Source organism: Budorcas taxicolor, chromosome 13, assembly GCF_023091745.1.
Source record: "Budorcas taxicolor isolate Tak-1 chromosome 13, Takin1.1, whole genome shotgun sequence".
NCBI lineage: Eukaryota > Metazoa > Chordata > Mammalia > Artiodactyla > Bovidae > Budorcas > Budorcas taxicolor.
In genome coordinates, this window is record NC_068922.1 from 29,307,536 (window position 1) to 29,595,893 (window position 288,358).

The 288,358-nt window shown below is 43.1% G+C and overlaps 6 protein-coding genes and 1 non-coding gene across 13 annotated transcripts in view; 3 read left to right on the forward strand and 4 right to left on the reverse strand.

The window, feature by feature from the left end:
• The first annotated feature begins 17,710 nt into the window (after nucleotides 1-17,710).
• MEIG1 (meiosis/spermiogenesis associated 1) lies at nucleotides 17,711-22,186 on the forward strand. The gene is made up of 2 exons (XM_052651298.1): nucleotides 17,711-17,869; nucleotides 22,058-22,186. Exons 1-2 carry the CDS (start codon nucleotides 17,732-17,734, stop codon nucleotides 22,184-22,186), a joined length of 267 nt encoding a protein of 88 aa, XP_052507258.1. The 5' UTR covers nucleotides 17,711-17,731.
• A 22,207-nt stretch (nucleotides 22,187-44,393) lies between these two features.
• Nucleotides 44,394-69,256, forward strand: OLAH (oleoyl-ACP hydrolase). Its single transcript, XM_052651156.1, has 6 exons — nucleotides 44,394-44,425; nucleotides 48,933-49,063; nucleotides 58,777-58,915; nucleotides 61,673-61,699; nucleotides 68,470-68,552; nucleotides 69,126-69,256. The coding sequence occupies exons 1-6, from the start codon at nucleotides 44,394-44,396 to the stop codon at nucleotides 69,254-69,256; spliced, it is 543 nt and encodes a 180-aa protein (XP_052507116.1).
• A 3,029-nt stretch (nucleotides 69,257-72,285) lies between these two features.
• ACBD7 (acyl-CoA binding domain containing 7) lies at nucleotides 72,286-77,266 on the reverse strand. The gene is made up of 4 exons (XM_052651191.1): nucleotides 77,255-77,266; nucleotides 72,682-72,799; nucleotides 72,515-72,577; nucleotides 72,286-72,431 (listed from the first exon to the last, which is right to left on the reverse strand). The coding sequence occupies exons 1-4, from the start codon at nucleotides 77,264-77,266 to the stop codon at nucleotides 72,358-72,360; spliced, it is 267 nt and encodes an 88-aa protein (XP_052507151.1). The 3' UTR covers nucleotides 72,286-72,357.
• Nucleotides 77,267-91,399: 14,133 nt separating this feature from the next.
• Nucleotides 91,400-97,635, forward strand: RPP38 (ribonuclease P/MRP subunit p38). Of its 5 annotated transcripts, none has more exons than XM_052651038.1 (5): nucleotides 91,400-91,601; nucleotides 93,066-93,107; nucleotides 95,039-95,084; nucleotides 95,735-95,858; nucleotides 96,701-97,635. In XM_052651038.1, exon 5 carries the CDS (start codon nucleotides 96,712-96,714, stop codon nucleotides 97,558-97,560), a length of 849 nt encoding a protein of 282 aa, XP_052506998.1. In that variant the 5' UTR covers nucleotides 91,400-91,601; nucleotides 93,066-93,107; nucleotides 95,039-95,084; nucleotides 95,735-95,858; nucleotides 96,701-96,711; the 3' UTR covers nucleotides 97,561-97,635. The 5 variants fall into 5 exon arrangements, with proteins under 5 accessions (XP_052506998.1, XP_052507000.1, XP_052506997.1 ...); XM_052651040.1 differs by having other exon boundaries at nucleotides 95,735-95,764; XM_052651037.1 differs by lacking the exon at nucleotides 95,039-95,084.
• Nucleotides 97,636-99,405: 1,770 nt separating this feature from the next.
• Nucleotides 99,406-155,825, reverse strand: NMT2 (N-myristoyltransferase 2). 2 transcript variants are annotated; one of them, XM_052650997.1, is made up of 12 exons: nucleotides 155,716-155,825; nucleotides 128,259-128,394; nucleotides 123,357-123,501; nucleotides 120,516-120,634; nucleotides 120,328-120,419; nucleotides 120,104-120,220; nucleotides 117,412-117,582; nucleotides 115,751-115,859; nucleotides 108,024-108,194; nucleotides 103,420-103,587; nucleotides 101,274-101,411; nucleotides 99,406-100,916 (listed from the first exon to the last, which is right to left on the reverse strand). In XM_052650997.1, the coding sequence occupies exons 1-12, from the start codon at nucleotides 155,823-155,825 to the stop codon at nucleotides 100,896-100,898; spliced, it is 1,497 nt and encodes a 498-aa protein (XP_052506957.1). In that variant the 3' UTR covers nucleotides 99,406-100,895. The 2 variants fall into 2 exon arrangements, with proteins under 2 accessions (XP_052506957.1, XP_052506958.1); XM_052650998.1 differs by lacking the exon at nucleotides 155,716-155,825 and adding an exon at nucleotides 127,779-127,816 and having other exon boundaries at nucleotides 128,259-128,353.
• A 44,008-nt stretch (nucleotides 155,826-199,833) lies between these two features.
• FAM171A1 (family with sequence similarity 171 member A1) overlaps nucleotides 199,834-288,358 on the reverse strand; it is a 127,943-nt gene continuing 39,418 nt past the window's right edge. The window contains exons 2-8 of one of the 2 annotated variants that reach the window (XM_052650992.1): nucleotides 253,064-253,291; nucleotides 247,034-247,126; nucleotides 233,751-233,909; nucleotides 229,019-229,195; nucleotides 207,079-207,195; nucleotides 203,532-203,646; nucleotides 199,834-202,767 (exon numbers count right to left, since the gene is read on the reverse strand). In XM_052650992.1, the coding sequence (XP_052506952.1) occupies nucleotides 201,060-202,767; nucleotides 203,532-203,646; nucleotides 207,079-207,195; nucleotides 229,019-229,195; nucleotides 233,751-233,909; nucleotides 247,034-247,126; nucleotides 253,064-253,291 (2,597 nt within the window). In that variant the 3' untranslated portion in view covers nucleotides 199,834-201,059. The remainder of the gene's footprint in view (nucleotides 202,768-203,531; nucleotides 203,647-207,078; nucleotides 207,196-229,018; nucleotides 229,196-233,750; nucleotides 233,910-247,033; nucleotides 247,127-253,063; nucleotides 253,292-288,358) is intronic. The other variant, XM_052650993.1, reaches the window with a different exon arrangement.
• On the reverse strand, nucleotides 265,678-265,749 carry TRNAC-ACA (transfer RNA cysteine (anticodon ACA)). Its single transcript has one exon. It is a non-coding gene; the product is annotated as a tRNA-Cys (tRNA).

The following is a 288,358-nucleotide window of genomic DNA, read 5'->3' on the forward strand; positions in this document are numbered from 1 at the left end:
GAAAGGAGGGGGGAGGAGTACACACCATTGTCACTACTCTGAGTAAAATACTCTGCTAGTATATATTGCCAACACATTTGATTTGGTATGAGATGGCTTGTCATAGGATAAAAGAGAGTGACACTGTGGCTAGGCTATCTATACCTAAAACCAGAGCACTGAGCCTGATATCTGCAGAATCCTGTGTGTCTACTTCTGACAATGAAGCTCCTGGCCACAAGCCTTGATATGGCTCATATTCTTATTTTTTTATTTGTCCCTTTGTTTATCCTATTCTCTATCCACAATGGATACAGTACAGGAGAATAAAGACAAATAGAGAGTTAGAAAAAAAGAGGATAGGATAGAAAAGATAGGATAGAAAATAGTGAAGATGGATAAGCATTGCCCAGAGGCATGTAATGTGTACTCTTAGGATGAGTGAGCCATATATTTAGGTTGTGCTTTTTTTTCAGCTGACAACATAAATAACTTGCATTATACACATACTATGTTTTATGCTATTCTTTTAGAAAAGAAAATACACGCCCTGATTAGCATTTCATCTGAGCCACTACTATTTATGTAATCCTGGTTAAGGTAACCTCTCTGAAACTCAGTTTTCTTATCTTAAAATGGAGATAACAATAAAGCCCACACAAGGCCCTGGAAAATGCTAAGAGCTCAATAAATATTAGACAATCAGTCGTGTCCAACTCTATGCGACCCCATGGACTGTAGCCCACCAAGCTCTTCTGTCCATGGGATTCTCCAGGCAAGAATACTGGAGTGGGCTGCCATTCCCTTCTCCAAGGGATCTTCCCAACTCAGAGATCCAACCTGGGTCTCCTGCATTGCAGGCAGATTCTTTACCATCTGAGCCACCAGGGAGCTTCCAATAAATATCAGCCATTATTATTTAGTGGGCACCTACTAATATATGATCTCACTGATATGTGGAATCTAAAGAAATCCAACTCTTGGAAACAAAGAACAGATTGGTGGTTGCCAGAGAAGGATGAGGGGTGTGGGGGAGATGAGTAAAAGTGGTCAAAAGGTACAAACTTCCAGTTATAAGATGAAAAAGTCATGGAACGGAATGTACAGCATAGCAGCTACAATCGGCAATACTGTAGTGTATACTTGTGCTTAGTTGCTCAGTTGTGTCCAACTCTTTACGACCCCGTGGACTGTAGCCTGCCCACCAGTCTCCTCTGTCCATGGGGATTCTTCAGGCAAGAATACTGGAGTGGGTTGCCATGCACACTTCCAGGGGATCTTCACAACCCAGGGATCAAACCCAGGTCTACCGCATTGCAAGCAGATTCTTTACCATCTGAGGCACCAGGGAAGCCCAGTGTATACTTGAGAGTTACTGAAGAAGTGGATATTAAAAGTTTTCATCACTAGAAAAAAAACTATATGAGGTGATGGATGCTTAGCTAGATTTATTGTAGTGATCATGTTGGTGCAGCATATACATGTTTCAAGACATTATGTTGTTCACCTTAAACTTATGCAATGTTATATATAAATTATATAACAATACAATTGGGAGAGAAAAGGAATGAGCTATTAATACAACAAAACAAAAGGGATGAGTCTCAAAATAGCCTTGCTGAGCAAAAGAAGCCAGACAAAAGAAGAGTACATACTACATTATGCCATTTATATAAAGTTATAGAAAAATGTAAACTGATCTAAAGTGACAGAAAGCAATCAACAGTCAACTTTGTACACAAGGAAACAAGTTCATTAACTTGATGTGGTCATGATTTCACAGGTATATACATATGCCATACATGCTGCTAAATATGTGCTATTTATTGCATTTCAATTATAGCTCAATAGATTTGAAAAAAATTGGAGCGTATATAGGGCTTCCCTGGGAGAAGGCAATGGCAACCCACTCCAGTACTCTTGCCTGGAAAATCTCATGGACGGAGGAGCCTGGTAGGCTGCAGTCCATGGGGTCACTAAGAGTCGGGCACGACTGAGCAACTTCACTTTTACTTTTCACTTTCATGCATTAGAGAAGGAAATGGCAACCCACTCCAGTGTTCTTGCCTGGAGAATCCCAGGGACCGGGGAGCCGGGTGGGCTGCCGTCTATGGGGTCGCACAGAGTCGGACAGGACTGAAGCGACTTAGCAGCAGCAGGGCTTCCCTGGTGGCTCAGCTGGTAAAGAATCCATCTGCAATGTGGGAGACCTGGGTTCAATCCCTGCGTAGGGAAGATCCGCTGGAGAAGGGAACAGCTACTCACTCCAGTATCGTGGCCTAGAGAAATCCATGGACTGTATAGTCCATGGGGTAGCAAAGAGTCAGACACAACTGAGTGACTTTCACTCACTCACATAGGAGAATATAAACAAAGTAAACAAGATTGGTAGGGATATTCCTTCTCTATTGGAGACGACTGATTAAGAAGACACTACCTAGCTATGAGGTTTCCCTGGTGGTCCAGTGGTTAAGATTCCACATTTCCAATGTAAGATTCAACACAATCCTTTCAAAATACCAAGAGCATTTTTCACAGAACTATAACAAATAATTTTAAAATGTATGTGGAAACACAAAAGACTCTGATAGCCAACAATATTGAGAAAAAAAGAACAGAGTTGGAGGAATAACACTTCCTGACTTCAGACTGGACTACAAAGCTACAATCATCAAAACAATATGGTTCTGGCACAAGAACAGACTCATAGATCAGTGCAACAGGATAGAAATCCCAGAAATAAACCCATGCACTTATGGTCAATTAATCTACCTCAAGGGAAGCAAGTATATCTAATGGAGAAAAGACAGTCTCTTCAACAGTGGTGTTGGGGAAACCAGACAGCTACATAGAAAAGGTTCTAATTTCATTCTTTTACAACATCATATGCAAAGATAACTCAATATGGATTAAGGACCTAAATGTAAGAACAGAAACCATAAAACTCTTAGAAGAAAACACAGGTGTAATACTCTGACATAAATTATAACAATATTTTTTTGGAGGTCTGCTCCTAAAGCAAAGGAAATAAAAGCAAAATAAACATATGGTACCTAATTAAACTTAAAAAACTATTGCACAGCAAAGATAGCCAGTGACAAGACCAAAAGACAACCTACTAAATGGGAGAAAATATTTGCAAGTAATATGACTTATACAGCCCATGGTATCTCAAAAGAGTCAAACATGACTTAGAGACTAAACAACAACATAAGGGGTTAATATCCAAAATACATAAACAGCTCATACAATTAACAGCAACCTCCCCCAAACAACCCAATTTAAAAATGGGTAGAAGACCTGAATAGACATTCTTCCAAAGAAGACATACAAATGACCAACAGGGACTTGAAAAGATACTCAGCATCACTAATCAACAGAGAAATGAAAAGTAATACTACAATGAGAAAGCACCTTACACCTGTCAGGATGACTATCATCAAAAAGAATACAAATAACAAATACTGGTGAAGATGTAGAGAAAAGAGACCCCTTGTACACTATTGATGGAAATACAAGTTGGTGCAGCCACTGTGGAAAACAGTATGGAAGTTTCTCAATATCCAAAATACCATATGACCCATCAGTTCCACTCGTGGGTATATATCAAAAAAGAAACCCATTAATTCAAAAAGAATTAACTAATGTTCATTGTTGTCATTCAGCTGCTCAGTTGTGTCCAACTCTCTGTGACCCCGTGGACTGCAGCATAGTGTCCTTCACCATCTCCCATAGCTTACTCAAACTCATGTCCATCGAGTTGGTGATCCATCCTACCATCTCATCCTCTCTTGTCCCCTTCTCCTGCCTTCAATCTTTCCCAGAATCAGGGTCTTTTCCAATGAGTCAGCTCTTCACATAGGCCAAAGTATTGGAGCTTCAGCATCAGTCCTTTCAACGAATATTCAGGATTGATTTTCTTTAGGATTGACTGGTTGGATCTCCTTGCAGTCCAAGGTACACTCAAGAGTCTTCTCCAACACCATAGTTCAAAAGCATCAGTTCTTCAGTGCTCAGTCTTCTTTATGGCCCAACTCTCACATCCATATGTGACTACTAGAAAAACCACAGCTTTGACTAGATGGATCTTTGTTGGCAAAGTAATGTCTCTCCTTTTTAATATGCTGTCTAGGTTGGTTATAGCTTTTCTTCAAAGGCATAAGCATCCAGCAGCATTATTTACAATTGCCAAGACATGGAATCAACAGATGACTGTATCTTCTAGGCATCATGCTATACTGCTTCCACAGCATCACAGTAGCAGTGGTGGTGAAATATATTTATTCCAAATATGCTGTTTTAGTACCTACTTAGTGCTAAGCACTGTTCTTGGAATTTAGTTAATGATATCTCTCTCGATGGAAACTACATTCTAGTGAAAGATAAATACTAAAATATAAACAGGCAATGGGGGTGGAATGAATTGGGAGATTGGGATTGACATGTATATACTATAGATACAACGTGAAAAATAGATAACTAACAAGAACCTACTGTATAGCACAGGGAATTCTGTTCAATGCTCCATGGTGACCAAAATGGGAAGGAAATCCAAAAATGAGGGGATATATGTATATGTTCTCTGGTGGATCAGACAGTCAAGAATCTGCCTGCAAGGAAGGAGACCTGGGTTCAACTCTGGGTTGGGAAGATCCCCTCGAGAAAGGAATGTCAACCCATTTCAGTAGTCTTGCCTGGAGAATTCCACGGACAGAGGAGCCTGGTGGGTTACATTCCATGGGGTCACAAAGGGTCAGACATGACTTAGAGACTAACACTTTCACTTTCATAGTTGATTCACTTTGCTGTACAGCAAAAACTAACACAATATTGTAAAGCAATTATACTTCAACAAATTTTTTTGAAAAAGAAACAACTAATATAAAAAAAATTACACTAAGAAAAGGAAACAAGAAGCAATATACAAATAGTATATTAGGAGGTGATCAGACTTGTGGAAAAAAAAGAAACACTAGAACATAGTAAGAGGACTAGAGAACACGATGGGAAGAGCGAGCTAGGTGGATGAAGATGGGTGAGTTGAGATATTAAAGAATTGAAGACAAGGAAGTGAGTCAAGGGGATAAATGGAAGGAGGCAGCTACAACTAAATCCTTAGTGTGGGAGCTAGGAGATGAACAGCCAGGTCACTGTTGCTGAGCAGTGTGATCCAGGGCTACAGAACAAGGGAGGAGTGATTGAGTGCAAATCTTGTCGGGCTTTGGTGGTTTTTACTCTGTAAAATGGGAAATCATTGCAGGATTAGGAGAAGAGAAATGACATAATTTTATAATAAGATCAAGTCTATTGTTTTGCTGAGAATAGACTGCAGGGGACAAGAGAAGCCTGTTGGGAACTACTGCAATAACCAGAAGGGGAAAAGCGATGGTGGCTTGGGGTGGATAGAAGCTGTAAAGCCAACAGATTTTGCAGATGGATGGACATGTTGCTGATGAATAGCAAGAGAAAATGAACTCTAGTGACCACTTACTGAAAGTGGGAGACGATGGAAGGGGAAGAATTAAGCATGGGTGTTTGGAGCGTAGTTGTTTTGGACAACCATATGGATGTTGAATAGTGCTTTTCTTGTGGCTCAACTGGTAAAGAATCCGCCTGCCATGTGGGAAACCTGGGTTTGATCCCTGGGTTGGGAAGATCCCCTGGAGAAGGGAAAGGCTACCCACTCCAGTATTCTAGCCTAGAGAATTCCATGAACTGTATAGGCCATGGGGTAGCAAAGAGTCAGATACAACTGAGCAACTTTCACACACATGGATGCTGTTACACCTTGGAGTTTAGAGATCTGGGTTAAGGAAATAAATTTGAGAGTTGTAAGTAAAGAGGCGGTATTTTAAATAGAATAATAAAGGTAATATTGGAAAAAATAATTAAAGCTATAGAAGTCATTTATCATAGGTTTACTAGACTGTCATGCACTATGCTCAGCCCTATGGATTGGTTAATTTAAGAGGTGGGACAGATAGGAGATATTTAGTATCAGGGACCAGAAGCCCAGTGGTCTCTATTCCTTGATCAGCTTTTTTAGGGAATGCTGTCTGTGACTGATGCAGTGGCAAGTGACACAGTCCTCGCCCCACCTCTAAGAGGGGTTGAGGCAATTGCAAGGCTCCATCCAGAGATCCGCTTTCAAGCTCCAAACTGGGCCCCGCCCCACGCGCTTGCGCACAAAGGCCCATTCGCAGAGGGTGGGGCCTGAGTGAGTACAAAGGGGCCTAAGTAAGCTGCGAAAGGCGTTGCCAGGTAAAGGAAACGTTGCCAAGGCCGTGACAGTTGGCCTCTGGCTGGCCCAGCCCAGGCCACGGATCCCGAGTGGAGAGCACGAGCACCGCTGTGCTCGCTTGCAAGCTCCTGGGCGGGGCGCCCCGGCCTCTCAAGGATGGCTGAGCGAGGGTTACCCCTGCGAGCAGGACCCAAGGGTGAGAGGCCCCATTGCGGAGGGATGGGTGCGCCCTCTCCGAAGCCATCCAGGGCCCACCCCTTCTTCTTCAGGGTACCTGAGATTTGTCTGTCTCCCTCCTCTATTTTCTCGTTTCCTCTTCTTATGGAAGGGTCTTTAATTTCAACTCTCGGTGGTTTACAGGCGGCCCTGTGCCCCCTTTGTCTTTAGGGGTCGCAATTCTGGGGCTCCTTTCTGAGTTCCTCCTGCGGGGCGACCATTTGATCCCCAGTGTTGAGGACACGTTCTCCATCCCAGCCTTCTCTAGGCAGATTTTGCCTAGACGTGATTGCTGATTTCTGGCAGGAAAAAAAAAAGTTTGAGGGACCAGAGAAGTCACATTAGTCACCTTGGAGGGTCCCCAAAAGGAGAGGCTTTATGCTGCAGAGGTACACAGCACACCTGGACGATGGACCACCAAGGCTTGGACTCTGGGAACCAGTTCTGTTGTTCAGCTGAACACCAACAACTTTGGGAACAGTGAGAAATTTAGAGGTTATCAAGTGACTTGCTAGTTAAAGGGCCCTTCTGACAAATCCTGCCTTGCCTAGGAACAGAAAAAAATAAAATGGGCAAAAAAATGGGAGATTAGCCTTACTGATGACTCTTGGAGTTTGAAAACTAAAAGCACTTTTAAAAGCGAGAAGAAGGTGACATGTTTGTACAGAAAGGAGTTTGACAGTACATCAAATGCTTCTTCTGTTAGATCTGAGCTTCAGATTGTCAGGGAATTAATATCAGTTGGATTTTTCAATACCCATGTAAATCCTAATACTGTTTAATAAAGTCTGATCTTTGCATAGTAGGGAGGCATTGCCTACTATGTTGTATCTGTGTCTCCAGATACAACTTAGTATTACAGAGGTAAAAAGTATTTCATATCAGTTATTTTTTGCTACATCTGTCATTAAAACTGACAAAGTGCTAAAGGTTACCAGCAGAATTAGTGCAGTCACTGAATTTCTGAGAATCACTGAAATCTTTAAGGAATTTTAAGTTGATTTTTTCCTATTTTTAGTTTCATTCTGTTTTTAGTAAATAGAAAGCTGTAAGAATGTTTCGCAGGTGGCACAGTGGTAAAGACTCCACTTGACTTTAACGTTATAAGCATTCACTGTTATAACTGAAATTCAAATTCACTTACAGGATCTACTTTATTAGGTCTAATTTAATGTATTTCAGCTAATAGAACCATACTGCAATAGAAAAATGAATTCAAGGAATCACGATGAAAATTCTGGGCACTACTTTCATAAATGACTATAATATATACTGATATATAATAATTATAATATTAAAATGCAATATACATATATAATATGTACTATAAAATATTATTGTTCACTGTTCAGTCACTAAGTCATGTCTGACTCTTTACGCCCTGTGGTTTGCAGCACACTAGGCTTCTCTGTCCTTCTCTATCTCCAGGAGTTTGCTCAAACTCATGTCCATTGAATTGGTGATGACATCCAACCATTTCATTCTCTGTTGCCCCCTTCTCCACCTGCTCTCAATCTTTCCCAGCATCAGGGTCTTTTCCAATGAGTCACCTCTTCACATCAGACAGCCAAAGTATTGGAGCTTCAGCTTCAGTCCTTCCAATGAGTATTCAGGATTGATTTCCTTTAGGATTGATTGACTGGTTTGATCTCCCTGCTGTCCAAGGGACTCTCAAGAGTCTTCTCCAGCACCACAGTTCGAAAGCATTAATTCTTGGGCATTCAACTTTCTTTATGGTCCAACTTTCACATGCACACATGACTACTGGAAGAACCATACATAACTTTGATTATATGGACCTTTGTGATGCCTCTGCTTTTTAATACGCTGTTTAGGTGTGTCATAGCTTTTCTTCCAAGAAGCAAGCAACTTTTAACTTCAGGCTGCAGTGATTCTGGAGCCCACTAAAATAAAATCTGCCACTGTTTCCACTTTTCACTATCTATTTGCCATGAAGTGATGGGACTGGATGCCATGATCTTGGTTTTTTGAATGTTGAATTTTAACCCAGCCTTTTCACTCTCATCTTATATATAATAAATATTAAATGAATGATATTTTTGGGTAATAAGAAGTAGCTGAGAAAACAAGTGCAAGATTATATCTTTGAAAAATTGGCTATACAAATTTGATGACTATACAGTTACTTAAACTAGAGTTGAAAATTTAATTTCAGGAACTAAGTTGTTTTATTTTAAAAAATTTTAATATAAATTTATTTATTTTAATTGGAGGATAATTACTTTACAATATTGTATTGGTTTTGCCATACTTTGGCATGAGTCCACCATGGGTGTACATGTGTTCCCCATCTTGAACCCCCCTCTCACCTCCCTTCCCATCCCATCCCTCAGGGTCATCCCAGTGCACCAGCCCCGAGCACCCTGTATCATGCATTGAACCTGGACTGGCAATCCATTTCACGTATGATAATATACATGTTTCAATGCCATTCTCCCAAACCATCCCACCCTCGCCCTCTCTCACAGAGTCCAAAAGACTGTTCTGTATATCTGTGTCTCTTTTGCTGTCTCACATACAGGGTTATCGTTACCATCTTTCTAAATTCCATATATATGTGTTAGCATACTCTATTGGTGTTTTTCTTTCTGGCTTACTTCACTCTGTATAATAGGCTCCAGTTTCATCCACCTTATTAGAACTGACTCAAATGTATTCTTTTTAATGGCTGAGTAATACTCCATTGTGTATATGTACCACAGCTTTCTTATCCATTCATCAGCTATAGGACATCTAGGTTGCTTCCATGTCCTGGCTATTATAAACAGTGCTGTGATGAACATTGGGGTACACGTGTCTCTTTCAATTCTGGTTTCCTCAGTGTGTATGCCCAGCAGTGGGATTGCTGGATCATATGGCAGTTCTATTTCCAGTTTTTTAAGGAATCTCCACACTGTTCTCCATAGTGGCTGTACTAGTTTGCATTCCCACCAACAGTGTAAGAGGGTTCCCTTTTCTCCACACCCTCTCCAGCATATATTGTTTGTAGACTTTTGGATCGCAGCCATTCTGACTGGCATGAAATGGTACCTCATTGTGGTTTTGATTTGCATTTCTCTGATAATGAGTGATGCTGAGCATCATTTCATGTGTTTGTTAGCCATCTGTATGTCTTCTTTGGAGAAATGTCTATTTAGTTCTTTGGCCCATTTTTTGATTAGGTCTTTTATTTTTCTGGAATTGAGCTGCAGGAGTTGCTTGTATATTTTTGAGATTAACTCTTTTTCAGTTACTTCATTTGCTATTATTTTCTCCCATTCTGAAGGCTGTCTTTTCACCTTGCTTATAGTTTCCTTTGCTGTGCAAAAGCTTTTAAGTTTAATTAGGTCCCATTTGTTTATTGTTGCTTTTACTTCCAATATTCTGGGAGGTGGGTCGTAGAGGATCCTGCTGTGATTTATGTGGAAAAGTGTTTTGCCTATGTTCTCCTCTAGGAGTTTTGTAGTTTCTGGTCTTACATTTAGATCATTAATCCATTTTGGGTTTATTTTTGTGTATGGTGTTAGAAAGTGTTCTAGTTTCATTCTTTTACAAGTGGTTGACCAGTTTTCCCAGCACCACTTGTTAAAGAGATTGTCTTTAATCCACCGTATATTCTTGCCTCCTTTGTCGAAGATAAGGTGTCCATAGGTGTGTGGATTTATCTCTGGGCTTTCTGTTTTGTTCCATTGATCTATATTTCTGTCTTTGTGCCAGGACCATACTGTCTTGATGACTGTGGCTTTGTAGGAGAGCCTGAAGTCAGGCAGATTGATTCCTCCAGTTCCATTCTTCTTTCTCAAGGTTGCTTTGGCTATTCGAGGTTTTTTGTATTTCCATACAAATTGTGAAATTATTTGTTCTAGTTCTGTGAAAAATACCGCTGGTAGCTTGATAGGGATTGCATTGAATCTGTAGATTGCTTTGGGTAGTATACTCATTTTCACTATATTGATTCTTCCAATCCATGAACATGGTATATTTCTCCATCTATTTGTGTCCTCTTTGATTTCTTTCATCAGTGTTTTATAGTTTTCTATATATAGGTCTTTTGTTTCTTTAGGTAGATATATTCCTAAGTATTTTATTCTTTTCGTTGCAATGGTGAATGGAATTGTTTCCTTAATTTCTCTTTGTTTTCTCATTGTTAGTGTATAGGAATGCAAGGGATTTCTGTGTGTTGATTTTATATCCTGCAACTTTACTATATTCATTGATTAGCTCTAGTAATTTTCTGGTGGAGTCTTTAGGGTTTTCTATGGTAGAGGACCATGTCGTCTGCAAACAGTGAGAGTTTTACTTCTTTTCCAATCTGGATTCCTTTAATTTCCTTTTCTGCTCTGATTGCTGTGGCCAAAACTTCCAAAACTATGTTGAATAGTAGTGGTGAGAGGGGGCACCCTTGTCTTGTTCCTGACTTTAGAGGAAATGCTTTCAATTTTTCACCATTGAGGATAATGTTTGCTGAGGGTTTGTCATATATAGCTTTTATTATGTTGAGGTATGTTCCTTCTGTTCCTGCTTTCTGGAGGGTTTTTTTTTTTAATCATAAATGGATGTTGAATTTTGTCAAAGGCTTTCTCTGCATCTATTGAGATAATCATTTTTCAATTTGTTAATGTGGAGTATTAAATTGATTGATTTGTGGATATTGAAGAATCCTTGCATCCCTGGGATAAAGCCCACTTGGTCATGATGAATGATCTTTTTAATATGTTGTTGAATTCTGTTTGCTAGAATTTTGTTAAGGAGTTTTGCATCTATGTTCATCAGTGATATTGGCTTGTAGTTTTCTTTTTTTGTGGCATCTTTGTCAGGTTTTGGTATTAGGGTGATGGTGGCCTCATAGAATGAGTTTGGAAATTTACCTTCCTCTGCAATTTTCTGGAAGAGTTTGAGTAGGATAGGTGTTAGCTCTTCTCTAAATTTTTGGTAGAATTCAGCTGTGAAGCCATCTGGTCCTGGGCTTTTGTTTGCTGGAAGATTTCTGATTACAGTTTCAATTTCTGTGCTTGTGATGGGTCTGTTAAGATTTTCTATTTCTTCCTGGTTCAGTTTTTGAAAGTTGTACTTTTCTAAGAATTTGTCCATTTCTTCCAAGTTGTCCATTCTATTGGCATATAGTTGCTGATAGTAGTCTCTTATGATGCCTTGTATTTCTATGTTGTCTGTTGTGATCTCTTCATTTTTACTTCTAATTTTGTTGATTTGATTTTTCTCCCTTTGTTTCTTGATGAGTGTTGCTAATGGTTTGTCAATTTTATTTATCTTCTCAAAGAACCAGCTTTTGGGTTTGTTGATTTTTGCTATGGTCTCTATTGTTTCTTTTGCATTTATTTCTGCCCTAATTTTTAAGATTGCTTTCCTTCTACTAACACTGGGGTTCTTCATTTCTTCCTTTTCTAGTTGCTTTAGGTGTATAGTTAGGTTATTTATTTGACTTTTTTCTTGTTTCTTGAGGTAAGCCTGTATTGCTATGAACCTTCCCCTTAGCACTGCTTTTGCAGTGTCCCATAGGTTTTGGGTTGTTGTGTTTTCATTTTCATTCATTTCTATGCATATTTTGATTTCTTCTTTTTATTTCTTCTGTGATTTGTTGGTTATTCAGCAGCGTGTTGTTCAGCCTCCATATGTTGGAATTTTTAATACTTTTTCTCCTGTAATTGACTAATCTTACTGCGTTGTGGTCAGAAAAGATGCTTGGAATGATTTCAGTTTTTTTTTAATTTACCAAGGCTAGATTTATGGCCCAGGATGTGATATATCCTGGAGAAGGTTCTGTGTGTGCTTGAGAAAAAGGTGAAATTCATTGTTTTGGGGTGAGATGTCCTATAGATATCAATTAGGTCTAACTGGTCTATTGTATATTTTAAAGTTTGTGTTTCCTTGTTAATTTTCTCTTTAGTTGATCTATCCATAGGTGTGAGTGGGCTATTAAAGTCTCCCACTATTATTGTGTTATTGTTAATTTCCCCTTTCATACTTGTTAGCATTTGTCTTACATATTGCGGTGCTCCTATGTTGGGTGCATATATATTTATAATTGTTATATCTTCTTCTTGGATTGATCCTTTGATCATTATGTAGTGTCCTTCTTTGTCTCTTTTCACAGCCTTTGTTTTAAAGTCTATTTTATCTGACATGAGTATTGCTACTCCTGCTTTCTTTTGGTCTCTATTTGCATGGAATATCTTTTTCCAGCCCTTCACTTTCAGTCTGTATGTGTCCCTTGTTTTGAGGTGGATCTCTTGTAGACAACATATATAGGGGTCTTGTTTTTGTATCCATTCAGCCAGCCTTTGTCTTTTGGTTGGGGCATTCAACCCATTTACATTTAAGGTAACTATTGATAAGTATGATCCCGTTGCCATTTACTTTATTGTTTTGGGTTTGAGTTTATGCACTCTTTCTGTGTTTCCTGTCTAGAGAAGATCCTTTAGCATTTGTTGGATAGCTGGTTTAGTGGTGTTGAATTCTCTCAGCTTTTGCTTGTCTGTAAAGCTTTTGATTTCTCCTTCATATTTGAATGAGATCCTTGTTGGGTACAGTAATCTGGGCTGTAGGTTATTTTCTTTCATCACTTTAATTATGTCTTGCCATTCCCTCCTGGCTTGAAGAGTTTCTATTGAAAGATCAGCTGTTATCCTTATGGGAATCCCGTTGTGTGTTATTTGTTGTTTTTCCCTTGCTGCTTTTAATATTTGTTCTTTGTGTTTGATCTTTTTAATTTGATTAATATGTGTCTTGGGGTGTTTCTGTTTGGGACTCTCTGGGTTTCTTGGACTTGGGTGATTATTTCCTTCCCCATTTTAGGGACGTTTTCAACTGTTATCTCCTCAAGTATCTTCTCATGGTCTTTCTTTTTGTCTTCTTCTGGGACTCCTATGACTTGAATGTTGGAGCATTTAACATTGTCCCAGAGGTCTCTGAGGTTGTTCTTATTTCTTTTCTTTTTTTAATCTCTGTTTCCTTTATTTCCACCATTCTATCTTCTACCTCACTTATCCTATTTTCTGCCTCCATTATTCTCCTGTTGGTTCCCTCCAGAGTGTTTTTGATCTCATTTATTGCATTATTCATTATATATTGACTCTTTTTTATTTCTTCTAGGTCCCTGTTAAACCTTTCTTGCATCTTCTGGATCCTTGTCTCCGGGCTGTTTATCTGTAACTCCATTTTGTTTTCAAGATTTTGGATCATTTTCACTCTCATTATTTGGAATTCTTTATCAGGTAGATTCCCTATCTCTTCCTCTTTTGTTTGGTTTGGTGGGCATTTATCCTGTTCCTTTACCTGCTGGGTATTTCTCTGCCTTTTCTTCTCATTTATATTGCTGTGTTTGGGGTGGCCTTTCTGTATCCTGGCAGTTTGTGGTTCCTCTTTATTGTGGAGATTCCTCACTGTGGGTGGGGTTGTACGGGTGGCTTGTCAAGGTTTCATGGTTAGGGAAGCTTGTGTCGGTGTTCTGGTGGGTGGAGCTGGATTTCTTCTCTCTGGAGTGCAATGAAGTGTCCAGTAATGAGTTATGAGATGTCAATGGGTTTGGTGTGCCTTTGGGAAGCCAATATACATATTGAAGCTCAGGGCTATCTTCTTGTGTTGCTGGAGAATTTGTGTGGTATGTCTTTCTCTGGAACTTGTTGGCCCTTGGGTGGTGCTTGGTTTCAGTGTAGATATGGAGGTGTTTGATGAGCTCCTATTGATTAATGTTCCCTGGAGTCAGGAGTTCTCTGATGTTCTCAGGATTTGGACTTAAGCCTTCTGCCTCTGGTTTTCAGTCTTATTCTTACAGTAGCCTCAAGACTTCTCCATCTATACAGCACTGATGATAAAACATCTAGGTTAATGATGAAAAGTTTCTCCACAGTGAGGGACACACGGAAAGGTACACAGAGTTACATGGGGAAGAGAAGAGGGAGGAGGGAGATAGAGGTGACCAGGAGGAGAAGAGGGGGAATCAAAAGGGGAGAGAGCAAGCTAGCCAGTAATCACTTCCCTATGTGCTCTCCACAATCTGGACCCCTCAGAGATGTTCACGGAATAATACAGAGAAGAGAAAAGGGAGGAAGGAGAGAGAGGTGGCCAGAAGGATAAAAGGGGGAATCAAAAGGAGCGAGACAGATCTAGCCAGTAATCAGTTCCCTAAGTGTTCTCCACAGCCCGGAACACACAACGAGATTCACAGAGTTGAGTACAGAAGAGAAGGGGGAGGGCGACCTGGTGGAGAAAAAGAAGAGACCAAAGGGGGAGAGTAATCTCACTCTCAAGTAAAAATAGGTACTGAAGATTGGGTTCTTAAAGGTACAAAATTGATAACAAATACCAAAAAGCAAAGATTAAAAATCTAGAGTAGAGGTTAGATTCTCAAAAATAAAATATTAAAGAAAAAAAACCAAAGTCACACAAAAAAAACCAAAGTCACAAAATTATATATATATGAAGTTTGCTTTTAAAATAGGTCCTTTTTTTTTTTGCAAAGTAATAGTAGGTTATAAAAATGAAAATTAAAGGAGTAATAGAGGACTTAAAATTTTTTTAATATTTTTAATTAAAAAATGATAATAGTAAAAATATATCTAGGACTTTTTCTGGTGGTGTTGTGGACAGTGTGGGGTCAGTTCATTTTCAGATAGTTCCTTGATCCGGTTTATACTTCTCAAGATATATAGGCCCCCTCCTATGTAGTCGTTGCTAACTGCAGGGTTTTAATCTATTGCACCTGTCACTTCCAAAGTGATTCCCTCTATTCATTTTAGCTTCTCTGTTTGCTGGCCTCATCTCCCTGGGATTTCTTTGGAAGGAATGATGCTAAAGCTGAAGCTCCAGTACTTTGGCCACCTCATGCGAAGAGTTGACTCATTGGAAAAGACTCTGATGCTGGGAGGGATTGGGGGCGGGAGGAGAAGGGGATGACTGAGGATGAGATGGCTGGATGGCATCACTGACTCGATGGACGTGAGTCTGAGTGAACTCCGGGAGATGGTGATGGACAGGGAGGCCTGGCGTGCTGCGATTCATGGGGTCGCAAAGAGTTGGACACGACTGAGCAACTGAACTGACTGACTGACTCAGTGTCTAATTTCCACCCTGACACAAGGGAGCGATGGTGGTCACTTTTTTACGCTCGGTTGTTCAGTTGTGCTGCAGGGAGGGAGGAACACTGCAAACAAATATCACTGGCGTGTGTGGGGAGTGCTCACAGTGTCTCGGCCACACTGGGTTTGCCCCCGCTCATAGCATGTGTGCTTTCCCAGTCTATACTGTTCAGGCTCTAGGTTGCTCTGCTGGGAACTGTCTGAGGTGGGCCCTGGGTTTGCATGGATTTTCCAGGTCTAAGCTGCTCAGATTCAGGTTCTCGGGTACTCCACAAAGGCACAGACTTGGTTGGGCCTTCGTTTTGTGCCCTTCCCAGGTCCGAGCAGCTCAGGTGACCAGGTGCTTGGCGAGTGCAGTCGCCCCCAGTTGGGGGCTTTGACTTCTCGCCTGCCCCATCCCTGCTGCTCAGTTTTCTGGGTGTACAGTGGGCATGCCTTCTCAGGTGTGCCGTGTGTCTCTTCTGGGGAGCTGATCTCTGGCTGCGACCCTCCCGGTGGATGTCGACCATCCAGAATCCCAAGAAGTCTTGGTTAGCAATGAAGCCTGCTTGCAGGTTGGTAGATGATGCCTCTCTGGGGCCACGATTGCCCCATTCTGGCTATGGCTGCCCTCCCCTGCCTGTCTCCGGTGGGGGATGGGCTGGTCCGCAGCTGGCGAGCTCTGCTCAGTCCTTTGTTCTGTGAGCAGGCCTGGCGGTGTCTTAGGTTAGGGCTTTTCACGGGATAGCTATCCCACAGTTTGGGTTGCTATCTCTAGTTAGTTCTCTCAGATTGCCCTTGGGGCACTCAGGGCTGGTCCTTACCCTAAGCAATGCAGCCCCTGCCTCCCTGTCCAGTCCCCACTTGCTAGTGGCGGATGCCGGTGTCTGCGCTGCATCTCTGCTGGGAGTTGCTGTTAGACACATAATCTGTGGGGTTTAATTATTTATTTATTTTCCCTCCTGGTTATGTTGTCCGCTGAGGTTCCAAGGCTCGCCACAGACTCCCCAGTGAGAGTGTTTCCTGGTGTTTGGAAATGTCTCTCTTCTTTAAGACTCCCTTCCCAGATGGATCTCCATCCCTACCTCTCTTGTCTCTCTTTTTATCTTTTATATTTTTCCTACCCCCTTTCAAAGACAATGGGCTGCCTTTCTGGGTGCCTGATGTCCTCTGCCAGCATTCAGAAGTTGTTTTGCAGAATTTGCTCAGCGTTCAAAAGTTCTTTCAATGAATTTGTGGGGGAGAAAGTGGCCTCCCCCTCCCTATTCCTCTGCCATCTTAGCTGTCTTGCTTCTAAGTTGTTTTAAAATCAGTGATCTCAGTACTAGGACACAGAGACAGCTTTTACCTACTGCGTAGATGGTCCATCTTCTCACATCAGAGCACAGTGACCTGAGTTACTGGCCTGCAGTGAGTGGCATGTTTCCAAACAGTTAAGAAAAGAAAAAGGAGGAAACCCTTGCTTCCCCATAAGAAGAAAAGGAAGACTGATCTTACATTCCCTTTTTAGGGAAAAAGAGGGAGATAAAATTTTGAAAATGATTAAATGAAATAATGGTAGGATACTTTGACAATCTCCTGAGTCGTTAAAAATAAGAGAGTGAAGGGTGGCTTCCCTGGTGGCTCAGTGGTAAGAATCCACTTGTCAGTGCAGGAGACACAGGTTCAATCCCTAATCTGGGAAGATTCCATGTGCCTCAGAGCAGCTAAGCCGGTGCACCACAGCTATTGAGTCACCCGGGAGTCACAATTACTAAACTTACGTGCTGCAACTACTGAAGCCTGTGCACCCTAGAGACCATGCTCTATAATAAAAGACGCCACGGCAATGAGAAGCCTGCACTGCAACTAGAGAAAAGCCCGCACAGCAAAAAAGACCTAGCACAGCCAAACACATAAATAAATAAAATTAAAAACAAAAGTAAGAAAAGGATTTCAGAAATGTGTAAACTATTATTTGAAATGCCAGAATCAGTCTGCACCACTTAAGACATCACTCCAGGATTGACTTTTTTTCCAAAATAGAACATGGATCCTTCTTACTTTTGGAATTGAATGTTTAAAAAGCTAACATATTTAATGGGATTCTTAATTCTAATTTTAAAAAAATCTACTTTGGTTCATTCTTAAAGGGGTTTCCCAAACTGTCACTACTGTGTTATCTAATGAACTTTTTTTTAAACATCCTTCAGAAATACTTAGTAAGAAGACCTGTGTAGCCATGGCTAGTTCTGACGTGAAACCAAAATCAATAAGTCGTGCCAAAAAATGGTCAGAAGAGATAGAAAATCTGTACAGATTTCAACAAGCAGGATATCGAGATGAAATTGAATATAAACAAGTGAAGCAAGTTTCTATGGTAAGATTTATGCCTCTACAAATCTGAACTCAAAATGAATTTGTTAGAGGGTGAAAAGCACTAAAAAATAAAAAACAAACAGAAAACCCACCACCAATAAAGCACTAGAGAATACTGAAAGGGAATTCTACCCCAACCCCCTGATTTTATTGATAAAGAGACTAAGGTTCAGAAGAATGATTTTCAGGTAGACTGCAGCAAGAGGTCTCAGAACAGAAACATTAAGAATTTTCTAGGTTTTACTGAGCAACTGTGCTGTGCCAGACAAATCCTTTATGGTAGGCCATAACTCTCACTAGGGTGAGGGTTCTGATAAGATAAGTTCTCTTAACAGATATTCAGTTTGTTTCCTTTCTGTGTTTTTAAATTTCAACTGCAAATTATATGCTTAGTCGCTCAGTCATATCTGACTCTTTGCAACCCCATGGACTGTAGCCTGCCAGGCTTCTCTATCCATGGCAATTCTCCAGGCAAGAATACTGGAGTAGGTTGCCATGCCGTCCTCCAGGGGATCTTCCCAACCCAGGGATCAAACTGGTTCTCTTGCATTGCAGGTGGATTCTTTATCAGTTGACCTACCAAATTCTGCCTTAGGCAACAAAATCTCCTGACTTTGGCTGTATACTCCAGGCTTTCTTGAGAGAGTGGAGACATGGTTTTGCTTTTCAAAGACTAGACAAAATCTAGATACGGCCCTAGTTTATAATGTGTTTTTAAAAATTCATTTATCCTACTGAATATGGGGAGACTGAGTTTTGAGGAATATTATAGAATATGATATAGTATTCATAAATGTATATTAGGTTTTGGAGTTGATATTACCACAAAGTGTTTATTATTGTTTATTTTCAAATTGTTTTATTATTTTTTTACAGACTCATTCATGAGCAGGTTTTTCAGATCCCCTTATTCTTTTTCTTTCTTCATTCTATTTGTTGATCTCTACTCCACATTTCCTAAAAAACTAGACAGAAAAATATGATGAAGGCGACCCAGAGCTAAAGTGTAATAGACTCTTTTGTTTAATGGACATTAACTTAATAGAGAGTATTAGCAGTGGTGAGGTATAAAATTTAAAACCAATACCATATTGTAAAGTAAAATAAAGTAAAAATAAAAATTTAATGAAAAAAAAATACTCTCTAATGAGGATTTGACTGATGACTGTGACTGTCCCACATCCACTTTTTCAATTCTAGTAGCATTTTACATTTTGGTCCACATTACCAAAAGGGAGTTTTCATTACTTTATTATCTGTGGCTTTTAAATAGGCAAAACACAAGCATTAACATTTTACTGCAGGTCAGAAATAAGCTCCATATACCTTGCCTTCACACTGGGATGCCCCTGAAAGGTGTATAAGACCCAAAGACCCAGGGACATACAGGCACTCCTGCACCTACACCGTTACAGAAACTGTTGGGACTGAGCTCAGAGATGAGATCAGATTTAAGGGAACATGAAGAACACCTTTAAAGAGAAAGTCCCCAAAAAGCACCTGAGGGATTTGTGTGTGTATGTGTGTATAATGAAGGGAAGAACACCACTATCCATTGAATGACTTGACAATTACAGAGATGTTTTATATTTTACTTCTGTGTATATATTTTGGGTACCTGCCCTGTACCAGTTTCTGTGCCAGAAGCTTTAAAAAGATAAATATAAAATCAAGTGCCTGACCTCAGGAAATTTAGTGGGCCAGTGGAAAGAGTACAGACTGTGAAATCAGTCTGCCCAGGCTTTGCATCCTGGCTCTCCTCCTTGGCTGTGTAACCCTGAACAAGGTTAATGCTTACCTTGCAGAGCTCAAGTGTAAAAGGGCAATGCCAGTGCCTGCTTTGGAAAAATGTCTCAAATTAAATGAAATCAAGCATTGGAAATACCTGATTTTGTGGTGCTCGGTAGTAATTCTTTGAGTGAATGGTGTTTGGTGAATGATAGCTCTTATTATTCTTGTATCTTGGAGTGGAAGAGTAAGAGTGACAAACAATGAAAACTTACATGAGTGAAAATATATGTGCCCCCCCACCCCAGATTAGAGGAAGATAAAAATTTCTTCCTTTAAGGACAATCTTCCAAAAGGGCTTTGTGCCCCAAGAGGCATTTGCAGTAGGCTGTAGAGGATGGACAGGATGATACCCAAAGGCTTGCTTTGATTGGCAGTTGTCTGAAGGGCTTGAGCGATGGTCTTTGTTCTTATCTGAAGTACATGTCCTTATAGACACTGTCGTTACTGACTGATTTCCTGCCCAAGGAGAGCTGACTTGAGGATTATATCAACCCCCCAACCCCATCCCCACCACCACTCTCTAAGGAATGAAGTTTTCCTAGGTTGAATGGGAGTGATGGGTAGAAAGCCAAGAAGGAAAAATTATGAAACAGCAAAGGGTTATAGAAGGAAAAAAGGCTAGAGGTTGATGAGACAAAACCAATATAGCTACTTGGAGGCCCCTCCTGATTTCCAGGGACAAAGCAGCTGGAGCAGGACCTTGGTCCTTGTCTTCCTTGAAGAAATATTCAGTGGAGAGACTGTGAAGCACATAAAGTGTTTATTGGAAGCAAAGAACCTGTAGAGGAACACCTGGGCAGGCTCAGGGTGAGCTGTACCCAATCGAGGTGGCTTACATCGCTGATATGGGGGGCAGTCACCTGGGTTATCTCTGACTAGCTGTCTTGTTTGTGCCCACACTTGGTCTGACTCAAGGTCCTTCATGGTGGACGTGTGTGCATCTCTCACCCAAGATGGATTCCAACGCAAAGGTGTCTGGGAGGTTGGCAGGACATACTGTGAGCTGGTGGCTCCTCCCTCTTTTGTCCCCTTCTGAGACTGATGATCTCCTCTGTGCATGTGTCCAGCTGGGAAATCCCCTTGACCACAAGAATGAGAAAAATGGGGTCGCTTTGTCTTCTGCCCCAGTCAGGGCTCTCATCCTGCTGGTCTTACCTCAAAGTGTTGGCAGAAGTGGCCGCAGCTGCTCAGCCTGGGCCCGCCTGTCTCCTTCCTCACTCCACATGAAGTGCTGTGGGTAATTCTAAACCAGCTGCAGGCTACTGCTTCTTCACTGAGTGAGGTGGTTGGGGGACCCTAGTAAATGAGAGAGCCTACTGTTGGCCTCAAGAGAAAGAGAGTGGTAAGAATGTCTTGAGAACTTCTTTCTCCACTGAGGGTAGTGGAAACCACGAAGTCAAGCAGGCTTGACCTAAGTGATGAAAAACATCACTTTTCTCTGTGATGTACCTGTCAGAGAGCCTGCCAGGGTTCATCGGATAGACTGCTACCCATTCTTGCTAACTCCTAAATAAATGAAATGACAGGAGAAAGCAAAAATACATTGTTAGAAAATAAAAGATGTATATCCATTTATATTTGTGGAGCTTCTGTACTCCAGTTTGGAAGTTGTGATTTGTAAGTCTGGAGAATGAGTAGCTGCCAGTAGAGATGATGTTGAAGAACAGGACTTGGTTTTGAATGCCATGAACACAAAATCCAAATAACTGGGTTTTGACAGTGATAGAGTAGACTTCACACCATCCAGAAGCAACATATCCAACAGGAGCAGAAATGCACTGGCCTGAGCAAGAAGGCATAATGTGAATTCACAGAGGAAGGGAAAGAAAAGGTCCAAAGTAAGCAAACCAATCTGGCAAATGAGAAAGACTAAGGTGGAGAAGCTAAGAAGAGGTTGCTGAAGACTCTGTTCATGACCTCAAATTTCTATGAAAATGAGCTTCAAGGTGTGCGTGTGAAATATGGACATGAAATACACATTCACCTTTAGAGACATCCAGTCTAGCTTCTTACTGTTGCCTGGGCCTAGCCCTAATTCCCTCCTCAGGTATTATTTTCAGAAGTTAGTAAGTAATAAATGCCTAAAATCATTTGTACATATAGGAAGAATAAAGTTTAGATTATTCTGAATGTTTTATCTTGGCTGCAGAGCAGAAATTTAAATCTAGAAATTGGGATCTAGGGAGAAGCATAGAACCAGGTGTCCTTCAGTATAAGGTTACAATGTAAGACAAGTGTGTTGTATGTGTGTTTTTTATGTGTGTGTGTCTATGTGTCTACAAGTGTAAGACATCACTAAGAGCTCTGTTTGATGTGACTTGCACTTTTAAAGGTTTGATAGTGAACAGTTATATGGAACGACCATTACAATGTTTGTGTTTTGGTTTTGGATGCACAGGTAGATCGTTGGCCAGAGACAGGATATGTGAAGAAGCTTCAGAGAAGGGACAATACTTTCTATTACTACAACAAACAGAGGGAGTGCGACGACAAGGAAGTCCACAAAGTGAAAATTTATGCTTACTAGCCTTTCTTCTCAGTGTTGCTTGCCGTGATCTTTTTTAAAAATCTGTTGTTTCATTTGACATCATGTAAGTGTCATTTTACAAAATACCTACAAGTGCAGACTCCGATGGAATATTTTGAGACACCAAAAGTTGGTCTCTGGTAATCATCTCCTTTTGTTCTAAAATATAACTGCAGTAGCATGCCACTGATGCCCGCCTCAGTCTGGTTCTTCCTGTTTTAACTGTGGTAATGTTAACAGCTGTGCAGGGGAAGAGAAAGCCCCCCCACCCAGGAAACCATTCAAGTGGTTGTGTAGAGGTTAGGCCCACCCCCAGCCCCCCAGCCTTTACCACTTCACTAGACCATCACTTTGAACTGCCAGATCTGCATTTTGTGGCCCGGGAGCTTTCTCTTGCCTCTAGATTCCTTTGCTTTTCACTGAATTGCCAAGAAATGATGTTGGCTGGGGCAGACAGGTGCCAGCCACCTGCTTCCTCTAGAGGAACGTTAATCTCCTGAGGTTAATCTCCAGTCACATGCCACAGTATCTCATTGGATGACGTAGCAATTGGTTATCTCCCTTCCTCACCCCTTCCCCCACTGCCCTGCTGGTCCTCTTCCTCTGAGTCACTTCCTTGGACTTGAAACCTTGTCCTGGGTCAGCTTCTGGGTCGCCCTTGAATCACCACCACAGAAAATATGTTCCAGTGCTTCCTTTAATCACTGCAGTAATAGCCCAAGAACAAGGAAGGCTATTATCCTGGAGACTTAAGAAGTGCCCCCAGATCAGTGAGTCCTGAGGACTTTGAATTTAAATAGATGAAAGATAGCCTTTTATTGTAAATTTTTGTCACTGGGCTTCCCTAGTGGCTCAGATGGTAAAGAATTCACCTGAAATGCAGGACACCTGGGTTCAATTCCGGGGTTGGGAAGATACGCTGAAGTGTATGGCAACCCACTCCAGTATTCTTGCCTGGTGTCCCCTGGACAGAGGAGCCTGGTGGGCTACAGTCCGTGGGGTTGCAAAAGAGTCAGACACAAATAAAGCAACTTAGCATGCATGCATGCACAAGAATTTTTATTTGTCCCCATTGATAAGTTCTGGCCATTAAATAGATTCACGTCATGAGCTTGATAGCTTACGGGTGAACGATGTTGGATACGTTGGATCTCTGAAGAAGAAGATTTAGCTTGGGACCAGGGACCAGACTTGATCATTCAAGAGCTTATATGTAGCAGAGTTTTCTTAAAGTATAAAAAGGGACAGAGAAAGCTTCTGACATAGACATCAGAAGAGGGACAGAGAGTGCCCCCCTTGCTAGTCTTAGCAACGGAGCTATACACTTTTTCAATTGGTTATTACAATAAATGAAAAGAATGTCTCAAGGTTGTAAAGGTCTTATCAGACCCACTCCCAGAATATACATTTTAATATGACAGAATTAGTCAGAAGGTTCTCAAGAAGGAGAAACATGTCCTCAACCAGGATACAATGTTATATTAACTATGACAAAGCAGTATAGAAAAAAAGTGTGTCCTTTTCTCCTCCTTGAGAACTCCAAACTCCTATCTCCTCCTTGGGGACCCCAGACTTCTTATCAACCTACCCAGGAACTGACTCTCTCAAGCTCATATTTATCAATTCATTCAACTCCAGGCCTGCTTCTGCAGAACTATGTGGCCTCATGAAACTCCATTAGTTTTCCTTGAAGTTGTGCCTTTTCAGAACAAACACATGATGGAAAGGATAAATAGACCAGCAAGCCTCTTGTATGCCTTTCACATGCTGCCTGGTGTCATCTTATAGACCACTTGTTTCAAGTCATGTTTCTGTACCTCTCTGGTACAGAAACCTGATTTTCCAGATTTGACAGACCACTAAGTTGCTGAGCATAGGCGGTCTTCTGAACCTGATCACGCTTTTTAAAAAATTTTCCATGGTAGTATAATTGACCCCAAAGACAGCCACATCCTTAACCCTGGAACCTATGGGTATGGCACCTTACCTGGCTAAAGAAACACTGCTGCTGCTGCTGCTGCTAAGTCACTTCAGTCGTGTCCGACTCTGTGCGACCCCAGAGATGGCAGCCCACCAGGCTCCCCCGTCCCTGGGATTCTCCAGGCAAGAACACTGGAGTGGGTTGCCATTTCCTTCTCCAATGCATGAAAGTGAATGTGATTAAATAGAGAACTTGATATAGGGACATTAACCTGGAAAACAGCAGACCCCATGAAATCACCCAGGTCCTTAAAGAGGGCAGCAGGCAAGTCAGAGTCAGAGGAGATGTGATGGAGGAAGCAGAGGTCTGAGAGAGGTAAGGCAGGAGCCAAAAGCCCCCCCACCCCAAAACCACATAAAGCCCCTAGACGCTAGAAAAGGCCAAAAATTGATTCTCCCCTCCTAGAGTTTCCAAAAGAAACACAGCCCTGCAAACCATTTGGTATGGCCAAATAAGACCCCTTTTAGACTTCTGGTTTCTAGTCCTGTAAGAGAATGAACTCATATTGTTCTACACGCCAGTTTATGGTGATTTATTACAGCAGCATCAGGAAACAGACATTGACACAGCACAGATAAAGCCAGTAACATCCATAGTCTTGAACCATCTATGGCCTGCCATTTCTGATATTTTGTTTCAGGTTAAGGTTCAATCCAAGAGGGACTTCCCTGGTGGTCCAGGAGTTAAGGCTCTACCTTTCAATGCAGGGGTCGTGGGTTCAATCCCTTGTTGGAGAACTAAGATCCCATATGACTTCAAAAAGTTTGGAGTGAGGCCAGACTTAAAAAAAAAAAAAAAATTCAAAGAAGTTGCTCAGTCAGTGTTTTAGTAATTAGCGTGAAGGTTCTAACTGCCACAGGACCTCTGCAGCAAGACTCACTTCACAAACATGGCCCTAGGGGCTATGACATGCAGTTTTGGTTCACAGAGTCCACATGACTGGCACTTTCTGCATATGCCTTATGGTAAGCTCAGATGGTGCCAATTTTCCATAACAAATGCAAAAGCCACCTTCTTTTTGGCCGTTCTTCATAAGTGCTGGTGCCAGCTGACCACCATGGTGCTAGAGAGCAGCGTTTGCAATCACTCGTAGTAGGGTACCTGTTCTGTAGTGGGACTCAGCCCGCAGGCCTTGGTCCGTGGTGGAAACTGCCTCCCTGCCAAGAGAAGCCCAGTCCTGTTCCATGATGGACAGTGGTATATATATATACACTCCATTGTGTATATATACCACAGCTTTTAGAAAGATGGTAACGATAACCCTGTATATGAGACAGCAAAAGAGACACAGATATATAGAACAGACTTTTGGACTCTGTGGGAGAGGGAGAGGGTGGGATGATTTGGGAGAATGGCATTGAAACGTGTGATATCATGTAAGAAACGAATCACCAGTCTAGGTTCGATGCAGGATACAGGATGCTTGGGGCTGGTGCACTGGGATGACCCAGAGAGATGGTATGGGGAGGGAGGTGGGAGGGGGGTTCAGGATTGGGAACACGTGTACACCTGTGGCGGATTCATGTTGATGTATGGCAAAACCAATACAGTATTGTAAAGTGAAATAAAGTAAAAATAAATAAATTAAATAAAATACTTAGTAGTATAGTATGAATTTAAGGTTTTCAGGCTTTTTGTGGCATTGTGTTGGTTGAACACTAGGCCAATTGACTTGTTTCTCAGGACCAATATCACATGTGGCTCAGTGGTAAAGAATCCACCTGCAATGTAGGTAATGCAAGGAGACTTGGATTTGGTCCCTGGGTCAGGAAGATCCTCTGGAGAAGAAAATGGCAACCCACTTCAGTATACTTGCCTGGAAAATCCATGGACAGAGGAGTCTGGCGGGCTACAGTCCTAGGGTGGCAAAGAGTCGGACACAACTTAGTGGCTAAACAACAACAGTGGGAATCTGCTATGTAAAAAAGAGAGCCCAGCCTGGTGTCTTGTGATGATCTGGAGCGGTGGTATTGGGGAGGGGAGGGAGGCTCAAAAGGGAGGGGGTGTATAAATATATAATTATGACTCATTTGCATTGTTGTTTGGCAGAAAGCAGCATATTGTAAAGCAACTATCCTCCAATCAGAAAGTAAATAAAGAGAAAAACAAATGCCATATATTAATATTAACACATATAGGTGGAATCTAGAAAAATGGTACAGATGAACCTATTTCCAAGGCAGGAATAGAGACACAGACATAGAGAGTGAACACGTGGCCATGGTGGGGGAAGGGGAGGGTGGGATGAATTGGCAGACTTGACATATAGACACTGCCATGCATAAATGGATAGCTAGTAAGCTGATGATAGCGCAGGGAGCTCAGCCCAGTGCTGTGTGGTAACCTAGAGGGATGGGATGGGGGCATGGGCAGGGGGAGGGTGCAAGAGGGAGGGGATATATATATACACACATATAGCTGATTCACTTTGTTGTACAGCAGAAACCAACACAACACTATAAAGCAATTATCCTCCAATAAAAATAAAGTTTTATTAATGAGACAGAGAGCACACATGGATGAGTTACAGTATGAAATGTACTTCTTCCTGACCTATGTGTCAAGTCAAAAATGCTGAAAATCACTGCTTGGGCCCAGTCAGCCACATTCCAATTTTAATCAGGGTCCTCCAAAGAGATCACCATCTGGGGCCCAGATTCTCAGACATGCCCCCATCAGGCCAATTAGAGCAGATGCTTGGAACTCTTAACTGAGACCTCCATGCCCTACTCTTATAGAATGGGATAGAATACAATAGAACCAAAAGGTTGACTCTCCCTGGAATGACAGGGAAACTCCTGCCTAACCACATGAGTTGGGACAATGGTCTTTTTCTGTCCTGACTTGAAGTGAAATTTCAGCTCTTCTTAGATCCTGAACCCACTGGTTTTCAGACTGAAAGTTATACCATTCACTTTCCTCGGTTTCCAGCTTGCAGACTGTAGAGCTTGGGACTTGTCAGGGTCCATAGACACCTGAGTCAACCCCTTATAGGATATTCTTTATATTTCCTGTTGGTCCTATTTCTTCAAAGAACCCTGACTAATACAACCTTCCCACCAGAGGACCCACCATCCAGTCAAGGAGATAAACTCATGATGAACTGAATAACAGGGCCCAGCAGCACATCATCTGATGCCAAAGCATGGGTAGGAAAAAAAAAAAGAAAGAATACTGTGGGCTGCAGAAATTAGGAGAAGCTTTTTTAGAGAGCTTGGGACATGAGCTGAAGCTTGAAGGACTAAAATCTGATCAGAATAGGTCTAGTCATAGGTAGAGAATGCCCAAACCTGTAATAGGTACTTCCTGTACCTGCACATAGGTCTTGCCAAATTAATTTCCAATTGGGTTAGGTGGCTCCTTGGGGAGCAGCAATAACAGCTTATTTGTGTTTGTACCCAAGGCACTGATGTGTGGTAAGTACTAAGTTAGTATTTGTTAAATGAATAAAGAAAGGATGGTGCCAACAGAACTACCATAGTGAGAAATGCCACTGATAAGAGATTTAGGTGGACAAAGGTGATGTAAGTAAATCCAACAGGGTTCATTTCTCTACAGGAGAACATGCAATCAGATTGTACAGCAGTGATGGGTCTACAACTGGCAGACAACTTTCTGGGCTAAAGGTGACTCCAGCAAGCACTCAGCTATGGATGATAATACTTGAGTAGCTGAGTATGAGGAGGGTCATTCTCTTTCTGTCTCCAGCCTTATCTTCCTAGAGCACTTGGAAGTGGCAACCCTGCCACCTGGACCAAGTGTCCTTCTTCCATCCCAGGGTCTGTGCACATCCTCACAACCTCAGCCCTGCCCGCAGGCTTTGCTGAACCCAGTGTTGAGGCATGGTTCCTTCCTTCTTTGTAGCTCTAGGAGTTGGGCTCACAAGCTCTCAGAGGAGCTCTGAGACTCATCGGCAGTGTGGATCACCCTACAGTTTTATCGGGGGCACAAGAAAAATCCTAAAGACAGACAGGAAGGATCATTGAGTGACCCAAAGAGTCTTCCTATGGTTTATTTATGGATTTGCTTCCTTGTGATTATCTTAACTGAAAGGGAATCAAAAACAAGCCCACCTTCTTTCGCTTTGGTGTGAGTGGCTCTTCAGGGACTTATTAATACATCATTTGAATGTTTCCTCAAAAATGTGTTCCTGCTCTCCTCTCAGAAACATTCATTTGTCCAGGCCCCACAGTTGAGGATAGGTTTATTTTAATTTATATTTTAAGCTCAAAAGTGTATTTCTTAAATTGAAATATAATTGATTTACAATAATATGTCAATCTTCACTGTACAGCAAATTTACTCAGTTATACACATACATACATTTAAAAAATTCTTTCTCACTAAGGTTTACCCAGGAAACTAGATATAGATCCCTGTTCCCTGATCTTGTCATTTATCTAAATGTAGGAGTATCTAAATTGCATCTACCAGCCTCAAACTGGCACTCCATCCCTCTCCCTTTTCCTCCCCACCTTGGCAACCACACATCTGTTCTCTATGTCTGTGAGTCTATTTCTGTTTTATAGACAGGTTCATTTGCACCATATTTTAGATTTCATATGTAAGTGATATCACACGACATTTGTGTTTTTCTTTCTGACTACCTCACTTAGCATGAGAATCTCTAGTTGTATCCGTGTTGCTGCAAATGGCCTTATCTCATTCTTTTAATGATTGAGTGGTATTCCACTGCATATATGGACCACATATAAATATGGACCCTTCATCTGTCAATGGATGTATAGATTGTTTCCATGTCTTGGCTATTGGGGTGCATGTATCTTTTTGAATTACAGTTTTGTCCAGATATATGCCTAGGAGTGGGATTGCTGGATCATATGGTAGCTCGATTTTTAGTGTTTTAGTGTTTTGAGGAGCCTCCGTTCTGTTCTCCATAGTGGCTGCACCAACAATGTAGGAGAGTTCTGAAAGTCAATTTAGATGCCATGATCTTCCTTGGCCCCCAGGTCCTATTTGATTCCTCCCAAACAGGACATTTCTCTGAGCTCCCTAGAAGTTCTGTGTCCATGTTGCCAGCCTAGGCACCTACTCTTTCTGCATCATCACAACAACTTCCATACTGATTTCCCAGCCTCCACTCTTGCCCCTTCCAGCCCATCATCCTTACCATAGCCAGAGTGAATTTTCTAAACCACAAACACTTGGAAATTCCCTATCGTTCTTAAGATGAAGTATAAATGCTACTCAAAGTTCTCCATGGACCTTCATAACCTTGTTGCTGCTTATTCCTTGGGCATCTTCTCTGAAAGCTTCCAATTTCCACATCTAATTGCCCTTTTTTCGGACTGTTAAGGCATCTCATTGGCTGCCTGCTGCTCTCCCCACAAGCTAGACTGATGCTTTTTTCCTAGCTGGCTTCCACTCCTCTCTCTTTGCTCAACTGGGTCACATTTCAGAGGAAGCCTCTTCTCATAGTTCCCACTCTCCTCAGTCTGGGGTAGGTGTCCTTTCCCTGACACCTAAGTAACAGACATCTTTTATTTCAGCGCTTGTCACACACCGTTGCAAAAGGTCTGTTTTTTCACTCCTCTTGCTGCTCTACAAGACTTGAGCTCAAGGAGGCAGAACTGCCAGTGTTTATCCATCTTTGTGTGTCTTTGCATTGAAGTTCTAGTAAGGATGGGTGAAAGTGAAAGTTAATTGCATAGTCATGTCCAACACTTTGCAATCCCATGGGCTGTAGCCCAACCAGGCACCTCTGTCCATAGAATTCTCCAGGCAAGAGTACTAGAGTGGGTTGCCATTTCCTTCTCCAGGGGATCTTCTGACTCAGGGATCAAGCCCAGGTCACCTGCACTTCAGGCAGATTCTTTACCAACTGAGCCACTAGTGGACAAATGAATGAATAATGTGAATACTAAACAAACTACTAAGACTGCTACTAATGACTAATAACTAACAAAAGTTGTTACAAGTTAAATAGAGCCCTATGATACAAAGGTAGGGATAATTTATTACCAGAATACACTGGATCCATTGGAAAATGGAATGTGAGTGGATTCTGAAATGAGAATTGCTTTTCCATGTTCCCAGCCTGGTGCCTTCCCCTGCTACTTTTCCTCCTGGCTCCTGCTGCTGCTGAATCGCTTCAGTCGTGTCAGACTCTTCACAACCCCATGGACTGCACCCTACCAGGCTCCTCTGTCCATGGGATTTCTGGATCCTACTCAACTACTACTTTTGGGAAGTTCGGTGAAGGACCTTAGCCTTTTATCTCTCAGGGCTTCCCACTGGGAAACTGACTCTACAGTCTCGGATACCCTGCAATTTCAGCAACGGCCACAGTGGTACCCAAAGTGGTCTCCCAAGATGACAACTCATTAGTCTGTGGTGGACAGTATCTGCAAGACCAAGACGGTGGGTCCACAGACTGCTTCCCGCCTCAGTGCACTCTGCCAGCGGCTAGTTTTCCTTCATCACCCTTAGACCCCAGAATGGCCTTGACTTTTTCGCCTCACTGCATCTTTTGGAGTTCCCTGCCCATCAAAGAAGTTCTAATAATGTTGAACTTCAAAAAGGGTGGAGTCTTCCCTCTCTTCCTAAATGCTCCTTTGGCTCCTGTAAAAATGTCTTCACCTCTTTCTCCACTAGCAATTCCACATAAGAATTATTGGGAGAGACAACCTTCTTTGAGTTAGAAAACTTAACTAACAGCGAGGGCTATTCATGGGTTTTGTCAAAGAGCCAGCAGGCTCCCACATCCAGTAGCTTTCTTCAAGCATCCACCTTACCAGTCCCTGTCTGTCTGTCTGTCTGTCTTTCTCCTTTACTGTCTCCACACCTCTCCCTCCCCCGCTTCTCTTCTTTTCTTCCTCATTCTCTACCTCTTTCTTTCTATGCATGTGTTATTGATAAAGAAAGGAGACTGTCATGCCTCTATATACCTAGACTTTTACTCATGAAAGGACTTTGCCTTTTCCATCACCCATTATCTTGATTAAGCATGTCTAGAAATCTGAATTTATGGACCTTAATAATTAAGGAACCACCAAGTCCTAGCAGTTTGGATTTAGCAGTTTGCTAAATCCAAAATCCAAAGTCATGAAAACTGCTCAATGAAATCAGTACGTTCCTTCCTTGATAGATTAGAATGAAGAAATCGGTTTTTCACACAAGATAGAAGAGGTAGAGCGGGATTAATTTCTGCTTCTCTGAATTTAAGGATATACTGACCTATATACCTTCTGAGAACTACTTCAAAAATCCCTTCTTCTGCCAGAAATGGCAATGGTGAGAAGCCTAATGCATCTGGCATTTTGAAGAGCAAGTCATAAATTTCTCCGTTAGGATCGTTTCACTTGCAGAGTATATTTGTGTTCTTGTCGAGCATCATGCTAAGATTTGCACAAACTGCCTGTTAATGTCTGGGCAATGAGGCAACACAGGAAAGATGCTGAGCAGTATCCATATGGCCCTCATGGCAGTTTTCATTCAATTGTTTTCATCCTTGTTTTATAGATTATGTGCAGTAACAAAAGGAACTTTGTAGACCACCAAAAATCATCCTGTGAAAGATATAACAAGATAACCAAACTTAAAATACCTTTTCTTCAATTGTAAAGGTCTAGGCAGCTATCATTTAGAAGAATAGAAAGGTATGGTGAGGGCTTTGAAGCCAAGGTTCCTGGTTCATGTTCTTCCTCTACCCTTGAACCAGCTCTGTGAGCTGGAGCCAGTTACTGAATCTCTCTGTGCCATACAGGGTTATGATGAGAATTTGTGAGTCTCGAATTTTATCTGTTGTCCTTTTGATTAGAAAGAAATATCATATATTATGAACCTTGTAACATATCTTGTATTTGAGCTCAAAAACATAGGTGACTTAACTTTTCCTACTCAAAATAATTTCCTAAATGTTGTTTATTTTTTATGTTATTTCTTTATTTATGGCTGTGCTGGGCCTTTGTTGCCGTGTGCGGATGTTCTCCAGTTGCAGAGAGCAGGGACTACTGTCTTATTGTGGTGCATGGCTTCTCATTGTGGTTACCTTCTCTTGTAGCAGCTCATAGGCTTTAGAGCGCATGGGGTCAATAATTGTGACACACAGCCTTAGTTGCCCCACAGCATGTGAGATCTTCCCAGACCAGGGATTGAACCCATGTCCTCTACATTGGCAGACAGATTCTTAACCACTGGACCATCGGGGAAGTCCCTAAATGTTTAATAAACATGAATCAGTTTCAAATGAAAAAAAGAAAAAGAAAATTATTTTTATTTATCCATGCGAGTGGATTCTGAAATGAGAGAGAAAAAAGCCACAGACCAGAGAAAGCATGGTCTCTTAGGTCGGTGACATTCCAAATCCTGGAAACAGCATCAACTACATCGTCTTTGGTGCCCACTTTTTCTTCCCCTTCAAAAGTGTCTCATCCTTTCTTTCTGTGGGGCTGCGCTGGGACCCCAGGAGGAAGTGCAGAGGAACTGCCCCTGTGGGACGGAAGGAACACAAGCACATTGCATCCCAGGTGGCACTAGTGGTAAAGAACCCATCTGCCGATGCAGGAAACTTAAGAGCCACGGGTTCAATCCCTGGGTTGGGAAGATCCCTGGGAAGAGGGCATGGCAACTCACTGCAGTATTCTTGCCTGGAGGGCACCAGTCCATAGGGTCACAAAGAGACGGACACAACTGAAGCAACTTAGCATGCACACATGCATACCATTTTCCAACTTAGAAAGTCATCAAATCAAAGAATGTTAGAACTAACACAAGCCTCGGAGAACGCATGGCCCAGCACCCCTTCCTTTCCTGTTCACACCATCCTCAGATCTCACACCCATTCAAGTAAGGCAGTGGGAGGAATTCAGGCCCACAGAAGTATGTGGTTTGCCCATAGCCTCAGGGTGGCCTAGATGCTACAGGAAGCTGAAACTCCTGCTCACCACAGTGGTGTTGGCCGGGAGGAGGAGGCCACTAGGAAACACTGCAGCTGGACCTTTTCAGAGGCTGGTCCAGAGGTTCATTAACTGTACATTTAAGTCACATTCCTGTCTACTTAATTATGGTCTCAGCTATTTCCTGAGATGTCAGATCCCCTAAGAATTATGATTAGAAAGAGTGATACATGGGACTTCCTTCACAGTCCAGTGGCTAAGACTCTGCGCTCCCAAAGCAGGGAGCCCGGGGTTCAATCCCTGGTCAGGGAACTAGAGCTGCAACTAACAGATCCCATATGTGTTGTAACTAAGACCCATTGCAGCCAAATAAATAGATAAATAAAAACAAATATTTTTTAAAAGAGAAAGAGCGATACATTACTAGCTGTCATTGTGACTGTTTGGGTAGGGAGTTCTACACAGGAAGATGTTGTACCCTGGTGGCCTCTTCAACAAGACAAAACTCATTTCTCCCAAGCTCTCCATGGACAGTGGAGAAGCTGAGTGGGGCAAAGAAATGGTAAGAGAGTCCTGCAAGCCCGAAGCTCCTGGTCCGAGTCTCTACATTTGGGAGGCACTGAACTTCAGTGGCCTCTTCAGTGTATGTGCTGGTCTTTACCCTGACAGCAACTTTGCCTGGGAACAAGACTTCTCGGAGATGTCCTCTGTACAGCCAAGGCAGAGAGCCAAAGTCCAAATCCATTGTCAAGATGGATCAGGAGAGGGGCACCCTAGCCCTTTGGTGCAAACAGAAGGGTGAGGCTCTGGCAACCTGACTCAAATTGGAGAGATTTCAGGAGAAAACACAGGAAGTATTAACAGTAACTAAGAGGGAATGTGGTGATGGCTCTGAAGGTCAGATTTTTAGAGAATTTGCCAAATGTCTGTAGCATGACTCCCCTCCCCCGCTCAACTCCACACTCTGGCAAAATGGGCAGCTCATAAAAAAAAAAAGAAAAAAAGCTGGAGTTTTAAATGTCTCCCTATAAAGCTGAGCTTGTAGGTGTGTTTTTTTGAGACCTTTGGCCTACACCTTCCTTCTGAGATTGTGCCCACACACTGATCAGAGGCTGGGCCCAGGCTCCTGTACCTCTGCCTGAGTGACTTCTTGCTTACTTTCTCTCCCACTTTCCCGGTTTCCCCATCCAGGCTTCTCTGTCTGCCAGCCACTTCAACACAAGTACTGCCAGGGCTCTGTCTTCTCCCATGTTCTTGTTACTCTTAACCTGAAAGCCACTGACTCTCCGAGAATCTCTGAAGGCTTGAGGAAGGGGTCCACACCCATCCCCCACTCCCACAAGGGCACCAGGCACCAATACAATGAATAGGCATGAGGAAAAATAGGCAGGGGCATATCTTCTAGAAAGAGGGTCTGCAGTACATGTCTGATTTGAAGGGCAGCCTCTGACCCCTCCCCCATCTCCACTCCCGGTGGAGACCACTGTTTTCCGTCCTCTCCCAGGCCTTCTCTCGTCCTCCCCTGGATGCAGACAATCCCCAGATCTACTCCCAGACATACTCCTGAGATCCAGATCCCTGTGGCTGAATACTCTTTAGAAATCCCTCCACGGGTTCCTCACAGATGTTGCTGTTGAGTCTGTTCAGAGTCTTTGAGACCCCATGGATTGTAGTCTGCCAGGCTCCTCTGGCCCTACTGGAGTCCACCTTGGGAATGGCAATGCAGGACCTGGGTTAGATCTCTGGGTCAGGAAGATCCCCTGGAGGAGAGTAGGGCAACCCACTCCAGCATTCTTGCCTGGAGAATCCCATGGACAGAGGAGCCTGGTAAGCTACAGCCCATGGGGTCACAGAGTCAGACACGACTGAGCGACTAAAACTTAACCTCAACAATCTGAAACTAAACACCTCGCCTTTCCCCACAGTCCTCTCTCCTGTTTTCCATCTCATGACCGCCACATACCCCATCCATTGCCTAAGTGAGAAAGCTGGGAGTCACGCTATTTGTGGCTCTTCCACACTCACCATGTCTAATAAAGCACCAGATCCCACAGATGCCAGGGAAGGAGGCTGCCGTGGCGCACAACGCACAGTAGTAGCAGGCGCTGGGGTTTAAGAGCTTCTCAAGCCAGACTAGCTGGGTCTACTCCTTGCCAACATATGTCTTCTAGTCACTGAACCTCTCTGTGCCTTAGTTTCTTTATTTTCAAAATGCAGGTAATAATAATACCTTCAGAATTCCCTGGTGGTCCAGTGGGTTAGGAAACTGTGCTTCTACTGCGGGGGTGTGGGTTCAATCCCTGGTTGGGGACTATATGTATATGTGTGTGTGTGTGTGTGTGTGTGTGTGTGTAGAGACATATATGCAAACATATAAACAAATATATTTTATAATATATTATAAATTTATATAATAAATTATATAATAAATAAAATATAAATATATAATAATAAATAAAATTTATATTATATTTATATGTAGGGGCTTCCCTGGTGGCTCAGAGGTTAAAGCGTCTGCCTGCAATGCGGGAGACGTGGGTTCGATTCCTGGGTTGGGAAGATCCCCTGGAGAAGGAAATGGCAACCCACTCCAGTATTCTTGCCTGGAGAACCCCATGGACGGAGGAGCCTGGTGGGCCACAGTCCACGGGGTCGCAAGGAGTTGGACACGACTGAGCGACTTCACTTCACTTCACATAAATATTTATATATTATATTTGTATTATATAAAAATAAATTTATATATTTATATAATAAATAATAAATCTATAATAAATTTGTATAAGTTTATAAAGAAATTTGTATTATAAATTTATAATATTATATTTTATAACAATAAAAATAATATTTTATAATAATAATACCTTCATCATGTGGGGGGAAGAATGTTCACATAATTGTAAAAATTAAAACACATAATATAGGATGTCCCTGATGGTCTGGTAGCTAAGACTTTGAGCTTCTAATGCAGGGGGCCCAGGTTCAATCCCCAGTCAAGGATCTAGATCCTGCAAACTGCAATTAAGATCCTGTGTGCTGGGCTTACCTGGTGGCTCAGTGGTAAAGAATCTGCCTGCCAATGTAGGAGACACAGGTTCGATACCTGATCCAGGAAGATCCCACTTGCCACGGAGTGACTAATCCCACGTGGCACAACTCCTGAGCTTGTGCTCTAGAGCCAGGGAGCTGTGACTACTGAGCCCATGCACCCAGAGCCCGTGCCTGTGCTGTGCAGCTAGAGGAGCCACCACAATGAGAAGCCTGTGCGCTGCAACTACAGGGTGGCCCCTGCTCACCAGAACTAGAGAACAGCCCTCGCAGCAACGAAGACCCAGCGCAGCCTAAGCTAAATAAATAAAATTACTAAAAAAAAAAAAATCCCATGTGCTGCAACTAAGACCTGGCACAGCCAAATAAATAAGTTAACAAATACAATAAAAGACACTACATTAAAAGTATGAGTGATGCCTGGCCCTTAATAACTTGTTCTGTAAGTGTTTCTTAATGTCAGAATGTTAGCCCAAGTCATCATCATCCTTTCTCTCCTGGATTATTACAAGCACCTCCTAACATTCTCTTTGCTGTGATAACATTCTCTTGTTATCAGAGCCATCATCCTGAAAGGTGACGCATTATCCTGAAAGGATACGCAGTGATCATGGTATCTTCTCATGCATTCTCTTTGTTCTTAAGACCAAGTCCCAAATTCTTCAGACTGCTTGCTCACAAGGTTGGCCACAATCTGTCTCTGCCTTCCATCCACGCTCTGCCTTCCATCCATGCACAAATCCTTTTGATTTCAGAATTACCGTGCACCACCTCACCTCTGGGGCTAAGGCACCCATTGTTCTTTCTGCCTTGTTCTCTGTCACTCCTTTCCCCATGCCTTCTTTTCCATTGCCTAGCTAGTAGCTAATATGTTTCAGAACTTGTTTCCTCTGTGCCAGAGCCTGGCACTGACTATTTTACATTTGAAATTATTTTAAAATCTTAAGAATGATATCTTTTTAGATACATCTTATATACCCAGCATTATAGCTGGAGTACTTTTTAATCCAACCTGACAATTTTGCATCACACTTAGAGAACTTAGCTCATTAATATGTAATATAAAACTGGGACTTCCCTGGTGGTTTAATGGCTAAGACTTCTCACGCCCAGTGCAGGGTGCCTGGGTTTGATCATGGAACTAGATCTCACGTGCCTCAACTAAGAGTTCGCATGCCACAACTAAAGATCCTGTGCGCCACAACTAAAACCTGGCACAGTCAAACAAACAAGTAAAAGTATTTTTAAAAACACAGTCAGTGATATTTGGGGTTTAAATCTGCTATCTTGTATTGTGTTTTCTGTTTGTTTTACCTGTTCTATGTTTTTCCTTACTTTTCTCTTTTTGATTCACTAAACATTCCTCTCTTACAGTTTGGGTGGCATATGGGATGTTTCTATTCTTTTAAGAAACTTGCCTTAGAAATTAAAAGATGCAATTTAAATTTAATAAAACCTCAAAGATAAAAAGAAATTCCTTTATTTGCCCCTGACATATATATTATTTTTGCTCAATATTTTAATTCCATATATATTTAAGGCCCATTAGAAATTACAGTTAGTGCTTTATGCAATTAATGTTTATTTACATTCATTCACTTATTTACCATTGTCTTTTAAAATTTCTTTTTGCATCTCAAATCTCCCATCTGCAGTCACTTACTTTCTGCCCAAAGTATTATATTTCTTTTAAAATTTCGTTTAGAGAATGTCTTCTGGGTGGCAAATTTAGAAAAGACACTTGAAAATGTTTTTATTTTACCCTGCTTCTTTTGCTTAGTGAAGTATAGTAAATTTACAGTGTTATATTATTTTCAGGTGCACAGTTGAGTGATTCAGTATTTTTGCAGATTATACTCCATTTTTAGTATAAGACCATGGCTATAATCCCCTCTGCTATACAATACATCCTTGTTCCTTTCTACTTTATACTTAGTTGTCTGTATCTCTTAACACTAGATCCTTAATTTGTTCCTCCCCTTTTCCTCTCCCCTTTGGTAACCCCAAGTTTTTTCTATATGTATGGGTCTATTTCTGTTTTGAATATACGCTCATCTGTATTATTTTTTAGATTCTCTCTCTATATATATAAGTGATGTCATACAGTATTTGTCTTTTTCTGTCTGACTTATTTTATAATCTTTAGGCCTATTTGTGTTGCTACATCTTTATGGCTAAGTAATATCCCATTGTGATATCTATATATATGAAGTCAAAGTGTTAGTTGCTCAGTCACGTCCAACTCTTTGCGACCCCACGGAATGTAGCCTGCCAGGATCCTCTGTCCGTAGAATTCTCCAGGCAAGAATACTGGAGTAAGTTTTCCCTTTTTCAGGGGATCTTTCCAACCCAGGAATCGAACCCAGGTCTCCTGCACTGCAGGCAGATTCTTTACCGTCTGAGTCACCAGGGATGTCCATCTATCTCTATATTATATCTTCTTTATCCACTCATCTGTCGATGGGCACTTAGGTTGCCCCCGTGTCTTGGATACTGTAAATAGTACTGCTATAAACACTGGGTTGGATGCAGCTTTTCAAATTACTGTTTTCAGTTTTTCTAGATAGATATACTGGATCATATGGTAGCTCTATGGACAAAACTCTGTACTGTTTTCCACAGTGGTTGCACCAATTTACATTTCCACCAACAGTGTACAAGGGATCCCTTTTCTCCACATCCTTACTGACATTTATTATTTGTAGACTTTTTGATGACAGCCATACTAACAGGGGTGAGGTGATATTGCACTGTTGTTTCGATTTGCATGTCTCTAGACAGAGGAGCCTGGTAGGCTGCTGTCCATGGGGTTGCACAGAATTGGACACGGCTGAAGCGACTTTGCATGCATGCATGCATGCATTGGAGAAGGAAATGGCAACCCACTCAGTGTTCTTGCCTGGAGAACCCCAGGGAGAGAGGAGCCTGGTGGGCTGCTGTCTATGGGGTTGCTCAGAGTCGGACATGACTGAAGCGACTTAGCAGCAGCAGTAATTAGTGGTGTTGAGGACTTGCCTGGTGGCTCAGTGATAAAGAATCTGCCAGCCAGTGCAGGAGACACAGGTACAATCCCTGATCTAGGAAGATCCCATTTGCTGTGGAGCAACTTACACCTACGTACTGCAAGTATTGAACCTGTGCTCCAGAGCCTGGATGCTGCAACCACGGAAGCCTACACACTGCAGCTAGAAAGTAGCCCCTGCTCACCACAAGTAAAGAAAGCCCCACACAAGCCAAAAATAAATCAATAAAATTTTAGAAAAAAAGAGAAGAATAGGTTTTCTGCTGATTTTGGATGCAATGTGCTATAGATTGAGTCCATCTGCTGCACCGTGTCACTTAAGGCTACTGTTGCCTGATTTTCTGTCTGGACAACCTGTTCATTGATGTCAGAGGGTATTATGCATTATTACAATAATACTATACGACTAACATGCCACTACTATTGTATTTTTATAATAATATACTACTACCATTGTATTATTATAACGATATACTAGTAACACACTACCATTGCTGTACTATTGTTAATCTCTCCCTTTATGTCTGTTAGTATTTGCTTTATATGCTAGGTGCTCCTGCATTAGGTGTGTATATGTAAATGAGTGTAATATCCTCTTCTTGTATTGATTTTCTTATAATGCCTTTCTTTGCCTTTTGTCACAGATTTTGTTTTAGTCCATTTTGCCTTGTATCTGTGTTGTTACACTTGCTCCATGCAGGCTGGGGAACACATGGAGGTAGTTGGGGAAGACCTCTCCCCGCCTTGCCTGGGGGCCAGCCAGCACCTGTGCACTCTTGAGTGGTGTCTGGGCTGTGCCAGCCTTTTTACCTGTGCCAGCAATTCTCCAACCAGGCAAGGGGGCTTGTCTCCTCCACATAGGACCCCAGGACTGGGATGCTCAGTCTGAGCCTCGACCTGCTCACGCCCTGGGGCAGCGTCCACACGTCCAATCCCCCTTTTCCTCTTAGCCCCCTTCAAGAGGCACAGGTCCTGACCCAATGCTTTTCTTCCTGTTTTACCCAATTATGTGTGTATCTTTCTTATAGTCTTTATAGTTACAGGAGTTCTTGTGCTAGTTTCTAATTACTTTCAATAGGAATTGTTCCACATTTGGATTTTGCTGTTATTATCTGGGTGTTGTTTTTTTTTTTTGGCCATGCTATGCAATTTACTAAACTGGAAACCGGCAATTTACAATAGTGTAGAAGGGCTCCCTTTTCTCCATACCCTCTCTAGCATTGATTGATTGTGGCTTTTTTGATGATAGCCTTTCTGGCTGGTATGAGGTGATATCTCATTGTAGTCTTGATTTGCATTTCTCTAATAATTAGTGATCTTGAACATCTTTTCACGTGCTATTGGCCATCTGTATATCTGCTCTGGAGAAATGTCTTCTATTTATGCTTTCTGCACATTTTTTGAGTGGGTTGTTTCTTTTGAGGCTGTTAAATATCATGCTCAGTTCAGTTGCTCAGTTGTGTCTGACTGCAACCTCATGAACCGCAGCATGCGGTTCCCTGTCGATCAGCAACTCCTGGAGTCCACCCAAACCCATGTCCGTTGAGTCGGTGATGCCATCCAACCATCTCATCCTCTGTCGTGCCCTTCTCCTCCTGCTCTCAATCTTTCCCAGCATTAAGGTCTTTTCCAATGCGTCAGCTCTTCGCATCAGGTGGCCAAAGGATTGGAGATTCAGCTTCAGCATTCCAATGAATATTCAGGACTGATTTCCTTTAGGATGGACTGGTTGGATCTCCTTGCAGTCCAAGGGACTCTCAAGAGTCTTCTCCAACACCACAGTTCAAAATCATCAATTCTTCTGCACTCAGCTTTCTTTATAGTCCAACTCCAACATCCATGCATGACTACTAGAAAAACCATAGCCTTGACTAGATGGACCTTTGTTGACAAAGTAATGTCTCTGCTTTTCAATATGCTGTCTAGGTTGGTCATAACTTTCCTTCCAAAGATAAGTGTCTTTTAATTTCATGGCTGCAGTCACCATCTGCAGTGATTTTGGAGCCCAGAAAAATAAAGTCTGTCACTGTTTCCACTGTTTCCCCATCTATTTGCCATGGAGTGATGGGACCAGATGCCATGATCTTTGTTTTCTGAATGTTGAGCTTTAAGCCAACTTTTTCACTCTCCTCCTTCACTTTCATCAAGAGGCTTTTTAGTTCCTCTTCACTTTCTGCCATAAGGGTGGTATCATCTGCATATCTGAGGTTATTGATATTTCTCCCAGCAATCTTGATTCCAGCTTGTGCTTCCTCCAGCCCAGCATTTCTCATGATGTACTCGGCATATAAGTTAAATAAGCAGGGTGACAATATACAGCCTTGACGTACTCCTTTTCCTATTTGGAACCAGTCTGTTTTTCCATGTCCAGTTCTAACTGTTGCTTCCTGACCTTTGCATACAGGTTTCTCAAGAGGCAGGTCAGGTGGTCTGGTATTCCCATTTCTTTCAGAATTTTCCACAGTTTATTGTGATCCACACAGTCAAAGGCTTTGGCATAGTCAATAAAGCAGAAATAGATGTTTTTCTGAAACTCTCTTGCTTTTTTGATGATCCATCAGATGTTGGCAATTTGATCTCTGGTTCCTCTGCCTTTTCTAAAACCAGCTTGAAAATCTGGAAGTTCACGGTTCATGTATTACTGAAGCCTGGCTTGGAGCTGTTTGCAAATTTTGGAGACTAGTCCCTTACTGGTTGCATCATTTGCAAATACTTTCTCCCAATCTGTGCGTTGTTTTTCTATTCTGTTTATTGTTTGCGTTGCTGTGTAAAAGCTTTTAAGTAGATCCTATTTGTTCATTTTTGTTTTTATTTCCATTATTCTGGAAGACAAGTCAAAAAAGATGTTGCTATGCTGTATGTCAGGGTGTTTTTCCTATGTTTTCCTCTAGGAGTTTTATAGTGTTCAGTCTCACATTTAGGCTTTGAATCCATTTTGAGCATATTTTTGTGTATGGAGTTAAAGAATGATCTAGTTTCATTTTTTTACATGTAGTTATCCAGTTTTCCCATTGCAGAGACCATCTTTCCAACATTGTGTAGACTTGGGGGGAGGTGTTTTACATCCTTCTGCTCCACATTTTGACCTCTCTCAAGCCTGATTCTTATGATTTTCCTTGCTTGAGAGTTGTTCTGAAAATCCCAATTTAGCAATGTTTCTTTTAGCACTTGAAGAGATTAGGCTCTCTCCTAGATTTCCATTCTGCTGTTCCTTCCAGATTATAGTTCATCCCCTCATCCTCTGGGATTTTAATATTTGCCCTTTGTCTTTGTTTTCCATTTTCATCATTACATACATTTCTTTCTTTGTAGTCTATTCTGCTCAGAATGTGCTGGGCATCTTTACTCTTTGGACTGGTATTATGTATCAGTTCTGGGAAAATCTAAGCCACTGTCTCTTGAATATTGTCCCTACGTCATCCCTCTCTTCTCTCCTCCAGGATTTCAACCAAATAGATGCTTCTATTGTTTTTTTCTTGAGGACAGAGTCACTATTACTTTTATCTGAGGATAACTCCAAATGTTGAGAAATGACCCAGGACGTCAGTGATATCTATCGAAGTAAAATGTCAACTGAGTAAATTGACATTTACTCAATTCACATGTCAAAAAATGTCTATTAAGCTTTTAATTTTTATTTGTTTTTGATTCCAATGGGTCTTTGTTGCTGTGCATGGGCTACTCTCTAATTGTGGTGCATGGGCTTCTCATCGTGGTGGTTTCTCTTGCTGTAGGGCACAGACTCTAGCATGTGCAGGCTTCAGCACTTGGGGCATACAAGCTTAGCTGCTCTGTGACATGTGGGATCTTCCAGGACCAGAGACTGAACCCATGTGCCCTGTATTGGTAGGCAGATTCTCAACCACTGGACCACCAGGGAAGACCTATTAAGTAAAAGTAAACACTCCTCCTGCCTATAACTGATCACAAGATGTGCCAAGTCAAAAATAAGATGATATCAGAAAGAAGAATAGGTTTTACTTATTTCTATTAGAAACAGCTGATGGAATTTAGCCTCATTTTACTGAAGTTCTGTAGCCCTCAGTAAGAGCCTTCAGTCATAAATACTAAAAATATGCATCCAACCTCTGATTGCCAATTTTACTAGGTAGGCAAAGCTGTCTCTTCTGGCATTTTATCTTTTCTTAAGGAGCCAGTGAAATCCTAATGAATCAAACAGGTGGGTTTTTTTTGGAGAATTTGTGATTTCTCCAGGCCATTCTTACTAAGAAAACAGCCTGAGTGACAAAGTGATTCCCCACCTCTGGGAACTTTCTTCCTCTAGTTAAGCAGGTCTTTCAGTTCCTCAGGTGCCCTGCACTGCACTATAAGAAGTCAGCATACTGAGAGATCAGCCTGGTCTCTGGGAAACACTCCTGAGGCTCACCAGCTGAGTGATCCAGGGCCTTGACATGACTCAAGGAGCTTCTAGGAAGTAAAAGGATAAAGTCCACTTGGGGGTGGTAATTATTCTTCCTTTCTTTTCTGAATATTTGCAGCTTGCAGAGTTGGAAGTTTGGTATTTTGTTTTTTATTTATTTGCTTATTTTTGGTTGCACCGGTCTTCATTGCAGTGTGTGTGACTTTTTTAGTTGCAGCGAGTGGGGGCTACTCTTTATTGCGGTGCATGGGCTTCTTGTTGCAGTGGTTTCTCTTGTTGGAGAGCACAGGATCTAGGCACACAGGCTCAGTAGTTGTGGGGCATGGGCTTAGATGCTCCATAGCAGATAGAATCTTCCCAGACCAGGGGCTGAACCCATGTCCCCTGCATTGGCAGTGGTTTCTTATCCACTGAGCCATCAGGGAAGTCCCAGAAGTTTAGTATTAGCAGTAAAGTTTTTCTAAGACTTCCTAATTCTTCCTTAAGTTTTAAAACTTTATAAATATCTAGAAAATGAAGACACCAATATTTTAAAACCAAACCTCTCCTCAGACTCCAATTTTCTAGTAAGTATTGAGTGTTCTTGGCTTGATTTGGCTGCAGGGTGTTTACTAGCTAGAGTTTTAGAAATGTTCCTCTTTGTCTTTCTCTGTATTAGGCAGGGATTCAGCTAATGGAAGCACTTCCTGATGACTGAATGTGAGCTGAGGCAGGTGACTCCAACATAACATCTGTCATGTTGCTTCTAATCCATTTCTTCTCCTCTTTTTAAAATAGGGCTTGGAATAATAAAAATAATCAAGAGATTTAAAAGTGTGCTCAAGGCTGATCAGACGTTTTATATCCAAAGAGGTATTGAATTTGGCACTGACCAGAAAGTTCCTGAGAGGAGCAGTTTTGCATCATTTCCTCAAAAAATGGAGAGGAGAGACAAAGCTGAGACAACCAGGTGTGTCACTGCGTGCAGTCTGGGTCTTTCCAGTCCCAGGTGCTCTAACACTCTGCCTTTGGAGGTTGCCCTTTTACATGGAAAGGGGCTTCTCAGAGAAAGCTCATTAGATGGCCATTATCCCCAGGGCAAGGTATTTGTGTTTTTGCCACACCATGTGGCGTGTGGGATCCTAGTTTCCCTAACTAGGGACTGAACCCATGTACCCTGCGTTGGAAGTACAGAGTCTTAACCAATGGACCGCTAGTGAAGTCCTATAAGGTATTGTAAATGGCATCAACTACTCACTATGTAAAATGGTACTGACTTGGTGGTGAGCTTAATGTGAAATTGTAAATCCATGACTTGGCCAAAAATGTGAAAGCAGGATTCCATTTACACCCAGAAGTAGAGTAGAGGTCTGTGTCCCTGGCTCTGTCATCTGAAGCCTCCCAGGTATGCTATCCACTTCCTGCCACTTATGGGTCCACCTGTTTGTTGATGCTGAGAAAATAAGAAAAGGGCTAAAGTGGGGAAGTAGCTCTTAGGATGAATAGGACTTGTGTTCCATTTCCTGACTTGTCACTGGCCAGGTGACCCTGGGCAAGTAACCTAATGTCTCTTGGCCTCAGTTTCTCCAACTGTCAAACCAGGATTAATAGAAAACATTCATTTTTGTTTTGTGGGTTACTAAAACTTTGCCGACTAAGGTCCGTCTAGTCAAGGCTATGGTTTTTCCAGTAGTCATGTGTGGATGTGAGAGTTGGACCGTGAAGAAGGCTGGGTGCCGAAGAATTGATGCTTTTGAACTGTGGTGTTGGAGAAGACTCTTGAGAGTCCCTTGGACTGCAAGGAGATCCAACCAGTCCATTCTGAAGGAGATCAGCCCTGGGATTTCTTTGGAAGGAATGATGCTAAAGCTGAAAGTCCAGTACTTTGGCCACCTCATGCGAAGAGTTGGCTCATTGGAAAAGACTCTAATGCTGGGAGGGATTGAGGGCAGGAGCAGAAGGGGACGACAGAGGATGAGATGGCTGGATGGTATCACTGACTTGATGGATGTGAGTCTGAGTGAACTCCGGGAGTTGGTGATGGACAGGGAGGCCTGGCATGCTGCGATTCATGGGTTCACAAAGAGTCAGACACGACTGAGTGACTGAACTGAACTGAACTGAAAACCAGGCTAAGTATTTTTGAGACATTTAATCAAAATGTAAGGAAGATGCTATGATTGTCCTTATTTTACAGATGAGGACATTGAGACTTTCAGTCACTCGGGTCATTTTCCTAGTGTCATATCAACAGATTTGAATTCAGATCTCTTTGTTTCCACAGGCTGTTGAAAGTGAAAGTTACTCAGCTGTGTCTGACTCTTTGTGACCCCATGGACTATACAGTCCATGGAATTTTCTAGGCCAGAATACTGGAGCGAGTAGCCTATCCCTTCTCTGGCAGATCTTCCCCACCCAGGAATCAAACTCGGGTCTCCTGCTTTGCAGGCAGATTCTTTACCAACTGAACTATCAGGCTGCTGATAGTGGGTTAAATGATCACTAATCCCTCTCAACTCTAAAGTCTTAGAATTTTATGATTTAACCAAAACCAAAAATGAAGAAGGGGAAGACAAAGAGAAGGCAAGTGCAGGTAGAAGGCTTCCACCCAGAGGACTGGCTCAGGAAGGCTAGCTTCCCTTGGTCTTCGTCTGTTTTTCTCAGGCAACACAGGAGATTGGATGGATGCAGAGGACAGGCAAAAGCCCAAGAATGAGAGCGTTCTGCTCCTTCCAGGCTTTGCAGCAATGAGCCCTACCCTCCCAGGCTCTACCTTCTCGTGAGGTCTTGGCCGTGGGTTTGCTGTGGAGGACGGGCACCCCATCGATGTGGGTTCTGAGGGCCCACTGTGACACTGGCCTGGCTCCAAATAAGTGAAGGGAGCTCCTACCCCCACTCCCAAGGCAAAGAAAGGTGGTTTTATCTTGAAATGAATAATCAAACGGTTTCGCTGGTGGCTCAGTGGTTAAGAGTCTGACTGCCAACACAGGAGACACAAGTTTGATCCCTGGGTGGGGAAGAGCTCCAGAAGAAGGAAATGGTAACCCAGTATTCTTGCCCGAGAAATCCCATGAACAGAGGAGCCTGGAGGGCTATAGTCCACAGGGTTCCAAAGAGTTGGAAATGACTTAGCAACTAAAAAAAAAAAAAAAAAAACAGCAATGATCAAAGTGTCTACACCTAATTTTGTGTTTATGGCTTTGTATTGTTTTCCTTATAGAACTCCCCTACTTCTGCTGATTACACAGTCTTCAGGTATGGCAAGGCTATTCTTATTCTGACATTTTTGTTCATGAGAATGCAAGTCATTGAAATAGACTGAAGTAGGGCTCCTTGGCTTTAAAAAATATGGACTGGTTTTAAAGTAATGTTGAATTCAAATCATTTTTCTAGACTCTTCAATAGCTTCCAGAAATAAGGTTCATAAAACGCACCCATTAGCTATGCAGTTTTTACCAAACTGTGGAAGGCACTATGGAAGGCTTTTGTATTCCTTTAAAAAATGACTCAAGTGTTTTTCCAGTAACGGGTTGATACATATGAAGCTCTTATTTAGGGCTGATCCATGGTCAGTGAGTTTGTTGATAATAGGATTAGTTAGAAGGAATGTAGCCTCAAGTACATAATGTCCCTCTTCACAAGAAAACATTAAAATTACCCCTTTGGGGGGACTTCCCTGACCATCCAGGAGTTAAGACTTTGCCCTCCAGTGCAGAGGGTGTGGGCCTGATCCCTGGTCGGGGAGCTAAGACCCCACATGCCCCATGGCCGCCAAAAAACCAAAACATAAAAAACATACTGTAACAAGTTCAATCAAGACTTAAAATGGCTCACATTAAAAAATCTTTTTTTAAAAATTGCCTTTTTGTTTTGTTCTCTTTAAATTAGCAATTATTAACATAAATGCCCTGATACAAGCCAAGGAGATTTTCTCCAAAAGCTATTCTTCCCCCCAAGAAAGGTTTTAACTTATGCTTAAGTTTGTGTAACGTTTCTCATAATTAGTAGTGTTCTATTATTTTATCATGAAAACCAAAATCCTCTTTAAAGAACACATGTAAAGCTGACAAAATCTCAATCATTGTTAGTTTTGGATGCTTGTAGAGATCAACTGGGCGTGCATCACCGGTAGTTCAGCTGGCAAAGAATCCACCTGCAATGCAGGAGACCCTGGTTTGATTCCTGGGTTGGGAAGATCCCCTGGAGAAGGGATAGGCTACCCACTCCAGTATTCTTGGGCTTCTCTGGTGGCTCAGATGGTAAAGAATCCACCAGCAATGCAGGAGACCTGGGTTTGATCCCTGGGTTGGGAAGATTCCCCTGGAGGAGGGCATGGTAACCCACTCCAGTATTCTTGCCTGGAAAATCCCCATGGACAGAGCAGCTTGGAGGGTTACAGTCCATGGGGTCGCAAAGAGTCGGACACAACTGAGGGACTAAGCATAGTGCAGCACAGAGATCAACTGACTAAATGGGAACTTAAAAAAGAGAGAGGCAAGACAGATTTAATCACCACAGTAGAGTTGATTATCTCACATTTGACAAGACTATATACCTTTATAAATAATTTAATCATCAATTTGTAAACTTTACAGGAAGTGTTGAATCATGGATGATGCCAATGTATATATATTGAATGTTTTGTACATATATTTATGTTGAATATATATATATATATTGAATTTTTTACAAAGCAATTATCTGTAATACTAGGTGAAAGGATACTTGGACATTGTGGTAAAATTTCCAACAATTATATGCAGATGCAAAAAGGTGTATTTAATTAACACTCAGAAGGGAGTGAAAATTACGTGCTTTGGAAAACTTACAGATGACTTGAAATTATGAAGACACTGAGATAAAACTGTGTAGATACAACTATTCCCTGAACTGGGAAAAAGGTGATTTCTAAATTAGCATGTCTATCCCTTTTAAATGTGCATATGAAATGTATTTCCTAAATATTAGACATAATTGACTATTTCACTTACATCTATCAAAGTTTATATATACTGTAAAAAATGAATCCATGAAAAATTTTTTTGGCCGTTCTTGTTGGAAAAAAAAAGGCAGTCCCTTTATATATGAATACAGTCTCCTTATAATGAATAAAAATTTCTGTTAAAACACACCTAATTCAGTTAGGACAGGTGAACTGACTTTGCTGCTGCTAAGTCGCTTCAGTCGTGTCCGACTCTGTGCGACTCCACAGACGGCAGCCCACCAGGCTCCCCCATCCCTGGGATTCTCAAGGCAAGAACACTGGAGTGGGTTGCCATTTCCTTCTCCAATGCATGAGAGTGAAAAGTGAAAGTGAAGTTGCTCAGTTCTGTCTGACTCTTAGCGACCCCATGGACTATAGCCCACCAGGCTCCTCCATCCATGGGAGATTCCAGGCAAGAGTACTGGAGTGGGGTGCCATTGCCTTCTCTGGAACTGACTTTACATCATGTTAAATATTTGAATTTTCTCCCTAGGAATGAAAAAGTTGTGAACTGCTTACACCAGAATCGTAATGCACTTTTTAGGTTGGTTTGCTTTCCTTGGGGAAGAGGTGGCTCCACTTACTTTGCCAAATGGGGCCAAGATATTCCTAATTTTGTGGAAGGTATGTGAACTTTTATCAGTAAGTAATTCGCAAGGTCAGATAACATGCACATACAAACAATACAGGTTTCCTTACTGGGGGATAGTTAATATTAATAGATACTCAAGATTGCTCAATAATGTGATTTTTCTATTTCCAGAGCAAGAAATTCTGTTATCTTCCGCTACCAAATTAAACATGTTATACCATTTGTTAAGGCCAATAGGTCACAGAGATTCTGTTCAGACTCTGTTCAGCGTTTTTCTGCCCCTGGTCTCTCTGTCTATTATGCTGTCTGTCTTAGGAATTATCTTTCTTTTTTTATTGTTGTTTAGTCTCAAAGTAGTGTCTGACTCTTTTGCAATTCCATGGACTGCAGCCCATCAGCCTCTGTCCATGGGATTTCCCAGGCAAGAACACTGGAGTAGATTGCTATTTCCTTCTCCAAAAGATCTTCCTGACCCAGAGATCAAACCTGCGTCTCATGCATTGGCAAGTAGATTCTTTACCACTGAGCTTATTGATGGACTGTGAACTTGAATTTTTTATCACAGCAGCATGAAAGTGAATTAAACACCACTCATTTTCTGATTATATTTTCTTATTCCCTGACATGGGTAGCTTAAGATAAGTCGAAAGCTTTGAGGGACAAAACACTGTACCTCTTACCTCTCTGAAACTGTAAGTCGCTCAGTTGTATCCAACTCTTTGGGACCCCCATGGACTGTAGTCTGCCAGGCTCCTCTGTTTACAGGATTCTTTAGGCAAGAATACTGGAGTGGGTTGCCATTTCCTTCTCCAGGGGATCTTCCCCACCCGGGGATTGGACCCAGATCTCCTACTTTGCAGGTAGATTGTTTATAGTCTGAGCCACCACGGAAGTCCCTTATATCTGAGGTCATGGCATCTAATTCTTGGCTGACATTGCAGCACTGTTTTCTAACTTTTGGCTCAGCTGGTAAAGAATCAGCCTGCAATGCAGGAGACCTGGGTTCAGTCCCTGGGTTGGGAAGATCCCCTGGAGAAGGGAAAGGCTACCCTCTCCAGTATTCTGGCCTGGAGAATTCCATGGATAGTATAGTCCATGGGATTGCAAAGAGTCAGACACAGCTGAGCAACTTGCACTTTTCCAACTTTTCCCTCTCTAGCCCTGTGGGAATACATACAGTGCTACTGACTTCTTGGCCTCTTAAAAGTAAAGCAACTATATTCCAACAGAAATTTAAAAAGAAAAAGTAGGCCTCCACCTGCAGTCTAGAACTTGCAACCTGTACCAGGTAATTTACACATCTCTACAACAGGAAAGAGGCTGGAGAAATCGTACTTCACTTCTCCAGAATTTTCCTTTCTTCAGGGAGGTCCAGGTTGCCCCAGCAGTTCAATGATCCCTTCAAACAGGTACTCTGTGTGTGTGTGTTATTCAGCTTCCCTACCTGTCCAATGAGAGGATTTTTCTGCTGTAAGACATTAAAAAAATTTTTTTATTGGATTATAGTTGATTTACAATGCTGCGTTAGTTTCATGTGTGCAGCAAAGGGACTCAGTTATACCTGGATTCACTGTTTTCTTTTTTTTCTTTTTTTATGGACACTTTCCCCATACAGGCTATTACAGAGTATTGAGTAGAGGTCCCTGTGCTATACAGCAGGTTGTTATTTATTTTATATTTAGTAGTGTGTATATGTCAATCCCAATCTTCCAATTTATACCCCTCTTATCCCTTGGTAACCATAAGTTTATTTTTTTACACCTGTGACTCCACATCTGTTTTGTAAATAAGTTCATTTATAGTTTTTTAGATTTCACATATAAGCAATACCATATATTTGTCTTTCTGTGTCTGACTTACTTCACTCAGAGATTGACATCACTAGTGAAGATAACAATCTCTGAGTGAAGCAAGTGTCTGAAGTAGTAAATGTCATCTTTACTAGAGATGACAATCTCTAGGTCCTAGGTCCATTTATGTTGTGGCAAATGGCATTGTTTTATCCTTTTCTTATGGCTGAATTATATTCTCTTTAATTTTTTATTGGAATACAGTTGATTTATAATGCTGTGTAAGGTATGTCTCAGAACTGGAAAGTTGGTTCAATAGCATAATCAAACAAACCATCAAGTGTCAATTACTACTGTCTTTTCAATACTACTATTTTGAAATATTTGCTTCAGATTTTATTTTTACTTTTGATTAAGATCTCTATTAATCTTTTAAAAATGCAACTATTTTTAAAATGGTTTTAGATTTATGAAAAATTTGCAAAGTTGTTCTCAATTATCCCTCACCCAGCTTCCTCAATTATCTTCGACACACAGTTTCGTGTCATTATATTTCAGGGACATTTGCATGGATTATAATTTCAAATGTTAGTTCTTTACCAGTATTTTATTTTGTTTACCTTTCTTAAGAGTTGCCATTTATTCCTGTGTTGGAATACTTTCTGCCTTTTATGATTATCACCTTCTTTTGGGATCTTTTCCTTCTTTCTTTGTTTTCTTATTCCCAGCTCTTTTATTCCTATCCTCCATATCCTTTTAAATACATTGCATCTATTACCTCACAGACAACATTCAGTCATTTTAAAAATAATTTTTGTCCCTTTAATCAATTTCTTTCCAGTATTCTGTCAGCCTTTGTGCAACTGTCTATTTCTGTTCAGGATGTTAAATTTCTGAGTTATAGTGTTTTTTCATATCTGCAATTTCTCATTTGAATTTATATTACAGTTTTGTATTGTTTGCTTTGCTCTGTGAGCTTTTTAAAAAGCATGTTCAATCATTAGCTGAAAAAGTTTGACTCTTACTTTCTTCGTTTTGTGTGTTATGTTTACTTCTACTCATGATGAAGTACATTGGATTTTCCTGACCCACAAAAACAGGTCATTCTGGAACTTCGAGATGTTTTGAGGAATAAACTCAAGTTCTAAAACAGTGGGACTCAAATGCTACATTTTTGTAAGGAGGGGATGAGGAAGGAGATGAACTTACATTTACATATGCATAAAATAGCATTCAAGGCTTATGTTTATAATTGATACCTTTGATTGCCCCTAGCATATTCGAAAGCAGAGACATTACTTTGCTGACTAAGGTCCATCTAGTCAAGGCTATGGTTTTTCCAGTGGTCATGTATGGATGTGAGAGTTGGACTGTGAAGAAGGCTGAGCGCCAAAGAATTGATGCTTTTGAACTGTGGTGTTGGAGAAGACTCTTGAGAGTCCCTTGGACTGCAAGGAGATCCAACCAGTCCATTCTGAAGGAGATCAGCCCTGGGATTTCTTTGGAAGGAATGATGCTAAAGCTGAAAGTCCAGTACTTTGGCCACCTCATGCGAAGAGTTGACTCATTGGAAAAGACTCTGATGCTGGGAGGGATTGGGGGCAGGAGGAGAAGGGGACGACCGAGGATGAGATGGCTGGATGGCATCACTGACTCGATGGACATGAGTCTGGGTGAACTCCGGGAGTTGGTGATAGACAGGGAGGCCTGGCGTGCTGCGATTCACGGGTTCTCAAAGAGTCGGACACGACGGAGCAGCGGAACTGAAGAGCAAGATTTGGAGAGATTTTTGCATTGCAAGCCTTTTTGTACCTCTTGAATATTGAACCATGTATGAATTTAAAGTGCCCTGGAAATTTAAAAAAAAAAAAAAAAATCTGTAAGAAAAAGCAAACCAGCCAGTCAGTTGCTTACTCTGTTTATTAGTTCAAGGGTGCCCTCTTCTGTCACTATAAGTGACGTGCAGTTTATAAATAAATGACAACGTAGAGTTGAGGGGTTCATTTTTCTGATTCTTTGATGCTACCTGGCATCTCTAGGGCTCCTCTCTTCAGCCACTTCCTTCTTCATTTTTGCCATCAGGCCTGCAAGGGACGTCCCTCCCTTTCCAAGGCGCCTCTCTCAGCCACTACAACTCTGCTCCCTCATGCTTTCCAAGCCCCTTTCTCTCCATTTCCAGGCACCAACGCTCTGCCATGGAGGTCTCCCCAAAACCCATGCACTGGAGGAAGAGAGTCCTGCTACGAATATATAAATATATTTTACAAATTATTGAAGGCAATTTCATATGAGGTTTTCAATCAACAGTTGACAGTTTAAGATAAATATTTCACATATTTTTCTGACTTTATATAAATGTCACATACTGTAAATGTTCCTCTGAAGCTTGCTTTTTTCTCCTCTGTTTTTTGGAGATTCATCCCTTGGATATGTGACTCTCTACTTCACTGGCTTTTAACTAGTAATATATTATTCCACTGTGTGATTATATGTGTCTAGTCTTCTCTTTATAGGGATTGAGGTCTTTTTCTGCTATGTGTAATAACTTCTGTGAGCAGTCTCATATACAGTTGACCTTTAAACAGTGCAGGGGTTAGGGATGATGAAGCTCTGCACAGTTGAAAATCCACGTATAACGAGTAGCTGGCCCTCTGTTTTCAGGGTTCAGCATCTGTGGAATGAACCAGCTGCATTTCTTGTAGTACTGTAGTACTTACTATTGAAAAAACTCTGCATATAAATGGACTCCCCCAGTTCAAACTCTTGTTGTTCAAGGGGCAACTGTACGTGTTCATGCATGCATGGGTAAAAATCTGTACTTAAAGGTGGAATTTCTGGGTATTGGAATAGGAATGTCTCTACTCCAAATCGTCCTCCAAAAGAACTGCAAAGATTTTTACTGCCAAACCAGCACACAAAAATTCGTATCCCTTTATATCCTTGACAACACTGTTATTGCCAAGGCTTTTATTTTTTTGCCAATCTGTGCATGAAATTATTCTGATTTTGTTCTATTATTTCCAGTGTTATTGAGATGTAAATGACTGGATAAGCTTGGAGCTTCCTAGGTGGCGCAGTGGTAAAGAATCCATCTGCTAAGGCAGGAAACGCAAGAGACGCAGGTTCAATCCCTGGATCAGGAAGATCCCTTGGAGGAGGAAATAGCAACTCACTCCAATACTCTTGCCTAAAAAATTCCATGGACAGTGGAGCCTGGCGGGCTACAGTCCACGGGGTTGCAGAGTCATACATGACTGAGTGACTGAGCGAGCGCACACACACACACGCATGCACATGGTGAATAAGTTTAAGCTGAACCACATAACTTGACATGTATATATTGTGAAATGATCAACATGTAAGTTTAGTTAACATCTATCCTCTCAAATAGTTTCAGCTATCTTTCCTGTGATAATTTTTCTATCTATTCTCTTGGCAATTTTCAATATGCAATATAATATTGTTAACTATAGTCACCATGTTGTACATTATATCCCTAGAATGTATTCATAGTAATCAAAATAGTATCCTATTGACATAAAAACAGACACACAGGCAAATGCAATAGAATTGAAAGTCCAGAGATAACCTCCCAAATACACAGTCAACAAACGTTTGACGAGAGCGATATGAAAGTCGCTCAGTTTTGTTGGTGGCTTTGCAACCCCACGGACTATACAGTCCATGGAATTCTCCTGGCCAGAATACTGGAGTGGGCTGCCATGCCCTCCTCCAGGGGATCTTCTCAATGCAGGGATGGAACCCAGGTCTCCTGCATTGCAGGTGGATTCTTTACCAGCTGAGCCACCAGGGAAGCCCACAGAAAAGACAGTCTCTTCAATAAATGGTGCAGGGAAAGCTGGATATTCACAGAAGGATGAAACTAGACCATTCTCACCACTCACTCAAAAAATTAACTCAAAAAGAATGAAAGACTCAAACATATGACCTGAAATCATAAAACTCCTAGAAGGAAACAAAGAAAAAGCTCCTTGACATTAATCTTGGTTATGATTTTTCAGAGATGACACCTACAGCCCAAACACAAAAGTGAGATAAATAAATGAGATAACTCCAAACTAAAAAGTTTCTGCACCACAAAAGAATCACCAAAATGAAAAAGCAACTTACCAAATGGGAGAAAATATTTGCAAATAAAAACTCTAAGAAGGAGTTAATAGCTAAAACATATAAGGAACTCATACGACTCAATACCAAAAAAACAACAATTTTTAAATTGAATAAACAGAGGAACTGAATAGCTATTTTCTGAAAGACAACTTACAAATGGCCAACAGGTGCAAGAAAAGATGCTCAACATCACTCATCATCAGGGAAATGCAAATCAAAACCACAAGCTATCACCTCACACCTGTTAAAATGACGGTTCCCAAAATGACAAAAGATAACAAGTGTTGATGAGGACATGGGGAAAAGGGAACCCTTGTGCACTGTTGGTAGGAATATGAATTAGTGAAGTTACTCTGGCAAACAATATGGAAGTTCCTCAAAAAATTAAAAATAGAACTACCATATGATCCAGCAATTCCACTTCTGGGTATATATCGAAAGAAACAAAACTGGTTATCTCAAAGAGATAGCTACACATCCCATGTTCATTAGAGCATTACTTACAATAGCCAAGACATGGAAGCAACCTAAGGGTCCACTGATGGATGAGTGATATAGAAAATGTGATATCTAGATAAATAATGAAATAATAGTTAATACTGAGCTGACAAAAAGGAAATCCTGCCATTTGCAACATCATGGATGGAACTTGAGGGCATTGCTGCTGCTGCTGCTAAGTCGCTTCAGTCGTGTCCGACTCTGTGCAACCCCATAGACGGCGGTCCACCAGCCTCCCCCGTCCCTGGGATTCTCCAGGCAAGAACACTGGAGTGGGTTGCCATTTCCTTCTCCAATGCATGAAAGTGAAAAGTGAAAGTGAAGTCGCTCAGTCGTGTCCGACTAGTAGCGACCCCATGGACTGCAGCCTACCAGGCTCCTCTGTCCATGGGATTTTCCAGGCAAGAGCACTGGAGTGGGGTGCCATCGCCTTCTCCGACTAAGTAAAATAAGTCAGACAAATACTATATGGTATCACTTATATGTGGGATCTAAAAGAACCAATTCAGAGAGGTACAACTTCCAATTGCAAGATAAATTACTCTGATTTTAAATGGAGCAATCCTTGTTATAGGTGAGACTGGCATTTTTCATATATCTGCATAGTTGTTCAGTCGCTCAGTTGAGTCCGACTCCTTGCGACCCCATGGACTGCTGCAGCGTGCCACACCTCCCTGTCCTTCACAATCTCCTGGAGTTTGCTCAAACTCATATTTCTATTTATGCTTCCTTTCCTGTGAGTTTCTCATCAGATTCTTATGCTTACTTTTCCATTTGATTCTCTTCTTTTTATTGATGTATAGAAATTCTTTACATATTTAGGACCCTAATTTTTTAGGTATTGCAGGTTAAAATGTCTTTCCCAAGTCGATGCCACCTCTTTCTTTACATGTTGTATTTTGATTCATGGAAGTCTTAAATTTTAATATAGTCAAGTTTATCTCTCTTAAAGTTTGCACTTCTTACAGCTTACTCTAAAAAGTATACCCTGTCAGTCACAAAGTTATTTGCCAATATTTTCTTCTCTCAATTTTTAAGTATTTTGTCATATTCAAGTTAGAATTGACTTTTCTATATCATGTAAGAGCTAGGTATTTCTTGATTTCACATGAATAATCAGCTGACTTGGTTATTCAGAGACCTACACTTTCCTTCCCACTCATTTTAAATGTCAACACAGTTATAAAGTGAGTTCCCCAGATTCATGTTGATGTATGGCAAAACCAATACAATACTGTAAAGTAATTAGCCTCTAATTAAAATAAATTTATATTAAAAAAATAAAGTGAGTTCCCACATGTGTGTCGTCTATCTCTAAGCTCTTGATTCTGTGCAATTGGTCTATCTGCCTTTCCCATAAATTTAAGGCACTTCAATGCTTGTCCTTCTCAGCCACCCTTGAAACTTGGTGTCTTATACTCCTGATACAAGCCATGATGGTGTGATCACTCACCTAGAGTCCTGGATATCCTGGAGTGCAAAGTCAAGTGGGCCTTAGGAAGCATCACTACGAACAAAGCTAGCGTAGGTGATGGAATTCCTACTGAGCTGTTTCAAATCCTAAAAGATGATGCTGTGAAAGTGCTGCACTCAGTATGCCAGCAAATTTGGAAAACTCAGCAGTGGCCACAGGACTGAAAAAGGTCAGTTTTCATTCCAATCCAAAAGAAAGGGAATGCCAAAGAATGTTCAAACTATGCACCATTGCACTCATTTCACACGCTAGTAAAGTAATGCTCGAAATTCTCCAAACTAGGCTTCAACAGCACATGAACCGAGAACTTCCAGATGTTCAAGCTGGATTTAGAAAAGGCAGAGACCAAATTGCCAACATCCGTTGGATCAAAGAAAAGGTAAGAGAATTCCAGAAAAACATCTACTTCTGTTTCATTGACTACACTAAAGCTTTTGTCTATGTGGATCATGACAAACTGTGGAAAACTCTTAAAGACGTGGGAATACCAGACCACCTTACCTGCCTCCTGAGAAACCTATATGCAGGTCAAGACACAACAGTTAGAACCAGACATGGAACAATGGACTGGTTCCAAATAGGGAAAGGAGTACATCAAGGCTGTATATTGCCACCCTGCTTATTTAATTTATATGCGGAGTACATCATGTGAAATCCTGGGCTGATTGAAGCACAATCTGGAATCGAGATTGCTGAGAGAAATATCAGTAACCTCAGTTATGCAGATGACACCACCGTTATGGCAGAAAGTGAAAAGGAACCTCATCAAGAACCTCTGATGGAAGTGAAAGAGATGGCTTAAAACTCAACATTCAAAAAACAAAGATCATAGTATTCGGTCCCATCACGTCATGGCAAATAGATGGGAAAACAATGGAAACAGTGACAGACTTTATTTTCCTGGGCTCCAGAATCACTGCAGATGGTGACTGCAGCCATGAAATTAAAAGACGCTTGCTTCTTGTAAGAAAAGCTGTGACCAACCTAGACAGCATGTTTAAAAGCAGAGACATTACTTTGCTGACAAAGGTCGGTCTCTTCAAAGCTATGGCTTTTCCAGTGGTCATGTATGGATGTGAGAGTTGGACTGTGAAGAAGGCTGAGCGCCGAAGAATTGATGCTTTTGAACTGTGGTGTTGGAGAATACTCTTCAGAGTCCCCTGTTCTGCAAGGAAATCCAACTAATCAATCCTAAAGGAAATCAGTCCTGAATATTCATTGGAAGGACTGATGCTGAAGCTGAATCTCCAATACTTTGGCCACCTGATGCAAAGAACTGATCCATTGGAAAGGACCCTAATGCTGGGAAAGATTGAAGGCAGGAGGAGAAGGGGATGACAGAGAATGAGATGGTTGGATGGCATCACCGACTCGATGGACACGAGTCTGAGAAAGCTCCATTAGATGGTGAAGGACAGGGAAGCCTGGTGTGCAGCAGTCCACAGGGTCGCCAAGAGCCAGACACAACTAAGCGACTGAACAACAAGAAGCCGTAGACAGTCATTCTGTTAGCATAGGCTCATGACTGGAATTTTAAATTCCCTCTTATGTTTTTTCTCTTCTAGTTATACCATTTACCTTATTGTGAGTCAAACTGCACACATGTGATTCATCCAGTGTTTCTAAATGTTTTTTAAAAATTCTAAATGTTGGAGAGTATTTTTCAGATATGTAGTCTGCTGTAGCTTGTGTTCATTTAATCAGCAAATTCTAAAATGTTTCTCTCCTTACATTTGACTACTATTATTCACATCTTTGAAACTCTTCCCATCATATTAACATAAGCCCTTTCACAGTATCACAGCAACCTTCGTGCCATCTGCACACATTAACCGCCTTCCTTTACTTCCAGTGCATGCCATACGGCTTGCTGGGAGAGAAAGTCGGTTTGAGGAACCTTTTGCAAGTGACATGCATCAGGTGGTTGATGAAATTGCCTGTGCCCTGCTGCCGATTATCCAGGGTGAAAATTTCGCATTTTTTGGCCACAGGTATTTAACCTCTGTTTTAAATTTTTTTTTATTGTTGTTGTTGTTGTTTTTAAACCTCTGTTTTGAAAAACATTTCGGGGACTTTTTTCCACCACAGATCCATGGTTAATGTTGTCCTCTGTGTCTTATGGGATGTGTGCCTTTGTTTTAGTTTGGTTTTGATGTTTCGTCACTGCTTGAAAGAATGATTGACTCAGTATGGTTAGAGCTCTTCTCAAATGAGAAAGTCAGACTGAAAGAAGTCCTAGTAGGGACCGAAAAGATGGAAAGGCCTAGTGCTGAAATGAACGAAACCTCTCCTTCAGGAGTGTGTAAATCCTAGGCTTCTCTTGGTATCTTCTCTTTTGAAAATAGCCCCAGCATGTTGGGTAACTCCGACCAGCCATGGCTTTTACAATTGGCCAGTCTGAACAATCATCTTACTTTTTTTCCCTTTTAGGCAGGAAAGCATTAAGATTTGTAAAATCAAGACTCTAGCAGCAACGTATATCCTATTTATTTTTTAAATTAAAAAGGATATAAATAGTATGTATTTCTTAAGCTAGTTCAGTTCAGTTCAGTCGCTCAGTCATGTCCGACTCTTTGCGACCCTATGAATCACAGCATGCCAGGCCTCGCTGTCCACCACCATCTCCCGGAGTTCACTCAGACTCACATCCATTGAGTCCGTGATGCCATCCAGCCATCTCATCCTCGGTCGTCCCCTTCTCCTCCTGCCCCCAATCCCTCCCAGCATCAGAGTCTTTTCCAATGAGTCAATTCTTCGCATGAGGTGGCCAAAGTACTGGATGGAGTTTCAGCTTTAGCATCATTCCTTCCAAAGAAATGCCAGGGCTGATCTCCTTCAGAATGGACTGGTTGGATCTCCTTGCAGTCCAAGGGACTCTCAAGAGCCTTCTCCAACACCACAGTTCAAAAGCATCAATTCTTCGGCGCTCAGCCTTCTTCACAGTCCAACTCTCACATCCATACATGACCACTGGAAAAACCATAGCCTTGACTAGACGGACCTTAGTCGGCAAAGTAATGTCTCTGCTTTTGAATATGCTATCTAGGTTGGTCATAACTTTTCTTCCAAGGAGTAAGTGTCTTTTAATTTCATGGCTGCAGTTACCATCTGCAGTGATTTTGGAGCCCCCAAAAATAAAGTCTGACACTAAGCTGTAGAATTTTAAGGTTAAGTCATAAATATCAGAGTTCTGTCTGCCTCCTACTCAGTTCGACCTTTGGCAACTTCCTTGGGTTTCTGAATTAAGTTTCTTCCTCTGTGAAACTTGAATGATAATGGCTTCATTTCTGAGGATTAAATGAATAATAACCATAAATTACTTGGTATTATGGTAAGGACCCGGTACATTTTGGCTCCTGAATTATATATACACACAGATACGATTGAGCAAAAAAATCGAAGTATCCATTATCCCAGATAATCCTTCAGAATTTTGATGTGGCTCCATAGTATTTTTGCATGTGGGGATCCTATTTTATATTTCTTCCTAATTATTCCCCCCACTTAAACTATTGCTATGGAGATCTGCTATCACTGCAAGATGACTGTCAATTCCTTTTAAGATAATACTTATTTCTATCTTTTTTTCTGTTATAAAAGCACTCTGATGACATTTTTTGTAGAAAATATAATATACATTTCTTATAAATTTCTTAAGGATCACATGTCCAGAATTTAGGTTAATGATATACACACTGATAGAGCACTTGATAGAAATTTCCAAATCACCTTCAGTTTACACTCCAGCAGCAATGACCATGGAACTGAGTTTCCTTTGTTCATTGCCTGAAGATATTTGCAAAAAAATGCTCTCGATCAATACTGTCTACAAAATATAACTATGTAATGTCTACAGCAGTTCACAAACTTTTTATTCCTGGCATTGCTTTAATACTGGGTTGACCAAAAGGTTTGTTCGGGTGTTTCTGTAACATAGTATGGAAAAACCCGAACAAACCTTTTGGTCAACCCAATACTTCTAGGTGCATTGAGGGGATCAACGAGATTTTATGTGTGGTTTATCTATCAATATTTACCGTATTAGAAAATAAAACTATGAAACTTTCAAGATATTTAACATTAATAATCCCCTTATATGCCGATATAAAGAATACATATTTTATGCAAGACTATATTCTCTCAAAAAAGCACTGTGGGAAGAGTGGCACTATTTTACACTTTGGCACACATTTAATGTCTGGCTTATTAGAAGGCAGCTAAGATTCTCTCTTTTGCATTCCAACTGTGCTGATAACCCATGACATACATAGTATATGGAAAACTCAGCTATGCTCTCATAAAAAAAAAAAAAAGAGAGAGTTTAAAAGGGAAACATTTTAGCAATATTCTAAAAATGGCTTTAACCTCACAGACCACCTGAAAAGGTGACAGGAACTCCTGGAAGTCCCCAGACTATACCTTGAAAACTGCTGATAAATATTCAATACATAGTGACATCTATCTTTCAGGGAGGAAAGGAAATTTAAATTAATTTCAAGACATGGTGGAAATCAGTACTCAATCTTAGTTTGAATTATCTAGGATGTCTTGAAACACTGCTGATGTGGCTGCAAATCATTGAAAACCTACCATTTACAAATAAGTTAGCTATTATTCAACTAATGTAAGCTCTCCTTTGGTCTGTTTCTTGATCGTTGCTGTGTTTATGCTTGTTCTTGTGGATTTCTGATGTATTACCGTGAGTTTTGTTGAATAGTTATTATCATGTTTTTCTTCCCCAAATGTAGTATGGGATCTTATACTGCTTTTTTACCGTGCTACATCTCAAAGAAAAATATAATCTAGAACGGTACATTTATTTGTGTCAAGTATAAGCCCTCCTCATGTAAGTAATTTCATTTTCCTTAGGGAGGGTGGTGGAAAGGAGAGAAGTGCAGTGGGGAAATCAAGTCACTGTTTTCCTTTCTGATGAGTTTTGATCCAGTAGACGCGGTGATGAATAAAAGATACTATTGGTTAATGAAACACTCAAATCTCTTTCACTGTCATCTCATCTTTGCTCTGAAATGCACTTTAACTGTTTCCTGGTCAGTGCCTGCACTGGCCCAGGCATCTCCGATGAAAACTACTGATTCTAAGTGTATTTTCCTCCATTCTGTGTCAGCAGAGAACTTTCAGCAAACTAACTGGATCATTCTTTTCTTTTTAATAGAAAAATGTTCGTTTGTTTGTTTGTTTGTTTTGGCTGTGCTGGGTCCTCATTGCTGTGCACAGCTTCCCCTGAGTTGCAGAGAGCCAGGGCTATTCTCTAGTTGTGGTGCAGGCTTCTCATTGCGGGGGCTTTGCTGTGGAAAGAGGCTCCAGGGCGCACAGTCTTCAGTAGCTGCTGCCCGCGGGCTCAGCAGCTGTGTCACACAGGCTCAGCTGCTCCCCGGCATGTGGGCTCTTCCTGGACCAGGGATTGAACCAGTGTGCCCTGCACTACCAAGGCAGATTCTTTTCCGGTGGTCAGGTACTCCTGTCTGCCATCAGGTTATGTTCTGTAAGTACTTCTGTGTCTGAAGGTGTATTCCTGACGTATCCGTGGAGAGAGACGTACTCCGCGTCCACCTATGTCTCCGCCATCTAGTTCTCCCCACAAGGCAGATTCTTAACCCCTGGACCACCAGGGAAGCCCTGATCAGAGAATTCTCAAGTCACCAAAAGGGAGAGTAGAGAGCGTTCAGTGTCTGAACAGGTGTTTTAGGTGAAATGTCAGACTAATGTTTTTAGTGTTTCATGTCAAAGGCCCAGATTCGTTTCCTCAAAGATGATTTGTGTGAAGAAGAAATTGCCTTTGCACTAAAGAAAATGGGAGGCATGCCTGAGGATCTTGTTGATGACGAGGAACTGAGTCAAGAATCTGTTACCAGAGTGTTAGCAGATCTTCACATTTTGAATGATGCCATCTAAGTCATTAAGGCATGTTTTCTCTTTTTTTAAAATATAATTATCTATGGAAGACGCAGGTTGGCTGTTCTCTGAGGACGCTTATCCAGGAAGGCAGTTTGACTTGTTTTCTTTTGAGGCCCACCTGTGATATTTTTGCCGCCTTAAAATGGAGCCTGGACATGGAAATTACATCAATCAAGGATGAACAGGGCATCTTTATCTTTTTTTAAAAATGTGGTTCAATGTGTGTTGGGTTGGCCAAAAGTTTGTTCGAGTTTTTGCAGAAAATCTTACAAAATCCCCAAATGAACTTTTTGGCAATCCAGTATGCTTTATCACATAAAAAACATTAGTTGAATAAATTACTAATGTCAAAGGATGCTCATCTTCTTAGGGGAACAGCAGAAGGGGATTCCTACTTATTAAATATGTGGAGGTGATTCAGGACAAGGGAGTGATTTGCTTTTGGGGGAATTTTGTTCCAGAACTCATTTGGCTCCATGACACCTGACTATTTCTGTCTCCTAAGAGGTCTCATTGACATTTGATTCTTCTAATAAGACTGAAGTCCTAATGTTCCAGATACTGGCCCTAATAAACTGAAACCACAAGGTTCTCCCTTTTCTAACCTCCCCACAGCAGGTCCTGTGGGGCCAGCATTTGGCCCTCAGTCACTATTATATACCATCATGCATTTCTTCAGTTTTGTCTGGCTCTTGTCTCCTTTGGGGAGGAGCCGGACACACGGGTCTGAGTTCCTTTTCTTTCTGCCACAAAGCCTGGAGCTGAACCTAGGGCCTCCACAGGCAGTGCCTGTGAGTAGAAGTTTATACAAATAGCTTTAAAAAAGAAAAAAAAAGTGGAGCAGACCTGAAGCACCTTGAAAACAGGGACAATCCTGTTCATTTTTATCACATCTCTGTGTTCATGCCAATGCCCACCTCTACTCCACCATTAGGGCCACTAGCTGCCCCAGTCTGTCATCTCTCTCCATTTCTACCCCAACCGTCTGAGCAAATGTGGTCCCCACAGGGCTGTGCTGTCTGTCTTCCTGGCTTAGCATAGAGTCAGAATCCAAGAAACACCATTCCAAGTCTGACATCCCCTACCCCCACCAAAGGAAACGCAATCCAAAGCACTATGGACATTAGTGAAATAGTGTAGGCAAAAGCTGCTTTTTAATTAAGTCTCGTACAAACATGCCTTCTGTGGAGGCTATTCACCAGGATCCAGACCCCTGGCCTAGTGGCTGTGAGATTTGGACCCAGGGTCCCGTCTCTCAGAGGAAGGGATGCTGAGAGTAAACCCCTCAATGTGTGGTGGGTGAGGATGCAAGGAGGTCGTGTTTAGGAGACGCCGTGGATATGGCACACAGCAAACCACCCTTGATTTTTAAAAATCCAACCCAATAATTCACTACCAGAGGTTCTGGTGACTTTGGGGAATTAACATTTGTTAAGAAGAACCCTGAGTGTTGGAAAGGGAGCCAAGGTTCAACAACAGACCCTGAGAGAAATTGAAATAGAGAAGTTCATGACTCATGGGTCGTGGAGGAGGTCCACGGCGCACCTAGTGGAGCCACATGGGGAGGTCAAGGCCGACTGCAGGCAGAGAGGTGGCTGGACCTGATGGACATGCCCTTAGGCGCGGGTGGAGAGCTTTGGGGTTCCCCGGCTAAGTCCGGATTGGTCAATTCAAACCCCAAAGAGCTGGTTTTGGTAAACTTCATGGGAGGTTTATCTAAAAGGTACACAAGGGAAGGCTCTAGGGGGCCCAGAGCAGCTGTCACCTAGGCCGCTGGGGGAGGGTCACAACAGGAACTCACCCGTTTGTGATTCTGCACGTGCTCCAGGAGGGCTGAGTGTAAGGTCCAGGCTCTCACAAGCTGCCTGGCTGCACAGCGTGGCTGCTGAGGCACCAATATTATAAAGCAGTTTAGCTAAACTCTCAAGAGCTCTCAAAAGAAACCTCCCCAAGACTGAAAATAAAAGTCACTCACAAGGATATTCCACTCGCAGAATTTAAAAAAAAAAAAGTGTTTTAACAGTCTCACCCTCTCCGCAGCGAATCAAATCTCAGGAGCTACTTACAAGGATTCACATCCTCTCTTCAGATCTCAAATGTCCTAAGCTTGTTCTGGATTCTCTTCATTCTGCTGCTGCTCCTTCCCCTTCCTCGGTCTGCTTTCCTCTCTCCACCTCTCTGCAGCACTCAGCTTTTCCCAATATACAGGAAATCAGGCCTGGAGTGTCCCTCCACCCTCTCCTTGCCCATCACCCACCCCGCAAGGCTTAAAGCCTGGAGGTCAAAAGAAAAATCCGAGGCAGGAGGGAAGGCTTTGCAGCTCCACTTCACTCAAGCTGTCCTCCTGTCCTACTCGGACAAACACACAGTCCTCTTCTCTCTCTGGGACCCTGACAACACACACGTCAGGCTGTCTGTCATCATCCCAGGGCTCTCAGATGTTCTCCTTAAAACATTTTTTTTCTTTTCGTTTCTCTTTGGATCATTTCTATTAACCATCTTCACGTTGACTTTGCTCAGCTGTATCAAATCTACTGATGAGCTTGTCAAAGGAATGCCCTATTGCTGCTCCTGCTTATTTCTAGAATTTCTTTTGGACTCTTTCTTGCAGTCTTCACCTCTCTAGTGAACTTCCCTATTTGTTCACATATGTCGATCTTTCCTGTGAAACCCTTTGGCATCTCCATCATAGCGACTGTCAAGCCCTTGTCTGACAATCCCAACATCTGGGTCTTATTTGAGTCTTGCGCATGTGTGCTAAGTCACTTCAGTCATGTCCGACTCTGTGCAACCCTATGGACTCTAGTCTGCCAGGCTCCTCTGTCCGTGGGGTTCTCCGGGCAAGAATACTGGAGTGGGTTGCCATGACCTCCTCCAGGGGATCTTTGCCACCCTGGGATTGAACCGGAGTCTTTTATGTCTCCTGCTTTGGCAGGTGGGTAAGTTACCACTGGGCCACCTGGGAAGCCCATTTAAATCTTTTTCTTGTAATTACTTTGCCTCTTGACAATGGAGTCATTTCTTGCTTTTTGTGTCTGATCATCTTTTTTTTAATTTAAAGCTAGGTATCATGCATAAAACAGATATTCTATTGAAAAATATCATGCATGAAACTAACATAAATATATTTTATGATTTGAGCACATCTCCTCTGGCAGGCCATGAATGTGGGGAGTTGGGTCAGTCCAGACTGGAGCTGAGCTGAGTTTCAGTTTTGTTGCTACTATGGGTACACTTCAGGGCAACGGTTCTCCCACGTTACTGTGTGCTTACTGTGGAGACTGGACTGGAGAATTTTTCTCAATTTTTCTGTCTCTCTCCAGGCTCTCCCTACTGACAGCTGTAGTTTGGCCCCCTGTGTGTGATGCTAGCCTCTGAGGTAACAAGGGGAGCTGTTGGACATCCGAGCCAATCTTCAGCTTCAGTCTTAGTCAGGTCCTCTGTGTCTAGGCCTTGTGGGTGGGTCTGGTGGGTATTGGGTGGAAGTTTCCAGTCCCTCCCCAGTAGTAGAAGACTTTGCCTTGGCTTTTGTATAGAATTGGGGGCCTGGTGGCTCAGCTGGTAAAGGATCCACCTGCAATGCAGGAGACCCCAGTTTGATTCTTGGGTCACGAAGATCCCTTGGAGAAGGGATAGGCTACCCACTCCAGTATTCTTAAGCTTCCCTGGTGGCTCAGATGGTAAAGAATCTGCCTGCCTGTGGGAGAACTGGGTTTTATCCCTGGGTTGGGAAGATCCTCTGGAGGAGGACATGGCAACACACTCCAGTATTCTTACTTGGAGAATCCCAATGGACAGAGGAGCCTGGCAGGCTACAGTCTATGGCGTTGCAAGGATTCAGACACAACTGAGTGACTAAGCACAGCACAGGGGGCCCAAGACTCTTCCCATTCCTTCCCCCAGGGTAGAGGGTTATGCTTCCATCCCCTACATCCATGGGACTTCCCATGTGCCCTGGGTGGGGGGCGTGGAGGGGGAGTGTTTGATGCCCCTGCTCCAGCAACTGAGATTTCCACTTGGCAGGAGGGGAGGACTTGACTGGGGGCAGGGTTAGTGTCCATCTGATGGTCACATCCCATTTCCTGCTGCCCACCTGCCCTGGAGAGAGCGCTATTTCTGACCTTCTGCCTTGTTCCTAGTCTTTCTCATGAACCCCTAGTGGGGGCCATGGACAGAAGCCTGTCAGTGTGAACTGCATCTGACACATCACCCCATGCTTGGTCCCCAGCACCTGAACATTTGTAGCTGGTTCCTTCTCACCCACATGGACAGCAGACACCCCTTCATCCTGTGCTCTGCCCACATGAGCCAGTCCATGTGACCCATCTCTCCTTAGAAGGCCCAATTTTCCTTGGAGTTCGGTTTCTGGTTTGCCTTGCAAACTCAGCTTCCTGATGAGTTCAAGAATTTATGGTTTTGCAGTTTGTAGGGCTTTTTTCTTTGTTAGGCTACAAGTGGCGCTCCTGGTTTTCTACATTCCAGGCAGAAGTGGGAATTCTTGCCCGGACTATTGAAAGAGACAATCCTTTGTCCCCTTCAGTCTGCTCCACACATTGTACCAAAACGGATGACTGTCAAGTCCAGTCATGATGTGCCTTGCACTAAATTCTCCTGGTGGCTTCCTGACTCTCTTAGGATGACCAAATCCCTTCAGGAGACCTACACGTGGCCCTTGCTTGCTTATTATTATTTCTTTTTGGGCACACCACGTTGCATGTGGGATCCTAGTTTCCTGACCCAGGATTGAACCTGCACCCCTTGCATTGGAAGGTTGGAGTCCTAACCACTGGACCACAGGGAAGTTCTCTCGCTTGCTTCTTCGACCTCAATTTATCCCAATTCTCCATTCACTCATGGAACACAAGCCGTTTGGTTTGTGCTTACCTGGTCCCTCTTCCCCTACCATCTCTCTGCCCGTTGCCAAGTTTTTCCTATCTATTCAGATCTCACGTCTAACTCCATGTTCCAGGGAGTCCCTACTTGATGTCACTCCACCCCCACTTGTCAAGTGTTCACAGATCACCCTGAACTTGGTGACTCATCTGTTCAATCGTCTGGTGACTTCATTAATGTCTGTCTCCCCAGCCAGTCTCTAAGCTGCAGGAGGAAAGGGACCGTGCTTACCCAAGTGTCCCTAGGGACTAACACAGCACCCAGCACCAGCTCAGCGAATGGTTTCCTGCTGTTGTGATGAAACTGAGAATCAGCAGAATCAACTCAGGGGCCCTATGTCCATAAATCTGCTTCTGTTCTGTACACAGCAACCCTCTGCCAAACAATGGAGGGCTGGGGGATAGAGAGGTGGCCATTTCAGGGAAATGACAGTTAAAGATACTATATAGCTAGTCCCATTTTGTGTTGGACTGGGTACCCAGGTGCCACCTAACTGCACCTGACTGTTCTAGAAGCCAGAAGATCTTGGAAAATAACCTGGACCACAGTGACTCTCAGACAGGTGCTGACATGTATATGCGCCATGGATTAAAAAAAATAAAATGTTTATATTGCTGTAAACAGTAAAAGGGAAGGAAGTGAGGACTTGTTTGATTTAAATGAGCTTATTAATAGGAAAAGATTCTAGGGGGTGTCTATTATGAAATGTTACTAACCAGCTCCTTTATATTTGCAGCTGTGACACACCCTCTAAGACTCGTCTTTCTTGTGACATAACATGCTTTTCTGGATCTGAAGATATACCAGTGGTTATGGAAGGTGAAATGATTTTGATGGTTTGAGGTGCTTTATTGAGATATCTGATGATTTCCATACCAGAGGTGCTGGCATGCCTTACAGCACAGATCTGATTTTTTAAAACGTCCTGTACTAGTATATAAATCCAGTCACACACTTTTTTTCATACACTACAAGGGGATGTGTGATATCCATGCTTCTTTTTTATCCTTAAACTATTGCCATACTTCAAGTAAGTGTCTTTTTTAAACAATTCACTTGTATAAAAATGGTCTGGTCAGTATAGGGCACAAACGCCAAACAAAAGTATTAGTGTTAACAACAAAACTCTCAACTGGCAGTTACATGGAGTAGAAAAGTGGTCCCAGTTTTATCTGGTGTAAATGGAGAGATGTCAGTGGTGTGTAAAATGAGAGAAGGCAGGTGGTACCGCTGTGTACATCGGGTCTCTGAGAGATTAAAAATTCAGGATGCACGGAACATGAGTCCATGGAAGTAACCCTACCACTAGTGCACTCTTAGAAAAGTAACACCCGGAAGTAAATCTGTGGGTGGTGGCGTCATCTGTTATTAAATACAATTCTGTTTTTTCAGCCTGGAAAGATGTAACCAGTGGAAGTGTTGTGCTTCCAGGACGCCACTTCTATCTTCTGGAACCTTCCAACACAAGCTTCATCAAGCATTACCTAACCAAGACTCTAGAACTATCAGTGCCCACCTCTTGACAGATATCTCCCCTTCTTGGCCTTAAAACAGTCCAGTTGATTGTCTGCTACTCATCTCCAGTTTTTCAGAGTAGCTTAGGAGTTTGTTTCAGAGATTGGAAAATGATACATTTGCTGCTGTCAGGGTGATGTGTTATCTACAAATGTATTTCCCCACAGAGCATTTACGTATCTGGGGGATGAAAGACGAATGGGTCAAGAATACTTCCGGGAGGGTCTTTCTTCTTTGTATTAGAATCTCATTTGAGTCTCATCTGTGGAAGGTTTGTCAATGAAATTCCTGCTTGGTCAATGATTCATTTCTTCCTTTTGGTTATTCTGATAGTGAAAATCACAGACAGGGGAAGTGCTTGAGATGAAATGACTGTTTCATTAACACACTGTGGCCCAAAGCCTGATCTCACCTTTTGAAATGTGCCCCATTCAGTGAGGAAATGTAGCCTACTGTTAAAATAAGACAGCCCCGAATAATCATTGCTGCCTGTCCTGCCAAGTCCCTGGAATGCCTGTAGCCTTCTTAGGTTCTCTTCTAAGGCGATCCTCCAACCTGGATTGCCTGTTGTCTCTGTGTGTTCCTGCTGCTCTTTATGCAAGGACCAACTGGGACTCAGGGCAACTGTTTGGGGGCTAGCCCTTGGCGTACAGAGGGTCACGCACAAATGCCAGACCCAACAGGCTGCCTCAGCTTCAACCAGACAGGAAAGAAAGCACACCAGTTGGAAACAGACAGGAAAGAAAAGGGAAAAAATTAAATAGGAGAATGACTTGAGTCAGAGCAATGGCAGAACACCACTGGTAGGATTCACAGATGCCTACTGCCCAGGATGGAGAGGCACCACATCCCCAGGGCTATGTGGGTCCTGCCATCTCTGCCAAGTCCCCAACTGTGTGTGTCTCTCGGAATCCTATGTGTTCAATTGGCACCTTGATTTGTTATCTCCGTCTTCATAATAAAGCTCCTACTTCATGCAACCAGTGTCTCTTCCTTACGGCTTCAAATGCTTGACACAGCTTGACACACTAAAATGTCACCTTCTAAAGCACGGATGTGTTTGGGATCACATAATATGGGGTTGTGTTTTTGTTGCTTTAAAAATAGTATATAGAGAATCAGTGAGTAAGATTAAGGGAAATGCACACAAGAGGGATTTTTTAGAATGTATCATTCTTTTTAATATTTATTTATTTCCTTGGCTGCAGTGGGTCTTAGTTGCAGCATGTGGGATCTAATTCCCTGACCAGGGATCAAACTCGGGCCACTGCATTGGGACCTCTGAGTCTTAGCTACTGGACCACCAGGGAAGTCCCCATTGTTTCTTTTTAACAAAGTGAAAATAATACAAAACTCATTGTGGCAGGGAGAAGGGTTTTGAGTTAGAATTCATGTAATACATTTGAGCTAAAGGTAACCTCAAGAAATTATGTTCCCTGTTTAGTACGCACTGAACTGTGCTTTACTCGTTGGTAGATACAGGGCTCCATTCTGGAAGGATTGGTGCTAAAGGAATCTAGATTTGTGATTATTCATTCGAACAACCTGTAGTTACTACAGTCCACAAATAGGAATCTCATGATGCAGCCAACACCAGGCTTTTGGGGTGGAGGTGAGGTCCACACAGGAACAGCTCGAAGAGTTTCTGAGCCCTCCGCTGGAAGAGGGTGTTGACTTCATCGTGGAAGACTTCTGTCTTTAGGCAACACTTAGTAGAGAGGAGAATCACTTTAACTTTCCAAACTTTTCCAGATTAGAAATCAAGCTAGATTTGTTTTTCATTAAACTTTTTATTTTGAGAGAACTGTAGATTCACATGGGGTGCTAAGAAACAACACAGAGCTCCCCAGTTTCCCCAGATGGCAACATCGTGGGAAATTCTAGGGTCACTGCCCAACCAGGGGATGACATTGATACAGAATATCTCATCACCAATGGATCCCTCCTGCTGGCCTTGTAACATCCTCCCCCATTCCCCTCCTCCTTGGCAATCCCTGTTCAGTCCTCAAGGTTTATAATTTTGCCAGTTCAAGAATGTTACATAAACAGGACCATATAATATACAACCTTTTGGGACTGGCTTTTTTTCACCCAACATAATTCCCTGAAAATTCATCTAGTCGATCCAAAAATTTATTTCTTAAGTCACATGAAATCAATCTCTTACACAACACCAAACCTACACCCTTCAGCAGGGGACAGGCACCCTGTCTGGGAAGATTTCTAGCCTGTGGAATCTCAAATGGATGTTAGGACTCTGAAAATGAGACCACCTTCTTTCAGAGAGCCTGTGGACAGCCAAGTGAGACTGCAAACTGGTCCAACAGACACTCCAGATTCTGCCTTTTCACTCTGATAAAGCTGGACTTCAGAGGCATAGTGTACAGTCTGTCATCACCAGCTACTGCATTTCAGCCTGATGTTTTTGTCTTAAGCATAGAAACTTGAATAGCTGATAGCCCATGATAGCTTTTCTTCTTTCTTTGAAGAGCTTGAGATAGACTCTTAAGTTTTTTGTTGCTTGCTATCAGCTTTTATATAGTACACACTTTAAAATGAAGGTAGGAAAATTATAGGTACCTCATTCAACTCCTACCCCCTGAGATCGACATTTTCCCCTTACCCTAGAGATGAGCTTTGGCAAAGCTTCAGTAACTTGCCTCGGTTACCTATAAAGCAGTCACTGAAGGGAGCCTGGAGCAGGTGTGTCTGTATTGCCGAGGTTCCGCGTTGGTGTGAACCCCAAAGCTACACAGTGAAACAAAGACCCTTGTGATTAGTTCTTAATAAACTGTGCTGATTATACCAGTAAGACCAGTTCACTGCAGAAAAAACAGAGGAGTCAAAAGAACAGGCAATGATTAATGTCTTTATGTACACACTACCAGAGCAACACTTTTAAAAGAATTCTTAAAAATTGCCTGGTTTTAGCAAGTAAAATTTCATTAAACATGTAGTTTCAGCATACCTCTAATTCAGAATGACAAGTCATGTTACTAGCAAAAATATTGACGATCCATCAAGAGTTACAGTGCATTTCTCCCCTAAGTATTAGGTCACGATACCATTATGAAGGCTTCAGAAGGAAAATTCTCTCACAGGCTGAATTCTAGATTCCGTATTTTTCTATTAGCGCTTTGGCTTTAGAAATATAGGCACCCATGGCATCCTCCTTTGATAATCCTAGAAAGATACAAACAGGTTGACTCACCGACTGATGCATGTGGAAATTAGGAAGGTTCGTGTAACATTTAAAAACTACCTACCTTTCTGAAGGTTCCAGGCTTCCCACTTAGCCTTTCCTTTTAGATCTAACAGTGCTGGACACTCTGCCAAAAGAGGGACAGATATATTCACAGGATTACTTGTTATTTTATGCTTCTACACTGATCAACAAAGTGTACTGTTATTTTTTAATATGACAGCACAATACCAATATCTATGTCTCCAATTACAGACTGTTTGTAGAGTCCATAGAGCGCTTTTAATTCCTCATCATCTGGCCTGGTTTTCAGCTTCCTCACGTCTTTGGCCGCCTTGTCAAAATCAGCCTAAAACAAAAAGACACAGTGCATTTGCTAACTTTTGGCAGGTTTATCTGCTTCAGGGGAACTTAAAGAGGACAGGAAGCTTTCAATCAGAAACGAACTATTACTGCTCTGGTTCCACCAGAATTATCCTTATTTTAATTTGTGGATACTTCCTCTGGTCCCTACCTGTTACATGGACAATGCACCTATGTATTTGATACAGAGAACAAACTAAAATTCTTAATATTTAAAATGTTTATCTAAATGTTTAAAAACTGAAGAATACACAAATAAATGGAAAGATATTCCCTGTTCATGGATAGAAAAAATTAACAGTTAGTAAAATGTTCATCTTAGCCAAAGTCATCAACAAATTCAATGCAGTTCATTATCAAAATTCCCATGGCATTTTTCACAGAAAGAGAAAAAGCAATCCTAAAATGTGTATGGAACCATAAAAGCTAAAGGAATCTTGAGAAAGAAAAACAAAGCTGGAGGCATCACAATTCCTGATTTAAAATAATATTACAAGCTATATAGTAAGCAAAATATATAGTATGGTACTGTATGGTACTGACATAAAAACAGACACAAAGATCCATGGAACAGAGTCAACAGCCAGAAATAAACCCGTGCATATATGGTCCATTCATTTATGACAAAGGAGCCAAGAATATACACTGCAGAAAGGACAGTGTCTTCAGTCAACAATTCTGGGAAAACTGAATACACATGCAAGAAAATCAGACTGGACTCCATTTTACACCACATACAAAAATCGACTCAAAATGAATTAAAGACTTGGACATGAGATTCAAAATTGTAAACAACTAGAAAAAGACATAGAACGTTCCTTGACATCATTCTTAGCAATGATTTTTGGATGTGACACTGAAAGCAAAACTAGTTAAAAGGAAAATAAATACAAGAGACGACAGCAAACACAAACGCTCCTGCACAGCAAAGGAAACCATCAACAAAACGAAAAGGCAGCCTACTGAACGGGACAAAATATTTGCAAACTGTATATCTGATAAGGGGCTAATTTCCATATATATACAGAACTCATATGACTGAACAGCCACAACAACAAAAAAAGCAAAACAAAACAGTCTGATTTTAAAAGAGTCAGGAGATTTTTCCACAGAGGATATATAAGGACCTGAAATGATGTTCCACATCATTAAGCATCAGGAAAATGAAAATCAAAACAACAATGACATACAGCCTGATATCTGTAAGAATGGCTATGATCAAGAAGGCAAGAAATAACCAGTGTTGATGAGGATGTGGCGAAAAGGGCACCCTATACACCACTGGTGGGAACGTAAATTGGTGCAGCCACTGTGGAAAACAGTGTGAAGCTTCCTCAAAAAAATTTTAGAAAGAACTACTATATGATCTCACAACCCACTTTGGAGTATTTATCCAAAGGAAATGAAATCAGTATCTTGAAGAGACATCTAAATATACTAAAATGTGTCAATACTAATGGCCTCTATTGGTAAGTTTCCTGTTTTTTAAAAAATACCATCTATACTCTCCAAATTTCCCATAACATGCACATATTGCGTCTATAATAAGGACAAAGTTAAAATGCTACATCACTGCCCTCAGCTTCCTAAGGGCAGGACAGGGACAGACTGTCCAGGAGGTATAAGGATCCTTCCCTTCAGGGGTGGCAGGCATCTCGGGTGTTCTATTTGCTGTGAAGTCCCGTGCCATCTTCCAATGACAGCAACTCAAGTCCTTTTGGCAAACTACGCCTTGATACGAATTCTAAGGCTTTTCAGAAACCATGCTAAGTCCCTGCCTTCCAGGAAGGAGTTTTTGGAAGACTGTGCTTCATGTTTTGAAGGGTATGGAACCATCTGACAAGCTCATGAAAGCCTTGTTCAGTTCAGTCCAGTCACTCAGTCATGTCCGACTCTTTGTGACCCCATGAACCGCAGCATGCCAGGCCTCCCTGTCCATCACCGACTCCCGGAGTCCACTCAGACTCATGTCCATCGAGTCACAAGTGGAGCCCTTGACCATTTCCCAGGCAATTTCAGGGGTCCCCTCTCTACTCTCTCCCCAGGCAGAGAAGAAGAACCCATTCCAGAGCAGGGCCCAGGGCCAGTCTTTCTCTCCAGCATGCCCTTCCCTGGCACCCCAACGTGATACACACGTGTTTTACATGGCAGTTTCGATGTGCCTTCTCCCAGCCTAACCACGATGAGCTGTGGTGGGAAAAACATCGGGCTTGCATCAGGATCCTGGATTTTAATTCTAGCTTGGAGACACACTGCCCTGGGACTCTGTGTAAGCAATGGAGAGATTTGGCTTCAGCTCAAAAAAAAAAAGGCATCAACCTCAGCCGGGAAGCGTGAGGATGAAACAAGAATAAGACCATAAATATTCTTGACTTCATTCTGTTGACTCTGCCGGGCCAGAGCTCACCACTTGTATCACACTATTGATTTAATATGTATTGAACACCTCTGAGGGGCCAGGCCTTGGGAGAGCAGACAGGGATGAACAGGGCAGCCAGCTTTCACAAAGCTCAGCGTCCTGTGGGAGATGAGTGGGTCACAGTGATTATGTGATACTTGCTCAAGCAGAGGAGCAGCGGGTGCCCTGGGAGAAGGGAGCAGTCGAGAGGGTGGAAGGCACCTTCTCCGAGGAGATGATGCTTAGCTGAGCCTGGGGAGGGCTCAGTGCCTAGGGGATGGACAGAGAGAGGGAAGGGGGTTCCAGGCAGCCCCAACAGTATCTGTTAGGGCTCAGCACAAGGGCTGGTGGGAATGTATTTGTTCCCCCCAAGTATTGAGAACAGAGGATAGGCACAAACGTTCATCTCAGTAGCAAGAGCCTTGCCTTACAGTGTGCTGGCAGGTGGTAGGAGCCCATCTGAGCCCTGTACCTCCTTGTTGAATACATGAATGAATGTATGAGTGAGTGAGTAGATATTAGGAGAGTCTGAAATTATCATAGGTAATAAACAGATTTTTCTTTTTCTTTTAATCTTTGGCCACACCTCACCACATGCAGGTTCTTAGTTCCCTGACCGAGGATGGAACCTACACCCCCTGCAATGGAAGCACAGAGTCTTAACCACTGGACCACCCGGGAAATCCCAGAAACAGGGATTTAAAGGTACAGTCATTTACACTTAATTCCAAGCACTCTGGGCCAAAGGGAAAGTTGGATAACGCTGCCGTGCTGCTGCAGAGCTGGGCTCACAGCTCTGGGTGAGGAATTTCAACCTCCGCTAAGCTCACTCTGCTGGAGTCGAGTCCTCAGCACCCTGTCTGAAAGCTGACCCGCTGGATTTCCCAGGTGCCTGTGCCTGAAGGGTCTTCAAAACAACTCACTTAAAACCTCTCCTTACACCCTCTCCCGTTCATGTTTTCACAAGGCCCCCCGACCCCGCCCTTGGTGTAGCAGTGATCCTGGTGTCACCGATGTCACATGGGATGCACCCTGCCATGTACCCAATGCAGACATTTAAACATTTTAAAGAATATTTAGTGGTGACAAAAAGCTCATAGTACCAAAAAAAAAAAACAAAACCAAAAACAAAAGAGAGAGCAAAATTATATAAAAAGCAAAGTGTGTGTATAAACATATATATTCACATATCACAAAGATGTTTCTCGAACACTTGAGAAAGTAACTTAGTGCTACTGTGGTTATCACTTGGGTGAAGGAATGTCTGATGTTTTACTTTATATTATCGGCTTCCCTGGTGAAGAATCCGCCTGGTTTCATATCTGGGTTGGGAAGATCCCCTTGAGAAAAGAATAGCTACCCACCCCAGTATTCTTGCCTTGAGAATTCCATGGACAGGAGAGCCTGGCGGGTCCATGGGTCAGAGACGGACAGGACTGAGAAACTAACACTTCCCCTTTTTTTCTTTTTTACTTCATATTTGTTCCCTTTCCCCCAAATTTCCACCCTGAATATACATATTTTTTTCCTCCAAAGATCATAAGAACAGTATTTTAAGATAGTGATTTTTCCAGATCTCTGCACTTGCCTGGGAGAGCCCCAAGAGGTTCCAAGGAGCAAGGGGAGGCCGCAGCCGCTCACACCTCCCTCTCCAGGATGGGAAGAGAGCGCTGGGCAGGGCCCGCCGGGTCCGCCGGGAGCAGCCCCGCGCCCGCCCTCCCCGGGCCGGTGCCGGGTTTGCATCTAACCAGTCCCCGGGGTTCACAAGAGTTGCTATAGGGAGCCCGGCAGCCGTCCACAGAGTGCACCGGTGCGGACTCCGCGCAATAAGGGGGCGCTGGGGATGGGGTGGGCGTGTCTCGGGGGTCCCCGCGGACAGCCACCGGGGACAAAGGCGACTGCCAGCAGCGGCCCGAAGCGGCGGGTCAGAGATGCGCCGCGCCCCCAGGGAGGCGTCAAGCCGGCCCCACGCCCCACTCGAGCGCTTTTCTCCGGGACGGACGCTCCTCCCCGCCCCTAGCAGCGGTAGCACACCCAGCTCACCTGCAGGGACATGGCGGCTAAACCTGGACGATGCCCGTCTCCAAGCGCCGGGTTCCCGGGACCCCGCGCCCAGCGGCTCCTTAAAGGGCAGCGCACCTCCGCCCGCCGGCTCCGGTTGGGCGCGCTCCCGGGCCCGGCCTATGCCCATTGGTCGCTGGCCCGCGAGGGCGAGGCTGGGCGGTGAGTGACACCCTCCGGGCCCGCTGAGCCGCGCTCTTCTCCCAAGCCCTACAGAGAGTTGTGCGCTGCCAGGGGTTGCAACTGGCAAGGCGCAGGGAAGAGAATATAAACGAGCTCCTCTCTGCCCCTGACTCGCTGTATTCATTCTCTAGAAGTTGTTTGCAGGAAGTCCTGAGAGGTCTCTCCAGGGCACTGACCTCACTTGGGATTCCTTTTGATATATACCTCTGTCCTCTGCATGCTTCTAAGAACTTAGATGGCAGACAGCATTTATCTGATGTCTCTGTCTCCCGACCCGTCTTTAGGCACAGCCCATCAGGAATGAAAAGAGGTAGTTTGCCTGCCTCTTTTCTCCTCGTTATAAAAGGAGAGCCACTTATATTCGGAACACGCTCTGCAATTATCCCAACTGGATTTCAATTACGGTAAAAAAAAAAAAAAAAAAAGCACAGGACTCTTCAACATGACCCCATTCTCCAGAGGAACAAACCCAGTGTCACTCGTCTGCAGACACAGAACGGGGTTGTAATTCACATCTGATTAAATTTTCAAAGAACTGGAACTGCATTTTCTGGTCATCTGAGGAGTTCATTACATGGAAGTCTTCCTGGAGCAAAGTGATTGGAAGAAAGGGCAAACTCAGTTTTAAGAAAGCTATTGATTTGAAATGTCTAACAATGTAACAAGATACAGGAGTTCAAGGCCCTAAAACGGTTTGCCTTGTTTTTGCGTAAGAAACATTTTACCTTGTTTTTGCATAAGATTACACTTAAAAATTATTTGCTACATCTTCATGTAAATCCCTTGGCTTTTTATTTTCTCCTCAAAACTATTTTCATGGTGAAATCAATGAGTTTCCAAATAAGGGACAAAAAGCAAATTTTAGAACAATATGCAGAAAGGAGAATTCCCTGGTGGTCCGGTAGTTAGGGCTCTGCGCTTTCACTGCTGAGGGCCAGATTGGATCCCTGGTTGGGGAACTAAGATTCCACAAGCCATGTGGTGTGCGCCCCCCCCCCCCCCAAAAAAAAAGAAAAGAAAAAGAAATTATTTTTTCTGTACTGGGCAGAACTTTTTTCAAAATTTCCCAGCGATGAGAAGCACGCTAAAAGGCACAATGAAAATAGCAGCTGAAGAAGAGCAAGTGCTCTGTCTGCTGGGGAAAACCCTCTTTATCAGGGTGTGTGAGCTGGGAAATACTGCAGTGAGCTCTGGCATAGCTGTGCATCTGCAGCTGAGACATTTTGATATAGTCGTTATAAAAAATCAGGAGGAAAAGAGAGGGAAGATACACTGTGCTCCATTTTATTCTCTAAGTCTAGAATGTTATTTTAAGCACTCTTTTCAAGACATGTTCTTCTCTTGAGTTGCCATCCTCCTACTGGTTGCCAGAGCCGTGACTGGCCTGTCTCAAGGAGCAAAAAGAAACAACAGAAACATCAATGTCCCCTGTTCAGTGATCATAATATACTACGTACAATGAAAACTCAGTTTTGTGGAACCCTTAGGGAGTCAGTCAAGCTGGACAATAAAGATTTTTATTTTCATTATTATTAAATATTGATTATAAACCAGTAAGCATACATACATATATATTTTCAAAAATAAACAGCACATTTATGAACATACCACCAATTTAAGAAATAGAACCTTCCCCTTTACCTCTGTGACTCTCCTGGTTCCATTCCATCCTATCCTCCTTATTCTCTCACGCTTTCATTCATCTAATCAAACAGTTATTGAGTGCCAACATGAGCCAGGCACCCTTCTAGGTTTTTGAGAAACATCAGTCAGCAAAACAAACAAGAATCCCTATCCTTGTGTTACATTTTGGTAGGGGATGACAGATAATAAACATATAAAAAAAGCAAATTATACAATCTATTGAAAGATGTTAGGTGATAGGTGCTATTTTCTTTTGCAAAGATTTTCTTGACTTGCACCAGTTTTAAAGTCTTTATTGGGCTTCCTTAGTGGTCCAGTGGTTAAGAATCTGCCTGCCAATGGAGGGGACACAGGTATGCCCTAGTCCAGGAACTAGATCCCACATGCTGCGGAGTAATTAAGCCCATGCACCACCACTACTGAGCCTGCACTTTGGAACCCGCGAGTTGCAACTACTGAAACCCAAGTGCCTCGGTCCGGTGCACTGAAACAAGAGAAGCCACTGCAATGAGAAGCCTGTGCACTGCGACCAAGAGTAGCCCTTGCTCACCACAACTAAAGCTCTCATGCAGCAGTGAAGACCCAGCACAGCCCAAAATAAAAATAAATATTAAAAAATAAAATCTTTATTGAATTTGTTACAGTATTGCTTCCATCTTATGATGTTCTGGGGTTTTGGCCATGAGGCATGTGGGATCTTAGCTCTCTGACCAAGGATCGAAACTGCGCCGCCTGCACTGGGATGTGAGGTCCCAACCACTGGACCACTAGGGAAGCCCCTGATAGGTGCCGTTTTCAAAAAGAGCAGAGCGAAGAGATGGAGAATCTTGTGCATGTGGAGTGAGGAGGTGACTTGCCGTTATAAACATGGTCATCAGGTTGGATCTCTTGGGAAGATGACATTAGAGTAAAAGTTGAAGGAGGTGAGGGAGTGGCCTGGAAGATCCCTGGGGAAGAGATTCCCTTGCAAAAACAGCATCCAGTACAAAGGCACTCAGAAATGAGCTTCCTGGCAGGTGTGATATGCCAACAGGGCTGGAGCAGAGTAGCAAGAGAAGAGGTCAGAGGATAGGAGATGGAGACCTAATCACACAACACCTTGCCTGAAGGCATTTGGATTCAAGAGGGAGTCAAACAGAACCACTGAAGGGTTCTGAGTGAGGACTGACATGATCTGACTATATTTATTTATTGTTTTTTAAAGAATCTCTTCTGTTACTATGACTACAAAAAACAACATTGGAAGCAAGAGTCTTACTGTAATAATAAATCCAGGGGAGAACTTAATGGGTGTCTCCAACTCAGGTGGCAGCAGTGGAGGCAGTGAGATGTTCAGATTCTGCATTTATTCTGAAGGTAAAGTCAACAGGAGTCCCTGATAGATTCTATATTGGTATGAAAGAAAGAGAGGAGTCAGGACAGCTCTGAGATGTTTGCCTTGAGTAACTGGAAGGACTATAGGTGGAGTTGGCCTGATGGGGTGGCAAAGATCAGAGAGTCCCTTGGACAGCAAGGTCAAACCAGTCAAATCCCAAAGGAAATCAACCCTGAATATTCATTGAAAGGACTGTTGCTAAAGCTGAAGCTCCAATACTTTCCCCACCTGATGCAAAGAGCTGACTCATTGGAAAAGACCCTGATGCTGGGAAAGACTGAAGGCAAAAGGAAAAGAGGATGAGATGGTTGGATAGCATCACCGGTTCAGCAGACATGAACTTGGGCAAACTCCGGGAGATAGTGAGGGACAGGGAGGCCTGGCGTGCTGCTGTCCATGGGGTTGCAAACAGTCAGACATGACTCAGCAGCCGAACAACAGCAACAAACATCAGAAGTTCCACTGTGGACATGCTGCGTTTGAGATATCAGACATCCAAGTGGAAATGTGAAATAGTTAGATATTCAAGTCTCGATTGGGCTGGGTATATAGATCTGGAACTCAAAGGTTCAACTTCTGAAACGAGATAGGATGGCCCTAGAAACTCAATGTGTATGGAGGAGATATGGAAACAGAACTGAAGAGTGAGCCATGGGAAATTTCAACACTAAATATTTGGGGAGAAGAGCACGAAGGAGACAGAAAAGTGATCACTGAGGTGAGAGAAAAACCAAGAGAATGCAGTGTTGAGAAAGCATCATGAGTGAGAAAGTATGTTTCGTTGCTGTTGTTCAGTCGCTAAGTCAAGTCCAGCTCTTTGCAAAAGCATGGACTGCAGCATGCCAGGCTTCCCAGTCCCTCACCATCGCCTGGAGTTTGCCCAAGTTCATGTCCAAAGTATGTTAGGTTAGATGAAGACTGAGAATTAGCAATTGGATTTAGGTCATTGTCCAGATCACTGACTGATGACTTGAAGGGAAGTTTTAAAGCAGTCATGGGTGTGGGGGCTGGGGGAACAAGCCTGATTAGGGTGGGTTTAAGAGAAATCATGGGCTTCCCTGGTGGCTCAGAGGGTAAAGCATCTGCCCGCAGTGCGGGAGACCTGGGTTCAATCCCTATGTCGGGAAGATCCCCTGGAGAAGGAAATGGCAACCCACTCCAGTACTCTGGCCTGGAAAATTCCATGGACAGAGGAGCCTGGTAAGATATAGTCCATGGGATCCTGAAGAGTTGGAGACGACTGAGCGACTTCACTTTCACTTTCACTTAAGAGAAATCATGAGAGTTAACGTATTAAGTTTCTTGGGCTCTGCATTTGTTTATCCCCCCACGTACATAACATTGTCTTAATTATTAAAGCCTCCTAATTTTGTTCTTCAGGAAGGCCTGTCCTTGGCACCTTGCTCTTCTATATAAATTTTAATATCCATGAGTTGAGTTCCATAGAAGATTCTTGAATTTCTCTTGTCATTGCATGGAAATTATAGCACATACAACAAGCTGGGGAAGCATCCTCTCGTTTTTGTATTCTGGAAGAAATCAAGTAGAATGGGGAAAAAATGACAAACGAGAGGTTGCCCAGCCATCAATGATTTGCGCTGACCTTGTTCTTGCTGTCTCCCTCACTGTCCTTGCGATAAGAGGCCACTTTCAAAACACAAAGAGAACTTGGCCGCTTATCCTTCGAGTCTCTAACCTACAGCCAGAATGAGCGTCCTATAACCCAAACAGCATCTGAGCGCCTGCTGCGCGCGCATTTCAGTTTCATCCCAGCTCTGTTATGATCAGCTCCAAACTCTTTTCGGCACAATGGTCACTGTAATACTAGTCAGGCCTGCTCAGCAAAACTCGCCCAAGAGATTTTCCCCGGAAGCACCCGTTAGGGGTTCTGATACGTTACCAAACCGCCCTCTCGCAACCCTGGCTTCTGTCCCCCACGAGCACGAAAGCAGAGCCGGCGCCGAGATGCGCGGCCAGGCGGCCCGGATGCAGTCAGGTGCGGGGGCAAGGACTGCCCCACCTTTTGTCTCCGTAGAGGCTCCTGGCCACTTTTTGAAGGTAGAAGATGCAATGATTTTTTTTAGCGAGGAGGAGTGGAGACAATGCTTTCCAAATCCGCAGAAGCTCAGCTCTCCACGGAAGAGGAGCTACGTTGAGAGGCGGCCATGATCGTTTGGACCCCTGTCCTCTTGGCCCCGGTGCCAGGCATTCACAGCAGCGCAGGCCTCCTGCTCAGTTCGCACTGACCGCCCTTTGCTTCCAGCACCTGGTTGAAGACCTGCACCTTCTCGCTGGGCTCCATGAAGTTCACGGTCTTCAAGTGTCGTGAGCACGACCTGGCCTTCCCACGGTTTTTCTTTGTCACTGCCTGTGCTCCCACTCCATGCGGGGAAAGTGTCTCCCTGCCTCATACTGTCAAGATTTCTTTTGACAAAGCCAAAACACAGAAGTTTCAGTATGAACTTGAACTTGAACCTGGTGAAGAAGCCCTTGCTGGTCCTTCCAAAGAAAGGCTGGGGTGGCTTATCCTTCAGAGGTTTCCCCGATGGATGGAGCTTCCTTTGGACACACCCTGGAGGACGCTGGTTCCTTTTGTGGCTCTGCCACTACTGCTGATGTGTGGGTGGAAGAAAAGGACACCCTTGGGAGTCTGGGCTGGGGACACATCCCAGCTTCCCTGTAGGGCATGGCCCTGAGGCCTTGGTGAGCCGTAATGTGTGGATCTCTATGCAGGCATGGCTTTGTCAGGGAGACTGAGGTGTTGGGAGATTGCAGACACCTTAGAGCCCTTGACCTTGGCAAGGTTAGGCTGCCTTTGCCCTTTTGCATGGAGGCCTGGCCCGGGCTTGCTCACTCCCAAAGCAGACAATTCCTGCATTGATTTGTGCTGGAGGCTAGGTGGTCTCTTCCCCTCTTTGGCTTTGCCACTACCCTTCTGCCCTACACTTGGTCCTCTTCAGGTGGCTTATGTTCTGTGTTGCCCCTCTGAGTATTCTTAGAATAGGAATTAGTGGAAGGGGCTGCCAGCTTGCCGACACCTCACTGTTGTGTGTTAGCAGAAACTTCGGGTGGTTCCTTGGTGGGCTGCTGTTGATTAGATTTACTAAAGTCTGGGGTTTTGGGGCAATGACGTGGCCCTCCTGCTCAGCTCTCTTGTACCTCAGAAGCAGATAGATGGCCATCACTTGGTTGTGCTTCCAGCCATCAGTGAGCCTTGGACTTCTTCCCTTTTGTCACACTGGACACCACCATCAGGGTTCCTGGTAGTCAAGAGAGTGGCTCCATGGAAGGTTTGGTTCATCTTCATGACCTGTGTTTATCCATGGATCTTTCCTGATGAGCTATAAAGTGCCTTTTTTGCTGGGATTGAGAATGAGAAATTTCTTGAGCAGTTTTTTCACATTTCCTGGACATGTGAAAGGGCATATGGTCTATTTCATTAAGTACTGACTCCTGCAGCTCCTTGAAGAAAGGGGTCCATCAAAAGGTAAGGGGTTTGCAGACCAGTGTATATAGGATGATCCTCAGATTCCACACATCTACTGTGGGTCTATCTTAAGACTTGCAGGGCAGCCTAAAGGGGAATGGCCAATGAAGATATCTAGTTTGTTGCCAAAGGTGAATGCAACACCAAAGCCATAGTCTTCAATGTTTTTTTCATATGAGTATCCAAAAGCAGGTGCTCTGCCTTTAACTCTATGAGCAATGCATTTCTGGTGACAGTATGTCACTGATGGAATTTGCCAGAACCTCTTTTTCTTACGGATTTCCATGAGCCACTAGGTCCTCAAATATGTCTCTTCCATTGAGTAATTCCTCAAGGAAGGCAGAATGGATCACTACAAATAACCGTTTGGGGAGGACTCAAGTCTTTCATGGTTCTTACTCAAGGGACTGTCTCTGGAGTCCGGAGGAGTTTGGCTAAGTCTTGTCCATGATCTGCCTGACTGCCTCTTTCCTAAGTCAGGATGTATTGAGCCAGCTTTAGCTTGGTCATGTTGCCCATGGCGATGGTCTTGACTGTTGGTGATTGTCAATATGGTGGTCATCCTCAACAGAAATGTCTGAGAGGCCAGGCGCGTGTTGGACTTACTGCTGACCTGGGAGTCAAGGTGTCTCAAGGTCAACTTAACATTGAGGAAAGCTGGTCAGAAACTTGACCTAAATCACCTCAAAGAAAATCACTTCCCAATGCCCTCTGATGAACTGATCCTTATAATGGAACCAAAACATAATGCCAGACATGCCAATAAACAAAACCAAATACTGACAAATCTAAATAAGAGAAAACAAAGTTTTAAAAAGGAAAAAAGTGAGAAAAAGAAAAAAAGTAAAGATGAAAATGAAGAAAAGAGGTTTTAAAAAATGAAGGAAAAAAGAACCAAGGAAAAACGGGGAAGTAAAAATAAAAATTAGTAACAGCCAAAAACCCTGTGTCTACAAGAAACATTGGTCAGAGTTCTGGTCACTGAAAACCAGTTTCTTGAGCTAGAAGAACTGAAAACCAGCCCAGCCAGGGAGTCAGAGGATTGAAATTTTATAATGATTGTCTCTTGTGAGACTGTACCAAGAAATGGGTCCATTTTCTCATTTTGGGGACTCTAAATCTGGAAAATCCCATGGATGGAGGAGCCTGGAAGGCTGCAGTCCATGGGGTCGCAAAGAGTTGGACATGACTGAGCGACTTCACTTTCACTTTTCACTTCCATGCATTGGAGAAGGAAATGGCAACCCACTGCAGTGTTCTTACCTGGGGGACGGGGGAGCCTGGTGGGCTGCCGTCTATGGGGTCGCACAGAGTTGGACATGACTGAAGAGACTTAGCAGCAGCAGCAGATCATTTTACTCTTTTAAATAAATTATTGAGATCCCCCAAGAGTTTTTTGATTAATGGGTTATAGTTATAAACATTACCTTATTAGAAACTAAATCCTGTAGGCTTTTCATTTTCAGTGGCTTTTTCATCTCTAGCATAAAAAGTTGTAATAATACTTGGCTTAGAAGAGCTCATATTGGCTACACACACAAAAAAAGTTATATAGGAAGCAAACTGCATTTTTCAAAGATTTTCTTTTACACATAGATTAAAATTTTCTACCCATTTTATTTTTTTCCTACTTTCTTACATTTTCTATGATGAGATTCACCTTATTATTTTACTAGTCACTAATCAGAAATATTAGCTTTTTCTATAAATCTAAGTGGTTTTAAATGTGACATTAACAATTACGATGGTTAGAAATGGTTCTCCATTTCTGATATCTGGTTTTGTGTGACTGGCTGTATTTGCTCAAGGTCTGATTGGCCTAAACAGCTGTTGATTATGAATATTCACAAGGAAGGAAGTGAAAAGACTCATACTTGTGTTATTTATTTGAAATAAGTCTACCAGTGCTACCAAATTCATTATAAACAGGTCCATGGGAAGAAAATCAAAACAGGATTCTTAGTACCTTTTGACTAACCAATCAGGTCAAGTTACTTCTAAACTAATAAAGTTACAAAATCAGTGATGTCCTAACACTGAATTGGTGATTATGTCAGGTGACTATGTCACAGGTTAGGTACAGGTGACTATGTCACAACTTCAGATAAATAATTTTCTACAACAAACATCTTAATAAATATAACTTCCCTGAAACCACAGACAACTAATACCATTTCCCAAAGCAAACAACTAAGAAGGCATAGCCAGGAAGATCACATTTCACATTATTTTAAAATTAATATGTTTGAAAACTCATTGCAAAAAACTAACCAGGATGATTTCACTGTAACTAGCTTCAGAAAAAGACTGTGTCTGACAGGAGGCACTTTTACTTTTGTTTGGTTTAACATTATTATTTTGGGCTTCCCTGGTGGCTCAGATGGTAAAGAATCTGCCTGCAATGCAGGAGACATGGGTTCGATCTCTGGATTGGGAAGATCTCCTGGAGAAGGGAATGGCTACCCACTCTAGTATTCTTGCCTGGAAAATTCCGTGGACAGAAGAGCCTGGTAGGCTATACAGTCCATGGAGTCCCAAAGAGTTGGGTATGACTGTTATTTTAAAAGAGTTTTCGAAGTAAAGGTTCATGAATACCTTCCAGCTTTTACCCAGTTTAACAAGATGCAATGGCTAGCTCAGGGCTTTTATCTTCTCAAGGTACCAGTGCCAACAACCTCTCATGAGTTTAATATTCCTCTTTAAACTCGTGTCATTTTTAGGCTTGGTTTCAATGATAATTCAGACAAGGCCGAATTAAATTATAGCGGCTCATCATTTTGTTTCCACCCTGATCATTTGGTTGTTATATTGCATGTGTTTTATGTATTAGTGTCCAATTAAAGTATTCTGCAACTGAACTCCACTGAACAAAACATCTCCCTACTAGAGATATTAATGTACTGATTCCCCACCTAGCAGCCATTTCCCCCTTCTTTTTTGTCAATCCTACTTGCATTTAGTTATGGAGCCATATTTTGCTCCATCTCCAAGAGAAGGCTCACAATCAGTCTCAGCGAGTCTCGTTTGACGCACTCACCCCCGTCAGGGACTGGTTTCGGTGTGGGCCTGTGACTGATACTGACCAGTGAGCCACAGAAGGAAGTCTGTTAGGCTTTCTTTGGAAGATGTTTCTTTCTGATAGAAAGAAATGCACGAGGGAAACTTCTGCTTCCTGCCACGTGTTTGTGTGGATTGTGATGATGAGAGCTGTGACCACTAAACTGTGAGCTTGAGAGGACAAGCTTGAGGCCCAATGTCAAGAGTCAGAGGATGGCAAAGGAGAAGGACAGAAAGTCCTTGGGATTTTGAGGAGATGTTGTGTAAGCCAATGAGTCAGTCTTGGAAAAGATCCAGACTTTGAAGACAGATAAAAACCACAAACTAACCACGTTCAGAAGGAGGCTTTGTTAACTGCATACTGAAAAGGTCATTGAGTTTGTAGCTCATCACAAAAGTTATTCTAGTCACTGATTTTAAAATAACATTATTGTTTATATAACAATTATTATGTATGATACAAAAACCATCACACCGTGATGGTTAATTTTATGTGTCAACTTGACTGGCCTGATTAAACATTATTTCATTATTTCTGGGTGTATCTGTGGGGGTTCTTCAAATCAGGTAGCCAAAGTATTAAAGTTGACTCATTGGAAAAGATCCTGATGCTGGGAAAGATTGAAGGCAAAAGGAGAAGAGAGGGGTAGAGGATGAGATGGTTAGATAGCCTCACTGACTTAATGGACATGAATTTGAGCAAGCTCCAGGAGATAGCGAAGAACAGGGAAACCTGCAGTCCATAGAGTCACAAAGAGCTGAACACAGCTTAGCAGCTGAACAGCAAGAACTGTGGAGGTGTTTCTGGAAAAGATTAGCAGTTGAATCAGTGGACTCAGTAAAATATTGGGTTGGCCAAAAAGTTTCTTTGGGTTTTTCCATAACAACTTATGGGGAAAAACTTGAATGAAGTTTTTGGCCAACCCAATAGACCCCCCCTCCCCAGGGGAGGTGAGCACCATCCAATCCACGAACTGCATTTGCATGCTCAGTTGTGTCTGGCTCTCTTGTGACCCCATGGACTGCAGCCTGCCAAGCTTCTCTGTTTAGAAAGGGCCTGAATAAAACAAAAGTCAGAGGAAGGAGGAATTGCCCCGCTTGTTTCTTGCTTCCCTGATTGAGCTGGGACATCCCATCTCCCCTTCTCCTGTCCTTGGAATGAGATTTTTAAACTGTCAGCTCCCATGATTATCAGGCCATTGGGTTTAGACTGAAATGACATCACTAGCTTTCCGGGTTTCCAGCTTGCAGACAGCAGACTGTGGACCTTCTCAGGCTCCATAACTCATATCTGTATTTCCACTGGTTCTGCTTCTCTGGAGAACTGTAATGCACGCACACACAGAGCAAAGATGAGGATGCCACAGAGGGAAAGAAGAGTCTGCTGCTCAGTTCTACATTCTTCTATTGACAAACTTTCCAGCTGGTAACTTTCTTTCAACAAAAAATTGTGGTTAATGATAAAACACAGCCAGGTCTCTTAAATGACTCTTACCTCATGGCAAGCATATAAACCTAACTGTAGTCCAATTCTAGAATGAATATAAAAAGAACACTTTGTTATTCAAAGACAAATTGAGTTCACAGGGTAACATAACAGAGTAACAGCTATTATTAAAAAGTAAACTGATTGGTATAAGATACTAAATATATGTTAAAGTGATGAAAACTATGTTTGGGAAATATAGGGAAAAATGTTATATGAAAAGAAAATCAGAACATGAAATTTATATTATTTTAACAATGTAAGTGCACACTTAAATGTGAAACAAATTAGAAGGAAACACTGAAAGGAAATGAGTTTTGAGGTAATTGGGTCATGGGAAAATTTTTTTAAAAACTTTTTTGTTGCAGTGTTTGTACGATACAAATAGGAGAGAAATTACCTTTGAAATGCAGTCATTGTAGCAACATTCTTGTGGAAATTTTATTGCTTAGTCTTCAAACAGAACAAGGCACTAAAATCATAGAGGCTTAATTTTTATTAACCTATTATCTCTGGATTCAGGTTGCTACTGGATTCATCGGTTCTATTTATGAAGCATTCTGTATGTATCAGGCACTGTGCTAAGCATTTTAAGTAGATTATTTCTTCTAATCCTCACAACAGGTACTATTTTTATCACTTCATAGACAGGTTTAATTAGTTTGCTTTAGAGTCATGTGATGATGAGGTTAAGATCTTGAGCTTAGCTGGTCTTGATCCAGAGTCATGGATATAGTGGCTGCAAATCTTCACAGAGTAAATATAAACTGAAATGGTACTCAAGCTATAAATCTGAAACCTTAGGGGGACAAAAGCTTACACATATTTCCTTCCCATTACTTTAGCATTTCAATCTGACGTGTTTCTGTCATACAGCTTAAAAGCTGGATCTGAGACTTTATTATTTTTTTAGATTTTAAAATATTTATTGGAATACTTTTAAAAAAACTCATAATACTTCATTCTTTTAAAATTATAATTACCTTCCACTTTGGTTGAATAATTTCTTTTTATCCAAAAATTTCTACTGAGAGTTTTAAAACTTCTATTTAGTGGCACTACTTAACATGTTATTTACCCTCATCATTATTTAATCTTTGAAATGATACTTTATAATTTTTAAATCGGTGTGAGTTAATTGAAGGTTTGAGAGCCACTCTGTAGGACTAAGTCATTAACCTGCAATTTTACAGTAGATAAAGTACTGTTTTCATTACTTTGAAAAAAAATTACGTTGTGATTGGCTCTTACATTTAACATTTTAATCTCAGCTTGCCACCATTAAATACAACTGATTACACTGACCACATAAGAAGCCAGAAAAAAATCACTGCATCGCAAGTTAAGCTAATTCAATTTAAATTTAACAAAGACAGCCATAATCAGCAATTTAACAAATCAAAAGCCAGGGTTAAGTTATATTCAAAACTAGCAGTTTAGAGGACTTCCCTGGTGGTCCAGCGGTTAAGACCCCAGCTTCTAATGCAGGGGATGCAAGTTCAGTCCCTGGCAAGGGACCCAAGATCTCTCATGCTGTGTGGCTCAGCCAAACAGGAAAAAAAAAAAAAAAGTTTATTCATGTTTTTCAAGGGTTGAATGATTTATGAAGGTTATAACCTAACACAGTACTGAGCCTACAAACAGGTCTTGTTTCACGTGACCTGCCTTAGGGTCTAGTATCACAGCTTTTTAACAATGGTAGTAGAAATTCTAGCTGCCACCGAAGATTTTAAGTATTATATTAAAAAATCATGAGACATGAACTTCTTGCCTTCCAGTGCCCAAAACGCCCATCTTGTTTCTAGTGAATAAGGCGACAGACATGATAGAAACAGGTTAGAGCTGAATCAGGACATTCGGTGACATTTCAAGAATAGAGGGATTCTGTTGGGCAATGAGAGGTTGCTGCTCAAAATTGTGATCTGAGATTGCTTTACAACTGCATGTTTACAGTTCATCGTGATGATCTGTTATTATTCATTTTACGAAATAAAAGCTTATTACACTCAAACTCCTTTTTTTAAAAATTTTTCTAGTTGATTAAAAAAAAAGCCACACTGTACTTTAACCCGCGTAACCTGCAATACTCTGACCACACGCACAGCTCCTTGTTTTGTTTACCTTACGGCCAGTCGGGTACTATGAAAATTGAAGCTATGCAGACCAAAGATGCGAAACAAAACGAGCGGTGAAGCGATTGAGAAAAAGAGGGAGATATTTAGAAGAGGAATAAAAGTGCTAAGTTAGACTGGAAAGGGAAAAGAAAGGGTTTGAGGAGGGAGGAGGCTCATTAGGTCAGAAGCAAACTATGGTCTCGGTCTTGACAAGAGTAAATCAACAGATTCAGATCACTGATCTTGAAAACGTTCTTCAGCTGTCTTACAATTGTCTGTGACTTCCCAGCGACTCCATTCGTAACCATTCAAGCCTCCATTGGCTGGAGTAGTCACAGTATTTGGAATTCTCTGAACTGCTCTCTCAGAATTCAAGACAGCCTTTATTCGCCTCTTTCCGGAGGCTCAAGCTCGTCTACATCGTTGCCTGTAGGTGTGTGGTTTCTTCACCACCTTCCCGTCTCCCATTTATCTTTATTTCTTTATTTCCACATTGCCGGGGATTCGGCAGAGACTCGGTGAAGGGGGCACTGGTTTAGCGTCTCTTTGGCAAGCCGAAAACAGAAAAGCGAGAGGGGCTCAGACTACCAGGCGCTGAAAGGCAGAAATTGGGTTAGAAAGGAGCGGCGACTGGAGAGAGAACTAGCCTTTGGGGTCTAACCGGTACACTGGTCCTCAAGAGACTGCAAACAGCTGGCTGCCCGTTACCAGGCAACTGGAGATCTCGCGAGACACACCTTGCGCCTGCGCACTGCCAGTGGAGGGCCTTTTCCAAAGCTTCCGCCCAGCCCCTAAACTCCTGAACCCTGTCGCTAAGCCCAGGGCCGACTTTCCGGGTGGGGAGTGGTCGGATGCAGCAGGATGAAAAGTGTTCTCTGAGCGGTTCCATCCCCCGCCCCACCGCATTGGAAGGCAGAGGCCGGGCAAGGAGCGGGCTCTGCGCACGCGCAGCGCGGCCACGTGGAGCCGGCGCGGAGGCAAACGTGAGTGGAAGGCTCTGCGCTGGGATCTGAGATCCGGGGGGGGGGGAGGGGGGGGGTGCTCTGGTTGGGATCGAACCGGCGACTCGGCCAAGTGCGCGCAAAGTTTTCTGGGCTCCACATCCCTAGGTCTTCCCCCATACTGGCGTGTTTTCCTGCGTCCCCGCGCGGGCTCAGGCTCTGCTCTGTTTGGAGTTGAGCGTCTTTTGGATACGAGAGGCAATCAGACAAAGCCCACCCGGCCCTTCTGCTCTCCGCAGCCTAGAAGTGGAGGCCGAAAATAACTCCAGTCGTGTGTGCTGAAGAGTAGGTCGGCACTAGATAGACGGCAGACCAGAGAGAGAGGACCTCGGGGATCGGTTACCAGATCCGGAAACCTAGAGTCCTCCCTGAGTCGTCTCTCTGTTTCACTCCCAGCTGATCACTAAATCGGGCGGATTGTACCTCCTTTTTCAACTAGCGTGTGTTTCCGTCCAACGGCAACTCTAGTGAAGGTCACTGTCATGTCTTCCCAGGACTATTCCGAGTCCTCTTTGCTGCTTCCAGTCTTGGTAAAGATTCCTCCTGGCTCGAGTCTGCCAAGATCTTTGTATGACGTCTTTCTAGCTGTGCCATTCCTCTGCTTAGAACGTGACAGCCGCTCCCACTGTAAGGATCGCGGCAGTCTTCACCGTCTGGTCCAATATTTCTCTGCTCTCTCTAACATCCATGCCCCAGCGACATTGACATTATTTCCTTTAATTCAGGTCCCTGGGATGCGCTTCCCGAATAGGGACTCCTTTTGGTGGGGATTCTTTAGATGTGGGTTAAAAGGTCACTTCCAAGGTGGTTCAGTGGCTGACACTCCTGTTCTCCCAATGCATGAGACCCCTGTTGGAATCCTGCTCAGAGAGCTAGATCCTATATGCTGCAACTAAGATCCAGTGCAGCCAAATAAATACATGGTCCCCTGCTCGAGGCCCTTCTTGACTCCCTCAACTTTGTCAGGCCTCAGGGCCCTGACCTTGAAGTGCATCACATGCTTTGCTGATGAGTCTGTCTCATAGACATTAAGCCCAGTGAGTTCAGTAGCTGTTTTTAATTCATAATCTTTCTGTCTTGGTGCATTGTGTATAATCCACAAATACTTGTTCAAGTAAGACAGGTGGTGGGGGTGCTGAGGGTGGAACTCATTTTCCAGGCAGAGGGAATGGGTATAAGGCCATGGAAGGCCAGACTGGTGGCCTCGGTAAATAGTAAGTGGTTCAGTGGTGGGGCATAAGGAGAAAGGCTGATGGGGAGATGGGGACCCTTGGATGTCACCTTAATAAGTTTCCACTTGATCTTTGGGGCAGTAGAAGCCTCCAGAGGCACCTCAGCAGGCCCTTCCTAATCTTCTCCTCCTCCAACACTGTTACTTCTTCCCACTTTAGTTCTGGATTATATCCCATGAGATTCTACTTATCTGGCTCTGGTCTCTCCCTCTAGATTCTGAAGACAGGAGGAGCCTAATGCCCAGAACTTCTAACTGTAAGTACCAACTTCCTGTTGTTTGGGAGGATTTTGGTCATGCAGCTTGTGGGATCTTAGTTCCCCAGCCAGGTATCAAAGCTTTGCCTCTTGCAGTGAAAGCACAAAGCCTTAATCACTGGACCGCTGGGGATGTCCCTCCCTTTTGTTTGAATGCGGAGGCACGTGAACTGTAGCTTGTGTGCAGCAAAAGCTCTGCTGAAGTGAAGTGAAGTCGCTCAGTCATGTCCGACTCTTTGCCACCCCATGGACTGTAGCCTATCAGGCTCCTCTGTCCATGGGATTTTCCAGGCAAGAGTGCTGGAGTGGATTGCCATTTCCTTCTCCAGGGCATCTTCCCGACCCAGGAATCAAACTCTGGTCTCCCACATTGCAGGCAGATGCTTTACCATCTGAGCCATCAGGGAAGCCCCAGCCCGGTATCAAAGCTTTGCCCCTTGCAGTGAAACCACAAAGGCTTAATCACTGGACCGCTGGGGATGACTGCTGGAACTGTAGCTTGTGTGCAGCAAAAGCTCTGTTAGATCACCGAATGTGCTCCATGGTCACCTAATTCCCTTTTCCTGACCACCTTCAACCTGGTGCCAGCCTCTGCCAGTCATGTCACTGGATTTGGATGAGCAATCTCCTTTGCAGAGCTGGAGGGGAGGAGCTGACTCCGATGACTGGCATGCACAGGCCTGCTCTGGAAGGAAGTTTAGGAGACAGACACCGAGCCTCCAGCAGTGGGCGCCACTGACAGGAACAGTTCAGTTCAGTTCAGTTCAGTTGCTCAGTCGTGTCCGACTCTTTGTGACCCCATGAATCACAGCTCGCCAGGCCTCCCTGTCCATCACCAACTCGGAGTTTACTCAAACTCACGTCGATTGAGTCAGTGATGCCATCCAACCGTCTCATCCTCTGTCGTCCCCTTCTCCTCCTTCTTCAGTCTTTCCCCACATCAGGGTCTTTTCCAGTGAGTCAGTTCTTCGCATCAGGTGGCCAAAGTATTGGAGTTTCAGCTTCAGCATCAGTCCTTCCCATGAATATTCAGGACTGATTTCCTTTAGGATGGGCTGGTTGGGTCTCCTTGCAGTTCAAGGGACTCTCAAGTCTTCTCCAACACCACAGTTCAAAAACATCAATTCTTCAGTGCTCAGCTTTCTTTATAGTCCAGCTCTCACATCCATAATCCATACATGACTACTGGAAAAACCATAGCGTTGACTAGACAGGCCTTTGTTGGCAAAGTAAGTCTCTGCTTTTTAATATGCTGTCTAGGTTGGTCATAGCGTTTCTTCCAAGGAGCAAGCGTCTTTTAATTTCATGTCTGCAGTCACATCTGCAGTGATTTTGGAGCCCTCAAAAATAAAGTCTGACACTGTGTCCACTGTTTCCCCATCTATTTGCCATGAAGTGATGGGACCGGATGCTGATTTGTTTCTGAATGTTGAGTTTTAAGCCAACTTTATCACTCTCCTCTTTCGCTTTCATCAAGAGGCTCTTTAGTTCTTCTTTGCTTTCTGCCATAAGGGTGGTGTCATCTGTATATCTGAGGTTATTGATATTTTTCCCAACAATCTTGATTCCAGCTTGTGCTTTATCCAGCCCAGCATTTCTCATGATGTACTCTGCATATAAGTTAAATAAGCAGGGTGACAATAGACAGCCTTGACATACTCCTTTGCCTATTTGGAACCAATCTGTTGTTCCATGTCCAGTTTTAACTGTTGCTTCTTGACCTGCATACAGAGTTCTCAAGAGGCAGGTCAGGTTGTCTGGTATTCCCATCTCTTGAAGAATTTTCCAGTTTGTTGTGATCCACACAGTCAATGGCTTTGGCATAGTCAATAAAGCAGAAGTAGATATTTTCCTGGAACTCTCTTGCTTTTTTGATGATCCAGTGGATGTTGGCAATTTGATCTCTGGTTCCTCTGCCTTTCTAAACCTAGCTTGAACATCTTGGAAGTTCACGGTTCCCGTACTGACAGGAACAAGGTAGGAGCTTTCACTCCAGGGGGCTGAATTTTGGTTTTCTGTAAGGTGGCATAGGAGGAACTTCAGAGGCCAGTAGAGATCAGGAGACCGTCTCAGGGACGTCAAGTGCAGAAAGGCACCCATCCTGCAGCAGTGGTTACCAATCCCAGTTCCATAGCAGAGTCACCTGGGCAACCTCTTGACAAGGAAAGGAGCCCTACCGTATTCTCAGGGATTTTGATTCAGTAGACCTAGGGTAAGGACCAACCATCTATATACTTTAAAAAGTCTCAGCTTATTTTTGAGATGTAGCCAGGACTGAAAGAACATAAAATTTGGATTTGGGAAACCAGCTGTGACTCTGGCAGGGTATTTAACCTGAATCTGTTTCCTCCTCCACTCATGGAATTTTGTGAGAATCAAATATTTCTTGGAGAAAGTGCCTTACTTGTTCTGACTTCCTCCTCAGCATTGGCAGCAGGCTCTTAAGCTGTTTATTGGAGGGGAATTCATCCTTAATCCTGCCTGGGCCACTTGGGGGTGGGGGGCATCTGTGGGATGAATGACCTCACATGAGGAGAAATCTGGAATGAGAAAATCTGGTTACCTGAAAACAGGGACAGTCCCAAACTCCAGACTTCTCCAGAGCTGGCTCATTTACCTTCTTTCAGTTTTGCAGCATGGGTCCCTATGGTTCCCAGGTGAGCCCAGGAAGTGAGGAAGAATACAGAAGAGAGGAAGATGCAGTTGCCTCTGGATGGGATTATCAGGACATGCTCCCGAGAACAGTCATCTGTAACATTTCGCCTCTCTTTTTGCCTTAACAGATTAGTATCTTTAAATTTCATTACAAAATTCCCGTTGTTTTCATCACACTGTCAGCCAGAGGAACAGCCTGCTTCCACTTTCCAGAGGAAGGGGGAATCTGTGTGTCCGTGTTTTATGAAGGACAAAGAACTTAGGGTCCAGGGAGGGGAGGAGGACTTACAAAAGGGCACAGGATGAATCATTCAGATTTTCAGTCATGTGCATATATTATGGTCCCAGTTCTTTACAAATCAAACCTGGTTAATGGCAGAGGCTTCCAGGGCCCTCAGAGATTCTGTGCTGAGGGCAGAGGGATCTGGGGACTCACAGAGGTGGTCATGGGAACTTGTTCAAGGCTGAACCCCAGTGCCCAAGACTCCGAGTAGAGGTGCTCAGTATTTGCTGAATGGATAAATAGAAGTCTAAGTGGAAAGCAATCTAGAAAATGGTCAGAAATCTATCGGACTAATACCAGAGGTCCTGAAGAAGATAAATAATTACAAGTAGCAAAAGTGCAACATTTTCAATAAAGGAAACATAGAATTTCACTGTGATTGCAGTAAGGCAAAACATTCATAAATTGCCTGTATATGAATGAAGACTAAGTCATAGAAAAAAATAGGGAAAAAAAAGACTTAAAAGAGAGATTAGGTGTATGGTCACATATATAATTATTTACATAAATATATATATGTAAGTATATACATGTCCTATGTAAGTAGGCTTGCTCTAGCCTTTCAAAAATCAGAAAGAGCACAGCCAAGATATCCTTAAGATGCGCATGTCTAGTTAACATGAATTTTCCTTTGCTGTTTTGCTCCCCTGTGAAGGATTTTTCAGTATGGCTGCAGCCCCACAAGCACCAGGGAGGGGCTCCGTACGGAAGACGAGACCTCCACCTGTGAAGACGTCACTGAACAACCCGTACAGCATCTGCTGGGGCGCCCTGGACAGGGAGGACATGCACTTCATACTGCAGACCCTGGAGGACAGAATTCAGTCTCTCGGGCTTCAGAAGATTGAGGATAGGAAGAGAAAGAAAAAGCAGCTCCCTTTGAAAAAACAAAGTGGAGACACGAGCAGCATAGACGTGGACACTGGTGAGGATCTGAAGAAAGAAAAGCCCGAAGGTGATGCCCAGGTGTCAGGGTGGACCCCGGCTGACGTCAGGAAGCAGCTTGCTATCGGCATCAACGAGGTCACCAGGGCACTAGAGAGGAACGAGCTGCTCTTGGCCTTGGCGTGTAAGTCTGCCAAGCCAGCCATCATGACCTCACACCTGGTGCAGCTGAGCATCAGCAGAGGTGTCCCCGCCTGCCAGGTTCCCCGGCTAAGCGAGAGGCTCGCACCTGTCCTGGGCTTAAAATGTGTCCTGGCCTTGGGGTTCAAGAGGAACACTACTGCCTTTGGGGAGGAACTGAGGGCCATCCTCCCCAGAGTCCCTCGTCTGAATGTGGCATGGCTCCAGGATGCACTCGAAGACCCCAGGGAGAACCTGCAGACAGAATCTTTGGAAAGCCAAGATGAAGAGATTCTGGACACTTCCTTTGGAGACCTCTCTAAACCCAAGAGAAAGCTTGCTGAGGGTCAGCAGGCTGTAGTGTTACAACCCCTGAAAATAAAGAAACTGATTCCAAACCCCAATAAGATAAGGAAGCCACCCAAAAGTAAAAGAACGGCTTCAAAGTAATCTTGTGTAAACCTGTCACTTGATACAGTTCAGTTGTAAACACCACCTCCTTAAGAAGCCTTAAAATGAATAAAATGACTTTTATATATATTCCCGGGACTGTTTAGCGTCATTCCTTTCACGTGTCAGATTTTCTGTGACTGTAGAATAGCTGCAGCTTAGAAACACCAAGTGCAGAGATTTAGAAGTGTGAATATCAAAACGAAGCTTTATTGAAACGAAGGTCCAGGCTGGTATAAATTTACTTTTTAAAAGGCTGGTACAGCGCTTGTGAGCAAGAACATCTGTATCCTGCCAACACTGAACATCTTTCCATCCAAACTTGGAAAACCTGCCACATAAACACCATTCCAGTTGCGGGGGGAAGATGAGGCTAGACTGCAGATGCACCATCCATGTACGGGAACAATACTAAATGCCAGGCAATGCACTGTTCTCAGAAGTGATATGTTATTAATTTTTACTGTCAGTTTGCCTTTGTAGGTAGGTATGGGCTTGGGAGAAAGGCTAAATGCAGAAAATGCCAGGTAAGCTATTTTGACTAGAATTCACCACTTTATTTGGTTAACTTACTTCCTTGGAATTTTATTATTATTTTCTCCCCTTGGAACTTTAACATTATAAAAAGTATGACAGAAATAGGTGAAATGAGGCAGGAAGAGAATAGAAAAGTAAATGGAGGAGCCTGTATGCTCTGATGTGGGTCTGTCGTGACAGGGTCATTTGTGTTAGTATGTGGAGCATAATTGATGCTCTGAGTGAAAGCATCACTATTTATAGTGTTGTTTGGAAAAGGTATTTTCTGTAATGTACAGGGAAGGAATTGGGTTAAAGTTTACTTTTAGCCTAAATTCTGGTTGATTTGTGGATTATGCCACCTATTTCTTAAATCGACTGAATGTCATCTTGACCAAAAAGGTGGGGGGCAAGGATATGTCATGGACTAGAGCACTTCCATTGCTGACAAAGGACACGGGATAGTGTGGTTTTTTGAATCTATGACTATATATTACATTGAAATTTGGTTCTATAATAACAGCTATTTTATAAACATGAGCTGTTTTACTGATTTTCTATTTTAAAATGCTCATTGGTAGCATGTTTACATTATAAAGAGATGGATGTGCTAATCATTTATTAACTACTGAATTTAAAACGAGTAAAAGAATATGAAGCCTGTAACAACAACAACTATGTAAGTGAATAGAGTAACTGCCACAGTTCCATGATGACGTGAGCCCGTACAAAATTTCTGAGTGGCAATCAAGCGATTTTTTGAAAACCTACTTCGTATAAGACTGCCATAAGAACGAGTGGGACATGATTCTCAACTGGAACCTCTTTTGCAGATTAAGTTAAAAATCTCATTTACTTAATTCTGGCGTTTCAGTGAATTGGTTCACTTTGGCTTCTGAAGCCATCCTGCTCCTGTTTGGAAAAAAATGGTAGTGCAGTTGGCTTTGAGTCATCGTGTATGAGAAATCTAACCTTGTGCCTTCAAGAAGGAAAACAGCACTTGTCCTCAATTAGGGAGGACTTAAGGGGCCCATGCGCACCCCCTAGTGGAGGTCCCAGAGTATCACAGCTGTGAGCTGGCCTTCGGGATGACCAGAAGCTTCAGAAATTTGCTCTCAGCTTCTTAGGGGAAATCAGGGGCGACAGAATTTGTTTCTGAAAAGGGCCAGGTTGTAAATGTGTTAGGCCTTGGGTTCATGGTCTCTGTCAGAACAGTTCTTAACTATTTTGTAGAGTAAGGCAGCCACACACAGGCAACGAATGAATGACCAGGGCCATGTTCCCACAACACTTTATTTATGGATGCTGACATCTCAATTTCCTATAATTTTTGTGTCACAAAATGGTATTCTTTTGTCTTTTTTTTTTTCTCCTCAACCATTCAAAAAAATATAAACATCACTCTTAGCTCCTGGGCTGTACAGAAGAAGGCGATGGGCTGAGTTTAGTTCACAGGCCACAGGTTGCCAGCTCCTGCCTGGTATAAGGTATGATTGTTTCCTTTGACCACGTGTAACATGAAGGAAGGCCATCCTGTTGTCTAAGGGAACTGGATGTTTATGGACCAAATGGCCGAGGCACTGGTACGTAAAGGCAGGAAGTATCTACTTTGTGGTATTTGAGTCAAGGCCAGTTGAGGTGGCCTCATCCACCATCTTTCCCCTTGGACTGTCGGGCACCGGTACGTGAAGGCAGGAAATATCTACTTTGTGGTATTTGAGTCAAGGCCAGTTGAGGTGGCCTCATCCACCATCTTTTCCCCTTGGACTGTCGGCAATATACATACATATTTGTGTACACTGAGAAGTTTTTTCAAATCCTAGATAAAAACACCATCAGTAACAAAACTATGAGACTTATTTACAAATAAGACATCTTCCTGGGGCAGGACAGCTTTCATGGTAAGTTAGAGTCAGCGTAGAGGAATATGTGCAATTCTGCATAAGTAATAAAAAACATTCAAACTCTCAGTGTCCTGATGGCACTAATGAACTCCTCTGGGCATGTCTTCTGACTTGCGGGCTTTGATTTCCTTTTCCTCACATATCCTGGCTGTTGCTGAGAAGAAACTAGAATCTGTGCAGGAGCAGAAGTCTAGTTTGGCAGGGGGGAGAACACTCTTCAGAGAGCACACTTCATGTCTGCCCCAAACCTTGCTTTGGAACCAGTCCATCGTCCTGCTAGAGATCAAAGTACGATTTGTGTGTTTACTGATTTGGCAACTTCGCTTCTTGAGAAATAAGAGTCCCAGAACATTTTTATCTTGCTCTTTAACACCCACTGCGTGTCACTGAGTTAAAAAAGTGCTGGTTCCGATGAGATCGTGTATGGTGATGTAAGTAAACACTTTCCGAGTGGCTCCCTCATTCTGCTATGTGGATCCGCAGACCATCACTCCATAGGTAGAAATGCCGCAGTCTATCTCCACACAGTGGCAAAGATTTTCTTACACAATTCTGTGACTTCTGTTCAGTTCATAGAAAAGCGGTCCCTTTTCTAGAGAGAGGAAGAGACCTCTGGCTCTCTCATCAGGAGACAGCCAGAAGGTTGAGAACCAGAGGAATGTGCTCTGTACCCTCTTTGCATCCCTCCTACAAGTGGGTCAACAGTGGAAAAAAAGGATGGATGTTAATGTCAGCTAGAAAGGTGTTCTACATGTACGGTCACAAATGGATGCTTTTCCATCTCTTCTGTTACTGACACTTCGATGTCGCTTAAGTTGTGCTTTTATTCTTCTTTGGAATGGCAGTTCCAGGAATCTTTAGGGTATTAACGAATGATGATGTCAGAGTTCTAGAAATATCAACAGAAATATCCATCTACTGTAATACGAGTCCAACCTAAAGGGAGGGAAGAGATGGAACAGTAAACACAGTGAGAAAGAAAATTAAATCAACGTAGTACGACAGATGTATATTTTTATTTTATTCTTTTATTTTTTATTATTAAAATTTTTTTTTTGGTAATGTGGCATGTGGGATCTTAGTTCCCCGACCAAGGATCGAACCTCTGCCTTTTGCTGTGGAAGTGTGGAGTCTTAACCACTGGACTGCTAGGGAAGTCCCATAGATATATATTTTTAAAAAACTACTAAAAACAAAAAAACTAAAAACCTCTCAACACTCTGACAAGAAGCAAGTATGGGGTTTTGTAGGTTAAGTTTATCAAGTTTACAAAGACTCATCAACTTTGCTCACCTTTTCAGACTCTGTCCCTGGACACCTCCAGTTATACAGGTAATACTGTAAATTGCCATCGCCTATGCCAAACTTGAGTTTTTCCAAGAATGTCTTATTTTCCATCAAATCTAGTGCATTGAATACATCAAATCCTTTCTGTCAATGTAAAAAAAATTTTTAAATTTTAAAGCATTAAAGGTTTAGAGTATTTTGTATATGATGTATTTCAGTATAACATTTCATTCTCCTACTAGTACCTTGAATTGAATATGCATTTATAATGAGGTTTAATGTCTGCAATATATAATACAATTCAGTTCACAACTATCCTATTAAACTAGCAAGTAGTGAATATGATGGAATCAACAAAATTATCCAGAAATGCTGAATCAAAAAAAATACAGTCTGATGGCTAACAGTGACAAAAAATATTAAGGTTTCAGGAAATATTTTGCCCCAATTTTTGAAGGAAAGAGTTGTCTAGATGGCCCCATCACCAAAAACTGTTAGTAACTGGCCTTGCTAAGTTCTGACTTACCTGAACCTACAGCCAAGAAACCAAACCCATAAAGACTTGAAATTGTGTATTTGCCTTGGGCTAATACTGGGAAATAAATTTAGTAACATTTTAATAGTAAAAACAGAATTAAAAAATACTAGTTAATAATATGAAAAATGTGGTGCAGATGAAGTACCTACATTTCTATTTCTCAGGGGTTTTACTTTAAATAATTTATTACTGGCCTTTTGTGGGGAGGTAGTTGAAAATGAGCTACAAGATCAAAGAATCAAAGGCAAATGCTGATTTTGGGGTCCGCTTTTAATAGATTAAAAAAAAATGTTTCCAATGATCAAATACTAGAAGAATACAAGGAAGACACTTTTGCTGTGTAGCTCCCGATTTCTCATAGGCAATATTTTCTCATTCAGCACTTACATCAAAACATTTACATCAGCTGATTTCTGTTATCTTTTAAAAGAAAATGTTTTATTTGTAGCAAGAATTTAACAATCATCCTAACTACTATACTGAGGAAGTAAAAAATAATGCAAATCCATTAAGGCACATTTTGAATTTAATTCTTTTTGTTTTAAATCCTCTTAATAATTGTATTAATTAAACTTAATTTCAAAATTCACAGACTATTTAGTTGAATAAAAAAACTTGCTGTTGCCAGTTATTCACTGCAGGTCTTATTTTATTGTGTGTCACAGATTCTGTGTTTTTACAAATTGATGGTCTGTGGCCACCCTGCATTGAGCAAGTCGATCAGGGTCATTTTTCCAACTGCATCTGCTTACTTCATGTCTCTGTTCCATTCTCGTAATTCTTGTAATACTTCAAACTCATTATTATTATAGTTGTTACAGTGATCTGTGATCTCTGATGTTAAGAATATAACTCACTGAAGGCTCAGATGATGGATAGCATGTTTTTTTCAGGAATAAAATATTTAAAATTAAGATCTCTACGTTATTTAGTTACTACCGCACACTTAACAGACCACACTATTGCGTGAAGATAACTTTTGAATTTTTTTTTTATATGCACTAGGACACCAAAAATTCATGTGGCTCACTTTATCACAATACTTGCTTTATTGCAATGATCTGGAACCGTCTGGAACTGAACCCACAATATCTCCAAGGTATATGCCTTGTATAACAGGATCATATAATTTTCTTAAATTCCTTATATTATGAATTTTATGTTTTTTACTTTTTTTAAAGATTTATATGGACCACCTTTTAAAAGTCTTTATTGAATTTGTTAAAATATTGCTTCTGTTTTATGTTTTGGGTTTTTGGCCACAAGGCATGGGGGATCTTAGCTCCCCGACCAGGGATCAAACCTGCATCCTCTGCTCTAGAAGGCGAAGTCTTAACCACTGGACCACCAGGGAAGTCCCATGTACTTTCATATAAGGGTCAAAAGTTTCTGATTTGTACAAAATGTCTTTTTGGTTAAGTTACAACAGAGTTGACGATGAAAACAGTCACTAAAGTTTTTTAAAAAAACCTCTTATCAAAATTCTTCTTTTGACTGATGGTCAACAGTAAAATATCTCAAATGAGTTCCCCTGTGTGGAAGAAAATACAAGATACTTATATAATCTGACATACACATCTGGAGACGCACACACGACAGCCAGGCGTCACCTACCAGCTTGGCGATGATGAGGGCGTCACTCATGAGGTCCAGCAGGGGCGTTTCTGTGTGGATGTTGTAGAAGGAGTAGGCGGCTTTGAGGCTCTTGTGAGCCGGGTGGTGCATGACTGTGGAGGGGAGTGTGTAGAAGCTCAGGAAGTCAGTTAGTTTACCACTGGAGTTCTAGAGAACAAAGGTAACGTCAGATAAACATCTCCTCGAACAAGTGCCATCCAGGCGCTGAAGCTCACTTCCTAGTCTCTGACTTGCCCCATAGCTTTCCATCAGAATGGAGAGCGACTGCTCCTGCTCCATCCTCCAGGTCTGACGTGGAGCCCCACCGTGTGCCGTGTGCCGCGTAGCGGCCAGGGAAGAGTGTGGCGCTGTGCCTCAGCCTAAGTGCTCGCTGGTGCCTGGCAGCAAGTTCTTAAGGAGGAATGCTTCTCTCTGGTTGACTAGTGACTACAGACTTACAGGGACAGTGATAAAAGTCGATTCACTGTTTTCGCAGGAATAAGATCATTAAGGATCAGGATGCTACCTTTTCCAGCTAAAGGATACTGTGTAATATCTAACATCTTCTTGGCACAAGGCAGGAATTTTATCAGCTTAAAGTGAAGTGGGATAGAGTTTGGGAGTTGTTTTTTTTCAGAAGCTTGTAAAAGGCATTGGTTCTGCGCCAAAGTATACGTATGTGAATGACTGAGAAAATCTGAAGCTATCACATATCAAAAGGGATGCAAAAAAGATGGTGTTTGTTTCACCATCACTGGTACAAGAAATACAAGAAATTAGTCAATATTGTTTGGGTTGTTTCAATTAGCTGTGGTAACTAGGTATATATGTGGTAACTATGCAAGTCTGCGAAGAATTCACGCTGTATCTGAATTATACAGGTGCAGAGGCCAGACCACATATGTCACTGCTAGTATTTGTTTTAGCAGAAATTTCCAGAGGGATGGATTTATTCACTTTTTGAGTGCTTCTGATTCATTAATCCTTTTTTTCAGACATTAAAAATTAAAGATGTTAAGCTAAACTGATTCTTTACTGTGCTATATTAGCAGCTCAAGTATTAGAGATGACTTAAAGGCCTAGATTTTCTGCTTTGTTAAGGATTTTTAAATACCATAGCAGAAATTAAGAGGAAAAAAAAAAATCACTGAATGGGCTCAGCAGCAGAGTGGAGATGACATGATAGAATCACTGAACTTGAAGAATCCAGTAGAATTTACCCAATCTGAAATAAGAGAGCGAAAACAGACTGAAAAAAAAATTAAGCCTCAGGGGTCTGTGGGGAAAAGATTCACCGTTCATATCACTGGAGACCCAAAGGGAAAGGAGAAAGTGGGCTGAGAGAGACAATGACCGAAGGCTTCCCAGAGGCGGCAGAGATTGAAGAAGAGACTCAAGAAGCCAAGTGAACTCTAAGAGGATAACAGAAAGAAATGCACATCGTCATAAAAGTTCCCAAAGGGAAAGACAGAGATCTTAAAAGCAGCCACAGAAAAACAGCTCACTACCTACAAGGAAATACTAATTCAAATGACGATGGGCTGCTCCCCTGAAACCACAGAGGCCAGAAGCAAGTGGCTCAAGAGCTGAATGAAAAGAACCATCAATTGTGAATTCTGTATCTGGTAAAGCTTCTTTCAGGAAAGAAGGGCAAATAAGACCTTCTCAGACAAATGAAAACTAGAAGCATTCGTTGCCAGCAGACATACCTTTAACACTGGCTAAAGAACATCCTTCAAATAGAAAGGAAATCTCAAGATGCTCAAGATGGTGATATTTAAACTTTGAGACAGTAAAGAGACCTAAATGGAAGTAAAATCACTTGAAGTGGTGCAACGTGGATACCAGAGAACTGATAATTTATATCTATATACTATAATACTCAAATGCTTGCTTGCTTGTATTTAAGTACAGGCACTCTTTGTGACCCCATGGATGCAGCCGACCAGGCTCCTCTGTGGAATTTTCCAGGCAGGAATACTAGAGTGAAGTTGCTCAGTCGTGTCCAACTCTTTGGGACCCCATGGACCATAGCCCACCAGGCTCCTCGGTCCATGGAATTTTCCAGGCAAGAGTACTGGAGTGGGTTGCCATTTCCTGCCCCAATACAGGGACCTAACCCGCATCTCTTGTGTCTCCTGCATCGGCAGGCGGATTTTTTTACCACTGCACCACCTGGGAAGCCCCATACTCAGATAAGACCTATACAAATATACTCAAATGCACTATAAATAAATCAAGACAGATCCAAAAATGGTCAAGGATAGGAAGGCAAGTAAAAAGAGAGGGGCAAGAGCAAGAAGAAACAAACAGAAAATATATTTTATAATATGGAAGACTCAAGCTCTAATATATCAATTATCATCAGGTGTAAATAGTCAAAATATACCAATCAGGAGAAATTCTGCAGAGTACATAAGGAAACATGGCCCAAATATCACTTCAAAATCAATGACATAGATGGGTTGGAAGTAAAAGGACTGAAACAGATGTATCATGCAAACATGATATACAGGCACACCTTGGAAATATTGCATGTTTGGTTCCAGACCCCCTCGATAAAGCAAATGTCACAACAGAGTGAGTCACATGAGTTTGTTTTCCCAGTTTATATGCAAGTTTGTTTGCACTATACTACAGTCTATTAGTGTGCAACAGCATTAAGTCTAGAAAACAATATACATACCTTAATTTTAAAATACTTATCACTATAAAATGCTAATCATCATTTAGAACTTTGAAGCAGTAACATCAAAAATCACCATGACACATGACCCTAATGAAAAAGTCTGAAATATTGCAAGAATTACCAAAATGTGACACTGAGAGACAAAGTGAGCAAATGCTGTTGGAAAAAATGGTACCAGCAGGGTTACCATAAACTGTTAATTTGTTAAAAATGCACTATCTGACAGGTATAATAAAGAGTGATCAGATGCGGTCTGCCTGTATTAACAGACAATGAGAAAGAATTTTCTAAGGTTAGATGGGTTCAACTGGAGAATTCTAGCAAACACTTAAGGAACTAACACGAATTCTATACAATTTCTTCTAGAAAATAGAAGAGGAGGTCACACTTCCCAACTCCTCTTATGAGGTCAGTGGTTTCCTGATACAGAAACCAAACAGAGACAGTAAAAAAAGGAAACTGCACATCAGTATCTCTCATGAACTCAGGAAATACTCAATGAAATATTAGCACTCCAAATCCAATAATGGACAAAAAGAATTATACACCATAACCAAGAGAATAATTTTCCTAGGTATGTGAAGTGGTCAAACATTTGAAAATAAGTAAATAAATATATACCATATCAACAGACTAAAGAAGAAAAACTGTATGATTATATCAACTGAAACAGAAAAAGCACTGGACAAAATCCAACATCCATTTATGATGAGAACTCTCAGCAAGTTGGAAATTTTCTCAAATTGATAAGGAGCATCCATGAAAAACTGACTGCTAACATAATGGTGTAAGAGTCGTGGGTAAGACCAAATGCTCTTCCCCTAATATCAGGAACAAGGCAAGGATGTCAACCTGAAGTACAAAGATCTAGCCCCTGCAATAAGGCAAGAGAAAGAAAGAAAAGAAGAAGCAAAACTGATTCTATTTGTAGATGACACAATTATCCATGTAAAAATCCCAAGAAATCTCCAAATAAACTCCTGGAACTAATATGTGATTTCAGCAAGGTTGCAGGATACAGGAGCATCACAGAAAAATCAATCACATTTCTACATACTAACAAGGAATATGTGGAAAACGAAACTTTAAAAAATGTATAGAATCTGGACGCTGAAAATTAAAGACTGCTGATAAAATTTAAAAGACCTAAATAAATGAAGACATACCATATTCATGGATTGGAAGACATGTTAATTCTCTCTAAATTAATGCAATCCTGCTGAATATCATGTAATTATCACAATCCCAGCACAGTCTTTTGTAAATTAAGACAAGCTTATTCTAAAATTTATATGCAAAGGCAAAGGAACTACATTAGCTAAATGAATGAAATGGGAGGAATCACTCTACCTGATATCAAGGCTTACTACAGAGCTAAAGATTAATTAAGACAGTGTGTTATCAGTAGAGGAATAGCCACAGAGATCAACGGAACAGAATGGAGAACGCAGAAAAGGACCACAGTACAAAGTATTAGTATTCAGCCTATAGAAAACCTTTCACAAATCAAGAAGACATGGTTGAATGAAGTGATTGAATTATGCCATCTTGAACAAAGGCAGTTCAATTCCAACCAGTTTTGCAAAAGCAAAACAGTATTAAACTTTGAGACACCATTCATCTCTGATGAAGTCATCCAAACTGTGCTTTTTAAAACCGAGGGAAGCAATTAATCACACTGGCAACACCAGAGCAGTATCCTGATTTCCCATTATTAAGTACTACAAGTGTGCTCTTGTGCCAGGAAGGGAAACTGTAAGCACAGCTTGTTCTAACAGAGTGAGCAGAAGCTTGGTATAGAAGCAGTGAGTCATGGACACAGAGGAAGGAGATGGGCACTCTAGGGTCTTTCTGGAAAATGGACTCAGTTGCATAGTATTTTCATACTTTCACTATCTTATCACCTTATCTTTACCTCCACTACAAAAGTGTCAATGATGTGCTCCTGAGGGAGGAACCAGTGGGCTACTTCCTCTTCATCCATCACTGGGGCTAGATGAAACTGCTTCAGGTATGTGTTGGTGAGTTCTTGAACAGCTTTGATATCTCTTGGTTCCATTGGCCTCAAGCCTGAAGTTTTTGTAACCTGTTGGAGTGAACACAAAACCAATGGGGAGGTTTAAATAACAGGACTAAACAAACTTGGAGCCAGTGTGGTCCCCAGACCAACATTACCAGCATCTCATGGGAGCTTGTTAGAAATGCAGAATCTTGGGCCTGCCCCAGAGGTATCAAGTCAGAATGAGCAATTTCACAAAATCCCCTGGTGATATGTATACACATAAAGCTTGAGATGTACTAGTTAAGCACATAAGCTATACAATGTGGTCTATCCTATCTTTGTGTACCAGGTCTTTGGTTAGTATTGCCTATGACCCAAACAAACCAATGGGAACACTACAAATTCACCTATATACCCATGCCAAGAAATTTAACAGCCTACACCAGGGATCCCCAACCTCTGAGATCTAATGCCTGATGATCTGAGGTAGAGCTGATATAATAACAATAGAAATAAACTGCACAATAAATATAATGTACTCGAATCATCCTGAAACCACCCGCCCCCTACCCCTGTCTGTGGAAAAATTATCTTCCATGAAACTAGTCCCTAGGAACAAAAGGTTGGGGACTGCTGGCCTACATAACGGGGCAAAACAATCCCAGCATGTGTTCTGGAGTATCATGCTGTAAGACTGCCATGTTTGACATTTTGAAAACACAGTTGAGAATGGCTGAGAAACTCATTTTGTCCAATAGCCCATGAATAAGATGTAGCTATTTTGTTCTCATGAGCAACAAAAATGAAAGAAAAGTCAATCATAACAGTCAATGTGGGAAGGCAGGCATTTTAGTTACCAAGAACAAATGGCTAGTTGCCAAGTACTGGCCTTGGTCTTGCTGGTCATTAATTGACCAATACTGGTCAATTAAAAGGTGATCATAATAGGCATCTGAATCCTTCTTCTCATAAGTCACAGTTTTTACATAAGGCCACAAAGTTGGATAGCATCATCGACTCAATGGACATGAGTTTGAACAAACTCTGGGAGACTGTGAAGGATAGGGAAGCCTGACGACGTTCTGCAGTCCATGGGGTTGCAGAGTCAGACACAACTGAGTGACTCAACAAAAACAACAAACAGGAATGACAGGCCCTCAAAGGTTGGGACAAGGCCCCATCTGGATTTATTTGTTCACGTGCTTACCCTTAAAAGAGCTTAAGACATCAACTATAAGAAGTGTCCAGATACCAGGACACTTGACACTGCAAGTGAGAAAGCTCACTGCATCCCCTGTCTGTACAAAGACAAAACTCTAATACTTACAAATGAGTTTGAGCAAGCTCCGGGAGCTGGCAATGGATAGGTAAGCCTGGCATGCTGCAGTCCATGGGGTCGCAAAGAGTCAGACACGACTCAGCGACTAAACTGAACTATAAAAACAACTTCATTTCTTTTAGTTAACTTGATACTTTTTTTTCCTTGAAGAAATACTGGATAAATTTTTAAGTGACAAATACCTTGTATATAAATACTTCTATTCTACCTAATCTGTCCTAAATTATTTCTGAGCACTTTTAAATTAAAAGCTGCCTCTAAGATTAGATCATCACAATTCCTGCATGCCCCCAGAGAGGTGGTTAGAGAAGATCCAAGTGGAAAATGGGTTTTCATGTTGAATGCCAGCTCTGATGGACATCAGTAGTCATGTTGAGGTTACTAAGGTTCTGTGACAAGGAATGCTGGTCAATTACTGATTCGTGTTGGGAAGAGACGGGAGAGGTGTTCTTTGTATTTACAGATCCAACAGTCTTTAGCTGAGTGTTTACTATGTGCTACTCAGTTATGATTTACAGAATCTATAAAGACACCATAATGAAACACTAAATTAAGAGAATTTAAGTCCTTGACATTTAATAGAAAACTCAGACTTCCAGCATTTCTGTGGATCTCAAAGCCAAAGCGGGGCTTCCCAGGTGGCTCAGTGGTAAAGAATCCACCTGTCAATGCAGGAGACATGTATTTGATCCCTAGGTTGGGAAGATTCCCCGGAGAAGGAAATGGCAACCCATTCCAATATTCTTGCCTGGGAAATCCTATGGACAGAGGAGCCTAGCGGGGTACAGTCCTTGGGGTCACAAAAGATTTGGACACGACTTAGCAACTGAACAACAACAAAGCCAAAGGACCTGAAATCTCCAGGTCCCAGCTTCCATCCAAGGCTTAACCCTTGGTTAATAATAGCCTGAATAGGTGTTGAATGAATGAATGAATGCACGAATTCTTAGGTTTTTAGCACAATCATTTACCCACTAGGGTGAGGTGAAGGCTGCAGACATGGAAAAAAGTCACTGTCAGCTCTGAAGAGGTGGCATTTCTATGGCCTGGCATTCAAGTGCAAGCCAGGCATGAAACCAATATTTTCCTTTTGTTTCTGTAAGCCAATTTTAGTTATTTAGAGCATTTCTACACTGCAATTTGTGGGAAGAGGGAAACCTATGTGACTGCTAAATGGTGTTAAATGAGATAAGTATACATTTTGAAATGCTGGTAGGAAGACCAAAACCATACCACATATCTACTGCAGTCATTTGAAAAGGCTATTTTCCGCTATGAGGATGACCTTGATAAATTTTAAATAGCCTTTCTCAACATTAAACTGTTTTTGCATTTGTTACTGATTCAATAACAATAAATGATACTGAGACTTCCCTCGTGGTCCAGCGGTTAAGACTCTGTGCTTCCACTGCAGGGGGCACAGGTTTGATCCCCAGATGGGGAACTAAGATCCTGTATGCCACAGCTCAAAATAAATGAAATGAAATAAAATGAGCCTCAAACAATGAGATTATCTCATGATAGTAACAGGATACATCCTCTCTGTTCACAGAGAACATTCAGAAATGAGGAATAAGGCTTGCCAATCCTTTTTGGAGCAAAATACACTTTTGCAGCACAATTCTTATTTGTTGAACACTCATATTGTGAAATCACTAAAATCAAAATCTTTTTTTGTCTGGTAGACATCTTTAAAGCTACAGTTCTCAAAGATTTTGGTCTGGAACTTTATGGTCTTAAAAATTATTTAATACTCCCAAAGAGCTTTGTTTACATGGGTTCTATTCATCCATATTTATTGTATTAGAATTAAATTAGAAATTTTAAAGCAAAAGAATATATCAGCTCACATTCCATTTAACCTCTGGAAGATTGCACAGTGCATTTGTAAGATAATGAAAGATGCAAATTATTTTTGTGTTATTCTAAAAAACTGACTTCACAGGTCCCCCCAAAGTGTTCTGGGAACTTCTTGGGGCCCCTGGACCACACTTTGAGAACTGGTACTCAGGTCTCTGAAGGTTAGGAAAATAGGTAATAGAATCTAGATAAGGAGGACTCAGTGAAACAGTATATTTTGGCAAATGGGCAGTGAGACAGTATATAAATGGCAATTTTCAAGCACTTCGAACAAGTTTTTATAGGAGCTAAGTTAAAGCAGAAGGAAACATCAGACTACATCCAATCATGAAACATAAAAGGTCCAAGAAACGGGAAGAATATATGCTTTTCCTGATCGACAATGGCTTATGTATCTCAGAACCTAAGCTTGTTTCTTTCTAACATCTTAAAGTCATATCCTCTCCAGGAAATCTACTGAAGCATGACATAAGTGTTAATATATAAAATTATATTCTGGGGGTCCCCTGGTGGCCTAGTAGTTAGGATTCTGGGCTTTCACTGCCGTGGCCTGTGTTTAATCCCTGATCAGGGAACTGAGATCCTGCAAACTGCGTAGTGTGGCCAAAAAAATAATTGTATTTTATATAATAGCTGTTGTTTTCAGGAAGAGGTGGAGGGAAATGTCATGCTTAGGTAGAAATTTAAGCTTTGGCATAATCTGAAAGAGTCAGATGACAATGTTTTGTGAGATTTCAATAAAAAACAAAAAAAAAAATTTCCAGTGACTTAACTGAGAAAATCTTAAATTTCATAAGCAAACTCTATTTCTGAATCAGAGCTACTTTCCCATGGTTGAACTAGTATGCATTACTCATCGGACTCTCCATACACTGAAATGTGTATAAAATTTGCTTGTAAGTATATAAGGAAATCAGGCTTAGAGCCCTATTAAAAAACAGAAGCAGTGCTGTTCTCCATCAAGCTATGTGCTGTGAATAATTTGGAGCCAAGATGCCAGAGTAGAGATGTAAGCCTTGATTATGGATATTTTTTTGATTTAAGAAGGAGCAGTAAGACATTACACTCTAAAAAAACAAAAAACAAACAAACAAACAAAACCCTACAGTTACTAAACCAAGAATATCTGTTTTAGCATGGCTTCTTCATAGGCATACACTTCTTGCAACACAATGTAAAATGCTGCAAGAGAGTAACCCGACTCCTGCTTTTTATCTACTTCAAATTTCTTTACCTTGGGACTTCCCTGGCGGTCCAGTGGTTAAGACTCTGAGCTTCCAATGCCCCTAGGGGGTGCAGGTTTCATTCCCTGGTCTGGGAGCTAAAATCCCACGTCTTGTGGCCAAAAAATAAAAACAGTTAAAAAAAATGAAAACCCAACATTGAAAGGGCGGGAAACTGTGAACCTCTTGGGGAAATCTTAGTCTCGTTGGTAATGGTAGCTAATGGCATGAGCTGGTGGGGATGGTTCTGTCCTGATTGGAAGACTCTGAGCAAATCAATCTGTGTCTCAACATTCTCTTCCGTGACTGGGGACAATGACTTGCCCCTCTGATCACTGTGAATAATAAATGAGGTTACAGATGTTAACTGTTTGGCATAACATCGGCCACAATCAGTGTTAACTTGTATAGTCTATGATCAACACATAAAGCTGGCACGGTGAGCTGAAACAGTTAGAACAAATCAGAAAATGAGGCTGAACAAAAAACCTGTGTTCAGGAAGGCTCTTCTCTACACTTCATAATACAAAAATGTTCTCAAATGATGTGACTGTCTGGCCCTGGGAGAGAAGGAGGTAGTCTGGCTTTTGCTGCCTCTTCCAGCTTCTAAGCCAGGAGCCCAACACCAAGGCTGCTGCTGGTGGCACCTTCCAATTTTTCAATGTCTCTACTTGCATCTCTTCTACCCTCTCATTTTTTAAAAAAGTTAATTTACTCTTTAGTTTTCTTTCCTTCCCTATGACTTAAAAAGTAAAGGAGGCTGGAACAAGCCAACAAGAGCCGTTTGGATAACCTTCACAAGCCTCAGTCTTTGCATCTGTACAATACCAAATAAGAATACCTTCTTACCTTGGGGTAAGAATACCAAAACAGAAGGTGGTTGGGAGAATATGCTAATATACGTCACAGCACTTTATCAGCTTGACTTATCGCAGAAGAAGAAAGGCAGTCACCACAGCACCATGGCTGGAAGAGGCATGCTCCTCTGTAACCGAGTTAACTGCAACCAAGATGCCAGACTCTGCTTTCACCACCAATGTCCGACCAGCAATTTATCACCAACTTTTCAAAACCTGGTTGCCTTTGAGTTGATGGATGCTTGTTGTACAAGAATACGGAGCCCGATGGACAAAGTCAAGTAAAAAATAACTTTCTGCACCTCTAACTCTAATCATCCTGGATAGACCGATGACAGCTACTCAATTTCCTCATGCTTCATTCCACTTCAGGTGACTATACAGACAAGGAGGTGCTTTTCTTACACACAAGCTGAACAGAGTTAGGTTTGAGAAACTGAAATCAGGGGAGACCAAGGTAGAACAGCATTCGACCCCACTGGGTAAAGGAGGCTTGCTTCAAGTTCTTATTTTAACTCGCAGAGAGCAAAGCATTTGACACTTGGCCAGGAGGACGCTGAGCATCAACTGTGTCTTGTCTCAGCCATGTGCTATGCTCCTCCAGGGCCCTTTTTTCTCACAGCCATTTGTGCCCCTATGTGAGCCCACCCTTCTCAGTGTCTCTGGAACTTGGCCATTAGCAGAAGTTACTTCTAGTTGATGAGTAAATTGTGATGGTCATAACAATGGTGTGACCCCTCAGAGCATTTTCCAGAGTCTCCATATACTTAGCTTCATGTCTGTCACCCCAGCTTGAGGGGCCCTGGTCCTCCTTTCCCAGGACACGGGGACCCTCCCTCGTTATGTCACCTGCCCTTTTTATTTCCCTCTGTGCTGAACTATGTTCCCCCTTGGTCCTTGGCCTTACAGACAGGCAGAGAGTTCACAAATTCAAGCCCCACTGTTTGCAACTGCAGCTTAGACAGAAAGGAGACCATGCCTTCTGGTCCCTCTGCCAGGTGGGAAGCCCCGGAACACCTGGTTTCCTTCATCTCCACGTCTCTCCTTATGAAAGTCTGCCTAAGTCAGAAATGCGTTGATTCTGTCGATGAAAGAAAGACTTGAATCCGTGCAGCCACTGATCACATGTTTCTGGTAAACACACAACTGGTCCAAGACAAGAGAAGCTGGAGTCGGACATGCCCTCCATAGAAGAAGTCCTTCCCCACCTTGTTTGGAGGAACATGGCTATACTCTATGTGAATCCCTCAGCTGAGTTAAAGTACTTACTACAACCCAAAAGAAAGAACAGCTCTGATGAAACCAAAACTTCACACTACAGATCCCATCTGTGTGGACAGACTCCAAGATGGCCCCAGTGATGCCCGCCCACCCTCACTGGAGTTCACGCCCACACCATCCACTTATCTTGAGTGTGGGTGGGACCAATGACATATGGCAGCAGTGATTTCACTTTGTGAATTGATTACACAGGATTCTAACTTCCATCTTGCTAGCAGATGCTCTCTGTAGACTCTCCCCGTGTGTTGTGATCTGCCCTTCAGAGAACCCCCACCGATGAGGAGCTGAGGCAGCCTCAGGCCGACAGCCAGCAAGGAATGGAGGACCCCCAGTCCAGCTGCCCACCAGGAAAGGCTGGCAACAGACATGTGAGCTTGAAAGCAGATCCATCTCTAGTCAAGTGTTCAGACGAGACTCTGACCCTGGCTGATGCCTTGATGATAGCTTCACAAGAAAGCCTGAAGCAAAGACCTCAGCTAAGCTGTGCCTTGATTCCTGACCCACAGAACCCAAGAGATAGCACATGTGTTGGTTTCAGCTTCTACCTTTGTGGTAGTTTCTTATGGAGCGATGGAGAACTCATTTACCATCTGAGCCCCAAATAAAAGCCAAGACTGGTAAGCACATTTAAAATTTCCCTTATTAAGGGACAACTTTTCACACTGGGAAGTTTCTAGTTTAAAACGATGCTAATTCAATAAGACATTATTTCCTCTCCCCAGGTTTCTCTTTTAAACCTTATTCCTTAATTCCATGTGCTAAGAAACCATCACAAGCTGGAACTTTTCTTCCCTCTTCCTAAACAGAATATAAGTGCTCAAAATTTAAAAACCTGCAAGTCTGGAGTTCAACCCCATCCAACCCCAAACTGAAGACCTTTAAAAAGCCTTAAAAAAAAAACAACAAAAAACACCTGGTGAACTCTCCTCCTGGCCCTGAGGTTCTCTGAAGTCTTTTTAGCTATATATTCACATCCTCAGACACATGAACCAGTTTTTAGCTTCCTGCAAATAATTCTTTTCTATGTTAAAAGTTTCAGTTGTTAACAGCTTCAAAAAACAGCAAGCCATTCTTACTTACATCTGGAAGTCTGTACAGCTTCATCGTTCTCTGCAAAGTCATATTTCTACTCAAGTGAGAAAATTTCACTTCTACCAATTTTCTGGGGTTTAGTGATCGATGCCAGTATCTGAAATACAATACAGGCTTTAAGGTCTGATTGATTTCTAACTCTCCAAGTTTTACTCTTTGTCTCAGCTCAGCTGTTACAGAAGTACTGAACAAACATCATGTAGGGCCTGGTGCAGTGCTGGGTCCTGGTCCTCTGCCTATGTAATTATTTTATCTGTCATTTTTTACCTCAAAATGATGTTCCAGTTATACTCCTTTGACATTGGTAACCTTCTGTCTCTTTTAATACAGAAAAATCTTAAAATTGCAGAAGAAATATTGACAATGTCCAGTTTGTAAGTACTGAATGACCATCACAGATTCTAAGAAGGCAAACCAAAAACTTTAAAAACATGAAAATACTCCCTTAAGTTAGTAACCTTCACATTTATATAATGCACATGGAAGAAAACAACTTTTTGAGAAATGAGTTTGAATTTCTCAAATCATTCTGGCTTAGGTACTGGAATGAATGATTACAGATTATATTATAATATACCTGTGAAGTCTTATTTATTCTGTTTATTTATGAATAATTTAATAGGAGAGAGGCATTTTACAGGTTTGTCTTTTACACTCTGAAGTTTTTTTCCTGAAGTTTCCTCTTATTTGAGTCAATAAAAATAGTAGTGGCTTCCCAGGTGGCTCAGTAGTAAAGAATCTGCCAACCAATGCAGGAGATGCAGGAGACTTGGGTTCAGTCTCTGAGTTGGGAAGATCCCCTAGAGGAGGAAATGGCAACTCACTGCAGTCTGGATAATCCCATGGACTGAGGAGCCTGGCGGGCTGCAGCCCATAGGGTAGCATGGGTTGGACACGACTGAGCAGGCATGCATACACACATGCAAAAATAGAGGAGAGGGAAGGACTTCCTGTCAATCCAGTGGTTAAGACTCTGCACTGCAAATGTAGGGGCTGAGGTTTCAACCCCTGGTTGGGGAACTAAGATCCTGTATGCTGCACAGCGCAGCCAAAAGATACAAAAAAATTTTTAAAAATAGTTGAGGGACACAGACTGTTTCTGATGCTCTAGAAACAGGTTAGTCAAGTGAAAATCTGATACATGATTTTCTTACTGGATTAACTTTTGAAAAGAGAAGATGAAATAATAAAGTAATAAGAACAGAGCTTTAGCGTTCTTTTCACTCACAGCAGACAAGCATGTTCAGGCTTTCTGGCTAGATGCTTATTAAGCTTTTAGAGTGGTTCCTGACAGCACTGGCACAACACTGAGTGTTCAAGAAGGAAAGAAAATGGTACTACAGGGACATCTCCCAGTAACTGATCCCCTGGGTTTCCCAAGGCAGCAACTAGCCTTTCAAATGAAGAGACCCAGAAATGGACACACAGCATCATTCATACACATGTGGCTGTGGGGTTTACTGCAAGAATACTGGGCTAATGGTTCTTGGCTGTATCTCCATCTCTGCTACCAACCAACATCATCACCATGGGTCAGCCAAAATCCTTCCAGGTTACAAGGGTGGAGAATAATACTTATAGAAACATGGCAAGGAGGCTTGAAGCATTAGGCAAAGGTGATGTGCAAGATAAAGGTGTGATGCTAATACCTGCACGTGGCCACTGGCTTTGGAAGAACCACTCCAGCAGTATAAACGGCCTGGAAAATCCCTTCCAGGTTCACTCTTCTGGTTATTTCTCGAATCAACACTGGGGCTACCCGTTTTGATCTCAACTTCTTATGAACACAAAGAAAGTTGATTTCGACCATCTTCTTCACACTAAGAAGGAAAGGTGTTGAAAATTAGAGCCAGTGTAAGAGAAGAACATTTTTAAAAAACAAGATAACACCTATAACATTTCAAAGAATATGAAACTGAAAGGCCTCCCTTAACATAATATTTAAGGAAAATATTCTAACATTTAGATATTTCACAAATTCAGGTTGACACACTATTCCCCACATGCCCGCACCAAAATGATCATAAACTCTAGGTTGCGGAGATGTAAACCTTCTTGTTCTAAATAGATCTGAGAACTTGGGTCTGTTCTAAAGTTTTCAGTTTAGAAACTGGATCAGCTGTGCCTCAAAGCTTCTATATCTGTTTTTCCTGTAACATATACAATTATGGCAGAAACTGGGTCACCCAGATGCAGAATCTAATAAGACACTGCTTTGGAGTATAATGCAATCTCTGGGATCCCTGGGAAGCACCTTGACAAGGCCAGAGCTGGTGCTTTTCGAAGCGACAATAAATCTTCTAGAGCTTCAAAGTCCATCCGCTGCTCTGGTTCCAGATATACAGGCATTTCATTTGGCACAAAATATTCCCTGAGATCAAATGCATTTCAGCAGTAAATAAGGTCACCCAGCACACTGAAATGTACAGAGACCCATGCACTAACTCTTTGCATTTCATGGCTCTATCTTTGACTCTCTGAGCTGGAGACCCAGGGTAAAAATGGAACATACATATCCTATGGATAAAAAGAGTTCCAAAAAAAATCCTTTAAGTAATTTCCTCCCCAGAAACAAATCTGAAGTACCTATTTATATCTTTGTTTTTTTCTACTAGGTACATATACACATAATCTGTGTGTGTGTGTATGAGACTGAGAAGCAGAGAAAGACGGAGAAAAATACAACTGTCTTTTTTTGGTTATTGTACACAACCCTTTAAAATGAATTCACAACCTTTATTTTTTAGAGCAGTTTTAGGTTCACAGCAAAACTGAGCAGCAAGCACAGAGTCCCCATGTACCTCTGCCCTCCCCACACGCACAACCTCCCCTATCATCAACAACATGTACTCAGACATTTAAAAAAGCCATTTGTAGAGATGTGGATGAAACTAGAGGCTGTCATAAGGCGTGAAGTGAGTCAGAAAGAGAGAAACAAATACTGTTTACTAACGCTACACATGGAATCTAGAAAAATGGTACAGATGAATGTATTTGCAGGGCAGGAATAGAGGCACAGATGCAGGGAATGGATGTGTGGACACAATGGGGGAAAGGGGGGGGATGAACTGGGAGTTTAGGACTGACATATATATACATATATATATACCACCATGTGTAAAACAGACAGCTAGTGGGAACCTGCTGTAGAGGTGCAGTGCTCTGTGATGACCTACAGAGGTGGGATGGGAGAGGGGGAGGGAGGCTCAAGAGGGAAAGGATATATGTATACATATGGCTCATTCAAATAGGAAAAGGAGTGCGTCAAGGCTGTATATTGTCACCCTGCTTATTTAACTTATATGCAGAGTACATCATGAGAAACGCTGGACTGGAAGAAACACAAGCTGGAATCAAGATTGCCAGGAGAAATATCAATAACCTCAGATATGCAGATGACACCACCCTTATGGCAGAAAGTGAAGAGGAACTAAAAAGCCTCCGGATGAAAGTGAAAGAGGAGAGCGAAAAAGTTGGCATAAAGCTCAACATTCAGAAAATGAAGATCATGGCATCTGGTCCCATCACTTCATGGGAAATAGATGGGGAAACAGTAGAAACAGTGTCAGACTTTATTTTTTGGGGCTCCAAAATCGCTGCAGGTGATGACTGCAGCCATGAAATTAAAAGACGCTTACTCCTTGGAAGAAAAGTTATGACCAACCTAGATAGCATATTCAAAAGCAGAGACATTACTTTGCCGACTAAGGTCCATCTAGTCAAGGCTATGGTTTTTCCAGTGGTCATGTATGGATGTGAGAGTTGGACTGTGAAGACGGCTGAGGGCCGAAGAATTGATGCTTTTGAACTGTGGTGTTGGAGAAGACTCTTGAGAGTCCCTTGGACTGCAGGGAGATCCAACCAGTCCATTCTGAGGGAGATCAGCCCTGGGATTTCTTTGGAAGGAATGATGCTAAAGCTGAAACTCCAGTACTTTGGCCACCTCATGAGAAGAGTTGACTCACTGGAAAAGACTCTGATGCTGGGAGGGATTGGGGGCAGGAGGAGAAGGGGACGACCAAGGATGAGATGGCTGGATGGCATCACTGACTAGACGGACGTGAGTCTGAGTGAACTCTGGGAGTTGGGGATGGACAGGGAGGCCTGGCGTGCTGCAATTCATGGGGCTGCAAAGAGTCGGACACGACTGAGCAACTGAACTGAACTGAACTGATGGCTCATTCACGTTGTTGTACAGCAGAAACTAACACAGCATTGCAAAGCAATTATACTCTAATAAATACATAGGTTAGACTTTGGGGTGGGGGGGAGCCTATTCTAACCACAATTCTTGGAGAAGCAATACGTCAAAACCAACAAGGGACAAGCTTCACCACCTACCTGTCATAGATCCGAATATTTGCGGGGATGGCACTGATGAACCCCACCAGCTTCTTGTTTGAAGACACCCTGACGCCACAGTGCCACTGAAGGAGCCAGCCTGGGGGACGCAGAGCCCTGAAGTCAACACAGGTGAGGAAAACGAGTGCGCTGAGTGTCCAAGAAAACAGGGACAGAGAGAGACGGCCCAACCCCACTGCAGTCGCCGGCAGCCATAGACTCACCACAGCAGGAACTCGGGCGAGTAGTCAAACCGGAACATGTTGTCATCATCCTCGACGTAGTTCTCATTCAGCAAGGTGTACAGCTCCCGGAGCTATGAGACCAAACACGTGTCCTGCCTGTGATGCTAGGGCCCAATGCAGCAGCAGCCCAAGCCAGTGTGGGGCCTGAGGTCTAAGGTTTCACTTACCACTTCGGCGTTACCCAAGTCTAAAGTGTCCCACATAAAACCCTGCGGCAGGGAGTACGGTTCCTGACGCACGTTTTCTTTATCAGCTTCAATTGCGCCATGAGACGTTATTACTTCATCTAGATCCAAGGAGAAGGAAAAAAAAAAAAAGAGAGAGAGACGATTCAATTACGAAGTGTTCCAACGACCCCAAACGGTCAGTTACGGGAAACAAAAGCATGCTTTAGGGCTACTGAGTTACACATAATCTTTAAAAATACTGTACTGTTTCAGCTACCTCTACAGGGGGGTAAGGTAGTTATGTGGAGGTGGAGAGTAACTGCTATCTGAACAATTACCAGAGAAATTACTCGTCATCCGATGGCAAACTGGACATAAGAAAGTAGTGATTCCTCAGTCTGAAGCCTCCGACTACAGACTGGTCATACAGCACAACTGCCGGCAATGTAGGTTTGCTGTGACAGTCTTAGAGATGTTTTCTTTTTAACTGTTTTTCAACAAACAGGGGGCAAGGGCTGCAGTGACCTCTGACCCCTCCCAGCACAATCCAAAATTCAGTTCAAGACTGTCTACTTCTGTCCGGGCTGCTGGCAGCACAGTTCAAGCCATCAGTGTCTCCAGCGATTTCCACCAAGGGGCCCTTTTCCAGTCCCTCCTCTGGAACCTGCCAGTGTGTCTGGGATAAAATCCAGCTCCTTGGCCGTGGCCTGCTGCCTGTCTGGCAACCCTCAGCACATCCGCCCCACTGACCTCCCTCAGGCTAGGCCTCTGCTCAGAAGGCTGTCCCCTGCCTTTCACGTGGCCAGCCACTCCCGCTTCTTCAGATGTAAGTTACACACCACTTCCTCATAGCATCCCCCTCAACGAAAGCTCTTCCTATGTGGATACATCCTCCCTACCTGCTCACCATTTACCCTGCTTTCCCTCTACTGTCTCTTGTGTTTGCATCCCAGAGCCTGGCATTACTACACACACTCAACAAACATCTGCTGAATAAGTGACCTTCAGGTACAGTTCCTACCATCACAGACCTTTTTACAGAGGAAAGTCACAGAGTTTGCACCCACCCTAAAGGGTTTCTTTTCTCTCCTCCTAATCCCTGACTTTGCATATTCATCTTATCTCTAGTCTACCAGCTCATCCCACGAATACCTCAGGCTCCCCCAGGTCAGCCCCAGTGGTCAGGTGCCCAGCTGCTCCCTTGGGGTCCCTGGGGAGTTGCTCTTAGGGCTTGGCTGATGTACACAACACCAGGGGCTCACCCCATTCAGGCAGCTCCAAACAGCGGGGTGTGTTTGACTGAACTGGAATAGGGCTCTGGAGAGAGACGATGAGATAGTCTCCCTGACTTTCAAACTTTCTCCCCAACCTCAGGTTTCCTTTTCGGCCATTAACCTTGCTCTGCCTTAATTGAGGTGCATAGAGAATGTTCTAGGAACCTGAGAACCAGGCAAGGATTTAGGGGAGGGGCTAAAATGAGGTGAGCAGAGGAGTGGTGCACTGGGGTGGATGGCAGCTAAAGAGACTTTTTTCTCCCCTGAGCCATGACCCGAAAGCCACCAGCAGCATTTAGCCAAACCCAATACATTCAGATCAATAAACCTTCATTCCCTTTAGCCAATGAATGGTCATTCAATTCAGTGTCATTTAAAATCCAGTAAATTCATTCTAGAGGGTCTTGTTTCCCCACCAAATAATTTCTAGAGACTTAAAATCAAGGGAGGATCATTGCTTTCTGCTTCTGTTCACGCTCTGAAGCTCTTGCTTTTGAAGCTGCGTGGGGTGGGCATGGGTGGGAAAGGAACAGTCCCCTTTAAAGTTTGAAATCCATGATTTGAAGGCAAGGAGGACAATTGTTTCCTGCTTTATAATTGATGAAACTGGCTATCTGTATATAACTTGGCTAATAAGACTTTGGGATGGCAATGAACCCCTTATGTTAAATATTATATATTATACATTAAATATTAAAATTTGAATCTGGAACTATCATTGAAGAAATATATAGAAATGATACAATGAATTATCTTTATATAAACATAAGTCAAAGCAACAGGTTGAGCTTGTAATACACTGATAAACATTTTTATGGCATTTAGAGCGTCCGTTGGATTGGCCAAAAAGTTCATTCCGGTCTTTCCAAAAGATGGTATGGAAAAAGCTGAATGAACTTTTTGGCCAATTTTTTTTTTGCATAATATGAAAGGGTAACAATGGAATTATGTTTACAGAAACTTAAGTGGTAGAAGTTTAAGTGAAATATGATGGAGCAGGCCTGGCACTGCGGGAAGAGGACTAGTAATGAAGTTCTGATGTGACCCAGAGCCCTTACGAAGGCCTTCATAAGGCGTCCCAATTCACTTATACTGGAGTGTTATCACACTGGCAATCATTAACACCATGGGTGAATGTTCAGAACCCTGCTGTTAAACAGAGCAAAATCTTCTATTTCAGTAAGATTTAATAGGCAAATTTCCTGGGTCTTCTGGGATAACTGAGGTGAGACTGCTAAAAATTTATGTAGAAGGAAAAACCACTCCATGAAGACTGGAACCAAAACACTGGCGGTGGGGGAGACTCCTCTTTTCTGTGTGTATATACTCCATACACTAATATTTGAAGTGTGGGGACACTAGATTTTTTGTAGGCACAGGAGTTATATTAAAATTGTTGTTACTAAAAGCCAATGTCATCACCCAATATTTATTTTAGTAGGAAAAATATGACTCAGAATCTGTGGTCTGAAACAAATCATATAAGTGAAATCAAGTCTCTTTTTGTGTTTTTTTGTTTGTAGTTAACCCAGCTTTGTTTGCAGAGGGAAAAGGCGGAAAAGCTTACTTAGTTTGGGTACCGGCTGTGTGTCCCAAAACTGGTATCTGTGTTTGGCAGCCTCATCAATGTTTCTGGCAGGGCCCTGGCATGCAGATAACAGCTCCATTGCCCTCTGGATATCCTGCAACTTCTGCATTGGGATGGTGGAATTCTACAACAGCAAAGACACACAGACACAGAGTATGAGGAAGCTGCCGCTGCTCCCAAACCGAGGACAGGTACATGCACGCCTGCCTCGGAGACTACAGCGTTCGTTGGAAAAACGCACGATCCTCCTCTAAGCGTGGACCCTGGGCTCAAGTATGCTAACATGTTAAAATATAAGCAAAGGTACAGGATAAAGACAACAACAGTCCTATAGTTTTAATGGGGCTCTGACAGTCTGGAAAATCTCTAGTAAATCAAGCCAATGCTTGCTTCAGTTTCCCAAACATCTGCAAATGGTCCTCATGGTTAATTACTCATGTGAGTGGAGCAGCAGAAAGGGCTGCCATGCAATGCAAACGTGAGCATCAAACAGCAGCCAGTCAGCCCCTGGTTTTGGCTTCACTGCTGGAGTTAATGCTTGGCAGGAGCAATGCAGGGACAAAAGAAATAACTTCTAGAATGGAAACGAGGTGGACATGGCAGGAGGAAGTTCATCAAGAAAGGACTCTCAAAGGATGCCTTATCCTGGACCACACCCCACCCACTACTAATTCTGATGCTCCACCAGAAACAAATCCTTCAATGAGGATGTACAGTTTCCTCCATGAATTCAGAACCTTTTGCAACCACAGCCTGTTCACCCCAACCCAAGTGTGGTAAATAACCTTCCTTTTGAGTAAAGCGTATCCTCAGTCTATAAAATTGACAATGCCTTTAAATAATAAAGTTCCTTCCTTAAAACCAATATTTCTGTCATTTCTGAATATTCCATAGCTCTTTTTTTTTCTGGAAAATCCCTCAAATGATGTAATACTTCTTAGAAAATAAGACTATATGTGAAATGAGAGTGGGACATAATACTGAATATGGAAATTGGTGAGGTTTTCTCAACATGCAAAATTACTGATGAGTTTTAGAATTTTGATGCCATACAAAGAACGCTCTTCGCTGTGGGTTCAGAAGTGGTTACAGTCTCAGAGCTTTCAGGTTTTGTCAGCATCACAGGCACCAAGGAAAGGTACCATTGACCCTCAGTGGTTTATTAATAGCAGGTCTGGACTTAGTTCAATTCTGAATCTGAAGTCGGTGACCTGGAGTAAATCCTTTTACCTGGGAAGCTGACTTGTTTGACTCGGTGTGAAAGTCTTAGTCGCTCAGTTGTGTCCAGCTCTTTGTGATCCCGTGGATTGTAGCCCACCAGCCTCCTCTATCCACAGAATTCTCCAGGCAAGAATACTGGAGTGGGTAGCCATTCTCTTCTTCAACGGATCTTCACGACCCAGGGATCAAACCCGAGCCTCCTGCATTCCAGGCATATTCTTTACCATCTGAGCCACCAGGGAAGCCCCAGTACGAAATATTTAATACAGATCATCCTGTGGTAGTTTGACTCACTAGGTTCCCTAAAGATTCTTGCTCCTAAAATGATTCCAAGAAACAAAGTGCTGGAATCTAACTAGAAGTAGGTTAAAGTCTTGATATCTCCACTTGGACGTCTAACAGCATCACTCAGGCCTACCACAAATTTTGTAAGCTGTTTATCTTATATTTTGATTGAGGTCTAAATCATCAGGTTCACACATCAATTACACATACTAATTTAACCAAGTTACATTGTTGTTGACTTATGGTAGTTTTAGATGTCTCTTTTTGGATCTCCTTTGAGCCTCCAACACAAAAGTAACAGATTTCTAGCCAAATGAATTTACATCCACCTGAGCCCCCAACAACACAATGAAGAGACTTACACCTTATACAGAAAGTAAGAGGACAGTATATTTAAGCTAATTATGCTTGAACATGCATCCATTTATGTTACAATAGGCCAAGTAGAACCTAGTCTTACAAAAATATATCTATAGTGTCTGTACTGAATTTGCCATAGCAATTCTTTCCTGCTATTTGAGTTAAATCCTCTAACATGAATATACCAAACTCTAACTCTTTCATAACAAACATGCATCAGCATCTTTGTTTCAAGGAAGCCAATGATGGTAGCCCGTCTCCATAAAGAAACCCTCAGAGTGGCTTCTGCCTCAGCAGGCTGACCAGCAGTCTTTATATACAATCACCATTTATGACGTAGCTATGTCCCAGTGCTCACTATTCAATGCTCTCTTTTAAATGAGTCTAGTTGATTTCCAATGTCATATTAGCTTCAGGTATACAACACAGTGATTCAACGTTTTCACAGATGATGCTCTTAAAGTAGATTCAAGTAAGTGCAACTTTCAAATCCACGGTGACAGAGCAGTACACTCGGCTATGGTAAACTCTTAAACCTATCCAGTCACCTTCCGGAGCAGCACCAGATGGAGTGTTTAGAAAGGAGAGACTAGGTAAGGATCCCACATTAGTCTCCCACTACTGTATTTCCGATGTGAGAGTCAGACACGCCTCTCTTTCTCCGTATCTGCTCCTTGGGAAATACTAAACACCAACTGTACTCCTTGCCCACTAGTTTCCAATTTAATACCATGGAAAAAATGTCCAAGTCTTTAATCACCATGAAGTGTATAAGAACCCAAGTATCATTTTATTTTGGTTCTTGAGCATAAACCACAATATTCTTGAAACTAAAGAATCTCTAAAAGTCACTGTAATTGATGGTTTTATGTTGAGCTGGCATCAGTTTAGGAGAAAGGAGCCTCAGGTTTTAAGATGTAGTGAAAAGCCCACATTAAAGCAATTCTGACTTCACTAAAAAAGAAAGAATTTCTCTACCACAACATGCTAGCAATTCCTCCTGCCTTGCCTGGTTCCTTTTCCTTAAAATTCTATTCATCCACTCATTTTATTTTTAATTAAAAAAAATTTTTGAAGTAGAGTTGATTTACAATGCTGTACCCCAAAGTGACTCAGTTATACACAGATGTATACTTTTTCATATTCTTTTCCATTATGGTTTGTCACAGAATGTTGAATATAGTTTCCTGTGCTATACAGTAGGGCTTTGTTGTTGTGAAAGAAAGTGAAAGTCGATCAGTCATGTCCGGCTCTTCGCAACCCCATGGACTATTATACCGTCCATGGAATTCTCCAGGCCAGAACAATGGAGTGGGTAGCCTTTCCCTTCTCCAGGGGATCTTCCTAGCGCAGGGATCAAACCCAGGTCTCCGGCATTGCAGGCGGATTCTTTACCAGCTGAGCCACAAGGGAAGCCCAAGAATACTGGAGTGGGTAGCCTATCCCTTCTCAAGAGGATCTTCCCGATCCAGGAATCGAACTGGGGTTTCCTGCATTGCAGGCGATCAGTTGCTTTACCAACTGAGCTATCAGGGAAACCCCTTGTTGTTTATCCATCCTACATGTAAGAGTTTGCATCTGCTAATCCCAAATTCCCATTATGTAGCTTCTTCTAAGTGACCAGAGGTAGGGGAAGGACCCAAAATCACCAGGGGTATGGGGACTGGCAGCAGCTGGTGGTGAGGACAGAAGGAATAAGGAGATAGTCATGAATGCATGTAAGTGACACTACATTTACCTGATGAAGCAACCTTGAGAAATAAAAAAGATATCTTACCAGCTTATACGAGTTACCTTGGAACCTATAACTGTGGCTAGACTATTTATTATCTGAGAACCAGATTGAAAATCTATTGATGGAGACTGCACTGTCTTCTCACCCCACAAAAGCAGTCAAGGAAAAATTGGGGCAAGTAATTTTCCTTCTTGGTGATTCCTGGTCCTTAGGTTTAAAACTGATAACAACAACAACAAAACCACCTGCCAGACTCACCCACTGTCATATGATGTAAACTTTGTGCAAGAAAGAAATTTAGACCCCACAAAACTTGTGTAACCATAATGACTGCCATGTATACAGTATAAACACCACATAATAAAGATGGTCTGATTACGACTTCACAAGAGCCTGTGAGTTGGGTAGCTTTGGGAGGGGCAGAGCCTGGCAGAGGCACCTGGCTCAATGGCCAACAGGGCCAGGACCGAGCTCCTGCCAGGATACCATGCGTTCCCCAGCTCACCCGGAGCTACAACAACCAGATAGCCTGTTTGTTACATGCCCAGCTCTACCCTCTTTTTGCTGTGTCTGGCACCAAGAGTTCTGTCGTTCCTGGGCCTCGCACACGAGGTCTCTATTTGCAGCCAGGGTGACTGGGGTGACCCCAGGAAGGGGCATCTGGCATCAGCACCTCCAGAGGGATACAGGACACAGGGCCCAGCTAGACCACTTCTGGTTTGGTTATTTCCACCCTCTGGCAATGGAATTAGGATTGGCCGCTGCAGACTGGTCCAAGGCAAAGTCAACATGAAACTTACCCGTGGTGGCTCCCGCTGAAATCTGCTGCCTGATGGTGCTGTATTCAAGTAATTAGACAGACACCCAGGAAAATAAAAAATGTGAATATCTTCTGAACAAAAAGGAATCAAACATTAAGTGTAACTTAAAAACCTAACAAGAGTTAGGAAGTCACACAGAGACTTCCTTCTATGATTATAAGCTACATACTAGTTTGCTGAGAAAGGGGCAAGATGTAGGCAGACCACACACACACACACACACACACACACACACACACACACACAAAGAAGCCCAGTATGGAGTTCTTAGTTATCTAGGTACCAACGTGAGTTCTGGGAAAGCTGTAAATATCCCACAGAGACCCCTGCCATGCAGTACACGGTGATGGCAACACCCTAACTACACCTCTGCCCCAAAAGGGTGCTCGCCTAAGCTGCTCAGACCCACTTTCACAGGCATACAACACCACGGAGATTAAAATAAAACACAGTTCTCACTTTTGAAGGCGGCTGAATCTTAATCTCCTGGGAATCGGATGCCGAGTCTGACTTGGTGCCTCCAGAATTTGGTTTCTCCTTTTTTCTCTTCTGTTTCTTCTTTTTCTTTTTGGCACCCAAGTCCCCTCCAGGACTTCTGTTAGAAAATTCACAGGGTTTGTAAAAACAACAACAGGTAGGTCACTATGTAAAATCTGAATTGCATGAAATTAATCACTTAGGAAAAACATATGTTATACTACATTAGGATGTGCAGCATTATGATTGAAATGAAATACATATATATTCAGATGACCAAATATGTATTTGCTTTTGATCCACGGTTCCTGGATCGCAGTTCCCTAAATGCTTAGAACTTCTTAAGAGATGAGATACTTCAAGGTGCCCCTTAGGTCACAGTAAGGAGGAGACTTTTGGAAGCACCTAAGGATGCTCTTTGGAAGGAAAGTTATGACCAACCTAGATAGCATATTCAAAAGCAGAGACATTACTTTGCCAACAAAGGTCTGTCTAGTCAAGGCTATGGTTTTTCCAGTGGTCATGTATGGATGTGAGAGTTGGACTGTAAAGAAAGCTGAGCGCCAAAGAATTGATGCTTTTGAACTGTGGTGTTGGAGAAGACTCCTGAGAGTCCCTTGGACTGCAAGGAGATCCAACCAGTCCATTCTAAAGGATATCAGTCCTGGGTATTCACTGGAAGGACTGATGCTAAAGCTGAAACTCCAATACACTGGCCACCTCATGTGAAGAGTTGACTCACTGGGAAAGACCCCGATGCTGGGAGGGATTGGGGGCAGGAGCAGAAGGGGACAACAGAGGATGAGATGGCTGGATGGCATCACCGACTCGATGGACATGAGTTTGAGTGAACTCCGGGAGTTGGTGATAGACAGGGAGGTCTGGCCTGCTGCGATTCATGGGGTCGCAGAGTTGGACACGACTGAGCAACTGAACTGAAGGATGGGGGCTGGTCACCAGGGGAGCAACTCTGTGATTAGAAGGTTGGAACTGTCAATCCCACTCCCTGACCTCAGGGAGGCAAGCAGGGCTGGAGTCTAACCAAACAAAAACGGCCGATGATGTAATCAACTGCATCTATGTTAAAGTGCTGCACTCAATATGCCAGCAAATCTGGAAAACTCAGCAGTGGCCACAGGACTGAAAAAGGTCAGTTTTCATTCCAATCCCACAGAAAGGCAATGCCAAAGAATGTTCAAACTACTGCACAATTGCACTCATCTCACATGCTAGCAAAGAAATGCTCAAAATCCTCCAAGTCAGGGTTCAACAGTACATGAACTGTGAACTTCCAGATGTTCAAGCTGGATTTAGAAAAGGCAGAGGAACCAGAGATCAATTTGCCAACATCCGTTGGATCATCGAAAAAACAAGACAGTTACAGAAGAACATCTACTTCTGCTTTATTGAGTACACCAAAGCCTTTGTGTGGATCACAACAAACTCTGGAAAATTCTTCAAGAGATTGGAATACCAGACCACCTTACCTGCCTCTTGAGAAATCTGTATGCAGGTCAAGAAGCAACAGTTAGAACTGGACATGGAACAACAGACTGGTTCCAAATAGGGAAAGGAGTACATCAAGGCTATATATTGTCACCCTGCTTATTTTACTTATATGCAGAACATATCATGTGAAATGCTGGGCTGGACAAAGCACAAGCTGGAATCAAGACTGCTGGGAGAAATGTCAATAACCTCAGATACACAGATGACACCATCCTTATGGCAGAAAGCAAAGAAGAACTAAAGAGCCTCTTGATGAAAGTGAAAGAGGAAAGTGAAAAAGTTGATATAAAACTCAACATTCAAAAAACTAAGATCATGGCATCTGGTCCCATTACTTCATGGCAAATAGATGGGGAAACAGTGGAAACAGTGTCAGACTTTTTTTTTTTTGGGCTCCAAAATCACTGCAGATGGTGACTGCAGCCATGAAATTAAAAGACGCTTGCTCCTTGGAAGAAAAGCTATGACCAACCTAGACAGCATACTAAAAAGCAGAGACATTACTTTGCCAACAAAGGTCCGTCTAGTTAAAACTACTGGTTTTTCCAGTAGTCATGTATGGATGTGAAAGTTGGACTATAAAAAAAGCTGAGTGCTGAAGAATTGATGCTTTTGAACTGTGGTGTTAAAGACTCTTGAGAGTCCCTAGAACTGCAAGGAGATCAAACCAGTCCATCCTAAAGGAAATCAGTCCTGAATATTCATTGGAAGAGCTAATGCTGAAGCTGAAATTCCAATACTTTGGCCACCTGATGCAAAGAACTGATTGATTGAAAGCAGGAGGAGAAGTGGATGACAGAGGATGAGGTGGGTTGGATGGCATCACTGACTCGATAGACATGAGTTGAGCAAGCTCCGGGAGTCGGTGATGGACAGGGAGGCCTGGCGTGCTGCATCCATTGGGTCGCAAAGAGTTGGACACGACTGAGCGACTGAACTGAACTAAGAGAGGCTGCATAAAAACCCAAAAGAAGGGGGTTCTGAGCCCGTAACCTGTGGAATCCAATGCTGTCTTTGAGAAGACAGTGTCAGAACTGAGTTGTATTGTGGGACACCCAGCTGGAGTCTGAGAAGCACCTGTTGTTATGTGGGAAGTTCCTCCCTCCCCATTGGAACTGGGTGCAGGAACTCAGAAGATTATTAGTCTACACTTGGTGACCCTGCAGGGTGCTTAGATGTCATTTGAGCAGGAAAAGCATAGAAATAAATGCTATTTTATCATGGAAGGCAAATAGCTTTCACAGGTATCCACTCCGCTAATGTACTCTTTAGTCAGGGAGAGACGCGTGTTGTAAAATATGTCATTATAAATGTCTCTTGGGTACACAAACCACTAATCTTGACACAACAGAACCAAAGAAAGTGCTTCTCTGCAAAGGGGGAAATGTCTCCTGATAAAGATTTTTATTAGATGAATTAACAATTAAAAACTTTACATGTAAAAACGAAAAACAATCACTGGTAAAATATTTCTGTTTGGAACCCTTGTCATCTTAGAGCTGTCATCTTCTGAAAGAGCAAAAGAGACACAAGGAGATTTCAAATTTCCATTTCTTTGAGCCTACTCTCCTACAGTATCCCCAGAGATAAATTCAAATTTAGAGTCAGAGATTATTATTGCATTATCACCTGATGCAAGGAAAAGTGATTGAAATATCAGTTCTATCACTCTTTTTTTGAAATTTACATATTCATTTACTCTAAATTTGGCTGTGCTGGGTCTTAGTTGTGGCATGTGGGTTCCAGTTACCTTACCAAGGATTGAACCCAGGCCCTCTGCATCGGGAGTGTGGACTCCTAACTGCTGGACCACTAGGGAAGTCTCCTCTTCCATCGTCCTTAACTAGCTCTATCTGTTCCTATTTTCTGACTTGCATTTTTAACTAATTATGAAGTTCATGTTCATTATAAGACAAATGTCATTAAGTAACAGCCTTATATATACATCAACAGCCTTATAAAAGGGCCCCTCAAAGGAAACTAATAGTTTTTCTGGCATAAATTTTGAAAAAATAGTCTTTCGTCTCTAAGCATGCCTCTGTTTTTACTATGAGTAAATTTTAAACAAAAATTGAATCTTAAACACACTATTTTGAAATCTGGCTTTTTTTCTCCTTCCACTGAACAAATGTGTCTTGGATTTCTTTCTTTCCATGTCAGGATATATTGAGTTACTTCATTTCTTTTTAGCAACTGGGTAGCATTCCCTTGTGTAAGTATAGCATATTTTATGCAACATTCCTATATTAAATATGCTGCTGCAAAAAAATCTTCGGGTACTTACATCTTTGTCCATTCATGCTAGTTTGTTCATAGGTGGAAATGCTAGGTCAAAGGGCACAATTTTTATTTTTACTAAATATGGTATTTAGTAAAGCAGTTACCAGTTTCCACCCCACCAACAGTAAGTCAGTTTCTGGTTCTGCATGTAAGAAGCTTGGAAGTCACCACTCCACCCTGCTGCTGCTGCTCCTGCTGCTAAGTCGCTTCAGTCGTGTCCGATTCTGTGCGACCCCATAGAGAGCAGCCCACCAGGCTCCCCTGTCCCTGGGATTCTGCAGGCAAGAACAGTGAGTGGAGTGCCATTGCCTTCTTCGCCACTCCACCCTAGCAGACTGAAAAACCAACAATTCCTCTGAGATCCCTAAGGGAGGGAGGGACACAGGACAAAATGCTGCCCCCAAGATTGGAGCAACAGTTTCCGGGAGCAGAGACTCAAAAGTGGCAACCTCCACGGGAGCCAGTGCTCAGGGAGGAACCCCGGGACTGTGATTCACATAGTCCTGGAGGCTGTGTGTGGACAAGCCTGAGAGTTACCAGCCCAGTCACAGGGGTCCCCCATACTCTCGTGAGCTTTACCCCTGGAGCCCAATCAGGTTCCCACGGTAGATACTGGAGAAGAATCCCCTTCTGGCAGAGGAATCATTTTAGAAATACACCAGACTTTCTGTGCTTCTTAACAAGGCCTGTTCTCAGCAGAAACTAGTCAATCAGAACCTAACCAGCTGGGCTATGATCAGAGCCTAACTGATCTGAGGAAGGGAAATACCCAACTCCAGCCCCCGTAAGCCATCCTATCCCACGTCTGTGAGGTCACAGTCTAGAGGCACAGGCTCACCAGAAGACTGATACCTGGTCACAGGACCGTAGAATGCTTCCCGTCCCCCTACACCTCACCATGGCATGACCACAGGCCTATTTACAGCAGTTCCTTTTACCTAGTACATCATGGCTGGCTATCAAGATTAAAAAAAAAAAAAAATGACAAGGCATTCCAAATACACAGTTGGAAAAGATACAGCAAGCATCAGAACGAGACAAGGCAGGGATATTGGGATGATCAGACCTGGGATTGGAAACAACTATGATTAATATGTTAAGGGCACAAATGGACAAAACAGAAAGCACACGAGAACAGATGGGTGATGTGAGCAGAGAGGTGGAAATCCCAACAGAACCAAGAAGAATCAAAACACTGACAGAAATGAAGAATGTCTTTCGACGTACTTATTGGCAGACCGAATGTGGCTGAGGAAAGAATCTCTGAGCCTTAGGACATAGCAGTGAAAACCTCAGAACCCACCCCACCACCACCCCCCAAACTTGAAAAGCAAAGAGAAGATGGAAAAAAGAAGAATAGAGTATCCGAGGACTGTGAGGAAACCACAGAGTGTAACATACCTATGATGGGAGCACCAGAAGGAGGAGAGAGAAACAGAAGAAATATTTGAAACAATAATGACTGAGCATTTCCCCAAATCAATAGCAGGAGCTAACCCGCAGATCCAAGCAGCTCAGAGAATACCAAGAAGGATAAATGCCACCCGAACAGTATCTTGGCAAATCATTTTTAAACTACAGAAAATCAAAGATGAACAGAGCCAGAGAGGAAAAATTACCTTACCCATAGGAGGCTTCCCTAGTAGCTTAGCTGGTAAAGAACCCACCTGCAATGCAGGAGACTCTGGTTCAATTCCTGGGTTGGGCAGATCTGCTGGAGAAGGGACAGGCTACCCACTCCAGTATTCTTGGACTTCCTGGGTGGCTCAGAGGGAAAAGAATCTGCCTGCAACGCGGGAGACCTGGGTTCAATCCCTGGATTGGGAAGATCCCCTAGAGAAGGGCATGGCAACCCACTCCAGTATTCTTGCCTGGAGAATCCCATGGACAGAGGAGCCTGACAGGCTATAGTCCATAGGACTGCAAAGAGCTGGACACAACTGAAGCGACTTAGCACACGTGCACACACATAAAGGAACAAAGGACAGAACAGTAAATAAGAACATCAGTTTGCCTACATCTCTGCTAGCACCGAAATATAACCATATTTTTATCTCTGACAATCTGATAGGTAGAAAAACAGTCTCACTGTAGATTTAAATGTTTTTTTATTTAACCAGGAGCGAAGCTAGAAAATAGAAAATGGACCTAATGAGCATGCTGCTAAGGCGTGTCCGATTCAGTCTGACAGAGTTGGACACGACCCTGTCCCATAGATGGCAGCCCACCAGGCTCCCCCGTCCCTGGGATTCTCCAGGCAAGAACACTGGAGTGGGTTGTCATTTCCTTCTCCAGTGCATGAAAGTGAAAAGTGAAAGTGAAGTCGCTCAGTCGTGTCTGACCCTCAGCGATCCCATGGACTGCAGCCTTCCAGGCTCCTCCATCCATGGGATTTTCCAAGCAAGAGTACTGGAGTGGGGTGCCATTCCCTTTCTGGGCAGAAGGCTGAAAGCATGCTGGCTTTTCCCAGCTGTCTATAAGAAAATGAGAAAAGAGAAAGATTAACTCAAGAATGAGATTCTCAGCATTTGAATGGAAGTTAGAGAATTCCATGGACTATAATAGTTGCAAAGAGTCAGACACAACTAAGTGACTTACACTTTGGAGAATACAAAAACCCAGGCAGTATTTGGGCTTCCCAGGGTGGCTCAGTGGTAAAGAATCTGCCTCCTAGTGCAAGAGGCACAGAAATGTGGATTTAGTCCCGGGATTGGGAAGATTCCCTGGAGGAAGAAATGGCAACCCCCTCCAGTATTCTTGTCTGGAGAATCCCATGAATACATAGCCTGCCATGTAGCTTGGCAGGCTACACTTCGTGGGGTCCCAAAGAGCTGGACACGACTGAGCACTGAGGCAGCACTTGCTAGACTATGGATTAAACTGTTCCGCATCCCCAACATCTCCAGAAGGTGAAGTTCAGTTCAGTTCCGCTGCTCAGTCGTGTCCGACTCTCTGTGGCCCCATGGACTGCAGCATGCAAGGCTTCCCTATCCACACCAACTCCTGGAGCTTACTCAGACTCATGTACATCGAGTTGGTGATGCCACCCAACCATCTCATTCAGGACTGATTTCCTTTAGGATTGACTTGGTGGATCTCCTTGCAGTCCAAGGGACTCTCAAGAGTCTTCTCCAGCACCACAGTTCTAAAGCATTTTTCGGCGCTCAGCGTTCCTTGTGATTCAACTCTCACATCCATACACGACTACTACTCAAAACTGTAGCTTTCACTAGACGGACCTTTGTTGGTAAAGTAATGTCTCTGCCTCTTAATATGCTGTGTAGCCTGGTCATAGTGTTTCTTCCAAGGAGCAAGCGTCTTTTAATTTCATGGCTGCAGTCACCATCTGCAGTGATTTTGGAGCCCCCCAAAATAAAGTCTGTCACTGTTTCCACTGTCTCCCCATCTATTTGCCATGAAGTGATGGAATCGGATGCCGTTAGTTTTCTGAATGTTGAGTTTAAAGTCAACTTTTTCACTCTTCTCTTTTACTTTCACCAAGAGTCTCTTTAGCCCAGGAGATGAAAGCTTCACATATTAAGATGTGGCCTCAGGGGACTTACCTGGTGGTCCAGTGGTTAAGACTCACACTTCCAATGCAGGGATCGTGGGTTCAATCCCTGGTTGAGGAATTAGTCACCAGACTCCTCTGTCTATGGTATTCTCCAGGCAAGAATACTGAAGTAGGTTTCCATTTCCTCCTCCAGGGGATCCTCCTGACTCAGGGACTGAACCCATTTCTCCTGTAACTCCTGGATTGGTAGGTGGATTCTTTTTACCACTGAGCCACCTGGCAAGCCCCTAACAGATGAATAAAGAATGTATAGCATGGAATACTACTCAGCCATAAAAAGAATAAAATAATGCCATTTCCAGCAACATGGATGGATTTAAAGATTATCATATTAAGTGAAATAAGTCAGAAAGATAAAGAAAAATACCTATGAGACCGCTTATATTTAGAACCTAAAATATGACACTAATGAACCTATCTACAAAACAGAAACGGACTCATGAACACAGAGAACAGACTGGCGGTTGCCAAAGGTGAGGGGGTTGAAGGAGAGGAGGAACAGGAAGCTGGGATTAACAGATGTAAGCTTTCATATACAGAGTGGGTAAACAAACTATATGCAATATCCTATAACAAACCATAATGGAAAAGAATACGTAAAAATATATGTATGTGTAACTGAACCACTTAACACAACAATCAACTATACTTCAATAAATTAAAAAAAAAAAAAAGCAAAGAGTTAAGCCAAGAATCACCTCTTTCAAGAATCCTTCTTGCTCCTTTCTAACCTGAAGTAGGTGCTCCTAACCCAATGCTCCTCCTGCCCTCTGAAGTGCAAGTGTTAGTTGCTCAGCCGGGTCCAACTTTGCGACCCCAAGGACTGGAGCCTGCCAGGCTCCTCTGTCCGTGGGATTCTCCAGGCAAGAATACTGGAGTGGGTTGCCATTCCCTTCTCCAGGGCATCTTCCTGACTCAGGGACTGAACCTGGGTCTCTTGTATAGCGGGCAAATTCTTTACCTTCTGAGCCACTCATACAATATCCTCCCATCTAGCACACATAAAACCTGGTGCTCTTACCTGCTTTTCCCACTAGAGTGTAGGCTCCCTAAGAACAGAAAGTCTCTCATCTCTCTCTTTAAAAATATATGTGAGATAATAGAGAAAATATAAGACCCCAGTCCCTGGCACAGAGCTCCTAGACTGTTGGAATTTCCCAGGTGGTGGTAGCAGTGTCTTCTGTTCTCATGAGGTACCTCTGGGTGGGCTCCTGGATGGTCATAAAGATCAGAATCTTTAGATTTTCATCCCCCATCTGCAGTTCTCCAGAGATGTGAGGGGGCAGGAAATGGAGTTAATTATCAGTCATAAGCCTTCAGGAGCAGAGACCTTCCCGGCTGGTGAACCTGGGGAGAGGCTGGGAGTGTGGACCCTGAAGAGGGTTTGGGAGCTCCATGTCTCAGCCCTCGGCCCTTGCCCCACACACCCCTTCCACCTGGGTGTTCATCTGTATTCTTTATCACATCCTTTTACAATAAACTGGTAAGCAGTAAAAAGTGTTTTCTTTTCCTTTTTTTGGCCAAGCTGTGTGGTATGCGGAATCTTACTTCCCCAACCAGGGATTGAACCCAGGCCCTCAGCATTGAAAGCATGGAGTGCTAACCACTGGACCACCAAGAAATTCCCTAAAAAGTGTTTTCTTGAGGACTGTGAATTCAAATTAACCACTATAAGGAGGGGTTCTTGGGAAGAACTTCAAGTTTGTAGCTGGTTGGTCAGAGGCACAGGGGACAGCCTGGACTTAGGACTGTGTCCCCAGGGGGGAGGGTGCAGTCTGGTGGGACCGGGCCCTCCACCTGTGGGATCTAACGCTGTCTCCAGGTGGACGATGTCAGAGTCAATGCAGGATCCCTGCTGGCACTGCAGACGTGCTTGGTGTCAGAGGAGCTGGGGGGACAGTGGTTAGAGTCAGAAGAACACAGGAGGAGAACTGGGTTTTTCCTACTCAGATAAACGCTACTGGTGCTCACCAGTACTTCTGACCCCCCTCCTGTGGATATCCCAGGGGATGACCCATACACTCCCCCACCTGAGGTGAGAAAGGTGGGCCCAAGCAGGCTGTTTGCTGAGCCAATGGAAGACGAGGAGATGGAACAGGTGGAGCTCCCAGGGGGCAGGCATGTGAGGGTGCTGTGCCTTCTCTTTGCTGACTTCCCCTCCCAGCCAGCCTGGTAGCCTCGTCGAGATGCTGCACTGGAAGGCGATGGGCCTCCGACAGCCGAGGCTAGAGGTCCCCTGAGGATAGAGACCCCCACCCGCCGCATATGGTGCCAGGGAGAACAAGTGGTGCTGATTTAACCCAACAGAGCTGTGGGCTTGGTCTTTACCACTAAGAGGACCCCAGGTGGCAGTCTCATCACCCCATATCTAGGTCACAGAGGAACTCTTCTTTCTGGTGGTTATTTATGTATTAAAATCACAAACTTCTTGAGTTATAGTGACTAATTCACTTCTCTCCAGAGTCAAAGCATGAAAGGTATATTCAACAGTGAGAAAAAGTGTTTAAAAGACAAGCACATGAGGGATTTCCTCAGTGGTCCAGTGGTTAAGACTCTGTGCTTCCACTGCAAGGGGCTTAGGTTCGATCCCTGGTCAGGAAACTAAGATCCCACATGCCACATGGTTCTGTCAAAAAATAAAATATATAAAATAAAAGACACTAACAATTATTATTATTTTTTTTAGAAAAGGGCAAGTGGATGAGCTATAGATGTGTGTTTCCCTGTTCTCCCTAATCCTGAAATAGAAAGCAGTGCCCGTTAAATGACACCCTGTTGGTCTAAAAATAGTAATGCGTTCCCATCCCCAAAACGAGCAGTTTGTTTTCATCGGTAGAATCAAATCTGCACCGTTGTTTAAAATCATCTAGTAGGGAAAAAGAAAATCATCTAGTAGTTAAGGACTTCCAGAAATATCCGACTAGCGATCGGGTTTAAACAAACATCGCAGCCAGATACCGGAGCTAGAAATATGCCATGGGTAGTAGGGTTTTGTGCATTCTCTGATTCGGGCTTCCCTTCCTCAGGGCTCCCGTGGCTGGTGCCTTGTTCAGTGGTAAGCTTGCTGCACGGTGGTCGTGTGATTTACGTGTGCATCTGTGTCAGGATGTGAAGGGCACAGCTGTTCCTATTTGTGCCCCTGAGGTTGCCGATGCTTTACTGCCCAGTACTAGTAGATTTTTATAACAAGTACTTCTTTAATGGATGCGTGAATAATTCTGGGTTTTGGGACAGTTCCAATCACACACTGCCATGAGGAAGAAGATCTCTGAAAGCTACAGTTCTCCCTACCTGCATGGTGAAGCTGATCGCAGCCCATTACCCTGTATTCACCGAGCTGTCTACTCTGTGCCCCGCACTGCACTGCATGCAGGGGAAGGGTGGCAGGGGTCTAGCCTTTAAGAGACTAGAATTTGGGAATCAGAGCTGAAAAGTTTACCCTCCCTAGGACAACTGGAACCAAAAAAGATAATGACAAGTGTTGGCGAGGATGTGGAAAAACTGGGACCTCATACACTGCTGGTGGGAGTGTAAAACGGCACAGGAGCTCTGGGAAACAGTCCGGCAGCTCCTCAAAATGCCACAGGTCTACCACGCCTCTCAGCAGCGCGGCTCCTAGGTAGATGACTAAGAGAAACGAAAATGCCTGTGCCCACAGACACTTGTACACAAGTATCCATAGCAGCATTTTTCAGAATACCCAAAAGGTAGAAGAAACCACCCAAATACCCATCACCTGGTGAATAAAGAAAATGTGGTATATCCATACAATGGAATATTATCCAGCAATTAAAAAATGAAGTATTAATTCATGCAACAATATGGATAAACTGTGAAAACACTATACCAAATCAAAGAGTCACAAAGGGCCACACACTGTATAATCTCATTTATATGAAATGGCCAGAAAAGGCAAGTCTAAAGAGAAAGAAAATGGATCAGTGGTTGTGAGTGGCTGGGAGGACAGAGGGTGTCAGGGGGTGACAGCTAAGGGATGCATGGTTTCAGTCTGGTGTGATGAAAACATTCTAAAACTGATTTTGGTCACAGCTATACAACTCTGAATACAATGAAAGCCATGGGACTGCACACTTTAAATGAGTGAATCACAGGTACATGGATAGTATCTCAACAAAGCTGCCGAAAAAGTGGCAGATTAAATTTCTTCCATGGGGATGGAAAGATACTGAGAACCCCTCAGGATAAGAGGAAAATCCCTGCCTGAGAAGATTCTTCTGGGAAATCCGATGGAGAAAAGGGTTCAGAGTCGCTGCCTGAAGTTGATTACTGAATCCCATATCTTTAGCCACGGAAATCATGCAGCCCTTTTACAAAGATCTCTTGGATTTTTAAGAAGAGAAGTTCCATTTTCCACCTCCCCCACAATTCATATGAAAAATCCATAAAGAAAAACCTCCCCATTTTGCTACCCCAGGAAGGCCAGATACTTGCATTTCTGCCTAAAGAGAATCTTTGGCACGTTTCAAACCCCAAGGGTAAACCAATGGACTATTTCTCAGCCATGGAAATGTCAAACATTTAATAAGCACATCCTGCAAATCTCTTTGATGTAGTCAGAGATTCTGCAGACCAGGACTTAATGGAATGAGCAAAGGAACACGTTTTATAGGAAACTGTAAACGTTTTACAGTTGCTCCAGGAGAAACAAGTGAGAGTGAGAGAGAGAGAGAGAGAGAGAGACTGCCAGCTGCTCACAAAGACCCATTCCCGCTTGGTCTGGGAGCTCACAGCCAGACTATGCTTCCCTGTTGCTGGCAGGTCAGGTACAGTCATGCGACTGGGTTCCAGTCTCTGGCATGAGAATAGACATGAGCCCCCACTTTCTGCTGGCCCAGAGAGGAGCCTGGGGTGCTCCTTGATGCCCTCCCTCCCCTGGGCTGGTTGGAGGCAGGTATCAGATGAGACAGTAGAGGATGCCAAAGTCATGTGATGGAAGGGGGCCAAACCCTGATTGACAAGATGAAGGGAAGTCCCCTTACTATCCATCTGGATACCTGTCCAGGGCTGTCCCATCAATAAGGAAAAAATTTTATCATGTTGAACAGTTACACTGTAGGGTCTAGTCATTATAGCAGTTTCAGTTCAGTCAGTCAGTCATGTCTGACTCTTTGTGACCCCATGAACCACAGCACGCCAGGCCTCCCTATCCATCACCAACTGCCAGAGTCTACCCAAACCCATGTCCACTGAGTCAGTGATGCCATCCAACCATCTCAACTTCTGTCGTCCCCTTCTCCTCCTGCCCTCAATCTTTCCCAGCATCAGGGTCTTTTCCAATGAGTCAGCTTTTCGCATCAAGTGGCCAAAGTATTGGAGCTTCAACTTCAACATCAGTCCTTCCAATGAACACCCAGGACTGATCTCCTTTAGAATGGACTGGTTGGATCTCCTTGCAATCTAAGGGACTCTCAAGAGTCTTCTCCAACACCACAGTTCAGAAGCATCAATTCTTCGGCACTCAGCTTTCTTTATAGCCCAACTCGCACATCCATACATGACTACTGGAAAAACCACAGCCTTGACTAGACGGACCTTTGTTGGCAAAGTAACGTCTCTGCTTTTTAATATGCTGTCTAGGTTAGCCATAACTTTCTTTCCAAGGAGTAAGTGTCTTTTAATTTCATGGCTGCAATCACCATCTGCAGTGATTTTGGAGCCCAGAAAAATAAAGTCAGCCACTGTTTCCCCATCTATTTGCCATGAAGTGACGGGACCAGATGCCATGACCTTAGTTTTCTGAATAGCCTGTCATAACTAACAGGTCAATTTTAAGAGTTTGATGTATGGTATGGAATGCCAAAGATAAACAATTCTTAAATTTTTAAAAATTTTCTTGGCTGTGCCACATGGAACTTGAGCCCCCTGCATTGGAAGGTGGAGTCTTAACACTGAACCACCAGGGAAGTCCCAAGAAACAATTTTAGATTTCAGAGGATTCCACCAGAGAGAGCACTCACCCCCTCCCCATAATGACCATCAATAGTCTGACGTTATAATTATTTTACAAAACGTTCCCCTTTGATTTTCAATTTCCTGCATAGAAAATGGTAAGATTATAAGTGATTTTAATCATTTCTGTATTTTCATGCATTTTCTAAACTGTCTATAATAACCACAATGCCTTGACAACTAAAACATTATTAAGATACAACAAAGCTCAAGAATAAATAGATCAAAGAAGTGGAGTAGGCAGGCCAGTAATACTCATTACATACAAGAATTTGATATCTGATGATTACATCATAAATCAGTACTGAAATGATTTGTGTTGGCTTTGCCAACATCTATCCATACCTAGAATAGCATCTGGCATATGATAGATGCTCAAGTAAATATCTGCTGAATGAATAAGCAAAAGAATGACAACAGGGACTTTCCTGGTGGTCCAGTGGTTACGGTTCCGCACTTCCAAGGTTCAATCCCTGGTGGGAGAACTAAGATCTAAGATCCCACAAGTCATCTGGCCTGACCAGAACACCTCCAAATAAACATTTTTTAAAAAATCCAATTAAAAAGAATGACAGTAAATTCATATCAGTGAAAGAAATAATTTCTTAAATAAGGACCCAAAAGTACACACTATAAGATAAAACCTGACTACATGTAAGTTAAATATTTTGTGGCAAAGTGATTATAAACAAAATTTTAAAACTACAGAGGAGGTGAGGAAGGAAGTGAGGTATTTATAAAACACATGATAAAGTAGTAATAGAAAGCTCTTTTCCTGTTTACATTCTATCTCCAGCATAGTACAGACAGGCAACATACTATCCTGGTTAGGACCACAGGCCTTAGCTAGAGTAGGACCACCTGATTTTGAAACCTGCCTCTACTACTTCCCAGCTGTGTGACTTGGAATGTATTACTTAACCTCTCTGTCTTCGGTTTCCTTGCCTGCAAAAGATGAAGTTTTCAAAAGATGGTGTTCCCAGAATTGTGAGGATAAAACAAGTTAATATGTTAGTAGTTGACAGAGAAATCCCTCAGTCCATGACAGCTATTATTATGATTATCCTGCTTTATTTTTCTTCACATAACTTCTTGAGAGCTAAGAATATAGTATTTGTCTTCTTCTGACTAGAACATAAAATCCATAAGACAACCTCTTCCATTGTACTCTCAGCACCTTAACAGTGTCTGAGGTATAAAATAAATATTTGCTGGATGAATGAGAAATCAATGTAAAAATCATTAGGAAGATAAAAGACCAAGAGAAGAACGGGCTGAGGATATGAATAAATCATTTGCAAAAGAGGAAATCCTAATAGTCAATAAATTTATGAAAAGATGCTCAACCTCACCAGCAATAAGGAAACTGAAAATGAAACCACCTCAGATTCTACTTTTTCTCCTTGATTTGCCAAACATTTTCAAGTCTAATGATACTGGAAAAATGTGAGGAAAGGGAATACTTATACAATGTTGGTACAAGCATTTTGGCAATAAACTGGCACCCCCACCATAACTATCATCAACATCATCATCGCTATCATCCTCATCACCGCCACCATCATCATCACCATCATCACCACAATCAACATCATCATCACCACCAGCAACATCACCACCACCACAATCAACATCACCACCACCATTATCATCATTACCATCAACATCACCATAACCACTATCATCAGCATCATCCCTACCACCACCACCATCACCACCCCAGCAACATCACCATCAACACTATCACCACAATCAACATTATCATTACCACCAACATCACTATATCCACCACCACCATCACCCCAGCAATATCACCATCAACACTATCACCACAATCAACATTATCATCATTACCACCACTATCACCATATCCACCACCATCATCACCACCCCAGCAACATCACCATCAACACTACCACCACAATCAACATTATCATCATTACCACCATCAGCATATCCACCACCATCATCACCACCAGCAACATCACCATAACCACCATCATTATCACCACCAGCAATATCACCATCATCATCACCACCACCACCATCACCATAACCACAATCAACATCATCATCACCATTATCATTACCACTAACATCACCATAACCACCATCACTACAATCAACATCACAATCACCACCATCATACCACCATTCTCATCACCATTATGGTTGTCGGCATAACTGTTAACACTTTAGTGCACTCACAGGGCAAGCACCTTACATATCTACCATGTAAACTATCACAACTGTGTGAGGTTAAGTCCTCTGACTATAGTTGCTCCCAATTCACAGAAGAGGAAACCACAGTATGTACAAGTTAAGTACCTTGCTGAACATCACAGCTAAATAGCAGCAGAGCCGAGGACTCAAATCCGTCACTCAGGCTCCAGGAGCCAGTTAATTACTATGCTATATCACCTCCTATTTATGCACTGCTACTGGCTGAGTTTCTGTTTAGATATTTATTGGCAATCTAGAGGTCTTCTTTGGGAAATGACCTCTTCTTCTGTGAACATTTAAAAAAAATTAAACGGGTGGTCTTTTATTGAATAGTAACTTTCAGGCACTGGAGAAGGAAATGGCAACCAACTCCAGTGTTCTTGCCTGGAGAATCCCAGGGATGGGGGAGCCTGGTGGGCTGCTGTCTATGGGGTCGCACAGAGTCAGACACAACTGAAGTGACTTAGCAGCAGCAGCAACAGATCTGTATGTTTGTGTATAGGTGTGTATGTGTCTTCTCTTTGGGATCTCAAGTCACTTTACTGACAGGGAAATGCACTACCCAGGAAAATTTTATATAAGCTGATTTTGGCGCAGTTTAAGAAAAATGTAGGGGTAACCCAAGGAGCATCACAGTGCCCAGTTGATGGAAGAGAACTCACAGCCCCAGCTGCAGGGGAGTTGGGCTGAGGTCAACTCAAACTCTCCAGAGTACTGGCCACAGGCTGTTCCCATACTCCATCAGGGCACCCATCTGATACAGGCCGATCACATGGCTGCCCCACTCCAGAACTGGTTTTATCGACAGTTCAGGTTCTCTTAATAGAAGTGCCATGAGTAAGTCTGGTTTTTTGTTTGTTTGTTTTTGCCCACACCATTCATTATGTGGGATATTCCCCAATCAGAAATCGAACCCATGCCCCTACATTGAGAGCACAGAGCCTTAATCACGGGACTGACATGGAAGTCCTGAGTGAGGCTGTTTTCTCAGCAGCCAGTCTGTGCGATTCCAGTCACAACTTCTTCATCTGCTTCCTCCCCAAGTGTGACGCACAGTCCAGAGCAAGAAGCCAACCTTGCCACCCTCAGCACCTGGCTTCCTCACAGCATGACCTTCAACAGGATTTCAGCTATCTCATCAATTAGGAAGCTTCATCCTAGCTCAGCAACTTCCTTCCCCGAGGTTCCTTAGAACCACATCATCTCTGGTCAAAGCAGAAAGTCACAGAGAAGACCTTGGAGAGCTCCAAGCTCCAAGCTACCCTAGAATTTTGTGACCAGTGAGGAGCAGAAACTGACAATGACCTTTATCATCATAAAGGTCAGCCAAGGAGACAGGCAGCGGTAGCTACTGAAGCTGGAGCATGGGGCAGAGGCCACAGCAGGACCAGCCAACAGTCCCAATGTTTCCATGTCAGCAGTGGAGGGTGGCTGTCTCCGGCAGTGGCTCACCAATAAGCCCTGGGCAGTCCCGGCCCAGCTAGAGCAGGACCCTGGACGATTCCCTTTGCTAGTTTCTAGTCTACAGTCTGTTAACCAATTCCCTCTTTTAGATGCTGGGTTGTTCCCAAGTTTCTAGTTCTTTCAGCCTTTAACATAATCTGAAGGTGGGAAAACAGGTTCTATCTCAGTAGCCTTCTTTTTCCATGATTATTTCATTATTATCCAACACATTTGAGGCTTGCTTCCCATAAAAATCCAATTCTTTCATGTTGAGGTTTGACAGAAAACAACAAAATTCTGTAAAGCAATTATCCTTCAATAAAAAAAAAAATCATTAAACAAACAAACAAGCAAACAAAAATCCAACTCTAATAAAGCTGTGGAAACATGACTGAGCATGGAATGTAGCCTGCCAGGCTCTTCTGACCCCATGGAATGTAGCCTGCCAGGCTCTTCTGTCCATGGGGATTTCACAGGCAAGAATACTGGCGTGGGTTGCCATTTCCTCCTCCAGGGGAACTTCCCTACCCAAGGATTGAACTTGAGTCTGCTGCTAATGCATCATAAAATTTCATCAATACGCACTGGCCAGAAATAGTCCAGCGTGAAGTTTAGTCTGTCAAGTAAGACCTGTCTTTGCAGATTATCCAAGATCAGAATGAAGGAAGAAATATTTTAAATGCTCCTAAAAACTGTATATCTTTAAGATCATTACACATAACTGAAAAACTAAATATAAACTGTTCAGTTATTTCACAAACTTCTTAAAAGCGTATTTGCTTGCATTGCACTTAACACTGTTCCAAGATGAAATGGTTAACAAAACAAGTAGAAAAATCAAGTTTTTCAAAAAGGTTTGAGGGTGTTGGTAGAGCATAGCCTTCAAGATGACTTCCCTGGTGGCTCAGAACTACCCTATTTCCTACAGCCTTTCTCACTCACGCTCACAAATGTTTTTATGACAGAAGATCAGCCCGTACACAGTTACACAGTAGCTCCCACTTCTATGACTTTTCTCATTTCCGGATCTTTCAGAGTAAAGGAAGATGATTAACAAGTCACAAAAAATTTTTTTTCTGGCTGTGATTCATTTCAATATTTCATAACCACTGTTAAATTTAATAAGATTAATGTGCCAACAAAGTTCACAATTTGATGTGCTTTTCAAATGATATTCCTATTTCTGAATTCTCTTGCTAGATCCAATTTTCATTTTTAATAATACTTCCTCTTTTGAATAATTCCAATGATGCTCATGGACCTAACCAATTCTCTCATTATAGGAATGTTCTATGTTTTGATGAAATCCTTATGGTTACAGTGTGTAACAAAAACATCAGGCTCCCCCTGCCCCACCACACTCCCAGAAAAATCTGATGCAGAAGCGAGGGACAAGATGTGCCTGGCAGGTAAGGAAAATCATCATCTCAGGCAGTTAAATATGTGAGGAGGGGCAAGGAGGCTCTAACAGCAGGAAGGTAATAGCCAGATCTCATCTAGGCTGCAGGGATTCCAGGGACTGATGCCTCCGAAGGGGTAGGTAGAAACACTGGAACAGAGTTTCTGTTCTTGCTTGACCTCGAGCAGAAGAGCTGAGTGATGAGTCTGTGATACGAGACCAAGTGCAAAGGCCAGAAATGAGATGCAGAGAAAACATGATTTCCAGAGGCAGTCAAGGTTCAGAGGCCGAGTGGAGGTTGTGCAGGTGGCATTCTTCCCCGGGAATCACAAAAGTGAACTTTGAGTTCTCAAACATAAAGGGCAGGACCTCCCAGATCCAAAAGGGAGCCAGAGGTCATGGTCCACTTTGGGATGGTAGAGGAAAGAGACAAGGACATTTTTTTAAAAAAAGCAAAAGCAGATGCAGACTAGTACACAGAGGATGGATAAAAAAGCAACATCCTACCATATAGCACAGGGAACTATATTCAATGCCCTGTATGACAAACCAGAATGGAAAAGCATATGAAAAAAATACACATGTATAACTGTCATAGAGCAGGAATGAACACAACATTGTAAACCAACTATACTTCAATAAATGTTTTAAAAACAAAATTAAAAAATAAAAATGTGAAAAAGCACAGAAACACCCCAGAGCTCAGAAAGTGTGTCTGAAAGAGAAGGAATAGCTGGCAATGCCTAGGATGACAGCTTAAAGGTGGGGACAAGTCAGGAGTCAGGCAGGACAGGCCTCTCTCTTTTGCCACTGTTTATATTGCCCCCGACCTTTGGGCTGTGAAAACCAGAAGGTTAATCCAAGGAGCTCTGGGGGCCTCACAGTACCCGAGGCACAAGGTCTCTGGTTCTTAAACCTGAGGGATGGGACAGGGCTCAGGACAAAGTGCATACTTGTTAAATCCTACGAATTTGAGAGCCAAATTCTTCAATTTCCCAGTCAAGACACTCATACCCAGAGAGATTCATTGACCTCTATTTCGACATCTGACTAAAGGGGAGTTTTTTGATTCCTGGTTTAATACTCATTTCCACACACCATACCGCCTGCCTAAAACTTGTTATTGGGAACAGCTTTTAAATTATTCATGAAGAAATATTTTGAAGAAGTGCCATACATCCAAGGATACTTGTTTCAGCATTGTTTCATTAGCACAAATGACTGAAAACAGCCTCATGATCTAAGAACAGGGGACAGATTAAATGAGTAGTGGGACATCCATGCAATGATGGTACACAGTCTTTCAAAAAATTAGGTTCAGGGTTTCTCTGGTGGGCGCAGTGGTGAAGAATCCACCTGCCAAAGCAGGAGACACAGGTTCGATCCCTGATCCTGGAAGATCCCACATGCCTCGCAGCAGTTAAGCTCATGAGCCACAGCTAGTGAGCCTGTGCTCTAGAGCCCAAAGCGGCAGCTACTGAGCCCACTCACCCGAGAGCCTGTGCCCTACAGAGAGAGGAGCCACTGAAACGAGAAGCCAGTGCGTCGCAGCTAGAGAGCAGCGCCGCTCGCCCACAACTAGAGAAAAGCCGATTCCGCCACAAAGATCTAGCACAGCCAAAAATAAAAACAGCTAAATAAAAAAATAAGACAGTTTTGGAAAAATGAGGTGGAGGGAATTCCCTCGCAGTTCAGTGGTTGGTTAGGAGTCGATGATTTCACTGTCAAAGGCCCAGGTTTAATCCTCTGCTGGGGAGCTAAGATCAGTGCAGCCAAATAAACAAAAAATGAGATTGGTCTACGGGTTTTTATATATAATAGCCTTCCCTGATAGTTGGTAAAGAATCCATCTGCCTGCAATGCAGGAGACCCCGGCTTGATTCCTGGATCGGGAAGATCCCCTGGAGAAGGGAAAGGCTACCCACTCCAGTATTCTGACATGCAGAATTCCAAGGACTGTACAGTCCATGAGGTCACAAAGAGTCGGACACAACTGAGCAGCTTTCACTTTCACAAAAATATGTATATGGATTTCCAAGATACACTGTTAAGTGACAATTCAAGGTGCAGGAATGAAGGGGCATGCTGCCATTGGTGGTGAATGCCTGTTCCACATAAGCACGCTCGTGCACACAAGCACACACCCCGCAGCCTTGTACACGTGTAGGATGCCAGGAGGACACGTCAAGAACTGGCGTCAGGAGATGCTCACGGGGAGGGAAACTCAAGGCTGGCAGAATGAGAATTCCTCCTCACAGGATACCCTTCTTGCGCTTTTTGAAGTTTGTACCATATGCTCATACTACTAATTATAAAAGACAAAGGTCCCTGCAAAGTCAAGGGTGACATACAGAAGTCCTATTCGTTACAGTACAGGTCGAGCTGTGCGGGTCAAGTCCCGAAATAACAGCAGCACAGGACACAAACGCTCACGTCTCTCTCCCAGGAGAGTTGCAGCTTCCCTCAATGGGAAAGTTCCCTCAATGGGGAAGCTGTAGTTCCCTCAATGGGGAAGGTCCGCTCTCCTGCCTACGGCGCACCATGTGGCCCTGTGACAAGTCACTTACCTGTGAGCCAGAGCTTCCTTCTGGTAAAACAAGGGTCTGCCTGAGAAGATGGCCGAGAAGATGGGTGGGGGTGTGACGGGTGCAGAGGCACTGGGTGAAGAATGCACTGGGTAAGGGCCACAGGGCCTTTGCCAGGGGTTGTCACCCTCAGTTACAATGACTGGGGAAAGTGTCATGAAAGAAAGGGCGATGGAGCTGGACTTTGAACTTGGAGAAGAGGCGGAAGTGGGAGGATTAAGAGACCACTCTCAGAGGGGCACTGCAGGAGGCTGCGACCTATTGCAGGTGGGGTGGAAAGGATGCCACTGAATCCCTTAGGTGAACAATGATGTCTGACATTGAATTTGAACTTGTTTTCTGCCTTAGGCTATAGTCAAACCTGATTCATTGGAAAGACCCTGATGCTGGGAAAGACAAGGCAGAAGAAGGGGACAACAGAGGACGAGACGGTTGGATGGCATCACTGATTCAATGGACGTGAGTTTGAGCAAGCTCCAGGAGACAGTGAAGGTCAGGGAAACCTGGGGTGATGCAGTCCATGGGGTCGCAGAGTCTGACACAACTAAGCGACTGAACAACAAATAGTCAAACCCTACCCTCTAGAGTCACAAAACCTTTATCTAACGGTATTTAGTGGTTCTCGGTGGGGGAGGTGGGAGGGAAGAGAATTAAATGTATTCCACTCAGGGTCAAAGGTCTAGGGAGTGGAGAATTAAATGTATTCCACTCTAGTATTCTTGCCTGAGAATCCCATGGACAGAGGAGACTGGAGGGCTACAGCCCCTGGGGTCACAAAGAGTCAGACAGGACTTAGTGACTAAACAACAGCAATACTTAAGAATCCCAACTATCCAACTGTCAAACAAATTTTAATCAACCATGTTAAAAGAAACATTGGATTATCTGCATAACCCCTCCAAAGAAAATATTACAAAATCATCTCACATGAAAAAGCAATCAGAAACTAATCAGCCAAAATGTACATAAAATTGTATTATAAAGAGGTGTCAGACAGTTATAATTTAAAATATGATGTTTCTCTGGATATAATTATACTTGTAGTATTTCTCAGATTTTTAAATTTATAATCTGTTTTCTCTTCTCATTCCAATTAAATATCATCTTTGGTTCTCATTATGTGAAAAAAAAAAAAAGTCTAGGGAGAAATGCTACAGGACCCAAAGCATTCAGAGCTAGTGATGGGGGAGACAGGGGCCACACGGATGTGCTGGAGGACCATGAAAACCTCAGCAGCCACAAGACCCCCAGGAATATGTATGAGCTTGAGCCATTTTGTCAGATAGTAAAGAAAAGAGTGATCCTGGAAGGTAAAATGATACGGAAACCCTTGGTTTTTAGAAAAATGAGGAGAAAAATCCCAGCAGCTTCTAGACTGAAAACAAGGCAAAACAAAGAAAATGAATATGGTTGCCTATAAAAGAAAGAGAAGCAGACAGGCAGAGAAACATCTGTTCCACTAAATGCTGAAAGATATAAAAAGATAATAAAATAATGTTTACGGAGCTTGAAGGAAAACGATCATCACAGAATTATGCTTGCATCCAGACTCTGGCTCATGCAAAAAAAGCATCTTCAGACATATAGGAGGTTAGAAAATATATCATCCACACACTCTAATAAAAAAATTAAATGAGAAAATACTCAAAGAAGAAAGGAGAGGGTGCAGTTTATAAGAAATAGTGGTTAGCAATAAAAACAGTAAAGCTGTCAAGACGGTTTAAGACATTTTTTAAACTATGGATGTGAATATAACACAACAGTTAAGAAAAAAGCTTTATTATAATACAAGGGCAAAAAGAAAAGAAGCCAGATGGAATTAAAATCCCACATTATTTCAACAAAACCTAGGATATGTAAAGGAAGGAGAAATCCAAATATCCTATACAGTTTGTCTTGTTTGGTAGTAGAATATTTTAAACATTGGTTAAGTTTTTACATTGATAGAGAAATACAGGAAAAAAGCATCCTTGTTAGAAATTTAATAGTAATTACCAGAAGAAGAAAAATAGGATATAGAGCTCCTCAATCATTAGAGGAGAAAAAAATAAAGGATGTATGGAAACTTGACATATTCTGTAAAACACAAGAAAAGAATGAGGAAGTATTCTGAATACCAAGAAGGCTTACAAAATTCAAAGGCAGATATGATCTGAGCTGTTTAACACAATGGCCACGACCCACATGTGGCTATTAAATTCTAATAGTTTCAAATTAAAATGGAATAAAATTTAAAATTCAGTGCCTCAGTCACACTGTCCCATTTCAAGTGGCCAGTGATCTCTGTATCAGACATTTTCATCATAGCAGAACAGTCTAGCAGACAACACTCACAGCCAGTGCAAAATACAAGGTAATATGAGTCTATATAAAGTATGATCCTATTTATGTTAAATATACATTTACATACACATATAAATATACAAAGGGGTACCCAGGTGGCTCAGTGGTAAAGAATCCACCTGCCAATGCAGGAGACACAGGGTACTCGGATTCAATCCCTGGGTCAGGAAGATCTCCTGGAGGAGGGCATGGCAACCCACTCCAATATTCTTGCTTGGAGAGAATCCCATAGACGTAGGAGCCTGGTGGGTTACAGTACACAGGGTCCCAAAGAGTCAGACATGACTGTGCACACATGCACATAAATATAGAAACACTGACTGAGTCAGTGAGAAATAAAAAATAACAAAAGCATCTATATAATGTTATGATCTTACTTATGTAAATATATGTGTGTGTGTATATATATATATACAAATATATATGAGAATAAATTACATGGTTAATAGTGGTATCTCTAAGAAGTAAGATGACTAAGGGGCTTTCTTTCTCCATATATCTTACTGTTTGTATTTTCATTAAGCATAATACTCTTACAATAAGTAAAAGTCATTAATATATTTTCAATGGGAGTAACCATAGACCGACCAACCAATCTCTTTCTTGAACTTGGTTACAAACCCAGGGTTAACCCAGTAACTGCCTTTAACTTGTATATATCTACCATGTACACTTGGGTTAATAAATAATTTGAAGATAGCACAGCATGTGTCCCATATACTTAGAGACTTTCTAGAGTTTGGCCAAGCCCTGCAAGAGGTCTGTTCTGAGACCCAGAGTGATAGCATCCTTTCAGATGGAAATCTTTGATCATTTTAAATGTTATTTCCCAAATCAGGAGGTTGCTTGAGCCAAAGTTGTTAGCTCACCTTTCCATTTAGATTTACAATATTAATGTATGTGTGCGTTGAGTCTCTTTGATTGTGTCCAACTCTTTGCTACTCCACGGACTGCAGCCCACCAGGTTCCTCTGTACATGGGATTTTCCAGGCAAGAATACTAGAGTGGCTTGCCATGCCCTCTTCCAGGGGATCTTCCCGACCCTGGATCAAACCTGCGTCTCTCCTGTCTCCTGTGTTGGCAAGCCGGTTCTTTACCACTAGTGCCGTGGATAACAGATCACATTTCAGAAAGAGCAGTTTTGAATTATCCCTTAAGTTTTCCATGATAAGAAAAACATATTGAGAATTCTAGTAATTTTCTGCATCTTCCCACAGACCCTACAGTTGACTAAAGAGAAGATCAACAACAAAGTCAGAACTAATGACAAGGTGCACAGAGTAGCTTCCAATATTCCCCCCTTAAATTGGAGGCAAGAAAAGAGAGGTTAGGGCCTCTGTTAAAAGAATTTCAAAATTTTAAACTTTCCCAAATGCCAGATCTTTAATTTCTGCAAGAAAAATAATATATTTAAAATGTCTGAGAATAACCCTCAAATGCAAAAACTATTTCAGATCTACCCTAGGGGATAGTTCAGTCACTTATCTGCCAACAAAGACATCGTCATATATGCTTATTTTATTCCCTATGTAAATATTCTTGGTAACTATTCACCACAGTGAAGAATGAGGGGAAAGTTCTCTGAGTGAAAATGGGATGAGACACACCAATCTGTCCAGGAAATATGCACTTTGAAAGTCAGTGTTTGTAAAGCAGAGAGAGAGATTTGGTTCTGCTGCCAACTTAAATGCTAATTTAAAAGAATCCACCTGCGATGCAGGAGTCATGGGTTCGATCCCTGGTTTGGGGACATCCCCTGAAGGAAGACACGGCACCCCACTCCAGTGTTCTTGCCTGGAAAATCCCATGGACAGAGGAGCCTGGTGGGCTACAGTCCATTAAGTTGCACAGAGCTGGACAAGACTGAGCACACATTTCTCCTGAGGCTCTAGTTTTAATATGTGTAAGACAGTAAGTAAATACATTATACTCAACAGTAGAGTAAATTAATTCTTTCAGGCCACAAGTATACTATTTAGTGAATGACTGCTCTGTGTACTGACCCATACCTAGTGGCCTCACAGTGATCATTCACCTTTAAAATACCATTCCTTCAAAGCCTCAGTATTTGTCACCTGATTTCAACTGGTGTAGAATGAAGAGGCCAGGTGTAGAAAAGTGTTTTTCAAATTTTAACATTTATAAACTTGAGCTACTTAAGAAAAAAAATATATAGGTTTCCACTGAGCCATACCATCAGTAGCCTAGCCAAATAAAACACAATTACTCCCCCATATTTGGCACATGCCATCTGAATTCAAATCCAAAAAAGTGGTCCAACTAGCACAGCCACTTGGATTTTTACTAATCTCCTTACATTTTAATAGACTACAATAAACCCATTACAACAATTTCTTCCTTCTAGAAGCTTAAATCATGTTATCTGTTCTTGGGTAAAATATTTCAGTCCATTGAGCAGCTCTAATTTCGACTAACTGTGCTAACGTATAATTAATGTGCCGAAGCACTAAATTGAAAACCTTGGAAGAAGCCATGGATATGCTTCTCGGTGTAAGCGTGGGAACTGCAAGGTTCCTGGGGGCAGCTTCCCCATCACCCGCTACACAGGTGAGTAATTTTCTGTGCCATGTGACATTCTTGACTATATAAGCAATAAAGTACATAATCAAACCTTCAAAAGGGTGAAGAACAACAGACAGACAATACAGGGGAGAAGACAGACTGTCAAGGATTTTGCTAGAAAGACAGGTGCTAAAGTTTAGGGCGTAACTCAGCACATTTGCATCTGTGCTCATTTCTGGCACTAGTGCCATTGTTTCAATAACATATCTAACATATCTATATTTAGCTATCTATCATAGACAAATTTCTATCACTGCATAAACTGGAGCTCAGATGTCTGCAGAATTTCCTTTCCTCTCTTAAAAAAAAAATATTCAGACTAGAATTCTAACATTCTGTACTTGCAGCTGCCACTGAAAAATATTCATGCCAATGAAAGATACATTTAGTCAGCTTTTCCCTTTCTTGATCTCTTTTAATATTTTATAACACTTTAAAACTCAAAGTTCCTGTCTTAAATAAATCTCGAAGCAGACGTTAAATAGAATGTAAATACTCCACACTTTAAATCGTCAATCATTTAAAGAATCCTCTCCATGAACTGAATAAATAAGCCATCTGTGACTAAGGCCTCCCTATCATGTTTTTAAGCTGACCCACTTCTTCCCCAGTCACCATGGTTTGCAAAATCTCACTTCTAAAGGGATGAGTGCTAGGCGCCAGAGCATAGTTCGAATCCAACTGGGTAAAAGGGTAATTAATGTAAACACAAGCTGGGATTTAAAATGACCCCCCTATCTATAAAAACAGAACTTCAATACCCCCCTTCACCGGAAGCAATGTTTTCCCCCCAAAGGAGAATGAATTAAGTCTGCAGCGGGGGAGAATGGGAGCCAGTTAAAGGAAGAAGAAACCTGATCAGGTGTTAAAAAGCGTTGTCTTTGGACATCAAACAGCAAACAGGATCTGGTCGGGTCGGCGGGAGCGACCCCCCAAGAATGACTTGAAATGTGGGTCGGGACCGCTCCAGAGATGCGGAGTCGCTCGGCGGCGGCGGACCTGCGCGACCCCAGGAACCCGGCCGGGACCCCCGGCGCCCCCTGCCCGGGTCCGCGCGGGGCAAGGCAGCCAGGGCAGCACAACTTTCCGCAGCTCCCCCGCCAGAGCCGCGGAAACCAGTAAAGGCAAATCTCAAACTGCTCCCCGCCATCGGAGGCTAGTTCTCCCTGAGGTGGTGGCGGCTGGGGGAGGGGTGGGAGGGTCTGGGAGGACTTCGGAGGAGGATGACAAGGAGAGGAGAGAGGAGAACCACTTCCCACCGGCCGGGCCGCCACAAAGGGAAGGGCGTTGCGTTCCCCTCGGTGCCACCAAGTCACACGCCGGCTGGGACTCGGACGCGCGAGGCCAGCGGGTGACAGCGGCGTGGCTGGTCCCGGCGCCCCTTCGCGCACCCGCGGCCTCGCCCCCTCCGCCCAGCTCCCCTCGCGAGCCGCACCCCCGGACCTCCAGCCGCCCCGGAGCCGCGCGAAAGCCACGCGGGGGCCCGGCCGCCCCGGAGCCGACGTCCGTGCGGAGCCCGGGCGCGCCTACCCTTTGGTGTGCTCCGTCTCTTCCTCATTGTCCCCGTCGATCCCGCACGTGTCCTGGTCGTCCAGCTCCAGGCTCTGTTGGCTGGCCGCGGACTCGCTGTCCTCCGCCATCTCGGCGGCGCGGGCTGGGAGGCGGCGCTGGAGGGCGCGAGCGCGGGGGGCGGGCGCGGCGAAGGCGGCAGCGGGAGAAGCTCGCTCTAGCGCAGCTCGCCGTCTCCTCCCGGCGCGCCCGCCCACTCTGCCCCGCCTCACCTTCGTTCCGCCCCGCCTCGCCCCGTTCTGTCCCGCCTCGCCCCGCCCCGCCGCGCCGCGCCCAGCCCCGCCCAGTCCAGCCTCGCCCCGCCCCACCCAGCCTCGCTCCGCCCCGCCCAGCCTCGCTCCGCCCAGCCCCTCTGTGCCTGGTTCGGGGGCGGTGCGCGCCCCCGCCGTCCGGAGTTGGGGGCGCGCGGGACAGCGACACGCACTGTGCGCAGGGGCGTAGCCTTGGAACACGCCTCAGTCTTCTGAACGCCGCAACGCGCTGACCCCAAGTCCTGAGTCTTCGTTTTTGGAGAATAGACAACGCGATTTTACATCTGTTCATATTAAGAAGAGCTTTCAACTCTGCAGGAAATTCACACTCAGGGGTAGGCCGTGCTCAGACCACTGATTTCCAGAACCCAAACCCCATCCCTTTGTAAAGGGATTTCATTTCATACGTCTTTGTAAAGATTTCATTTTGTAAAGATTTGTAAAGAAATCTTTGTAATCTTTGTAAAGATTTGAAATCTTTGTAAAGATTTCCTTTCATACGTCTCTGTCCAGTGTACTGTAAAGTCAAAGTCTAAACAGAGTGCTTCCAGCCTTCCCACCTGTCCATTCCAACCGGACTCGTGGCCCTAAAACTCTTGACAGAGAACAGTGGAGAGCTGCCCCTTTTTTTGCTGGACCGCTTATCCCACAACAGCCATCTTGGGGGAAATGGGCCTTGAAGAGTGTCAGGGGCGCCATTCTGGCATCTTCAAGTGAAGGTTATGACCTAAACCTCCAACCAGAAGTGGGTGGCCTTCTAGGCTGAAATGGTTCCGTGTCTCTCCCGGTGAAGGCAGGAGGGTAAGGAGGCACTCCATGGATTGCCAAAAAAAAGGCACATCAAGTCCAAAGCCTTGTTTGCTGTTGCGCTCTGTACACCCCCCGGTCCTTCCGTTTGTTGTCCGTTCCTGGACAGAGTTCAGGGTCCCACTAGGTTATGGGAAGCCGGCATGGTTTTACAAAGGCAGTGGAAAGATAGTTATCAGAAATGCCCAGTGAGGGAAAAGAGACTTTAAAAAGCTACCTGTAATTTTTGGTGTGGGTCCTTTTTTTTTTTTTCTTTTTTTTGCAAAAGGTATTGAGAACATTTTGTGGCTTCTATTTTTTCCCCACAAGCAAGACCATGCCCTTCAAATGATAGAAGTACCTAAAAACAAAAATTGTAGAGTGATTTCAAAGTTCACCAGACTTTTATGACTGCCTGAGGTTGAGCCTGCAAAGGTTCTCAAAGAAGTGGAAAATGGGGCCAAACCACGAAGGAAATACAGGCTTTCTTTCACAATTGCAATGATTCCTGAAACCAAAAGTCAAATGTGAGCTCTGGCTTCAAACTTTGGGCAAATATAGATCAGTGAATTTCCTTTGGTTCCTCCCTCTGGATGTGAAGGTTGGATAATGGTAACCTGGTTGGGTAACCAGCAGAATCCTGACCAAGAGCTAATCAGATCAGTTGCTATAAGCTACTGGAAGGGTTCTCTAGAAAAGAGAAATGCAAATCAAAACTACCTCACACCAGTCGGAAAGAAAACCTCTACAAACAATAAATGCTGGAGAGGGTATGGAGAAAAGGGAACCCTCTTGCACTGTTGATGGGAATGCAAATTGATGCAGCCATATGGACAAAAGTATGGAGGTTCCTTAAAAAGCTAAAAATAGAACTACCATATGACCCAGCAATCCCACTACTGGGCATTTATCCTGAGAAAACCATGATGGAAAGAAACACATTTACCCCAATATTCATTGCAGCCCTATTTACAATAGACAGGACATGGAAGCAACCTAAATGTCCATTAACAGATGAATGGATAAAGATGTCGTACATATACACAATAGAATATTACTCAGCCATAAAAAGGAACAAGATTGGGTCATTTGTGGAGATGTGGATGGACCTAGAGTCTGTCAAACAGAGTGAAGTAAGTCAGAAAGGCAAAAATATTGTATATTGATGCATATATGTGAAATCTAGAAAAATGGCACAGATAAACCTACTTGCAGGGCAGGAAAAGAGACACAGGGGTAGAAAATGGACATGTGGACAGGGATGGGAGGGGGGTTGAAATGCAGATTAGGACTGATGTATATACACCATGTGTAAAATAGTGGGAACCTGCGATGTAGCATAGGGAGCTCAGCTCGGTGCTCTGTGATGACCTAGAAGGATGGTGGGGGGTGGGGGGTGGGAGGAGGTCCAAGAAGGAGGGGATATACGTATACATATAGCTGATTCACTTTGTTGTACAATAGAAACTAACACAACATTGTGAAACAATTATACTCCAATTAAAAAAAGACCAAAGGAAACTCAGCAGACACATATTTATCTGAATTCTCAAGAAATGTCACCTAAGAACCTCTCAAAAAAGAGTAAGAAAACAAATAATTCTGGAGAAATAAAATGAGAGTATCAAAAACCAGTTGAACACTGGAAAGCAATGATAAATAGGGAATATGTTCCCCAGGATGGAAAGAAGTTGGCACAGGAGATCATCAATATCAGCAGTAGATGGAGGTATTACATAATACGAATGTGTGTCATCATTAATCATTTGAAGCAGGATAGAGTTTGCAGATGACCCTGACGTTCTTAAATGCTATTGTTGTGCATAGAAACAATAGGATTTAACAGTATGCCTGGCATACTGCTATCCATGGAGTCTCAAAGAGTCAGACACGACTGAGTGACTGAACAACAACAATGCATAAAAACTCACTATATTTCTAAAAATTATGGCTTCTTTTCCCTATTTTAATCCCAGAGTTTGGGGGACTGGAACCAGATGGTATCCTTAGAACCTCAGATCCAAGATTTTTTTGGGGGAAGAGACTACTGCATAGTGGTTACTAGTGTGTTAAAAGAGGCTCTTGGAAATTTCCTATCCTACTTGACTCATCTCTTATTATAGATGTAAGATCATAGTTGTATAATTAGTCTTGTTTTATTTAAACTGCTGTAACTTTTTGCTTTAAAAAACTGTGCTCTAATACATGCAACATAAAATTTACCATCTTAACTGTTTCTAAGTATACAATTCAGTAGCATTAAGTACGTTGACACTGTTGTGCAAGCCCATCTCCAGAACTTTCACATCTTGCAAAACTGTAACTATAACCATTAAACAACTCCCCATTCACCCCTCTCCCCAGCCCCTGGCACCCACCTATGAATCTGACTACTTTCTATCCCTGTGAATTTGACCAGTCTAGATTCCTTGTATAAATGGAATTATGCAGTCTTTTTGTGACCAGCTTATTTCCCTTAGCAAAATGTCCTCTAGGTTCTTCTGTGTTGTACCACGTATCAGAATTTTCTTCCATTCTAAAGCTGAATGACATTCTACTGTATGAAAAATATTGCACTGTATTGCAAATCATAAGATCCTGAACTTTGAGGTTGATGCTATAATTTGGATGAGATGTTGGGGAGTTTTGTCGGGGGTTGATCCCTGGTCAGGGAACTAAGATTTCACATGCTGTGGAGTAACTGAGCTCTTTGTGCCACAACTATTGAGCCCATGTGCCACAAACTAGAGAGTCCGTCCACCACAGTGAAAGATCCTGAGTGCTACCACTAAGACCCAAAGAAGCCAACTAAAATAAATAAATATTTTTTAAAAAGAAGAAAGATGTGACTAACTGGCCAGAAGGCAGATTGATAAATTCACTGCAAAGGTATGAATTCAAATCTCCATCTTTGTCATTGTCATTCCATCAAGAGATGGAACCAATGTTCCTACTGTTTGATTTTAGGATGACCAACAAAATTCAGCAGAAGTGATGATGTGGCAGTTTTGGCACATAGAATATACCCTTCTGCTTCCTCTATCTCATTCCAACAACAACAACAACAAAAATTCTGATGATACAGGGTGTGTATCTAGAATGCATGCATGCTAAGTCACTTCAGTCGTGTCCGACTTTGCAACCCCATGGACTGTAGCCTGCCAGGTTCCTCTGTCTCTGGGATTTCCCAATAAGAACACAGGAGTGGGTTGCCATGCCCTCCTCCAAGGGATCTTCCTGACCCAGGGATTAAAACAGCGTCTCTTATGTCTCCTGCATTGGCAGGCGTGTTCTTTACCACTAGTACCATCTGGGAAGCCCCATGTGTCTAGCATACATCATCTTTATTAATAAGACAACTAATAAATTTTGGCCAAAGGGAATGTTAAAGGCCTTGAGAGGGTTTGCATGACCTGCTCTGCCCAGTGGAACGCTTTCTCTCCTGGGCTCTCCCCTTCTCGGTCAGTCCACCAACTGACCACGGACACATATGCAAGCCCCACTGAGATCAGCATAACTGCCTAACTGACCCATAGATGTGTGAGAAAGAATCCATGGTTATTGTTTAAAGCCATTAAGTTGTGCAGTGTGGTTTTTTTCTGCATCAATAACTAACTGATAAGCTACAGGAAAACAAAGACTGAAAGAAAATCTTAAAGATGGACACATTCTTTATCATCAACCGTGATAACTGTCTATATATCAGGTCTGTCGGAAAAAGACTCCTGCCAGGTTGATAATCTGCACATTCCACTCTGTGCTCACGAAAACAATGTCTCTTACTTTGGCATTATGTTAACTCTCTCCTAATAGCTGGTCTGCTTTACACTCAGGTTGACGTGATCTTATTTTTTTTTTAAAGTGACTCCATTTCTGGGCTTCCCTGGTGGCTCAGTACTAAAATCCACCTGACAATGCAGCAGACATGGGTTTGATCCCTGGTCTGGGAAGATCGCACATGCTGAGGAGCGACTAAGTTCATGCACCACAACTACTGAAGCCTGAGCGCCCTAGAGCCCGTGCTCTGCAACAAGAGAAGCCACCACAATGAGAATTCCACGTACCACAAAAAGAGTATTCCCGCTCTGCAGCTAGAGAAAGCCTGCACAGCAGCAAAGATCCAGCACAGCCCTAAATAAATAAATAGATAAAATTATATACATTTTAAAAAGTGACTCCATTTCTAATTGTGAAGGAAGCTATGACTGCGCCTTACTTTTTGCAATTGTGCATTTGAGCAGCACTTCTTGGGATCAGTGTGAGTGTGGTTTTCACCTCCTGCTGCTTATGATTCTGCTGAAACGCTTTCCTACTTGTTCAAACCAGCAGGGTGATGTCACCCTGAGAACTGCAGACCAGTTACATATGAAACTTCACTGTGGGTGAGTCTGGCTTGCTCCCTGTGGAACAAGGTAGGGCCTGAGTGGGTGCCGAGGAACCTGCCAGAGATGTTGCAGCATGTCAGTGGGCGCTGATCACCGAGAGGAGATTATATTTGTACCGATTAAGTCGAACAGGTTACACTGTCTTTCTCTAATCCCTCTTCCCTACCACATGGGCTCTAGAAGAGCCAGAGAATAGGCATGTGGGGAGATCCTCTGAGCCACTGGCAAACACTGGAATCAAAAGGTGGGGGTGGACTTAGCACTGGACCAAAGATTAAAGATTCAAACTGCATGTGACTGGAGTGAGTTTTTAATACCTGAAGTCACTGAAAGCCCTGGAGTCTGCCCAAGATATCACTAAGGGTGGGAAAGGGAGATTTGAAAGCATGGGTGAAAGCAGTGACTAAAGAAAAAGCATACCCATTTGATTTTATAAAAATAAAAAGAGCCAAATCCTAGGCCTATGTATCATTTTATTTATTTGTAAATAGTGTCTCCTAGCAAAAACAGTACCATCCTTTGAAGAAGAAACTATAGTTAGATTCAAATCCCTCTTTGTGTTTATAGCCAGGGAAGAGGCTCATTTGAAAGATTTGCATACAATAAAACCTCATTGTTAAAGTTTGTTGAGGGTTATAGCCTGGTTGAATTTGTAAAAATTCTGAATTGGAGAATGCTTTTACAGAAATTTGTACAAAGTGATTAAAGTCATCCTTTTTCATTAAATACAACCATACACTCACAGAGATTTCTTAGGTTATCCTTCTCATCCACTCAGGAGGGACACTTTAGCTGTTTACTCAGCATTGAAATGAGTTGGTGCTAATTGTTTTTCTGAATTTATTTGGCAGCGCCAAGTCTTAGATGTGACACATGGGACCTGGCAGCATGTGAACTCTTAGTTGCAGTATGTGGGATCTAGTTCCCCGACCGGGGATGGAACCCAGCCCCCCTGCACTGGGAGCTCAGAGTCGTAGCTGCTGGACCACCAGGGGAATCCCCAACTCTTAATATGTTCTTTCATCCTCATTGACCTCAACTTGCCCCTTTAACACCAGAGTCTTGCCTATTGGTGGTACATTGTGTGACCATCAACAGAGGAAACTGATTTGATCGTTGAAAGAAGTCAATGCTTGATGTTACAGCTGTTTAGTCCTCATAGCCTAACTTATAGAAAAAGAACAGAAACAGGCTCACAGATATCGAGGGCAAACTAGTGGTTACCAGTGGGCGGGAGGAAGGGGGAAAAGGTGAGATAGGGTAGAGGATTAAGACACTCAAACTACTGTGTTTAAAATAAACAAGCTAAAAGGACATACTATACAGCACAGGGAAATGTGGCCATTATTTTGTAATAACTTTAAATGGAGTATAATCTATAAAAACATTGGATCCTGAATGTACACCTGAAACTGACATAATATTATAAATCAACTGGACTTCAGGAAAAACACTAATTTGCAAAGATACATGCACCCCAGTGCTCATAGTAGCATTAGTTACAGTTGCCAAGATATGGAAGCAAATGAAGAGTCCATCAGCAGATGAATGGATGAAGAAAATGTGGCATATATACACAATGGAGTCTTACTCAGCTATAGGAAGAACTGAAATTTGCCATTTGCAGCGAAACAGATGGATCTGGAGGGCATTACACTAAATGAAACAGTAGAAATTGGTGCCAGAGAAACTATTTCAGAGATGTTCAAGCACTACATATATGCATAGAATTACCACAAGGCTAGGCCTCCCACAGAGCATGGCAGCACTTATAGTTCCAGTGGAGAAAACTAATGATTTATCGCTGTCCATTGGTTTTTCTGCCTTGTTAAAGACCAAATGTTCAAATGGTCCTCTTTAGTTGGACACATATGACTTCACATCATTGCTGGCATGAGTTTCCTGGAGGATGTGGGCTTAGAGATGAATTTTGCATAAAAATAAGAATTTTTGGATCTTAGGTAGAGAGAGCAGGAGCCTTTGATGACAAATTGGAGCAGGCAGAAGAAAACCAAATGTCTTTTGCATAGTTGGCAGGGAAAGAACTCTTGAATAGACCTGGTAAGTGATATAATTAGGATAATTTGATAAAGAGTCTTGAAATCAAATGTGAATAAGTTGAATCCACTCAGAAGCATCCACCAATTATGTTGTCAAAGATGCAGGTGGGAAAAATGGATGTCACTACAGTGTTTGAACCTCTTGCAAGGACCAGAGTCTGGAGGCAAAACTGCCAGTTAGTGTGATTTATTTCAGATAAGAAATGACCCCAGATGGTCCCAGAGACTCCACAGTGGAGGAAGAAAACCAGCCAAACACACACACAAATTCAACAACAACAAAAATCCCCCATTACTTTAACAACAAGCTAGTTGCAGGAAGGAATGGTTGATGAGCCTCCACACCCAAGGGACGATGACGATGGATACTCAGGTGGTCTAAGGGAAATATGTTAGATGCTTAAGAGTAGTTACAGAGCTTTCTTGTAAATAAAATGAAGTATGATTACATTTGAAGTCAATTCCTACCAGGCCCACCTTTGAATTGTTTACATTCACTTCTATTTTGCCAACAAAGGTCCGTCTAGTCAAAACTATGGTTTTTCCAGTGGTCATGTATGGATGTGAGAGTTCGACTATAAAGAAAGCTGAGCACTGAAGAACTGATGATTTTGAACTGCAGTGTTGGAGAAGACTCTTGAGAGTCCCTTGGACTGCAAGGAGATCCAACCAGTCCATTCTGAAGGAGATCAACCCTGGCATTTCTTTGGAAGGAATGATGCTAAATCTGAAAGTCCAGTACTTTGGCCACCTCATGCGAAGAGTTGACTCATTGGAAAAGACTTTGCTGCTGGGAGGAATTGGGGGCAGGAGGAAAAGGGGACGACAGAGGATGAGATGGTTGGATGACATCACCGACTCAATGGACATGAGCCTGAGTAAACTCCAGGAGTTGGTGATGGACAAGGAGGCCTGGCGTGTTGCAGTCCACACGGTCGCAAAGAGTCGGACGTGACTGAGCGACTGAATTGAACTTCTATTTTGCATGTCAAATTGATTTTTTAAAAACAAACATCAACAAAATTCAAGAGGATCATGTTCCAGGTGAACACTGTTTTATCTCGTCAACATGTATTTACTGTATATTTTCTCTGTAGGTGATAGAAAGGATGAAACAGAGGTGTATTTGTTACATCAGGTATTAGAGCAGAGACATTAAAAAAAAATCATTTTATCTTGATGTATGGCGGATTTACAATGTTGTGTTAGTTTCAGGTTTATAGCAGTGATTCACTTTTACGCATACATACATCTATTATTTTTCAGATTCTTTTCTCATATAGGTTATTAGAGTATTGAGTCGAGTTTCCTGTGCTATACAGTAGGTCCCTGTATATAGTCGTATGTACTGAATGAAGGCAGAAGGAGAAGGGAACAACAGAGAATAAGATGGTTGGTGATGGCATCACCTACTCGATGGACATGAGTTTGAGCAAGCTCCAGGAGTTGGTGATGGACAAGGAAGCCTGGCGTGCTGCAGTCCATGGGGTCAAAAACAGTCGGACATGACTGAGCAACTAAACTGAACTGAACCTCCCAATGTATCCCTCCCACTACCTTTCCCCTTTGGTAACCATAAATCTGTTTTTTGTGTCTGCAAGTCTGTTTCTGTTTTGTAAATAGATTCATTTGTATCTTTTTTTAGATTCCACATCTAAGTGATAGCATATGATATTTGTCTTTCTCTGACTTATTCACTCAGTGTGACAATCTCTAGATCCATCCATGTTGCTCCAGCTGTCGTTATTTCATTCCTTTTTATAGCTGAGTGAGACTTTTTAATATATTCTTTCATATTAACTCTACACCAGCTCTGTGATGTAGGCATTATTCTCATTTTCCATTTGGGAATCTGAGCCTCAACGAGGTTATGTAACTTATCCAAAATAGTATCTTAGCAAATTCTTACAGCACTCACAGGGCTGTGCTGCAAGTGCCTGCTTTCTTGTTAGAGCAGACGCCGGTCTACACAATGTGCTACCCTACTCTGTCATCAGAATCCACTTGCCCCTGTAGACAGACACCGCAAATGCCAGATACGCACTTTGGCAGCTTCTCTCGCAACTAGAGGTGGCACTACAACCCCGTCGTGTCGATGAGACATAAAGACTATTCCTGGAGGCCATCGGGGGAAGTTCATGGTGTGATGCATTCAGTGAGCAGATGCAACTATTGTCCAGCCACCTGTTAGATGGGAAAGATAAGAGCTTGGTCCTCAGTGCGTCACCGAGTCTTGAGCTCTAGGACCACCACCTGCAGGCTTTCATTAGGGAGAAAAATAACCTCCTAGCATTCAGGTTTCTGGGATTTGGATATTGTCTTACTTGGAGCCGAGAGAATTCTACCAACACAGACAGGCCAGGCTCGCCTCTGTAGACCCGAGTTCTCACCACCCACTTGGAGGGGGGAGTGCCCTGCCAGCAAGTCACTGCAGGGAGACAGGGCAGCCTGCCTAGGGCAGGCAGAACCATCAAATCACCCTGTCTGAAAACATCCGCTGCCAAAGGGTTTGAAGGCCAAGCTGGATTCTCTCTTTTGGGAATTTTAACTGGAGCTGTAGGGAAATGGTTATTTACCAGAGGAGGGAGAAGTAAAAACAAAAATGAGAACTTCCCTGGTGGTCCAGTGGTTAAGAATTCACCTGCCGATGCAAGGGCCACAGGTTCGATCCCTGGTTCAGGGAGATTTCGGGGCAACTAAGCCTGTACTCCACAACTACTGAGCCTGTGGCACCTAAACCCATGCTCCACAAGAGAAATCACTGCAATGAGAAGCCCACACACCGCAACAAAGAGGAGCCCCTGCTTGCCGCAACTACGGAAAACCCTCTCTCAGCAGCGAAGGCCCAGTGCAGCCGTAGATAAACGAAACAAGACGAAATGAGCAAAATAGAAGCTATGAGAAAAGCGGAGTCATATCTGGGTGGTGAAGTGTGCTCCGATTACCACCTGTCACCTCCTGACACCCAGAGGATGAGATGACCAGAGGTGGAGATCACGGTGTGGACCAGTTATTCTCCTGAGGCCTCAGCTCCAGCCTCAGCTGAATTCTGCTGTTTAATGATCCTCTTCTCAATTTCGTTTTTAGTTTCTAGGGAAAATTGGCTGAGAAGGGAAGGGGAGCTAAGAGAGCCCAGGCTGAGATGAGCCTGTTGTTTGCTCCTTAAGCATCTAGCAGCTTAGGAAAGCAGGCCTTCCTCTCAGAGCCTCCCAGCAGGCCCTGGATTCTAGGAAACCCCCTGAGATCTGATGGACGCAGAGGCCAGGGCACCCCCCAGGACAGAATCCAGGGGACTCAGAGCAGCCTAGGCCTTTCTCTCCAATGTCAGGACCATGCTGTTTCCTTGCCAAATCCTCCAATTAGACCAGTACTTTCTTTTTTTCTTTTTTCTATTGACATATACTTTCTGTACAATATTATATGAGTTACAGGTATACAGTATATTGGGCTTCCCAGGTGGCAGGAGTGGTAAAGAACCTGCCTGCCAATTCAGGAGATGTAAGAGACTTCGGTTAGATCCCTGGGTCAGGAAGATCCCCTGGAGGAGGGCACGGCAACCCACCCCAGTATTCTTGCTTGGAGAATCCCATGGACAGAGAGCCTGTCAGGCTACAGCCCGTAGGGTTACAAAGAGTCAGACACGACTGAAGTGACTTAGCACACACATACACACACAATATATATATTGATTCACAGTTTTTAAAGTTTATACTCCATTTATAGTTTTTTAAAATATATTTTTTATGTGGACCATTTAAAAAGTCTTCACTGAATTTGTCACAATATTGCTTCTGTTTTTGTTTTTTATATTTTGGCTTTTTGGCCACAATCCATGTGAGATCTTAGCTCCCCAACCAGGGATTGAACTGGCACTCTTGCAGTGGAAGCGTGGAGTCCTAAGCACTGGACCACCAGGCATGTCCTGAGAGGATGGCATCTTAAAGTGTAAAGTAAACTTTCCACTCAGAACAATAGTTCTGACATTTTCACCAACCATTTAAACGTTACTAGAAAATGTAATCCTGTCTTCAGTAAAAGGAATTATTTCATGCCTATGATAATTAATAGTGAATAGCTTGGGAAAGTTTTTTTTCGTCATATGGACTGTTGACATAGTTGTGCGGAAGACACCACTATTTTAAAGTTAGAAGTGCATCCAATTTTCATGATGAAATTTTAAGTGATTTCTTTATACAACTATCTTTTCGCATTTTTTTTCAACCCAGATAATGGATTGTATAACACCTGCCATCATGCTTTATGCTTTAACTTGTACTTCGTTTTTCTAAAATTATTTGTTATTTGGGACAAATGAACTTACAGAAGTGTCTTTCTGAGATCAAGCCCGATTTCAGAATTTTCATATATATTTCAGGAGAAAATGCAAAGAATACTGCACTTTTTGAAAAAGAATCTCCTTAGCAAAACTATTAAAATCCATACCTACTGCTGGGAAAATATTCCAATAGTGTGATATTATGACCTGCTCTGTAAATGTTAAGAAATTCAAGAATCATGCCCCTATCCTCTGCTATCTGCAGTGCCATCATATCCATCCCCCCAGCACCCTCACAGGTTCACCCATGGAGTCAGTTGTTTGAAAATTATTGTGGGACATTTCGAGTTTCTCAATACAAATGCAAGTAACCAGAAGCTTTTAAGAAGTATGGATCTTTAAAAAATTTATTATTGGAGTTGAATTGCTTTACAATGTTGTGTTGGTTTCTGCTGTACAACAAAATTAATCAGCTGTATGTATGTGTGCTGTGCTTAGTTGCTTCAGTTGTGTCCGACTCTTTGCAACCATATGGACTGTAGCCCCCCAGGCTCCTCTGTCCATGGGGATTCTCCAGGTAAGAATACTGGACTGGGTTGCCATGCCCTCCTCCAGGGGATCTTCCCAACCCAGTGATCGAACCCAGGTCTCCCACATTGCAGGCAGATTCTTTACCGTCTTAGCCACCAGGGAAGCCCAAGAATAATAGAGTGGATAGCCTATCCCTTCTCCAGGGGAATGGAACTTCCCGACCCAGGAATCGAACCGGGTTCTCCTCCCTCTTGAACCTCCCTCTCACCAACAAAGGTGGGTATTTAAGAGCACTCCTTCCTGTGTGCTCTTTTCATGGTAAGTCTGTGACTCATTTCATGGCATAACCTTAAGAGAAGTCAGTTTTTAAATTTTCACATGACTTTATGATGATCCTTCTGAAAGATGTCACATATCTTTCCATATTTAGTGGCTCAATTGGTCCATTCATTCTTCTATTCATTTCTTCAACATGGAAATGCATACTATTACCCCAACTTGTTTGAGGATATTTGGGGAATAGAAGAGTAACTATTGAGGTTGTAAGAATCAAGCTAAATCCCTCCTTAGTGTTGATTTTAATAGTCAGTTTTGACACCTGAAACTAACACAACATTGTAAATCAACTATACTCCAATATAAATTAAAACAAGGACTTCCCCAGAGGCCCATTGGTTAAGAATCTAATGCAGGAAACACAGGATTGATCCCTGGTCTGGGAAGATCCCACATGCCCCAGACCAACTAAGCCTGTGTGCTCTAGAGTCGTGCGTGTGTGTGTGTGTGTGTGTGTGTGCTCTAGAGCCTGTGCTCAGATATGAAGAGTAGTCCCTGCTTGCAGCAATTAGAGAAAGCTGATGCACAGCTATGAAGAAACTAAGTTTTATGCACAGAAAAAACTAAAAAAATAGAACAAAAAAACATCTGAAACGAACACAACACTGTAAATCAACTATACTCCAATCAAAATTAAAAAACGAAACAAAAGACAATCAATCTTGAATTGAATGTTCTACATACCATTATTTCACATGAAACTCCTTCTTCTTCCTCACTGAAATCAGCCTATGGCTGCTCTGGCATCCTCTTACCTTATCCTTCTCTCTCTTTCTTTCTCTCCCTTTGGATAAGGCAGAAAGAAATGAAGAGAGGTGTTATTTTGCTTTTTGGAGATTCTTCAGGAACCAGACCTCTCTGGAGGGCAGAAACACCACAATAGAAAGTAAAGGTCAAGTTGCCTGCGGTGAAGCACAGGCTTTTGTTTAGCTGTTCTGTGTATTCCTCTGCTGGGCCCTGGAACCTCTGATTGTGCAGAGCAAGAACAGTCTGGTACTTTCTAATCCTGTAGCTGCTCTCATCACAGGTAGGGACAGGAAGAGCATGCTTGGGTTTCAGGGAAGCTGAATTTCTAGCTGCCTTTCAAACTTTTGGTGAGTCATCCTCCTGGATAAGTGAGAGAGAGGATACAGAGGGGCCGGGGGTAGGCAAAGATGCTCCTCCCAGATACCTCCTGCCTTCTTCCTGAGCCTCATGTTTCCTAGCCAGATCCCAGCTCTGACTTGAACATTGAATCCGGACTGTTAACTCAGGTTCATTTCACTCTGAACAGCCTGCTTCTCAGCTTACCTGTGTCTGATTTTTATCCTGGATTTCAGAACCTGATACTGCTGTTTTCCTTCTGATTTTCTAGCATAGATTTATTCCCCCTGCTGTTTTGGATTCTCAACCTTGGTTTCTGACATGTTGAGGCTGGGAAGCCGAACTGGGTCCTCGGGGAGCACCCAGTCCTCGGCTCTGTGCGTCAGCTATTGGACATGACCGTGGGGGTGCAGTTTGCCTTGCTGCCTGCATCTCTGAGCTCTAGAACTTCTATGTCCTATTTTCAAATCCTCTTTTTTTTCTTTTTCTAAACTAGGTACAGTGTTTTTCATGACTGTGAGTAGAACAAATCCTTTGTACTGTGGGTAATTAGAGATGAAGAAAGGTTTGCTTTCATCAACATTTTTTAAATTAGCTGTTGTACTGATAGCTCAAGTCACACCTGACTTTCTTTTGAGATAACTGTGGCAGTGTGAGCTATCACTTAGCACAACTGCCTACCTCTGTGGTGGCATTTCCCCAAATTGTAATGCGGTTGGGGTGACTTCTAGGAGTTCATGTGAATAATCTATAGTCATTCAATTTCAGTTGTCACACACTGAGTGACTGAATCCCATGAAGCATTCTTTGACACCAGTCTTTTGAAAAACAAAAAGCCTATTTATGAGGAGGTGAACAATAAGAAATAATAAAAATTGCAAATGAATAGCAGTGAAAGTGAAAGTTGCTCAGTCACGTCCAACTTTTTGTGACCCGATGGACTATACAGTTCATGGGACTCTCCAGGCCAGAATACTGGAGTGGGTAGCCGTTCCCTTCTCCAGGGGATCTTCCCAACCTAGGGATTAAAACCCAGGTCTCCCATGTTGCAGGCGGATTCATTGGACCAACTCCCCCTGACCCTACAGTTAGAATGGTCGATTCCTTGTGCAGGATTTGATGGGAGAAAGATGCAGTAATGTTGATGATTTTCTCCAGCCAAGCCTTGGCTGCCTCTGGTTTCTAATCCCAGTGACATTTTTGTTCCTATGGAAGGTTGGGAAGGGTCAAGTTGGCTCTTAAGATATCATCTGGCATGTAATCTTTTTTAGTATTAAAGAATATTAAGTATAGATACTGAGACTATAATGTATAATTTGCTTTATAAGAGTTTGGTATATTAAAATTACATTAATCAAGGCATGATTTTTCTTTCACTACAAATAATGCACACTGTTTTCAATATAAAGAAGGTATTGTTAATGTGTACTTAAAACTGAGTGGCTATAGAAAGCTATAGATGGTTTTCAGGAAGCAAATTCTATTTGCTTTGGATATATATATTATACAATTATATATACATGTATAAAATTTCAAATAATGAGCTGAATTGAAGCAATGGTGTGTATTAAAGTTTTGACAACATTTGCACAGTAAATGTTTGATAGGCTTATTTAAAGAAATGCTTTACTATCAAATATTATCTTAAAGCAAGACTAAATTTTGGTTATTTGTTAGAATGACATAACACACTGATCTTGGTATATTTATTCTGCTTTTAACTAGAAGCAGTGCATGTAACTATCTCCTGTGTAATATTCTTAGTAATCAGAGATTCTGTAAACAACTCACAAAGTGTATTGTAAACAATTCTTAGTAGAAAGAAAATGAAAGGAAAGCAAGATTTCATAAAAAATATATATTTCTATGTTTGAAAAAGGATATCATCTGAATGTAGAAAACAAACTTATGGTTACCAAGGGGGAAAGAGGGGGAGGGATAAATTGAGAAATTGGAACAGACATATATACAGTACTATATACAAAATAGATAACCCATAAGAACCTACTGTATAGTACAGGAACTCTACTCAATACCCTGTAATGGCCTATATGGGAAAAGAATCTAAATATGAGTGGATGTATGTGTATGTATAACACTTTGCTGTACAGCAGAAACTAAGATGATATTGTAAATCAACTATACTCCAATCAGTTGAGTTCAGTTGCTCAGTCGTGTCCAACTCTTTGTGACTTCATGAACCGCAGCACTCCAGGCCTCCCTGTCCATCACCAACTCCCAGAGTCCACCCAAACCCATGTCCATTGAGTCGGTGATGCCATCAAACCATCTCATCCTCTGTCGTCCCCTTCTCCTCCTGCCCTCAATCTTTCCCAGCATCAGGGTCTTTTCCAATGAGTCAGTTCGTCACATCAGGTGGCCAAAGTATTGGAGTTTCAGCTTCAACATCAGTCCTTCCAATGAACACCCAGGGCTGATCTCCTTCAGGATGGACTGGTTGGATCTGCTTACAGTCCAAGGGACTCTCAAGAGTCTTCTCCAACATCACAGGTCAACAGCTTCAATTCTTCAGCTTTCTTTATAGTCCAACTCTCACATCCATACATGACCACTGGTAAAACCATAGCCTTGACTAGACGGACTTTTGTTGGCAAAGTAATATCTCTAATTTTTAATATGCTGTCTAGGTTGGTCATATCTTTCCTTCCAAGGAGTAAGTGTCTTTTAATTTAATGGCTGCAGTCACCATCTGCAGTGATTTTGAAGCCCTAAAAAATAAAGTCTGACATTGTTTCCACTGTTTCCCCATCTATTTGCCATGAATTGATGGGACCAGATGCCATGATCTTCGTTTTCTGAATGTTGAGCTTTAAGACAACTTTTTCACTCTCCTCTTTCACTTTCATCAAGAAGCTCTTTAGTTCTTCTTCACTTTTTGCCATAATGGTGGTGTCATCTGCATATCTGAGGTTATTGATATTTCTCCCGGCAATCTTGATTCCAGCTTGTGCTTCCTCCAGCCCAGCATTTCTCATGATGTACTCTGCATATAAGTTAAATAAGCAGGGTGACAATATACAGCCTTGACGTACTCCTTTTCCTATTTGGAATCAGTCTGTTGGTCCATGTCCAGTTCTAACTGTTGCTTTCTGACCTGCATACAGATTTCTCAAGAGGCAAGTCAGGTGATCTGGTATTCTCATCTCTTTAAAAATTTTCCACAGTTCAGTTCAGTTCAGTTGCTCAGTCATGTCTGACTGTTTGCGAACCCATGAATCGCAGCACGCCAAGCCTCCCTGTCCATCACCAACTCCCGGAGTTCACTCAGACTTGCGTTCATCGAGTCAGCGATGCCATCCAGCCATCTCATCCTCTGTCGTCCCCTTCTCCTCCTGCCTCCAATCCCTCCAAGCATCAGGGTCTTTTCCAATGAGTCAACTCTTCACATGAGGTGGCCAAAGTACTGGACTTTCAGCTTTAGCATCATCCCTTCCAAAGAAATCCCAGGGTTGATCTCCTTCAGAATGGACTGGTTGGATCTCCTTGCAGTCCAAGGGACTCTCAAGAGTCTTCTCCAACACCACAGTTCAAAAGCATCAATTCTTCAGCGCTCAGCCTTCTTCACAGTCCAACTTTCACATCCATACATGACCACTGGAAAAACCATAGCCTTGACTAGACGGACCTTAGTCGGCAGAGTAATGTCTCTGCTTTTGAATATGCTATCTAGGTTGGTCATAACTTTTCTTCCAAGGAGTAAGCGTCTTTTAATTTCATGGCTGCAGTCACCATCTGCAGTGATTTTGGAGCCCCCCAAAATAAAGTCTGACACTGTTTCCACTGTTTCCCCATCTATTTCCCATGAAGTGATGGGACCGTTTTCTGAATGTTTCCACAGTAAAAATGAATAAAAAATATATCATCTGAATAAGCAAGGTGTCACTGCAGCAGCCCCTGCATGGAGCTCAGCCCTTCTCAGAACTCTTCTCCCAGCCAGGATCCTTCAGATCCCACTGGTCCTTCATCACTAGAGCTATTATAGCAGATGGGAATGGCTGATCTTTTGTTGCCCCATTTATTTTTACGTGGGAGAACAATACTGATCCATACCAGACCTCAATCCATTTCTCTACTTCTTGTGTAGACCAGGACATTCTATGGCATGTCCTAAAGCATTTCTGAACCCCAAACATCAGCATGGCCATAACAGTTTATAATAGGAGAAGCCCCAACACTCAGGAACACTGCTTTACCTTTCGTGGTTCTAACAGGGTGAGATAATCACAAACAGCTTTAAAAATGATTGGTTAAGCTTAATGCAGGACTGGTTACATGAGTGAGCTTTGAAAGCAGAACCCTGTTACATTTTTTTTCTAAAATTTTATTGGCGTATAGTTGCTTTACAATGTTGTGTTGGTTTCTGCTGTACAGCAAAGTGAATCAGCTACACGTATACATGCCTGCATGCATGCTAAGTGACTTCAGTCATGTTAGACTCTGTGTGACCCGATGGATTGCCTCCCACCAGGCTTCTCTGGCAAGAGAATCCATGGGATTCTCCAGGCAAGAATACTGGAGTGGATTGCCATGTGCTCCTCCAGGGGATCTTCCCAACTCAGGGATCGAAACTGTGTCTCTTATGTCTAATCTGCAATGGTTGGCAGGTTTTTTACCACTAGCCACTGGGAAGCTCATCCATGCGTGTGTGTGTGCGTGTGTGTATACATTTATATATATGTGTATATACGTATCTCTTTTTGGATTTCTTTCCCATTTAGGTCACTACAGAGCATTGAGTAGAGTTCTCTGGGGCTTCCCAGGTGGTTCAGTGGTAAAGAATCTGCCTGAGAATGCAGGAAACGTGGGTTTGATCCCTGGGTTGGGAAGATTCCCTGGAGTAGGAAATGGCAACCCACTCCAGTGTTCTTGCCTGGAAAATTCCATGGACAGGAGAGCCTGTTGGGCTGCAGTCCATGGGGTTGAAAAGAGTTGGACATGACATGAGATGGCTGGATGGTATCACCGACTCGATGGACGTGAGTCTGAGTGAACTCCGGGAGTTGGTGATGGACAGGGAGGCCTGGCATGCTGCGATTCATGGGTTCACAAAGAGTCAGACACGACTGAGCGACTGAAGTGAACTGAGCAGCTGAGGACACTAACTGAGCTAGACAGTAGAGTCTCATATAATGAGATATCAACTCACCCTGGTCAGAATGGCCATTACTAAAAAAATCTACAAACAATGTATGTTGGAGAGAGAGTAGAGAAAAAGGAAACTCCCCTAAACTGTTGTTGGGAGTGTAAATTGATACATCCACTATGGAGAACAGTAGGGGAGTGGTTCTTAAAAAACTAAAAATAGATTACCATATGACTCAGCAGTTCCACTACTGGCATATACCCAGAGAAAACCATCATTTCAAAAGACACATGCACCCCTCTCACATTTGTTTCTGTATCCCAGCATTTTGTTTAGTGCTTCCTGCTGGTTACTCTTGAGAAGTAACTGCTTAATGCTGAATGATCTTGCATGAACTAAAACAACATACACTATTTTAAGAGAATTTATCTTCTTATTTCAGCCTTTAAGGACCTTGGTAAGTGCAAGAGGAGTCATTAGAAAAAGCGGAAAGATAAAAAGGGACTAAAATCTGATTCTTATTCAAGAGGAAATTATTACTTAGCAGAAGTCACCCACCATCTCTGATACAGAAGGAACAGGGAATAGTTAATGCAAATTCAAGTTAAAAATAGCAACATGTAATTTATGCATAGATATTTTTCAGCCATCCCTCCTCCAAATAGCTTCAGGGTTGAATACTTTGGATAAATGATGTCAGGGGATCCATATGTAGGGCAAATAGCATGTGAAAAAATTCACCAGTTCTATCAAGTTCCTGATGTACTGTCTTTGAAGTTCCTCAAATGATTCTCTTTAGAGGAGACTATCCATTTTTCAAGGGCTTCACTTGGGCTGGTTAGCCACTCTTGCCGTTCACAGCTGTAGGTCACCTCCCTGTGGTCAGTGAAACCAGCCTCAATCTAACCCTTTATTAAATCTTCAGATAAGGAGACTGAACCAGGGGCCTCTAAGGGCCTTTTGGCCCCTCATTCTGGGATGACATGTAATCATCAGAGTCGATCTGGAAGCAGTGAGCTTCTCTCTCTGCACGTTTCCCCCCTTATTCCTCTGAATTACAGCTGTGAGGGCAGGTGTGAGGTTAATTTTCTAAATCCCTTAAATGGCTCAATTTTGGAAGCTCCTGTCCTCCCTAGTCCTCCCCTTGAGAGCCAGCGTGGAGATGCCACGCTGCTCCAGGGGATGCCGAGTGGAGTCAGGTCCCCGCTTTGTTTCTTCTCTGGATGTGAGCCCCCCACTCCCCATGCTGAGAAGCGCCCTTCTCTGCCCTAGGGCTTCTGCTGCCATCCTCTACTGCCTCCTTCTACTGTTTCTCTCCTTCTGATACTTTAAAAAAAAATGAAACAGCAGGACTACAAGCTAAGAACAAGTCCTTCTTGCCACAGTCTAGCACAAGCAGTTTAAAATGCTATTTTTTTTTTTAAACTGAAATCATTTTAGAAAAAGTCATTACACGACGTCCGGAATAGATAAATCAGGAAAGATTAGGAGATTTTGTCTTGGCTTTTGAGCTCACAGAACCCTGTTATATTTTAGAATAATTTGAAAACCAATTGCTTAGGATACTGAAGAAAGAGAAATTACTGGGGAAAAAAAAATCAGTAAAAACACTCTGCCTGTTCCCTTAGCTGTTACAAATGTATGGTATAAGGAAATAAGACCAACTGGGGCTTTTTGTTTTTTTTTTAAATCGTTAACTTGCACACTTTATTTTTTGTTGTGTGTGTGTGTGTGCTTATTTATTTACTGGCTGCACCACTCAGCTTGTGGGATCTTAGTTCCTTGGCCAGGGACCCAGGCCCAGAGCAGTGAGAGTCCATGTCTTAACCACTGGACTGCCAGGGAATTTCCTTGGGCTCACTTATGAGAGAGCTTTCTTTGGGTTCTTTCATTTTCCCCATTCATAGTGATGGAGGCATCATGACCTGGGTGAACCAAATTTAAAAAAAAAAATTGGAGTAGGAAGTCAAAGACAGTGAGTCATACAGAACTATCTCTTTATCAGGATCAGATCCAACAAAAAGAATGATGAACAGGAAATGCCCAATATCACATGAGGTTAGAGTTAAAGAAACAAGTTCTACGTGAGTATAGAAAGAATAGAATCAACTTCATGGGCTTGTAACGAAGCCAGAGAGCGTGCTAGCATACTCCTTCAGTCTCTTAGCTGTGCTTTATCTAGGCCTAGGAATGGCAGCCCACTCCACTGTTCTTGCCTGGAGAATCCCAGGGGCGGGGGAGCCTGGTGGGCTGCCGTCTATGCGGTGGCACAGAGCCGGACACGACTGAGCAACTTAGCAGCGGCAGCAGCAGCAGCAGCCCCCCTTAGTTTTACGGTCATGTCTTTGTCCAGACTTCTGCCCTGGGAAAATTCAAAATAATGATTTAGGATGGGGATGCCGGTTCCTCTGTCACCTGCCTCTACGCTGCAACCCAGCATCTGTGCAGGTGGGGCCAGTGTCCCTGTGTTTAGCAGGGGAATCATGCCTCCCTTGAGCCCTACTCATCTTTCCTACAAGCTTTTCCTCTATTGATTTGACGTAGAGAGTTTGGCTTTTCCAACTACATCCACCTGTTAAAAACTGTCAGATTGTGATCCTCCTCCTTTGGGAAGAAGGAAGAGGAGGAGCATTTCAGCCTGAACAAGAGGGACCCAGGCCCATTTGCCTCCACTAGTCCATCTGCAGGTATTTTTCAAGCAGTAACTTTTATAAAAGAGCATCAGAGTTGAGTCTCTATAAATGTCCATTGGTAATCACATCAGTGTATTAACAAGGCCACATAGCAGGGCTGGTAGGGCACACAAACAGAAATAAGAGAACCTGGTTCTAAAAGGAGAGGGTGAGGTGTATGGAAAGAGTAACATGGAAATTTACATTACCATATGTAAACTAGATAGCTAATGGGAATTTGCTGTATGGCTCAGGAAACTCAAACAGGGGCACTGTATCAATCTAGAGGGGTAGGATGGGGCAGGAGATTTTAAAAAAGAAGTTGTATCTGTATTCTAAAGTTAATGGAAGGGGAAGGGGAAAGGAGGATAAATAGTTTAATTTAGCCAAAAATTTTTACTTTAGAAGAATTGGTTGATTTAAGTCCTACAACCATTTCTAAGCACTAGCTTTCAAATTAACCAGTTGTTTGAATGAAATGGCAAATTTTCTTTCTTACCCTCAAGCCAGGCTCACATGGCTACCACCTAAAATCAATGATTAAAAAATGCTTAGTAGTAAATAATAAAAAGCAGAAACTGTCAGGTTGGTGACACTTCTGGTCACTCTCAATGAACACCAGTCTTACAGACCACTGAAAGTGAAAGTGAAATTTAGTCGAAAGTCGGTCGAACTCTTTGAGATCCCGTGGACTGTAGCCTGCCCTGCTCCTCTGTCAATGGAATTCTCCAGGCAAGAGTACTGGAGTGGGCTGCCATTTCCTTCTCCAGGGATCTTCTCAACCCAGGGATTGAACCTGAGTTTCCTGCATTGCAGGCAGATTCTTTACCAATTGAGCCACTTGGGAAGGCATACAAACTTTTAGGCGACAAAATGAGTTTCAATTTATTAATCAGAAAACTCAGTCCTCTGAACAGTCAAAACTTCTGCTGGTTTTGCCATTGGACTTTTCTTCCCGGGTGGGGTCACCATGATGGAGAACACAGGATCAGACCGGAGGGCTGTGGTTTGTGGCCCCTCTCCTGCCACTCCAGTCTCCTTGCTCTTAGAGGTTTCTTCTCCCTCCTCAGTGTCTGGCCCTGGGTTTAGGGGCAGAGGACTGGAGTTCACAGCACTGTTTTGTTTAAAGAAAGCCTCCAAGATGCTCCCACTCTCACGACTCTTTTGTAAGTGGGCTAAGAGAGTGGGAAAGTTCCTAGACATTTTCTTTGTGAGGTCTGCACACCTGTACTCTGCAACACCAGTATCAGCTTCTGGCAAAGCCCTTTCCCTTTCTGAGTCATTCAGAGCATTCTTTGCAAGACTAACTCATTCTTTTTCTTTTTAAATTGAAGTATAGTAGATAGCAAGGAGGTCAAACCAGTCAATCGTAAAGGAAATCAACCCTGAATACTCATTGGAAGGACTGATGCTAAAGCTGAAGCTCCAATACTTTGGCCACCTGATGCGAAGAGCTGACTCATTGCAAAAGACTCTGATGCTGGGAAAGATTGAAGGCAGGAGAGGGGGACGACAGAGGATGAGTTGGTTGGATGGCATCAATGACTCAATGGACATGAGTTTCAGCAAACTCCAGGAGATAGTGAAGGACAGGAAAACCTGGCATGCTGCAGTCCATGGGGCCTCAGAGAGTCGGACACAATGTAGTGACTGAACAACAGCAATAGTTGATCTACAAAATTTTGTTAGTTTCAGGTGTTTGGAGTGATTTTGTTTTATATATACATATTTTTTTCCAGATTATTTTCCATTAGAGACAGTTACAAGGTACTGAGTATAGTTCCTTGGGTCATATAGTAAATTCATAGTTGCTTATCTTTTATTTATTTATTTATTGGCTGTGCTGCACAGCATGTAGGATCTTGGTCCTGCACTGGGGACCAAACCCATGCCTGATGAAGTAGAAGCTGGGGGTCTTAACCACTGGACCACCAGGGAAGTCCCTATCTAATTTATATGTAGTAGTTTGTGTCTCTTAATCCCATATTCCTAATTATCCCTCCCCTCTCTGTTTCCCCTTTGTTTTCTGTAAGACTAACTCATTCTTAAGAGAGTAAAGGCTGAAGTTTGTAGATGAATCTGGCCTGGCCTCCCTAAGGTCTCTGAACTCTGAACCACATGTAGCTGTGACATTATTTAGCAAGAGGCATCCCTCCTGTGTGCTTCCACATAGAGATGAGCCACTCCCGATTATTCCACAGCATGGTTTCCTCCATTGGTCAGAATTTATCTTTCAAAGATGCTCGCTCTGTTCACAACTTTACAGTCTTGGAGAGGCATGCTGGCTGTACCACTTAATCTATTAACTATCCCCAGGGTCTTCTGAGGATCCCTGGTGGCTCAGCCTGTAAAGAATCTGCCTGCGATGCGGGAGACCCGGGTTTGATCCTTGGGTCGGGAAGATTCCCTGGAGAAGAAAATGGCAACCCACTCCAGTATTCTTGCCTGGAGAATCCCATGGACAGAAGAGCTTGGTGGGCTACAGTCCACAGGGTTGCACAAGAGTTGGACACAACTGAGTGACATATATATATATATATATATATATATATATATATATGGACTTCTGAGGCTCCGAGGCTTCGATTCAGCATGAAATCTATACTATTCTTTCTATTTAGTTTTTCTGTGTGAATTAACCTAAACTCAACCATCCTTGTGGTGGGAGAGTTTCATATACAGACGTCAGAGTCTTTTATCTTGTCTACTTGCACGGTTAGTGTCTCAAATATATGTATCAGGAGAACCAAGGGTGACAGCCTGGCATGCCAGGGGCAGGATCTGCTCCTCTTGGACCACAGCAGTTTTACAAGTAAAGTGCTTGGAGCATCTTCCACAGAAGCAAATGCTGGGGCTACAGGACTTGGGGCTCTGTGGACTGGTTAGGAGTTCTACAGCCTGAAGCAAGAATGGGAATTTTCTATTCACAGCAATTTTAAACAACTCAGAACCTTTTCGTACTGGGGCTGGTGACACTTGGAAGGAGGGTGTCAGACAGAACCGTCACCCTGTTTCTGTCTTGGCCAAAAGCAGAGGTTATGAACAGGGAGATGACAGAAGGGCCGTGAAAGGATTTTGTCAGCAGATCCATACATTGAAACAATTGGGAGTGACTTTATCAAAGCAAGCAGATAGCAGATAATCATACTGGGTGAGTAATCTCATTGAGAATGTGGTGACTTAATCCACCAAGGGTTTCTGAAATCCTGAATTCCTAGGGCAGGATCTGTGTTACAGGCTTCACAGGACAGAGGCAGAAAAAACTCTGAGTCATACTATGGCATTTTTATAATTATTCCAAAGGTTATTCTCAAATGAAACAAAAAGTCATTGTTATTAACGGTATTCCTAAAATCAGAGAGATTCTAAGTCATGAGAGATGCCATCATCTGACAGCTAATGTCCCCAAAGATAAAGTTAAGGACACTTCCTGTGTGTGAAAGGATTCCCACCTTTTAATTAACACATGCATCACCTCACATATTTATTTCTCTTTTTTTTATTTTGGTGAGAATGTTTACATTTTACTCTCTTAGCAAATTCTAATTACTATACAACACAGCATTATATCATGCAGGACTCTTCTGTGTCTGTCTTGCTTATTTAGCATAGTGTTCTCCAGGTCCATCCATGTCATTGCACATGGCAGGATTAAGTTTTTTATTCAATTAAAACAAATGACTAAGGTACCCCTGAAAAATTCAAGATGTTAATGTAGTAGTAAGTTCAGCTTTATATCTTCCAGGTACATCTACCTGGAGTCTTATGCACAAAGAATAAACATTCAGAGAAATATTTCCAAGTTCTGTAGAACTGAGTTCTGTAAATAAGACTGTAAACCGACAGCACCCTACCCTTGGTTCTTGTCTCCACTTCTCTTTTCCCAAAAAACTCTCTCCCTCGGCTTTGTAAATGGAGTATAAATCTCTCTCTTTCTTGGACCTCCCTGGGCTCTCCTTATCATGTTAGCCCTGATCTATTTTATCTGTGAATTGTAGTTAAGTCAATCTGGGCTTTGTCTCAGCAGAAAAGGCACCTGTTCCTAAACTGACAGCTGTGATTGACATTGTGATTGGTCAGATGAGTTGGCTGGATGTTCCCTGGTGGCTCAGAGGTTAAAGCGTCTGCCTGGAATGTGGGAGACCTGGGTTCAGTCCCTGGGTCAGGAAGATCCCCTGGAAAAGGAAGTTGCAACGCACTCCAGTACTCTTGCCTGGAGAATCCCATGGAGGGAGGAGCCTGGTAGGCTAGAGTCCATGGGGCTGCAAAGAGTCGGACACGATTGAGCAACTTCTTTCTTTCTTTTCACTTAATGTGCTTTGGGCTTATAGTGTGGGTGCGTGTTAAGGCAACATGTCATCATAAAGGCAGCCACAAGTGGATTTGTCCCTTTGCAAATTCATAGGTACACCTGCCAAGGTGTATACAAGGTCGAATGTAGAGCTTAAGAGGAACAAAGAAACTTAGTTAAGAAAAAAGGGAAGAAGAGGAGAATTTTAAAATTAATCCAAAAGAAATCAACACAGGGGAGAAAAAGAACCCTCCTACACTGTTGGTGGGAATGTAAATTGGTGGGAATGTAAATTGGCCACTACAGAGAACACTGTTGAGGTTCCTTAAAAACTAAAAATAGAGCTACCATATTATTATGTAATCCTACTCCTGGGCATGTATCTGGACAAAATTATAATTCAAAAAGATACACGTAGCCCAGTGTTTATTACAGCATTATTCACAATAACCAAGACATGAAAGCAACCTAAATGTCCATCAACAGAAGGATGGATAAAGAAGATGTGGTATGTATATATAATAGAATACTACTCAGCCACAAAAAGAATGAAATAATGCATTTGCAGCAACATGGATAGACCTAGAGATGATCATGATAACTGAATTAAGTCAGAAAGAGAAAGACAAATACCATACCATATCACATGTGGAATATACACAAATGACACAATTAAACTTATATGCAAAATGGAAATGCACCCATGGACACAGAAAATGAACTTATGATTACCAAAGGGGACAGGGGATAGGAAAAATTAGGAGTTTGGGATTAACAGATTTATTGTATTATATATAAAATAGACAACCAGCAAAGACCTACAGTATAACACAGGGAATTATACTCAATATTATGTAATAACCTACAAGGGAAAAGAATTTGAAAAAGAATACACAGACACACATATATATCTGCAATACTTTGCTGTATACCTGAAACTAACACGATTATAAATCAATTATACTTCAAAAAAAAAAAAAAACCCAACAGAAACGTAAGATTTAAAAGACAAATCACTTCAGTTCAGTTCAGTCGCTCTGTCGTGTCCGACTCTTTGTGACCCCATGAATTGCAGCACGCCAGGCCTCCCTGTCCAACCCCAGCTCCCGGAGTTCACTCAGACTCACGTCCATCTAGTCGGTGATGCCATCCAGCCATCTCATCCTCGGTCGTCCCCTTCTCCTCCTGCCCCCAATCCCTCCCAGCATCAGGGCCTTTTCCAATGAGTCAACTCTTCACATGAGGTGGCCAAAGTACTGGACTTTCAGCTTTAGCATCATTCCTTCCAAAGAAATCCCAGGGCTGATCTCCTTCAGAATGGACTGGTTGGATCTCCTTGCAGTCCAAGGGACTCTCAAGAGTCTTCTCCAACACCACAGTTCAAACGCATCAGTTCTTTGGTGCTCAGCTTTCTTCACAGTCCAATTCTCATATCCATACATGACAACTGGAAAAACCATAGCCTTGACTAGATGGACCTTTGTTGGCAAAGTAATGTCTCTGCTTTTTAATATGCTATCTAGGTTGGTCATAACTTTTCTTCGAAGGAGTAAGCATCTTTTAATTTCATGGCTGCACTCACCATCTGCAGTGATTTTGGAGCCCCCCAAAAATGAAGTCTGACATTGTTTCCACATCTATTTGCCATGAAGTAATTGAAGAAAGTAGGGAAAACCGCTAGACCATTCAGGTATGACCTAAATCAAATCCCTTATGATTATACAGTGGAATTGAGAAATAGATTTAAGGGCCTAGATCTGTTAGATAGAGTGCCTGATGAACTATGGAATGAGGTTCACGACATTGTACAGGAGACAGGGATCAAGACCATCCTCATGGAAAAGAAATGCAAAAAAGCAAAATGGCTGTCTGGGGAGGCCTTACAAATAGCTGTGAAAAGAAGAGAAGCAAAAAGCAAATGAGAAAAGGAAAGATACAAGCATCTGAATGCAGAGTTCCAGAGAATAGCAAGAAGAGATAAGAAAGCCTTCTTCAGCGATCAGTGCAAAGAAATAGAGGAAAAGAACAGAATGGGAAAGACTAGAGATTTCTTCAAGAAAATTAGAGATACCAAGGGAACATTTCATGCAAAGATGGGCTCGATAAAGGACAGAAATGGTATGGGCATAACAGAAGCAGAAGATATTAAGAAGAACACAGAAGAATACACAGAAGAACTGTACAAAAAAGATCTTCACGACCAAGATAATCACGATGGTGTGATCACTCATCTAGAGCCAGACATCTTGGAATATGAAGTCAAGTGGGCCTTAGAAAGCATTACTACGAACAAAGCTAGTGGAGGTGATGGAATTCCAGTTGAGCTGTTTCAAATCCGGAAAGATGATGCTGTGAAGGTGCTGCACTCAATATGCCAGCGAATTTGGAAAACTCAGCAGTGGCCACAGGACTGGAAAAGGTCCGTTTTCATCCCAATCCCAAAGAAAGGCAATGCCAAAGAATGCTCAAACTACTGCACAACTGCACTCATCTCAGACGCTAGCAAAGTAATGCTCAAAATTCTCCAAGCCAGGCTTCAACAATATGTGAACCTTGAACTCCCTGATGTTCAAGCTGGTTTTAGAAAAGGCAGAGGAACCAGAGATCAAATTGCCAACATCTGCTGGATCATGGAAAAAGTGATAGAGTTCCAGGAAAACATCTATTTCTGCTTTATTGACTATGCCAAGGCCTTTGACTGTGTGGATCACAATAAACTGTGGACGATTCTGAGAGAGATGGGAATACCAGACCACCTGACCTGCCTCTTGAGAAATCTGTATGCAGGTCAGGAAACAACAGTTAGAACTGGACATGGACCAACAGACTGGTTCCAAATAGGAAAAGGAGTATGTCAAGGCTGTATATTGTCACCCTGCTTATTTAACTTATATGCAGAGTACATCATGAGAAACACTGGACTGGAAGAAACACAAGCTGGAATCAAGATTGCAAGGAGAAATATCAATAACCTCAGATATGCAGACGACACCACTCTTATGGCAGAAAGTGAAGAGGAACTAAAAAGCCTCTTGATGAAAGTGAAAGAGGAGAGTGAAAAAGTTGTCTTAAAGCTCAACTTTCAGAAAACAAAGATCATGGCATCCAGTCCATCACCTCACGGGAAATAGATGGGAAAACAGTGGAAACAGTGTCAGACTTAATTTTTTGGGCTCCAGAATCACTGCAGATGGTGATTGCAGCCATGAAATTAAAAGACGCTTACTCCTTGGAAGAAAAGTTATGACCAACCTAGATAGCATATTCAAAAGCAGAGACATTACTCTGCCGACTAAGGTCCGTCTAGTCAAGGCTATGGTTTTTCCAGTGGTCATGTATGGATGTGAGAGTTGGACTGTGAAGAAGGCTGAGCACCGAAGAATTGATGCTTTTGAACTGTGGTGTTGGAGAAGACTCTTGAGAGTCCCTTGGACTGCAAGGAGATCCAACCAGTCCATTCTGAAGGAGATCAGCCCTGGGATTTCTTTGGAAGGAATGGTGCTAAAGCTGAAAGTCCAGTACTTTGGCCACCTCATGTGAAGAGTTGACTCATTGGAAAAGGCCCTGATGCTGGGAGGGATTGGGGGCAGGAGGAGAAAGGGACGACAGAGGATGAGATGGCTGGATGGCATCACCGACTAGATGGACGTGAGTCTGAGTGAACTCCGGGAGTTGGGGATGGACAGGGAGGCCTGGTGTGCTGCAGTTCATGGGGTCACAAAGAGTCGGACACGACTGAGCGACTGAACTGAACTGATGAGACCAGATGTTATGGTCTTCATTTTCTGAATGTTGAGCTTTAGGCCAACTTTTCACTCTCCTCTTTCAATTTCATCAACAGCCTCTTTAGTTCCTTTTCACTTTCTGCCATAATGGTGGTGTCATCTGTATATCTGAGGTTATTGATATTTCTCCCGGCAATCCTGATTCTAGCTTGTGCTTCTTCCAGCCCAGCATTTCTCATGATGTATTCTGCATATAAGTTAAATAAGCAGGGTGACAATATACAGCCTTGACGTACTCCTTTTCCTATTTGGAACCAGTCTGTTGGTCCATGTCCAATTCTAACTGTTGTTTCCTGACCTGCATACAGATTTCTCAAGAGGCAGGTCAGGTGGTTTGGTATTCCCATCTCTCTCAGAATCGTCCACAGTTTATTGTGATCCACGCAGTCAAAGGCCTTGGCATAGTCAATAAAGCAGAAATAGATGTTTTTCTGGAACTCTATCGCTTTTTCCATGATCCAGCAGATGTTGGCAATTTGATCTCTGGTTCCTCTGCCTTTTCTAAAACCAGCTTGAACATCAGGAAGTTCACACTTCACATATTGCTGAAGCCTGGCTTGGAGAATTTTGAGCATTACTTTGCTAGCGTCTGAGATGAGTGCAATTGTGTAGTAGTTTGAGCATTCTTTGACATTGCCTTTCTTTGGGATTGGGATGAAAACGGACCTTTTCCAGTCCTGTGGCCACTGCTGAGTTTTCCATATTTGCTGGCATATTGAGTGCAGCACCTTCAGAAATAAATCAATTTAAAAACTCATTCTGTTAATCAAACAGTTTCTGCATCTTAACTTTGGTAAGCCTTTGTTCTCAACTCCCTGCTTAATATCAAGGGTGGAGACTATGTTCTGTGAACCAAATTATAAAATGATTTTGATTGTCATTCACAGAATTCATGATTCTTACGTGCCTTCTCTGTTTCTATAATGGGAAAGCACTATAATTCTAAAGCAGAGGAAGTCAGGAATGATCTTTTATTCTCATTTGTATTAACAGAATGGAGAGCATCTAAAAGGCAGCAAAACACGACTTTGTTTTGTCTTGGTGACTGGTGATCAGTACAGTGGTGCTTAGGGTTGTAATGGTTGGGTGGACATGAGTGATCTAGGACTTTCTGATAAAAATGTTCATATCTTTCTATAAAAGGCTAAAAACTTCTAGAAGTGTACATTCCAGCTGATTTCCAAAGCAAAGCAAGTCTTCAAGTGTCTAAATTGTATGTAATGTATTTGTATCATGTAACGCAAATCGATACCCTGTTTTCACTGACTAGTTTGTTTCGAGAGCTGAGCTGCCTGGTGTTGAAGTATTCAATTAACACAAAATGCTGAAAGGAATCAGATCAGGTCTTTAATCACAGCTCTAGGATAAGCCAAGAGGCTAAATGGGAAAACGCACCAGTCCCTGCAGTGTCCCGTCTTCCCCCTGGAGTGTGTGTGTGTGTGTGTGTGTGTGTGTGTCTGTGTGTGTGCACACCCTGGTGCAGGAGAGCAGCTTCCATACACAGCAAAGCTTTGTAACTGGCTATGGTTGGACCTGAAAAATTCCATGTAGTGTTTTAGCCAAGTGCTATATCTGGCTAGTAGGAGGCTTTATTTCTGGCCTCGGTGACATAGTGGTGGCAAACAAACTCAAACTGGTTGACGAGAAAGGGGGAATTTACAGGAAGGGTATTGGAACATTTTAACCAATGGAAAGAAGGGGGTGAATAATTACATTATGAGCAGGACAGTGATATTGGTGAGCTCTGGCAGCCAGGAATCTCCTCTCACTCACCTCTTCCTTGTGTGAGTCAGAATTATTCTCTCTCCTTGTGGACTGGCTGTGTTAGGCAAAATGGGAACTTCATTGGAAAGCTAGTGGGGTGCCTCACGTAATCGAAGGAATATGACTTATAGCAACACTGCAATTTCATATATGCAATTCCACCACTAGTGTTACCTTTCCCAGTTCTAGTTTAAAAAAAATAAATAAAAGCTAGAGAAGAACTCTGATTGGCTCCTATCTGGATCAATCACTGTGAATGTGACCAATCAATCTACTCCCATTGTGGAGATTCAGCCATTGGGTTCCACCTTGTCTATTGGGCATCATTTTCAGAGAAGGAATTGTCAGCCAGAGAATGGCATAGAAGACATCTGTTCAAATACGTGAGAAGAAACGTCATTTTGGTCTTATGTCTAAGGGTGTAAAGAAAAGAAGAATGATTGAGAAAACTGAGCAAACAGCTTTTCATCTGCCAAATAACCTGCTTTATAAGTAGAGGAAACACCAAGAGTCACTACATGGTTCAGTAACTTTGTTTTTATAATTTATCGGCCAGTGTTTTTTTGAGCTCTCGTGTTCTTCTCCTTTAGACACACATACACTTTTATGCAAGTCTGAGGATACAAAGTGAATCAAAGATGAGGTTTTTGTTCCTTAAAAAAACTACATTTCCTCTATTCCTCTTTTACATTCAGCATACTTAAATTTTAGTTGATTAGCCAATCTGGAACCAGTCTGTTGTTCCATATCCAGTTCTAACTGTTTCCTTCTTGACCTGCATACAGATTTCTCAGGAGGCAGGTAAGGTGGTCTGATATTCCCATCTCTTTCAGAATTGTCCAGAGTTTGTTGTGATCCACACAGTCAAAGGCTTTGGCATAGTCAATAAAGCAGAAGTAGATGTTTTTCTGGAACTCTCTTGCTTTTTTGATCATCCAACAGATGTTGGCAATTTGATCCCTGGTTCCTCTGCCTTTTCTAAATCCACCTTGAACATCTGGAAGTTCACAGTTCATGTACTGTTGAAGCCTGGCTTGGAGAATTTTGAGCATTACTGTGCTAGTGTGTGAGATGAGTGCAATTGTGCAGTAGTTTGAGCATTCTTTGGCATTACCTTTCTTTGGGATTGGAAAGAAAACTGACCTTTTCCGGTCCTGTGGCCACTGCTGTGATGGCATCCGGTCCCATCATGTGATGGCAAATACATGGGAAACAATGGAAAGAGTGAGAAACTTTATTTTCTTGGTCTCCTAAATCACTGCAGATGGTGATTGCAGCCATGAAATTAAAAGATGCTCGCTCCTTGGAAGAAAAGCTATGACCAACCTAGACAGCATACTAAAAAGAAGAGACATTACTTTATTAACAAAGGTCTGTGTAGTCAAAGTTATGGTTTTTCCAGTAGTCAGGTATGGATGTGAGAGCTGGACTATAAAGAAAGCTGAGTGATGAAGAATTGATGCTTTTGAACTGTGGTTTGGAGAAGACTCTTGAGAGTCCCTTGGACTGCAAGGAGATCCAACCAGTCAATCCTAAAGGAAATCAGTCCTGAGTATTCATTGGAAGGACTGATGCTGAAACTGAAGCTCCAATACTTTGGCTACCTGATAGGCAGAACTGACTCATTGGAAAAGACCCTGATGCTGGGAGAAATTGAAGGCAGGAGGAGAAGAGGATGTCAGAGGATGAGATGGTTGGATGGCATCACTGACTCGATGTACCTGAGTTTGAGTAAGCTCTGGGAGTTCGTGATGGACAGGGAAGCCTGGCGTGCTGCAGTCCATGGGATCACAAAGAGTCGGACACGACTGAGTGCCTGAACTCAACTGAGCCCATATCTCTAATTCAGTACATGTGACTCTGGAAGTATATCAGCTTTCCAACCACAAGATTTTTCTGAAAGTCTACATTTTATTCTATTTGCCCAGTGAAAAAGTTAAGTTTAAATAGTGTGTTGCATTCTTAATAGAAGGACCACCTGTAGTTCTAAAGATTTTTTTTTTTTTTTTTGGATGTGGACCATTTTAAAAGTCCTGATTGAATTGGTTACAATATTGTTTATATTTTTGTTTTTTGGCCACCAGGCATGTGGGATGCAGGATCTTAGCTCCCCAATAAGGGATCAAGCCTCCTGCATTAGAAGGTAAAGTCTTAACCAATGGATTACCAGGGAATACCCCCAAGTGTAGTTCTAGTTTATGTGAAATGACAGCTCATGCTCACATAAATTAAAGTTGCACTGCAGTTCACAATGCCTATTTGGTTATTTATTTGTTGATACACTGTCTCATTCCAGTACCCACTTGAGATAAGCTAACTGTAGTATCATAAGGTAACCACTTAATAGACAACTCTTTTTCATATGAGACTCATCACATGCAATCTGGCCAGGAATCACCTTTACTCCATGAAACTCCTTCTCTGAAGATGCCTCTCTCCAGCTTTCTTTTACTTTCCAATCTAGAAAAAGGAAAAGCTTCTTGAGAAATGGTCTACCTCCTTTTTCTCTCACTCAAGAAACTGAAAATCTGTCTCTCTGGCCCTTTGAAGGAAAAATGTGATTGATCGTCCAATGCGATTTGAGTTGTTCTCTATTTCCAAGCAGTTCTGGATTCATCACTGTGATACACCTTCTGTGTGTCTCCTGATATCAGACATGGATTTTTTTTTTCTGGGCATTTGATCTCATTTTAACCTACTTTCCTACCTTGTCTGACCTCCAGGGGTGACATATCACAGGACCCCAAAACTTCCCACTTGGGGAGTAGGTATCGAGTTATCTTTCTAAGGCTCATAGGATCCCTTAGGACTTCAGTGACCACCACCATATTTCTTGAAAAAAAAATTATAATTATGTTATAATCTTTATCAAATTGTTGACATTCTGGGAAACAACATTTTAATTTTTAAAATTTCTGGCCATGCCACATGGCATGCAGGATCTTAGTTCCCAGACTAGGGATTGAACTTGCATCTCCTGCACTGAATGTGAAGTCTTAATCACTGGACTACCAGAGAAGTTCCAGGAAACAACATTTTTATGTTCCCATGAGATAATAACAATAGTTCATAAGCATTGCAGAAAGGCAGAGAGCATAGGCCTGTGGATGAAAAAATATCACCTGCTATATCAATAAACGAAGGGTGTTGCACCCCTCAAGCCATTAGCCACTGCAGTCACCCCTGAATGTGCACCCTGAGGGGATTCAGGATTGAGAAAAGCAGGACACTGGCCCTAGATAGTTCAGTTCAGTTCAGTCGCTCAGTCATGTCTGACTCTTTGCGACCCCATGGACTGCAGCACCCAAGGCTTCCCTGTCCATCACCAACTCCAGGAGCTTACTCAAACTCATGTTCATTGAGTCAGTGATGCCATCCAACCACATCATCCTCTGTTGTCCCCTTCTCCTCCCACCTTCAATCTTTCCCAGCATCAGGGTCTTTTCCAATGAGTCAGTTCTTTGCATCAGGTGGCCAAAGTATTGGAGTTTCAGCTTCAGCATGTCCTTCCAATGAATATTCAGGACAGATTTCCTTTAGGATTGACTGGTTGGATCTCCTTGCAGTCCAAGGGACTCTCAAGAGTCTTCTCCAAACCACAGTTCAAAAGCATCAATTCTTCATCACTCAGCTTTCTTTATAGTCCAGCTCTCACATCCATACATGACTACTGGAAAAACCATAGCCTTGACTAGACAGACATTTGTTAGCAAAGTAATGTCTCTTCTTTTTAGTATGCTGTCTAGATTGCTCATAGCTTTTCTTCCAAGGAGCAGGCGTCTTTTAATTTCATGGCTGCAATCACCATCTGCAGTGATTTTGGAACCCAAGTAAATAAAGTCTCTCACTGTTTCCCCATCTATTTGCCATCAAGTGATAGGACCAGATGCCATGATCTTAGTTTTTTGAAGGCTGAGTTTTACGCTAACTTTTTCATCTTTCACTTTCAAGAGGCTCTTTAGTTCTTCTTTGCTTTCTGCCATAAGGGTGGTGTCATCTGTGTTAAGGTGCTTATCAAAGGAATGACTTCAGTGAACCCAGCGCTAAATTCATTAACTTGAGATGTCTGTTTTTCTTTAGTTAACAGTAATCTTTTGATGGTCTGTTTACCTGGTTTTTGTTTTTTTTTTTTTTGGCAAAAACTGCTAGTTGTCTTTTGACTCCTTCCTTACCTCTTCCTTACATCTCTCAGAGTGATGTAAGAGGCTGCCTTGGGGCTTAAGTCCTCAGCATGTTTGCCAAATAAAATGCAATTCTCAGCTTTGAAGTCATGTATTATTAATATTTTTTTCCAGTTGATGGGTCCATAAGATAAGTTTCTCTGCTTCTCTAGTTTCCTGTCTGTGAAATGACAGAAGAGCTGATCTCACAGGTTCTGGGGAGGATTCAGTGATCCACAGGAAGTGCTTAGAACCCTGTTTGAATACATCAGGTACCCAGTGTCAGTTCTGTGACCAGCCCTGGAATTCACCTCTGTGAGGTATCTGGGTGCAGAGGGGTGAAGCATCTTGGTTTCTGCTGAAATCCTGGGTCTTCACTGTTGGGGCAAAACACTTCTTTTCTGTGTCTTTGAATGCCAGAGTGGATTCACACCAGCTGCTTTAGCTAGATGACAGGGATGTTGTGATAAAATAAGATTGTTGTTGTTGTTCACTTAGTCACGTCCACTCTTTGTGACCCTATGGATTGCAGCACGCCAGGCTTCCCTGTTCTTCGCCATCCCACATAATGAAAACAGTCTATACACAAGAACCCCTTCATGGGGCTATGACTGTACGCAGATAGGGTAATGGGTCCCAGCAGGAAGGGATCTGGGCATGGCTTTCTAGGCATAAGAGAAGCCATTGTAGGCTTATGCCATTCTGTGACCTAAACCTGGCCACAGTGCCTGACTTGCAGAAGAATAGGTCTCAGTAGTTAATGATTTTAGGGGAACAAAAGAATGTAAGAACATACAGTTATTATCAGGCCAGGGAAAGAACTGTACTGGGGACAATAAATTAGCTGTAAAAACTCCCAGTTCTGTTTCAAAGGTGAAGACTAGCCTGAAGGACATTGTTGAACTGTTTTGCAGGACCCATCCTCCACCTTGAGCAATCAACCACCAGATTAACCAGAGCCTAAGGATCAATGATGCCGACCTTTGCTCACCCTTGCAGCTTCAGTCTACTAGAATCTGGATTCAATGTCTGCCCCAGTTCAATGCTGAATTCTTCTCTGCCTAAGACCCTTCATGAAGATGCATGCACCCTTAGCTTAAAACGTCCCCCATTTTGCAGTTTGGGGAGACACAGCTTTAGGAAATATCCCTGGTGTTCCCCTTACTTAAAAAAATTTTTTTTACACAAGTTTGTTACTTATTTTTTGAATGTATGCATACTCTATTCCCTTGGGCTTCCCTGGTGGCTCAGTGGTGAAGAATCTGCCTGCTAATGCAGGAGACACAGGTTCAATCTCTGGGTCAGGAAGGTTCCCTGGAGAAGGAAATGGCAACCCACTCCAGTGTTCTTGCCTGGGAAATCGCATGGACAGAAGAGCCTGGTGGACTTCAATCCATGAGGTCACAAAGAGTCAGACCTTGCTTAGTGACTAAACAATACTCCCATTGTCTTACTTGTTCCAAGTAATAAATCCCTCCTTCTCCTGCTCTTTGGGTTGGTTGTGTCTTATGGCTCAATACTCACCAAGAGGTGAATCCAGTTTGGGGGACCATTCTTATACTTTGTCTTTTGTGGTTTGGTTCCCGCGTATAATTTTCCAACACCACCAAGCAACTCTCCAACATCAGCTGGGTGTCCTACAGTTTAGCTCAGTTCTGACACTGCCTACCTGGAAATAGCATCAGATCTCCCCCAGTTAAGGGCTCAGTCCCACACTTCACATATGTCTCAGACCAGGTGGCTTCCTGTGCTTCTGATCAAATGGCTATAAATCACACCACTACCCTGTCTTTGGGTCCCATGAATTGACTAGAGTGGGTCACTGGAGAGGGAAATGGCAACCCACTCCAGTATTCTTGCCTGGAGAATCCCAGGGACAGAGGAGCCTGGAGGGCTGCCGTCTATGGGGTCACACAGCATTGCACACAACTGAAGTGACTTAGCAGCAGCAGCAGCAGAGTGGATCACAGAACTTAGAGAAATATTTTACTTCCTAGATTACTGGTTTATCATAAAAGGTTGTACCTCAGGGACAGCCAGATGGAAGAGATGCACAAGTGATGGGGAAGGAGGTAAGGAATTTCCAGGCCCTCTGGGTGTACCACTCTACCCAGATCTCCAGGTGTTCACCAACCTGGAAATTCTCTCAACCCCATCCTTTTGGGGGTTTATGACATAGGCATGGTTGATTAAGTCATTGGCTGTTGGCAATCAATTCAATCTCCAGCACTGCTCCCCTCTTCCAAGGTCAAGGGTTTGGGAGTGCAAGTTCCAATCCTCCAATCACAGGGTTGGCTCCTCAGGCAACTAGTTCCCATCCTTAGCTGTGGCCCTAAAGTCACTTCATTAACACAAACTCAGGTGTGGTTGAAAGGAGTTTGTTATGAATAATAAGACATCTTTATTAATCTTATCACTTAGGAACTTCCAAGGATTTTAGGAGTTCTGTGCCAGGAACAAGGAAGAAGACCAAACGCATACTCCTTTTTATCAATCACACCTTATTTTGCCCGCCTCTCAAATCTCCCTTTACTGATGAAGTCTCTCATTTAACTGATGCTAGTTTGAGTTCAGTGTCTATCATCTGCAACCACACGAACACTATTACATATAAGTGACATGATTGGATTATACATCACACTTGCAGCAGTGTGAGCGTGAATGGGAGACTGGGGTGGGGTCAGTGAGGGGGGCTGTGACAACAGTGTTGCTTAGAAATGGGGAGAAGAGGGACAGTCTGGGAGATATTTAGCATATGATAAGTCTTCATGTAAGTATTTATTTTATCCTGACAGCAAAAATGAGGTTTCTGGATCAGCGGCAGACCTACCTTTATCCTATGCCTCATTTCATCCTGTAGGGGTGGGGGAATGTGATGAAGATAGATACGTCACACATATGAAAGGAGGTCTGTGGGAGAGGAACCCCTGAACTAAGAATTTTGTAGCTTTTAAAACAATCCTTTTGGGGAAGAGCAGGAAATGTCCCTTTCTGTTATAATGAATGTAAATGAAGATCAATGAAAGAATAGCTCCAGGGGAGATAAATCTGTAAATCTCTCTGGAGTAATTCACTCTGTCCTCCAAGGAATGGTTATATTCACTTAGCCTTAGACCCAGGATGCCAGTAAATTTTGTCAGAAAGCCCTGACCAGCCAGAAACATGAAAGAGTCACATTGTTTCCTGACAGCAGGTGAAATTGATAGGATGTGATTCCTGAACCCGGGTGGTGAGATTGGAAGAGGTTTGGAGGGTGACCTGAGGTTTCTGGCTGGGGAAATTGTATATGTTAAGGCTTTACACTGGGGTAGCTGATGAAAGAGGAAAGTAGGAGAACTGGGCTTTTTCTTTTTTTGGGTCGGGGGCAGGCAGGGAGGTTCATGGGATGATGTATGATGATTACATTTTGGGACAAGTTGGTTTAGGTGTTTGAGGGTCAGCTGGATGGAGATGCATGGGCCACAATTGTAAACTAAGTCTGAATTCCAATAGCAGATTGGGCTGCAGACACAGCCATGGGAATCCTTCACAAGCAGTACTCTGAAATAGCCATAGGTATTACAAAAAGGGGAACAGAATAGAAGGGGAATATGTAGTATGTGAGTAGGACAGAGGACAGAGCCTAGGGTTGTCAACATCTAGCTTTTTGACAGTGTGAACGAAGCAGAGAAGAGCACTGGTCACGTGACTTAGGCACAGGCTGCTCAGCCTGGGGGGCTGTTATTGACTGTGTTTGCCCTTCCCAACTGCAAATCTAGAGCAGGACCGCTAATCTACCCTACAGACAAAGGGGAAATTCATCCTTCTCAGAGCTGCCCAACAGAAGGCGCTACCAAACTGTGACGTATCTTCAGAATTTCAAGCCTAATTATTAATACATCAGAATTAGCTGGGGAAAGTGTTTTGTTGTTGTTGTTTTGTTTTTGTTTTGTTTTTAGTATCAGTGCCAGGTTTCCCCTGCAGAAATTTTGATTCTGATTGGTCTGTGGTGGGATCCAGATACTCAAGCATGTTTTCCAGCTCCCAGGTGATACTTCTGTGCTTCTGGGTTTGAACACCACTGTTCTCAGGTTCAGAGAAGTCAATGGCAACCCAATCCACCACTCTTGCCTGGAGAATCCCAGGGACAGAGGAGCCTGGAGGGCGCCGTCTATGGGGTCGCACAGAGTTGGACATGACTGAAGCGACTTAGCAGCAGCAGCAGCAGTTCTCAGGTTACAAGCACATGAGCAACTAAATTAAGGAATTAAGAGCCTGCTACCATGTTTTGCAAAGGGATTTACCTTTGTGGCCACTAGCAAATAAGTTATGGTAATTGGGCACCTACCCCAAAGTTATGGCTTTGTAGGCATGTCCTTACACGATGCGAGACCATCATGTAAGGAGGCTGCATTTTCATTGAGCTTCCTGGTTTACATCAAATATTTGGCAAATCATCTTATTTGGACAAAGAGGAGGATCACTCAGCTGAAGCATGTGGGAAGCTGTAAGCACGGGGAGAGATCCTGTTGTTCTGTTATCAGTTTCCTAAAAACTAGCTGAGAAGCTGCTGGTATAACAACAACAACAAAGATCACTGTCACACACAGTATAGCAGCAGGATTAGGGAACTACAAGATTAAAAGGATAATTAGGAAGAGCAACAATGTATACTTTTACCAGAGCTTGCATTTTATAAGGAACTTCATTTTTTAAATTAATTAATTTATTTTAACTGGAGGCTAATTACTTCACAATATTGTAGTGGTTTTTGCCGTACATTGACATGATCAGCCATGGGTGTACAAATATTCATTGCCTTTTTGAACTCAACTTCCTCTTTTCCTCCTTCTGAGAGATAAGCAGTGCAGGTACGCTTCTATAACCTTTGAAGTTGGTCACTTGTCTGATTCCTGGAGCTAAGCGTTCTGTGTCCAAATCTTACAAGCCTGCATACTCTGGTTATGTTTGCATATGGCATGTAAACAGATGGCAGAGGGTGCAGATGAGCCGCCAGAAAGAGCAGCAGATGGAGAAGCCATCTGAGGAGGTGGACACATACAGGGCTAGGTGTCAGGAGACAGGGCTCTGTCTCGTGCTATGACCTGAGTGTCTGTGTCCTCCCCAAATTCATATGTTGGAATCCTAGAGCCCAAGGTGATGATGGCATTAGGAGGTGGGACCTTCAGGGTGATTAGGTCATGAGGGTGGAGCCCTCATGAGTGGGATATGTGCCCTTATGGAGGAGGCCCCACAGAGCTCTCTCTACCCTTGTCCACACTCTGAGGATGTGACAAGAAGACGTCTGTTGTGAATCAGTAGGGTCCTCACCCCATCATGCTGGGTGCCCTGATCTCGTGGTCTCCGGAACCGTGAGAAATAAATGTTTATTGTTTATAAGGCATCCAGTCTATGGTATTTTGTAAAGCAGCCTGAACAAACTAAGTCATCCCATGTGGTCCCTAACTGCCTGTGTGAGGGGGTCACTTCAACACTCTTGGCTCCAGTTCCTCCTGTGGGAGATTACCAAGGCTCTTTCATGTTCCACATTCTTAGGGCTGTTCATTCTACTGAGGGGAAACAGTCTTATAGGAATTATTAGCCACTTCTGGGTACCAGAACACCAGCATTAAACAAGTCACAATCTCTGTAAAGAATTATAAAGACTTTTATCAGAGATTTTGATGTGTATTTATATCACAGCTTTGAAAATATAGTTTCAGGGGGGCAGGAATGGGGGTTGAAATTTCCACTTCACCTAAAGAAGTTGCAAACCTCCAGTTAAAAAATTAAAAAGTCATGGAGATATAATGTACAGTATCATGACTATACTTAATAATGCTATACTACATATTTGAAAGTTGCTAGGAGAGTGGATCTTGAAAATTCTTATCACAAGAAAAAAATTCTCTACCTATGTATGGTGACAGATGTTGACTAGACATATTTGTGGTGATCACTTTGCAGTATATACAAATACAGAATCATTATGTTGTACACCTGGAAATAATGGTAATACAATGAAAATAATATATAATAATAATACTGATATAAGGTTGTATGTCATATAAGGTTGTTGCATAATATAATGTTGTATGTCACTATAGCTCAATTAAGAAAAACTCTAAAGACCAAAAAGAAAAGAAAAAGAAATTGTGGGACTTTGAAATAGTTGAAAAATCACCACACATTTCTATCTATAACTATTCATTTTTATCTCCTTGTCTCCAAACAGAGGTCTGCAAAAGTAAAATTCAAGCGGATGAACATGAGAAATCATATATAGAGTTTATTGTACTTGTGGCTTGATTATTTTTAGATTTTATGCTCTATTTCCTTTTGGTTCTGGTTTCATTTTCTTGGGCACTCTGCCTCCCTGTTTTAGCATTATCTGTGTTAGTTTATACTAAATAGAGTTCCCTAAAGCACAGGGTCTCTGTTATTTAAATAATGTTATATATCTCCTGGCATGCTTTAGCACACATAAATTCATTTCTTTCATAAATTCCTCCCCAGTCTTATATCTGATTCAGCAAAGAAGTCACTCCATGACTGATCAGTGAATGAAGTTCCAAGATGCATCTTCATTGTTTCAGTTACATTAATTAATCATTAATGTAAAAAACTCTCAACAAATGTTTATGCTTTTGTCACTTGCAATAGGCTGGCTCTGACTGAAATCAACAAAAGCATTCTGCGAGAATCAATTATCAAATGGAATTTACAATTATGCATTTTATTATGATTTGTAACGCATTTTTAATTTAAACGCATTCATTTCCAGACTGCAGGCCATGTATGAGACACACCACTGATTCTAGCTGAGTGACCTCAATTACTTAACCTCAAGCCTCCATTTAGTTAGGTGAAAAATAAAGAATAAACCCCACAAGATTTTGACAGTTGAATGCATTATTGTTCCCAACATAATGTTTCCAGGTAGAGATTCAACAAAGGTCAGCCAGATCTCACTCATCTCACCTGGGAGACAGAAGCAGCGCCGGATGCATCTTCTATGCACACTCACCTGTCTTTCCAGAAGAGAGCTATTTGTCGTCTCCTTAAGATGCTGGTGAAAACTCACCACTAGGTGGCAGAAGCAAGGCCTTTGACGGCTTTAGTTCTTCATGCAATTTAACTGACCTGGAACTCTGTGATAAGATAAATACGCTGTTTAAAGTACACACACTTAGGGTGCTCTTTCCGGAAAGTTCGAGTCTGGTGACCAAAGTTGGCTCCCTGAGCAAAAAAGTTAGCCTCTGAACCTCTTTTTGGATCAGTGTAAGATAAGTGAGCTTCATCTTTGGCAGAATCAACTTCCCTTTGGCAAATACACGGCCTCGTCTTTCTAGCAACAGTGTCTCATGCTTATGGCTGGCTGCTCCACACTTTTTCATTATCCTGCCTAATGAGAAGGAATCAGGAAAGCCCCCCTCCCCCAATCTTCCTGCTGAATCTCACATCATTAGCACTGACAGGTAATGTGTTACACAGGTAACATGCATTGTACATGAAGTTCTTCTTGTTACTAATGCTTGAAGGAGATTACGACAGTGGCAGCACTGGAGGTTGAGCTGCAAATGGGTGGGGACCTCTTGGCATTCCCCCATCACCTATGTCTGCTCTAGTATTCTTCCAGAGGCCACTTCTTTGGAGGGTAATTGACAAATGGTGCTTACCTGGAGTCTTAACGGTGTCTGCCAGGGTTCACCTGCCACCTACTGGTGAGAATGTTCACTTCTAAACAGTCCCTGACTTGTTAAACCACAGAGTCCCATCTGTTCAGATACTTCAAAACACTGTCAGGAAATCTCTCAACCATTTTAAAAGCAAAATACTAAACATTTACATTTGAGAATTAAAATCATAAAAATCAGCTTGACTTGTTTTCTGCCTTGTGGAATTCATGACTAAAGATTTTATAACGAAACTAGCTAGCTTTACTTATTTCCACTGATTTGTTCTAGACTGATGATTCCATGAATGATTTTGATTAATAGTTTCACACATCTGGGAGGGTTCTGCTCGTTTGAATGACATCTTTTTGATGCTGGATCAATACTGAAAAAAAAGAACACACCAGTTTCTTATAAAGTACAGAAACACAATAAAATGTTATCTTGTTTTCTTGAATGAAACTGAACAACAAGGTGGGCTTTTATGTCAGTTCCTAGGTGTCTTATGTGTTAGTTTCTTTTGTTTAATTTTTATTGGTGTATAGTTGATTTATAACATTGTGATAGTTTTAGGTGTACAGCAAAGTGAATCAGTTATATATATATATATCTCCCCATTCATTTTTAGATTCTTTTCCCAGAGTATTGAGAAAAGCTCCCTGTGCTACACAGTAGGTCCTTACAGTTTCCTATTTTATATTTAGTAGTGTGTATATGTCAATCCCAATCTCCTAGTTTATCTCTCCCCACCATATGTTAGTCTTTGAAGGTAATTCCAACAACTGGCCTTTCAGACTGCCAAGGAATGATAAGAGAATTCTTAATGGCAACTCTATAACCAACAATGGCTCAGAATGAATGAAAAGGACCACAAGATAGGGTTTTTTTTTTCCTTCAGAGTTTATTCTGAGTTTTCATTTTTGGATAATCAAGCAGCTCTTTAAGGAGAATGCACAGAAGAGTCATTCTGGCACTTTTGGATAATACATAAGATTTGTTTAATAGTCACATTCAGTTTACTTGCTCAGCCCATACTCCATGTTTGGTGAGCAAGATCAGCCCATAGGATTTCAGAATACGTAACCGTATATACAAACAGCCAATAAAACCATAATGGTGCCTAGTGGTCAAAGGGGTGGCATGGGGGAGGGGATCACTAAAGTGTCCTCTAGGCTAGCTTAGCTAAACAGAATCCACGTCACACGTGAGAACGAGAGAGTACGCTGAGCTGAAATGAGAATTCTGAGCACAAATGGGCACTTGGCAGCATGCAGTTGAAAGAAAAGGGGATCGTTTAATAACTTTATAAAATCCAGGCAGTTCAATCAAAGAAGTTAAGAAAAACAAACAAAAAAAGCAAAGTAAGGGACTGTCTGTCGTCACTGTAAAAAAGGCACTTGGAGTTAATGGGACCAGAATTGAAGGACTGGCAGCTGATTAAAAACTTCAGTACTATTTCATTAAAAGGCTTGGATGTTAAGAGGTGACACTCAGAAGTTCCTGAAAGGTGATATCGAAATAACCCACCGAGAAGCAGAACAGGTGACAAGGAAGGAATTAAATCCTTACAACCTAATTGTGTGTGTGTTGTGTGTGTGTGTCTGTAAAAAGCAAATCAGAAACGAAATCTAACCAAAGCCAAAACCTAAGCAAAGTAAGACCACGAAGCAGCGATGCATAGTTTTCCTTTGAGATAATGCATACCTCCAGACACTAAGTGCCAAGCTAATTTCTCAATAATAATTTCACAGGAGCATTATCATGATAAAATGGATTCAAGCAATGCAAAAAGAGTTTCTTCTGTTCCCAGAATCTGGAGGAGAACTGAGGTTATCATCAGAACCTAGTGACATCAGGACATCACGTGTGGTTTTTCAGTGTCCTCTGGGGTGGACACATCAAGAATGGGGAACGACACTGACATTCAGACAGACACTACGTTCAGCCCTCTCCCTGGAGGCGAGGCATCCTGTATCATCATCCTTTCTTCTGAGTAAGAACTTGACTTCCTCTCTAACACTTAGACAGCGAACAGGGTAACTGCAGAAAAAAGTCCACTGCCCACGGCAGACGTGGCTCAACTTCCTCCACAAACAGGTAAGCGCTTCCTTAAGAAAGAATTTTTGGCAACTGCATCTGGTCCCGGGTTGGGTGGCTCTGGACTGCTCATTTGATGTTGAATGCCATCAAGGGTCTCTCCTCCCGTTTCTGCCACGGGCTCTTCTTGTCTTCTCCCTGGTCGTCGTCGTCCTCGTCGTCTTCCTCATCCTGCGGAGCGGATCTCCTCTGGTCAGGAGTGGCTGCTGGCTCAGGGGCAACGTCCGAAGTTCGCTTCGTCGTCTCCTCCTGCAGGCTGGGCAGCTGGCTGCCGCTCCTCCGGCTGGAGCCGTCCAGCAGGCACCGCAGAGCATTGTCCTCGGGTGTCCCGGCCGTGGTGCCGCCTTCGCTGCCGCTCTGGTCCATGTCCTCCAGGTACACGAGCTGCGTGTAGGCCGAGCTGTCCGCGGCCCTCGACTCCTTCTGGGGATGTTCCTGGACGGGTGGGTGGTTCTGCGGCAGAGTTGAGGGGTCTCCTCTCCCCTTCCGGGCGGATTTTGGTTCATTCATATCCACGCCAGAATCCAAACTGGCATCATTGCTTCCGTTCCTCCCTGCTCTTTGGAGATCAATGTAGGAATGTCTGACATGCGCGTTGGACCGGCCGTCCAGGGAGACGAACCAGGCCCGGGGGTGGGGAAGGGGCTTCCCACCCCCGAGTTCCAGCAGCGCCTTTTCTGTCAGGAGCTGGACCTCGCTGTTCATCTGAGCCAAGGCCGCGTCGTTCAGAGATGCTGGGATGGAGAGTGACTCCGACATGGATGCGCTCTGCGGGGCCCACTCCCGGGCGCCTGTGTCCTGCAGGTGCTGCTGTGAGATGGCCTGGCAAGAGAGGGGCTGCGCTTGGATCTGCGCGGAGGGGTGTGGGAAGATCCCTGCGTGCGGGCTGGACAGCTCAGCCTGCAGCCTTTCAATCTCCAGCTGCGGGTCGGCTGGGACGACCAGGGGCTGGCCCACGTACGAATGGTCCCCTGGGAGTTTCATGTAATGAGCCGGGATGACCAAGGCGGGTAATACTTTCCTGTAGACGCTGTCGTTGACCTGGTCTACGGAACTACAGCAGATCAGCTGGCCGGGTCGCGGGAAAGAGGTAGGTCTTTCCAGGTGGTCCACGGATCGCGACATCATACATTCAGTAGGTCTGCGCTCCAGCAGCTGGTCTTTCTCCGGAGATGAAGGCGCGGGGTACATGTGTTCCTGAATGGTGAGCTTACTTCCTGTGGAAACGTGGGTCACAGAGGCCTGACTCTCTCTGTCCTGCTTTTCGAATAAAGGCTGCGAGAGCATGGCGTTGTAACTCCTCCTGTAGTCACCGTTGCCAGGGGACTCGTAGCCTTCCCTTTCCATAGGTTTCCTAGCCTTTAAGGGGAAGATCTCCACCGACTTATGGTAGTCTTTTCCCAGCGTCCCACTCGGTGTCAGGTTATCAAAGGAGATTTGGCTTTTGGCCTCTTCCTTATGAGACAGGAGTTCCTCCCGGGAGCTGAACTCCTGGGAGGTGCTGTAGGAGAGCTTCAGCATGGGTGTGTGCATGTCCACCTCCCCGTTGGAAGACATCATCTCTAAATGGACTCCACTCATCAGCTCCTTTGGGCCCGGGGCATCCGGGGGGCGGCCCTGGCTGGTGACAGAGAGTGGACCGGGGAATTCTGATTCCCGACGAGAAAACAGCAGGTTGATGTGTGACATGGAAGTCGACTGATCCCTTTTGGAACTCTCCAGGGTGGCGGGAAGTTGCAGTTTTCTATGCTGCTGGCGGGGTTTCAAGCACTTCCGCCTATGAACAAAGATACAAACCCCAAGGTTGAAATCTCAGAACAGTGAGGGTTCTAGCCTAAACCTAATTCTCAGTTCCCACAGGAAGAAACAAGACAACACTAATCAGCAGCCAGAAACCTTCTCACCCTATACCATCAGCCTTGTTTTGATGCTGAGGGCTGAAACCTGCAGATTGTACCCCAAGTACATCCACGTTATTCATTCAAAGCAGAGTCAACAATAAATATTCTTGCAAGTCAATCAGATGAGGGATCACAGGAAGAAAAGTTTGGCTCTGTCCTTGAGAATATCATCTCTTGATTACCACTTAGGACTATTCTCAGGGAACTGTGACAATCGTTGAGCTTATTTTTTTATGACTCCTCCCTTAAAGACATTACACACAGTGTAATATCCCACTTTGTTTGCAACTTATATGACAGATATTCAGTTCTTGATCAAAAAATTAAAAAAAAAGTTTATTTATTGGCCACACTATGTGGCAATGTGGGATTGTGGATCCCCAACCAGGGATCGAACCTGTGCCACCTGTATTGGATACTCAGAGTCTTACCCACTGGACCACTGATCAAAAAATTTAAAAAAAAAAAAGTTTATTTATTGGCCACACTATGTGGCAATGTGGGATCGTGGATCCCCAACCAGGGATTGAACCTGCGCCACCTGTATTGGATACTCAGAGTCTTACCCACAAGTAAGAAATTCCAAGAATTTGTGCAAGAAATTCCAAGTTAAAAAGAAGCCCCAATGATAAAACTTTACCTGCAATAATATAAAAGGAGACACAGCAAAACCAAAAGAATGAAAGCCATTCCTCCCAAGATGGCCAAAAGGAAGACTGTGTGATACGTGGTGATGTCCTGTGTGACAACTGGACCTGGAAGGCCAGAAAAGGGCATTTTAGATTTCTGAACACCTTTCACCAAGAAGAGAGCATAATCTTCTTCTTCTTCTTCTTTTCTGGCCATGTGTCATGTGGGATCTTAGTTCCCCAACTTGGGATTGAACATGGGCCCTCGGCAGTGAGAGTGTGAAGTCTTAACCACTGGCCCACCAGGCAAGTCCCTTTTTTCTTATTCTTATTGGCTGAAGTGTGGAACGGGGGCCCGATGCAAACACCTTTTAGATGTTGTGCCTGCAGCATCACCATAATTCCCCTCAATGGAAAGGGATTACCCAAACCATCACCGGAGCACTGTGAATACTCAAATTCTGTGTGTAGCATCCACGGTCCCTCTTTAGTCAAGAAGAGAGCCACATTTGGTACCATGTTCATCATTCTAAATACATGACCTTTGACTATAAGAAAACTAGATATATGATCATCGTATCATGAGTGGGACTTATCCACTCAGAGACATGGCATGAAGACCTGGGGATTTTATGGCACTGCAGAAGGAGAAAACAAATCAAAACATGAAATTTTACTCACACTTTCCCTGGGCAATGATTACTAAGTACTGAGCCCTTGGCCTTAACAAATCAGTTGAAATGTATAAAGTAAATTTACTATGACTTAAAAAAATCTACAGCCTATTACAGGGATATCAAGTGTTTCTAAAATGCCTCCCATTTAAAAAAACATAACATCTTTCTAGTATCTTTTCAAAATGGCTAACCTGATGTGGCCACAGACTTCTCTAGAACTTACAGACAAGGTGATCAGAACTAAACCTATTTTCTCTTTAATTTACCTTGGGAAGAATCCCAAGAGGTAGTTTAACTTACTCCTTATGTTCAATAGCAGTAAGAATCTATCTTAACATTGCTAACAAGGGATTGACAGCAATAACGAAACTCTCCCCCAAATTACAATGCTTGGGCACTTACTGCTGTGTAAGTATGCTGACAGTGCACCAAAAGATGGGAAGGAAGGAATATAGTTATTACACATAGCATCACAGGAGAATTGTTATGATTATTAAACACCATAAAGACCCATTTATTCATTGATTTTTATATTTTAAGGGATACATTTCTTTATAATCTTTAGGAGACAAGTCTCTTAAGCTAGCTAAACCCAAGGAGACTTGTTGATTTTTGAAAATAGTGACATTACTTAAGTTTAAAAGACAACATCATCCTCTCCCAATTATAAATCATTTCAATGGGGTGAAAGTGAATATTTTAAGAAGTTGGAAAAATTACTGGCCACCACGGCCTTAACTGTTTACGGCCTTAATTGTTCAGAGAAACAATTCTTTTTTTAACACAGAGCAACCCCACAAACATAGGTAATACCTTGGCAGGGGTCACCAAGAAATCTGAGATGCACATAAAAATCATTTTCAAATAATGGAAGTTCAGCCCTTTAAAGTACCTAAAATGTTATTATTTTATTGAGTTGGCCAAAAAGTTCTTTCAGGGTTTTCCCTAAGATGGTATGGGAAAACCTGAATGAACTTTTTGGCCAACCAAATATCTTCTGCTAAACGGAAATCTTTATAAAGATTCCCTCATTTCCTTCTTAGCCAGAGAATGAAAGAGAAAACTCTCATTATTTTCTTGTTGGTTTCGGGTTCATGAAAGCACAGCATTGCTGTGATTTGTTTCAATACAAGTGATGACTGTGAGGTTACCAGTATATGTATTTCTACATTAAATGCCACCAGGGTTTATATCATATATGTCTTTATGGCTTTTTGTCTCTTCCTTCGTTGCTCCTCCGCAAGCTTGGGTCAGCCTACATCTAGCAGTCTAGTTTTCTCTCTTCCTTACAGAAGCAGCTGTTAATCTGTCACATAACACATCATCAGGGGTCTTGGAAATAGATCTAAAATAAAATTTAACTTTAATGCACAGGCTTTGGTTTTTAAGGACTTTCTTTCTTTACTCATAATTGTATTCTAGACACTTCAGATTTGGAGACTGGGACATTAATGCACTCACTTCATGCCCAGATGGCTACAAGAACCACACAGTAAAGGGAAACACTTTCTCTTAAAACCTAGATGTGAAGTGTACATTTTCTCAGGTGGGACTATAAAGTAAAGGCAACAGATTTTTCAACACCCATCTCGGGTTGGCCTCTATCAAATCAGTTACTTTGGGAGTCCTAAGTGTTCATTCCAGTGATAATTCCATTGATAAAATATTGTGTACTTCCATTTTGGAACTGCCTTCACGGTTAATTGACAAGGATCAGCTTTTAATCATAGCACATCTTTTAAAATAAAGATTTAAAATTTATATTTATTTTATTTTTTGAGGCTGACCATTTTTAATGTTGATATTGATTTTTCTACAATATTACAATCTATGTTTTGGCTTTTTGGCCCCGAGGAATGGGGGCTCTTAGCTCCCTGCTGCTGCTGCTGCAAGTCACTTCAGTCGTGTCTGACTCTGCGGGACCCCATAGACGGCAGCCCACCAGGCTCCCCCATCCCTGGGATGATCAAACATGCACTCCTGCATTGGAAGGTGAGGTCTTCACCACTGCACCACCACGGAAATCCCCAGCATTTTGACCTAGCTCAACGACTTACTTTATTCACCAATCTTGGCAATCAGTGAGTTTTAGATATGTCTAAGAAAAATCAACAAAGGGACCCTTGGACCCCCTGAGCATGAAGACTGGCCACCCATGAAGAGTTTCACTAAGGATAGCAGTCCAAGGGAGACAGGGTCTAAAGGCAAGGCATTGTGAGTAATGGAAGCCATCACTGGAAAGACTTCTCCTAAGGTAACTATTTTGGGAAAAAAAAAAAAAATTCTAGAATACTCATAGGGATAAATCAAGGTGGTTAGGTTTGAAAATAAACTTACACTTTCAGTGAAAATATTGGTGAAATTAAATTTTAGGGGAAAATATGAGTTAATTCATCTATCCTGAATGGAGGCATATTCTTTTAGACAAAAACCAACAGGTTTGCTTTTAAACCTTTCAGAAATGCCCAGTTCAGTTTTTGCCCCAGGAACCCTTCCACAGTGACTTGCTGCTGGTCCCTCTAGTGAGTGCCTTTTCCTACGTCCTCTTCTACCAGTCCGCAGCTGTTTCAGGAATTAGGGAGGAGGTCTGAACCACTTCTGTGGGCTTTAGATTAAGAATTCCCTATGGCAGCTGTGTGAGCAGAACAGATTCGAGACAAGACTATTTTCTTTGCATTATTCTTACCCTGGATGGGACAGTTCCAACCAGAACTCCCCCACCCCCACCAAATACCTTCTTCTCATCATTTGATTTTTCACACATTCAATCATATTTTAAAAAGATGTGATCTCTCTGCTGAAGTCACTTTCAAAAGCACCGGTAGCCTGAACCCTCAAAAAAACTGGTTGCCATCAGTGCAGGTGTTAGGGACCCTGTTACCTGGGTTGGGAGGAGACATGGCAGCCACCCAGTACCCCAGCTGAGGGGCAATGTACGTCCACGTCAGCTGACTGCCTTCCTGGTGCACGAGGCCAAGACCGCTCTTCAGCCACGTTCCTGTGGGATGTGGAAAAAGACTTCAGCCAGATGCACGCGGAACTCCTAGTTAAGGCTTAAGCACATGGTACAAATCGCCTTAAGATTCCCATTGAGAACCCATCAGAAAGCCAGAGGGGCCAACTCCTGTGGAGCAACTGCATCTAGCTTTCAGGAAAGAGTTTTTCCTGGCCTTCCTGATTGCATTACTCTCAGCCACTTTATCACACGTCCCTGCTTCCAAACACGGATAATTTTAGCAGAAGCCTTTGGAGTTTACTCGTCTGTCACCATGGCCCATCTCCTCCAGAAGCCTTTGGAATTTAGAAGCAGAATAAAGGCAGCATAGAAAGGGTTGGTGGGAGGGGAAAGAAGAGGGGAAACTCCGGTCCTGTTTATATTCCTTATCCTCAAGCAAGTAAACGGATTTCCTATTTGGAATTGCAGACTGGTGCGATCAGAGTTGCTTCAGGAAGTTTAAAAATATATATAGAGAGAGACTCTTTGGTCCCATCTTTGCAAATTCTAACCCAGAAGCCTGGCTCAGGTGAGTAGTTTATGAAGCTTCCAGTTGGCTCTGATGTTGAGAGACACTGAGGGAGTCCAGGTCAGTGCTGCCTTTCAGCTACTACTTTAAAGAGTATTTCACATTAGTGAGCACCTACTGTGTGCTGGCTCATCACAGCACATGCTTTATACATGTTATCAGTAGTTTCACAACAACTCTACAGAAGAGGACTCGTTTCCCCTTTTAGACTGGAGACTGGTGAGACATGGAATTCTTCTGAGCTGTCCCAGGGGTAGAGAGCAAAGCAGAGGCAGAGTAGGTCTGTCTGTCTGTCCTAAAGGTTGGTGCTGTTTTCTCTACTCTGCCCTGCTGCATCCCCTACTGAACTTGCCAGCATTTACAACATTTTCACTTTGGAAGGTTCCCAGGGAGAGTGCTGGCTAGGGCCCCCACCAGCCCATGCACACCCACTGGACCCACCGGCCCAGACATATGGGTCACTTACACAGAGATCTCTCTATGATTGATCACCCACCCCATGAAATGGCCATGTGTGGATTCCTGTCCCCTCCAGGCCTAAATTCATCAGCTATGCACCAAATATTCCACCTTCCGGTCTCCAAATCCCTGCCTTTCCTAGGTGTATACACACCACTGGGCTTCCCAGATGGCGCTAGTGGTAAAGAACCTGCCTGCCAATGCAGGAGACATAAGAGACCCGGGTTCTACTCCTGGGTCGGGAAGATCCCCTGGAGGAGAGCATGGCAACCCACTCCAGTGTTCTTGCCTGGAGAATCCCATGGACAGAGCAGCCTGGTGGGCTACAGGCCATAGGGTTGCAAAGAGTCTGATATGACTGAAGCGACTTAGCATGCACACACAAGGTGGCGAGAGTGGATTTCCTTCCCCTCCGAGGGGAAAAAAACAATACTTGGCAGGGCTTCTAGGGCCTATCAGTTGCCATAGCAACATTCAAATGTATTGGGTGGAAAGGTGCCCCAGCTTGCCTCCCATCCCTTCCCCTCCCTTCCTCTCCCCACTTTACTCCTCCTTCCTCCCCCCAGCTTTCCTCCTCCTCCTCTTCCCCCCTTCTCCTCTTCCCTCCTCACCCTTCTTCCTCCTCTTCCTCAAAGACAGGAGTTGAACAAAGAAGGAAGATGGGGGAGGCCAGGCATCAGTGGGTGCTTTGTATTGTCCGACCTCCCCGTGCAACTGGCTGAACCATGGCTCCGGAGGATCTCAAGTTAGACGAGAAAATAGGCTGGAATCTCCATAAAGTAAGTATGAGGTTCACTGGCTGAAGAGCATCAAGCCAGAGATGGTCCAGCCACTCTGAGCTTCACCCACTCACTCCAGGAGCTGCTGAGGAAATGGAAGCGAGGGCACGTGGCACACGCAGCTAAAGAGGTTCTGTGTTGAGTCAGAAAGTCTGCCTGAAGGCAGAGAATGGATTGTTTGCCACTGCTTCCGGTTTTCCCCTGGGGAACCCGCGCTGTTTAGCTCATGACTTACACACCCCACCCCACTCCCACACGCTCTCTCACAGGAGCGGCCCCAACAGGATCTCCTATCAGCCAGGAAGCGGCCTGCATTCTTTCGTTTGCAGTTTCCCTCAGATTAGATTCTTGAGTCACTGCTCTTCAAGTGGAGCGGATACGAGGTTAGGCTAAAGGGACCCAGAGGAAAAGAGATGGGGGCGCAGAGAGCTAATTCCTGTTGATCACTCAGGGAAAGCCACCTACCTGGATGGCTACGTTGCCCTGGCTTTCTACAGTGCAGCACAGCCGCATCAGTTGGAAATGGACTTCATTGTCATGTTTACTTGGCTGTGCCAGGTCTTAGTTGTGGCCTAAGGGATCCAGTTTCCCGACCAGGGAATCGAACTCTGGGCCCTGTACTAGGAGAGTGGAGTCTTAACCACTGGACCACCAAGGAAGTCTTGGGAATGGACTTTTTTTCCCCAGAAATGGACTTTTAAAACGTCTCCCAGTTACGCTAGGAACAAGCCTAATGAGTGGACACACACACACCGCCACACACACCATACAGGCACTCGAGCCTATGATGCTGGTGGGAGCCGGAAAAGCCGGGAAGGCAGAGCACCAGCTGCTTTGGGAGCGCAGTGAGGAAGGAATGCCCCCTGGGGATGAGGTGGGCTCTGGCGAACAGGCAGGACTTCACGTGGGGGTGGAGGGTGGGGGCGAGCAGAGGGAAAGAGGAGGGAACAGAGGCACAGAGGGGTGCAGAGTGTAGCGGGCAAGCTTGATGCATGATGCCGCGGTGGGGGGTGGGGGGGGTGGGGGGGGGGGTGGGCGGGGGAGAGGGAGGGAGCCCGGGAAGGGCTGGTGCAGGGGTACCAGTGTTGTTGGCAATGAAAAGCCACCAGGACCTGTCCTTGGAGGCACAAAGGTGAGGTCAGAGCTGTTCCGACCGCCTGCCCCTCCCCCACTTCGGCACCCCCTTAGTTCTTCGCAGGTTGGTCCTCCCAACAGACAATTTTACCTGAGTCTATGACTTTGCCCTCCAGTGTTCCAACCTCATATGGTTTTCCTTTCTTCCAAAGCTTACCCATTCTTCAGGATTCAAGTCACATCCAGTTTATCCTGAGTCCCTCTTGCACGTGGGGGCCTTCCAGGTCCCATCAACCCCAGGGCACATGGTACTACATCATCTGTTTTCCAGAAGCATACCTCGCCTAAACTGCTAACCCCAAGTCCTATATTCCTTCTGTCTTCTCAGCACCCAGAAATATTCCTGGCGTGGGAACACGGTGGTATTTGAGTGTGAAAGCCCGACGTGCAACCCGCACCCCTGCCAAATAATATCAGATGACCTTCTGTGCAAAGCTGGGTGTAGTTAGCAGGAGAGATCTCCTTACAGGAGTGCAGCTAAGCTTGGGATTCTCCTCTTTTCAACCAGAGGGAACAAAGCCAGCTGGGAAAGAGGCATTTATTTCAGACAAAGTTTTCCGTAAAATGTACACGTGTTCAGTGAATAGAGGGTGACGCCATTTTAGGATTCAACAATCATGCTGTTATTGGCAAAAACTATTTCCAAGCTTTCTGTGTTTTCCGGGAGGAAACTGGCTGCAGGGAACACAAGAATTAATGAATTGTGTACCAGAAACATATGCTTCTCATCATTGAAATCCTGAGGGTGTGGAATGAGGGTGTTTTCCCACCTGAGGAACTGCACACATAAGAGATTCTTGTACTCGTGAATGGGGAGTGGTGCCTGGAATGGAGGCAGGACAAACAGACCTCTGCAGAGTCTCTTTTGTTGACTGGGTTATGTAACTGCTGGACCTGCAGCCAGGGTACAAAGAGCGGGGACTTCCCGTCCCTGTGGGCACCTCAGCGCTGCTCAGACAGATCAGGGGAAGATCCAGGGGAATATCCAGGCTGATCCTGCTTAGAAAACTCCAAGCGCAACGTCTCTTGCTTGTTCTCTTGCCTCCCGGGCAGGGCCAGCCTCTGGACACTCCTGGCTCAGCACAGTTGCCCGCAAGGCTGACCAGGTTAAGCTTGTCTCCTCTGTAGTTCAGACATTAGGGCGGCACCTGTGGTCGTAACAGCATAATGGGGCTTCATGCCGACTCTCTCGGGCTCCTCTTCATGAGCCAGTCGAGGTGGGTCATCTGGTGATGGTGTGCAGGCAGGACTCCATGCTTTCTCGTGCCCCACGGCACCAGCCCAACCAGGTTGCCACCTTCATGCATGTGGCCACTGCCCAGGGAGGGTGGCCGACTGTGAAGTGGGTGTGTCAGGAGCAGGCGAGCTGGTGGCTGCTTGTGTCTCTGTGCTGACGGAGCGCTGTGCTGTGCCAACTACTGAGGCTGCATGTGTGTGAAGGTGGGAGAGCCATTCTCTGGCATCACCGGAGGAATGAAATTTCTAGATACTAAAATTTCTAGATCATCAGCTTCCAAATGGTTTTTAAAGCATTTGAACTCTTTCTCTTTAATGGAATGTTTGTATTAAGACAATTAAAATAGTATATAAAACAGATAAACAGATAAAAGACAAGCTTCTCTGCAAACAGAAGGAGAGAACTCCCCAACCCTGCAACCCCCAGGACATCTCCTGAACATGGTTTGGGAATTATTCTTTCATAGAACTTGGGTCAGATTTGCCAAAGTTTGAAAAGGCAGTTTTCTATAATTCTAAAAAGTGTCATTTACTCCTGCCTCATAAAGTAGAATATAATTTTGACTTCTTCATGCTAATTCAGGGTCATTGTTATGATCAACTGACGCTGGTCCTTAACTATTGATGCCCTTAGGTCCCTACGGAAGAACAAAGTTGTTTGCTCTTATACTGAACAGTTTCAACCCTGGCTGTGTTTTCCTTCTTCTGCCACTTCCTCCCTTCCCTTCCCTCCCCTGCCCTTCCTATGGGCTTTTACCAGCTCTTCTCTCTCACCACCACCAACTCCCACATCCCCACCAGGGAACCAGATAACCTGCTACATGAAGACTGCATCTAGAATGAAGTCCACAGGCAGCCACATGAGGGACAAACCCAGATGTGGAACTGAGATACTGTGAATCCAAGTTCACTACTTTTTTCTTCAACACACACTCGCAGATCAGTTTTCGTCTGAATTCTCCAGAGTGAAACCTCGTACAAGGGAAAGATTCAGAGATTCTTTCAAGGAGAAAGACTTTAGTTACCTATACAGCGGGCAAGGTTTGTTGTGGGTATAAAGCACCATGAGGTCTTTACTTGGAAGCTGCACTGAACCACAATGCTGATTACACACAGTAATTGACAGGCTCAGAAAGATATGCCTTACATTTAGCTTATAAGATCTGATGGGATCTCTTAGCAATCAACAGGGGTGCCGCTTTCTTGCTTGGTTACCAAGCAGGAATGAAACCAGCCTTTATTTGCAAAATATAAAGACGAATGAGTTCAAATTTTAAACAAATGGCGATTCAAAGGGAAAAGAACTCTAAAATGCGAAAAAAGAGCTCCAAACATAATGTCTCATTAGAATATGACTGATAGGGTTCTGATTTTCCTTGCTTTTCCTGACTGGCCCACTTATTCTGCCTGGACGCCTCTATTTTATCTGCGGCACAAGCTCATCTCAGCATTTGGTAACAAGCAGAAAAGACTGTTAGGAGGAGCACTATTGGTTTTGAAAAGGAAACTGTAAGTGAACAACCTGCCCTTGTAACAGATGACACATTGAAGCTGGCATTCTGCACCTCAGCCAATATACAGAGAAAGACTTACAATGGGGCTTGTGACCATGTCACATCTTGGGACACCAGGCAGATGAAAGTCCAGCACGATCAAGGACCAACTGACAGCATGGACAATTTGCCCTTCCTAAGATAACACCTAGTGTGAATTCCAGCTCTGCCGCTTTCCAGCTGTGTGGACACTCGAGGAGGGTCCAGCTAGGGATGGGTAGTCCCTGGTGGCTGCTTCACACTTCCTTTGTCACATAAACAATAAACGCTTCATCACTTAAGCACTTGTAGTTGAGGATTCTACCAACATGAACAGCTAATGTTTTCTTTTTTTTAAGTCTGTATTGAATTTGTTACAATATTGTTTTATGTTTTGGTTTTTTGGCCATGAGGCATGTGAGATCTTAACTTCAAGACCAGGGATTGGACCCACACACCCTGCATTGGAAGGTGCACTCTTAACCACTGGACTGCCAGGGAATTCCCCTAACATATTCTAATTGATGCATTTTGTGTGTGTGTGTGTGTGTGTGTGTGTGAAAGAGGCTGCAGTGAGTTCGACTAGGTCTATAAGCTGGGATGCGAAGAAATGTCACAGCCATGCAGAAAATCGATCTCAGAAAAGTTCTATCAATTTAAAGGTGAATATTCACTGTGAAATAGAACACTTCTATTCCTATGACTTAACTGTTCACCATGAACTATTTGGAAACATTCATGGCAAGAGGTGAGAACACATACGTGCATGACACAGGCATGAACTTGGATGGTAGGAACCACTTCTCTCCTGCCCTTCAGCTGTTGGTTTTGGCCAATGACCATCTCCTCACTTAGGCTGTGGTGACTTCTGGTGAATAATGGATATCGTGGGCATTCACTTGTTTGAGGGCAGACTTCTTGAGAGAGATATACTGCTCAGGTCCAGAGTGAATGCTCATTACTATTACTACTTATAATCATAGCCCGCTCCCCGCCCCCACTTCCAAGTATGTTGCGTTTCTCTAGAAACCAGCACAGACTTACTTCCCAGGATTTCCATCTGCATTATCTTAAGCCATAACCTCTACTGCATTTTCCTACCAGCTGTACAATTAGAAGTGTCAAAGCCTGAGTCCATTTTATCACATGCTTTAACAAAACCTTAGCGGGATGAGATCATCCAGAAAAACCAGAAAAGTCCACCAGCCCTTAAGTCACATTCATCGGTACAGCAGAAATAGCGACACTGACTATTTTTATGACACTGTGGAGCAGCCTTCTATTTTTTCAAATTAAAGTCTATGCCTTTGAATAGTATGTTCCCTTTCTTAGAATTATTTTTCCATGAACTCTGTGAGGAGGATACATTCCTTGTCAATTACACTGCAAAGTATTTATTTACCTGGTGGTCAATTATCTAACCATGCTAGTTGAAAGCAATGGAACCAAAGAGTGAAAGTCATTTACAGATGGTTGGATTCCTGTAGCTTCAGGCAAGTACATTTCCGACCGGTTTAAAGAAGAATAAAATTAACAGTAACTCACTATAACCAACGACCTTCTGTTCAAAGCATAAAATCACAGGTATAATGAATGATTAGAAATTAAAACAAGAAGGGCATCTGTATTTAGCTATAACATGTTCCCTGGGTATTTTTAGGGCATATTTTGAGGAACAGATTCTTAAAAATAAATTTGATCCAAGCAACTGATTTTTTTTTTCTCCTTTAAACTTTAGCTGAGTGATCACAAGGCTTACTGAAACAAATTTTAGGAGACAGCAGTAATGGGAAGCTGTAAAGCTTCTGGCAGGGAGGGCTAGACAAAGTGTATGCCTTAAAAAGGAAGCCAGAAGTATTAGCATGCCTAATAGCATTAATAAAATTTAATGAGAGAATTTTCAATTTACAATAGGTATATATAAATTCCCATAAAGTAGTATCAGAGTGGAGGCTAATTAAGTCCATATAGAGAGAAATTTTGTTCATTACCCACTAAATCTAACATTCATCTTGCAATTACATGTCAGATGGGGCTGGGTGAGGTACACAGTCCAGGATTTAGGAGGCATGGCCACTTATCTTCAGCATTAGAAGACTCATTCAAAACGAAGGGTGGCAGAAGAGAGTGAGGTGACAAGCATCTGGACAGATGTGGTAAGATGCTCTCAACCAGTGCTTTGTTCAAGAGCTTGGTATAGTGGAGATCTTGTTCAAATGCAGAGTCTGATTCAGTGGGTCTGGAGCAAATCATGAGATTTTGGAGTTTGAATAAACTCCCTGTCCAAGGATCACTCTTTGAATAGCAAAGCTCCACATTATTTGTACTTTTGTGGGTGTGGTGAATCTTTCAGAAAACCCTAGAACCATTTTCTACAATGTTGCCAGGGTGCATCAACTGGGTGGCCAGTACTTGAAGCAACTTCAGAAATATTTCTAATATACTACATGAATAATCTAGTCACTTGTCAGACGGCCGATTGGAAGTTGACACACATCTGAGTTCACTCCATAGGCTGCAGCGCATGAAGGCTCAGTGCCTCTGAGTGAACTGGTTGCTGTAGGTGTGCCTAAATTGGTTCCAATCTGGTGACCTTTGTGTTGACCATTTTTTTCTGCCCAGAATGTTCTTGACGCCCAAGACAGTCCCATGTTAGGTTCCTATGTGTCCTTGGCATCACAGCTCAAATAGCACTCCTCCAAAGCCTCTGTCCAGCCAATCATTCTCCCTGACCACACTGCTTAAATTAAACTGTCCTACAGCACTTATTTAACGCCAACAAAGTAAGCTGGTTCACTGTCTGTCTCCTCCATTCAGACCCAAGTCTCACAATTACAGGTGCCTTCCTTGACTTGTTTTGTCATTCAGTTCAGTTCAGTCGCTCAGTCGTCTCCGACTCTTTGTGATCCCATGGACCGCAACATGCCAGGCCTCCCTGTCCATCACTAACTCCTGGAGTTTACTCAAACTCATGTCCATTGAGTCGGTGATGCCATCCAACCATCTCATTCTCTGTTATCCCCTTCTCCTCCCATTTTCAATCTTTCCCAGCATCAGGGTCTTTTCCAATGATCTTCACATCAGGTGGCCAAAGTATTGGAGTTTCAGTTCAGCAGCAGTCCTTCCAATGAATATTCAGGACTGATTTCCTTTAGGATTGACTGGTTGGATCTACTTTCAGTCAAGGGACTCTCAAGAGTCTTCTCCAATACCACAGCTCAAAAGCATCAATTCTTCAGCACTCAGCTTTCTTTACAGTCCAACTCTCACACCCATACATGACCACTGGAAAAACCATAGCCTTGACTAGACAGACCTTTATTGGCAAAGTAATGCCTATGCTTTTTAATATGCTGTCTAGGTTGGTTATAACTTTTCTTCCAAGGAGTAAGTGTCTTTTAATTTCATGGCTGCATTTTTTTTCCACCAAAAGCCTAGAACAGAGTAAAGTCTGGCACAAAGATGTTCACTATCTATTTGCTGTAATGAGTGAATTATTCAGTTTTTTAAAAGAGAACCCAAGAACAGAATTCCCCAGGAAATCTTTCAATATTTAAATGTTGGCAGCAAATTAAAACAAAACAAACAAATAAATGCCCCCAAATCAACTGTATGGGCCAAACAAAACATCTGGGAATGGACAGTTGCCCTGCATCCCCAGATCCAGTCCATTATTCTGTTAAGCCACATTAAGTCTTGGCATAGAAGCAGGAATGCACCAAAATCTGATATTCTAGAACAGGAAGAGGATTTAAAGCCTCAAGGAAATTGTGTTTTGAATCTCCCCTTCTCCATTCCTAGGATAATATACATGTGTACCAGGTACTTCCCTGTGCTGAATTTCAGCTTCTTTCTGATTAAGAAATAATGTAGGGTTGCTATTAAAACAGTGATGAAAAATGTTGGTTTGTGGTCCTACCTGTTTTACTAATGAATAAGCTCAGCTGAGAATGAGTAGACAAAAAACAAACAAACACAACTTTCCCCAACTGGTCCCCTCCAATTTCGGTGTATTTCAAACTGCTTATATGAAATGGCAAGTTGTAACGCAGGGATTGAACCCATGTCTCCTGCACTGGCAGGTGGAGTCTTAACCACTGGACCACCAGGGATGTCCTGGGTATTCAATTTAAAGATACTAAGGCTTCACTGTCCAGTACTCTTGCCTGGGAAATCCCATGGATGGAGGAGCCTGGTAGGCTACAGTCCATGGGGCCGCTAAGAGTGGGACACGACTGAGCGACTTCACTTTCACTTTTCACTTTCATGCATTGGAGAAGGAAATGGCAACCCACTCCAGTGTTCTTGCCTGGAGAATCCCAGGGACAGAGGAGCCTGGTGGGCTTCTGTCTATGGGGTAGTACAGAATTGGACATGACTGACGCGACTTAGCAGCAGCAGCAGTAGCAAAGCTTCACTGTACTTGTACGTCGTCTGTCTCCCTTATATCATGCTTTACACAAAATGCACAGACTAAATAGAACAATGATGATTATAATAATGATTAATACTTACAGAACACTTTACCCAGTACTACACACCACTGTAAGGGCTGCTCTCCATTCTCAACAATTTTATGAGATGGGAATGATAACTATTATTCTCATTTTATAGATGAGAAAACTGAGGCCCTGAGAGGTTAACGGACTTGCTCAAGATCCAGAGGAGCCAGGGTTTACATCCAAAATGTTTCAATTGCTGGGCTACACCCTGCCTGTATTCTATACACTCTTGCCAAATGCTGTACAACCAGTGCAATATCCTGACCTATGAAAAAGAATTTTACTTCTTAATTTCTCATTTCAGTGGAGATCACTGAAAACTGAAGCTATTTAAAAAAAAAATTTGGTTTTAAAATAAATGATGGCAGCTTTGCCTTCCTAATTATTTTTCACCCAGGCCAATCTCAGAACGAGTATATTACTAATAGATGTAGTGCTTCAAATCCAGGCCAAAAGACAGCAAAGCAAGAAGGTCCTGAGGATTCCAGGTAGTAGGGAGAATACACACCTGCCATAGATAATCCACAAAGTAACTATTCTATAAGCGGTAATTAAGAGTTGACTACAACATATGACATTTTCTTTTAGGAGGAACATACTGATCTATATACATTCTGAGGCCACAAAGTAGGCAGCCATCATTTGTAAAACTTGCCAAAAATTGTTTCCATTCAACACCAGCATGAAAAGTTCTCCTATATAAACGGACCCTTTAGGAAAATTAAGTCTCTAAGGATAGGATTTTGAAACAAAAGTGGACCTGAGCTATATATGGCTATAATATAGCTAAAGTGATGGTATTGTTTTCTAAACTCTCATTTTTTTTTTTGTTGTTGGTGGGGGGCAGGCTACAAACACAAAAGGCTTAACAATTTTTAGGAATGGACTGATAGTATAAGAGTGTTTTTTTGAGTTGCTAGGCAACATCAGGAAACAAATGTCCATGTTCTGAGATCACTCAGCATTCGGTCTCCCTGTGGGCAGTGTATGCGTTCAACGGCCAGACTCCGTTCAACTCAGGCAACAGGAGTAGAACATCCCAACTGTGATGCTGATGATCTGGAGCAGCCAAAAGACACCAATCTGTGTCTCAAAAGCAGGTCACATTTTGCTGGCCACCTGGCAGCTGAGGTCTCCAGCCCAAGTTTTTGCTGGACTGGCATCATTTATCCAGATTAAGTCTTACACTTTTAACAGTTCTTTTCTGTTACTTCACTTCAATTAGCTTTCTCTGCAGGTAAATTATCTTTTTTCTGCCCACTATATATCTAAGGGAAGCCTGATTCACTGGTATGGACAGTTTTTTAAAAACTGAAGTACAGTGGATCTACAATGTTGTACCAATCTCTGCTGCACAGCATAGTAACTCAGTTTTACACATGTGCACAATATATCTGAGAACACAGAGACTCTTTTCCTGAGAATTATTTCTTTGTTTCTAAGAGATCACCTTCATTGTGAGAAGACCCATTTCAGATGATCTTTCTCAAGGATATACTGACATTATACTTTAGCAGGTAAGTTCGCTTCTTTCTTTAATTCCCTTAACTATTGAGTCTGGTCTTTATGGAAAAAAATTATAAAGATGATATGCATGGTTGTAAAGTTAACATCACAGATGTAAATACATACTTAACTTTTAGACACATGAATTCCTTTCTTTTGTTCTGACTTTTGCCCACACAGTGCCCTATGGCTCATTCTTGTCATTCAGTCACTACACCTGTCTGGCAACTTGTCACCTGCTATGTACGATGCATGGCTCACGGTATATACAGAAAAAGACACACCGGTAATATCTTCATCTTCTTTAAGTGACAAACAGAATATAGTGTTTGAAGAACTCCCATCCTTTTCGCCCCTTGAAAAACAATGAAATGTAACAAAATCCTAGATCTGTACTTTAAATCAAGCTCCATTGTCAGGGATAGGCTGGCCATGACTTACCTAAAAGGGCTAGTTCGATGAGCAACAGCATCAACAGTAAAGCTCACCATCTATGCAGAGACGAACCCACTACCGGCCAATTATGAGCGAGTATTGCTGAATGCCTGATACGTACGCACCATACGTGATAAGAAGCTGGTTCAGTAACCAGCATTTCTATAGCAACGCACACTGCTCTGCAGGCTGTGTTCTGGGAAGGCAGTTAAAACTGGATTCTGCAATGTAGCTTCATTGGAATCTGCTTTGATTTTTGTCACCTCATTAGAATGAGAGTATTCAAACCAAGTAACCCAAGTTATTATGAAACAGCAGCAACTTATCATAGAGAGGATCTTAAATCATGATTTCTCGGCCATGCAAGGTCAGTCGGTCACTTTCAGTTCAAACCACTGACCTGGTTTGCTTATTCATAAGTGACCGTTCCCCAGGGCATCGAATCAGATTGCAGTCTGAGCACCTGGGACATGGGGCAGCCATCTGCTGTCCCCGTTACGGGGTAAAGAGAGGAAATGCTGTAAAAATGAGCCAGCACACCATCTTTTACTGTTCCAAAAGCCTTGGCTAAGATGCATTCACCATGACCGTAAAAACTGCATTTTCCCTACTGGGGAAGAAAAGCGGCTTCTTTCAAAGGTCAAACTGGCCCCTGAACATTCCTGATGAGGTTGCTATATCCCATCCCCTCAGACACACTTGCATACTCAGGCCCCAGGTCCTGGCACTGTACTGCTTTGCAAAAGAGACAGCATCATCAGAAGATCATGGGTTAAAGAAATCTGCTAATTCGTCAAAGGAAAAGACGTACATCACTGAATAGAGGCCCCACCTTGTACCATAAATCAAATGGCATTTTAACAGGGCAGCTGCAGCAAAATCAGCACTGCCAGGAAATGTGGCAAAAGTTTTGACTCTAATGTATGCAAGTCAGGCTTTTTTTAAAAAAATCTTTATTCCTGAGAGTCCACCCCAGTATCAACCAATTCATATTGTTGTAACATTTTAAACAAAATCCAACTTTACTTCTGTTCTGCTGCTGCTGCTGCTAAGTTGCTTCAGTCGTGTCCAACTCTGTGTGACCCCATAGACGGAAGCCCACCAGGCTCTCCCATCCCTGGGATTCTCCAGGCAAGAACACTGGAGTGGGTTGCCATTTCCTTCTCCAATGCAGCAAAGTGAAAAGTGAAAGTGAATTCGCTCAGTTGTGCCCAACTCGTAGCAATTCCATGGACCGCAGCCCACCAGGCTTCTCCATCCATGGGACTGTCCAGGCAAGAGTAATGGAGTGGGTTGCCATTGTCACCCTTATTTGAACATGTGGATTAAAATATGGAGATGATAATTTATTTTTTTTAATGGGAAATTCTTTGCCTGCTCCAAAACAAAACAAAACAAAACAAAACACCAAAAAAACCAACTGTCATTCAAGAAAAAGAAAACTGTGGAAAACAGTAGCACCAAATCGAATCCACTCTAATGGTATTGGGAAGGGAGTGTCCCTAATATATGCTGGCGAGCACGTGGAGAAAGGGGAACCCTCCCACACTGTTGGTGGAAATGTAAGTTGGAGCAGCCACTATAGAGAACAGTATGGAGGTTCCTTAAAAGACTAAAAATAGAGCTACCAAATGATCCAGCATTCTTACTCCTGGACATATATCCAGAGAAAACCAAAATTTGAAAAAATATATGGACCCCAATGTTCACTGCAGCACGATTCACAATAGCCAAGACTTGGAAGCAACCTAGATGCCCAACAACAGATGAATGGATAAAGAAGATTTGCTTCAAATATACAACAGAATATTACCTGGCCATAGAAAAGAATGAAATAATGCCATTTGCAACAACATGGAAGGGCCTAGAGATTATCATACTAAGGCCAAGTAAGTGAGACAAAGACAAATTATCATATTATATCACTTATATGTGGAATCTAAAAAAAAAGTAAGTAGGTACCTCTACGTTTCTCTCATGAGTAAACTTTCAGTTATCCAGCAGTCAGGAATGGAAGTAACTGAATTAGCATTAAAATGTATATTGCCCTATAACCAAGGTGTTATCACTAAGCATCAGCTGTCATTCGGGGTAAAGTGCTGAAAGGCTGCCTGGATAAGAAGTACAGTCTGACTGACTCAGGCACCCTGTTTGGCCCTGCAGATGGAGGATACACTTGCATTTTAATAATAAGTAGTAAGAGCTCCCCTATGGAATGCATCTTAGATCAGGTGTCACAAACTTTTTCTGTAACAGTCCAGATAGCAAATACTTTTCACTTTGTGGGAACAACTCTGTTGGTACAGGAAAAGCTCTCACAGACCGAACATGAACAAACAGGCATGGCTGTGTTCTAATGTTTTACTCCACTTGGGCTGCTGTAACAAAATTAACTGGATGGCTTATAAACAACAGAAATGCACCTCTTCATTCTGGAGGATGCCAAGTCCAAGATCAAGGTGCTGGCTGATTCAGCTCTGGTGAGAGCTGGTTTCATTGGTTCACAGAGGTGCCTTCTCATTGTGTCCTCATATGCCGTGTCCTCACATGGGGAAGGGCCAAGGGAGCCCTCTGGGGCCCCTTTCATAAGGTGACTAATCCCATTAATGGGGGCTGCACCCTCATGACCTCCAAAGGCCCTACCTGGCTAATACCATCATCACTTTGGGCGTTAGGATTCTAACATATGAATTTGGGGAGAACACAAACATTCAGTCCATAGCACTCAATAGAATTTTATTCAGGGATGCGTAGATTTCATATAATTTTCATGTGTCATTAGATACTCCTCTTTTGATTCTTTCTTCAAACCTTTAAAAGTGTAAAAACCATTCTAAGCTTTCAGGCCATAGTTTGTTGACCCTTACTTACACGAGAAATTCTTAATGGATTCACAAGTTACTGTTTCTGGCTGTTAAACACTTTGAAATTCAAGTATTTTGATTTACCTGAAAAGTAGATCAATTAAAGTGTTAAACTGGTTTGAAATGATAATTGTATCTGAATTAATCATAAATAGTAGATAATTAGTAAATAGTGCTACATGCTTAAGATGTGTTCCTATTTTTTCCCTGATCTTATAATACTCTTGGAACTTTTCATTTAAATGCAATAATTTAATTTCTACTTAAATAATAACATTATGGATTATAATATAATAGTAGAAACACCCTTATGAAATATGCAGGCTTCTTCTATTCTAAAGAACTTGTGACTTCTTTGAAATGTCCATCCAATCTTAAAGACAAAGTTTTCAGAAAACTTGTTCTAATTCATTTGATCACTTTTGAATGACTTTCCAAATGTTACCTTTTCAAACAATCTGTTGGAGCCTAGAATTCGGCAGTTAGAATTTTCACTGTATATGCTAAGTTAAAAAGACCATTTAAGTGGAACTAGATCAACCATACAATGAAGATTCTCAATGACTAAAGGCTCAATGCCATCGAGATTATTTCCAGAGAGGAAGTAGAGAATTGGATAACTTACTTTTTAGAGGCTTCATGACAATGCACATTTCTTTGTTTTCACTGATTTCTACAGTGTATTAATTTCCTTTTGCTCCTGTAATAAACAACCACAAACTCAGGGGCTTAAAACGACACAAGTGGGTCTTCTCTTATTTCTAGAGATCAGAAGCCTGAAATCGGTTTCACTGGGCTTAAGTCAGAGGATCAGTAGGGCTGGTTCTTTCTGGAGACTGACGGAAGAATCCATTTAGTGCCTGTTTCCAGCTTCTCGTGGCTGCCTTTGTTCCTTGGCTTGTGGTCCCTTCCTCCATTTTCAAAGTGCATCCCTCCAGTTTCTGCTTCCATCATTATTTCGCCATCTCTGATTCCTCCTGCATCTTGCTTATAAGGACTGTTGTGATTATAGTGGATCCATGAGGATAATCCAGGAGAATTTCCTCATCTCAAGATTCTTAACTGAATCATGTCCGCAAAGTCCCTGTTCCATTTCAAGTCATACTCACAGGGTCCAGGGGTTAGGATGTGGAGCTTTTTGGGGGAGGGGGCAATTTTCCAGTCTACCACAGACATCAAACAAAAAAATTTTAAATAAGCTTTTGATCTTTGTGATCTGTATACAAAATAAACTAATGAGAGCAAGGATGCTGCTTCTACAGACCTGTGCCATATTGTTATCATGAATCTGCGTATGACTCCCTACCGGAAGCATCACTGTATTAGGAACACAGCCTTTTATACCCCAGCCTTATTTATCTATATTCAAATACATCCATTCAGAAATGAAGAGGCAGGAAGAAGCAGAAGCAGCATAGCAGCAGGGACAGAAGCTCTAGGGTAGAGAAAATGCAATACAACTGTTCTGTCTCCAGACAACCACTCAAAGCATCATTCTTTAAACATACAGATACAGATCTAAACATATATAGATACAGATATATAGATATGTAAAGGTAAATTATATGTATAGAATCACCTTTATTACCAATGTTATAATATCTTAAACTGCTCTGAATCTTAAAATATCTAAATGCTCCTCATCTGACTCAATCATTCAGCAAACATTTTAGCTGGGTGCCTTGCAAGTGCCAGGGACTGTTCTGGATCATGAGGATTCAGAGATAAGGAAGACTCAATGAGGACACGGATAATGACTGAAACACTGTAAGGCCATGTTCTTACAGACTTCTAGTGCCACAGTTAACTGGACAACATGCTTAGGAGGGACCAAGTTATTGGTCAGAGGATGGAGAATGTAATTTGAGAGGAGAGACTCTGCTCATGCAATCATGCAGTGTGACAAGTGATGAGGGAGACCCAGGTACATCCAGGGAAGAGCAAACAATTTGGTGTGGGAGCAATGGAGGGTGTGCAGGAGACAGTGGCTGAAAGTGAGCTGGAGAGCTGGGCGGGGGCAGCTCTGAAGATATCTGTGTGTGTGCTAATGAGTGTGGACAGCCTCATGATGAGTAGCTCTGAGACGCTCTCATGTGGCAAAGGGTCTGTGGTTCTGACAGACAACCCAGTAGCAGCCCAGAAGCCCTGGTAGAGGGAAGGAGAGTGGCAGACAGGCAGACAGCTGCAGGAACTGGTCAGAAAGAAGGCAGAGTCTGTACCCAGACAGAGGTTAACGAAGGAGATGAGAAGGTAGGTTGAAGAAACGCTGATCTGACATCAGCACGACCTTGCAAAGGACCAGACATGGCTGCCAGTGGTGCAGGAAGGTGAAGCAAAAGAATAAATGAGGGGAGGTGAACGTCCCTCTGGGCTCTCAATGCAGGCGGGCCTGGTTTGATCCCTGGTCAGGGAGCTAGATCCCACATGCTGCAAAGAAGATTCTGCATGCTGCAACTAAGACCTGGAACAGCCAAATAAATAAAAACATAAATAAATATTTAAAAAAGAATAAATTGGGGGTAACTCTGAGGTTTCTACTGGTATGTGGTACCTTTAACAAAGAGAGGAAACACAGAAATGAACAGGGGTAAAGGCAGCAGCGTACCTGTCTGTTACAGGCACATGAATCTGAGTTTCCTATAGAATATCTAGAGACAGATGTCTCATAGACAGTCAGGAACACAGATCAGAGAGCAGACCTGGGTGCATGGATGGCTGTGGGAGTATGAGAAGTGGGAGGATGCAGCCCCAGTGACTGCATATAAAGTGAATTAGGAGCTGGGCTCAGGGCAGAGCCCATATGGCAGGAGAGGAGGGCCCTGGGGGACACTGAGTCAGAAAGCCAGGGAGGTGGGCCTTCCTGTCTAGAGAAAAAAGAAACCCTCTAATGCTTCAGAGACGTAAACGGGATGAAGAGGTCACTTGACTCCACAATCAGGCAGCTGCTGCTGAGTATCATGACTGTGGTTTCAGGAGACGAGGAGTCAGAAGTAGGACTGAAGTGAGTGAGAAGTGGGAGCAGCATGTGGACAACAATCCTTCAAGAAATCTGGGCTAACTAGGACTTCCCTGGTGGTCCAGTGGTTGAGAACCTGCCTTGCAATGCAGAGGATGCGAGTTCAATCTCTGGTCAGGGAACTAGGATCCCACATGCTGTGGAGCAACTACTGAGCCCATGCCCCTAGCTACTGAGCCCATGTGCTGCAACCAGAGTCTGTGGGCCACAGTGAAAAATCCCACATGACACAACAAGAATCCTTCATGCTGTAACTAAGACCCAACACAGCCAGATATGTAAATAATAAAAACAGAGGCTAACAAGAATCTGGAAAAAAGTGGTCTAGATGTCATGGTTCGAGAAGCCCTTCTGCAGAGTGGTAAAGAAACCCTTATCTTTGTTTACTGAATACACTTTTAAGGTGTACTATGTCCCAGGCACTGAACTAAGCTTCTTACAAATATTAACTCATTATTCCCTGGGGAGGTAAACTTGATGTGTCAACTAGGTCACAGCACTCAGATATTTGATCAAACATGCCTGGAGGTTGCTCTGAAGGTAGTTTTAAAATGAAATTAACATTTAGGTCAGTAGATTTAAATCAATTGATTGAGTAGATAATGCTTTCTGTAGGTGGGCCTCATCTAATTAGTTGAAGGCCTTAAGAAAAAGGTGGACCTCCCCCAAGCAAGAGGAAATTCTGCCAGCATATGGCCTTTTGGACTCAAATTGCAACATTAGTGTTTCTCTGGGTCTCCAGTCTGCCAGCCCATCCTTCAGATTTTGAACTTGCCAGCCTCTTCAAGTGTATCAGCCAGTTTCATAAAAGAAATCTCTCTCCGCACAGAGACACACACAGACACAGACACACACACACAGGCACACACATAACACACCCACCCACATACCCACATCCTATTGGTTCTGTTTCTCCGGAGTACTCTGACAAATAAAGACACTCTCCATAACATTAGGTGCTATTATTATTCCCATTTCACATTTGAGAAGACTATGGCACAGAGAGGTTATGTAACTTGGCCAGGATCACACAGCCAATAGCTAGCAGAACTGAAATTCTAATCCATTGTGCCTCAGAGTCCTTGCTCTTAACCACACACTCTACTTTGGAGCACTGCTGTGATGTGTTGGGGACCAACCTGGGTGGACAATGGTGAGAAGGAGAACATACAAGGAACTAAGAGCCTCAGGCAAAACACATACTGTACAAGTGCGGAAACAGGACAGGTACTTGGCCTGAGGTGGGCCTCAGCATTTTCCAAATGGCAGATCCAGGGCTTCAGGAGGCAAAACACAAGCTTTCCCCTCTCCTTCTACCTTCTGTCCCTGCTTCATCATCCACATCCTTCCCTCCCTTCAGAATTCCTGTCTTCCTCAGGGGTTCCCTCAAGTCACTTTCTCATGGGAGCCCAGGACTCCTTACATCCTGACCAGGAGCACGTGACTCAGAGTCTCCAAGCCATGCAGAAGGCACACCAGTGACAAAGTGCCCACATGACCCAGCGCCACGTGTCCATGTGTCAGGATGATCCTCCTAACAATGTCAAGTTTGGTGCATCTCGTAAAGCCATGGAATTCAACACAAGTAATTATGCAGTCTGTTAGTAAGTGTTTGGAAGACGAAACAAAAGCAACATAAAACAAACCACATCCCCTGCAAACTCTAGAAAGCCCAACAAGCATTTAATTCCAAATATAAATTCCTAGAACTAGAATTAGACTACTCAAAGAATTAGGTGTCTTTGAAAATACATTTGATACCAAAAATCTCCTAAGAATTTGTATGCATGGTCTAACAATTTAAAACTCTGAATTATGTTATCTGAAAACTTGTCTTTTCAAGTTTTACTTTCATGAGATTGAGAAACCAATGGGGTATAAGGTCCAACGTGCTGTTAAAATCCTAAACACAAGCATGTACTCCTTCCCGTAATCTTACTACAAATGTCAACTGTAAAACTTTCTGGAGGAAAAGTTGTAAATACATATTAAAAGCTTTAGAGTTTTGTACTTTTTGAAGTCAGCAATTCTTCTTTTAAAATTTTATCCTAAGGAAATAATCATGGCCATATACAAAGATTTAGCTACAAAGACATTCATTCCAGCACTGGTAAGAATAGTAATTTTTTTTTCTAATTGTAGGAGATTGAGCAACTGAATTATGACAAATATACAAGGGTATACTATGCAATATTAATACTGACATTGCAGAATAACCGTTGCTATGGAATAATAATGCCAGGGAAAGATGTTCATGATCACAAATGCTTTTTAAAGGCAAGTTATAGAACAGTACATAGCATATAATCCCCTTCATGTTAAATGTGTATTTTTGGAAGGCAGCCTCTAAGGGGGCCCATGATGCCTACTCCCACTGTTCATCCACCTGAGTGGTGTTCCTTGTATTGGAACAGCACTGGGCTCTGTGACTACCAGCATATGGAAAGAAGGAAGAAGAGGCCACTTTGACCTTTGGTGACAAAAGACCTAAGTCACCTAATGGTGACTTTCATTTTGCTCCTTTGCCCCTTTGTTTGTTGCTGTTATTGTTGAGTTGTATGCAACTCTTTTGTGACCCCATGGGCTATAGCCCATCAGGCTACTCTGTCCATGGGACTTCCCAGGCAAGAATACTGGAGTGGGTTGCCATGCCTTTCTCCAGGAGATCTTCCCTACCCAAGGATCGAACCCGTGTCTCCTGCACTGGCAGGTGGATTCTTTACCACTGAGCCACCTGAAATCTTGTACTTTTTGTTTGTCAATTTCTCTTGGGTCACTTGCTCCACAGCTCAGTGGAACCAAGCTGTCATGGTGTGAGTGGCCCTGTGGGGATGCCCACGTGGCAAGGCATTGAAGCCTCTGGCCACCAGCCAGTGAGGATCTGATGCCTGAAAGCACACTGGTAGCCCCTGATGGATCCTGAGATGAGCTGGCTGACAGCCTGACTGCAACCTTGCTCAAGACCTGACTCAGAACCACCCAGCTCAGTTGTGCCTGGGTTCCTGACTCTGGGATCCTGACTCCCTGAAATGGTGATGTTCACTGTTGTGTAAAGCTGCTGAGTTTTAGGGCCATCTGTTATGACGCAAAAGATAACCAATATACACGTGCATAGTGCAATGGCTGGAAGGAAATGCAGGCTCATCTCCAAGATGCTGTGGGTTCAGATCCAGGCCTACTGTACTATATTAAACATCACAATAAAGAGAGTCACAAGAAGTTTTGATTTCCCAGTGTGTTAAAGGTTCTGTTACACTATACTTTAGTCAATTAAGTATGCAGCAGCATTATGCCTAAAAAAGCTAATGTACCTATTTAAATTAAGAAATACTTTATTGTGAAAAATGCTTACCATCATCTGACAACACACAGTTGCCACAAATGTTCAATTTGTAAAAAATGCAGTATCTACCAAGTGCAATAAAGCGAAGTCTGCTTGTAATCCAAAATATGATTAGTAGGTTTCTCTAGGTGATTTTTAGTTTCTTTTTTTGTATAATATTGGCACTGTTTTCTTCCTTTTTCAAAACACAGAAAAAAGAAAACCATAAGACCAAGAGAGATTATGGGATCTTCTAAAGAATAAAAGGATAAAAGATTAGCAGAGGTAATTCAAGTCTAGTAACCTCTAAAGATTCTTCTCAAGCAAATTAGCTTAAGTGTGGAGAAAAAAAAAAAAAAAAGGTGTAAGCTTTACCCACTAGAAACCATGCAAAGCGCCGTGAGCAGCAGCATTCAATAACTTCAAGGAAGAGACTAGCAGAGGCTTCTTAAAAGGAAAATCGAACAGTCATGAAGTCCACTAGCTGATCGTTGGCACAGGAGTTTGCTTACCCAGTTTCTGGTCAAACCGCCACGCCGTAACATAGGCATTGTGCCTCAGACTGCTCTGTGTGGCCAGGGGCACGGTGACATAAATGGGGCCATCCACCAGCACCGGCGTTCCATCACTGCTGAGCAAGTGGACGCTGACGGCTGTGACGGGGGTTAGGTCGTACCTGGTGCTGTTTCCTGGAAGCAAGAGGCAGTCTCCATCACATGCACACACAGGACCCAGGTGGGGCTGCAGAAACCATTTACAGAAAAATGTAACGGCTAACATCTACAAGGATCGGGCCTCCTAAAAACCAGGGACTGCATTCAGTATCTTATATGCACAATCCTCACCGTGACGTCCTAAGGTAGGTAAAAATCCCCATTTTACACATAAACAAACTGAGGCTCAGAGATGGGAGTCATGGAAACAGGCCCATAGATAGACATTAGTGTGTGGTAGGGCTGAGATCCAAGTTCAGGTCTGTCCATTCTAACCACTGCCCTGCGCTTTCAAAAGGAGTTTCAAAATGGAAGGGGGACTGTCTGTACTGGGAGAGAAGGTACGTGTGTGAAACCCTGAAATCAACTTCTCTACAAAGCGAGCCCTGTACACATGTTAATTACTTGGCAGATCACCACAGTGGAACCAAATGTTTTAAATCAGAGACTGCTTTTAACAAATAAGAAAAAAAAGAAAGAATTTCTTCAAGGAGTACTTCAAAATATTAACTTCTACTAAAAGGACACTATTGAAAACTTGCACTTGAAATATTTATGAGTTATTTTGGTTGCCATTGTTATTTTGATCTGTTTAAAAGGAATTTAATATACCAATTATTCTACATTAGAGGCCTTTTCTCCAAGCCAATGGTTTAATGACTATCTACTTTACAGATAAATTGGGGAATGCTTATGAAAGTGGTATTATATTTATACACTTAAGGGATCCATTTGAGAAGAATTTTTCTCCAGTGAAATATAATTATCATACAAAATGTATTCGGTCATAATTTAAAATCTTCCCTTGAATACAATGAAAACACACTGATAGAAAAATTTAAGCTACATTAGAACATAATTTATAGGATTTCTTATTAAGCTCCTTATATACCTATCTACTTATCAATTAACTACCTGAGTTAATGCAAACCTCCAGTTAGGACTAAATTTAAACATTTAAAACAAATCTAGTGAATTTGAGAGTTTCAACAACCAGTGGTAGCTAACCTCTTTGCAGAGCAATTTCTATCACATCCATCTCTGTTTTCCAATGAAAAAAAAGGGATGGAGATGATTTCATCAAAAGGTCCACATTGGAAGCATTGATTTAAGTTCTGAAATCTTTTAACCTGACCATTTCATTGTAGGGTGAAGAGAACCAAAACGCAGAATTCACCATCTTTTTTTGTCACAACATCCTGTGGACAGAGGACCTAAATGTATCCATTGCCCAAAGGCGACACAGAAGCCGAGCCAGATCTCTCCAGGCTCTGCTGAACTCTCCAGATGAGACAGGACTTAAAGACAGATTACGTGACCTGATTTTATATAAGCAACTTACAGATAATGTTTTCAGTTAGGTAATGCTGCTTCTGTTTTCAAAAAAAAAAAAAAAAATTAAATCGTTTTTTGGAATGTGGACCATTTAAGTCTTTATTGGATTTGTTACAATATTGCTTCTGGTTTTTTTTAAATTACTTTTTTGGTTTGTTTGTTTGGCTTTTTGGCCATGAGGCACGTGGGATCTTAGCTCCCCGATCAGGGGTCGAACCCACACCGCCTGCATTGGAAAATGAAGTCTTAACCACTGGACCACCAGGGAAGTCCCCAAGGCTGCTTCTTTCATTAAAACGCCAGGCCGGAAGCAGCAGGGAGAGCAGAAAAGTACTCCACTCTCACCCTCCATCCTTAACACTGCCTCTTGATTCTTAGAAATGGCATCTCCTTTTGAGTCTTCATTTCCTATAATCTTGCATATCCCTGGCCCAGGAAGCCCGAGTCCTAGACCAGATCTGCCACCAACTAATTATGTGGCCTTCCGCAAGTTACTTTACTCTTCTGGGGTCTGCTGCTCTGAGCTGCAAAACTAAGGAGGTTGGACTAGATGCTTTCTTATGAATCTATAGAAAGAAACAAACTGTACTATAAACATTCCAAAGTAAGATGAGCACTGAAGAGAGGCATACTTGTGTACTACTAGGTGCATGTGATTTAACATTCTTTAGAAAGCTCTCTGTTCAAAGACGTGGCAGGCAATTATATCTGCTTTCTTGAGGGCTCTCTCCGGTCTCAGTGCTTCCACTCAATAGCTTCCAAAAGGACTCTCGACCCTCCCATTTTCTTTATTCTGGAACCGCTCATGCTTTGAAGGGCTACACGGTTTACCTTCCAGCCCTTCTTATGAGACTGCAACTCCTTACAAAACACTGAGTTCTCTATACAAGGACTCTCTCCTTCTTGATGTTCCATCTTGATATTACCTGATTCCCATCACATCCCAATAAAGACAAGCAAAAGCAGCACCTCAGGACCAAGCTAGGAGGCCACCAACTCATCACTTAGAACAAAAGGGGTTTTGCTCAGACAGCATCCAAAGTTCTGTTTGGCTTTGCACATTAGTCATATTACTGACTCCTCTCTGTCTTCCTGGAGTTGCCAGCAGAAGTAATTTCTTAAAAACCCTTGAGAACATCACAGAGCAGGTCTGGGCTTTCTTAGCAACCACAAGGGAAGCATGAGGCTGTGAGGATGTACGGGGAAGAGAAAGTGAGGAAGCAACTGAAAGCTCCACGTGGCTGTATTTCTACAACTCTGGAAACTCTTTCAAAGTGGGGGCAGGGATAAACAACCCCCCTTAGGGGCTGGGAAGGACACACCAGGGAAGCCAGTCACTCTCCAGTCACACTTATGGTCTCTGTTTACTTCACTGAATTCTACTGATAACTTTCCATCTCATGGATTAGTGTGGTCCAGGCTCTCACACTAAATTGAAATCTCTTAGATGCATTTTATAAAACAGGAGGCAAAGGTGGGGCAAAAGAGAAGCCCCAGTTGATGGGCTGCTGGGGTGCTAAGTGGACACCATGCTGGTGGCTGCCTTTCCTGGGAGGAGGCCTGATTCTTCCTAGGTCAACTGGCCAGTTATTTCAGTGGAAAACAAGCTGAATATAACCTTCCAAAGACTTTCTCTTTTCCCTCTGAAATAACAGAGTGATTTTAAAATAAAACAACTCCTCTAAGATCAATTGTCCTATGTCTTCTCTCTACCTTACCGTCATCTTGCATTTTATAATTTATTCAAGACATCTTGGAATTGGGGCACAGAAAAATGACTGAGGTTATCCTGCCAACTTCGGGGTTTTATGATGGAGGCTGGATTGGAGGTTTCATGATGGCCTCAGATTATCATGTTCCCTGAAATACTACTTCCCTCCCAGGCCTATCCATTTAAATGAAAAGTCAACTTTCTTCCCCAACAATAGTCACTTAAGATGAACACCATGCAACTCTTCTGGGTGTTGGTGATTGACTATTTATTGCATCATTATCACACAAACATTCAAGGAAGAAGAAACATTTCTCAAAACAGGTGCCACAGAGGGAAGAAGAGCGGGTAACAAATCACCAGGTGACCTTGCACTGTAACCAGACATTTATCCACATTCTACAAAATGGATCGTATTTTGCACGGATGAAAAGCTTTTGCAGGATGATCAGTTTCTGTAAAGCACTAGACAATTAGGCGAAATTCAATCAAAGCGTCCTTGGGAAATACAGCAACGTACTCACCTCATGGGATTCAACCCAGAACAGCCTTTGTTTTTCAAGTTTATGCTGTGACTCATGTTAAGTATTGGGGAAAGGAAAGGGGGAGACAAGAAAATGACTCAGGAATTGATACTCCACCACCCTCTGTTCACCAGAAGGAGGAACGGGGACCACGTTAGCATGGAGTTCTCTTGAGTGCAAATGGAGGTAAAAGGCGGTCTTTCACTGATAAGGAGTTATTACCTATTTTCTGACTGGCAGCTTTTTGTTTCTGTGATCTTTGAGTACTGTGAGCAGCATAGGGTGAGAATGACTGAGTGGACTTATGGATCTGCCAGGAGCTGATTCAAAATCAACTATAAAGCCTGAACACTTCGCCGAGTGGAAGGCAGAAAGGGCAAGCTTGGAGAAAGGGAGGCTGTGGAAAAGGCTGGATGGACTCAGCCCTTGCAGTCCAGAATCTCCCTGCCCCGAAGTGCTCCACGTGCTGGTGGCTGGGGGCGCTGCTGTGCTCCTCTGGGAATCAGATTCAATGCCACCCACCCTTCCCCTTCCAGCTGTGACATGTGGTGAGTGGGGTGTACATCTCTGCACAGCTGGGCAGGCTGCTCCACCAAACATGTTCCAGGGGCAAGTGGAGCGAGGTTGAAAACAGAACAGAAAACCTCCAACTCTGATTTGACACTTGAAAAATTCAATGAAAAGAACTTCTGGGAATTAAATAAATTTAGGCAGCCGAAGGAGAGCTCAGAGAGGGTGCTTAAGGCAACTGGTCCCAGCAGAAAGGTTCAGCGATTCAAATTCCTGAAAACTCAACCCCGCAGTGGTGCAGACTAAATCCCTTAAATGACGGTTTCAGTGTACCAGAACTTGTGGACAGATCTCCCCCTTCTGCATGTCTGGTCCTCCACTTAGAAAGATACAAACACCTATAAAAGATGCAAACACAGATTCCCCCTGCAGAAGACAGATAGATTATTACCTGTTCCGTTTCCATCTAATCCTCGCAAATAAGGAAAGCCGTCCACCTCGGAGGGAGAGCTGGCGGCCGTGAGAAAGGCGGTCAGGTCACTGTAGCTGGTGTTCTCTGGCAGCCGCAGGGCTCTTCTCTGGAAATGTACTCGAGGCTGTGGCCGGGCGCCTGCAGATATGAACCTCTGGGTTACCTCCTGGAGAAGCAGTTTCTGTTTTTAGAAAATGCAAACCCCGGAGAGGCTCCTCTAAGGTTTCAGTGTGGCTCCCCCGCCCCCACTCCACCCCACATCCCTTCTCATGGCCCATTCACGCGGGGCACAGAGATGTGACAACATGCTATTATGGGGACAGAAATAATAGCCCATTGTCACGTCTGCTTTGACACAGGATGTTATTTAGGTTTTTCACAAAAAGCTCTATTTGTGAGCAGTCTTTTCACTGCCCAGTCTTGGTCTATGGGTAGGGGTATCGTTTTGGGAAAGAGAGTCTACATAAGTGAAATGAGTAGATGGCAATTAACATCTTGAAACACACAAGGCAAGAGAAATCCTTTGAGACTGTTACAAACATATTCTTAGTCTTCCTAGCAGGCGGCAGATGTGCCGCTGGACAAGAAACTCAAACAAGAACACACAGTGAAATGTCTCTTGGCCTTCCGTCTACTCTGGTGGGTGCATCCAACTCCTGACTATTATGTTACAGATTTTATGATGAGCCTCTTGAACGGATGTGAGAACTACTCCTTCCAGGAAACCCCGTGGAGAAGGATGGCTTGAGCCAACAGCCCCGTTAGACAGTTACCTTGTGACACCATCCGCAGTTTGACTTTGGTCCAGATCTTGTTTTGACTGTAAAACCTGAACCCGTTTTTATCTAATGATGTAGTGAGGGTCACGAGACATAAACGTACTAAATCAGTTTGCACACAATCAGCAAAAAACATCATGAAGACAAAAACTCACAGAGATGGGAGTTGGGAGCATTTACTGATGGAAGTACACATCTCTCTGGGTTAAATAAAGTGATTCCTCAAACACAGTGGTCTGTCCTGATCTTCTGGCCATTGTATAACCTGCTCCAGGCTTGAGGGAGACCATATTTCTCTGTGGTCAGCTGGCTGCTCCCTCTCCTTCCAATTCGTGGTTGTTCTGACATAGCAGCTCTGCCCAGGGCTCATGGTCTTTCACGTCTACACCAAGGTTCCTTTTCACTCTGGATCAGAAACTTTTAGGGGAGGAATAAGCCTGTCATGAAGTGTTCTAGGGGAATTCTCTAGTGGTCCAGTGGTTAAGACTTGGCATTTTCACTGCCAAAGATCCAGGTTCAGTTCCTGGTTGGGAAATTCAGATCCTGCAAGCTGCCACAGCATGGCCAAAAACCAGCCAAACGAAAACCAGAATTACTCTCAATAAGGGAGTTCTGGAGCTCCAAGGATCAACTAATCCAAGTCTCTTCCGATAGGTGAGGCCACAAAAGCTCAGACGGACTCACCACCAACACAGACTCACTGGGTGAGCTGCCTTGACCATGGATGACCGAGGAGGTCACAATGGTACCCTCACCTCCTGGAAACTACTGACTGCATTTCTCAAATGACTGGTCTTCCATAAACATTGGCCTAGCTCGGGAGCCTGTGGGAGCCAGATGCTCAAGCTCGCAACAGTCCTGTTTAATCTGGCTGCCTCCACTGAGGCCAGGTGGACACGTACAGCAGTCCTGTTCCATTCCAGACCATCAGCGTCCTTTCTTTACCCCTAAAACACAGCCGTGGTGATGCCCTGGCATCCCTGCTGCTGTATCTGTTAACTTTCAGCTTGCCTGAGCCCTCTCTCCTCTTCCTCTAATGTCATACCACCATGATGTCTTCTTGCTGTCCCCTCCTTGGTCTGCACAGAGCTTGGGCACCTCATGATCTGGGGGCGCTCCACACATGCCAGGAGCACTGGCCTCACTGGATCCCTCTCCCATCCACCTCCCACACCTTCTGTCTGCCTCTTTCCTTCTTCTCTAAGCTGTCCTCAGAGACTGAAGGTCAAAGCAAATCCTTTCTCATCCATCTCCTCACCCTCAACTATATGACAATATCTTATCCTCCTATTCCTTTTTTTTTTTTTTTTTGTTAGATAGACACATGATTTTTGGAGTGGTCTCAATTGTTTGAGCTGCTTTTATTCTTTTAATGTTTTAAAATTAATTTTTATTGGAGTATTGTTGCTTTGGTGGTTCGGCGGGAAAGAATCTGCCTGCCAATACAGGAGCTACAGAAGATGTGGGTTCGATTCCTGGGTCAGAAAGATTCCCTGGAGGAGGGAATGGCAACCCACTCCAGTAGTGTTGCCTGAAAAATTCCATGGACAGAGGAGCCTGGCAGGCTACAGTCCATGGGGTTACAAAGAGCTGGACATGACTGAGCGACTGAGGACAAATGCACACAGCTGCCTTACCATGTTGTGTTAGTTTCTGCTGTATAGCAAAGAGAATCAGCTATAAGTGTACATATAATCCCCTTTCTTGGATTTCCCTCCCATTTAGGTCACTATTATTTTCTTTCAATCATAGTGAACTTTCCGTGATTTGGTTCCCGTTCTCCACTGTTCTTCATTCTAAACAATATTGCTGATGTCTGGGTTTTATACACTGAGAAATGGGAAACTCACTACTAGGAAGGAAGGAAGGGTGTGTCTGCAGTGTAAAGGTGCAAAGAGGGGCCGTTTCCTCATGAGGGTCGAGGCAGAAAGCAGAGGCCAGGCAGGTTACTTCAGAACATAGGTCGGGCACTGTGTGCCCCTTCAGACCCCCTGAGATGGGCAGGTTGAGGTCACTGTGATGGCTCCTTTGGCTGAAAGAAACAGAAACCCACTCAGCCTAGACCAAGGAAAAGGGGAGGCTGCTGAAAGAGGAAAGGGAATCCTGCGGAACCCAGGAGAGCAGTCCAGCCAGGCCTTACAGAGACCAGCCTAGGACCCCGATATCACAACCAGGGCTGTTCCCAGTTCTCAAGCCACTGGGCATTTCATCTCCATTCTTTTTTTTTTTTTTAATTTAAAATTTTAATAAACTGACGCTTTAGTTTTTAAAAGTGCTCCTTAAATTCTATTAAAAAGGTATCCTTTTCAGATTGAGGAGGGTTTTAAATAGGTGACTACTTTTGTCATTGGTTTCTAATTTTTTTCTTTTTTTTTTTGGCTGCATCTCTTAGCATGTGGAACTTGCTTGACCAGGAATCCAACCCACATCCCCTGCAGTGGAAGTGTGGAGTCTTAATCTTACTGGACTGCCAGGGAAGCCCCAGTTCCTTATTTTTAAAATTAAAGTACAATTGATTTACAATATTATGATAGCTTCAGGTGAACAGCAAGGTGATTCAGTTATACATATATAATTTTTTCAGGTTATTTTCCATTATAGGTTCTTACAAGATATTGAATAGTATTCCCTGTTATATAGTAAATCCTTGCCACTTATCTATTTTATATATAGTAATGTGCATCTGTTAATCCCAAGCTCCGAGTTTACCCCCGCCCACCTCTTTCCCCTTTGGTAACCATAAGTTTGTTTTTGATGTCTGTGAGTCTGTTTCTGTTTTGTAAACAGATTCATTTGTATTATTTGTTAGATTCCACATATAAGTTACATCATCAGTTCAGTTCAGTTCAGTTCAGTTGCTCAGTTGTGTCCGACTCTTTGCGACCCCATGAGCACGCCAGGCCTCCTTGTCCATCACCAACTCCCGGAGTTCACTCAGACTCATGTCCATCGAGTCAGTGATGCCATCCAGCCATCTCATCCTCGGTCGCCCCCTTCTCCTCCTGCCCCCAGTCCCTCCCAGCATCAGAGTCTTTTCCAATGAGTCAACTCCTGGCATGAGGTGGCCAGAGTACTGGAGCTTCAGCTTTAGCATCATTCGGTCATGCCAATTCTGTACCCTCCCGTCTCTGCCTCTCTGCGTGTCTGTTTCTCTCTGCCTCTGTGTCTCTGCGTGTCTGTCTCTAGCTCTGTCTCTGACTCTCTCTCGTGCCTGCTCTTCCTCCCCGGCTCATCGTGCCTTTCACTGGGAGCTGCATCTCTCCCTCCTCTCTCCCCCTGCTGCCTTCCTTCCCCTTTCTGAGCAGGAGAACCTGCTCCTAGGCCAGACATGCGTGTCTGTTTTCTGTGGCAGGAGGGGTATTGGGTGGGGAGCACAGAAGAGCGATGCGGAGGCAGGTTTCCTAGAAGGAGATGTGGCTGGTCCAGCTGCTTTGACATACGCTGTGACCAGCACGCACTGATACCTGTGGGGGATCAAACATTGTCCTCCCAGGAGAAAAGGCAAGACCTCTGCCTGGTGAAACGACCAAAGAAACATCTAAGGAGTATAAGGGTTGAAATAGTCTAAGCCACAGGGCAAATACAACCTAAAGTGGGTGTGTGTAGGCTGGGCAGGGAATGGTATGTTCTTAAGCCTAAATTTATGTATGAAAGCTGCTACGTTCCCACACTTTTCAGGAAGGACTGGACTGGGTGTGGATGGATGGTGGAGGGGGACAGGGCTGTCTCTCTTCTGTGGATGTCCCGCCCCCACACTCGCCACAGCAGCTGCTTCAAACATCCGCTCTTCTTCTCAAACTTGGGGCTCCACTGCCATCCCCCAAATGGTCAGACCCAACTGTACTGAAGACACCAGGGCACCACTTCTGTCTGCACTTCAAACTTTTCTTCCATCTCCTCTGCTGCCTTTCTGTCCCTGCCCTCCCCCAAGGTCAATCCAAGTATGCTGACTTTTGCTTGTTTTATTGCAAGACTTGTTATTTGACCAGTTTTTTTGGACTTCATCAAAAATCTCTCTCTAGGGGCTCTTCTTCTCCAGTCAACACGTATATTCCTTACTTTCTCATTGAGAAAAATAACAATAAGACACGACTTTCACTCTGTTCTCCCCATCAGTCTCCTCTCCTTCCACCCAATGCCCTGGCTTTCCCCCTCAATGCACGCTGCCCTTGGAAATGTCAACTGACGACTGCATAATCTGCAAACCCTGTGACCCTTGGTCGCCTTCACCCCTCCGGCCCTTCACAATGGGGCACACTGTTCTCCACCCCCGCCCAGCAGCCCTCCCTGCCAGTGGTGGCGGTCCTGCCCTCTGCTCTCTGCAGAGTCGCAGGCCTTTTGCTCTACGAGTGCTTTCTTTTCCTCCTACTTCTGAGGAGAGATCCTGAAGGCTCAGCACAGTTGCCTCTGCTGTTCCTGACTCTCTCCTGACTTGTTGCCCTTGCTGCAGCCTCACAGTTACCTTTCTGTCCTGCCGGGGACTCTGCTAAGCTCCATGCCTTTTCAGCACCTCAAGCTGGATGCCCACCAGGCACTAAAACCATCACTACCTTCTCTCCCACTTGACAAAGACCTACTCCCCCCAACACCCAGGTTTGATTCTGGGTTGTCAAAATTGTTTTCCCTTTTTACTCTTCTGCACATTCATTCAAGGAACTGCCCCATCTTCCCTTATCAATGTTTCTAGCATTGTCTTCTCCTTCCATTCTGCCTCCACCCTACATGATCTTATACCACCCCGGCTTCAACTAACACAAAAGTCTCCTAACTTCCCTGTGCTCCAGCCTCATCCATTTCTTGCCTCATTTGATGATTCTCAAATTCTGCTCTGACCATGACCTTTCCCTACCTGGAAACTTTCAATGGATCCACCACTTCCAAAATTAATGAAGGCGACAACACATCAAAGACCAATGTAGACTCAAACTACAGCTCCACTTATCCTATGAGAGGTGAAGTTCAGGGCTTTAGGATTTACCAAGTTCCTGTATACACATTATTTCATGCAGTAAGCTGTGCGCGCTATACTCAGTCACTCAGTCATGTCTGACTCTTCGTGACCCCAAGGACTGTAGCCCGCCAGGCTGCTCTGTCCAGAGGACTTTCCCAGCAAGAATACTGAAGCACTAGAGAAGCGATTCCTTTCTCCAGTCGATCTTCCTGACTCAGGGATTGAACCAGAGACTGCTGTGTTCTCCTGAATTGGCAGTCAGATTCTTTTACCACTGAGTCACCTGAGAATCTCCTTAATAATCTACAATAGAATAAAGAACATGTGATACATATATACGATGGGATATTACTCAGCCATAAAAAAGAACGAAATGAGGCCATCTGCAGCAACATGGATGGACCTGGAGATTATCATACTGAGTGAAGTTAAGTCAGACACAGAAAGACAAATAGATGATACAGCTTTTACGTGGAATCTAAAAAATAAAACAAATGAATGACTATAACAAAACAGAAACAGACTCAAGACACACAGAACAAACTAGTGGTTTCCAGTAGAGACAGGGAAGGGGGGAGGGGCAAAATAAGGGCAGGAGATTAAGAGGTATAAATTACTAGGTATAAAACAACTAAGTATAAGGATATAAGATACAGCATAGGGAATATAGATAATATTGCATAATAACTTCAAGTGGACTATCATGTATAAAAATACTGAATCACTATGTTGTACACCTGAAACTAACTTAACATTGTAAATCAACTATACTTCAATTTTTAAAGAAGCAGGAAAAAAAATGCAATTTGCAAGCATTCTGTGACAAGGCACATATTTACAGATCCAGCCTACAGTGGTAAAGAGCCCCACGTTAATCGACGCCTATGCTGGCCCTTCCGCTTCACCACACTGTTGACTTGAAACTGCTGCAGGCTTTCTGTATAAAACACTGCTAACAATGACTGGAGAAGGGAATAGCAAACCACTTCTGTATTCTTGCCTTGAGAACCCTATGAACAGTATGAAAAGGCAACAATGATAAGATAACCCCTTTCTTGACTTTCCAAATGAAATTGAGTGCTAAGTCATTTCCATTGGGAGCATGCGCTTACTTTGAACCATGTGCGCATGTGTGCCTGTGTGTGTGCACGTGTGTGTATGTGTGAGAGAGAGAGCAAGAGAGACAGAGAGACAGAGAAAGCAGTCTTGATAATTCCACCTGGTCTGATGAGAACGGTTTTAGGGTGTATGTGGTCTGAATTTAGATACCTACCTACAGATAGGAAAACAAGTGAGCAGACTTTTATTGTTCAAGGAAAATGCTCATTAACCATGAGCTTATTCTATTTTATTTGGTTGTAAACATTTCAAAACAAAACTTCACCTGAAGCATTAAATCTTGCTAATGAGAACACCTCTGCTTCTCCCATCTCCATCTCTCAGCCAGCAAATCTTTTGCTCTAGTGTCACATAAAACCAAACAACGGGGCATCACCCAAAACTATGCACACAACACGTGTGAGGCTCTGTCACCAAACTGTCATCTCACCATCTCCCCCTTCCTTTGGGGGAGTTTGACACGTGATAACATCCAGGCAACACAAAAATTCACATGGCTGACAGCACTTACATTTCTGACTGCCCAAGAGTTTATTTTTTTCCTTCTCTGACTCCATTTAAAAAATAAAGAAATGCACCTACACTTGACTAGTTTGAGAATAAAAACTTGAATATATCATTTAGCAATTCAGTTTTATATTGGTTTTTCAGAACAGAACTGCAAAGACCAAAAATTATCTACATATGGTTCTCCTTCCAACTGGTAAGAAAACAAGAAACTAGATCACCTAGTGTTATCCTGGTACGTCTGTACTCTACTGAGACAAGGAAAAGTACAGCTAATACAACTCAAAAAGTAAGGTGAATTTAAAAATTAACAAAGTGTAGACAATTTTTAAAAGCTGGAATGCAAATGAGAAAGGGAAAGGGAGAAATAAATGGTTCTCAATTTCTGGTTACATAGAAGAGGGAAGTGATACAGCAGACTGAATAAATTAATCAAACAAAACCTATCTGGATGTCTTACATCCCTAGGCTTATAATATGACCATACTTCTTGCTCCTTAGAGAGAGAGAGAGAGAGAGAGCGCGCGCGAGCAATTCTAATACTCTGACTGTGTGTCTGTGTGCATGTGGGTACTGATGAACTGTCCTCCTCTTAGCAGCCATGATAAAGCAAATAATTAACTGTAGCATGAGTGATCCATACAGGAAGTACAAAAAGCAGTGGGATCTGGATGTTTTTTAAAATATTTATTTACTCAACCTTTCAATGAATTGCTCATTGTATACTGATACTAAAGTGGGCATGGGGCCAGGCCCTGGGAGTGTTAAGGTGAATATGACCCCTTCCTCACTCTTCAGGTTTTTCAGTTTTGTCTGGGAGCTAAGACATTACTGCCAGATATGGCAGGAAGGGTGGTTTTGTGATAAGGTACAGAACCTTCAGCTGGAGGGCTGTTTTAATTCACCTTCCTGGTTACTGATAAGGAAAGAAGGGGGCATAAGGGAGGCAGGGATGGGTGGAATCCAAGGTTGGAGCCAGAAGGTGTGGAAGGCACATGGACACCTAGTTCTGGGCTTAGGAAAGCTCTGGGACCATGTGGCAGGAGTTGGTGGATTTCACTTGAATGCTGTGCCATTAACAAGACTCCATGAATCCCCAGTCTGCTTCTTTCCGCTTCAGCCAGCTCCCTTTTTGGATTCATACTTTCTGTTCCCTTTGAATCTGGGCTTGAAGGTGGCCTGGTGTGATCACAGACCTGCTGCATCTCATGATTCTACCATTAGCTAAGATCCTCACCTCTTCTGGGTTCTTAGTTCAATTCCAGGAAAAGGAAGAGAGAGAAGAGCTTGGGTTGGGGAGATCCACTGGAGAAAGAAATGGCAACCCACTTCAGTGTTCTTGCCTGGAAAAATCCCATGGACAGAGGTGCCTGGCGGGGTTGCAAAGAGTTGGACACAACTGAGCAACTAAGCATAGACACATGGGCTTGAATACTTGCCCGTTAGAGAGTGGGAGATCTCTAGTCCACTCTAGGAGATCAAACCAATCAATCCTAAAGGAAATCAACCCTGAATATTCATTGGAAGGACTGATGCTGAAGCTGAAGCTCCAATACTTTGGCCACCTGATGCAAAGAGCCGACTCATTGGAAAAGACTGTGATGCTGGGAAAGACTGAAGGCAGGAGGAGAAGGGGATGACAAAGGAGGAGCTAGTTGGATGGTATCAGTGACTCAATGGATATATGAGTTTGAGCAAACTCTGGGAAATGGTGAAGGACAGGGAAACCTGGCGTGCTGCAGCCCATGGGTTCACAAAGAGTCAGAACACAACTGGCAACCGAACAACAACACAGAATGGGAGAAAACAGTGGTGCAGGGGTTAGAGGGTATGAAGTAGCCATCTTGGAGAGTCGGAAATCAAGTAACTCCTCCAGCCACATGTTCTCCTGTGGCCACAAGTGGCTGAGTCACCCAGGGTCAGAAGTTACTTATTCAGGCAAAGATGGCAGTATTATTCACAAAGGCCAAGACACGGAAACAATGTAAGTGTCCACTGATGGATGAATGGATACAGGAAATGTATGTATGTGTATATATGTATATGTATACACACACATATGTATGCAGTGGAATATTATTCATCCATAAAAGGAAAGAAATTCTGCCAGTTAGGTCAACATGGATAGACCTTGAGGACATTATGTTAGACATTATGACTGAAATAAATCAGTCAGAGAAAGACAATAAATGAGTCAGAGAAAGACAATATTGTATGATTTCACCTATAAGTGGAATTAGAACGGTTGCCAAAGGCAGGAGGCAGGGGGTGAGGAGAACAGATAAAGGTGGTCAAAGGCACAAACTTCCAGTTATAAGATGAATACGTTCTGGGGATGTACTGTATGGCCTGGTGCCTGCAGCAGACTTGGGTATGGCATAAGCTTGGAGGAGGAGGTCACCACTAACCCCACCATAGAGCCGCCAGAACGTACAAAAGATGGGGAAACAGACTCTTGGTGGGCACAAACAGAACCTTGTGTGCACCAGGACCCAGGAGAAAGGAGCAGTGACCCCACAAGAGACTGGCCCAGACTTGCCCGTGAGTGTCCAGGAGACTCTGGTGGAGGCATGGGTTGGTGGTGGCCTGCTGCAGGGCTGGGGGCACCGAGTGTAGCAAAGCATGCATGGGACCTTTTGAAGGAGGTCACCATTATTTTCATTACCTCCACCATAGTACGGCCCCAGGTAAATAACAGGTCAAGTCAGTCTTGAGAAGCATCACTATGCACAAAGCTAGTGGAGGTGATGGAATTCTAGTTGAGCTACCTCAAATACTAAAAGATGATGCTGTGAAAGTGCTGCATTCAATATGCCAGCAAATATGGAAAACTCAGCAGTGGCCATAGGACTGAAAAAGGTCCGTTTTCATTCCAATCCCAAAGAAAGGCAATGCCAAAGAATGCTCAAACTACTGCACAATTGCACTCATCTCACATGCTAGTAAAGTAATGCTCAAAATTCTCCAAGCCAGGCTTCAGCAATACGTGAACCGTGAACTTCCAGATGTTCAAGCCGGTTTTAGAAAAGGCAGAGGAACCAGAAATCAAATGGTTTTTCTAGTAGTCATGTATGGATGTGAGAGTTGGACTACAAAGACAGCTGAGCGCCAAAGAATTGATGCTTTTGAACTGTGGTATTACAGAAGACTCTTGAGAGTCCCTTGGACTGCAAGGGGATCCAACCAGTCCATCCTAGAGAAAATCAGTCCTAAATATTCATTGGAAGAACTGATGCTAAAGCTGAAACTCCAATACTTTGGCCACCTGATGCAAAGAACTGACTCATTTGAAAAGCCCCTGATGCTGGGAAAGATTGAAAGCAGGAGGAGAAGGGAACGATAGAGGATGAGATGGCTGGATGGCATCATGGACACAATGGACATGAGTTTGAGTAAACTCCGGGAGTTGGTGATGGACAGGGAGGCCTGGCGTGCTGTGGTTCATGGGGTTGCAAAGAGTCAGACGTGACTGAGTGACTGAACTGAACTGAACTGATTGCATATTTGACAGTTGCTAAGAAAGTAGATCTTAAAAGTTCTCATCACAAGAATAAACTGTGTGATAATGGATGCTGACTAGACTTATGGTGGTGATCACTGTGTAATATATACACATATCAAATCATTGAAGATATATGTCTATTATATCCCAGTGAGACTGGAGGTGGGGAACCATTATATTTCAGTTGTGAAACAACAATGGCAAAGGTAATTAAAGAGAAACTGGAGGTCCCAAGCCCCACAGCCCCCACTGTGGTCCCGATGAGAAAGGATGCTGAGGACTCAGGCCTAGTTCTGCTGTCTCTTAGGAGAAAAGCAGGAGATGACTTAGGGCTCTCACTGTGCAGATGACATTAAAATCTATATATCTATTCCTGTTATCTCTCCCAAACTCAGTTCACATATGCTCCCAGACATTTCTCCTTATTTCTCTTTACACACTTCTTCTAAGAGCAGCATGTTAACCTCCTTGTATATTCCCACAGCTACGCAATAAAAAAAGGAATAAAGTCACCTCACTTGCAGATGGCACATGGATGTGGTTAGGCAGAGAATGATTGGTGTGAATAGTATTAAAACAAAGGAATAAACAAAACAAACAAAAACAGGGGGCTTCCCAGGTGACACTAGTGGTAAAGAACCCACTTGCCAATACAGGAGACATGAGACCTGGGTTCAGTCCCTGGGTTGGGAAGATCCCCTGGAGGAGGGCATGGCAACCCACTCCAGTATTCTTCCCTGGGGAATCCCATGGACACAAGAGCCTGGTGGGCTACAGTCCATGGGGTTGCAGAGTCGGACATGACTGATGCAACTTAGCACAAATAAAAAATGGTTTTTCCAGTAGTTATGTATGGATGTGAGAGTTGAAACATAAAGAAAGATGAACTCCAAAGAATTGATGCTTTTGAACTGTGGTGTTGGAGAAGACTCTTAGGAGTCCCTTGGACTTCAAGGAGATCAAACCAGTCTATTCTAAAGGAAATCAACTCTGAATATTCATTAGAAGGACTGATACTGAAGCTGAAGCTCCAATATTTGGGCCACCTGATGTGAGGAACCTATTCACTAGAAAAGACCCTGATGCTGGGAAGGACTGAGGGCAAGAGGAGAAGAGGGTGACAGAGGATGAGATGGTTGGATGGCATCACTGAATCAATGGACATGAGTTTGAGCAAGCTCCAGGAGATAGTAAAGGACAGGGAAGCCTGGCATGATGCAGTCCATTGGGTCACAAAGAGTTGGACATGATTTAGGGACTGAACAACAACAAAAAGTAAACAAAAAAAAAAGAATCTGATGAAACATTAAAAGACAGGAACTATCATTCTCAGGCCCGTGGCTAAGATGGAAGAAACCAATCATCTCAGCACAAAAAAGGTTTGACATAAGTCTGATTCCCAGTTCCAATGCCAGCCCCAAACAAAGGGCAAATTCCACAAACCTTCTGTACCAGATTTTCTGGGAGAGAGGTTAGAGGGGTGAGGTCACATTTACACTACTGCACATGAGATGGGCTAAAAACACAAGGGGATAAGAGACAGAAAAAGGCCATACTTGAATGCCTGGGAATTTTTTGTTTTCTTTTTTGGGTGGGAGGAGAAAATTTTTTTTATTGTAAAAAACACCTAACATTAAATTACTGTCTTAACCAGTTTTTTTTTTTTTTTTTTGGGTTGGGAGGAGCCGTGCTATGTGGGATCTTAGTTTCCCAAACAGGGATCAAATCTGTGTCCCCTGCATTGGGAGCATAGAGTCTTAACCCCACTGGACTGCCAGGCAAGTCCCCATCTTAGCCAGTTTTATGTGTCCAGTGCACCAATGTGAAGTATATTTATACTGTTGTGCAACGGATCTCTAGAACTGTCCTATTTTGCAAAACTGAAACTCTAGGGAGTTTCCTGGGGGTCTAGTGGTTAGGACTTGCATTTCCACTGCCGGGGGTGTGGGTTCAACCCCTGGTCAGGCAACTAAGATCTCACAAGCCACAAGACCTAGCCAAAAAAATTAAAAACAAACAAACTAAATCCCCTGAAACTCTATATACTCAAATGCTTATGAACCTTTTCAGAGTGACCCTATCCACTGATCAGTGAAGCCCAGGTAGGGTCTGGATTCTGACTCTGGGATGAATTTTCTCACTTTTGGAGAGAGAGAGACATGGTGTGAAAGAGGGCGGAGCCTCTTCTTACCCCTCTGCACTTCAAGGCGGGGCTGATAACAAACAAGGCCACAGCCAACAGTTTCACCGAAATGTCAATGTGTCCGTGCACTTGTAGGGACTACAGCCATTATGTCCAGCTGTGGACATGCTCGTGGCCATCACTACCTGACTACCCATTCCTCGCACTTTAACAGTTGGCCCCAAAGTTACCATCGCTCCTCTTTTTAAGTATCAGACATACCTTGGAATCCTGAGACTATCTGGACAACGTCTTCATACACCATCAGGGTAGCGGATCGTTCTGGAAGCAGGCCCAGGCTTAGCGAAGAAAACACTGCGGAAACAAAGATGGATATGAGGAAATTCTGACTTCTAAATCAAAGTGCCCATGCCAATTTTTTAAGTACTCTGCATTCTTTGGATTCTCTGGGTTCAAATCAATCAACAACATTGATTTTTTAGTAATGTGACATAATAATAAATATATATATCTGTTCTCTGCCTCTGGTTCCTGGCTCAAATTCCTGAGTCACCAGAGAATCTTTCTGATCTGATGAGGAGACTCTGGGTGGCCTCCTGTATGCGGGCTGGTCGCCAAAAAGATCAAACCATGATAAGAATCTTGGAACTTTCAGGCTCACTTCCCATCATCCAGAGAGAACAGATGGGGTGGAGAGTTCAGTTCATGGTTGATTACGCCTGCCATGATTGAGGAAGCTACGATGGGAGTCCCAAAGGTACAGGCTTTGGGGAACTTCAAGCTGGTGGGTACATTTATGTGCTAGGAGGGTGGTGCACCTCAGCTCCACGGGGATAGAAGCTCCCATGACCAGGTCCCTTCTGGATCTCACCCTGCTGCCCCTCTTCATGTGGCTGTTCATCTGCATCCACTGTGATACTTGTTATAAACCAGCAAATGTAAGTCATTGTTTTCCTGAATTCTGGGAGCCATTACAGTGAAAGAAACCAGGGGTGGGGCGCTCATGGGAACCTCTGATTTATAGCTGATTGGTCAGAAGTACAGGTGACCACTTAGGGCTTGTGTCTGAATGAGAGGACAGTGTCATGGGACTGAACCCTTAATCGGTAGCATTTGGGTTAATTTTGGACAGCTACTGTCAGACCCTGATGTTGGGAAAGATTGAAGGCAAGAGGACAAGGGTATGACAGAGGGCAAGATGGTTGGACAGCATCACCACTCAATGGACATGAGTTTAAGTAAGCTCCAGGAGATGGTGAAAGACAGGGAAGCCTGGTGTGCTACAGTCTAGGGGGTCTCAAAGAGCTGGACACAACTGAAGGATTGAACAACTGTCAGAATGGAACTGAATTGTAAGACACCCAGTTGGTATCCAGAGAGGAGGAGAACTGGTTGGTTTGAGAAGAAAACCCACTTACTAGATGTCAGAATTATCATAAACAGAGAGAAAGCAAACAGTTTGTCCTTTAAGTACTGTTAGCAAAAGTCTTTCAGGACTCCATGAGTCCTGCAGCCTCTCATATAACAACTGCTTAGCCTACAACAGTTAACTACATATTTTATATTCTTTAGAAGAATTGGCAACCCACTCCAGTATTCTTGCCTGGAAAATTCCATGGACAGAGGAGCCTGGCAAGCTATAGTCCGTGGGATCGCAGAGTCGGACATGACTGAAGCAACTGGACACAGGATGAGAGAACTTGTGCTGCTTTAAAATTCTTGTTTAAAGACCTCGACTTCCAACCTAGAAATTCACAAAGCCTACATGTTTCTTGGGAATTCCCTGGCTGAACAATAGTTAGGACTCAGTGCTTTGACTGCCAGAGCCTGGATTCTACCTGTGGTTGACGAATTAAGATCCTGCATGCTGCAAGGTGTGGCCAGGGGGAAAAAACCTACATGCTTCTGGGTAGAACATGAAAAAAAACCAAATCAATGTAGTATTGAATAACAATAATCACTAACATTACTGAACCCTCACTGACATGTCAGATTTTATGCTAGGTGGTTTAACTTGGGTAATTTATTTAACTTTGAAAACAGCTCTCTGAAAGAGGTATTATTAACATGCCCCATTGACAGGTAAGGAGACAGGTTTATAGATAAGGAACTAACTTGTCCAAGATCCCGAATCTGGTAAATACTGGAGCCAGGATTTGAACTCTGGAGTCTGACCTTCACCTCTATGCTTCACAGACTTAAGTTCAAAGGCCTCTTAGACTCCATCTGGGCCTAAGTTCCTGTGTTTTTTATTTTATTTTATTTTTAAATTTTTTAACTGGAGGATAATTGCTTCACAATATTGTGTTGGTTTCTGCCATACACTAACATGAATCAGCCATAGGTATCTGATTCTGTCATCCACATTGAACATATGTCATATTTGCTTCAGATTCAAGCCACTTAGTCGAGTCTGACTCTTTGGGACCCTGTGGACTGTAGTGGGCTGCCATTTCCTTCTCCAGGGGAATCTTCCTGACCCAGGGATTGAACTTGCATCTCCTGTATTGCAGGCAGATTCTTTATCTGCTGAGGAAGACTGAATTGGCCATAGGTATACATATGTCACCTTCCTCTTGAACTTCCCTCCCACCTCCCATCCCATCCCACCTCTCTAGGTTGTCACAGAATACCAGTTTGAGCTCCTTGAGTCATATAGCAAAATTCCACTGGCTATCTATTTTACATATGGTAATGTACATGTTCCCATTGAGAGAGTAGTCTCTACATTTAAAGAGGAAGAAAGTAAGGCCTAGAGAGGTAAAGTAACTTCCAAGGAAAATATTAGGAGCCAGAAATATCAAATGCTAAATAGAGCAATTATTGGGTTCATTCAGGTTTTTGGTAGGATGTTACGGAAAAAACACAAATGAATTATTGGCCAACCCAATACTCAGCACAATTGGCTCCGGACAGTGCCAGAGGGGCCCAATGAGGGGCTGGCCATGGACATGACCCCGCTTTGTACACAGTCCATTTATTTAGCTGCCATCATATATAAGGCCCAGAGCTAGATGTGCAGAATAGATCACTGTTGGGGGCAGTCTGTGCCCTTAAGGGATCTACATTAGAAGGAGGCTAAGACACACAACCAATAGCTACACGACAAGCAGAATGTGACAAAGTGCCCTGATAAAGATAAGGATGGACCTTGGTGCTGGGAAAACAATCCAGGGTTCCTCCAAATGTTAAACAGTCACCATGTGACCCAGGAACAGGTACATGCCCAAGAGAACTGAGAATATGTGTTCATGCAAACACTTGTACATGAACGTTCATAGCAACATCAGTCATAATAGCCAGAAAGTGGAAACTAAAGGCTGAACATGATTAGTGTCCCACAGGCAGCTTCAATCCAATCTACGCTATATTCATCATTGACTATGACCCCAACTCTCATTCTTTTCCTTCCCATCTCCTGCATCTCCACCCCCACCTCCGCCCACTTTTGTAGGAGCCCCAAGCTTGGGGACAGGGATACACACAGGGAAGGAGTAAGGGATTTTTTTCAGTCAACAGCATTAATCCAGTCAACCTTAGGGAACCACAAGGTGGCCCATCGCTCATCTGTTATTCTACCCACTCCATCACCAACCAGAAATTTGAGATTCAACTCACATTCATTCAACTTTCTTTCCTTTGTATCTCTCCCACCCATTCTCCAAGGCTTTCTGAATTCTGCCTGCTAAATATTCCCCAGGTTTATCTCCTTTTCTCTAAAATGTTCCTAAAGGATTTCCTCAAATGTACCTATTTCCAACCCACTTTCCATAGCCCTCAAAGCAGTGGTCCCAAATTACAGTGAACATTTTTATCCATAAATACCTGGGGGATGGGGGTTATTGTGGGGAGTTCAGTTCAGTTCAGTCACTCAGTCATGTCCGATTCTTTGCGACCCCATGAATTGCAGCACACCAGGCCTCCCTGTCCATCACCAACTCCCAGATTTCATTCAAACTCATGTCCATTGAGTGGGTGATGCCATCCAGCCATCTCATCCTCTGTCGTCCCTTTCTCCTCCTGCCCCCAATCCCTCCCAGCATCAGTATTTTCCAATGAGTCAACTCTTCGCATGAGGTGGCCAAAGTACTGGAGTTTCAGCTTTAGCATCAGTCCTTCCAATGAATACCTAGGACTGATCTCCTTTAGAATGGACTGGTTGGATCTCCTTGCAGTCCAAGGGACTCTCAAGAGTCTTCTCCAACACCATAATTTTAAAGCATCAATTCTTTAGTGCTCAGCTTTCTTCACAGCCCAACTCTCACATCCAACATGACCAATGGAAAAACCATATCCTTGACTAGACGGGAGTAGGAACTGTTTATTAAAATCCAGATTCCTTGGTCAATCTGTCCAGTCAAATGGGTGAGTCCTGGAATCTGTATGTTTTTACAAGCATCTTCTGATGCTAACATCTATTGATCCTCAAGACTCAGCTGCCCTCTTAGCCTCCCCAGGAAACTCCTTCATTCGCTCATATAGGTTGGTGGACCTGTCCTCCCCAGCATCCCCATCTGCACATAAATCTATCAGGGTATTGATCCAATCAGGAGGAACTGGCTTCTGTGGCTGACTTTATAACTAGTGGATAAACCTCCTAGAAGCAAGTCCTGAGTCTCTAGATTTGTATTCTCAGTGGCCAGGGCAATGTCTGACATATAGTAGGCACTTGATAGGTAGAAACTGAACTAAAGAGAATTTTGTGGATGAGGGTAGGTGCTGGGGCTGATGAGATAGGCATAACCACATTTAGCTTCCATGGACCCCAGAGGCAATGGGAACCCTGATGGGGCAGGTCCCGTGGTGCAGAGGTGAGCACAAATACTGGCCTTGTGCCAGGCACTGTGTTAGGTGCTATGCATTTATTGAGCACCTACCATGTTTTAGACCCTGTGAGTGCACCTGTGATAAATACTTTTTACTCAGAACTGCTCTACAAGGTGGTATCAGCTCCATTTTGCAGAGACTGGCATCAAAGCTGGAGGGGCTCAAGCATAGATTTGGAGCCAGAACCCAGGTCATCTGGTTTCCAAAGTCCATCCTGGCAACAAACGTGCTGGCAGATAATGTGGTCCAGGCACTAGATGGAGTCTGAAGTAAAGGGACAGAGGGGGCACCGTCTGCTGCTCCCACCTACCCCATCCCCAGCTGAACTCACGTCGGGCACCATCCTTGCCTCTGGTGGTAGGCCAACTGCTTTGCAGGGGTGAAAAGTCATGCGATATTGTGATTTATAATAGGTAATATGTATTTGGCCTGGGTCTCATTTCTGGCTCACAGCTCCTAAAACCCATGGAATTTCCTAAGTGATAAGGGCAATAAAGGAATCTTTCGTTATTTGTATCAATTGAATGGGGCTTTCAAGGGGAGTTTCAGTTAATATAATGACTTTTTGGAAAGCTTATGATAACCTAAGAAGGGGAACTGGTTGCCAGGGGAAACCGTGTGACTTAGAGGCTGGAATCTCTCAGTCTCACCATCCTCTCCCCCTGACCTCCAGGGAGGAGAGAGTGGCTGGAGGTTGAATATCACTAATGGCTAATGCTTTAATCAGTTATGCCTACATGATGAAGTTTCCATAAAACACAAGAGGATGTGGTTGGGTGAGCCTCTTGGTTGGTGAACACCAGAGGTGCTAGGAGGAGGTACAGCTGGCCAGGGATGGAGGCTCCATGCCTCTTCCCACAGACGTTGCCCTACACATATCTTCATCTGGCTGGTCCTTTAATAACCTTTATAATAAACTGGTAAGCTAGCAAGTACCAGCTGGGGTTGCAGACTCGGTGACACATTGCTGGATGTGTGGAAACACCACGACACATTTGGTGATTAGACGCACCAGAAGTGGAATGGAGTATTGAGAGTGGAGGCGCACCAGGAGTGCTTTTCCTGAGCAGGTAAGAAGGTGGGACAGAGAAAGACAGTCTGGCCATCATGCCCACCTTTTGGCAGCCTTGCTCTCAGATGCTAAAGTGAGATGAGGAAGCCTCATTTCAGAGCACTGTCCCAGTGCCACTGGCTGGTTATGACCCATCATGTACAGAATGGAACAGTGGAGAAATGAGTAGAAAAGGCTTTGGTTCCATTGTATGAATAGCAACGTGGAGCCCAACCAGCTTCACACCAGATTCTACCTTCCCTGCACATAAGGGGCGCCAAAAACTAGGGCAGAGAATGCACAGATATTTTCCTAATTGTCTGACTTAACGCTTACAAAATCATTTCTGTGTCTGACTCCACCCCTAGCCTGATTATACGCCCTGTTTTAGAGAAAGGTAAAGACCATCTTACCAGGTAACCGGATGGGCTTCCAGGGGGCCGAGTTTGGCACGTAGGCATGCTTTGTGGCCGTGACAATCAGCTGACTGCCTAGCTTATACTGGAATTTGATGAAGGCGACGCCATCTGTCCCCGAGGTACCAGAGGCAACGGAGACCTGGTTGGTGAAAATCTCAATGAGCGCATCAGGGACAGGCTGATGGGTGCTAGCATCACTGATGTGGACCTTCAGGGTGACCTCTGGAAGAAGGACAGAGCAATAAAGAACTGGTTATTAACTGGGGAACTCCAACAGCGATTCTGTGATAACAGCAAAGGGAGGTAGAAAGTATCATGGGATGTGCTTAGATACTCTAGACTGGGGACTCTTCTGGTGGCCCAGTGGTTAAGACTTCATGCATCTAGTGCAGAGTGCACAAGTTTGATCCCTGACGGGGGAACTAAGATCCCACATTCTACAAGGTGCAGCCAAAAAAATGTTTTTAGTTAGAAAAAAAATTCTAGATCTACATCCAAAATATAAATTGTTTTAACCAGAAACGTTCTCTTCTTAGCAATTCTTTTTTACTTTACATGACTCCTTATCTTCTTCAAAACCACTGCCTATAACAAACTCCTTTCCTCCTGGCTCCTCCTGGCGCCCCCCAACAATAATTGAGAGAAAAATCTCTATTCCTTTAAGACACTGTGCAACAAACACAATGCTTTCTGATCCTGCCCAGTGTTGCTGGTAAACACAGCCTAAGCAAGGCTCAGGCTGCTACACAAGGACCCTGCAGGCACTAAGATTTGCAGCAAAATTGTTCAACAGTCTGTGATGAACATGGATATGTACAGCTCAGGGTCGCTGTGCTGGTAATCATGACGACACGACTGAACAGTAGTCCCTGCACAGAGTACCACCAAGCGGGTGGGCAGACTATCTAAGCAACGTGTCCTGCCCAGCCCAAGGACCTGCCCCAGGTGGTACCCCTCTTAAGGAACCAGCTTGCCCCTCCTTGGGAGGGAGGAAAAGCACCTGTTACTTGGTTTTGTTGGATCCCTCATGCTGCAGCCTTCCCAAAAAAGTCTTGACTGAATTTCTCTTCTTGATTTCTACTGATGAAAGAGTTCAAGGCGCCCGGTTGGTGTCACAGAGTTAATGCAGTTTTTGGCTAGATGACCATAAGGAATAGCTAAAAGAGCCCTAGACCCAGGAGTTACATAAGGTCTGCACCAAATAAATCTCTCAAAAATCTTGTAGAGAAAAAAAGCGCTACAAAAACTGAACCTGGTTACTCCCTACTATAGGAAGAGAAAACTACTGCCAAAAGAGGGATAAAATCAACATCAAGAAAATCAGGCATATGGCATTACAAAGCATATCTAGTTGATTCCTGCCAATCTTATCAGTGTTATCTTAATGCAGATTCACAGCACATTTGCTTTCTTACAGAGCTGAGTTTTACTTGTCCCAGTGGTAAGGGAAGTTATAAATGAATTAATACTCTCATAGCAGAAATCCTCTAGAACAGGACAAGTGGGAAGGTGTTTTGTGGTGGTTGCACACTGACGATTTACATAATCATGTAATGCAACATTCACTAACAATTCACTGGGATTACAAAATTTCTGCTTTCTCTTTCTTCACTGTTGGCTGAGAAGGCAAAAGCAACAGAGATTTGGAAAAAGTGAAATAATTTCTGAATAAACACAAGAAAGGAGTTCCCCAAAGGTATGGACACCCAGCAGGGAATAAAGAAGAAGTGATGAATTGGGAGAATGGGGTTGACACACACATACTACTATGTATCAAATAGGTCACTAATGAGAACCTAGTGAAGAGTTTATTGCTCAGGGAATTATACTCAGTGCTCTGTAGTAACTTAAATGGGAAGGAAATCCAAAAAAGAGGGGATATATGTATGCATAGAGCTGATTCACTTTGTGGTACAGTAGAAATTAACATAACATCATAAAGCAACTACATTCCAATAAAAATTAAGTAAAAAAAGAAAAGAGTTTTCTTATAATCAATGCCCTGGGTTCTACCACTTGAATTTCTTCTAACATGGGAAGCCTAGTATATATTCTGCAATTGTATACCTGAAAAAGATTATTTAGCTACTTCTTTTGCTGTAACAGGATGTGAAAACACATCATTGTGGTTAGGTCATTTTTACAGACTACTGGGTGTCATAGTTCGAAAGAATAGCAAGAAGAGATAAGAAAGCCTTCTTCATGATCAATGCAAAGAAATAGAGGAAAACAACAGAATGGGAAAGACTAGAGATCTCTTCAAGAAAATTAGAGATACCAAGGGGACATTTCATGCAAAGATGGGCTCGATAAAGGACAGAAATGGTCTGGACCTAACAGAAGCAGAAGATATTAAGAAGAGGTGGCAAGAATACACAGAAGAACTGTACGAAAAAGATCTTCATGACCCGGATAATCATGATGATGTGATCACTAATCTAGAGCCAGACAACTTGGAATATGAAGTCAAGTGGGCCTTAGAAAGCATCACTACGAACAAAGCTAGTGGAGGTGATGGAATTCCAGTTGAGCTGTTTCAAATCCTGAAAGACGATGCTGTGAAAGTGCTGCACTCAGTATGCCAGCAAGTTTGGAAAACACAGCAGTGGCCACAGGACTGGAAAAGGTCAGTTTTCATTCCAATTCCAAAGAAAGGCAATGCCAAAGAATGTTCAAACTACCGCACAATTGCACTCATCTCACACGCTAGTAAAGTAATGCTCAAAATTCTCCAAGCCAGACTTCAGCAATACGTGAACCGTGAACTCCCTGATGTTCAAGCTGGTGTTAGAAAAGGCAGAGGAACCAGAGATCAAATTGCCAACATCCTCTGGATCATGGAAAAAGCAAGAGAGTTCCAGAAAAACATCTATTTCTGCTTTATTGACTATGCCAAAGCCTTTGACTGTATGGATCACAACAAACTTCTGAAAGAGATGGGAATACCAGACCACCTGACCTGCCTCTTGAGAAATCTGTATGCAGGTCAGAAAGCAACAGTTAGAACTGGACATGGAACAACAGACAGGTTCCAAATAGGAAAAGGAGTACATCAAGGCTGTATATTGTCACCCTGCTTATTTAACTTATATGCAGAGTACATCATGAGAAATGCTGGACTGGAAGAAACACAAGCTGGAATCAAGATTGCCGGGAGAAATATCAATAACCTCAGATATGCAGATGACACCACCCTTATGGCAGAAAGTGAAGAGGAACTAAAAAGCCTCTTGATGAAAGTGAAAGAGGAGAGTGAAAAAGTTGGCTTAAAGCTCAACATTCAGAAAACGAAGATCATGGCATCTGGTCTTCATGGGAAATAGATGGGGAAACAGTGGAAACAGTGGCTGACTTTACTTTTCTGGGCTCCAAAATCACTGCAGATGGTGACTGCAGCCATGAAATGAAAAGACGCTTACTCCTTGGAAGAAAAGTTATGACCAACCTAGATAGTATATTCAAAAGCAGAGACATTACTTTGCCGACTAAGGTCCGTCTAGTCAAGGCTATGGTTTTTCCTGTGGTCATGTATGGCTGTGAGAGTTGGACTGTGAAGAAAGCTGAGTGCCGAAGAATTGATGCTTTTGAACTGTGGTGTTGGAGAAGACTCTTGAGGGTCCCTTGGATTGCAAGGAGATCCAACCAGTCCATTCTGAAGGAGATCAACCCTGGGATTTCTTTGGAAGGAATGATGCTAAAGCTGAAGCTCCAGTACTTTGGCCACCTCATGCCAAGAGTTGACTCATTGGAAAAGACCCTGATGCTGGGAGAGATTGGGGGCAGAAGGAGAAGGGGACGACAGAGGATGAGATGGCTGGATGGCATCACCAACTCGATGGACGTGAGTCTGAGTGAACTCCAGGAGATGGTGATGGACAGGGAGGCCTTGTGTGCTGCGATTCATGGGGTCGCGAAGAGTCGGACACGACTGAGCAACTGAACTGAACTGAACTGGGGTGTCATATGTATTAATATTTTGCAATTTGTTTTATTTATATGAATAATCATTTTCATAGAAACACTTATCATTCAACAGCAAACAAGATTATTCCCATTAAAAGACAACCAGGGGAGTGATCTTATCATGAGGTGGGGCACTTCAATTCAGTCGCTCAGTCTTGTCTGAATCTTTGTGACCCCATGGACTGCAGCACACCAGGCTTCCCTGTCCATCACTAATTCCTGGAGCTTGCTCAAACTCATGTCCATCAAGTCAGCGATGCCATCCAACTATCTCACCCTCTGAGAAGAGGTGGGGCACTACATACTATTTATTTATCTCATTTTGCAGAGAAAAGGAAGACCCTATAAATGGCCCTAGACCTAAATATGCAGTAAGATCTACTCCTGGGCATATATCCAGAGAAAATTCTAATTTGAAAAGATACGCGCACATCAGTGTTTATAGCAGCACTATTTACAGTAGGCAGGACATGGAAGCAAACTGAATATCCATCAACAGATGGATAAAAAAGATGTGGTACACATATACAGTGGACTGTTACTTGGCCATAAGAAAGAACGAAATAACGTCATCTACAGCCACATGAATGAGAGATTATCATATTAAGTGAAGTAAGTCAGAAAAAGAAAGACAAACACCATACAATATCACTTGGAGAAGGAAATGGAGACCCCCTCCAATATTCTTGCCTGGAGAATTCCATGGACAGAAGAGCCTGGTGAGCTACAGTCCATGGGGTTGCAAAGAGTCAGACACAACTGAGCCACTAATACACTTTTATCGCTTATATGTGGAATCTAAAATATGACATAAATGAACTTATTTACAAAACAGAAACAGACTCACAGACATAGAGAACAGACTTACACTTACCAAAGGGGAAGGTGTGGGAGAGGGATAAATTAGGAGTTTTAGATTAGCAGATACAAACCACTATGTATAAAATAGATAAACAGCAAGGTTCTACTGTATAGTACCCAGAACTATATTCAATATCCTGTAATAAACCATACTGGAAAAGAATATATATATATATACATATATATATATATATATAAATATATATATATAAATATATATATACACACTGAATCATATTGTTATACAACAGAAACTAACACAGCACTGTAAATCAACTATACTTCCATTAAAAAAAACATTATCCTGAGTTATCTGTAAGGGTGATTTGGAGGAGATGCACATTTAACTGAGTAAAGCAGATCACCCTCCTTCATGTGGGTGGGCCTTGTCCAATCAGTTGAAGGCCTGAAGAGAACAAAAAGACCCCCCAGAGAAAAGGGAGACTTCCTCTTGCCTACCAGCCTCTGAACATTGGCATTTCCTGCTTTCAGACTTGAACCGAATGTCAGCTCTTCCCTGATCTCAAGTCTACCAGAGTTTGAACTAGAACTATACCATCATCTCTCCTGGACATCCGGCTTGCCAGCTCACCCTTTAGACCTTGGGACTTGTCAGTCTTCATGATCATGTGAGCCAGTTCCTTAGAATAAATCTCTTCCTATAGGCCCATACATCTCATTGGCTCTGTTCTCTGGAAAACCCTGACTATTGTTGCATCCATCATGCGTTCCAATTCTGCAGCGCATGGTGGGTGGACCCTGGGAGTGTATGCTTAGACCTCTTCTTGTTTTAGACTCTTACTCAGCATTATTTCATGATCAGGAATTCAGTTACTGCCTCTACAACATGCTTCTCAAATTCTCACGGACCAGTGGTAGAATCAAGAAGGAAAAAACAAGTGCTTAGGAATTCTTCCTCCCCTATAATTCAGAACTCCTTTACTCTTGGCAGATTTGAAAAGTTTGACTCTGTGGGCACAAACCAAGTCATTTTCAAAGAGCATATCTGCTTGGTGGGTAGAACACTAAACATTATCTTTTAGTCCAGCATGATCTTTTCATCATCTCCTATCTGCCCACAGACTTAGAACTAAAGGAGACAAGTCTGTTTCAAATTGCTGGTTGGAGAGAAGGCACCCACACAACAAGTTCAGAGCAAAGACCACAGCAGGAGCAAGAGGAAGGAATCGTGTGCACCCTTCACAGGTGCACAGAACTCAGCAGAACTGCCTGTGGACACCAAGGGGCCACGCCTCCTCTCCTCCCCTTTCATCTTCAAGTAGCAATTTATGTCTTTAGTTTTTTCCCACACATGAAGACATTTACTTCATAACTTCTCATGCCAACTCTGCAATCGACATTCTTCATCTCTCCTGCAGTCACCTGCTGAAGGGTACTGCTCCAGATTGCAGCCCCTTCTGTGGGTCTCACCGGGAACACAGCTGGGAGGACCATGCTCATCTCAGTCTGAACAGCCACCAAGCCTCAGTTTCACATCTACTGGAAAAAGATCTGACTTATCATGGAAGGAAAAGTGAAATCTATGGGCTCCATCGGTTTTTTTTTTGTTTTTGTTTTCTTTCTGTGAAGTTTTTGGCTTCCTGACTATTTGTCATGCTTTTTTATACTCCCTCAAATTGGCCTTGATGCTGGGATTTTAATATTTTTCTTCCCTTTTGGTGTTTAGAGCTGTGGATTTCCACAGTAACCCACCTTGCTGGGAACCCAGTGTTTGCTGGGTTGGCCCATCAGGCTTGTGGAAAGAAAGTCCATTTCCACCAGCAGATCAAGCAAAGGCTTTCAGTCCAAGCTGCCCAAATGCCCTGTGCTGCTGACCATCAGTGAGAAAAGCAGAAAAGCGAGTTACTGGACTCAGTCTCCAGCGCTGTGATTAGTTATATTTAACTCAAATTCAGGGGAGTCACAACAGCTTACCATCTCTTATGTCAAAACATAAAAAATTAGTCACTTGAAAATATTTTCTAAATGGGAGGTTATTTTTAAAACATTACCTGACCTTTGCTTGAAGAGATTCTGCTCCATACTACTTGGTGCTAACTTTTAACAATATCTGTATATTTATAGAATTGCCACTTCTTTATACAGCAATTATAGGTATATCCTGGGCTGGCCATATAAAGGGGCAGTTTTCTATCCACTTACTTCACTTCTTTTGGAAATATGAAAGGTTTATCTTACTTTGTAAGATATCTGATGAAACAAGAATGCATTTTATTTTACTAGCGTTTTCTTATAATTTATTTTCTCTGGTCTCTTACATTGTTCAATTTTATTTTCTTCTTAAAATTTAGTGAATCGTGTGAATGTGCACTCTCATGTACAATCGTGTTAGTCCACATGTCTGTAAGATTACTGTACTGTAAGATGAAAAATAATTTTTTCTTTTTTGTTTTTTTTTATATATCATTTGTGAGAGAAATATAATAAATCTATTACAGTAGAGTACTATATAGCCAGTTGTGTTAGGTGGGTACCTATAGTAACTCTGTCGGACTTATGAACAAATTTGGCTTATGAATGTGCTCTTAGAATGGAACTCATTCATGTGTAGGGGACTCATTGTATTTCTCCTTTGTTTTTCAACAGTTTGATGAAAAAAAAATAGTGAATTGTATCCTTTAAGCAAATTATATATTTTCTAAAAGAGACATATCTATAATATTACAGACTGTGTAATTTTGTTACTGAAACACAAGTCGGTGTGCCCAACGCACAGAAAGGCCAAACAATACCAAAACATCAGAGTGTGGAGGAGAAAGGTTTATTCAGGGCTGTGCAAGAAGACAGGTGGCTCATACCTTAAAAACCGCAAATTCCCCCAAAGCTCTCAGCGAAGCCCTTTTCTAGGAAAGGTGAGGGAGGTGAGGGATGAGTTGTAAAGTTCTTGGTGTCTGAGCTTTTTGTTCCTGAGGTCAGGTGACAGTCAGCTATCAACATTCCTGGAAAACTCCACCACGCCAATGTTACTATGTTTTGACAAGAAAGGTCCCAAGGTATGACTTTCATCCTGCAAGGTCCAGTCCTGGCTGAGAGGAAGAGGATGTAGGCTGGTGGCTTCCTCAGGCCAGGTCCCCAGACGCTGTCCAGCTGTGATGGCTGAGGGAGCCAGGCGCCCAGGACCCAGCTGGCTTTCAGGCTCCTCGGGCGGCCCAAATGGCGGGGGCTGGGTCCCACAGACTGTCCTATGCAGATGGCCGCTGCCATGAGGTCATAGAGGCGGGGATGGGGGAGAGGGTCACTGCAGCCTCAAGGCCTGGGTCTGGCCATTGGGTGGCCTTGGCGAGATCTCTGGAGCCCTATAGACGCAGCTGCCAGCCTGTTCCCTGGGCACCTGGCTCATCCGCTGGCCCAATGGTGAATGAGCTGGAGAGCCTCAAGGAGAAGGCTTGGATCTGCTTCTTACCTCATTCTCTGCTTGACAACTACCACTCCACAGACCATAGCTGAAAATGCCCTCACTAACGGCTGCTCGCTGACAGTTGGCTGCTTGGGGGTAATGGTGCACAGCGTCACTGTGTGCTAAGGGCTGCCTGGGCAGTGATGCTCTATTACAGTATTAGATATCATCTATAATATCATGCATTATATAATCTATATATTAATGAGTCATATCACTACAGTATGCAAATATATTAAAATATGATACCAATATATCAATATCAGTATATTAGTGTCAATGCATTGTATATTAGTTACATAATTGTACTCTTGAGAGTCCCTTGGACTGCAAGGAGATCCAACCAGTCCATTCTGAAGGAGATCAGCCCTGGCATTTCTTTGGAAGGACCGATGCTAAAGCTGAAACTCCAGTACTATGGCCACCTCATGTGAAGAGTTGACTCATTGGAAAAGACCCTGATGCTGGGAGGGATTGGGGGCAGGAGGAGAAGGGGACGATAGAGGATGAGATGGCTGGATGGCATCACCAACTCGATGGACGTGAGTTTGAGTGAACTCTGGGAGTTGGTGATGGACAGGGAGGCCTGGTGTGCTGCAATTCATGGGGTCGCAAAGAGTTGGACACGACTGAGCAACTGAACTGAACTGAATTGAATGTGTATTAATATATTACTTGCATTATATAATATTGCCATTATATGTTATATTATATATTATATATAGTTATATAGATTATATAAATATTATATCACATTCTTACATATTGTCTGTATAATATAATGTATAATGCATGCATATGTGCTCAGTTGTGTCTGACTCTTTATGAAACCATGGACTGTAGCCCACCAGGTTCCTCTGTCCATGGGATTTTCCAGGCAAGAATACTGGAGTGGGGTGCCATTTCCTCCTCTAGGGGATCCTTCCAATCCAGGGGTCAAATCCATGTCTCCTGTGTCTCCTGCATTGGTAGGAGGATTCTTTACCACTGAGCCACCTGGGAAGCCCACAATATATAACAGAGCTCAAAGCATTTGACAATTTTTGGGTGGGTTTCATTCTAAAAATAATATTCAGCTTGGTGTTCTGTGCAGAAGAGAAGGGACAAATGCAGGCGTGTGTCAGAGGGACACATAGGCTGGCATGAGTGTCTTCTGGCTGCCCGGATGGTCCCCTCAGCATCCGTTCTCTAGTTAACCACCTTTTGCTCTTGACTGTACCAAGAGGTGCCCTAAAGCCTCTCTATTAACCTGAGGTCACAATATCTGATACAGAATTCCTACCCATGTGAGGCTTTCCTCACAAATGTGTACCTTAATTATCAGCGGAGGACTATGATCTCCAAACTTCCATTTGAACTTCTACTCACTTGAAAAAGCCCATAAGATATGTTTGCTGCTGCAGCCCTGAACTTAGGATCCCACTTTGCGCCTTTTTGTGTTTTCCAGTCTCTAGCAACTGACTCCTACCTGAGCCTCGTGAAAAGATGGCTCAGTGATGACTCCCGGTCACAGCTTCAGTTTGGAACATGGATGAAAGCCCTGGTGTGGGAAGCGAGTAAGTGCTGGTCCCAGGCACCCTCCTGCTGTCCACCCACGCTCTGCAGGGCAAACGCTTTGAGCTTACTCCCCATCACATCTCCACAGGCTCTGCACACAGAATATTCTCTCACCTCAACCCCTTGTGTCTGTCCCTCTCACACCTGAACTTGTCTTGGCAGGGCTGCCAGGATCTCTGGTGCCATAAACCAGTGGATTCTTCTCCCTTCCCATGAGAGATATATACAGAGGATGGAACTATAGATCATTTCGTTAATTACACTTTCTAAGCAACAACACCAAATTGCCAAGAACGTAGAAATACACGATAAACATTCACAGAAGTACAGCAATTAAAGAAGCTATGATAATGTACATAGAATACATGATATATACATGTATGACATATCTTTCTTTCAAGTGACAGGATGCCTTCTCTCCCTGTACTTGAAGCACTCTATAATGGAAATAGAAAATGCAATACTCAAATACCAACAACCTGCTATGACTTTTTGAATGAAGATGCTGCTAAGTCTGTCTATTCACCAATAAGTTAAATGCCAGAAGTCATTCTCTGCTATTATACCTGGTACAAAATGAGGCTTTCTGAGGCTGCTTCCACACACAGGTTATGCTATAAAAGCAACTATAAACTCATTATACTCTTGCAACTAATCAAGGGTTTATTTAGGGTAAACATCCCAGAATAAACCGAAAACTACTGCTGGATTTACCTGATTCAACTGTACAACTTACATATATAAACAAGTGCTCCCAAGCAAAATAATTTAACTGGGTTTCTATGATCACACCTAAAAGTTATCTGACAGCAAATGACACTGACACAATCCACTCTTTTAAAATGACAGCAGAAATCATGTCGATGTAGCTTTAAAAGTACGATATGAAAACATAATTGCTTATCTTGGGGGAAATTTTTCTGAAAAAACTCAAACCAATTTAAAATAAAAGAATGCTTTAACTCTTCAAAAGAAATCAGAATTGAAGCAGTTATTGAACACCAAAATGATGCTAAATATATCAAAAAGAAAAAGCTTCAGTTCCAGTTTTTAAGAACTTTCCCATAAAAACTGATGCATATATATATACCTAACAGAGCATCCTTGTTTTCCTCAGATATGAAAGAGAAAGTGTTAGTCATTCAGTCATGTCCAACCCTTTGCGACCCCATGGACTGTGACCCAAAGGCAATGCCAAAGAATGCTCAAACTACCGCACAATTGCACTCATCTCACATGCTAGTAAAGTAATGCTCAAAATTCTCCAAGCCAGGCTTCTGCAATACGTGAACCGTGAACTTCCAGATGTTCAAGCTGGTTTTAGAAAAGGAAGAGGAACCAGAGATCAAATTGCCAACATCCGCTGGATCATGGAAAAAGCAAGAGAGTTCCAGAAAAACATCTATTTCTGCTTTATTGACCATGCCAAAGCCTTTGATTGTGTGGATCACAATAAACTGTGGAAAATTCTGAAAGAGATGGGAGTACCAGACCACCTGACCTGCCTCTTGAGAAACCTATATGCAGGTCAGGAAGCAACAGTTAGAACTGGACATGGAACAACAGACTGGTTCCAAATAAGTAAAGGAGTGCGTCAAGGCTGTATATTGTCACCCTGCTTATTTAACATATATGCAGAGTACATCATGAGAAACGCTGGGCTGGAAGAAGCACAAGCTGGAATCAAGACTGCCGGGAGAAATATCAATCACCTCAGATATGCAGATGACACGACTCTTATGGCAGAAAGTGAAGAGGAACTAAAAAGCCTCTTGATGAAAGTGAAAGAGGAGAGTGAAAAAGTTGGCGTAAAGCTCAACATTCAGAGAACAAAGATCATGGCATCTGGTCCCATCACTCCATGGGAAATAGATGGGGAAACAGTGGAAACAGTGGCTGACTTTATTTTTCTGGGCTCCAAAATCACTGCAGATGGTGACTACAGCCATGAAATTAAAAGACATTTACCCCTTGGAAGGAAAGTTATGACCAACCTAGACAGCATATTAAAAAGCAGAGACATTACTTTGCCAACAAAGGTCCGTCTAGTCAAAGCTATGGTTTTTCCAGTGGTCACGTATGGATGTGAGAGTTGGACTATAAAGAAAGCTGAGCGCCAAAGAAATGAAGCTTTTGAATTGTGGTGTTGGAGAAGACTCTTGAGAGTCCCTTGGACTGCAAGGAGATCCAACCAGTCCATTCTGAAGGAGATCAGTCCTGGGTGTTCATTGGAAGTACTGATGTTGAAGCTGAAACTCTAATACTCTGGCCACCTCATGTGAAGAGCTGACTCATTTGAAAATACCCTGATGATGGGAAAGATTGCGGGCAGGAGGAGAAGGGGACGACAGAGGATGAGATGGTTGGATGGCATCACCGACTCGATGGACATGGGTTTGGGTGGACTCCGGGAGTTGGTGATGGACAGGGAGGCCTGGTATGCTGCAGTTCATGGGGTCGCAAAGAGTCGGATATGACTGAGTGACTGAACTGAACTGGACTGTAGCCCACCAGGCTCCTCTGTCCATGGGATTTCCCAGGCAGGAATGCTGGAGTGGGTTGCCATTCCTGTCTCCAGAGGGATTTTCCTGACCCAGGAATTGAGCCCAGGTCTCCTGCATTCCAGGCGGATTCTTTACCATCTGAGCCACTACGGGAAAGTATGCTATGATTACAACATTGACATTGACATTGAAGTTGCTCAGTCATGTCCGACTCTTTGCGACCCCATGGACTGTAGCCTACAAGTCCATGGAATTTTTCAGTCAAGAGTACTGGAGTGGGTTGCCATTTCCTTCTCCAGGAGATCTTCCCAACCCAGGGATCGAACCTGGGTCTCCCGCATTGTAGGCAGACGCTTTACCGTCTGAGCCACCAGGGAAGTCCAATGACTACAACAGAGAAGTGTAAATACGGTAACTTTTTCTCTAAGCTTCATACAATCTCCTTCACAGTTAAACAAACGAACAGTGATGATGCAACACTGAAGTGACAGAGAACCCGGAGGGATTTGTAAGTAAATCACTATAAGAAACCACTTGAAGAAGACTTTGGTTTTATTGGTATTTTAAGCTTTTCACAAAGGTACCAAGTCCCCTTAAGAGAATTTGGAAGAATCTGCAAACTGTGAAGTTAATGAGCAACATTAAGCATATCTATAAAATCAACATACACACCACAGCCAAGCTTTAAAGATGTGTTGGCAGATGTTCATGGAATGGTTGCCAAGGGAACCTGGTGGAGGAAAAAATTCTCTCTCTGCGTGTGTATGTCTTTCCAGACCACCTTACATCTAAGGATATGCACTTTTAATAGTTTGTCCAGGTCTCAGTCAAGAGCAAAATTACATGGCATTTCTTCTGAATAAGAAGCTTTCAGATGTTTATTATTTAAAAAAAAATTAGCAAGTCATTTCTCTCTCTAGGAAGAGACCAGTTAGAAAGTGCTAAATGTTGCTAATTGTGAGGAAGCTGACATTAATTACTTTTAGAATTTTTAAAAAGGGGCAAAAAAGGCAAACCAAAGAGACTTGTTGGAAGGCTGTGAATAGTCCAAGTGTGTTGGAGAAGACTCTTGAGAGTCCCTTGGACTGCAAGGAGATCCAACAAGTCCATTCTGAAGGAGATCAGCCCTGGGATTTCTTTGGAAGGAATTATGCTAAAGCTGAAACTCCAGTACTTTGGCCACCTCATGTGAAGAGTTGACTCATTGGAAAAGACTCTGATGCTGAGAGGGATTGGGGGCAGGAGGAGAAGGGGACGACAGAGGATGAGATGGCTGGATGGCATCACTGACTCGATCGATGTGAGTTGGAGTGAACTCCGGGAGATGGTGATGGACAGGGAGGCCTGGCGTGCTGCGATTCATGGGGTCGCAAAGAGTCGGACACGACTGAGTGACTGAACTGAACTGAACTGTGAGGCTCGCTGGCACTTGAAATGTCACTACATGAAAGATAAAGATACAAGATCAAAACATGAGAGACAAAGGTGCTTGAAGCAGCTGCGGTCAGAGCAGTGCTTAAATTACACACATGTGCTTCTCTTTCCAAAGAAACAGAATTACTTAACAAGCTAGAGTGGACCTATTATTAAAATTTTCTTTTCAGAACTGTAGTGGAAAGTAACCTTTAAAAACTGTATAAAAATGAAAAAAATTAATAAATAAATAAAATTCTTAAAAATTCTATATACCCATAAAAATTTTCTTTTCTGTTTTAGATGAAGCTTAATTACTAGGGTACTTTAGGGTCTTTGATATGAACTATGGGGTGGGGGTACAGTGCTGGGAGGGCAGGAGGTGTGGGGTGTGTGTACAGAACATGTTTCACAGCCAAATCATCTGGGGTCAGCTTCCAGGCTCCTCATTTCAGAGTTATGTGGTCTCAGTCAAGTCCGTCAGCCTCTTTGAGTCTCTATTCTGTTTTTTGTTTACTTTGATTAAACCTAAGTAAACAAGCAAATAAATTCCAGAATCCGAGAAACATAAAGGCAGAGAGAAATGTGTTTGTTTTCATAGTCTCCAGGAGACAAACTAAGTACTATGTTCCTAGAATATTTGTCCTAGGAAATCGCTATAGGTTGCCATATCCCAGGACTCAGGTGAGGAGGTTAATGAAAAGTGGTCAAGGGGCCAATTTTGCAGGATCCAGATGGGTAGATTGTGCTCTGAGAAGGGGAAAATTGGAGGCATGGCATTCCAAAGTACCACAGCTACTCAGCATGAGGGAGCTCAGGAAAGGAAGGAGCTGGCAAGACTTTAGCCCTCATGAGTCTCCATTTCTTCATCCATATAACAGGGGTTCCAACTGCCTTGAAAACATTGTAGGATTCCTAGGAGAAGAAAGGGGATGATGTATGTAAGGTGTCTGTGGGCCACAAGATCATTCCTGATTTTGCCCCCTTGCCAGTGTTCCTCTATCTTTACCTGGTCAAACAAAATCTCAAAGCCATCCCTCACACCTCTTCCTCCTCCAAAAGCTTCTCAATGGAAGAAAAATGAAACAGGAAAGACATTTTGCAGAGCACAGGGCTTGGAGCTCTGACCACCTGGATTTGTCTCTCTTCTCGCCACTTACTGCTCTATGCTCTTAACTGGAGTTTTCCCATCTGTAAAAAATGCAGGTGATGCCCCCCGTAACTGTCTCTGAGAGCTGCCATGAGATGGTGAGTGCAAGGGCCTGGCATGCAGCACAGCGCATGGTGAGGGTTTAAGGAGCTTCCTCTTTCCCAACATCTGACTCTGAAACAAGGATCGTCAAAGGTTTTCAGGAAGTTTATGAATGCCTTCCTAAAAAGGTTCATGCAAGGAGCTGACTGCGGCTGACTGTGGTTTGTGGAAGATACGCTTTCTCCTTCACACCTATCACTGACAATTCCCAAGGACACAGAGAGCTGGAGGGGTGGCAGAAATCACTGTTAATGTTCTGCTGAACGTGAATTCTCGTAGGCTCCCGCATTTCTGCACATTTCATGAGCCAGGCACTGACTACCAGTGGTTGTAGACTGTCTCTTCAAGGATGTTTATTTAAATGGTGGAGAGGGTGTGGAGAAAAGGGAGCCCTCCTACCCTCTCGGTGGGAATGTCAGTTGGTGCAACCACTATGGAGAACAGTATGGAGGTTGTCCAGAAAACTAAAAATAGAATTACCATATGATTCAGCAATCCCACTCCTGGGCAAATTCTCAGACAAAACTATAATTTGAAAAAGATACACGTACCCTTATGTTCATAGCAGCACTGTTCACAGTAGCCAAAACATGGGAACAACCCAAATGTCCATAGACAGATGAATGGATAAGATGCATATACAATGGAATACTACTCAGCCATAAAAAAGAACAAAATAATGCCATTTACAGCAACAAGGATGTACCTGGAGATTCTCATACTAAGTGAGAAGAGAAATACCATATGATATCATTTATATGTGGAAGGTAAAATATGGCACAAATATGCTGCAGACACAACTGAAGCAACTTAGCACAGGCTTCTCTCCTGTAACGTAACCCATCTCATGTACACATATCACTGGGCCCTCTCTGAGTTGCCCTCTAGGAAAAGCATAAGGATGAGATTGCTGATCATCTGGCAATGCTACTGCTGTGAGTCTTTGATTCTAAAATGTTGTGGTTTTTTTGTGTGTGTGTGCATTTTAATTCACTTTAGACTTGTCCAACTCTTTGCAAAGCTATGGACTGCAGCCAGCCAGGCTCCTGTCCGTGGGATTCTCCAGGCAAAAATGCTGGAGTGGATTGTCATGTCCTCTTCCAGGGGATCTTTCCAACTCAGGGATCAAACCTGCAAATCTTACGTCTCCTGCACGGCTAGGCAGGTTCTTACCGTTAGTGCCACCTGGGAAACCCTCTGTCTTCTACCAGCATCTATAAAACCACAGCTGACTAGCTTACTAGCTGACAAAGAGGGCAGACTCTCAGTCCCTTTACAATTTTTTTTTTTAAATACTGTAGATACCAATTATACTTTATTTATTTATTTCTTTGGCTGCAGGGCATGCAGGATCTTAGTTCCCCTGACCAGTGATCGAGCTTGTGCCCCCTACAATGGAAGCACAGTTTTAACCATGGAACCACCAGGGAGTCCCCCTTTTACAGTTCGTGACAGCCACTCAGGAATCCAGGGAAGTCCAGGAACTATGAAAGTACTGAGGCGAGGATCCTGGGAGAAGGGGCGGGAGAGTCAGAGAAAAAACAACCGCGACAAGACAGTCCCAGGCTTTGGGTAGTGCCTTTTGGCTTAGGAAGGTTCTTTTTAACCAGCAAGTTTTTAAGCTCTAAAATAACCCTCTATCAGGAAGGACCAAGGTTTCCCTTTTCTCTTGGCAAATCCTAATCATTCCCACACCTCTACACCTGCTCCCGCCTACCCACCACTCTGCTGCACTAAATTTCCAGGGTTATTCCAGTATGTTCTACACTGACACAGCCTTCCTTGCAGGACAAGAGGGAGAAGCAGAATCTGAGGGGTTTGCCCTCCAAGCATATGATTCAGTGTGTATCCCCTGGAGGAGGGCATGGCACGCTACTCCAGTAGTCTTGCCTAGAGAATCCCCATGGACAGAGGAGCCTGGCGGGCTACAGTCCATGGGGTGCAAAGAGACATGATCGAGCGACTTAGCACAGCATGCATGTATTTATTTTCAAAGGACTGAACATCTAAGCTCCCTTTTAAACTTTAAGAGCTGAAAAGTCCTATTTATGTGATCATAAGCAAAAACTGAGGAGTGCAATGAAAATTCTGTTAATTAGCTGCTATCCATTTAACATTTGAAAATGTACATTTGTTTAGTGAAACACCATTTCTGCTTGTTACATCTGTTTGAGTAAATGCTCATTTAATGGGACAGCACTGTAAACTATGCTTACGCCTACATATTATAAAACCTTATAATGTTCTAATTAACACAAATATTTATGGAATCCAATTTACAGGCGTTTTCTAAGAAATTTAAGTTTTCACAACACAATTTAACATTCCTGCTTGATCTGAAGGGGGAAAAAAAATTCGGACTCTTCTGAACAAGAGAAGAGTTGGTCCTTGTGATGTTTTTCCACAGTGATGGTCAGCATATAATATTTTCCACACCATTTACATTTATAGAATTGGTTCTTCATTTGTGCCAAATGAATTAATATTTTGCCATCTAACTTATAGCTCGTGTATTGGCATCAATGTCAATAAAGGGATTTTATTTTCTGCTCCTGCCTTGAAAATGAGTTCCACGCTTCTCTTCACTGCCAACTTAGTTAATGATTCTGCAACATAAGATGGAGATTTATTTTTCCAGGTTGTAGTACAGAAGGTCTGCCATGTTTTGTCTTATACTTGGAAATCCAGGCTATTTTTAGTTCTGCCTTCAGAAGAGCATGGCAACCCAGTCCAGTATTCTTGCCTGGAAAATTCCATGGTCAGAGGAGCCTGGTGGGCTATAGTCCAGGGCACAAAGAGTTAGACACAACTGAGCGACTAACACTTTCACTTCACAAAGGCATTATTAAATGTCACCTGTTAAATGGAACACAGGTATAGCGTGTACAGAGAATAATCATTCAGCTCAAGCTCAAAACTCAAAGTGGGGCTTCCCTGGTGGCTCAGATGTAAGGAATCCCTCTGCCAATGCAGGAGTTGTAGGTTTGTTCCCTGGTCGGGAAGATCCCCTGGAAAAGGAAATGGCAACCCACTCCAGTATTCTTGCCTGGGAAATACCATGGACAGAGGAGTCTGGCGGCCTATAGTCCACGGGATTGCAGAAGAGGTCAGACATGACTTGTCGACTAAACAACAACAACCAGAGCTCAAAAGTTCAAAGAGTGCCCCAAAGACAGCCTGTTGGCCCAAAGAATTCAGGACACAAAGGTAGGCAGAGAAGTCCACATGCGAAAGAGATTAAAATGAAGTTCCAGGGTGGCTCAGGGCGAATGGTTTTCCTGGCACATTATCAGGGAGGGAGAGGGTGCCTGTGAGTAAAATGTCCGCTGGGAACCTGGGGATGGGGAGAAGTAGTAGGAAGCGTTGGAGGCTTCACCCCTACAAAGAAGACAGAGTGAGCTCTTGGCTGTGCTAATAACCTTGACCCCTTCACTGTACCCATGAGGAGCTGGAGGCTTTCATTCATGTTACGTAGCTTGTTTGTACCTGAGATGGGATCATCAGAGTGGACAGGTGTATTAATCATGTCTTTTTAGGGACTTTCCTGGTGGTTCAGCGGTTAAGAATCTGCCGTCCAATGCAGGAGATGAGGGTTTGATCCCTGATCAGGGAACTAACAGCCCACATGCCTCGAGACAATTAAGCCCTGGCACTGCAGCTAGAGAAAGCCTGTGCATGCAACAAAGACCCCGCACAAAAATCAATGAAAATTAAAATAAATAATTAATTTTAAAAATTGTGTTTATTTATTTTGTATTTTGCCACTTTGATCTCTTGGGTCTTTTCTGACCCAGGAGGGACTGCATTTCTTAAGGCTAGTTGACTCCACAAGATGGTAAATTATTACCTTGGAGGGCTCACCTGTGAGCCTGCCTTCAGCTGCAAGCTAACCCATCCAGAGCCCACACCCCAACCATTTCCTTTATGGAGCTCGAATTCCAGCCCCAGGTTGCTATCCACCTGCTCTAATCTTCCCAGGGCCAGATATCAGACAACTGCACGCAGCCCCCATGCTCCAGAGCCTGCTGAAATTATTCAAACTAGCCAGTTCTAACCCTGCCTGGCCTGCTTACCCTGCTCCACCCATTCTTTTACAAGAAATCCACAATAAAGGCTTTTGTCTATGTTCTCCTCTCAGGGCCTTTGCCTCCTGGCTGGCCCTGTTGCTTCCCTGTGTGTCCCCCTGTGGAGTGATGTACCCCTTCCTCTTGGAAAAAATGAGCATAACAAATGATCTCTTCCATGGTAGTCATCTCCTGGTCTGTTGACCTCCCCATACCTGAATAAGAATACAATCCAGGAGTTCTCTGGTGTTCCAGGGGTTGGGAATCCACCTGCCAATACAGCGGACACAGGTTCCACCTCTGCTCTGGAAGATCCCACATGCTGTCAAGCAACTAAGCCCGTGTGCCACAACTGCTGAGCCCACTCACCTAGTGTCCGAGTTCCACAACAAGAGATGCCACCGCAATGAGAAGCCCGGACAGCGCAACTAGAGTAGCCCCCGCTTGCTGAGAAACCCCGAGCACAGCAACAAAGACCCAACACAGCCAAATATATATATACGATCTATATTTTAAAACAGTGGGTGATTCCAGGTTTTCCTGGCTGAGGATAAGCCACGACCAGAGAATTGGTGCAGAATTAGCTAGGATTACACTTGTGATGAAGAAGAACTTTCTAAAAGTGCTGGCTGCAAGGATAAATAGTATGCTCCATAGCACAGAAAATATTTAAGAAGTGAGAAGAAATGGCTCATCAGGCAGGCACAATGGAGCACTTCGATCAGACCTGATGAACCTCTAAGTTACCTTCCAGATTCTGTGACAGTCATAAAAGGACTTGGTGTATCGGGAAGTGAGTGAGAAATTGCAGACTCTTGATAGCAGAGGGTCACTGAAGATTTTTGAGCAGGAGAGTGAAGCAATTCACTTTTTAAAAATAGGCAAAATGGACCAAAACAGAGGAAGACTATTGGTGGAAAAATTAATGGAGGGATTCCTATTGAAGTCCAGTCCCAAGACCACAGAGAATGGCTTTCTGGTGCCTATGTGGAGTGCGTAATGGTGCAGACAGAAACAGGAGGAAGGGTAAGCTTTCCTGACCCCGCCTTCTCAACACAGGTGAGAAGAGAGACCTGGGCAGAGGCTCCAAGTTGAACAGATGTCAAAATATTATGAGGGCAGGGTTTGAGAGCATTGGACACTGACCTACAAAGGACCCACCCAAGCAGTTCATGCTTATTACAATCAACACATCACAGCTTTCACATTTGGGTACAACTTGACTGTATATTTCTTCCCAAGTCCACCCCATCTTCACACTCAGAAGCACATTTATCCAAATCAGCTGATGCAAAAAGATTTTAAGTTATGGATTTAAGTTCAGGTCTTTCACTGAGGCTAGGACAGATAATGTATCTTTTGGTTCTCCTTTGAAAAAGTCACATTCAAGTATTATAATTGTGCAAAGGAAAGATGTTTAAATCATTTTGTCGTTGATATCAGCAAATTTAGTCATGTGCTTAACTTTTTTAGGATGAGATGTTCTTTTGAAATTGATGGTCATGATCATCCATTTGGAGTGAAGATTCTTAAGGTTGACCCAAAAAATAGAAATGAGGACAGTGGCAGAAAACTGTATACTGGACACAATAATCTTCACACAAAGAACCAGCAATTACTTCTGGATTCCCGTTTTTCTGCTCAATTAGGTCACATCTACCTTCTTTCTTATTAGAACTAAATTTAGCAAACACAGTGATCACTTCCTAGAACAAGGTTTTCCATCAGCCCACAGTGATTCTGGCAAGACCTGGTGATCCTTTCCAGGGCTCCGGATTATGACATTTTGTGACTGCAGATGCATGCTTAGATCCAATGTACTGTGAGATGATCTTTGTTGAGTGATCTTATTTCATGCTCCCATGTGCTAACCCAGGCACGGATGACACCACCCACACATCCTCAGTGGGCCAAATGCTGACTTGTTTTTCAGGAAGCTGTGAGTTGACACAAATCTTATAACTTCCCCCTCACTTGCCTGGAGCAGTTGGATACCATATACAAGGGCCATATGGGGACTGAACCCATGACCCTCATGGAACTTCCATGGGGTTTTAAAAAGCTTGAGCTAACGAGCCACACACAGGATTAAACAGTTATGATTTTATCCTAAAATAGGAAGGAACCTGAGGAAGGCTCCAAAACAATCACTTTGACCACCACAAAAATGTAAATATGTTCTTCCAGCATTGTGATGTTTCCTTTCCAATCAATCAGCTAGTTGAATATTTAGTGCTTATTTGGGAACAGGGAGGCAATGTGGGAAAATGAAGACTTTTACCGTTTTTTTTTTTTGGTTGCACCTCTGGCATGTGGGATCTTAGTTCCCCAACGAGGGATCAAACCCACGCCCCCTGCAGTGGAAGCACAGAGGCTTAGCCACTGGACCACCAGGGCAGTCCCAAGACTTTTAATTGTTATCATTTTCAAGCTCTCCATATTCACGCTTTAATCTTTCAAACTCAGCGGCTGCTACGCACACAACCCAACTGAAATATGTTCTACTCCATGTCCAAGTAGACAATCCAAGTACACATGGAGGGTTTTCTTAGGAAGGGTGTGCACTGTAATTAGGCAGAAAGCAAAACTGTTACCTCATCGTGAAAGTTAATAAATGTTTGAAGAGAAAATCTTGTAAATAGGCAAACATCTGCTAACGTTTAGTTTTTAAAAGCAGAAAGTTAGTTTTTAAAGATATGGAACAGCTTAGACACATTACTTCGACAAAGCCTATTTCAATCAATATTTCCATAAATAGCTGTTCTAGTTTTTAAACTTTAAATAAAACAAATACAGTCTTAACACAAATAGCTATTTCTTGGTGTAAACGTGGTCCTACTTTAAACTTTGCACATTCTACTTTCTTGCTCATTCCTTATTACCGTGTAATTTGTGAATAATAAATTAATGAACACAGAAAACTTAAACATGAATATAATACATGCTAAAGGCAACCAGAAACTAAATTATCTTATTTTCCAATGTACATATTTACTGAAATAACTGATATTCAAGGAACTCTCTATAACTCACATTAAAAAAAAATCACCTAAAACAAGCCCCAATATTGCTTTACAGTGAAATACTTTATAGCACGTAAATTTTTTAATGTGGAATTTCCGATTTTACTTAAAAAATTTTTTTTAATTGGAATATAATTGCTTTACAATGTTGTGTTAGTTTCTCCTGCACAACAACAGGAATCAGCTATATGTACACACATGTCTCCTCCCTCCTGGACTACCCCCACCGTCTTGGACTACCTCTGGGTCATCAGAGAGCACTGAGCTGGGGTCCCTGTGCTATAGAGCAGCTTCCCACTGGCTATCTATTTTACACATAGTAGTGTATATATTTCAGCGCTATTCTCCCAATTCGTCCCACCCTGTCCTTCCCCTCCTGCCCCCGCCCCCACCGTCCACAAGTCCTTTCTTTACATCTGTGTCTCTATTCCTGCCCTGCAAATAGGTTCATCAGTACCATTTTTCTAGATTCCACACATATAGCATGTGAATTTAAATCTACAAAGAAAAAAACCCTTTGGAAGTGAAGAATCTAACTTCCAAATGTTTGCTTCAGGACCTGAAGGAAATCTGCATTTTCTTGCTTTGATTAATGAAAACCATGGGAAAATACTAACATTTTAATATAGAAAGTGTTTGCTACTGCCGCTGCTAAGTCGCTTCAGTCATGTCCGACTCTGTGCGACCCCATAGACAGCCTCCTAACAGACTCCTCTGTCCCTGGGGTTCTCCAGGCAAGAACACTGGAGTGAGTTGCCATTTCCTTCTCCAATGCATGAAAGTGTAAAGTGAAAGTGAAGTCGCTCAGTCATGTCTGACTCTTATTCGACCTCATGGACTGCAGCCTACCAGGCTCCTCCGTCCATGGGATTTTTCAGGCAAGAGTACTGGAGTGGGGTGCAATTGCCTTCTCTGATAGAAAGTGTTTAGTAATCATTAAATTATTTTTGCTTAATGATAGGGTAAACCCTCAGTCTGGAGCAAAGAAGAGCGTAAAATTTATGTTTAATTTCTAAATTCTGATCTCTAACTTTGATAGTTCTCAGAGATTTATGCTTTTTTTTTGGCTGCACCGGGTCTTAGTTGTAGCACATCGGATATACTTCCCTGACCAGGGACTGAACCCAGGCCCCCTGCATTAGGAGCATGGACTCTTAGCCACTGGACCACCAGGAAAATCCCTGGGGTTTATTCTTAAGCACTAGAAACAAGCTGCCTTTGGGATCTAGGGCCAACCATTCTAGCCATAAGAGAAAGCTGAGCTTTATCAGCCAATTACATTTGATAGTTACATTTTTCTTTCTAGCCTTGAATGACCAAATATGTAAGAGAATGACCTGCTTCCACTTTCTCCTGCCACGATTGTATGAGGGTAGGTATGGATCTAGGGAGTGAGTTTGGTGAGGGAGGAAATGGGTGGCAAACAGAACCATAAATATGATTTTTTTTAAAACCGTGTATATGCGTGGGGTATTAAAGCTTCCAAAGAACTATCACGTGGGTTCTATTATTTGATCTTGGTAATAATCTCAGGATCCAGTGCAGGTCATGTCCCCTTAAAGGCAAATGTGACCTAAAAAGCTTGAAAGTGAAAGTGTTAGTTGCTCAGTCATGTCTGACTCTTTGTGACCTCACAGACTATAGCCTGCCAGGCTTCTCTGTTCGTGGAATTCTCCAGGCAAGCATACTGGAGTGGGTTGCCATGCCCTTCTCCAGGAGATTTTCCTGACCCAGGGATCAAACTTGGGTCACCCTCATTGTAGGCAGATTCTTCAACATCTGAGCCACCCTGAAAATGGAAGAGGTGAGAGGCAAGCTGGACTGGTCTTGCGGCCCAGCTGTGCAGTAGCCTGTGATTGGCCCTGGCTGGCTCTGTAGGGGAGCAGCAGCTGGCTCCTCCAGCCCCCTCTCGGCTATGACCCTATACTAAAAGCTATCTAACAGCCCTCTCCACCTGGCCTGTTTTTTTTTTTTTTTTTATTTATTTAACTTATTTTGCTTTATTTATTTATTTGACTATAAGCATGTAGGATCTAGTTCCCTGACCAGGAATTGAACCCACAGCCCCGGCACTGGAAGCACAGAGTCTTAACCACCAGGGAAGTCCCTGGCCTGTCTTTAAAATGAAAGGTTCTAATGTATGGCAAAACCAATACAGTATTGTAAATTAAAATAAAGGAAAAAAAAAAAAAAAAAAATGAAAGGTTCTTCTTAGAGAAAGACCTTTAGGGTTTCAGCCTCTAGCCTCCAGTAATCCGCTCTCTGTCTCTCCACCTCCCAGAGTTGGAAAGTGGCTCTATGGCAGAATGGAACTTAGCCAGTGGGAAAGATGGTGGGTGGGGGTGGGGGCATGGGAAGGGAGAAGACCAGGAGGAACAGAGCCCGGGGAGCACTGGGGAGAGGGAACCCGAGGGATGCAGGATGGAGAGTGCCCTGAGCATCACCGGCTTTGTCTGCAGTTACAGCCCACGTGGTCCTTCTTGGGCCCCCCGGCAATACATATTGACAACCCTTGGCTTCCTTTTCAAAAATGGGACACCAATTTTGAATTCCAAGTCTAAGCACTCCTATTTGAAGACTGAGCAGGCTTATGTATGTTTACAAGCACTTTGTGGGACAAGCTTTCTGCCAACACAGGATAATATCAACATATCATTTCAAAAACTTCCATTCGCATTTAATGTTTCAATCAGTTAGAATGGAGGGAGGGGGCTTTCCTGGTGGCTCAGTGGATAAAACTGGTGCACTGAGATTGACTCAGAGGGATGGGATGGGGAGGGAGGTGGGAGGGGGGGTTCAGGATGGGGAACACATGTACACCCATGGCTGATTCATGTCAATGTATGGCAAAAACACTACAATATTGTAAAGTAATTAGCCTTCAATTAAATAAATTAAAAAATAATAATAAAAAAGAATCCACCTGCTAATGGAGGGTGCAGGGGACATGCGTTCTATCCCTGGTCTGGGAAGATCCCACGTGCTGTGAGACAACTAAGCTGGGGTGCTGCAACTACTGAAGCCTGAGCGCTTGGAAATCGTGCTCCACAGTAAGAGAAGCCACTGCAATGAGAAGACCATGCAGTGCAACTGGAGAGGAGCCCCTGCTTGCTGCAAGTGGAAAAGGCCTGTGAACAGCAAGGAAGATCCAGCACAGCCATAAATAAATAAATTAAATTAATCTTAGAAAAAGAAGAGAGTGGAGGGAGGAGATGGAAAAAAATTAAACCCAGATTCCCTTTCCATTACTTTTGACCCATTTGCTGCAAAAGTGGGAAATGGCATTAGAAGGCTCCAGTCTACGTGAAGTGACCTTCTCTCTGCAAATGCTTTTCTCTCCTCCTTTAAACAGATGCCATCTCCCTCTTGTCATTAAAAATGAACAGTCAATAAGGCGGGATGATCACCAGTCATCCTGAGACTCCCTTTAAACAAGGTCCAAAATGCTGATTTGGGGGCTTAGACTGAAATTTCAGCTCACATCTGCTGGGTCTAGAGCACCTTCTCTCTGTTTTCAAAATAGCTTTGATATTTTAAAACTCTATTGAATTTGCTACAATATTGCTTCTGGTTTTTTATGTTCTGATCTTTTGGCTGCAAGACATGTAGGATCTTAGCTCACTGACCCAGGATCGAACCTGTACCCTGCACTGGAAGTCAAAGTCTTGACCACTGAACCACCAGGGAAGACCCTGGTACACTCTCTATTTCCCCAAAGTTGCCTGCCATTCAAGTCCCAGGCACTGCCTTTCAAATCTGACCACATCAGAAGGTCACCAAAAAATGAGCTAGAGTCCCCTGCATGTAACAGTGCTCTCAAAAGAACAACAGGGAAGAATGTTCAGGGTCCAAAGAAGTAAGGTTAGGCACGGAGATGACACTCCTACCGACCTGTCATCCTCACCCCCAGCCCCCGTGCCACATTGCTTCTGAGCTATGGGGAATCAAGACTCCGCTTATGCAGGGAGGTTTCCAACACTACTTGGCCTTGGAGCCCGTTCCTGGAAATAGACTGAAGCTGAAGGAGCTTGGAGGTGGCTCTGGCTGGAACCATTGAGGAGAGGCTGGAGATAGCAGGGTGCCCTGGAGCACCACCTGCTGTCAGCCCCTCATGTGTCTCGCCATACCTGGAGCGCTGGGCCACTTGGACAGCCACAGAAGTGCTCTCTGCAAATTGAACTGTGACTTAAAAAAAAAAAAAAAAAAAAATCTGGCACCAGAACATCAACCAACTACTGAGTTCAGCACTTCTTGCTTTTTGAGCAAGACGTTCTTGATGAAGTAAGCAGAGTGCTGAGTTCATTCTGGCGGGAGCTCTGTGCCTCCCTGGATGCCAGCCACAGAGCATGGGGCTGGAGAACCAGCTCCAGAGAGTCCTGGAATCAAACAGCCCTTGATGAGAACGCATTTCCTCCGCCATGGAAACACATCTGGAAATCCTACTTGGAACAGCATGAGCTGCTTGGTGGCCATGGAACATCTCTCTGTTCCAGGAATCAGCAGCTAGAGAAGGGGAATCTGGGAGACAGCAGCCTTGGGAGGGAGAATTCCACCACCAGTGGCTGAAAGGCCCCCGGACCCCTTGCACCAGGCACAGCCTATTCCATGGCCCAACAGCTTTGTATATTAGAAAATCTTTCGTTATCCCAACCTAACATTTTCCCCTCTGTAACTTCTCTCCTTGCTACTCTAACTGGGGCTTTGAGAGTCAAAAATTAATACTTAGTTTCCCTCCTAAAGACCCAGCCCAGCAAGAATTTGGAGACAGTATCTAAAGCATAGGTGGGCTGGGGGAAAGGATGAAGAAGGAAGGGATAGTCAGGGAGTTTGGGATGGACATGTACACACTGCTAAATTTTAAATGGATAACCAACAAGGTCATACTGTATAGCACATGGAACTCTGCTCAATGTTATGTGGCAGCCTGGATGGGAGGGGAGTTTAAGGGAGAATGGATACATGTATATGTATGGCTGAGTTTCTCTGCTGTGCACCTGAAACTATCACATTGTTAATTGGCTATACTCCAATATAAAATAAAAAGTTAAAAACAAAACAGCAGGTTGCCTCTATACCAATCAGATAAACTTTCACAAGCCAACTTTACTATAAAAGAGGAACTGACCATTTTAAAAACACAGGTGACCTGGGTGCATGTAGATTTTAATTTGGTGCTTTTGCATATTTCCAAATCTTTTATGATAAAGTGTGTCCAAACTAAAAGAAAAATTAAGAGACATAAATATACATTCCACAGGTAAAGAAGAGGATAGCCCTGCCGGGTGGGTAACTCCATTCACTCTGCACAGTGCCATCCTGAATTTGGGAAAAAAATGAAAGAACAATGCATTTATGGATTTGCAGGCATGTGTGATCTCAGGAGGGCACATCTCCTCTGTTCCTAAAGGAGAGGAGTTCACTTCCTGCCAGAACTGAGCAGAGCTTCATGGAGTCCACACTCTGAGCAAGTAGGAACTGCCCCTGCCTTGTCCTTGACCTACAGGACTCAACACAAGGACCTGCAGAGATCTGGCCTCTCCTCCCACGATCTTGCCTGAAGTTGCCTCTGTCGTGCTGACAGATATTTCCTGTTGACAATACGCTTCCCTGATCAGAACCAGAGACGCCAACTCCACTGCCAAAAGTCGATGATGCGCAGGGGTGACATGCCGAGTCTGATCATACGGTCTTGGGTAGGATAAACCACCACCCTGTCATTGGAAAGGACTTCAAACAGGAGGCCACATACAATGGTATAAAAACACAGGCTTGAGAGCACATCATCATCTTCACTGAGATCTTGTCATTATTGGCAAAAAAAAAAAAAAAAGAGTGAGAGAGAGAAGAAAAACCCATTTGGCATGTTTGAGAATTCTTTAGCTGATTAACCGAACACTCATTGTTAAAAACAGCAGACTTGCGTACTCACAGATGTGAACTTTTGTAACATTGCCTATTTGTGAGTCTTTTTAAGGCCAGCAATGTGTAGAACAGCATAATTTGGGGCATGAACCACGTTCTCTGTAGAAGGAAGACAGTTACTGGGTCTGTCTGGCCAGCTACCCAACACCACAGGCTGAACGTGGCAGGGAGGTCCCTGTTAGTATCATGTGATTTCCGGGAAAAGAGTTCAAGGGACTCCACCCCATCCCCCAACCCTGGTGGCAGACCAAGGCATTTCATCTCAACTCTACAGAGAGGGAGCATGACCCCTACATGGCCCACCTTCCCGCTGTGCCTGGGGGAAAGGTCAGGGTGATGTGGCGCCCTGATCCCCATCCCCCTCTCTGGATTGCTCCCAAGGCCCAGAGCCTGCAAGGCCAGAGCAGCAGGAAAGGGGCTGAACCAGCTCCACCTAGGCCATCTCACTCTCCTCTTCTTCTGGAGTCAGGAGGTACGCTGTGGATGAGCCTAGCCTGTCCTCATATCGCAGCAGTAAATTCTCAGATACCAGCTGGAATTAGGGAAAGAGGGTACCTCCAGGCCTCCTTAAACAACTAGCCTGATCGAGGTTTAATTTAGATGCAATCAAGTCCGCCCATAAGTGTACAGCTGGGTGAACTGTTACAAATGTGCACACTCATGTAATCACCAGCACAACGCATATGAATAGAGAAGTTGCCACCACCTCCCAAAGGTTCTTGTCCCCTGATCTGTTTAGACCTGAGATCCATCCGGTGAAGGAAGGCAGGCTGGGTTCTACTTCGGTGCTATGCAGCTCTGCCACTTACGAGCTGCGCGACTGGATTCAGTCGTCCAACCTCTCTCTTGGGTTTTCCATATTAAAAATTGGGAGCAGTAATAACATTTAGCACATCATACAGTTTGTGTGTGAATTATATGATATATTAAGTGCAGAACATCTAGAGTCGTGCCTGGTGTGTAGCTAGCCTTCCATGCGTGTCAGGTGGTACTACTGTCATCATTGTCATCATTACCAACATCATCATATCACCATCTTCATCACCATCATATCACCATCATCATCACCACCATCCTCACCATCACCACGATCCTCCTCACCATCTTCACCATCATCATCATCACCCTCAGCATCACCCTCAGCATCACCCTCACCATCATCCTCACCATCGTCACCATCACCATCCTCATCATCATCCTCACCATTATCACCATCACCTTCACCCTCACCATGATCCTCACCATCCTCACCATCCTCACCATCACCCTCATCATCATCACCATCACCATCACCCTCACCTTCACTGTTACCACCATCCTCACCATCATCACCATCATCCTCACCATCATCACTATTACCCTCACCATCATCATCACCATCACTATCACCATCATCCTCAGCATCATCACCATCATCCTCACCATCCTCACCATCACCCTCACATCACCATCATCCTCACCATCCTCACCATCATCCTCACCATCACCCTCACCATCACCATCATCCTCAGCATCATCACCATCATCACTCTCACTATCACCCTCACCATCCTCAGCATCACCCTCACCATCCTCACCATCACCCTCACCATCCTCACCATCACCCTCACCCTCACCATCACCATCATCACTCTCACCATCATCCTCTGCATCATCACCATTATTGCTCTCACCATTACCCTCACAATCCTCACCATAACCCTCACCCTCACCGTCACCATCACCATCATTGCTCTCACCATCACCCTCACCACCATCATCACCATCACTATCACCCTCACCATCGCTGTCACCCTCACCATCATCATCACCATCACTATCACCATCACCCTCACCATCATCACCTTCATCATCACCCTCACCATCACCATCATCACTCTCACCATCACCCTCACCATCATCACCATCATTACTCTCACCATCACCTTCACCATCATCATCACCATCACTCTCACCATCACCCTCACCATCATCATCACCATCACTCTCACCATCACCCTCACCATCATCACTCTCACCATCACCCTCACCATCATCACCATCACCACCCTCACCCTCACCCTCACCATCATCATCACCATCACTATCACCATCACCCTCACCATCATCACCATCACTCTCACCATCATCATCATCACTCTCACCATCATCCTCACCATTCTCACCATCACCGTCACCATTACCGTCACCATCACCACCATCACTATCACCATCACCCTCACCCTCACCCTCACCATCACTATCATCCATCACTCTCACCATCATCACGCTCACCATCATCGTCACCATCACCATCCTCACTCTCACCATCATCCACAGCATCATCCTCACCATCACCATCATCACTCTCACCATCATCCTCAGCATCATCAGCATCCTCACCATCACCCTCACCATCACCATCATCAGTCTCACCATCATCCTCAGCATCATCACCATCATCACCCTCACCATCACCCTCACCACCATCATCACCATCACTATCACCCTCAGCATTATCACCATCATCCTCACCATCCTCACCCTTACCATCACCCTCACCATCATCATCACCATCACAATCACCATCATCCTCACCATCCTCACCATCCTCATCATCACAAGATAAGGCTGGGCTTCCTTCTCTGTGGCTGAATTTCTCTACTATGGAGGGTGCTTGTGACAGGGTCCTGGAGAAATCACCTATCATCCCATAACTCTAAAACACTTAGTGCCTTTGCAAATATGGATTTATTCACAAAGGTCTCAGTGACACTCTTCTCAATTAAAGAGTTTACTATTCTCTAACATACCAAGCTTACTGAGACCCTGATCACATTGGCAACCCCTCTCTGTTCCTCTGGGATCAACCTGATGTCCCCTCAGTCCCAAGCTCAGGCCTTAAGACAGCCTGATGTCCTTTTCATTGAAGATAAGGAGGAGCAGGAAGGAACTGAGATTTTTGCTTATTTCTCCCCTGACTGCCAGTATAAGGTAGGAAATTAATACAGAAAAATATAGCAGAAAGAAAAAAAAATCCCCCACACACAACCCCATCTCCCAGAGACAACTAAATCTAACATTCTGGCATACTTCCTCTGAGAGGTTTTTTTTTTTTTTTGCTTTTGATTTATTGCCACTTTTCATTGCATAGTAAAAGGTTATATTTTACATATACATTTTTACATTCTGACTTAAATTTAGCATATACAGATTTTCCCTTGTCACTAAAAATGTGTGTTAAAGATTATGTAACATTCCATCTTACGGATATGTCATCTAAGTATCCTTTATTCTGGACTTGTAGGTTGTTTCCAGCTTTGCATTACTATAAATAATGCTACGAGTACCCTTGTGTATAATTTCTGGGTTTGGAATGACAGGCATTCCTGGGTTTATTGAGAAGCTGTATTTTCTGTTTAGACTGTCTGGGTTGCTTCTGGGAATGCACAGACATCACCCCAGAGTGTGGCTGCCTTCCTCACCAAACCATTTACTCTCCATGTGTCGGAAGGACATGCTTTGGTGTTTGTCCAAACTGCCAAGTTAGTATTTGCTAAGTAAAGAGCCTCTTACGGCCCTACTCTTCCGATGAGAAAATTCTTTTTAGGGGATCCAGTGCACTTGGCTCTTGACATCTAGGAAGCCATTCTAGCATTTAGGACCAGTTTTCTAGATGCTGACATAGTGACTGAGGCAGGATGGACCCCTCCATCCAAAGGGATCTTCTTACCTCTTAAGACACCATCACTTTCTTTAATCCCCAACAAGTGCGAAGGTTTAAGCAGAACTACAAAGAAGGCTATATCTGTGAGACACCATTTTTCACTCATCTGATAGGCAAAAATTGAAAAGCTTGATGGTACACTGTGTTGGCATAGCTGTGTCAAAGTGGGCACTCAACATTCCCTCCTGGTGGGAACACACGTCAGCACAACCTCTCTGGAGGGCAATTTGGCAGCATACATCAAAGTCACGAATGCACAAATGCTTTGACAAGCAAGTCTCCTTTTATGAATTTATTGCACAGACAGACTCACGCACTCTCTGACACAAGGTAAAAAAAAAAATGTCATTCAGCTCGCCAGGAGTCCTGAAGCAGGTCCGAGTGACACAGAGAGGAAAGAGTCAAGTGACATTTGGGATCCTCAGTGTCTAACAGGAGAGCTGTCTAAGCAGATACCTTCTGGGGGAAGCTGATGAAAGATGACAAGTGCTGACAGTTGTGCGGGGGTTGGGGAAAGCACTTTTAAGTTCAAGGAAGCAGGAGAAAGGCAGGTCATGCCAGACAAAGCGAGGTATGTGTAGGAAGAAAGGCACCTTTGAAATGGGGAGGTCTGAGGACAGAGGGGGCCAATGAGACCTGGATCAAGGCTGCATGGCTGTCTGCAGACAGAGAGCAAAGCAAACCTGTACAGTCATGGAGCTGGCGTTGTGGTCAGCAGCAGACGAGTCTGATGTCATTAAAAAGATCTGGATTGACCCAGTAAGCTCGTCACTAAACCGAAGCATGGGACTCACTTATATACATTTATCTGCTGTGTGCTAAGATGTTAGAGATCTGGGTTTGACCCCTGGGTTGGGAAGATACCCTGGAGGCGGGCGTGGCAACCTACTCCATTATTCTTGCCTGGAGAATCCCATGGACAGAGGAGCCTGGTGGGCTACAGTCCATAGGGTCACACAGAGTTGGACACGACTGAAGTGACTTAGCACACGTGCAAGCCAAGAGGGGTTAAGATGAATGAGCTCAGTGATGGGGAACCTGGAACTTTCTTAGCAGGAAAGTGACATAATGTCATCCACTGTTAGGAGAACACCAGGAGCTTGAGGCTCCCCCATCTTAATTCTCAGGCGGAATGAAGCCGGAGGAGAAGAGCGATCAGGGATTCCTTCCAGGTGGACCTGAGCTCCAGCTCGGCCCCTCTGGGATGGGAACAGCTACTCAGATCAAAGACCAAATCCCACCACCACACAGACAGGGCCCATAAGCCTGGATACACGTCTGCAGGCAGCAAACCGAACAGAAAGACTGCAGTTACCTCAACCCTCCTGCAGGGAAGCCGTTCACCCAAGACGGTCCCCTTCGGACCTTGGAGGAAAAGCATCTCGGGCTAAATGCCCCACCAGGGGCTGAAACTGGTCCCTCTCAAGTGGTTCGGGAAGTATCAACTTTGCTGGTTATGTTTTAGGGGTTGTGAAGTGTGTGCAGTCTTAGTTTCCCTCTATCGTTCAGTGTTAGTTGCTTAGTTGTGTCTGACTCTCTGCAACCCCATGGACTGTAGCCCACCAAGCTCCTCTGTCCGTAGGATTCTCCAGGCAAGAGTACTGGTGTGGGCTGCCATTTCCTACTCCAGGGGCTCTTCCCAACCTAGGGATCAAACCCGCATCTCCTGCATTGCAGGTGGATGCTTTACTGTCTGAGCCACCAGGGAAGCCCTATCCTCTGTTAGCGTACACTTTATTCCTTTTCTTTTATACCCTTCAAAGTGTGCTTAATATTCTAATTCTCTTCCCTTCGCTTGGAAACTTCCTAAGCATCTCCGCGCGACTACCGTGGGAGCACAGTGCCCTGGCCCATACCCCATGGGGGCAGAGATCCTTCCTATTTGGAAACCATGCTTGTACCATCTCTTTTGCTAAAAGCAAACAATGAAGTAGTCCCACACTGTTCCTGGGAAAGCAGTGACATTTGACAGCCACAAGAGGAAAAATTCAGAGGCCTGTTGATGGATTATGAGGCATAAGTGGCCTCACGGGGAACTGAAGGAAGAAAAGAGAAGAAAAACCATAAAGTCACCAATGGGATGCCCATCCCCCACCCCTTGTTTCAGTATAAAGCTCATCAAGGTGTTCAGAGAACAAGCAAGGAGATTGGTGTGTGGGTAGCTACCTAGGGGAGATTTCCAGCCTCGAAAGGAAGGTGAAGAGACCTCAGGAAGCATGGGACACATGCTCATTTCCATAGTCAAGCCTGGGGATGGCATGACTACTTAAAACCGAGCAAGATCCCAGGGGCCTTCCTAGGACTGACCACCCCCCTCCAATGTCCTCCACCTGCCTGTTGTCTGTAGAAAACCTTCAGTAAAAGAATGAATTTAATCAGAGAGATGAGAAGATGCAGAAGCAAAGAAAAGCAGTCAAATGGCGCAAAATAATAATAGTTTCGTCATTCAACGAAGTCAAGGACCTTTAGTTCCTTCTCAAGGGCTATAGATAATATTCTGAGCCATATCCTGTGAGCTGTCTTGTAGATACTGAAACCCCCACCGGGTGGACGAAGTTAACTGTATGATGAGCAAATAGTAGCCATGATATAAGGTGCCACAATTCTGAGAAGTGGCCTCAAAGAAATGGGAACAAACCAACCCTGGAACTGAAGATTAACTGTACTTAATCAAGATGGCACCGATCAGACCACAGAGGACCAATTTCAAGATGATCATCAGAACTGACAGTGCCGTTCTGCATGTAGCCCCCTCCTTCCACTTATGTACTGACTCCTGTTTAAAAACTCTCCCTGCTGATTGACAAGGGGGAGTTGGCCTTTGGAGATGAGGCTGCCTTCTCCCCAGGTCGCCAGGCTCCTGAATAAAGCAACCTTTCCTTTCAACCGCACTTGTCTCTCAAATATTGGCTTTCAAGCAGCTGGATCTGAGTTTATTAACACTTAACTGAGTCACAGAAACTTGGCCCCTCTTTTCTGTCACTTGTTCCTTCCAATAGAAAGCACATGTTTGCCACAAAAGAAAAAATACATCTCCCCTCAATTAAAAAATAAGACATGGCCAAGGATTTTTGAACACATATGGGGAAGACTCCAAAAAGTGGAGTGGGACTGGGGAAACCAACAAACGTGAAAAAATCCTCAATCCAAGAAAGGCATAGAATATATACAAAAATACTTTTATAACATTCTTCACCATCTGGAGCCCTTTTAATTAAAGAGATAAAAACAGCAGGTAAAACTACTTAAGCTTTTATATTAAATAGATCATTTAAAACTATATGGCAATCATGCCCTTAGGAAACTGTCTTCTCCTTGTTCTACCTACATAGTTAGAGTAATGTTGTGCAGTGAATGTGTTGAAAATGATCAGTGAAAGGCATGGAAGAGTTTGGGTAATTCAGCTGACTTTTAATCACTCTCAAATGGTTTCTACAAAATGAATTTGAAAAGAGAATCTAATGGTGATGGAATGTGGGCAGATTGTGTGTTGATCTTGGCACTTAAATTCACATCACTGTCACAAGCACACTGGTTATCTACATTTAATCATTTTGTGGTCTGACTCAAGAAGGCCACCATATAAAAGAATTTCCTTCTACATTC

Excerpts from the sequence above, each read along its gene's own strand:
- OLAH (XM_052651156.1), top strand. The coding sequence starts at position 44,394 with ATGGAGAGGAGAGACAAAGCTGAGACAACCAG. Across the intron at positions 49,064-58,776 it reads TATTCCTAATTTTGTGGAAG|TGCATGCCATACGGCTTGCT; the intron begins GTATGTGAACTT and ends CTTTACTTCCAG. Across the intron at positions 61,700-68,469 it reads TCTTATACTGCTTTTTTACC|CTGTGACACACCCTCTAAGA; the intron begins GTGCTACATCTC and ends TTATATTTGCAG.
- RPP38 (XM_052651038.1), top strand. The coding sequence starts at position 96,712 with ATGGCTGCAGCCCCACAAGCACCAGGGAGGGGCTCCGTACGGAAGACG.
- ACBD7 (XM_052651191.1), bottom strand. Across the intron at positions 72,578-72,681 it reads AATTGGAGACATAGATATTG|AGTGTCCAGCACTGTTAGAT; the intron begins GTATTGTGCTGT and ends CTCTTTTGGCAG. Across the intron at positions 72,432-72,514 it reads AGCCTGGAACCTTCAGAAAG|GATTATCAAAGGAGGATGCC; the intron begins GTAGGTAGTTTT and ends GTATCTTTCTAG.
- NMT2 (XM_052650997.1), bottom strand. The coding sequence starts at position 155,825 with ATGGCGGAGGACAGCGAGTCCGCGGCCAGCCAACAGAGCCTGGAGCTG. Across the intron at positions 115,860-117,411 it reads AAGCCAGTGGCCACGTGCAG|ATACTGGCATCGATCACTAA; the intron begins GTATTAGCATCA and ends ATTGTATTTCAG. Across the intron at positions 108,195-115,750 it reads AGCTGTACAGACTTCCAGAT|GTTACAAAAACTTCAGGCTT; the intron begins GTAAGTAAGAAT and ends TCACTCCAACAG.
- MEIG1 (XM_052651298.1), top strand. The coding sequence starts at position 17,732 with ATGGCTAGTTCTGACGTGAAACCAAAATCAATAAGTCGTGCCAAAAAA. Across the intron at positions 17,870-22,057 it reads AAGTGAAGCAAGTTTCTATG|GTAGATCGTTGGCCAGAGAC; the intron begins GTAAGATTTATG and ends TTGGATGCACAG.